The sequence below is a fragment of the Ranitomeya variabilis genome, chromosome 3, assembly GCF_051348905.1.
Source record: "Ranitomeya variabilis isolate aRanVar5 chromosome 3, aRanVar5.hap1, whole genome shotgun sequence".
Lineage (NCBI taxonomy): Eukaryota > Metazoa > Chordata > Amphibia > Anura > Dendrobatidae > Ranitomeya > Ranitomeya variabilis.
The window spans coordinates 657,095,905-657,384,262 of record NC_135234.1 but is presented as its reverse complement, the minus strand read 5'-3'; the positions used below and the strand labels follow the sequence as shown (position 1 = coordinate 657,384,262).

Here is a 288,358-nt window from a genome sequence, read left to right as displayed (position 1 = left end):
TGAGCAGGCAGAGCTGCAAGAGTACAGGGCACAAGCAGACAGAGGACATAGCAGGGAAAGAAGCCACAGACAAGGAGACAGGGGTAGGACAGAGTTTAGACAAGGTAATGGTACAGGAACAAAGATACAGGGACCAGGATATTCTGCCTCCTGGAGGGCGGACAGACAAGTACAAGGCAAAGCTAGGAGTGAAGCCTCCAGAGAAGGAGAAACACCGAGCAAGACACAAACTGAGTTAACACATTGCACAGGCAAGTTCCACAGGCTGGAGCTGCCCTAAATACTAGAGGCCTCTTGGTAATTGGTCAGGAACACATTGGACAGGTGCACCCTGATTCCATAAGAACCAGAGAGTTCTGGCGCCGCACCCCCCCCCCCCCCCCCATGCACACAGCCAGGAAGCATGCAGAGAGCAGGCAGAAAGCAAGAGGCGCAGAACATGGAGCCGGCAGCAGACAGAAATCCCAACATGACCTGGAGCAGTGAGTAAGATGGTATGTGAGGGATGGGAGGCCATGCAGTGATGCCGGCAGAGTTGTTACAGGTGCCAGAACAACAGAAAACCCCATATATGAACTCATTTTACAAACTACAGTCCCCAGTAGATTCATCTAGGGGTGCAGTGTTCAACTTGACACCACATGTGCCTCACAGAATTTCATACCATTGAGCAGTGAAGAAAGAATAAATTACATTTTTAACAATAAAATGTTGTTTTAGCCCCAAGTTTTTCATTTTTCTAAGGGGCAATAGGAAGGGGATTTTTTTTACAAGAAACTGAGGTCCATATTTTCGTGAGTGCACCAATACCCTACATATACTCGGGAAATATTTTTCAGGCAAGTGCAAAGCTAACAAGGAATGCAGTGCCATACTATAGTGCAGAATTTACTATTATGGTTTGCGGGTGCCATGACACACTGGGAGAGCCCCTGAGTTGCCAGAAAAGGAGAACCCCCATAATTGACCCCATTTTACAAACTACACCTCTCAACTAATTCATCTAGGGGTGCAGCGATCATATTGACCCCATGTGTGTGTCATAGAATTTTATACCTTTGGGCTGTGAAGAAAAAGTAACTGCATTTTTACCACCAAAATTTTGTTTTAGCCCCAGATTTTACATTTTCACTCAAGAAGTGGGTAAAAATGGCACCTAATTTGTCCCACAATTTCTACTGAACATGGCAATACCCCATATATGGCTGTACAGTACTGCTTAGCCACGTGACAAGACTCGGTAGGAACGGAGCGCTATTTGTCTTCTGGAGTGCAGATTTTCCTAGAATAGTTTGTGGATTCCATATACAGAGCCCATAAGTGCTAGAAAAGCAGAATTCCTCTTCAAGTGATCACATTTATGAAATTATACCCCTTTGGGAATTTATGTACAGGTATAGTGACAATTTTGACTCCATGGGTGTTTTTCAGAAACAAGCAGCAGTGGATGTTGCCAAGTGAAAATTGCAAACTGTACTAGTGACCAGTACGCTGTAGTGACCAATACGCTGTAGTGACCAGTACGTTATTCCCAGCTCATGCTTCTGGAGACATGCACCCGTAAGTTAGGTGGTCTCTCATCACTACAGAAATGTGAAATATGGACGCTATATGTGGTTTAGGTACATTGTGGGGCTCCAACGGGAACGGGCATTTGGATTTGAGAGCGCAGAATTTGCTGAAATTTCCAGTAATGTGGAAGCCCCCTATATTTCCATTGACAGATGATGACCCTGAGTGGGGACTTGCTTTTTTTGTGGATTGAGTTGAAGCTTTTGTTAGGAACATTTTACATAACATTTAGGATCACGTTTATCCGGTACTCTACGCTGAGCACTTACTTTGGGGTTTCCATCTAAATCTCCAAGTGACGTGATTCAGATGACACTCTCAAGGGATCCATTCACTATAATGAGGCATAAGAGTTATTCTGGACTTCGTTTGGCCTCTTTTCAGCATTGTCCTTTTCAGAAACATACAAAAAGATAGGGGAAGTCAGCTCACCCATTATTTGTCCAGGATCTGGATCAAGGAGAACTGTGGTGCAGCAGGAAAAGCAATCAATCAGGTAACACCAAGCATAAACGTCACTAGCCCCCAAATGGCGTGGTGTGTATGGGCAGACGCATTTCGAACCTTGCGGTTCTTAATCTTTGCATCATTGCACCATTTGGGGGCTAGTGACGTTTATGCTGAATGTTACCATTTTAAGGATTTTTCAATAAAATACACTTTTATAGGACAAGTGGAGCTGGGTATTCCTTTGCTGATCGATTCCTTCTTTTCAAAGGTGCTCAAAACTGTGGCAGATGGCACTTTTATGCAATCCTAAAAAGATGGACATCGCAAAGGTCACAGGTCCTATGGTATCCACAATATCTCCATCTGTCACATTATAGAGTATCTTCCGCTGGAGGTTCCGTCTAAATCACACATTTCAGAGATTTACGGTATAAGCGCTCAGCGCAGAGGACAGGATAAATGTGTGTCAAGCCTTACTGTGATCTTTGGGAGGCAGAATGAACAAAACAGCAGGTGAAGAATTGGTTTTATTTATTTTTTACGCTGTGATATGGCGACTTTATTCTTTGGTTCGATGTGATTACAGGGATACCAGATTTATTTCAGGTTTTTATGTTTGGTTGCTGTCACACACTAAAAAACACTTTATTTTTTATTGCAAGAACTAGTGTTTGCATCACCATACCTTGAGTTATAATTTTTACATATTTCATTCGACAGAGGCATGTGAGGGCTTATTTTTTGCGGAACGAGTTGACGTATTTATTGGTAGCATTTTCATACAGTTTTCGAACCCTTTCTATTCCGATTTTTGTGAGGCAGAATGAACAAAAAACAGCAATACAGGATTTTTTTTGGTTGATCTGCATGTGGTAAAATTGCTAAGGCAGTTTTATTCTTCGGGACAGTATGATTACAGCGATACCACAGTTATATCGTATTTTCATGTTTTGGCGCTTTTACACAATGAAAACTATTTTATAGAGAAAATAATTATTTTTGCTTCGTTTTATTCAGAGCTATAACTTTTTTTATTTTTCCACTGATGGAGTTGTATGATGGTTTTTTTTTTGTGATAAGATTGTTTTTAGCGGTACCATGTTTATTTATATTTGTCTTTTTTATTTTATTCCACTTTTTGTTCCGCGGTATGATGATAAAGCATTGTTTTTTGCCTTGTTTTTTATTTTTTTATGGTGTTCACTAAAGGGGTTAACTAGTGGGATAGTTTCATAGGTCGGGTGATTGCGGATGGGGCAATACCAAATATGTGTACTTTTATTGTTTATAATTTTTTTCAAAATGTATTTTTAGTTTTTTTTTTAAATATTTTTACAATTTTTAAAATTTTTTTCTTTTTAACGATTTTACTTTGTCCCACTATGGGACTATCATTTTTGGCAGGTTGACCGGTTGTACAGCATGGGGATGCAGCAGCATCCCTATGCTATGGAAACTGTCAGCTCCGCACTGACAGGGTAAGTTGTTGATCATGCTCTGAGCATTATCAAACAACTTTCCTAGCTCTGGTGACCCGGATGTCGTCGTGAAGACATCGCGTCACCGCAGCAACGATTAGGACATGGTGGGGTCTCCGATTGAGGGATAGAGGGGCTGTCATCCATCTGCCGGCTCCCAAAATGCTGCCATTGAGTTCAATCACAGCATTTAGGGGGTTAAAGTGCCAGGAGCGGTGCGGAACCGTGTCTGGAACTGAGTGTCTGGTGTCAGCTGTCAAAGTCAGCTGACACCTGACGGCGATCGTGCACGCACAGTTCGTGTGCGCACAAAATCACTGGGACCTATCCATAAGTCTCAGGTCAATAAGACCCAGGTCACAGGGATGTATGGATATATCTAAGGTGGGAAAGGGGTTTCATGAAGGAAAAAGGTGATTCAAGTTTTTGATTTTTTGTTAAACCTTTTTTCCACTTTTTACTGTATTTGTTAGTTACCTTAGGGGACTTGAACCTACCATCATCTGATCTCTTATGATACCAAATAATTGCTGTATAGAGCACATATCATGGTTTTCTATAAACAACTGCCAGAAATTGGTGTTCACAAGAGTCCCATGAGGGGCATACATACAGTAGAAATCATGGAACCCCACGATAGAAGTTTTAATTGCCCTCCCCCACCCGAACAAAAAAATAAATAAGTAATATTTGGTGGGCCTTCACAAAGTAATTTTCCTCCTACTGAAATCCTAGATTCTCCTTTCATTGCACCCATAAAGTATGATGTGTGAGATAGCGCTTACTGCATGTGTTGGGGGACACTCGCTTAGCAACCGGACTTTTAGGGACACCAATCCTTCCCTGGGGTACACCCCGTGCACTCCCCATGGTACTCTCAGGCACCAGTTCGCACAGTACAAAAAACCTCCGTCTCTTTGGGTCGGCCCTGCCCTTTAAGAGTTTGCACGATCTGGACCAATGTCCTCTCACGACACCTCATCAGCTACTGCTGGCGCTACCACAGCTCCTGCTGCAGTCACAAACCGCCGGCACCTCCGGCTGTCGATCATAAGCCGCTGCTGCTGCCACTGCAGCTCTGGCTGCTGTGGAACCTCTTGCTGCAACTGCAGTTCCTTTCCACAAGGCTCTGCACGGCTCCACCACAAACTTCGTGGACCCGCCGATCCACAGCAAATCTTCGTAATCCTGCCGAATTACAGCCAGATGCTTTCAATCTTCGTGGACCCGCCGATCCATAGTAAAACTTCATAACCCCGCCGAGTTACAGCAATGTTTGTAACCCCGCCGAGTTACGGCAATCACGTCCACACGTGCTTCCTGGACTGTTGCCCGCATTCTTCACCATATGTGAGATAGCGCTTACTGCATGTGTTGGGGGACACTCGATTAGCAATGGGACTCAGTCACACAGGCACGTTTTTCTCACAAAAACAGTCCATGCGGTTTATTATGATATTATAAACAGGGTCATGCACAGTCCATTACACTTCATGGAACACAATAGGCACCAACAGGTGACATTAAGTTGCAGCTGTGACTTAGATATTTCATATACGGCTTTAACTCACAGAGACTAAACATGCCGGACTTCACTTCATCCAGTTATCATGGGTGACCGTACGCCGAACAGTTCATCAATGTCCATGGAGCACAACAAGCACCAACAGTCTGTTCCACTGGCAGATACTTCTCTGCTGTTATGATAGCTCACTCCCCAGGTGTTACCTTTCTGGAGCTCCTGCTCCACACGCTTGACCTCCTGTCAGTCCTCTCTCCTCCAGGGAAACTGCCAAACTGGGATCACCAACTTGCCTGGCAGGCACACATTAGTTAGTCCAGATCCTCAGACGGGCTGTAGCTCCCCCAATGCAGTGCCGTTGCAGACTCTGCATACACTCCTTCCCATGTGCTCTCCAGGAAGTTCTACTCCCAGGACTTCCAACACAGGCCACTGCGTGTGCTGTTCAGGATGTCCGTCCCCACCTAGGACCGTCCAACACACAAGTCTCTCAGTGCGCTTTATCTGGGATCCGATCCTACTCCCAGGATCTCCCAAACACACAAGTCTTCAGATCCAGGGCCTTACAATGCGCTATTCAGGGATCCAGTCCACACACAGGACCTCCCAACACACAAGCTGTCCAGGATCTCACACTCTCCACTACAGAGAACATTCAGGTCCATACACAGGAACCATGTGACCCACACCCTGGTCACATTATGTAGTTGTAACCACTCCCATAGATGGGAGGTGTGTGTGGCTAGTTTTACCTGCCCAGCTCTCATAACTAGCCCTGTAAGCCTCCCTTCACAACTATACAAACACTTGTGGAACTACAGGTCCAAGAACAACATTACTTCAGGCTTACAGCGCAGACTCCCTCTGCGACACATATCAACCATTTACAATTCTGCCAGTCACTGTTTCACCATCATTATAACCACAGATACGCTTCCATGCATATCCCGAGGAGCACACACAGCGCCCCCTAGCTGTAACAGGGGTCACTGCATCACAGATGCAAAAAAAGGTGCCCCACAAACACAGTATGATACCATCACAGTGAATTTCTCAACAGTATCTTCCACACACACAGTATGATGGCCTAATGTAAACCACCTTAACCCCCCAGCAAAATATGGTAACCAACACAGTATGATCCCCAACTGTGACCTTCACACAGCCCTCCATGCATTATAATGGCCCCCACACAGCCCTTCACATGATATGATGGACACCACGCCAAATATTATAATAGTCTCCATTTAGTATAGTAGGTTCCATAGTCCTCCATATTATTTACTGCACCCCATAATCCTCCATATAGAATATCGAATGCCATAATCCTTCATATAGTATATTGCATGCCATAATCCTCCATATAGTATAATGCACTGCCCATAGTTCTCCATATAGTATAATGCACTCCCCATAGTCCTCCATAAAGTATAATGCACTCCATAGTCCTCCATACCGAATAATGCACTCTCCATAGTCCTCCATATAGTATAATGCACTTCCCATAGTCATCCATATAGTCTAATGAGCACCACATAGTCCTCCATGCAGTATAATGTACCCCCATAGTCCTTCACAGTCCATACAGTATAATGCACTCCCCATAGTCTTCAATTTAGTATAATGCACTTTGTAGTCCTCCATAATACAGTATAAAGCACTTCCCATAGTCCTCCATATAGTGGAATGCACAAGTCTCTGCCTTTGTTCCCTGGCTGGCTCTTCAAACTATGTTTTCTCTGAAATGACAAAGCATTACAGAGTAAAACATGAATGGCTGCAATCACTCAATAGTTTGAAGAGATGGCCATAAGCAGAGACAAGACTCTCCAGTGCATTAACAGGTCTCTGCCATATTTGTACGTAACGTGCCCCACCAACCTACAGAAAAATGGGGATCTTGGCTGGGTGCGTGTGCTGTTACCCTAGTGAAACTCCACTGCAGACCTTATGTTGTTGCATGACATGGCAGGCCAGGACCTGACGAAAGTAAAGATGAATGAGCAAGAAGAAAAATAAACTTTTCTTTATCAAATGAATTAGTGAAACTTGTATACATTAGATAGCAACAACACTTAGAAAATGCATAATCTGCGCAATCCAGAGACAGGAGCTTCACAGCTACAAGTGGCTGTACATTTCTTCCAGTACATGTTGCATTAAAGAAATCACATTGGGAGCCTCCATCTTCACTTGTGAGGGCGGCATGGGTTGTTTCGTGTTTCACTACGACCCATCACATCCATTCTCAACTTACAGTTTATGTGTTCCTAGAGTCCGTTGCTTTGCCACTGCATCTTCAGTTCCCCATAGGATAACACAAGTCCCAGCCTGGCCTTCGTTGCCTTCTATGATCCTTAGGTCTGGCTACACTTTCTCTTCTTATCTAGTATGGATAATGTTTGTAGGCCCCAAATGCATGAGATAAGGAATCCTTCTGGCACTTGATACTTGTTTCCTTCAGAACATGCTATCCAAATAGTGTCTCCCTTCTTTCGTACACAACACCCCTTTAAATTCAGGTCTGCTAACATTAAGACCATAAGACCATAAGTCCTTTCTTTGTCAATACTTTTCCCTATCAGGCTAACAGCAGGAACTGAGTTCTTTTTCCCCAAGTAATTCCTCCTACCATGGGCTGACCTCAATAGTTAACCCTATCTGCAGCTATCCAACTGTTGTTGGCCACAAACCAGGTAAAACAACATTTAAACCATGGCAATGCATTAGATCACTGTAAGATCTTTAAGGGAGGTGGCGATCGCTTCGCCACTCCTTTACATGTACATAGTGAGAAACCTATCAATCAACTGGAGCAGGTTGAAGTGAAGCTGATTGGTGACATCATTTGACTTGACATCACCTCTCACTATAGTTACTTTTCCAACTGTTTTCTCTGAAATGCTGCCACATCAGGATTGAGTTGTTGCTCTCTGCAAGGAGGAACGTTACCCCTTGGATCCCGGTCAGGCGTCTCTCACCCAGCCAAACCAGATCTCACACTTTACACTGACAAGAGGTTGTACCCCAAAATACGCTATCTTCAAATAGAGATTTAAGTTTGGGCTTTCATCCCAAGTAATGCGACAAGGCTCATTAGAGAGTCGATATTCACTTTTAGGATTGTTACTTCCTATAGATGGCACTAGAGTTCTAGTCTACTTCCTCTCTAAACACACAATTTACCTAGTGTTTCAGAGTAATACATAACTGGCTGCAATTGCTCAGCCATGTTCAGATTCATTTAGTGTGTGGTTCAGGCAACATGAATCTAATGACAGGTTTTTAACCCCTTCATGACCTGAGCTTTTTTTGTTTTGTTTTGCGTTTTCGTTTTTCGCTAGTTTGACAGCGGCATTTAACTAGTTAGTTGCCGCGGGTGGATCGCCATTCCACCCGCAGCTACTGTGGGTACATGTCAACTGTTCAAAACAGCTGACATGTCCCGCAAAAGATGTGGGCTCACCGCTGGAGCCCACACCAAAGGGGGGATACCGACATCGGCGTACTATTACGCCCGATGTCGGTAAAGGGTTAAAGGACCTGTCATGTCCCCACATGCTATTTACTTCCAAATATGAGATTAGTAGCGTTCTAAACCTACCTGTATGCTGCACTGAAATCATGTCTATAATGGAGAAATTAACTTCATACAAAATTGGAATAGAGGTCTTTTGGCACTAGCTCTTCACATGCTAACATAATTTTCTTATCACGTGTGGAGCAGGTGAGACAAGTGCAGAAGCTGATCGTCGTGCAATCAAAGTCACTCAAGCAGGAAAATAGAAATATGGCACTCACCAGGTTCTGCAGCGAAAAAAATTATATAATCCACAAGAAGTGCAAACACATCGGCAGGCAGAAAGTGAGCAGGGAGACTATGTTGGACTAGAGCAGTAACACGCTCTCAAAAGTGCTTCTAAGGGTCCACATCATGCACTGATGTGATACTGCTTCCTTTTTAAAGGTGAACATGTAATATACATCACTGCATTTAATATATGCAACAAACAATTTGTTAAAAGCTGTTAAAAATATTTACTGTAATCAGAGAAATAAAGACATATCTAATCTATCATTAAGTCCTAGAGGACCTTGTGCATCTGTTTTAAGGATCCACTTTCCCTTATTCCTAAATAACAACTGATTATGATTTCCACCTTGTTCAGGATATTTCAATTTTTCAATTAATATGACATGAAAATATAATTTGCTGACCTTCATCCCCCACCCTCAATTCATCATTTGCTGTCCGCCACCCCCAATTCATCATTATTTGCATTTCCGTACTTCAATTACTTCCCTACTTAGCTAATTTAAGTGAATATAAATCTCATGGTCCAGATGAAATACATCCTAGGGTACTGAAAGAGTTAGCAGAACCACTAGCCAGAATCTTTGAAAAATCTTGGAAAATTGGAGAAGTCCCAGAAGATTGGAGAAGGGCAAAATTTGGCGCTATCTTCAAAAAAAGGAAAGAAGATGGAGACAGGAAATTACAGACCAGTGAGCCTTGCTTCTATACCAGGAAAGAGCTTTGAACAAATTATTAAACAGCATGTACAGTATGTAAGTACTTGGATAAGAATACAGTAATTAATCAGAGCCAGCAAGGGTTTGTAGCAAACAAGTAATTCCAGACTAATTTAATTACTTTCCATGAAGGAATCGCAGACTGGTGGATCAGGGAAATGTGGTATATATAGTATATCTCATCTTCAGCAAAGCATTTAATAAAGTATATCATACTATCCTTATTGAAAAAATGACCAAGGGATTGACAAGGCTACGGTTAGGTGGATTCATAACTGGCTCAGTGATCGTTCTCAAAGAGTGGTGATAAATGGTTGCACATCCAGTTGGAAGAGTGTTCAAGTGGAGTACCACAAGGCTCTGTCCCGGCCCCAGTGTTGTTCAACATTTTAATAAATAATCTAGATAAAGGAACTGTAGGTAAATTAAACAAATTTGCCGACAATGCAAAGCTAGTAGGGATAGCTAACACTAGGGAAGACAGAGAGAGGATTCAGAAGGCTCTAGATAAGCTTAGGCAATGGGTAGTGACTAATGGAATGGTAGTTAACAGGGAAAAACGCAAGATTCTACATCAGGGCAAGAAAAATGAAAATTACATCAACAGAATGGGAGGAATAGAACAAAGCAACAGCACATGTGAAAAAGACTTGGGTATATTAATAGATCACAGACTGCACATGAGTCAACAGTGTGATGCAGCAGCAAAAAAAGGCAATCATGGATGTATGTGTAGGATGTATTAAGAGAGGCATAGAGTCTGGATCACGTTCAGTAATTATCCCCCTCTACTCCTCCTTGGTCAGGCCTCATCTGGAATACTGGGTCCAGTTCTGGGCACATTTAAAAAAAATAAATTGAAAAACTGGAGCCAGTTCAGAGAAGAGGTACCAGAATGGTGAGCGGACTGCAAAGTATGTCCTACGATGAACAGTTAAAGGATGTGACGATGTTTAAATTGCCAAAAAATGCCAAGGGGAGACTTAATAGCTGTGGCATGTGGTATATAAAGGCATGTCACAGTGTAGAGGGATCATCCTTATTGTCATTTGCACATGAAAACACGAGACGCAATGGAATGAAACTGAAAGGGGGAAGATACAGATTAGATATCAGAAAAAACGCTTCGACAATGAGGGTGATCAATGAGTGGAACAGACTGCCATGAAAGTTGTAAGCTCTCCTTCAATGGAAGTCTTCAAACAGAGGCTGGACAGACATCTGTCTGAGATGATTTAGTGAATCCTGCATTGAGCAGGGGGGTGGTCATGATGACCCTGGAAGTCCCTTCCAACTCTAACATTCTATGATTGTATGAATGCATCATCATTCACTGTCCCCTGCCCCACACCCTCAATTCATCATTTGGTCCCCCGTACCCATTTAATTAATTTAAAAAAAAAAAAAAGTTTTTCAGAATTACCTCTCACGTTCCCCTGCAGGCGCATCTAGACTTCACCTATCCTGGTGAGTAGCGCTTGTACATTCTGGCATGTACTCGATGATGTCATCACGTAGGTGCTGTCACCAACACAGCAGCACAGCACACAAAAGGCGGAGGCAGCGTCCCTTGAACTGCTCAGCCTTTCTATTTTGACAGCTGTGGAGTTCCAGGAAAGCTCTCTGCGCTGAGATATGCACCACACTGGCGCACAATTATTTACTATACCCTGCGGCCCGGTGAGCAAAAGCAAAAAAAGGGGGGCGGGGTGGATCCAGGCCCTTCCGCTTTGCTTATGCTCATTGGTCTCCATATACCATTAAGGGCAGTAACCCCATGATGGTGGCATTGGATTCCAGTATGACCTACACGCTGATGAAAATTAAATCTACCTTTCTAAAGCTTAATGTGAACAAAACTGAATTCATCATCTTTCCTCCATCCCACTCAACTCCCCACAATTATTACAATAAATGATATCACGCTTTTCCACTATACCGGAAGTCAACTGCCTCGGAGTAACCCTGAACTCTGTCCTGTCCTTCAAACCGCACATCCAAGCCTTTACCACCTCTTGCCTTCTCAACTCAAAAATATTTCCAGAATCCGTAATTTCTAAAACCTGAATCTACTAAAATGTTAGTACATTCCCTCATCATCTCCCTTCTCGACTACTGCAAATCCTTCAGTTGTCTCCCAATTAAGGCCCCTTTCACACATCAGTTTTTTGCCATCAGTCACAATCCGTCAAATTTTGAAAAAAACGGATCCAGCGACTGATGCCGCCGCATCCTTTTTTTGTAGACTTGTATTAGCGACGGATTGCGATGGAGGGCCTCACGCTTCATCCGTCGTTCGCCGGATCTGTGGAAAATTGGCTGTCCGGTGGCTGGAGACAACGGTCAAAGTAACATTTTTTGTCTCCGTCGAAAATCCGTCATTTGTTAGAATGGAAGCCTATAGGCGCCGGATCCGTCAAATGACGGAATCCGACGACGGATTCTGGTTTTTTTAACTGAGCATGCTCCATTTCTTTTAGGATCCTTTAGCCAGACCCACAGTTGGATCCGTTGAAAAAACGGATCTGTCGCATCAGTTTGTCACAATCTGCGACAGATCCCTTTTTTTCAAAATTTGACAGATTGCAACTGATGGCAAAAACTGATGTGGAAAAGGGGCCTTACACTCTTTCACCTCTCCAGTCCATCCATAACTCTGCTGCCTGAATAATCCACTCTCTACTGTGGAAGGTTGGCCCACTCCGCTGCTCCCCGAGGTAGACACAGGAACACTTTATATTAAAGTCTCTGGGTGGTTTATTGCTTCATAAATCATAAAGCCAAAATAGTAACACAAAAGCAACCTTTTTAGCACAAATCAAAATAAAAAGTTCATACAAAGTCCTTCCCAGTATGGCTCCAGTCTTCTGGGACAAACAGACATGGCAGCGCTCACCGACGATTCAGCCTGGAGGCTTCCTTCCTCCGAACAGTGGCTGGACATTTAACTCCCTCCAACCACACCCTTGAGGTGGAGATATGATGAGTAGGTGTCCCGCCCTTCTCTTACACCTACTCACCATGAAACCCAGACCCTGGTAATGACTAGTTTACTTTCAGCACATATTATGCTGGAGGGAAACTTATGGGTTTCACATCACACAGGATATCAAGCTTTACAACATATATCTCCTCTCACTTACGGCGCCAGTGACCCTGTCACACTACTCACTCACTACTCATCTGCTTCTCCCCTCTACAAATACCTTAATTAGCTTCCAATTCCTAAATGAATACAGTTCAAACTATTAAAATTGACCTATAAGGCCGTACAAAATCTGTCCCCTCCATATATCACTGAACTAATCTCTCGATATCTACTCACACGTACTCTCCTGTCCTCCTTCCCTTCTCCATACTTGTACGTTCCTCAGCCAATTGCCTTTAAGACTGCTACTGAGTATCCTCCATCCTCTGGAATTCTGTGCCCCAACACATTTGATTATGCCCCACATTGGCAACCTTCACACGGAACTTTCAAACCCATCTCTTCAAGAAAGCCTCCAATGACCCTGCTACCATCTCCCCACCACTGGAGATCCTGCAAGTTCCCCAATCTACTGTCTCCTTCCGCATTATTCTGGACTGTAAGGCCATGTGCACACCTCATGTTTTTGCAGCGTTTTAACCATGCAAATTTGTCACAAAAATCTGAAGAGAATCCTGATGCCAGCAGAGAGAATGAGAATCGTAACATACCCTGTAGATACCCTGTTGCTCACTTCTGCCTTCTTCCCTGCAACTATTTTTAACCAATTGTTTGCTGCAAACCCTGGACTGACTACACATCTACAGTTCATGTAAATGTCTACACTCCTGGCTCTGTCTTCTAGTTTCTTGCTCCATTTGTCTGCCTGCAGTCCTGCATATTCTGCTGTTCTGATCCTCATTGATCCACTTTCCATCCATCAACTCCTGCCAACTGTGCAAACGTCTTCCGTCTGTGTTGCTTACTCTAACCAGAATCTAACTCGCCAGATGAGCCTACTGTATAACAGTTACATGAGTTTTCTGTCTCATCAGTTATTTATGGTATAGCTTTGGAAATTGTATTGATGTTGTTTCAATTACAGTGGCTTGCAAAAGCATTCACCCCCACTTGTTGTTTTACCTATTTTGCTATATTACAGTTTGTGTTTAAATATTTTTGTAATCCAATGGTGTGTGATGCATCAGCGTTAAATAATCTAAGTTGGTAAAGTGAGGAAAATATAGGCATAAATTAAATTGATGGGATTAAATAACTAAAAATTGTTATGTGCAAATGTGTTCACCCATTTTGCCATGAGGCCCCTAAAAATTTATGCTGCAAGAATTTACCTTCATAAGTCACATGCTTTGTGAAAGGAAGTCCACCTGTGTGCAATCTCAGTGTCAAATGGCCTGTCAGTATATACACACCTTATCTGAAAGGCCATCGAGACTGCAAAACCATGAGGCAAGAGGCACCGATAACCAAAGAACATAATGAAGACCAAAGTGATCTCCAAGTGCAGCGCCCCAGAGTCCTGGTCGTTGCAGTACTGTGGCTCCGCCACTATGGGGAGCTATGGTGCGTCTGATGGCACTGAAGGAGTTCATCGGATCAGGTATCACAGACACCAATACATTTCACAGCTGGGCCTCCGGGGGGAGCTAAGGGTGCTATTCATTAGGCCACTCCCCACCATAGTGGGTAAACTGGGGGTCAGGCAGGAAGTTAGATGAGAAAGCTGACTGGGTTGGAACCAGGCAACACCTTGTGGCAGAGGGTGTTGTGGGGGAAGATACAGTAGGGTCTCTGTCAGGGGTGGGATCCTGACAGAGGCTTGGCAACTTGAACGAACGTAACGGGACCGTGCCTGCTCCGGGTAGCGGCGGTGCCCAAGAAAGGACTAGAAGAGAGATAGATTGTGCTGAGTGAGAAACGAGATCACGCAAAAGGAGAAATACCAGTAGGAGTCGTGCTGTAAGACCGAAGCAACATCCTACTGAGGCGCACTACCGGTGGCCGGAACGCCGAGGGAGTATCATAACATTCAGCTTCAAGCAATACTCCAAACAGCGGCAGGACAGTCAGTTTAAGGCGGGCTGTCTAACCTAAATCACCTATGCAGTCTTGGGGGGCAACTTGTGGAGAGGGGCGACTCTAGGGTCCCGGAAGAGCTCCGAGCCTACCCGTCAAACGGGTGCCGTCCCAACCAGAACATCAGGGAGGGACGGAGGATTAGCAGAACATCATCTAATCGAGTTGTGAGGGAACTTAAGAAACAGACACAACAGTTGTGGGGGACTTTCCGTAAGCACAGCAGGGAAGGACCACAACACATAGCGCTAGTAGGAAGGCACCGATTTCCACCTGTGAAGAGAACTCTGGAGGTGCCATTGGACCGGCCGGACTTGCGCAGCCTGGTGAACCGTGTTCCGGACTGAGGACTCAGAGATCTTCAGTAAAGAGGTAAAGAGACTGCAACCTGGTGTCCTCGTTATTTACTGCACTGCACCACCACAGCGTCACCACCATCATCCATATCTATCTTATTCACTGTGCGCCCCACGGCAGGGTCACGGACCGGGGCCTAGCCGCCGTGACAACCCCAGAGCAGAGACTCAGAGGCCCGGTACCGGGTACCCCTCGGCCCTGCGGCAGTGGGGGCGCTACACAAGCATGTTGGACAATGTTGTTGAGAAGAATAAGTCAGGGTTGGGTTATAAAAAAAAACAAAAAAAAAACCCAATCTCTGATCACACAGAGCACCATCAAATCCATTATCAACAAATGGAAGGAATATGGTACCACTGCAAACCTGCTAAGAAAGGACCACACACCAAAACTCAGGCCAGGCCAGGGCGGCATTAAACAGAGAGGCATCACAGAGACCAAGGGTAATCCTGAAGGAGCTGCAGAGTTCCCAAGTAGAGACTGGAATATTTGTCCAGATGAACACAATAAGCCGTACTCTCCACAGAGGTGGCTTTTATGGACGAGTGGGCAGAAAAAAAGCCTTTACTTACATTCAAAAATTGTAAGGCTTGTTTTGAGCTTACCAAAAGACATATGGGAGATTTCCAAAATGTTTGTAAAAAGGTGCTGTGATCAGATGAGACCAAAATTGAATTTTTTAGCCACCAAGGTAAACTCTATGTCTGACGCCAAATCAACACAGCTCATCTCTCCAAGAACTCCATCCACACAGTGAAATGTGGTGGCAGCATCATCCTGTGGGGATGTTTTTTGGCAGCAGGGATAGGAAAAATGGTCCAAGTCAAGGGGAAGGTGGACGGTGCAAAATACAGGGATATTGTTGAGCAAAACCTGTTTGTCAGTCAGTAATTTGAGACTGGGATGGAGGTTCACCTTCCAACAAGACAATGACCCAAAGAATACTGCTAAAGCGATGCTTGAGTGGTTTAAGGGGAAACCTGTAAATGTTTTGGAGTGGCCTGGTCAAAGCCCAAACCTTAATCCAATTTAGAATCTGTGGTCAGACTTGAAGATTGCTGTTCACCAGAGGAAACATCTAACTTGAAGATGCTGGAGCAGTGTTGCCTTGAAGAATAGGTAAAAACCCCAGTAACAAGATGTGGAAAGCTCATAAAGACTTATCCAAAGGGACTTGCAGCTGTAATTGCTGCAAAAGAAGGTTCTACAAAGTACTGCTTTGAATACTTTTGCAAGCCATTGTATTTTCATTTACCAAAATTATGCTGTATTATTTCAGCTTCTATTTAATACAGTATAAAAAAGAGCAACTCAAAATTAGTGTTAACTTTATTCCATTATTCTAATAATCTTCAAAGGAAAGAGGTGCAATTAAACAAAGCCATTCCACCGCTCGATTGACATTAATTCATGTAAAAAGTAGCTGGCCTGAGTAACCGAATTATGCCATGTGATGGGACAGTGAGGGTCCCACCTTTCAAGCATTCATGCTATATACTGCTGATATGCAAATAAATGTTTATGATGAGAAAACACTTTCAAAGGGGTTGTCCACATTTTCTTTTTTTACTTAAATTCTTTAGCCTCAAATACATATATTTATATTAGGAATTGATTTAATAAAAATTTTTGCACAATTTGCCTTTTACATTTTATGTTTCCCTACACATTCAACTTTGATATGATCTGTAGTCATAAATCAACTAAGAAAAAGATAGATACAATCTCTTCCATCAGACCGTCAGTACAAGGTCACCGATGGATTCTGAGTTAACATACTATGTAGCAAGCAATAGACAATGCAACACAGAGGCTATAGAAGGCAAACTGAGGAAAAATTTTAACGGAACCCAAGGGCAAAAAATATTTTAACCTTATGCATGTATTTAAGTAAAAAAAAAAACTAACTTCACAGGTGTAGAATCCCTTTAAGGGATAAGACATTTAATATGTAATTTAACTGTTTGCATTATTGTACATGGTGCATAATTGTGCACAACCCATTAAAATAACATAAAAGTGGTTCCTGGCATACAGTTGTGCTCAAAAGTTTACATACCCTGGTAGAATGTTTGCTGTCTTGGCCTTTTTTTCACAGAAAAAGACTTCAAGCTGTCATTAATGTTAGAGAGGGCAATACATGATATTAAGAAATGGGGTATGTGAACTTTTGATCGGGGTTATTTGGATCTTTTTGGTTGTCATGATTTAAAAAGATAAAACACAGTAGTTTGACAATAAATGGCTTCACCCAGCCACTGACCATGAGTGGAGGAAAAGTTTTGGTATTATCATTCATATTCTCTGAAAAAAAGGCCAAGAAAGCAAAAATTCTGCCTGGATATGTAAACTATTGAGCAGAACTGTAACTATGCCATTCATATGCAAATGTGTAAAGTAGTAGAGATTCTCTTTGCATAGGAGGCGTCAGATTGTGTACTACACCTAATAAAATGTTGGTAGCTTTTATGAAATACAAACTGCTGATGTAATGTATGCATAGTCCATGAAAACTTACAGAAGGTGAAAGTGATATTTGGTAGCAGTGAACAAATAAAAATTTGTTATGTAGATGGCCTAAATGCACTGTGCTCTCTTTGTCGTCGATGGAATAATATATTACGAAAAAATGGTGATGATGACGTTCCAGCTCCTTAAAAACCTTCATACTTTATTGATCCAACATGGAAATACAGCAATAAAACTCCTTAGAGAAGGTGAATCTCTGGGATTAAAGCTAAGTGTTTCGATCTGGAACAGATCTTTATCAAAGCTATATCAATTACTGCTGCAAGTTTTTTGGGGTAAGTCTCTAACAACTTTGCACATCTAGAGGCTGAAATGTTTGCCCATTCTTCCTTACAAACTACTTCTAGCTCAATGAGATTGGATGGTGAGTGTCTGTGAACACCAAATTTCAAGACTTGCCACAGATTCTTAATGGAATTTAGATCTGGACTTTGACTGGACCATTCACACACATGAATATGCTTTGATCTAAACCATTAAACCATAGCTCTGGAAGTTTGTTTAGGGTCAGCGTCCTGCTAGATGGTGAACCTAGTCTCGTGTTTTGCAGCTGCTAACAGATTTTCCTCCACGATTGTCCTGTATTAGGATTGCTCTTTGTTAGCTCAACCCATCAACCAAACTCCCCTTCCTTGCTAACGAAAAGCACCATGATGCTGCCACCAACATGTTTGATGGTGAGGATATTGTTATCAGAGTAATGTGCAGTGTTAATTTTCCACCACACGTAGCATTTTGCATTTAGCCCCAAAAGTTCTACTTTGCTTTCATGTTACCAGATCATCATCTTCCACATGATAGCTGTGTCCCCTACATAGATTTATTTCAAACTGCAAGCAGGACTTCTTATGGTTTTCTTTAAAAAATGGCTTTCTTCTTGCCACTCTTCCATAAATGTCATATTTGTGGAGTACATGACTAATAGTTCTTCCACCTGAGCTGTGGATGTCTGTAGCTCCTCCAGAGTGAACATGGGACTCTTAGCTGCTTCTTTAATTAGTGCTCTCCTTGATTTGATTGTCAGTTTAGGTGGACAGTCATGTCTTGTAGGTTTGCAGTTGTGCCATAATCTTTCCGTTTTTGAATGATGAGTCTATAGGTGCGAGAAAAACTTGCACACAACACGGACCATAAGTGTGACTTGCGAGAAATACGCACCAGTGTTCTATAAAAAAGCCGGTAATTCAGTGCGGTGAACAGTAAAATCACACTGACAGCTTACAATAGAATAAATAGAATAAATGTCTACACATAGTATAGGTATATACTGTATATATATATATATATATATATATATATATATACACATATATATATACCGTATATACTCGAGTATAAGCCGAGATTTTCAGCCCACTTTTTTGGGCTGAAAGTGACCCTCTCGGCTTACACTCGAGTCAGTGTCGGCGGGGGGGTCGGCAGGTGAGGGGGAGTGGTGCGGTGACATACTCAGCTGCTCCTGGCGCTGTCCCTGCATGTCCCATGGTCTCCGGGCAGCTCTTCCTGTGTTCAGCGGTCACGTAGTACTGCTCATTAAAGTAATGAATATGGACGCATATTCATTACTTTAATGAGCGGTACGTGACCGCTGAACACAGGAAGATGCCACCGGCTCCCGGAGACCATCTGACAGTGAGACGCTGCCCGGGACCGCGCCGGGAGCAGGTGAGTATATCGGGGGAGGTGAGTATTGCGCGATAGTCACCTTCCTCGTTCCACCGCTGCGAGCTGCTCTGTCTTCCATCCTCTGCACTGTTCAGGTCAGAGGGCGCGATGACGCGATTAGTGTGTGCGCTGCCCTCTGCCTGAACAATCAGTGCAGAGGATGGAAGACAGAGCGGCGCGTGGAACGAGGAAGGTGACTATCGCAAGTGCCGGGGGCCTGAGCGAAGAGAGGTGAGTATGTGATTTTTTTATTTTAATCGCAGCAACAGCAAATGGGGCAAATGTGTGGAGCATCGTATGGGGCTACAATGTATCGGGCCACAATGTATGGAGCATCTTATGGGGTCACAATGTATGGATTATCTTATGGGGCCACAATGTATGGAGCATCTTATGGGGCCACAATGTATGGAGCATCGTATGGGGCCACAATGTATGGAGCATCTCATGGGGCCACAATGTATGGAGCATCGTATGGGGAATAATGTTTTGAGCATCTTATGGAGCCATAATGTATGGAGCATCTTATGGGACATAATGTGTGGAGTATCTCATGGGGCCATAATGTGTGGAGCATCTTATGGGGCATAATGTGTGGAGCATCTTATGGGGCATAATGTGTGGAGCATCTTATGGGGCATAATGTATGGAGCATCTTATGGGGCATAATGTGTGGAGCATCATATGGGGCATAATGTGTGGAGTATCTCATGGGGCATAATGTGTGGAGCATCTTATGGGGCATAATGTGTGGAGTATCTCATGGGGCATAATGTGTGGAGCATCTTATGGGGCATAATGTGCGGAGCATCTTATTGGGCCATAATGTGTGGAGCATCTTATTGGGCCATCAACCTTTATGCAGCATTGTATGGGGCAAATGTGTCTATGGAGCATCTTATGGGGCCATTATTAACCTTTGTGCAGCATTATATGGGGCATATTTTAATATTGAGCATTATATGGGGCATATTTTGTATGGAGCATCTTATGGGGCCCATCATGAACTGTATGGAGCATTATATGGGGCTCCTGATTCAATATGGATATTCAAAAACACTTAACCTACTGATGTCTCAATTTTACTTTTATTGGTATCTATTTTTATTTTTGACATTTACCGGTAACTGCTGCATTTTCCACCCTAGGCTTATACTCGAGTTTTTTGGGGCAAAATTAGGGGTCTCGGCTTATACTCGGGTCTGCTTATACTCGAGTATCTACGGTATATATATACAGTATAGAGCTAAAGTTTGGACACACCTTCTCATTTAAAGATTTTTCTGTATTTTCATGACTATAAAAATTGTAAATTCGCTCTGAAGGCATCAAAACTATGAATTAACACATGTGGAATTACAGTATATACTTAAGAAAAAAGTGTGAAACAAAAAATGAAAATGTCTTATATTCTAGGTTCTTCAAAGTAGCCATCTTTTGCTTTCATGACTGCTTTGCACACTCTTGGCATTCTCTTGATGAGCTTCAAGAGGTAGTCACCGGAAATGATCTACCAACAATCTTGAAGGAGTACTGCAAAGTACTGCAGTGCGCAGGTGCTGGGCTTCTCGGACATTTCCCAGCACTACAGTACTTTGCGCTGCCCTCAACAGGGCAGATAAAGTACGCCTGCGCAGGAGCTGCGACAGAAAGCAAGGAAGAGGACGTCATCGCATGAAGATGGGAGGCGCCGGACCCGGACCGCGACGCCCATCGGACTGGACCGCACCAGACCGTCCCCCCAGGGCAGTATAATCTAACTTGTTTTTCTTATCATTCAGGTTACATCGGGGGCTTAACTACAGCATTACAGAATGCTGTAGATAAGCTCCTGATGGAGGTGGCCGAAGCTTATATACGAAAATGGCGATTATGAGATTGTTTTCTCGTGACATATTGTACTTCACGTTAGTGGTAAAATTTCTTCGATATACTGTAGCTTGCGTTTATTTGTGTAAAAAACGGAAATTTGGCAAGAATTTAGAAAATTTAAGTTTCAAACTTTGAATTTTTATGCCCTTAAAACAGAGAAATATGTCACACAAATAGTTATTAAATAAAATTTCCCACATGTATACTTTACATCAGCACAATTTTAGAACCAAAATTTTTTTTCGTTAGGAAGTTATAAGGGTTAAAAGTTGACCAGCAATTTCTCATTTTTACAAAAAAATTTACAAAACCATTTTTTTTTAGGGACCACTTCACATTTGAGGTCACTTTGAGGGGTCTATATGGCAGAAAATACCCAAAATTTACACCATTCTAAAAACTGCACCCCTCAAGCTGATCAAAACCACATTCAAGAAGTTTATTAACCCTTCAGGTGTTTCACAGGAGCAGAAGCAACGTGGAAGGAAAACATTAACATTTAACTTTTTAGTCAAAAAAATGAACTTTTAGCAACAATTTATTTTTATTTTCTCAAGGATAAAAGAAAATGAACAGATAAAATTGTTGTGCAATTTCTCCTGAGTACGCCAATATCCCATATGTGGGGGAAAACCATTTGCTTGGGCGCATGTGGCAGGGCTCAGAAGTGAAGGAGCGCCGTTTGACTTTTCAAACCAAAATTGGCTGGAATTGAGATCGGACGCCATGTTGCGTTTGGCGAGCCCCTGATGTGCCTAAATGGTGGGATCCCCCCACAAGTGACCCCCATTTTTGGAAACTAAACCCCCTTAGGAACTTGTCTAGATGTGTGATGAGCATTTTGAACCCCCAAGTGTTTTGTTAAAGTTTATAACGCCCATGCGTGAAAATAAAAAAAATCATATTTTTTTCCACAAACATGATCATTTAGTCCCCAATTTTTTATTTTCCCAAGGGCAACAGGAGAAATTGGACCCCAAACGTTGTTGTACAATTTGTCCTGAGTACGCTGATACCCCATATGTGGAGGGGAACCACTGTTTGGGCGCACGGCAGAGCTTGGAAGGGAAGGAGCACTGTTTGACTTTTTCAAACTAAAATTGACTGGAATTGAGATTGGATGCCATATCGCATTTCACGAGCCCCCGATGTGCCTAAACAGTGGAAACCCCCACAAGTGACCCCATTTTGCAAACTAGACTACCTAAGGAACTTATCTGGATGTGTGGAGAGAACTTTGAACCCCCAAGTGTTTCACTAAAGTTTATAATGCCCGGGCATTAAAATAAAAAATCCTATTTTTTGCCCACAAAAATGATCTTTTTGTCTCCAATTTTTTATTTTGTCAAGGGTAGCAGGGAAATTAGACCCCAAAAGTTGTTGTCCAATTTGTCCTGAGTACGCTGGTACCACATACATGGGAGAAAACTACTGTTTGGGCACACGGGGCTCGGAATGGAATGGTCTGTGGGCGTCATGTTCCATTTGCAGAGCCTCTGATGTGCCTAAACACTAGAAACCCCCCACAAGTGACCCCATTTTGGAAACTAGACCCCCTAAGGAACTTATCTAGGGGTGAACTTTGAACCCCCAAGTGTTTCACTAAAGTTTATAATGCCCGTGCGTGAAAATAAGAAATCCTATTTTTTGCCCACAAAAATGATATTTTAGTCCCCAATTTTTTATTTTCCCAAGGGTAACAGGAGAAATTGGACCCCAAAAGTTGTTGTTGTCCAATTTGTCCTGAGTACCCTGGTACCCCCATATGTGGGAAAAAATGTGGGCACATGTCGGGGCTTGAAAGGGAAGTAGTGACGTTTTGGAATGCTTCCATTTGCAGAGCCCCTGATGTGCCTAAACAGTAAAAAAAAACTCCCCTGACATCATTTTGGAAACTAGACCCCCAAGGAACTTATCTAGATGTACCCCCTTTTTAGAACTAATCTACTGTTTCCTGTAAATCTAAGTAAATTAGTAGTTCATGGAGGTGTGATACAATTTGAAGCAATCTTTCATACCACAGGCCAGGTTTGTCGGGGCAGGTGTCGCATTGATAAATGGTGTCCTTGTGTATTCCCCTTTTATAAACGCAGTCGGCACCTTTTTTGCGGCTTACCTTTTCTGTCAGTTGGTGGGACCACCACCGGGAAATGCTCACCTGGTACGATACGAGCACCTTCAGTTCCGAAAGTACTGGGGCCTGCTCCTTCCTTAGTGCCAAATATCAGGGCCTTAACCACAACCTTCTGGAACTGAAGGTACGACGTATTGGTGTGGTGTGCACATTGTGACAGCACGTCCAGCTTTTTGTACCACACCTAGGCCTTTCTCAAGCACTGTACGGTTGGAGGAGTTGATTGGAGAGATCAACGCCCCCCTTGTTTTTGTTGTACCCCAGTACACAGTCCGGTTTGCAGACCTGTGTAGAGGTACCTTGTACAGTGCTGACAGTGCTGCCATCACCATGTATGGTGGTCAAGAGAAGGACATCCCTCTTGTCCTTGTACTTGACCAGCAGGTGGTTGCTACATTGGGCCCTTCTATCACCCTTTCGCAGCATCTGCCCAAGTAGCGTTTTTGGGAGGCCTCTCTGATTTTTGCGGACAGTACCGCAGGCTGCGGTACCTCACGCAGAGAGGGATTTGAAAAGTGGGATGCTGGAATAAAAGTTATCGGTGTAGAGGTGATAACCTTTATCCAGCAGTGGGTGCACCAAATCCCACACAATTTTCTCACTCACTCCCAGGACAGGGCGACACTCAGGGGGTTCAGTCATTGTGTACTTTCCTTCGTAAGCTCTAAAGCTGTGGGTGTACCCTGAGGTACTCTCACACAGCTTTTAGAGTTTGATTCCGTACCTGTCCCTCTTGCTGGTCAGGTACTGACGGAATCTGAGACTTCCCTTAAAATGAACTAAGGACTCATCCACGCAGATGTCCCTTTGCGGCAAGTACACTTCAGCAAACGTTCTGTTGAAGTGTTCGATGACCGGCCGAACTTTGAACAGACGGTCAAAGTTGGGGTCATCTCGTGCGGGACACTGTGCATTATCGGTATAATGCAGGAATCTGTGGATAGCCTCAAAACGCCTCCGGGCCATGACCATTCGGAACACTGGAGTGTTTTATAAAATATCAACACTCCAATATTGCCGAAGTTCTGGCTTCTTCAGAATCCCTATATGAAGGACCAGGCCCCAAAACTGCATCATTTCAACTGCGTCTACAGGAGACCAGTTAGAAAATGATGAACCAGGGTTTTGCGCCAAAAAATGACGAGCATATAAATTAGTTTGGCACACCATGAGGTTAATAAAATCCTCAGAGAAAAAGACTTTGAAAAGTCTATTTCTAAGAGGCCGGTGGTGTCAAACTTGATTCCTGATGCTGCCACAAAATCAGAAATCGGTGGCTCATAATTTTCGGGAGGGTGGGGGTCAGGTCCATATGGGGTCTGCAGTGGGGTGCACTGGTTCTTCTTCAGGAATGGGTGCTGCCTTATCTTCTGTCCTGGGACGTCTGTGTAGCGCCCCCACTGCCGCAGGGCTGAGGGGTACCCGGTACCGGGCCTCTGGGTCTCTGCTCTGGGGTTGTCACGGTGGCTATACCCGGTCCGTGACCCTGCTGAGGGGCGCCCAATGAAAGGTGTGGGTGGTGGTGGTAGTGCGGTGCAGTGCTGGTCACAGTAAATAACGAGGACACCAGGTTGCAGTCTCTTTACCGAAGGCTTCAGGATCCTCAGTCCGGAATACGGTTAACCAAGCTGCGCAAGTCCGGCCGGTCCGATGGCACCTCCAGAGTTCCCTTTGCAGGTGGAAATCTGTGCCTACCTTCTAGCGCTTGTGTGTTGCGGTCCTCCCCTGCTGTGCTCACGGGATAGTCCCCACAACTGTTGTGTCTGTTTCTCGATTTCCCTCACAACTCGATTCTGATGTTCTTCTTCGTCCCCCAGATGATATGGCTAGGACGCACCCGTATGACGGGTAGGCTCGGAGCTCTTCCTGGACTTCCTGGGGTTAGTGTCACCCTCCTCCTATTGTTGCCCCCTGTGTCTTCGTAGGTGATTTGTGTGAGACAGCCCGCCTATAGCTGACTGTCCTGCCGTAGGTTTGAAGTATTGCTTGGAACCTAGTACTTCCTCGGCGTTCCGGCCACCGGCTACGCGCCTCAGTAGGATGTTGCCTCGTCTTACAGCATGACTCCTACTGGTATTTCTCCTTGTTGCGTTGATCTCGTTTCTCACTCAGCACAATATACCTCGCTTCTTGTCCTTTCTTAGGGTACCGCCGCTATCTAGTGCAGGCGCGGTCCCGTAACGTTCTCTCTGTTCGCTAGATCTCTGCCAGGATCCCACCCCTGACAGGGACCCCCCTGAGTCTCTCCCCGCAACACCCTCTGCCACAGGGTGTTGCCTGTTCGATTCCCAGTCAGCTTCTGTCTTAACTTCCTATCCAACCCCCAGTTTTACCAGATTGTGAGGAGTGGCCTAATACATAGAACCCTTAGCTCCCCCTGGAGGCCAGACTGTGAAGTGTATTGGTGTCTGTGATACCTGGTCAGGTGAACCCCTTCAGTGCCATCAGACGTACCATAGCCCCCCTTAGCGGCAGAGCATCAGTACTGCAACGACCAGGACTCTGGGGCGCTGCATCTGCGTAGCGTTTCTGCAGGACCCGAGGAGGAAGAGGAAGAGGAAAAGGATGAGGATGAAGAATCCGAAAAGTAAAGAAATGTGGGATCCTCTCCTTCGCTATCAGTGCCAGAGGCAAGGAAAGCATATGCCTCCTCCACTGAATAGCACTGTTAGGACAAATGTGACGGGCGGGACTTTTTTTTGTGAATATGATTCTTTGTGTGTACTTTATTTATAACTGGATGTTTGTACGTGGGGGGATAGTGATTGGTGCAAACTTGTCTGAAAAGAAAAAACTAAAAGAAAAAAGCAAATAGGGAGAAAAAGTTGCCTGTCAAAAGAAATGTGTAAAACAGCAGGCACGTGCTCTGATAAGTGAACTGCGTCACTTATCAAAGATCAGCAGCTGCTGGATGTGAACACGGGGAGGTGAAAAAAATGGAAAACTGCAGGCACGAGCTCTGATAAGTTAACTGTGTCACTTATCAAAGTTTGGCAGCTGCTGGATGTGCGCATAGAGGTGGTGCAAAGCGGGTTGAAAAAAATGGAAAACTGCAGGCACGAGCTCTGACAAGTTCACCGTGTCACTTATCAAAGTTTGGCATCTGCTGGATGTGCGCACGGGGGTGGTGCAAGGGGGGTGAAGAAAAAAGGAAAACGGCAGACACGAGCTCTGATAAGTGAACTGTGTCACTTAGAAAAGTTCGGCGGCTGCTGGATGTGCGCACGGAGGGGGTGAAAAAGAAAAGAGAGCACGAGTGTTGATCGGTGAACTGCATCACCAATCAATGCTCGGCTGCACAAAGGGGGGTGAAAAAGAAAAGCGAGCATCAGGGTTGATCGGTGAACTGTGTCACCAATCAACGCTCGGCGGCTGCTAAATGTGCGCACAGAGGCGGCGCAAATGGGGGTAGAGGTGGGTAAATAGGGGGAAAGGGAAGGGGGTGATGGGGGATTGGGGTGGATGAAGAGAAATCGGCAGGGATCAGGGATCGACACGGTTGTAGTCTCTCTTCTTTCTTTTGTCTTCTTTCTTCTGTCCTCTTTCTTCAGCAGGAATTGAGGTGTCACAGGCTTCTGTGGCACCACAATGCCCAGAACAGGAGGAGATCTGGCAGTGTGACCGCTCTGCAGGAATCTTCAGCTAGTGGGTAGGATTCCTGCAGTGCGGTCACAGACAGGTCACAGAGTGGTCACACCGCTACTGTGACCTGTCATTGATGGGATTGATGATCACATTGATCCCACCAATCAGAGGTGGTCCTGGTGACACAGATGTTGCTAGACACCGGCCTAGGATCGGAGCTCACAGCCCTGATCCTAAGCAGGTCACCAGCAGGGCACAGCGCGGTCACACCGCTGCTGTGCCCTGTGATTAGCGCGATCGACAATTACATCGATCACGCCAATCAGCAACTGCAGGCTTTGCTAAACCTGTCCTAGGCAACAGCCTAGGATTGGTGCTAATACAGCACCGATCCAGGCAGGTACCGGCAGGGCACAGCGGGTTAATACCACGGCTGTGCCCTGCAATTGGCACGATCGATGTGATCGTCGATCGCGCCAACCTGAGCAGTTTTGGCCAATGCCTGGAGTTGCCAGGCACTGGCCTATGATCAAATACATCGGTATTCGATCCTAGCCTGGGACCTTACTGTTTCAGCCAATCTGACTGGCCGAAACAATGAGAAAGGCTGCGATTGGCTGTTCAGAATTGAACAGCCAATCACAGTGATCGGGAGGTTGGGTGGGCGGAGACAGGCCATCTGATGCCAACACCATCTCCCTACAGGTAAGATGGCATCGGAATTTTAATGCAATAACCATGACTTAAGTCGCAGTGTCACATTAAAGAGCATGACGTACTATCCCATCCATGGTCATATGGGCCCGGGTCACAAGGACGAGATAGTACGTCAGATGTCAGAAAGGGGTTAAACTGGGCAAGGTGCATGGCAAGGGACGAGGAACTGGACAGGTGATGGTGCATGTAGAGGCTGAGGCCATGGGCAAGCTGAAATTGTGCCACATCTTCTCACCCGACCTTCCTGTCCCAATTACTAGGAGACCGCAGCACACCACTATTGAACCGAGAGCAGTGTCAAGCAGGTTGTTGGTTGGATAGCGGATAATGCTTCCAGTCACTTTGCCACCACCACCACCCTGTCTTTCACACGGTCAAGTCTCAGAAGCCGTGAGTCTGGACCTCATATTCCTCACCCTGATCCTCCTTCCTCCCACCATGCCTAGTGCCCGGAGACAACTGATCCCACACTTGGACACTCCGAAGAGCTGTTCACTTTTTCATTTATAGATTTGGGCCTCTCGCCCGGTCCACTTGAAGCGGGGCAAGAGGAGATCGCATGTAGCGGTGCCCAAATATTTGAGCAGCCACGTCACATGAAGGCGACTGTGAGAAAGTGTCACAAGAGGTGGACGATAATGAGATACAATTGCCAGAAAGTCAGGAGGAGAACCAGGGTACGGAAGTGGAAGATGAGGTGGTGGATTATATAGTAACTGACCCAACCTGGCAGGAGGACATGCAGAGTGAGGACAGCAGCACACAAGGGGAGGGAGGGGTAGCACCCCAACAGGTAGGAAGAAGCAGTGTGGTGGCCGCAGACAGAAGTTTGGCAACTGTTCCCCATAACACTAACACAACAGAAGTTGCCAGTACAACTGTTAAGTCTTCCTGAGTCTGGTTGTTTTTTAAAGACTCTACCGATAACCTCAAAAAGGCCATTTGCACCACCTGCCAGGCCAGCATCAGCAGGGGTAGCAAAACTACCAGCCTGATCACCACCAGCATGATCAGGCACATGGCAGCAAAGCACCCGACTTTGTGGGCCGAACCCCAGGGTCCAGTGTCTGCGGGTAACATCACTGCTTCTTTCGCTGTTGTGGATGCAAGCCAATCCCCTGTCCATGGTGCATGCGAAGATGCCTCCTGCCCTGCAACTGTCGTTGCACACACTCAACTAGCACCATCAGCAAGCATGTCCATGTTTTTGTGCCAGTGCAGTGTTCAATTGTCCATACCCCAGTCCCTGGAACGCAAGCACAAACACACAGCCAACGCCCCACAGGCCGCAATACTAAATTCACACATTTCACAACTGCTTGCGCTCGAAATGTTGCCTTTCAGGCTTGTGGAGAAGGAAGCTTTCCGCAACCTGATGGCGGTGGCCGTCCCTTGGTACTCGGTCCCCAGCCGCCCCTATTTCTCCCGGTGTGCCATCCCTGCATTACACAAGCACGTATCCCACAACATTAGCCGTGCTCTCAACAATGGAGTTACTGGGAAAGTCCCCCTAACAACTGACACGTGGACAAGTGCTTGTGGGCAGGCACGGTACATCTCACTGACGGCACACTGGGTTAATGCAGCGCCCCAGAGTCCTGGTCGTTGCAGTACTGTGGCTCCGCCGCAGACACCAATACATTTCACAGTCTGGCCTCCAGGGGGAGCTAAGGGTTCTATTTAGTAGGCCACTCCTCACAATCTGGTAAAACTGGGGGTTAGGCAGGAAGTTAGAGAGAAAGCTGACTGGGTTGGAACCAGGCAACACCTTGTGGCAGAGGGTGTTGTGGGGGAAGATTCAGAGAGGTCCCTGTCAGGGGTGGGATCCTGACAGAGGCCTAGCGAACAGAGAGAACGTTACGGGACCGCGCCGGCACGATATAGCGGCGGTACCCTAAGAAAGGACAAGAAGCGAGGTTTATTGTGCTGAGTGAGAAACGAGATCAACGGAACAAGGAGAATACCAGTAGGAGTCGTGCTGTAAGACGAGGCAACATCCTATTGAGGCGCATAACCGGTGGCCGGAACGCCGAGGAAGTATAGAGCTCCAAGCCAAACTTCAAACCTACGGCAGGACAGTCAGTTACAGGCGGGCTGTCTCACCCAGACCCAGGAAGACACAGGGGGGTAACAACAGGAGTGGGGCGATGCTGGAGTCCCGGAAGGGCTCCGAGCCTCCCCGTCATACGGGTGCGTCCTAACCGTAAGATCAGGGGGACGTAGAGGGAGAACATCAGGAACGAGTTGTGAGGGAACGCGAGAAACAGACACAACAGTTGTGGGGTACTATCCCGTAAGCACAGCAGGGGAGGACCACAACACAAGCGCAGGAAGGTAGGCACAGATTTCCACCTGCAAAGGGAACTCTGGAGGTGCCATCGGACCGGCTGGACTTGCGCAGCCCTGTTAACCGTATTCCAGATTGAGGACTCAGAAGCCTTCAGTAAAGAGGTAAAGAGACTGCAACCTGGTGTCCTCGTTATTGACTGCGACCGGCACTACACCGCACCATAACATCAGCACCATTCCACCACCTTTCATTGTGCGCCTCTCAGCAGGGTCACGGACTGGGTCTAGCCACTGTGACAACCCCAGAGCAGAGACTCAGAGGCCCGGTACCGGGTACCCCTCGGCCCTGCGACAGTGGGGGCGCTGCATTAATATAGTGGAAGCCTGGATCCAGTCGGATCTTGGATGGTTCACGTCCTCCCGACGCTGAGGATTGCGGGCCCTAGGTCAAGCAGGGTTGCCCCTACAGTCTACAGCTCCTGTACCTCCTTCTCCTCCTCCTCTTCAGCCTACATCTCCAAAATGACCACATCAAGCGGTCTGCCTCAGCCAAGCGGCAACAGGCTGCGCTGAAGCTAATATGCTTAGGTGACAAACTGCATAGTGTTGAAGAGTTGTGGACAGCTCTGAAAGAGCAGGCAGATCTGTGGCTGACACCACTGAACCTACAGCCAGGTATGGTTGTGTGTGACAATGGCCGGACCCTGGTGGCGGCTCTGAGGTGAGGCAAGCTCACACATGTACCATGTCTGGTCCATGTGCTTAACCTCGTGGTTCAGCAGTTTCTCAAAACCTACCTTGAGCTGCTGGATCTGTTTGTCAAAGTACTCCGCCTGTATGCCCATTTTAGAACGTCCACTACAGCTTCCGCCGCCGTGTTTCAGCAACATTTGCAGCTTCCGGCTCACCGACTGGTGTGCGATGTCCCCACACGTTGGAACTCTACACTGCAGATGTTGGGAAGGATTTTTGAGCAGAAGAGGGCAGTTGTTGACAACCAGCATCAACAAGGCTGTCAGTATTCAGTTCAGACTCCATACATAAGACCTCAGGAGTGGACATGGATGTGAGACATACAGCTCTGGCAAAAATTAAGAGACGATCACATCAAAACCCTGTCATGGGCAGCCCAATCTCCAGACCTAAACCCCATTGAAAACCTCAGGAATGTAATCAAGAGGATGATGGATAGTCACAAACCATCAAACAAAGAACTGCTTAAATTTTTGCGCCAGAAGCAGTGTGAAAGACTGGTGGAAAGCATGCCAAGACGCAAGAAAGCTGTGATTAAAAATTGTTATTCCACAAAATATTGATTTCTGAACTCTTCCTGAGTTAAAACATTAGTATTGCGGTTTCTAAATGATTATGAACTCATTTTCTTTGCATTATTCGAGGTCTGAAAGCACTGGGTTTTTTTGGTTTTTTTTAATTTTGACCATTTCTCCTTTTCAGAAAAACATACAAAATTTATTGCTTGGAAATTCGGAGACATGTTGTCAGAAGTTTATTAAATAAATGAACAATTTATATTTTACTCAAAAATATATCTATAAAGAGAAAAATCAAACTGAACATTTTGCAGTGGTCTCTTAATGTTTGCCAGAGCTGTATGTACCATCCTCCAAACTTTGAGGACTGCACCAAGATGGTGAGCGGTGATCAACGTTCCGCTTCTGTGTTCTGAAATGCTCTTTGCTCACAATCAAAGAGGATGCATTGCAGGCGGAGCAAGAAACCATACAGGGTGATTACACACAGCCCAACCTCATCTCATCCCAACATGGATTGGGTGACAATGAGGAAGAGGAGGAAAAACAGGAGCTAGTTTCATGCGCTATAGACAGTGCTACCTGCACAACTGTCATACCGTTTGTTCAGCGTGGATGGCTTGAGGACAGGGAGGAGGAGGAGGAGAGCATGGTCAGTCGTCCTCTTGGTGAGGACACAAGTCTTGCCTGTTAGCAGTCTGGCATGCATGGCTGAGTTTGTTATGCTGCCTTTCCCGTCACCCTCGCGTTCTCAAAATTTTGGGTGACAGTCATTACTGGTTGATGACACTTCTAGACCCACGCTATAAAAAAAACTTTCTATCTCTTATTCCCAAGGTGGACAGGTCTACTAAAATGGGGCAGTACCAGAAGGCCGTTGTTGAGGAATTATTTAAAAAATTCCCATCGGAAAACGCTGTCGGCAGAGGTCTCAGTTCGTTGGACAACCAAGGAGTACAGGCGAGAGAGACACAACTCCAATTCAGCAGAGGCAGGGGATCACTGTCAAAGTTCTGGGAGAGTTTTCTCAGACCCTCCCATTACACAGGCCATGAAGCGTGGGATACTCTCATAAGAAGTGTAAGGTTTGGGAAGATGCTGAGGGAGTACCTTGCTGACCGTATCAACGTCCTCCGTGATTCCTATGTGCCTTATAATTATTGGGTATCCAAGCTGGACATGTGGCATGAACTGGCTCTCTACGCCTTGGAGGTCCTGGCCTGCCCTGCCGCTAGCATTCTGTCAGAGTGGGATTTTAGTGCCGCTTGTGGAATTATAACTCATAAGCGCATCCGCCTGTCAACTGAAAATGCTGACATGCTGACTCTTCTAAAAAATGAACAAGGGCTGGATTGGGCCAGACTTCTCAACACCACCGAATGATAGCAACGTAACATAAACTCAAATCGAGTGTCTCTTTTTTGGGAGATCTATTCCCATGCACCTCTTCACATCCACACCTGGGTATACGCTACTTGATTTTGGCTATTTGCTGTTGTCCTTCTCCTTCTCCTCATCCTCATCCTCCACCACCATATCACCAGGGTGACCGTTGTCCATGATGCAACACCCACATAATTTTTTTAAAAGAGTTTTTATGATGCCTGTAAAAAAAATTGTTATACAGTATGTTCATGTATACCCCCCAGGGGTAAATATTTGTCAGCCCATACAGTTAGTGCATGGGCATTACAAGTATAGGAGACCCACTCCTTTTTAATGGGAACATTATTTATGAGGCCCTCCTCCACATCTCTTCCAAGGGACATTGGAGTTCCTCCAAATTTTTGGCAGCCGTTGCTTCACTGCATAGGCAAACACTATGGGAAACCCACTTTCTAATAATGGGAACATTTTTTTCATGAGGCCCTCCTCTATGTCTCTTCCAAGGGTTATTGGAGTGCCTCCAAATTGTTAGCAGCCCTTGCATTCACTGCATAGGCAAACAGTATAGGAGACCCAGTTCCTAATAATGGGAACATTGTGTTCAGGAGGCCCTCCTGTATGTCTCTTCAAGGGGTATTGGGTGTGTCTACATTTTGGGCAGCCTTGCCACTCACTGCATACGCAATAACAGTATAGGAGACCACTGTTTAGTAATGGGAACAACAAAGCATAGCCGGCTGATGGCTCTCTAAGAATAGTGAGGGCCGACTGCTGGCCCTTTAAGAATAGTAAAGGCCACCTGATGGCCCTATAAAAATAGGCTTTGTGATTTTCAGAGTCTCTCCTTCATAAATTAAACAGGATGTGTCTGATGATGTGTCACACACCACATGGCCAGATAAGGTTGTAAAATGTTAAAATTACATTTCCCAGTGAATGCATTTGTCTTGGTTGAAAGCAATGCTAAAGTTCAAAAATGCATCAAAAACGCTATGTGTGAACATAGCCCAAGGTGTGGAGGAGAATTTTTGGTTTTGGTTATTTATTTTGCCTTATATACAAGTCATTACCCTGGAAAGGATGTTCCTTAACATATTTCCCAGGAACATCCATTTTGGTTTCATTTTTGTATGTTTTACTGTGAGTCTGTAAAAGTGGCGTAAGACTCTGACAACATTGTTCACAGCAGTGACCTGGGAGTCAGAAATGCTTCCCATGCTGTTCCCATGTAATTTGAGCACTGTTCACATCGATTTCTGTAATTTCTAGTCCCTCTGCAGACCGCCAGGGACCCGCCGGAAAAATGCTCACGTTTCCCATAGACTTGCATTGGGCTCGTTGCTCGAGTCGAGCACCCGTGCATTCCAGTTTGCTCGACTCGAGCAACGAGCACCCGAGCATTTTAGTGCTCCCCCATCACTAATATTGGTGTGACTGTAAGGAGGTGGCGGGGACCCTCAGCTGCCCCCTCCTTCCGTATATGCCGAACATGTGTTCCCCCTGTGGTGCTCTAATAGTTAGCTATGTGTCTATTTGTCTACTATGCAATTGTTACCATCCACCTCTCGTGTCTCCCCTTTTCCTCATAGTTTGTAAGCTATGTGAGCAGAGCCCTCACTCCTCTTGGTATCTGTTTTGATCTGTGTTTATTGTTATGCTGTAATGTCTATTGTCTGTACAAGTCCCCTCTATAATGTAAAGTGCTGCGGAATATGCTGGTGCTATATAAACAAAAAATATTATTATTATTATTATTATTATTATTATTATTATTATGGTACTACAGTTTACTGTTTACTGTGTTATGGCTGAATGTGTACTGTGTGAAGTTCCCTTTAATTCTATGTCTTTGTAGTGTACTGCAATATGTTATCTGTTGTCTATGTGCAGATTAGGGACAGAAGTGGTTAATAAAAGGGGGCTGGACTAGCAGCGTCAAAGAAGCAGGAAGCTCCTGTTTCTGGGAGTAGAGCCCGAGCAAGTTTGCCCGCAGCAGGAGGTGCTCACATGTTGGGAGCGTGCTATACCCCAATAGGGGAACAGAGATACCAATGGACTGTCAGACAGCAAGAACTGGCACAAGGACTGTGAGAGTGCCCTCTCAGAGACAGCTCCCAGGAGCCGAGTGGGAGCTGATGCTTCAGCTGCTGCTGTTGCCAATGGAACAGCATCTTTGAATAGGGACAGCTCAGGAATTATTACCTTCATCTCCACTTCATCTTCATTAAAAAAGTTGCCATTGTTGGGCTCTAAAAAGTGTGACGTGTGGTGCATCCAGAGGACGCCGTTCCTGCATGGAGAGCAGCCGTGTGACAGAGGAAACCAACTGTAACCTAGGGCTGGGACTAGAACTGTCTTATCATGTGCATGGGGCCGGGGTGCTCACTGACTGACCAAAATGCCGCCATTTTTCATACATGAAGCATGGTGTACAGAGGTTGATGGAAAACCCTAAGAGAATAAAGAGACCCTATTACCCACTCATGGAGGATCACATCCTTGTTCACTGCATGCATTATTCTTGGACATACAGTAATCACGCTGTGCAAATTAAGTCATGAGCGAGATATAGTCTGTCTAATTCATATAACACGAGTGGTTCCTTGACAAATATAAGGGTCCATTGACAATATAATACAAGTGGACGTTAATGGAATTTTGATGAATATGAATGTCGTGTGACAATATAATACAAGTGGACGTTAATGGAATTTTGATGAATATGAATGTCGTGTAGGAACCCATATACCACAAAGCTGTGGATAAAAGAACTTAATATTTGGTATAGAAACCTTTGTTTGCAATTACAGAGGTCAGACGTTTCCTCTAGTTCTTGACCAAGTTTGCACACTCTGCAGTGGGGATTTTGTCCCACTCCTCCATACAGATCTCCTCCAGATCTTTCAGGTTTCGGGGCTGTCTCTGGGCAACATTCAGTTTTAGTTCCCTCGAAAGAGTTCCTATTGGGTTCAGGTCTGGAGACTGGCTAAGCCACTCCAGGACCTTGAAATGCTTCTTACGGAGCCACTCTTTAGTTGTCGTGGTGGTGTTTTTCGGGTCATTTGCATGCTGGAAGATGCAGCCACGACCCATCTTTAATGCTCTAGGAAGTCGTTGGCCAAAATCTTGCGATACATGACCCCGTTCATCCTCCCTTCAATATGGCGCAGTTGTCCTGTCCCTTTGCAGAAAATGTTTTCCCCACCATACTTCACAGTTGGGACAGTGTTCTTGGGGTTCAACTCATCCTATTTCTTTCTCCAAACACTGTGAGTGGAGTTGTTACCAAAAAGTTCTATTTTAGTCTCATCTGATCATATGACCTTTTCCTATGCCTCCTCTGGATCATCCAGATGGTCATTACTAGTGAATTTGAAATGTGCCTGGACATGTGCTAGAGTGAGCAGGTGGACCTTGCACACCCTGCAGGATTTTAATCCATGATGGCGTGGTGCGTTAGTAATGGTAATGTTTGAGACTGCGGCCCCAGCCTTCTTCAGATCATTGACTAGGTCCTCCCTTGTAGTTCTGAGCTGATTCCTGACCTTCCTCAGAATCATCCTTACCCCACGATGTGAGATCTTGCATGGAGTCCCAGACTGAGGAAGATTGACAGTCATTTTGTGTTTCTTCATTTTCCAATAATTGTGCTAACAGTTGTTGCTAACACACATATTCACAGTGAAGATGTTCTCCACAAATTGAAAGTTCCTTATTATGGACTGGATTCTCACTCCATACCCGAAAGCAAAATAAGTGTTAAATGGAAACAATAAAAGAAAAGTTTATACTTACCGCTCATCTCTCTTGCCTCTCTGCTTTTCACCATCACCCATCTGACCCTCGTCACATTTTCAGATCCCTGCCACTCACATTAGGCACAGACTACCGGGTTTGACGCGGCCTGGGGACTTCTGTACATGCACCCGCAAAGATCACGGTGCATGCTGTGATGTCATAATAAAATATAAAGTCTTTTTTTTGTTTTTTTAACATTTGAATGGCCTTTTATGGTTCAACTAGATGGTGGCCCGATTCTAACGCATCGGGTATTCTAGAATATGCATGTCCATGTAGTATATTGCCCAGTGACGTAGTATATTGCCCAGTGACGTAGTATATTGCCCATTGATGTAGTATATTGCCCAGTTACGTAGTATATTGCCCAGTGACGTAGTATATTGCCCAGTGACGTAGTATATTGCCCAGTGACGTAGTATATTGCACAGCCACGTAGTATATTGCCCAGTTATGTAGTATATTGCACAGCCACGTAGTATATTGGCCAGTTACGTAGTATATTGCCCAGTTACGTAGTATACAGCACAGAGCCACGTAGTATATTGCACAGCGACGTAGTATACAGCACAGAGCCACGTATTATATTGCCCAGTTACGTGGTATATTGCCCAGTTACGTAGTATATTGCCCAGTGACGTAGTATATTGCCCAGTGACGTAGTATACAGCACAGAGCCACGTAGTATATTGCCCAGTGATGTAGTATACAGCACAGAGCCACGTAGTATATAGCACAGAGCCACGTAGTATATTGCCCAGCCACGTAGTATATTGCCCAGCCACGTACAGTGGGGCAAAAAAGTATTTAGTCATTCAGCAATAGTGCAAGTTCCACCACTTAAAAAGATGAGAGGCGTCTGTAATTTACATCATAGGTAGACCTCAACTATGGGAGACAAACTGAGAAAAAAAAATCCAGAAAATCACATTGTCTGTTTTTTTTATCATTTTATTTGCATATTATGGTGGAAAATAAGTATTTGGTCAGAAACAAAATTTCATCTCAATACTTTGTAATATATCCTTTGTTGGCAATGACAGAGGTCAAACGTTTTCTGTAAGTCTTCACAAGGTTGCCACACACTGTTGTTGGTATGTTGGCCCATTCCTCCATGCAGATCTCCTCTAGAGCAGTGATGTTTTTGGCTTTTCGCTTGGCAACACGGACTTTCAACTCCCTCCAAAGGTTTTCTATAGGGTTGAGATCTGGAGACTGGCTAGGCCACTCCAGGACCTTGAAATGCTTCTTACGAAGCCACTCCTTCGTTGCCCTGGCGGTGTGCTTTGGATCATTGTCATGTTGAAAGACCCAGCCACGTTTCATCTTCAATGCCCTTGCTGATGGAAGGAGGTTTGCACTCAAAACAGCCCCAAAGCATGATGTTTCCACCACCATGCTTTACAGTAGGTATGGTGTTTGATGGATGCAACTCAGTATTCTTTTTCCTCCAAACACGACAAGTTGTGTTTCTACCAAACAGTTCCAGTTTGGTTTCATCAGACCATAGGACATTCTCCCAAAACTCCTCTGGATCATCCAAATGCTCTCTAGCAAACTTCAGACGGGCCCGGACATGTACTGGCTTAAGCAGTGGGACACGTCTGGCACTGCAGGATCTGAGTCCATGGTGGCGTAGTGTGATACTTATGGTAGGCCTTGTTACATTGGTCCCAGCTCTCTGCAGTTCATTCACTAGGTCCCCCCGCGTGGTTCTGGGATTTTTGCTCACCGTTCTTGTGATCATTCTGACCCCACGGGGTGGGATTTTGCGTGGAGCCCCAGATTGAGGGAGATTATCAGTGGTCTTGAATGTCTTCCATTTTCTAATTATTGCTCCCACTGTTGATTTCTTCACTCCAAGCTGGTTGGCTATTGCAGATTCAGTCTTCCCAGCCTGGTGCAGGGCTACAATTTTGTTTCTGGTGTCCTTTGACAGCTCTTTGGTCTTCACCATAGTGGAGTTTGGAGTCAGACTGTTTGAGGGTGTGCACAGGTGTCTTTTTATACTGATAACAAGTTTAAACAGGAGCCATTACTACAGGTAATGAGTGGAGGAAAGAGGAGACTCTTAAAGAAGAAGTTACAGGTCTGTGAGAGCCAGAAATCTTGATTGTTTGTTTCTGACCAAATACTTATTTTCCACCATAATATGCAAATAAAATGATAAAAAAACAGACAATGTGATTTTCTGGATTTTTTTTTCTCAGTTTGTCTCCCATAGTTGAGGTCTACCTATGATGTAAATTACAGACGCCTCTCATCTTTTTAAGTGGTGGAACTTGCACTATTGCTGAATGACTAAATACCTTTTTGCCCCACTGTATGTCACAGGTTAAAAAATAAAAAATAAACATATACTCACCTTCCGAGGGGCACCTTGTAGTTCTGTCGCCTGTGTTCGGTTCAGGCGGCAGCTTCCGGTCCGAGGGTGTGATGACGTCGCGGTCACATGACCGTGACGTCACGGCAGGTCCTTCTCGCGCAGGCGCGCAGGGCCTGTGATGACGTCACGGTCACATGACTGTGACGTCATGGCAGGTCCTTCTCGCGCAGGCGCGCAGGGCCTGTGATGACGTCATGGTCACATGACCGTGACGTCATGGCAGGTCCTTGTCGCACACCAACCTTAGCACCGGAACCTGCCGCTTGCATGGACCGGTCACCGGAGCGTCGGAAAGGCAGCGGAAGTTGAGTATATAATGATTTGTTATTTTAACAAACATTAGATGTTTTTACTATTGAGGCTGCTTAAGCAGCCTCAATAGTAAAAACTTGGTCACACAGGGTTAATAGCAGCGGTAACGGAGTGAGTTACCCGCGGCATAACACAGTCCGTTACCGCTGGCATTAACCCTGTGTGAGCCGTGACTGCGGGGAGTATGGAGCGGGCGCCGGGCACTGACTGCGGGGAGTATGGAGCGGGCGCCGGGCAGTGACTGCAGGGGAGTAGGGAGGGACTAATCGGACTGTGCCCGTCGCTGATTGGTCGCGGCAGCCATCACAGGCAGCTGGCGAGACCAATCAGCGAATGAATATCCGTGACGGAAGTTGCCGACAGAAAGACGGAAGTACCCCTTAGACAATTATATATATAGACTTACAACTTTTGCTGAATCCAATTTATGGATTTTGCTGAATCGGTGCAAAAGCGAATGACAAAAAACCTGCATTTTGGCGAATGCAGAGTTTTGTAACATTCCAGTAGAATTCAGTTTCACTCAAATGTATTTGCTCATCTCTAGTGTGTATGTATTTGCTCAGTGTATATGTATGTGTATGTGCTCTGTGCATACATGTATGTGCGTATGTGCTTTCTGTATACATAATTGTACGTGTATATTTGCTTTGTGTATACATGTGCGTGCTATGTGCATATACATATATGTGAGTAACATGCAGAGTGCATATGTGTGCGTAATATACAGTGTTTGTGTTAGACACAATGTGTGTATGTAGTATCCATATTCATAAATATTCATGATTGATCATTGTTCTTAGCAGCACATCGCCCAATGCAATCTGCAGATGTGGTGCCGATAACATGATACTATTTGGGACATATTAATCTACTAGATGGTGGCCCGATTCTAATGCATCGGGTATTCTAGAATATGTTTGTATGTATGTATATAGCAGCCACATAGTATATAGCACAGGCCACATAGTATATAGGAGCCATGTAGTATATAGCAGACAAATACTACGTGGCCTGTGCTATATACTATGTGGCTGCTGTATACATACATACATATTGTAGAATACCCGATGCATTAATACAGGCCACGCAATATATAACAGTGACCACGCAGTATATAACACAGCCCAAACAGTATATAACACAGCCCACGTACTATATAACACAGCTCACGCAGTATATAGCAGCCACGCAGTATATAACACAGCCCACGTATATAACACAGGCCACGCAGTATATAACACTGGCCACATAATATATAGCACAGACCACGCAGTACAAAACACAGCCCACATAGTATGTAACACTGGCCACGTAGTATATAGCAGCCACGCAGTATCTTACACAGCCCACATAGTATACATGTAGTATATAACACTGCTCACGTAGTATAGTGCAGCCATGAAGTATATAACGCAGCCCACATAGTATACAGCAGTGTGGGCACCATATCCCTGTTAAAAAAAATAATTTAAATAAAAAATAGTTCTATACTCAACCGCCAGGATCCAGCGAAGCTCTGGCGATGCCCGCACAGCTGCCGCCATGTTCTGTTCCCAGGATGCATTGCGAAATTACCCAGATGACTTAGCGGTCTCGCGAGACCGTTAAGTCTTCGGGGTAATTTTGCAATGTATCTCTGAGAACGGAAGATGGCGGCAGCCACACGCGTCTCAGCGGACTACGGAAGGTGAGAATAGCAGTTTTTTTGTTTTTTTATTATTTTTAATATTACATCTTTTTACTATTGATGCTGCATAGGCAGCATCAATAGTAAAAAGTTGGGGACACACAGGGTTAATAGCAGCGATAACGGAGTGCGTTACCCGCGGCATAACGCAGTCCGTTACCGCTGGCATTAACCCTGTGTTTGCGGTGACTGGAGGGGAGTATGCGGGCGCTGACTGCAGGGGAGGGACTAATCGGACTGTGCCCGTCACTTATTGGTCGCGGCAGCCATGACAGACAGCTGGCAAGACCAATCAGCGACGTGGGATTTCCGTTACGGAAGTTGCAGACAGAAAGACAGAAGTACCCCTTAGACAATTATATATATAGATTAGTAATCGTTCCGTGCCTATCATTCTTTGTCAGTCTGTGTACAGACTAGAGGCCGGAAAACAAGCGCCAAACAACTTGAATTTTTTCATTTAATGTCCTGAAGTCTGCTCATGTACATGCAGCCTAAATGTTTCTGTGAAGGTTCAACAAGTTAGTATTTGGGGCCCTACTTTTAACTTTTTGCCCAGGGCACTACTTTGTCTAAAAGTGGCCCTACATGTGACTGATGACTGCTGAAAAAAATTATTTACATATTTCTATGTACAAACTACATGCAAAATCCTCTCCCTGCTATATAATGTATTTACTTTCTAAATTATTGGAAGCTGCAAACATAAGGTAATTATAACTCTTCAGGTCAAGATATCACAGACTGCAAAAAAATCATGTATTGTGCCTAGTAAACTAAATCTTGTAACGGAAATATTAAATTTTCCATTAGTAAGTTATAAACCCAGGCTGACACATGGTTAATGTAGTTTCACAGACATCTGAATGTCAGTGGTCACCCTTGAGCTGTTTTTTTCTGTTTAATGTATGCATACACATGAGATCTATGCTGACCCCTCAAATGCATGAATGCTCCATACAGTGTAAGCACTGTGGTTATTATTAATAATCAGTACAGTTGCAATGACTGTGTAGTGCTGGCAATATGTGGTCCTGTCATGGTGTGCCTGTATTTCTCCCTTATATGTGGTATTATTTGTAAATTAGTCTTGGCACAGTGGGTTTCACTCAGTAACATGATGGTAGTTATCAGGACTGGCTCCAGGTTTTCGTGAGCCCCTTTAACACATACTATGATTCAAGATGCACAGAGAAGAAATATATCTATAGTGCAATGTCAAAGAATTCACTTACTTCTTCCATTACATGAGTGACATCTATTGAAAATTCTACAATAGCTCAGAAACCAGACAGTATAGTCCTCCATACAGTATAATGGGCCTCATATAATGCTCCATACAGAATAATGGGCCCCATATAATGCTCCATACAGAATAATGGGCCTCATATAATGCTCCATACAGAATAATGGGCCTCATATAATACTCCATACAGAATAATGGACCCCGTATAATGCTCAATGCAGAATAATGGACTCCATATAATGCTCCATACAGAATAATGGACCCCATATAATGCTTCATACAGAATGGGCACCATATATTGCTCCATACAGAATGGGTGTGTCAGAGGCTGCAGACAGTCACACTGCATCTGGCTGCAGAAGTTCTCTTTTGCAGACACCTTCTGACTCTTTGACCCAGTGGCAACCGTTCTCTGGCTCTAACTGACACACCTGGACCCGGGTGTTATAGACTCCCAGCCTGCTGCTGGGAGTTGCCGGTGATACTTCCATTTTCCCTGTTGAGGCTTTGAGCTATAGCAGTCAGCTATCTTCCTCTTTTGGTGTTGCTGGAGGACGTCTGTGTTACATCTCTGAGTCTTCTGTCTAGGGGTCTCCACTCCCCCATTCTCTAGTGTTTGATTCCCTTCCTCTTATCTCTTCGTGTTGCACTTAGTCTTTCCTACACTGCGCGTGACATCCATACAGAATGAGCCCCATATAATGCTCCATACAGTATGGGCCCCATATAATACTCCATACAGTATGGGACCCATATGTTGGCCAATACATTACAAAAAAAAAATACTCCCCTCTCCTCGCTGGCCGAAGTTCCGGACTCCTCAGCGTCGCCGTCTTCCATCTCTCTGCACTGTCACTGGTCAGAGCAGAGGGGTGCACATAACAGAGGTTGGAGCCGGCGCTGTGCAGGAACAGGGAGGGGTAAATATTGCAAGTGAGGTTAAAAAAACTAAAGTCACAATATTGGAAGCTGTCAAGACCTTTCCATTTATATGATTGTAAATCTGGAAGAGAAACTGGACTATGAGAATGTTGCACCCTGGCAATAGCCATTGACTAGAGATGAGAGAATATTTTGAAATTCTTATTCACTGAGTTTTTCTCAAAAATTCAATTCATGGTAAAGACATTTTCACAAACCTCAATACTGGAAAGATTAATTCACTAATTAAATAGTAATTGCTTGGAAAATGCACGTGTGTTAGGCAAGAGAAAGAGAAAATCCTGTTGATCATATTAGCTTATATTTTGCAGGGGAGAGAAAGAGAAGACCCCACTGACCATAATTCTACAGAAGACCGGAAGAGCTTACACTCTACAGAAGAGAGATCTATTCAATGAGTCTGGAGATGTAAAATGTATCTGCAGTACAAACTATGCTCTACTAGGAACCGCTGATCTGTAATGACCCAGGTACTGACCTCCACTGTTCAAGGTACGATAATCCGTAAGATGCAGGGCATTACGTGGAGACCTGCGTGGCAGCACAATAAGACATTAGCCCACTCTTGTCTCTGATGCTTCAGCAATGTGGGAAATGGTGTCGGATAAGTTTTCTTTTTTGTGAACTGCAAATCGAATCTCAAAATTCTCGAATTCTTGTGAAAGTTCAGGAAATTCAACTACAACTCAATCCTCCACTGATCGATCTGCTCTTCCCTACCATTGACGCCATTACTGGCCACCACTAATAAAACATTTTACAGTACATTGTACCCTCTACTCATTCACCGAAGTGTAAAATATGCCTGTTTTACTGTGAACAGTTTTTGCCTTCAAGACCAGGCTAGAGTTCCTGAAGGCCAATTTCACATACCTCACTCCCAGGAGAGATGGTTATGCATACAGTGGGTACGGAAAGTATTCAGACCGCTTTAAATTTTTCACTCTTTGTTTCATTGCAGACATTGGTAAATTCAAAAAAGTTAATTTTTTTCTCATTAATGTACACTCTGCACCCCATCTTGACTGAAAAAAACAGAATTGTAGACATTTTTGCATATTTATTAAAAAAGAACTGAAATATCACATGGTCATAAGTATTCAGACCCTTTGCTCAGACACTCATATTTAAGTCACATGCTGTCCATTCCCTTGTGATCCTACTTGAGATGGTTCTACTCCTCCAGTGGAGTCCAGCTGCTTTTAATTAAACTGATAGGACTTGATTTGGAAAGGCTCACACCTGTCTATATAAGACCTCACAGCTCACAGTGCACGTCAGACCAAATGAGAATCATGAGGTCAAAGGAACTGGCCAAGGAGCTCAGAGACAGAATTGTGGCAAGGCACCACAGATCTGGCCAAGGTTACAAAAGAATTTCTGCAGTACTCAAGGTTCCTAAAAGCACAGTGGCCTCCATAATCCTTAAATGGAAGAAGTTTGGGACCATTAGACGTCTTCCTAGACCTGGCCATACAGCCAAACAGAGCAATCGTGGGAGAAGAACCTTGGTAAAAGAGAAGAAGAAGAACAAAGAAAAAAGAGAAGAGAAGAACCCCAAGATCACTGTGGCTGAGCTCCAGAGATGCAGTAGGGAGATGGGAGAAAGTTCCACAAAGTCAACTATCACTGCAGCCCTCCCCCAGTCAGGCCTTCATGGCAGAGTGGCCCGACGGAAGCCTCTCCTCAGTGCAAGACATATGAAAGCCCTCATAGAGTTTGCTAATAAAACACATCAAGGACTCCCAAACTATGAGAAATAAGATTCTCTGGTCTGATGAGACGAAGATAGACCTTTTTGGTGATAATTCTAAGCCGTATGTGTGGAGAAAACTAGGCACTGCTCATCACTTGCCCAATATAATCCCAACAGTAAAGCATGGTGGTGGCAGCATCATGCTATGGGGTGTTGTTCAGCTGCAGGGACAGGATGACTGATTGCCATTGAAGGAAACATGAATGCGGCCAAGTTCAGTGATATCCTGGATGAAAACAGCTTCCAGAGTGCTCTGGACCTCAGATTTGACCGAAGGTTCACCTTCCAACAAGACAATGACCCTAATCACACAGCTAAAATAACAAAGGAGTGGCTTCAGAACAACTCTGTGACCATTCTTGACTGGCCCAGCCAGAACCCTGACCTAAACCCAATTGAGCATCTCTGCAGACAACTGAAAATGGCTGTCCACCAACGTTCACCAACCAACCTCACAGAACTGGAGAGGATCTGCAAGGAAGAATGGCAGAGGATCCCCAAATCCAGGTGTGAAAATCTTGTTGCATCATTCCCAAGAAGACTCATGGCTGTACTAGCTCAAAAGGGTGCTTCTACTCAATACTGAGCAAAAGTTTTGAATACTTAAGACCATGTGACATTTCAGTTTTTCTTTTTAATAAATTTGCAAAAATTTCTACATTTCTGTTTATTTCAGTCAAGATGGGGTGCAGAGTGTACATTAATGAGAAAAAAAGAACTTTTTTGAATTCACCAAATGGCTGCAATGAAACAAAGAGTGAAACATTTAAAGGGGTCTGAATACTTTCCGTACCCACTGTACATAGCTCTCTCCACTAAAGTCTCTGGGAATCTTGGAGATAGCTGAATAACATACCAATAACATACCTAGGCCGGAGTCACACTCAACGTATAAAAAAATCGGTCCGATTTCGACGGCCGAGAATCGCACCAATGTTCTCTGTATGGTGATCCGTGTGTAATCCATTTGCAATGTGATGCAATTTCCTCGCATCTAGTATCCGTATGACATCTGTATGCTATGCGATTTTAACATGAGATTTTACATACAGCAGTTCTCTTCATTGACACATTGTTTTAAAACGAAATATTCTTCAAAACACCGGAAATGGTCTTCCAACAATCTTGAAGGAGCTTAGCACTTGTTGGCCCTTTTGCCTTCACTCGGCGGTCCAGCTCACCCCAAACCATCTCGATTGGGTTCAGGTCTGGTGGACTGTGGAGGCCAGGTCATCTGGTGTAGCACCCCATCACTCTCCTTCTTGGTCAAATAGCCCTTACACAGCCTGGAGGTGTGTTTGGGGTCATTGTCCTGTTGAAAAATAAATGATGCTCCAACTAAACGCAAACCGGATGGAATAGCATGCCGCTGCAAGATGCTGTGGTAGCCATGCTGGTTCAGTATGCCTTCAATTTTGAATAAATCCCCAACAGTGTCACCAGCAAAGCACCCCCACACCATCACACCTCCTCCTCCGTGCTTCACTTTGGGAACCAGGCATGTAGAGTCCATCCTTTCACCTTTTCTGCGTCGCACAAAGACATGGTGGTTGGAACCAAAGATCTCAAATTTGGAGTAATCAGACCAAAGCACAGATTTCCACTGGTCTAATGTCCATTCCTTGTGTTCTTTAGCCCAAACAAGTCTCTTCTGCTAGTTGCCTGTCCTTAGCAGTGGTTTCCTAGCAGCTATTTTACCATGAAGGCCTGTTGCACAAAGTCTCCTCTTAACAGATGTTGTAGAGATGTGTCTGCTGCTAGAACTCTGTGTAGCATTGACCTGGTCTCTAATCTGAGCTGCTGTTAACCTGCGATTTCTGAGGCTGGTGACTCGGATAAACTTATCCTCAGAAGCAGAGGTGACTCTTGGTCTTCCTTTCCTGGGTCCTTCCTGGGTCCTCATGTGAGCCAGTTTCTTTGTAGCGCTTGATGGTTTTTGCAACTGCACTTGGGGACACTTTCAAAGTTTTCCCAATTTTTCGGACTGACTGACCTTCATTTCCTAAAGTAATGATGGCCACTCGTTTTTCTTTACTTAGAATTTGTATTATGGCAAGAAAAAAGCAGCTAACAGTCTATTCAGTAGGACTATCAGCTGTGTATCCACCAGACTTCTGCTCAACACAACTGATGGTCCCTGTTGTGGATTCTGTTTGTGGGCTCCCTCTGGTGGTTACTGCTGGTACTGGGTGACTTTGGTGGGTTGCGGCCTTTGGTTTCCACCTGTCCATCAGAGGCTGGGTGTTTCCTATTTTACCTGGCCTTTCTGTCATTCCCTTGCCGGCTATCAATGTATTCAGATGTGCTCTGTTTGGTTCCTGCCTACCTGCTCCCAGATCTTTCAGGATAAGCTAAGTGCTGATTTTCAGTTGTTTGGTTTTTTGTCCAGCTTGCTTATTATGTCTCTATGCTAGCTGGTAGCTCTAGTGGACTGAGGTTCTCCCCATGTGCCATGAGTTGGCACATGGGTTCTTGTAATCTCAGGATGGTTTTTTGATTAGGGTTTTTTGCTGACCGCTCAGTCCCCTTTTGTATCGTTCTGCTTTCTAGTTTACAGCGGGCCTCAATTTGCTAAATCTATATATATCATCTCTATGTTTGTGCCTTCCTCTCATTTAACCGTCAATACATGTGAGGGGGCAACTATATCTTTTGGGGTTCATTCCTCTGGAGGCAAGTGAGGTCTTTATTTTCTCTGCAGTACTAGTTAGCTCTTAGGCTGGTGCGTGGCGTCTAGAACCAACGTAGGCACGCTCCCTGGCTATCTCTAGTTGCGTTTGTCAGGCGTAGGGCAGCGGTCAGCCCAGGTTCCATCACCCTAGAGCTCGTCCGTTATTTATTTGTACTTTGCTTGTCCTGTGCTATCCCTAGCCATTGGGGATTCATGACAGTATAGCCGGCCCACAAAGTGTTAATTGTTTGGGCTGAAGCAGGAGAAAAAGAAGTGTTTAAGGGAAATTTTTTTTTTTTTTTTTTCCCTTCAGAGTTTTGCTGCCTAGCCCTTAATTGCTGTCTAGCTGCTTCTTACCTCCTCTTAACCCTTGAATGGCTCTGATCTTAGCTGTTTAACATGGATGTCCAGAGTTTGGCTTCCAGCCTGAGTAATCTCGCGGCAAAAGTTCAAAACATACAGGATTTTGTTGTTCACACTCCCATGTCTGAACCTAGAATTCCTATTCCAGAGTTCTTCTCTGGAGATAGATCTACCTTCCTGAATTTCAGGAACAATTGTAAATTGTTTCTTTCTTTAAAATCTTGCTCCTCTGGAGACCCTGCTCAACAGGTCAGGATTGTAATATCTTTCCTGCGGGGCGACTCTCAGAATTGGGCATTTGCATTGGCACCAGGGGATCCTGCATTGCTCAGTGTGGATGCGTTTTTTCTGGCATTGGGATTGCTCTATGAGGAACCCAACCTGGAGATTCAGGCTGAAAAGGCTTTATTAGCCCTCTCTCAGGGGCATGATGAAGCGGAAATATATTGTCAAAAATTTCGGAAATGGTCGGTGCTTACTCAGTGGAATGAGTGCGCCCTGGCTGCAAACTTCAGAAATGGTCTTTCTGAGGCCATTAAGGATATTATGGTGGGGTTCCCTACGCCTACAGGTCTGAATGAGTCTAGGGCTATGGCCATTCAGATTGATCGGCGTTTGCGGGAGCGCAAACCCGTGCACCAGTTGGCGGTGTCTTCTGAACAGGCACCTGAGACTATGCAATGTGATCGAATTCAGTCCAGAAGTGAACGGCAAAATTATAGGCGGAAAAATGGATTGTGTTTTTATTGTGGTGATTCAGCTCATGTTATATCAGCATGCTCTAAACGCACAAAAAAGCTTGATAAATCTTTTGCCATTGGTACTCTGCAGCCTAAGTTCATTTTGTCTGTGACTCTGATTTTTTCACTGTCTTCCATTTCCGTTGATGCCTATGTGGATTCGGGCGCTGCCCTGAGTCTTATGGATTGGTCATTTGCTAAACGCTGCGGTTTTAGTCTGGAGCCTCTGGAAGTCCCTATTCCTCTGAAGGGAATTGACTCTACACCATTGGCTATGAATAAACCGCAGTATTGGACACAAGTGACCATGCGCATGACTCCCGTTCATCAGGAGGTGATTCGCTTCCTTGTACTGTATAATTTACATGATGTACTAGTGCTGGGTCTGCCATGGTTACAAACTCATAATCCTGTCCTGGACTGGAAAACAATGTCTGTGTTAAGCTGGGGATGTCAGGGGGTTCATGATGATGCACCTCCGATTTCTATCGCTTCATCTACTCCTTCTGAGATCCCTGAGTTTTTGTCTGACTATAGGGATGTTTTTGAGGAGCCTAAGCTCAATTCGCTCCCTCCTCATAGAGATTGTGACTGTGCTATAGAATTGATTCCTGGCAGTAAGTTCCCTAAGGGTCGTTTATTTAATCTGTCACTGCCAGAGCATACTGCTATGCGGAATTATATTAAGGAGTCCTTGGAAAAGGGACATATTCGTCCATCTTCGTCCCCTCTGGGAGCAGGTTTTTTTTTCGTGGCAAAAAAAGATGGTTCCCTGAGGCCTTGTATAGATTATCGCCTTCTGAATAAGATTACAGTCAAACATCAGTATCCATTGCCATTATTGACTGACTTGTTTGCTCGCATTAAGGGGGCTAGGTGGTTCACTAAGATAGATCTTCGCGGTGCGTATAATCTGGTGCGGATAAAACAAGGTGATGAGTGGAAAACCGCATTTAATACGCCTGAGGGCCATTTTGAGTATTTGGTAATGCCTTTTGGACTCTCCAATGCTCCGTCAGTCTTTCAGTCCTTTATGCACAATATTTTCCGTGAATATCTGGATAAGTTTATGATTGTGTATTTGGATGATATTTTGGTGTTTTCTGATGACTGGGAGTCTCATGTTCTACAGGTCAGGAAGGTGTTTCAGGTTCTGCGGGCCAATTCTCTGTTTGTGAAGGGCTCAAAGTGTCTCTTCGGAGTCCAGAAGATTTCTTTTTTGGGGTACATTTTTTCTCCTTCTACTATTGAGATGGATCCCGTTAAGGTTCAGGCAATTTGTGACTGGACACAACCTACATCTGTTAAGAGCCTACAGAAGTTCTTGGGGTTTGCTAATTTTTATCGTCGGTTCATTGCAAATTTTTCCAGTATTGTTAAACCTTTGACTGATTTAACTAAAAAGGGTGCTGATGTTGCTAATTGGTCTCCTGCGGCTGTGGGGGCCTTTCAGGAACTTAAGCGCCGGTTTTCTTCTGCTCCTGTGTTGTGTCAACCAGATGTTTCACTTCCTTTTCAGGTTGAGGTTGATGCTTCCGAGATTGGAGCGGGGGCGGTTTTGTCACAGAGAAGTTCTGATGGCTCGGTGATGAAGCCATGTGCATTCTTCTCTAGAAAATTCTCGCCCGCCGAGCGCAATTATGATGTGGGTAATCGGGAGCTTTTGGCCATGAAGTGGGCATTTGAGGAGTGGCGTCATTGGCTTGAGGGTGCTAAACATCGTGTGGTGGTCTTGACTGATCACAAGAATCTCATTTACCTTGAGTCTGCCAGGCGTTTGAATCCTAGACAGGCTCGTTGGTCGTTGTTTTTTTCTCGTTTCAATTTCGTGGTTTCATACCTGCCAGGTTCAAAGAATGTGAAGGCAGATGCTCTTTCCAGGAGTTTTGTGCCTGACTCTCCTGGAGACTCTGGGCCTACTGGTATCCTTAGGGATGGGGTAATATTGTCCGCCGTATCCCCAGACTTGCGACGTGCATTGCAGGAGTTTCAGGTGGATAAACCGGATCGTTGTCCACCAGAAAGACTGTTTGTTCCGGATGATTGGACCAGTAGAGTCATCTCCGAGGTCCATTCTTCTGTGTTGGCTGGTCATCCTGGAATATTTGGTACTAGAGACTTGGTGGCCAGGTCTTTTTGGTGGCCTTCCTTGTCTAGGGATGTGCGTACCTTTGTGCAGTCTTGTGAAGTGTGTGCTCGAGCTAAGCCTTGCTGTTCTCGGGCCAGTGGGTTGTTGTTATCCTTGCCCATCCCGAAGAGGCCTTGGACGCACATTTCCATGGATTTTATTTCTGATCTCCCGGTTTCACAGAAAATGTCCGTTATCTGGGTTGTGTGTGACCGCTTTTCTAAGATGGTTCATTTGGTGCCCTTGCCTAAGTTGCCTTCCTCCTCTGAGTTGGTCCCTTTATTTTTTCAGAACGTGGTTCGTTTGCATGGGATTCCGGAGAATATCGTTTCTGACAGGGGATCCCAGTTTGTGTCTAGATTTTGGCGGACGTTTTGTGCCAAGATGGGCATTGATTTGTCTTTCTCGTCTGCATTCCATCCTCAGACGAATGGCCAGACGGAGCGAACTAATCAGACCTTGGAAACTTATTTGAGGTGTTTTGTTTCTGCTGACCAAGATGACTGGGTTGCTTTTTTGCCACTGGCCGAATTTGCTCTTAATAATCGGGCTAGTTCTGCCACGTTGGTCTCTCCTTTTTTTTGTAATTCGGGGTTTCATCCTCGTTTTTCCTCTGGTCAGGTGGAGTCTTCGGATTGTCCTGGAGTGGACATGGTGGTGGACAGGCTACATCAGATTTGGAATCAGGTGGTGGACAATTTGAAGTTATCTCAGGAGAAGACTCAGCAGTTTGCTAATCGCCGTCGCCGCGTGGGTCCCCGACTTCTTGTTGGGGATTTGGTGTGGTTGTCTTCTCGTTTTGTCCCTATGAAGGTCTCTTCTCCTAAGTTCAAGCTTCGGTTCATCGGTCCTTATAGGATCTCGGAGATTCTTAACCCTGTATCTTTTCGTTTGGATCTCCCAGCATCGTTTGCTATTCATAATGTGTTCCATCGGTCGTTGTTGCGGAGGTATGAGGTGCCCGTTGTTCCTTCGGTTGAGCCTCCTGCTCCGGTGCTGGTGGAGGGAGAATTGGAGTATGTTGTTGAGAAGATCTTGGATTCTCGTGTTTCCAGACGCAAACTCCAGTATTTGGTTAAGTGGAAGGGTTATGGTCAGGAGGATAATTCCTGGGTGGTCGCCTCCGATGTTCATGCGACTGATTTGGTCCGCGCCTTCCATAGAGCTCACCCTGATCGCCCTGGGGGTTCTCGTGAGGGTTCGGTGACCCCTCCTCAAGGGGGGGGTACTGTTGTGGATTCTGTTTGTGGGCTCCCTCTGGTGGTTACTGCTGGTACTGGGTGACTTTGGTGGGTTGCGGCCTTTGGTTTCCACCTGTCCATCAGAGGCTGGGTGTTTCCTATTTTACCTGGCCTTTCTGTCATTCCCTTGCCGGCTATCAATGTATTCAGATGTGCTCTGTTTGGTTCCTGCCTACCTGCTCCCAGATCTTTCAGGATAAGCTAAGTGCTGATTTTCAGTTGTTTGGTTTTTTGTCCAGCTTGCTTATTATGTCTCTATGCTAGCTGGTAGCTCTAGTGGACTGAGGTTCTCCCCATGTGCCATGAGTTGGCACATGGGTTCTTGTAATCTCAGGATGGTTTTTTGATTAGGGTTTTTTGCTGACCGCTCAGTCCCCTTTTGTATCGTTCTGCTTTCTAGTTTACAGCGGGCCTCAATTTGCTAAATCTATATATATCATCTCTATGTGTGTGCCTTCCTCTCATTTCACCGTCAATACATGTGAGGGGGCAACTATATCTTTTGGGGTTCATTCCTCTGGAGGCAAGTGAGGTCTTTATTTTCTCTGCAGTACTAGTTAGCTCTTAGGCTGGTGCGTGGCGTCTAGAACCAACGTAGGCACGCTCCCTGGCTATCTCTAGTTGCGTTTGTCAGGCGTAGGGCAGCGGTCAGCCCAGGTTCCATCACCCTAGAGCTCGTCCGTTATTTATTTGTACTTTGCTTGTCCTGTGCTATCCCTAGCCATTGGGGATTCATGACAGGTCCCAACCCCATTTATAAGGCAAGAAATACCACTTATTAAACCTGACAGGGCACACCTGTGAAGTGAAAACCATTTCCGGTGACTACCTCTTGAAGCTCATCAAGAGAATACCAAGAGTGTGTAAAGCAGTCATCAAAGCAAAAGGTGGCTAGTCTGAAGAACCTAGAATATAAGACATATTTTCAGTTGTTTCACACTTTTTTTTGTTAAGTATATAATTCCACATGTGTTAATTCATAGTTTGATGCCTTCAGTGTGAATTTACAATTTTCATAGTCATGAAAATACAGAAAAATCTTTAAATGAGAAGGTGTGTCCAAACTTTTGGCCTGTACTGTATATATATATATATGCACATACAGCTCTGGCAAAATATAAGAGACCACTGCAAAATGTTCAGTTTGTTTGATTTTTCTCTTTATAGGTATATTTTTGAGTAAAATGTAAATTTTTCATTTATTCCATGAACTACTGACAACATGTCTCTGAATTTCCAAGCAATAAATTTTGTATTTTTTTCTGAAAAGGAGAAATGGTCAAAATTACAGAAAAAAAATCCAGTGCTTTCAGACCTCAAATAATGCAAAGAAAACAAGTTCATAATCATTTAGAAACAACAATACTAATGTTTTAACTCAGGAAGAGTTCAGAAATCAATATTTTGTGGAATAACCATGATTTTTAATCACAGCTTTCATGCGTCTTGGCATGCTTTCCACCAGTCTTTCACACTGCTCCTGGGGCAAAAATTTAAGCAGGTCTTCTTTCTTTGATGGCTTGTGACTATCCATCATCCTCTTGATTACATTCCAGAGGTTTTCAATGGGGTTCAGGTCTGAAGATTGGGCTGCCCATCACAAGGTTTTGATGTGATGGTCTCTTAATTTTTGCCAGAGCTGTATACAGAACTTTGCGGGAACACAGCTCCCGCTGCGCTGTATATATATATATATAGCGCATGTTGAAAAGGGATTAATAACCTATTCCAGAATGTCTGTTATATCTCAGCCTAGGGCAGTCAGTGCTAAGAACTAGTGAGGATAGGATCAGATAACAGAAGATTAAGCATGCCTGTCAACCTGTTAAAATAGAGGGGAGACATCCTGAACTTCCATAAGAAATGGCAAATCTCCCAGGCTCAAAAATGTATAGCCTCCCAAAAGGTTTTGGAAAGCAGCATTTTCAGATTATTACTTGTTGGGTAATGCTTGGATGCAAACCCTGCTGTCCAAAGGTATACTCAGCTGGCAGGAAACCAGCAATGCAGGAGTTATAAATGTTTTCTCCAATGGCCAATTCTAAAAGTTAGTAAGTATGTAATTAATCTATAATAGTGATGAGCAATCGTGCTTGAATAACGTATTATCTGAGCATGCTAGGGTTCTAACCGAGTGACTTCGACGTGCTCAAAAAATATGTTTGAGTCACCGTGGCTGCATGTCTCGTGGCTATTCGACAGCCACAACACTTGCAGGGATTGCCTGCCTGTTGGGCAATCCCTGGATATGTTGCAGCTGTCGAACAGCAGCGAGACATGCAGGCGTGGGAAAGAGGAAGATATTAGCTCACCTTCTCAATGAGTTCCACCCAAGGAGACCTGCAGTGCCGCAGTTAAAAGACCATTTGTGGAAAATATGAAAATGGAGCAAGTGTCTGATACTGATTAGATTTGACACCAGCCATGGAAGAAGGTGAAGATAGATGAATATCCATTCTAGATAAACAAACTTTAATATTAGATTCCCCCTAACTAAATTGGTATTTCCTTTTTGAGAAGAATATCAAAAAATGTTGTTCTTGTCTACATTGTCCTCACAACAAATGTAATGTTTCTCCCCCAAACAATATGCTGGTCATTTCCACAAAGTATCCATCACAATTAATTATTGATCAGCTAAAAAGTGCACTTAAAAAAAATCAATCACAGAAGGTAAAGTGAGAGCGGTCTGGGAGCAAGTTAAATGTGAAAGGACACTGGACCTCCATATACTGGTGTTTTGAATACTGGCAAACAGATGATTTCCATCTCATTTGTATATGTTGGATGAATGGGTCATCACATCTGTGATTGGCTCCAGACTTGGGAAGAGATACGACAATGCAAACACAGGCAAATGTGAGGTGCTGGAAGAAAATAGCCGCTCTGTTTGCACAAACTGAATCACCTTAATCCTGAGAAAAACTCCTATTTTCTTTCCTCTCCACTTTTTAATTTTCCGGTGAAGAGATTCTATAGTGAATGGTAAAGGTGGATCTCAGCCCTGAATCCTGCTCTACAGGGGAAGCCTTCTGATCACAAGGTTTGGCATGTGTATTACTGTTTCTATATGAAAAATATATCTTTGTGCCGTGTTAGCCATTAGATAGAAAAATATTGAAATTTGAGAGTCCTCAATTGTTGATAGCTTTCAATGGCTAACAAGATGGTAACAAAGAGCAAGCTTTTGAGACTACTTGCATCTCTTCATCAGGCATGGTAGCTATACCCAGCACTATGCCTGAAGAGTTTTGAGTAGTCTCAAAAGTTACGATGTGTTATCTTTTCAGTTTGCCATTAAAAGGTATCAGACTTAAAAATGTAGACTTTTCACATTTAATAATATTTTACTGTTTCTAGTTGTTCTCCATGACTGTATAAATTGAGCATTTTTATTACAGTACAGTATTAATGGTCTATGTGTGCTTATTGGTAGACACTGAGACATATGCTCAGTGGTATGTACAGGATGAACCTCACACAGGAATTAGGAGTCATTTTGTCCTGCATGTTGATATTAGCAAAATTAGAAATTAACATTTATCTACATCAGGTGCATTTTTTGGATCAGAAGAATAAACCTGAAAAAATGAGTCTTGTTGAGGTTGTTTGGGATCAGTTTGAAAAACGAACCGTCATACAATAGTTTTTGTTGTTCTCCTAAGAGAAGAAGCCATGATGTTATCATGAACAATATGTGAGTTATTCCAAAAAAATTGCACGAGAAATCTGAAAACTTTCCTGTGCATGTGTCTCTTCTGATAATATGGTAATGGAAGTTTAGTGGTCTATATCCAGTCAAGTATTCTTACCAAGATTCATGTCTGGTTGTGTCTTTCAAGTGCCCATTATAGGAAGATCTAATCCCAGTTGGCTGTTTCTTCCTATTTTCTAGTCTTGACAGTAACTCCACTGACATAACCAGATCACAAACCTCACCTCACAAGATAAGCACCATATAAACTCTACTTTTACCATTTTTGTTTTTCCACCTTATGAACATTAAGGATTGTGTTCATACTAAAATTTCATGTCTACATTAATTTTCCAAACTTGCCCTCAGAATAGCAACTGCAAAGTCTAAGGGAATGTGCACACAGAGTTTTTTTAAGTGTTCTTTTCAAAGTGGGTATGCTTCAAAAAAACAGGTATTAGATACAGGGAATCTGTTGGACTGATCAACCTTCCTAAGCCGTCTATATGTGCTTGTAGGTCATGAGAAGTTCAATAAAATTATACCTTGATATCTGTGATCCAATGTGTTATTCCCGAAATATCCACATTTTTCTTAATATGAAAATAAGTTAAGATCTCTGGGCTGGACACTGGTCTTCCCTAGAATCTGCCTCAAGAGCTTTTTAAATGGAAAGTGGCGTTACCAGTGTGAGACATACACAAGAAGAGAGCAGACTGTCAGTCACTACATGTCTCACACAGGTAGTGTCACATGGGTTTACCGTGACAGAGAAGAGCCAGAAGATCGCAGCATCTGATTTCTCCTACTCCTGCACTGAATAGAAGCAATTCACCTTCATATTAAGCCGTGTACATTTATTTTTGCAGTGCAGAGGTTGATCTGCTCAGTTGAGAGTTCCTGGAAGCAGGGGCGTAGCTAGAGCTTTTGCCGCCCGGGGCTGTTCCCGAGTTTGGCGCCCCCCCCCCCAGAACGTATGCGATTTTCACACTTAGTCATGTACCGACGAGCTCCTCGCCCTTAAGCTCCCAATGTTCAGTGAAAAACTGAGAGAAGCAGAAGAGAAGCTCGTTGTTACAGGACCATGAGTATGAAAATCGCATATGAGTGACGTGTCCATGTGACGACTACTGGAACCTGCAGAGCTGAATCCTGACATCGCAGCTTCTGAATTCTCACAACTAATGCACTGCACACTTTTAGGATTCTCCCTTGCCGGTGGACAGTCATGTCAGCACAAGCATGCGATTTGTATACTTCCGACCACATTCCGACTAGACGTGCCCGGCCTCGCTCAGTTCATTTTCATAGAGTGAGGCCACACGTGTCTAGTCAGCACGTGACCGCATGTATGTAAATCGCCAGCACCAGAGAATCCTGACAGTGTGCAGGGCGCACTGTGAGAAGTCAGAAGACTGCAGTCACAAAGAATGACTGCAGACTCATCACAAACCTGGACATCCCCTTTAATGCTCCTAACATAAATAAAAACATGAGAGTTAGTCAGTATCACAAATAACATTTAAATCCAGGTACCTGATAGATGGCGTCGTCTCTGGAGTCGTTCTCCTTCTTTTCTTCATCTTGTCCAGACCCCATGATGAGTTTTCTCATCCACAGCCGTCTCTGCAGACTTCCATCTTCTCCGCTCTTTTGCAGAAAATCTCCACATGATGCCCTTAAAGATACAAGTGTCATTATAATGCTCCTGAATAAAAAAACTGCCCCTCACTATATTATCTGCACAAAACATGACCCCCACACTGTCCCTCTTATGGTACATGCTCTTTACACTGACCTCTCATTTCCATACCGGCCCCCTCTTCACACTGACCTCTCACACTGTGTCCCCCCTATAGAACCCAATATTTATACTGTACTCTCTCATCACACTCCCCCTCCTTGGTATCATATCCCCTCCTGGCTGTGCCCTTACACTGTCCCCCATGCTACGCATGCACACATCCCAACACCCTCACTCCCCGTACTCTGTCCACATACGTTTTTCACATCGCTACTCATACTGTGTCTGCATACATTCCCCCGTTTGACCCCAAGCTGTCTGCACCCATCCCCCATACTGTTTCCTCATATATGCCCCCCATCTCCCCCTTTGCTCTTCATTTTGTGTCCTCAGATCTCCCCCACACATTAAATCCCCCCATTCCCATGACAAATCTCCCCCCACACACATTCAATCCCCCATCTCCACTCACATTAAATCTCCCCCCACAATAAATCCCCCCCATCTCCACTCACAGTAAATCCCCAATCCAATAATATATCCCACTATCCCCACTCACATTAAATCCCCCCCAGTCACAGTAAATCCCCCCCACAATATATCCCCCCATCCCCACTCACATTAAATCCCCCCCAGTCACAGTAAATCCCCCCCACAATATATCCCCCCATCCCCACTCACATTAAATCCCCCCCACAATATATGCCCCCATCCCCACTCACAGTAAATCCCCCCCACAATATATGCCCCCCATCCCCTCACAGTAAATCCCCCCCACAATATATGCCCCCATCCCCACTCACAGTAAATCCCCCCCACAATATATGCCCCCCATCCCCTCACAGTAAATCCCCCCCACAATATATGCCCCCCATCCCCTCACAGTAAATCCCCCCCACAATATATGCCCCCATCCCCACTCACAGTAAATCCTCCCCCCACAATATATGCCCCCCATCCACTCACAGTAAATCCCCCCCCCACAATATATGCCCCCCCATCCACTCACAGTAAATCCCCCCCCCCACAATGTATGCCCCCCCATTCCCACTTACAGTAAATCCCCCCCTGCACCTTCGGTGTCTTCAGCTCCATTGGAGCACTTACCACCGCTCTGCATCTCCTGCTCTGCCGCGCAGGTGAGTGACGTCAGCAGCGTGATCACATGACCTGATCACGCTGCTGGCGTCGCTCTGACCCGGCAGTCAGAGCTTCAATTGTACTCGCATCACAGATACGAGTACAATTGAACACTGGGAGCCGGCGCGCCGCAGCTTCTCTGTGCCGGCTGTCAGCTTGACAGTCGGCACAGAGAACAGCTGACTCCCAGCGCGGGGGGTGACAGAATGCAGCCGCCGGGGGAGACACTGCGGACCGCCGCTTTAGGCGGCCCGACTGCGCCCCCCTGCCGGCTGCTCCCCCCTAGATACGCCACTGACTCACCCCCACATTGTGCCGCCCCCCCGCACTGTGCCGCCCGGGGCGGCCCGCCCCCCCTGCACCCCCCTTCCTACGCCACTGCCTGGAAGCTTTCCTGTGGTAAAGCTCTTAGCTGTGCACTGATAGCCACTCACATCTCCTATATAATCTGGGTCCTGGCTAGGACTCATTGTCAGAGTTGGCTTATGCTGCATGGCTGGGAGGTGGTTGTTGGTTGTTGTTGGAGAAGGCGCTTGGTGGATTTATCTGTGACTGTTGCTAGGTTTTGAATGTGTGATAATCCCCTTTCTTCTCCTGCTTTGGTTTAACCATTTTGAGACGAAGTCTGTTTTCACGTTAATTACCAGGCCAATTTTTACAATTCTGACTACTGTCACTTTATGAGGTAATAACCCTTCAACAGATCCTGGTGATTCTGAGTCTGTTTTCTCGTGACATATTGTACTTTTCAAACTTTTAATTTTTATACCCTTAAATCAGAGTCATATGGCACAAAATAGTTAATAAATAACGTTTCCCCCACGTCTACTTTACATCAGCACAATTTGTGAAACATTTTTGTTTTTGTTAGGAAGTTATAAGGGTTAAAAGTTGACCATCGATTTCTCATTTTTTACAACAAAATTTGCAAAACCATTTTTTTAGGGACCACCTTACATTTGAAGTGACTTTGAAGGGCCTAAATACAGAAAATACCCCAAAATGACACCATTTTTAAAACTGCACTACTCAAGGTACTCAAAACCACATCCAAGAAGTTTATTAACCCTTCAGGTGCTTCACAGGATTTTTTGGAATGTGGAAGTAAAAAATAAACATTTACTTTTCTTTCAAAAAACGTTTCTTTAGACCTAATTTTTTTTACTTTCGCAAGGGAAACAGGAGAAAATGGGTCATACATTTTGTTGTGCAATTTGTCCTGAGCATGGTGATACCCCATATGTGGGGGAAATCTACTGCTTGGGCACACGGAAGGCCTTGGAAGAGAAGGAGTGCCATTTGAGTTTTAGAATGTAAAATATGCTGGAATAATTAGTGGTTGCCATGTCGCGTTTGGAGCGTAGAGCTGTGGAAATAAAAAAAATCTAATTTTTCCAAATAAATGTTTTTTAGCTCCATATTTTGCATTTTCATAAGGGTAACAGGAGAAATTGCTCCATACAATTTGCTGTGTAATTTCTCCTGAGTACGCCGATACCCCATATGTGGGGGAATACTACTGTTTGGGCGCAAGGCCGGGCTTGAAAGGGAAGGGGAGCTATTTGACTTTTTGAATGCAACATTTGATGGAATAATTAGCGGATGCCATGTTGTGTTTGAAGAACCCCTGATGTACCTAAAGAGTAAGAACCCCCCACAAGTGACACTATTTTGGAAACTAGACTCCTTTGGGACCTTATCTAGATGTGTATTGAGCACCTTGAACCCCCAGGTGCTTCACAGAAGTTTATAACGTTAAGCCGTGAAAATAAAAAAAATCACATTTTTCCCACAAAAATCTTTTTTTAGCTACAAATTTTGTATTTTAACAAGGGCAAAAGTAGTAAATGGACCCCAAAGTTTGTTTTGCAATTTCTCCTGAGTTCACCAATACCTCATATGTGGTCGAAAACTACTTTTGAGGCACAGTGCAAAGCTCAGAAGGGAAGTAGCACCATATTACAGTGCAGATTTTGCTGCACTTGTTTGAGGGTGCCATGTTACATTGGCAGAGTCCGAGGTGCCAAAACAGTTGAACCCCCAAAAGTGACCCCATTTTGGAAATTATAACCCTTTGGGAATTTATCTAGAGATGTAGTGACTCCATGGGTGTTTTGTTTTCCAAAAACAGGCAGCAGTGGATGCTGAGTGAAAATTGCAAACTGCCGTTGTAGTGACCAGTACATTGTACCCAGCTCATGCTTCTGGAGACACGCAAGGGAGGGGAGTATTTGGATTTGGGAGTTGAGAATTTGCTGAATTTCTTTCGGCAAATGAGGAGCCATTTGCTTTTCCAAAGCCTTGAAGCCCCCTATATTTCCGTTAACAGATAACATATCTGAGTGGGGACTTGCTTTTTTTGTGGATTGAGTGGAAGCTTTTATCGGGAACATTTTACATAACGTTTGGGAACATAGTTATCCGGCGCTCTACGCTGACCACTTACTTTGGGGTTTCCATCTAAATCTCTGAGTGACATGACTCAGATGAACCCCCCCCTGATGGATCCATTCACTATAATGAGGCAACAGAGTTACTCTGGACTCTGTCTGACCTCTTTTCCACAGTGTCCTTTTTTTCAGAAGTGCACAAAACTGTGGCGACGGCACTTTTATGCAATCCTAAAAAGACGGACACCGCCGGATCACAGGTCCTATTGCGCCTACAATGCCTCCATCTGCCTCATTATAGGGAATCTTCTGCCAGAGATTCTGTCTAAATCACATATTTCAGAGATTTACACGGAAACCCTGATGTAAGCACTCAGCGCAGAATGCAGGATAATTGTGCGCCGAGCCTTATTGCGATCTTTGGGAGGCAGAATGAAAAAATCAACAGCATGTGAAGAATTGGTTTTATTTATTTTTTATGCCGTTCCTTGTGCAGTATAAGTGATTAGGTGACTTTTTTTTTTCGGGTCGGTGCAATTACAGAGATACCAGATTTATATCGGGTTTTTATGGTTGGCTGCTGTCACACACTAAAAAACACTTTTTATTGCGAAAACTAGTTTTTGCATCACCATATTTTGAGAGCTATAATTTTTTCATATTTCGACCAACATGTGAGGGCTTGTTTTTTGCAGGATTATCTGACGTTTCTATTGGTACCGTTTTCGGGCACATTACATTTTTTGATCGCTTTCTATTCTGATTTTTGCATGACAGAATTAACAAAAACCAGCAATTCAGTTATATTTTTTTATACCGTTCCGCATGTGGTAAAATTGGTAAGACAGCTTTATTATTCGGGTCAGTATGATTACAGCGATATTTCATTTATATGTTTTTTATGTTTTGGTGCTTTTACACAATAAAACTATTTAATAGAAAAAAATTATAATTTTTGCATCGCTTCATTCTAAGAGCTATAACTTTTTTATTTTTCTGCTGATGGAGCTGTATGGCAGCTTGTTTTTTGCGGGACAAGATGACTTTTTCAGAGGTACAATTTTTATTTACATCCATCTTTTTGATCGCGTTTTATTGCACTTTTTGTTCGGCGGTATGATAAAGCATTGTTTTTTGCCTCGTTTTTCATTTATTTTGTGTTCACTGAAGGGGTTAACTAGTGGGGCAGCTTTATAGAGCGGGTCGTTACTGACAGCGGCATCAGAGGGTTTAAATGCCCACGATCGGTGCTAGCACCGATTGTGGACGTTGCTGCGGGGTGTCAGCTGTCACATACAGCTGACACCCGCACGCGATCGCCAATGCGCTCAGCATGAGGCCGTGTAATCGTGGCACCGTACTAACTGCTCTGGGCATGAACGCAGTACTAGCACAGCGCATGTCGCAAAGGAGTAAACCCCATCCTCCACTCCCCTGTTTACCTCTGTTGTTTATATGTGTATATTTGTATTATTGATATTTTCCTTTATCCCTGTTCGTATTACCTTGTTAGTCTTGTTGATGTATTATGGTAAACTATTACTCCTCTGGGTGGGGGAAGGGTACAGAGTGAGGGCGGATTCAGAAGCTAAGGCAAGGCAAATGGCCCCGGCATTTTTTTCCCATCAAAAGTAATAGGGGAAACAGGGCGACCTAGGCCGCCCCTAGCGTTATGGACAGGGAAGGAGCCCCTGGTCTTGGGACACCCGACAACAGAGTCATCACAGCGCATCACTTGCAGATTTTCGTGGTAAGCGCCGACAACTCCTTTAAGTCATTTGTTTTCAGCTTTCTGTTTAGAAAAGGGGAAGACCTAATGTAAAGGTGTACTGTGACTGATAAACTAGGTTTTTTTGCACTTTTTTGTTCAGGAAGTGAATATGAACAGTTTCAGTTATATGTATTCCTGGTAGCAGCAACCACTGCTAGGCCTCAGACGTCCGTGATTTTTTTCGCATGCTAAAAAGTGTCATCAAATTTTTTTCTTCCAAGTTTCATCAGTGTTTGGTCAATGTGTCAGGTTTCACCATTAGTGTTTCATCAGTAACTTTCTACTATGAAAAAATAAATGTACTATACCAGTTTTGTGGTATAATTTCCTTTAATGAAAATTGGCACAAATATTTATTACAAGGGCTGTCCACTTTCATTTGTTTTTTTAGAGGACAGAATTCCTTGATTAAAAAAAATAAAATCAGTATTAGGCTGGGGAAATACACCAAACATACAAATATACTCACACTCCATAGCATAGTAATGCATCGGGGAGTGGAAGATGAGGTTAAATCAAAGTAGTAGAAGAAAGGTTATCACACACTCAAAACCTAGCAACATAGGTAAATCCACCGAATGCCTTTCTCCAAAAATAAGCACCAACAACCTCTAGCCATGCAGCATAAGCTAACTCTGACAATGACTGCTAGCCAGGGCCCAAATTATATAGGAGATGGGAGTGGTTAACCGTGCACAGCTGAGAGCCTTAATGCAGGAAAGTCTCTAGGAGCTCTCAACTGAGCAGATTAAAGGGAATCTGTCACCTTATTTTGGCCCTATAAACTGCGGCCACCACCATTAGGGGCTTATCTACAGCATTCTGTAATGCTATAGATAAGCCCCTGATGTAACCTGAAAGATAAGAAAAACAAGTTAGATTATACTCACCCAGGGGCAGTCTGGGTCCGATGGGCGTCGCAGGTCCGGGTCCGGTGCCTCCCATCTTCATACGATGACATCCTCTTCCTTGCTTCTGTTGCGGCTCCTGCGCAGGCGTAATTCTCTGCTATGTTGAGGGCAGAGCAAAGTACTGTAGTGCGCAGGTGCTGGGAAAGGTCAGAGAGGCCCGGCACCTGCGCACTGCAGTACTTTTCGCTGCCCTCAACAGATCAAATCAGTACGTCTGCGCAGGAGCCGCAACAGAAGCAAGGAGGATGACGACATCGTATGAAGATGGGAGGTGCCGGACCCGAACCAAATCGGGACCGCCCCTGGGTGAGTATGATCTAACTTGTCTTTCTTATCTTTCAGGTTACATCGGGGGCTTATCTACAGGATTACAGAATGCTGTATATAAGCCCCAGATGGCGGTGGCCGCAGTTTATAGGGCCAAAATGAGGTGACAGATTCCCTTTAACCCCTGCTCTGCTAAAAGAAATTTACACCGTTTAATTTGAAGGTGAAGTGCTTCTAATCAGTTTACGAGTAAGAGAAATCAAACGCTGCAGTCTTCTGGCTCCTCTCTGTCACAGTAAACCTGTGACATTACCTACGAGGTTTATCGGTTGTGCCACATGAAAAGACCGGATCAGCTTATCCGCATGGACGTCAAATGCTGGTACCCACATCTTCTCTTCAGGATCGTATCCCTTCCAGTGTACCAGATACTGAAGCGACCGATGAACTAAGCGAGAATCAACGATCTTGACTATTTGAAATTCCAAATTTACATCCACAATGACTGGAGATGGCGAACGTGTGCCTAAATGCAATGTGAAAGCACCCTGAATGAAACATCATTGGATTCAGGGTCTCTTTGCCTACATCATGCTGCTCACAGATGAGGTAGTAAAAACCTGCTGAAAGACTCCCTTCAACCCCTTACTGACATCGGGCGTACATTTATGCCCATGTCGGTCTCCCTCCCTTTGATGTGGGCGCCGGCGGTGAGCCCACATCTTTTCGGGGACATGTCAGCTGTTTTGAACAGCTGACATGTGCCCGCAATAGCCGAGGGTGGAATTGCGATCCACCCACGGCTATCAACCAGTTAAATGCCGCTGTCAAACTCTGACAGTGGCATTTAAATTGTGATTCTGGCCATTGGGCCAGAAATACGCACACCAGTGATCCCCCGTCACGCGCACCAGTGATCCCCCGTCACGTGATCGCGGGTCACCGGTATGTTGGCATGACAACCTGAGGTCTCTATGGTTGTCAGTGCCGGCTTGCTGTGAGAGCCACCCAGTGATGGCTGCTTATAGCAAGTCAGTAAATCTGCTAAAGGCTGGAGACACACTGCTGCGAGATGCGGCCGAGTCTCGCTGGTTAAAAGCAAGCTGTGGCACCGGCACTGTGGAGCAGAGCGTGCAGCTCCATGTATTGCTATGCAGCTGCACGCTCCGCTCCGGAGTGCCGGTGCCACAGCTTGCTTTTAACCAGCGAGACTCGGCCGCATCTCGCAGCAGTGTGTCTCCGGACATATAGAGGCGATCTGAACATTGCCTCTACGTAGCAGAGCCGATTGGGCTATGGCAGCTTCTAGTCTCCTATGGAGACTATTAAAGCATGCCAAAAGTAACAAAAAATATGCTTTTAAAAATATTAAAAAGTTAAAAAAATGTAAAAGTTCAAATCACCCCCCTTTCACCCCATTTAAAATAAAACAATAAAAATAAAATCAAACACATATGTGATATCGCTTAACCTGATTGTTAAACGGCATAGTGAGAAAAAAGTCAAAACGCCAAAATGATGGTTTTTTGGTCGCCATGACATTGCATTAAAATGCAATAATGGGCGATCAAAAGATTGTATCTGCACCAAAATGGTATCATTAAAAATGTCATCCCGGCACACAAAAAATAAGCCATCACTCAACCTGAGATCACGAAAAATGGTGACGCGACGGGTATCGGAAAATAGCACTTTTTTTTTTTTTTAACAAAGTTTGGAATTTTTTTTCACTCCTTAGGAGAATCATAAAGGCAGGTCAGTTTTAGCATTTAATGAACCTAGTAAAAAAAGCCAAACAAAAAACAAGTGTGGGATTGCACTTTTTTTGCAATTTCACCGCACTTGGAATTTTTTTTCCCGTTTTCTAGTACACGACATGGTAAAACCAATGGTATCGTTCAAAAGTACAAACAAATCGTCCCGCAAAAAACAAGCCCTCACGTAGCCATATTGATGGAAAAATAAAAAAGTTATGGCTCTGGGAAGAAGGGGAGCGAAAAAGAAAAACGCAAAACGGAAAAAAGCTCCAGGTGTAAGGGGTTAAAATAAGGTCTGGAGGCAGATTTTCAGGATTTAACAGCTATCTACATATTAACCCTTTCACGACATGCGCAGTAATAGTACGGCGCATGTCGTGTCTCCCCCTTTGATGTGGGCACCGGCGGTGAGCCGGTTTTGTACAGCTGACATGTGCGCGCAATAGCGGCGGGTGAAATCGCTATTCACCCGCCGCTATTAACCTGTTAAATGCCGCTGTCAAAAAGACAGCGGCATTTAACTACCGCTTCCGGCCGGGCGGCCAGAAATGAGCGCATCGCCGACCCCTGTCACATGATCGGGGGTCGGCGATGTGTCAGGACAGTAACCATAGAGGTCCTTGAGTTTGTTTTTTAAGTGGTTAAAAAATAATGAAAAATTTGTATAAAAAAAAGAATTTGCGTTTGTTGACATATTCTGAGACCTGAAGCGTTTCCATTTTTCGGGATCTGGGGCTGTTCGAGTGCTTATTTTTTGCGCTCTGAGCTGACATTTTACTGATACCATTTTGGGGTAGATATGATGTTTCAATCTCCTGTTTTTGCATTGTATTGAAATGTTATGGCAACAAAAAAAAATTAAATTTTGGCGTTTCGATTTTCTTTCTCGTTACGCCGTTTCCTAATCTGAATAATTTAATTAATACTTTAATAGATTGGACATTTCTAAACACAGCTATAAAAAAAAATGTGTATTTATTAATTTTTTTATTGTATTATTTTCAATAGGACAAAAGGGGGCTGATTTTAACTTTTTTTCTTCACTTTTTACTATATTGCATAGTCCCCTTAGAAGACCTGAAGCTGCGGTCGTCCGATTGCCTGTGTTACACATAGCAGTGCTTCAGTATAGCAGAAATCACAAACCACAAGCCGGCGTTCACAGGAGTATCATAATGACAGGCACGGGGGTCTAAGGCAGACCCCTAACTGTCATGACAACCCATCAGCACCCCCAATCACATGACAAGGGTGACGATGGGTGAGATTTAAGACGTGCTTCCGCCTGACATGTGTTGAATTTAACTGGTTAACAGCCGTGCGTGGAGCTCCCATCCACCAGCCACTGCTAAAGGCACATGAAAGCTAATTAAATCAGCTGTCATGTGGGTGGAAAGATGTGGGCTCAGCACCGAAGCCTGCATCAAAGTCGGGGATGTCACATATGACACAAATATAGATCATATGTTGTGAATGGGTTACGTTTGCTCAATATATTGTAACTAGGACCTGCTGGGCAGACAATCCTATACTTTAGTTGCAAAAAAGCAAATTCAATCAAGTTCAAGTTCAACCAAGGAAAAGATGGCTAATCTAATGAAGAACATCATCTACTATATAATTGTCTAAGGGTCACGTCCGTCTTTCTGTCTGTCCTTCTGTCTGCCTGTCTTTCTTTCTGTCTGTCACGGAAATCCCAAGTCACTGATTGGTCACGGCAAAACGGCCATGACCAATCAGCGACGTGCACAGTCCGGTGGCAAAATGGCCGCTCCCTACTCTCCTGCCGTAAGTGCCCACTCCATACTCCCCCCCCCCCCCCAGTCAGCGCTCACACAGGGTTAATGGCAGCGTTAAAGGACTGCATTATGCCGCGGTGTAACGCACTCCTTTAAAGCTGCTATTAACCCTGTGTGACCATCTTTTTACTATTGATGCTGCCTATGCTGCATCAATAGTAAAAAAAATCTAATGTTAAAAAAAATAAAAAATCATTATATACTCACCTTCCATGGGCCCCCGGATCCAGCCGAGGCCTTTCCCGCTCCTCGTGACGTTCCGGTGACCGGTCCATGCATTGCGGTCTCGCGAGATGATGACGTAGCGGTCTCGCGAAACCACTACATCATCATCTCGCGAGACCGCAATGCACTCTTGGGATCGGAGCATCGCGAGGAGCATCAGTAAATGCCTTGGCTGGATCCGGGGGGCCGACGGAGGGTGAGTATATAACAATTTTTTATTTTAATTCTTTTTTTAACAGGGATATGGTGCCCACACTGCTATAAACTACGTGGGCTGTGTCAGATACTGCGTGGGCTGTGGTATATACTACATCTCTGTGCTATATATTATATGGGCTGTGCTATATACTATGTGGCTGTGGTATATATTACGTGGCTGTGCAATATACTACGTAGCTGTGCAATATATTACGTGGCTGTGCTATATACTACGTGTCTGTGCTATATACTACGTGTCTGTGCTATATACTACGTGGCTGGGCAATATACTACGTGTCTGTGCTATATTCTACGTGTCTGTGCTATATACTATGTGGCTGGGCAATATATTACGTGCCTGTGTTATATACTATGTGTCTGTGCTATATACTACGTGGCTGGGCAATATACTACGTGGCTGGGCAATATACTGCGTGGCTGGGCAATATAGTACGTTGCTGGGCAATATACTACGTGTCTGTGCAATATACTACGTGGCTGGGCAATATACTACATGGCTGGGCAATATACTACGTGGGCTGTGCTATATACTACGTGGCTGGGCAATATACTATGTGGCTGTGCTATATACTGTGTGGCTGTGTTATATACTACATGGCTGTGCAATGTACTATGTGGCTGTGTAATATACTATGTGGGCTGTGTTATATACTACGTGGGCTGTGTTATATACTACGTGGGCTGTATGCTACTTGGCTGTGCTTTATTTCTCTGCTGTATCTGTGCATCATGAATCGTGGTATGTGTTAAAGAGGAGGGCCCACTGAGACTTCTTTCGCCCGGGGCCCTCAAAAACCTGGAGCCGGCCCTGGCTTCACTGATTGGTCACGCCCAGCCGCGAACAATCAGCAACAGGCGCAGTCCGGCCACGAATTGGCGCAGAATTTGAACCACGCTTCGCTAAATGGTCGCGGCCGGCCGGCTGAATCCTGTGTATAAATTGCATTATTCTGAAAACTTCATAAATAAACTACATACATATTGTAGAATACCCGATGCATTAGAATTGGGCCACCATCTAGTTATTTATATTTGTCATGTGCTTCTAATTGTTGACATCCTCTAGCTCCTTAGTCTATGTTCACATGTACATTCAGACATTTCATGTGTCTGTTCTCTTTTAAAGAATAAATCTTCAAGATGTATCTAATGCAAACAAAAGCAGGTAACTATCAATTATTATGGGGTCCATCTGGGTTCCTTTATGTGTTTGCTTTTATAGCAGAAAAAAATAAAATACTGGGCAGATTTTTGTTTTTCATTTTAAAAACTCGCACATAGCCAAAACTAAACAGACCCTATTTTAGTTAATGAGGCCCTACTGATTCCTTTTCCATCAGTTATGCAACAAATCCATTTTGCACATTACTTCCCTTTCAGGCTATGTGCACACGTTGCGGATTTGGCTGCGGATCTGCAGTGGATTGGCTGCTGCGGATTCGCAGCAGTTTTTCATGCGGTTTACAGTACCATGTAAACCTATGGAAAACCAAAATCCGCAGTGCCTATTGTGCGGAAAATACAGCGCGGAAACGCTGCGTTGTATTTTCTGTAGCATGTCAATTCTTTGTATTCCACAGCGTTTTACACCTGCTCCTCAATAGGAATCCGCAGGTTTAAAACCGCAAGTGAAATCCGCACAAAAATGCAGGAAATCCGCAGTAAAACCGCAAGTGAAATCCGCACATAAATGCAGGAAATCCGCAGTAAATCTGCGGGTAATCCGCAGGTAAAACGCATGGCGTTTTACCTGCGAATTTTTTAAAAACGGTGCAGAAAAATCTGCACACGAATCCGCAACATGTGCAAATAGCCCTACTGTTCCTCAAAACAGAACTGAAAATTAGAATGTCTGAAAGGAAGTGTGAACATTGATTAAACTAAATTGTACAAAAAAATAGAAAAAGTGTCAGTTCAGCTCACCACTCCAGTGTTAGAGATAAGTATCACAGGAGACCTCCATAGTAGACAGTTTGTGGTCTGGGTGTGGTACACAGAGCATGCACTGGTCTGGTTTCCAGGCCAAATAGTTCTCAATGATCCTAAAAGGGGATATTCTCCAGCACCAAAGGAAAGGAGGTAAAACTTTGACTGTAATCATATAGAATAAATAAAAATTGGCAGAATGTGCTTATATATATACACACATATATAATACTAGATGGTGGCCCGATTCTAACGCATCGGGTATTCTAGAATATGTATGTAGTTTATTTATGAAGTTTTCAGAAACAATTTATACACAGGATTCAGCCCGCCGGCCGCGACCAATTAGCGAAGACTGCGCCTGTCGCTGATTGTTCACGGCTGGGCGAGACCAATCAGTGAAGCCAGGGCCGGCTCCAGGTTTTTGAGGGCCCTGGGCGAAAGAAGTCTCAGTGGGCCCCCCTCTTTAACACATGCCACGATTCATGATGCACAGATACAGCAGAGAAATATAGCACAGCCAAGTAGCATATAGCACAGCCCACGTAGTATACAGTGTATAACACAGCCCATGTAGTATATAATACAGCCACGTAGTATATAACACAGCCACGTAGTATATAACACAGCCATGTAGTATATAGCACAGCCACGTAGCATATTGCCCAGCCATGTAGTATATAGCACAGCCCACGTAGTATATTGCCCAGCCACGTAGTATATTGCCCAGCCACGTAGTATATTGCCCAGCCACATAGTATATAGCACAGACACGTAGTATATTGCCCAGCCACATAGTATATTGCACAGACACTTTGTATATTGCCCAGCCACGTACTATATTGCCCAGCTACGTAGTATATTGCCCAGCCACGTAGTATATTGCCCAGCCACGTAGTATATAGCACAGACACGTAGTATATAGCAAAGACACGTAGTATATAGCACAGCCACATAATATATTGCACAGCCAAGTAGTATATTGCACAGCCACGTAATATATACCACAGCCACATAGTATATAGCACAGCCCACGTAGTATATTGCCCAGCCACGTAGTATATTGCCCAGACACGTAGTATATTGCACAGACACGTAGTATATTGCACAGACACGTAGTATATTGCCCAGCCACGTAGTATATAGCACAGACACGTAGTAAATAGCACAGACACGTAGTATATAGCAAAGACACATAGTATATAGCACAGCCACATAATATATTGCACAGCCAAGTAGTATATTGCACAGCCACGTAATATATACCACAGCCACGTAGTATATAGCACAGCCCATATAGTATATAGCACAGAGATGTAGTATATAACACAGCCCACGCAATATCTAACACAGCCCACGTAGTATATAGCAATGTGGGCACTATATCCCTGTTAAAAAAATTAATTAAAATAAAAAAGTTATATACTCGCCCTCCGTCGCCCCCCCGGATCCAGCCGAGGCGTTGGCCGATGCTCCTCGCGATGCTCCGATCCCAAGAGTGCATTGCGGTCTCGCGAGATGATGACGTAGCGGTCTCGCGAGACCGCTACGTCATCATCTCGCGAGACCGCAATGCATGGACCGGTCACCGAACCCTCGTGAGGAGCGGGAAAGGCCTCAGTTGGATCCGGGGGCCCACGAAAGGTGAGTATGTAATGATTTTTATTTTTATTTATTATTTTTAACATTAGATCTTTTTACTATTGATGCCGCATAGGCAGCATCAATAGTAAAAAGTTGGTCACGCAGGGTTAATAGCAGCTTTAACGGAGTGCGTTACACCGCGGCATAACGCGGTCCGTTAACGCTGCCATTAACTGTGTGAGTGCTGACTGGGGGGAGTATGGAGCAGGCACTGACGGCAGGAGAGTAGGGAGCGGCCATTTTGCCGCCGGACTGTGACCGTCGCTGATTCGTCGTGGCCGTTTTGCCGCAACCAATCAGCGACTTGGGATTTCTGTGACAGACAGAAAGAAAGACAGGCAGACAGAAGGACAGACAGAAAGACGGAAGTGACCCTTAGACAATTATATAGTAGATAAAAAACAACGCTTACACGTTTCAGGTAGAAAAACCCTTAGTCACAGCTCAAATTGACCTGACTTTTCATATACTGTGTGTATATATATATATATATATATATATATATATATATATATATATATATATATATATATATATATATATATATATATATATATATAAAAGACCACCCCCATTGGGGTGTTAGAAGGAAGTTTGGTGGTTTTTTTATGGGCTTGTTTCAGACGTATAATCTTGTTCTGCGGGTCGGACTTTATCATTGAGCCCAAGTCCCCATATCACAATGCGGTCTCTGTTCTGTTCCTTACACAAGTTACTTAGAAACGTACTGAGAATCAAGACAATAATCCACACATCTTCTACCGCTTAGAAATTTAATTTTAATTTCAGAGCTGCTACATCAGAAAGAATAGAGGTAAGTATAAAGTAAATGTTCATATGCAAAGCGCTAAAAGAAAAAAATCTGACTGATGGCTAAAAATACATCCCTGTATAAGTGCTGCCGTAAGGGGTTTGGTGAGTGCTTATAGCCATATTGCTCCTCTTTATACAGCCTCACTATATAATTTCATATGGCAGGAGCAGAATATTGCGAGGTTCACCACAGAGCTGTCTGGCAGTAAATGCAGTGCTTTCCACGTGGCTTTGGGTGTGACATATAATGGACAGCGTTGCTGGCTGCATCTCCTGGCATTGTTAGGGCTGTACACCAGATCCCAGACAGGGCTGCATCTCGGGAGGTGACACTGACTCGTATTCGGCTCCAGTAAGTACACTGTTGTCTAGTCCCATGTATATACTGAAGATATACTGATTATTCACTAACTTGTAGCATTACTGTAGTAGTATGGATATATATATATATATATATATATATATATATATATATATATCTACAATAAGTTGTAAGTTTGTAATTCATTTTCCATCCACAATGACGTTAATATTCAAGCGCTATCTGTCTGTCATTATGGATGTTAATGAATTTTTTAAGATCCTTGTACACGACTAGTGACAACGTTTTGCCTGCTTGGACCAGGTCCGAGCGAGCTGACAGCAATATGCCTAATTACATGAAGAAAAGCAGAGTCATCAGAGGCCCCGTAATGACTTGTCTATTTGTGAGCGTGTTCCTAATTGTCATTGGCAGCTATAGTGAAATCAGATGTCCTGGGCCGGAAACGTGATGTGATTTGGGAATTGAAATCTCTTTCTCTGATGTTTTGGTTCAGTGTTAAATGTAACCAGATGGCATATTTTGTTCGAAATACTGGTACGACCTAGTCTGGGAAGCCTCCCTCTCCATCGCTCAGCGGGCAAGGCTTTAGAAACCCCCGGCTTCTGGCTGTTCATTGCCCAGGGATGTTATAGCCATACAAATCAATGACTTGTAAAACAGCAAGAGGTGCTCTTTAGGGCTCATGCAGACGTCCGTGCTAATGGACCGCTAATGAACTCCCCGGAGTACTAGGCGAAGGGGATGCATAGCTGTAGGAAGGAGGGCATCCTCAAATCTTGGAGTTTTTATTGTCTATATTTATATTCATTATCTACCTCATGTTCTGCTGTAGTGTCATCTACACCACATACAGAGGGAAGTTTTACCTCAGACATTGTGTGCGCCTCCATTATCTGCCTCATGTACTGTTACGTACTTTACATCACATACAGAGGGGAAGTCTTACCTCAGACATTGTGCTCCTCCATTATCTGCCTCATGTACTGTTGTAGTGTCATCTACATCACATACAGAGGGAAGTTTTATAAAAACTTGATTCCAGCTCACCTAGTTGCTCTATGCTCATCCACCTGGGGCTCAGACACCGGCCTCACCCTGGCCTCACATCAAGGAAAATAGAAAAAATTGGACTCTGGCTCAACAGGACTGGATTTTCCTTTTCTTTTTCTTTTTCGAAAGAAAATATAGTGCATATGAGTCGCTCACCAGGGCAATGGGGATACTCGGTACCGGGTCCGGTACTTAAAGGGATGTGGCACGGCGGCGACCCGGTATGTGGCCCTGGGCGCCCATGTAAAAGGGAAATTGATTACAGTTTGTGTTTGTGATGCCACCTGTGGTATTCGGTCAGTGGGGACCGACACTGCTTAAAAGGGTCCTCTGGGGTGATGATATGGCAGCTAGATGGTATAACTTCCCACAGGTGAAGTTGGTCCCCAGGACTCCCGGTGTATAGGTGAAGATGGTGAGAGGTGCAGTGAAGAACGGAGCACACAGGTTTGCAGTCTTTTTTTACCTGGTTTACTGTAGGCTTCAGGCAACCGCAGTCCAGGGCACCAGATCACAGGTACAGGCAGAGTCCGGCCTGCTTGGAAGCAAATCCAGAGTCCCCTTTACCAGGTGGAGATGAAAGACTTCCTCAAAGCGCGGTGGTGTTGTAGTCCTGAAATATATATGTTTAAGTGGGCACCATCACATACTATTGTATCAGTACTTGTCTGGGATCACCACCATGCATGTAAAACAAACTCATGAAAACCATATAAAGAAGCAGGTACATGCATATAAATGTAGGATCACCACACAAAATCCAAAAAGTTTCAAAAAATACAAATTTTTATTTTGCACACCAAAAGAAAACAGACAATACACACTATTAAAAACATTTAAAACTTATTCCACACTGGAAAATACTTGTTAGATCCAAATAGTATCAAATTTAAATGCAGCATACAAAAATATATAATTACATATAATAATGATGCCCGAATGTGAATTACCACTGCACAAAGAGGAGACCAACAATACACTCCTTGTTATTCAATACACCTAGTATATATATATAAACCATTGGATAGGGACTGGAGTAGTCAAAAGGGGAAAAGCAGAGCCAGAGTTCAACCTGGGGGAAAAAAAAAATAACCCAAGACACAGCATAGGTAGCCTAATGAACAATGGTGCTGGCCATAAATGCCCACATGTACATTATATATGCATTAGTATGTTCCCATATAGAGTCCCTAGGGATACAGGCAACCTGACAAATACTCCCCTATATCCTGGAAGTAGCAGGCCGGTCAGGCCATGCAGAAAAATATCTAGCTCAAGTGCTGTTCATACTTCACCCTATACCGTCTCAGAGTCCACTACCGTCCTCATAGTCCTAAGTGCAGAGGTATAGTCCGGGCAAGATTAGGTGCAGTGGTAATTCACATTCGGGCATCATTATTATATGTAATTATATATTTTTGTATGCTGCATTTAAATTTGATACTATTTGGATCTAACAAGTATTTTCCAGTGTGGAATAAGTTTTAAATGTTTTTAATAGTGTGTATTGTCTGTTTTCTTTTGGTGTGCAAAATAAAAATTTGTATTTTTTGAAACTTTTTGGATTTTGTGTGGTGATCCTACATTTATATGCATGTACCTGCTTCTTTATATGGTTTTCGTGGTGTTGTAGTCCCTTACTGCCTATGGCTTCTGATAAGGTCCTCACAGTTCCTCATGACTCATGAGTAAGACTGCTTAGTGCAGTTGAAACGTGTTGACTGGGTCATGTCAACCATGTAAATTTTTCTTTTGTATGCAGTATATTTTCTTTTGAAAAAGAAAAGGAAAATCCGCTCCTATTGAGCCAGACTCCAATTTTTTCTATTTTTCTAGAGGGAAGTTTTACCTCAGAAATTGTGCTCTCCCATTATCTACGTCATGTACCAGCCTCACACATTGCCCTTGTATTCACAGTGCAGGAATGGCTGACATCTCATAAAGTGATGGTATTACTGTATTTTGTGGACTATAGGACGCATCAGACCATAAGATGCATTTTTTTGTAGGAAAATAGTAAAAAAATTCTATAAAATGATAGTGTGGATCGCCCCCAGGCGCAGGGCAGTGGGGTACTCGGTACCGGGTCCCTCTGTCTCGGTTCTGGGGATGTCACGGTGGCCTGACCCGGTCCGTGGCCCTGCTAAGGGGCGCCCAATTAAAGGTCATAGTTTGTCAAGTGTTCGTGACGCCACCTTTGGTATTCGGTCAGGGTGACCGACTCTGCTAGGGGTCTGCTGGGGTGATGGAATGGCAGCTAGATGGTATACCTTCCCACAGGTCAAGTATGTCCCCAGGGCTTCCCTTGATGAGCAGGTGGTAATGGTGGATGTTGTAGGGTGCGATGAATAACGAGGACACAAAGGTTGCAGTCTCTTTACCTTTTACTGAAGACTTCAGCATCCACAGTCCAGAGTACCGTTCACAGGGCTGGCTGAGTCCGGCCAGTCCGAAGGCACATCCAGAGTTCCCTTTGCAGGTGGAAATCAGTAGCCTTCCTACTAGCGCCTGTGTGTTGTAGTACCTCCCTGCTGAGCACCACGGGATAGTCCTCACAACTGTCGTGTATATTTCTGATGTTCTTTCTCTCCGTCCCCCAGATGGTATGGATAGGATGACCGTATGACGGGGTAGGCCTGGAGCTATTTTATAGGGACCCTAGTGACGCCCCTCTCCCACAATTTGCCTCCGTTGTCTTCATTAGGTTAAAGGTTGGGCAGCCTACTTGGAATTAACTGTCCTGCTGTTGTTTGAAGTAATGCGTAGAGCCTATTACTCCCTCGGTGTTCCGGCCACCGGCTACGCGCCTCAGAAGGATGTTGCCGATCTTAAGGCAGGACTCCTCCTGGTATTATCTCCTTGTGCTGTGATCTCGTTTCTCACTTCTCCACAATATACTTCGCTTCTTGTCCTTTCTTAAGATGCTGCCGCAATGAGGTGCAGGCGCAGCTCCGTAACGTTCTATCTCTTGCTATGTCTCTGTCAGGATCCCACCCCTGACAGGGACCTTTGTCTACAGCTCAGATATTCCTCCTTCTCCCCCTGTCTGCCTGACAGGTCTTCTCTGGGTCGAACCCAGGTAGCTTTCTGACTAACTTCCTATCCAACCCCCAGTTTTACCCGAGTGTGAGGAGTGGCCTAATAGATAGAACCTTTTGCTCCCCCTGGTGGCCGGAGTGTGAAGTGTAGTGTGTGACTGTGATACCTGGTCAGGTGAACTCCTTTAGTACCATCAGATGTACCATCACTCCCCCTGGTGGAAGAGCGACAATACTGCAACGACCAGGACTCTGGGGCTATGCACTTGCGTCTTAGTCTGCTTCTACGATAGCTAACCAGGAGGGGCAGCTGCGGTGGAGTGGGGTCCCAAGAGGCAGGATCGCTGCTGTAGTAAGCTGGTGGCTTCAGGAGTGGGGCGATACTGGGACAGACTTTTTTTGTGGGAATTTCTGTCATTCATTCGATTGAGAAACACTATATGTAGCCTCTGACCCAAAATCAGCAGGTTCAGCCAGCTTTTCTCAAATGTTTTTGCAAGCCTTTAATTGGAGTTCAGTGAGGAGGTCCCTGGTTTCTAAAGGAACCCAAAACCCAATCTCGCGTTTAAAGGGAATCTGTCTGTAGGATCAACCCTCCTAAGCCATGTAGGGCATATATGGACATGTAGGAGTAGGAAGTTGTATAAAATTGTACCTTTCATGTCTGTGATCCGATATCTTATTCCAGAGAAATCCATATTTTTCTTAATCCCTTTATGACCTTTGACGTATTCATACGTCCAGGTTGCGTGGTACTTACTGACCTTGGATGTATGGATATGTCATGGCGATTGTGGGCGCAAAAGAGGCTGTGTGCTCGATCGCCGCCGGGTGTCAGATGATTCTGGCAGCTGTCGCCTGGCATTCAGGGGTAGTGCCCACACCGCTCCCGACACTTTAACCCGCTAAATACTACAATCAACATCGATTGCAGTATTTAGCAGGCAAGCAGAGAGATGGAGCCACCTCTGCTCTACGATCGGCACCCCTGCACCATCATCGCGAGGGGCCGATCATTGCAATGGTGACCCAATGTCACATCCGGATCATCAGAGCTAGCAAACTTGCTTACATATAGCAAGTTTGTCAGTGCAGCGCTGACTGTTTGCTATGCATTACAAGCAATCAGACTGCAAAAAGTGAAAGTCCTATAGTGGGACAAAGAAAAAAAGTGAAAACAAACTGGCAAAATATATATTTTTTTAAATCCCAAATAATTTAAAAAAATACAAATGTATTGTGCCCATAAATAAATATTTTTATGAAACAACAAAAGTACACGTATTGCCATGCCCGGAATGACTTAATCTATAAAACTGTACTATTAGTTAATCCCTTTAGTGAACACTGCAAAAAAAATGAGGCAAAAAACTATGTTTTGTCATCATACCGCCGAATGAAAAGTGGAATAAAATTAATGTTAATAAAAATTATATGCTGAAAATATCGTCTTGTCCCACAAAAACGAGCCACCATACAGCTCCATCAGCAGAAAAATGAAAAAGTTGTAGCTCTCAGAATAAAGTGATGCAAAAATAAGTGATTTTTTCTATAAAATAGTTTTTATTATGTAAAAGCGCTAAAATATAAAAAATATATAAATATGATATCGATGTAATCGTACTGACCCGAAGAATAAAGCTGCCTTATCAATTTTACCACTCACAGAACGGCATAAAAAAAACCCAAAACATAAAAACAACTACTGAATTGTTGTTTTTTGTTAATTCTGACTCTCAAAAATCAGAACAGACAGCGATCAAAAAATGTCATGGTACCAATAAAAACGGCAAATGGTCCCGCAAAAAACAAGCCCTCACATGATTGAGTTGCCCGAAATATGGAAAAATTATAGCTCTCAAAATATGGTGATGCAAAAACTAGTTTTTGCTTAAAAAAAGAAAAAGCATCTTTTAATGTGTGACAGCAGCCAAACAGAAAAAAACGAAATAAATCTGGAATCGCTGTAATCACACCAACCGGAAGAATAAAGTCATCTAATCACTTATACTGCACAAGGAACGGCGTAAAAAATAAATAATGACAATTAAAAAGACCATGATTAAGACTCTCTGTCGCAACACTTAGGTCTAAGACCTTGTACTTGTACTGTCATATTGCCACTAAGTTCTTCATGGATCATTTTTCATATGGCTAAATTAAAAGCAAAGTTTTAATTACCGTATATGCTCGAGTATAAGTCGACCCAAGTATAAGCCAAGGCACCTAATTTTACCACAAAAAACTGGGAAACTTTATTGAATCGAGAATAAGCTGGGTACGCATTGTCCCCTCATCCCTATCCTGGTATGCATGGCTCCTCATCCCTATCCTTGCATGCATGGCCCCCATAAAAAAACATAAAAAAAAATCCTATCCTACTTACCGTCCCTGCGCTCCCTCGCAGCGTCTTGTTCCAGTGCCAGCAGCTGATTTATGCTTGTAAACAGCGCATAGCAGTGATGTCAGGCGCTGCCTACAAGCTGAAGACAGCTGCTGGATTACTCACTGGTCCCCACGCCGGAACTGTGTGTGGAGGGCAATGAGTATGCATTACTCTTTAGCAGCTGGCACAGGCTTTAGCCGCCGCAGATGGCTCCTGTCGCCTGTGACCCGCTGCTCCACCGCTACCGCTCCCCCTCCCCCTCCATCTTCTGGGACCCTCACTCGAGTATAAGCCAAGGGGGCGTTTTCAGCACAAAAAATGTGCTGAAAAACTCAGCTTATACTTGAGTATGTACATATATACAAGCCTCCTCGCTGAGTTTCTCCTATCTTCTGATGGAAAAATAAATAAAACAAATTCTTCACCTGCTGTTGAGTTGTTCATTCTGCCTCCCAAAGATCGCGGTAAGGCTCGGCTCACATTTATCCTGCTCTCTACACTGAACGTTTACACTGTGATTTCCATGTAAATCTCTGAAATATGTGATTCAGACAGAACCCCTGTACACTGTAGATGCCTATTCTGGCCTATTATCCAGCGGTGTCCATCTTTTTAGGTGTTCGGAAAAAAGCGGTCTGCCACAGTTTTGTGCACCTCTGAAAAGGACAACACTGAACAGAGGCCAGACAGAGTCCCAGAACAACTCTGCTGCCTCATTGTAGTGAATGCATCCTTAGGGGGTTTCATCTGTATCACGTCACTCGGAGATTTAGGGTGCGTGTCAATGGGCCGGATTGTCGACGCTTTGGACGGAGCCGAAAACCCTCTCCCCCCAAAGTGCCGCCCCCTTCTGTACGCTCAGTGATTCTGGATGTGTTCATTGAACACATCTGGAATTGCTGCACCCTATGCACATCTGGAATTGCTGCACCCTATGCATAGGACTGTGCATAGTACATGCTGCGTTCTAAAAAGACGTGCCGCATGTCCGTAAACTCAATGCGCCGGATGCGTGGTCACACGCATAGTGGAGATGGGATTTCATAAAATCCCCTCCACTATGGTGTAACATCTGAACACTGCGGCTGTACGCAGATTTTAATCCGCAGGTAATCCGGATGTAATCCGGCCCATGGAAACATACCCTAAAATGGCAATCCAAAAGTAAGTGCTCAGCGTAGAGTGCAGGACAAAGGTGATCCCAAATGTTATGTAAAATGTTCCCAATAAAAGCTTCAACTTAATCCACAAAAAAGTCCCCACTCAGGTCCGTCATCTATCAATGGAAATATTATTATTATTATTATTATTATTATTATTTATTGTTATAGCACCATTTATTCCATGGCGCTTTACATGTGAGGAGGGGTATACATAATAAAAAATATAGGGGGCTTCCACGGTACTGGTAGTACAATGGCTCTGGAAAAGCAAAATGGCTTCTCGCCCTACCCAAAAGAAATTCAGCAAATTCTGCACTCCCAAATCCAAATGCCCCCCTCCCTTCTGAGCCCCACAGTGGGCTTAAAACACATTTAGCATCCACATGTTTGGGATTTCTGTAGCGATGAGAGCCCACCTAATTTACGGGCGCAAGTCTCAAGAAGCATGAGCTGTGAACAACGTACTGGTCACTACAACGGCAGTTTGCAATTTTCTATCAACAGCACCCACTACTGCCTGTTTATGGAGAATGCCCATGGAGTCCAAATAGTCATTACACCTGTGAACGTGGTAAGATGGAGGAAGGTTTGGTATGAGCTGTGTTCTGGTGAGACCAAAGGAGCACTGGTAAGGGGAAGACACAAGGAAGTGGAAAAGGACAGAGACACCAGACTGACAGGGTACGGAGAGGACACTGGGAAGGCTGGACTGGATGAGGGGGCAAGGAAGCCTGGGAAAGGCAGAGAAGCTGAACTGACTGAACAGAGCAGAGACTCAGAACAGGCAGCACAAAGACAAAAGTGGACCTGAGTCACAGAAGAACAAATGACAGACAGGCAAGGAGCAGAGGAAGGAATCACCTTAAATACATGGCGTGCAGAAGGACTTCCGGGTCACGGTCCTCCAGGATCACAAAGAGAAGATACAGAGCGCCAGTAAATCAGAAAGAGGAAGTGCGCATGCGCAGAGGAGTGTTGGAGTGGGCGGTGCGCACACGCACCCGACGAGAACCAGAGAGCAGAGAAGACTGAAGGAGAGGATGCACCGCCGCGGGTAAGTATGAGCGGAGATGGCGGCGGACCCGGCAGCAGGAGCGACAGGAGGAGCGCGCCGCGGCAGGTAAGTATGAGCGGAGAGAGAGGCAGGGGTCCCGGCAGCAGGTACGGCCGCAGAAGGAGCAGCCGTGACACAGTGATGTAGAGCCATATATAGAGTATTTACACATTCAGCAGAAACTCTGAAATTTGGTGCCATTTTTACCCATTTCTCAGTGTGAAAATGTAAAATCTGGGGCTAAAACAAAATTTTGGTGATAAAAATGTAATTATTATTTTCTTTACTGTCTAATGGTATAAAATTCTGTGACACACCTATTGTGGGGTCAATATGATCACTGTACCCATAGATGAGTTCATTGAGAGGTGTAGTTTGTAAAATAGTGTCTCTTTTGGGGGTTCTGCTGTTCTGGTACCTCAGGAGCACTGCCAATGTGACATAGCACCCTAAAACCAGTCCAGCAAAATCTGACCACCAATATGGCGCTTCTTCCCTTCTCAGCTTTGCATGGTGCCTCAAAAATAGTTTTCAACCGCATATGGGGTATCTGTGTACTCAGGAGAAAATGGAACCCAAAATTTGTTGTGCAATTTTTCCTGTTACCCTTGTGGAAATAAAAAAATTGGAACTAAAGTAACATTTTTGTGGGAAAAATGTTTTTAGTTTTTTTAAAATTTTTAATTTTCACGGCTCTATGTTATAAACTTCTATGAAGCACCTGGGGGTTCAAAGTGCTCACCACACATCCAAATACATTCCTTGACAGGTCTAGTTTTCAAAATGGGGTAATTTGTGGGGCTTTTCCACTGTTTAGGCATATCAAGGGCTTTCCAAATGCGACATGACACCGGCAGACCATTCTATCAAAATCTGCATTCAAAAACATCACTCCTTCCTTTCTGAGCACTGCTGTGCACCCAAACAGTAGTTTTTCAGGTCGTGGGGGGTTTACACTGTTTAGGCACATAAGGGGCTCTCCAAACGTGACATGGCGTCCACTAATTATTCCAGCACATTTTGTATTCAAAAAGTCAAATGGCACTCCTTCCTTTCCGAGCTCTACCATGCACCCACACAGTGGTTTTCCTCCACATCTTGGGTATCGGCGTACTCATGAGAAATGGCTCAACAATTTGTACCATGCAATTTCTCCTGTTAACCTTGTGAAAATGCAAATTTGGGGCTAAAAAACATTTTTGTGGGAAATGTTTTTTATTTTTTTTTATTTTAACGCTTCAATGTTATAAACTTCTGTGAAGCACCTGGGAGTTCAAGGTGCTCAGCACAAATATACATTATTTCCCTGAGGGGTGTAGCTTCCAAAATGATGTCAATTGTGGGGGGTTTCCACTATTTAGTCATATCAGGGGCTCTCCAAAACGCGATATGGCATCCGCTAATTATTCCTGCACATTTTAAATTCAAAAAGTCAAATGGCGCGCCCTGCCGTGCACCCAAACAGTGGTTTTCCACCACATGTCGAGTATCGGTGTGCTCAGGAGAAATTGCACAACAAATTTTAGGGTACATTTTTTTGTGCTAACCTTGTGAAAAAAATTTAAAAAAGCGCCTAAAGTAATTTTTTGTGAAAAAAAGTTAAATGTTCATTTTTTCCTTCCACATTCTAAAAATTCCTGTGATGCCCCTGAAGGGTTAATAAACTTCTTGATTGTGCTTTTGAACACCTTGAGGGGTGCAGTTTTTAGAATGGTGTCACTTTTAGCTATTTTCTGTCATATAGACCCCTCAAAGTCACTTCAAATGTAAGGTGGTCCCCAAAAAAATGGTTTTGCAAATTTTGATGAAAAAATGAGAAATCACTGGTCAACTTATAACCCTTATAACTTCCTAACAAAAAAAGGGTCAGAAAACTGAGCTCATGCAAAGTAGACATGTGGAAAATGTAACTATTTTGTGACTTAACTCTCTGATTTAAGGACATCAAAATTGCAATATTTTTAACAAATATCCTGCAAACAGCCTTGGGGAGTAAAGGGGTTTAAAGGGGTTTTCCCACAAATAAAGTTAATTTTAAAGTTTATTTTAATCAATACATCTTGAAATAATGATAATTTCCACAATTGGTTTAAAAAAATGTTACTGTGCTGAGATAATCTTATAAAGATTGCCCTGCTGTGTACTGTGTAATGACTGTGTCTGACCATACAGGGACATGGTCTGATCAAACCACATCTCCTGGGCAGGGGAGGAAGCAAAAGAGAGTATACAGACATTACAGCATAGGATCACAGCTTTTGTGAGATAAAGCATTTTCCTGCTTGTTTTTTTTTTTTTTAAATTTAACTCAAAGGGAGAATTTTTTTGCGATCCCGTGCTGTAATGTCTGTATACTCTTTTGTACCCTCCCCTGCCCAGGAGATGTGGTTTGATCAGACCATGTTCCTGCACGGTCAGTCACGGCCATTACACAATATATAGTAGGGACACAATTATAAGATGATCTCAGCACAGGAATATTTTTTTAAAACAAATCCAATTGTTGAAATTATTATTATTCCAAGATCTATTGATTAAAATGAACTTTTTTTCATGGGGCAACTCCTTTAATATGTTAATGAGCTGTTAAGATCTTTGGTCCAGACATAGATCTCCTGGAATCTGCCTCTAGAGATTATTTTAAATGAAGGATTGAGTTATCAGTGTGAGACATATAGGGAAGGAATTGGGCCTTGTTACCAATTTTGCATCAAAGCCTCATTCAGACATCAGTGATTTCTCATCTGTGTGTGAATGCCAAAACCAGGAGTGGAACATACAGAAAAAACCATAATTGAAAGATTGCCACTAGTGATGAGCGAGTGTACTGGTTGCTCGGGTTTTCCCAAGCACGCTCCGGTGACCTCCGAGTATTTGCTAGTGTTCGGAGATTTCATTTTCATCGCCTCAGCTGAATGATTTACAACTACTACCCAGCCTGAGTACATGTGGGGGTTGCCTGGTTGCTAGGGAATCCCCACATGTATGCAAGCTGTTTATCAGCTGTAAATCATTCAGCTGAGGCGATGAAAACTAAATCTCCGAACACTAACAAATACTCGGAGGTCACCGGAGCGTGCTCGGGAAAACCCGAGCAACGAGTATACTCGCTCATCACTAATTGCCACCTGTTCTGTGTGCTGGAGACACTACTGGTTTTGGCATACAAATACTGATAAAAAATCATCGACATCTGAATGAGCCCTTAGGCCTCTGGTTTTATTCAATGGAAACAAAAAGCACTTACTGGATTAGATGGGTTTTCTTTAATAATTAGCATTGCACAAAAATGAGCAAGTACACAGCTGATTTTGTGTCGAGTGTGGGACCTTTCACAATGATATTGCCTAGTGTACATTAACTCTTATCAGCACCAGCTGCCATCTGCAATCTCCGTAACGTAATAATCTGTCTTCACTGAATACAGATTTTACCTGTGAATTGGTATTTCCCAGATGAGCATTGAGGCTTAAAAGTCTCCTCACCTAGGCATGTAAGGCTTGACGTGCCGCTCTATGCAAGGAGGAAACTCTTTCACACTTCCGTCTTTGTAGTCCCGTCGAGATACGTAGTTTTTTGAGAAAACAGGATCCTTCCAAAAAATTTGCAGGATTCTGCATTTTCTCAGACTTGTATTAGCGACGTATCGCGACGGATGGCCACACGTTTCGTCCGTCGGGCACTGGATCCTGTGGAATTTGACGGCCCGTCCAAAAAACGTTCCATGAAACATTTTTGTCTGCAGTGGAAAGACGTCTCCCGAAGCCTCCTGCTGCATACGTCATCACACAGAATGGGAGCCTATGGACACTGGATCCTGCGCACACTGTGAAACGCAGGAATCCAGTGACGGATGCAGTTTTTACATCTGAGCATGCCTGGAAGCATATTCCAACCCGGGGAAAAGTCTCTCTCTCTCATTATAAAATTTGGCCAGGAACTCAGATGAAGCATCCGTCACACTACTGGATGCGTCACACACGTTTTCCTCTATTTTCACAACGTCCGTCGACATGTCATTTCACTGCACTATGATGCACAGCCAACGACGGAAGTGTGAAAGAGGCCTTAGACGCCTCTCACCCAGCCAAACCAAATCTTACACTTTGCTTGGTTTTGGCTGTTATCCTAAGTCATGAGACAAAGCTCGTTAGAAAGATATAGACTTTTAGATTGCTACCTCCTATAGATGGCACTAGAGTTCTAGTCCTCTTCCTCTTTGAAGAGACAATTTGCATATTTCCCAGAGAAGCACTGTGGCTTAAAAGTCTCCTCACCTTGGCATGTCATGCTTGACATGTTGCTCTCCGTGAAGAGGAACCCGTTAATTGAGAATTTTTTTAAAATGAATCATGAGACTAGGAAGAGAAAAAAGTGTAATATTGATTTTTAAATAAAAACTAAAATGACATTTACTCTTAACCCCTTCATAACCTTTGACATAAGTTTACATCATCGTCTGGAAGGGGATCACGACCTATAACATAAACTTATGTCATAGGAACAGCTGTTCGCCGTGTCTGAAGACACAGTGATAGCAGTAAGATGCCTGCAGTATCTGACAGCAGGGCATCGGGACTCATCGTTATGGGAAGGTTTCGCTGCCCCCGCAACTACGATTGCTGTAATTGGCTGTTCAGTTTTTAGTATGAGGGACAGGACACGACAGCTTATACTCTTTCTATTGTTGGAATTATTGACTATGACTGTGGGACCCACAGAGCATTGGGAAAGCATTTTCTATCACAATAGCGGTGTGTGTGCTCCTTATATTGATTTATGAGCCTGTGCAATATCTATTTTATATCAGTTTGCTCTGTAGTTACTTTACACACTCATGCTATATAATTGTGTTCCACTCTCCCTTTTTGCGCAATAGTAGGGTGGGCACCTCAGGGGCAGCAACGTTGAGCGGGTGCGCCATTCCACTGAACATTAAAGTACCAATCTCTGCAAATAAGTAGGGTGACTAGTAGGGATTGATAGGGTAATTGTAATCTTCTTTTCCCAGCTATTAATATTTATTCAATCCCTGAGGTTTATGCTAATTGACACTTTCTGGATTTAACTTTCAGGGCCCTGTTTATGTAGATCAAGAGAAAATTGTGTATATCAAATATATCTGACATACATATGTGTCTCTTTACCATTTATCCCATATCTTTTGTGCTGTATAGGGCACTCAGGGAGATTGACGTGGTGCAAGGACGCCATATCGACAAGATTGGGGTATTCTATAGGGAACACAAGGCAAATGGTTTCTTCCCCTTACCCTACCTGGTCCTTTATATAGAATACCATTGGTTTAGCCCTGAGTGATATATACATCCATACAGTGGCGTAACTTGAAACTCATGGACCCTGATGCGAAAGCTTCGACGAGGCCCCCAAATATTTTAAATCTTTAAAAGCAACAGCCTTTTTCTATAGGCCAAAGGGACTTTTAGGACCCCCTAGGCTCCAGGGCCCGGGTGCGATTGCAGCCCCTGCACCTGTTGTAGTTACACCCCTATATATATATTGACTACACTTCTTTTGGTTTCTTTAAACTTGTAAAATTCGTTGTATGTGTGTTTGAGTCTCTCGAATTTTAATGTATTATTCAAAGTTATCTTTTTAGGGGTTATTTTCTTTTTGGTTCACGAGATATTGAGACCCCATTCTCAATCTTTAATTTGGTTTTGATGTCTATAGGTTTACGTGAGCGACCCTTCATATAGTAATGTAGACATGGTGGTGATAATTGCTCAGTATAACATCTGTACTCTACAGGATTGTGTAAATGGTTAATAACCTGAAGCCACCGATTTCCAGCTACTTGGCAGACAAGAGCTCTGGTTTTCATTTGTACTTAGGCACAAAAATATGAGGGGATTGTATAAAAGCTTTCCATAGCTTGTGGATTGATATTTCTCGTAAAAGTGATTTAGAAAGAGCTGCTGGAAGTTTTAATGGCAGTATTTATTGTTGAGTACTGGAAGATAACTCGTGGTTTTCAAAGATTGATTCTTAAGATTCTTAATTCTAAGTCTCTATGGTACTGGTATTCTAGTATACTCTCCAATATTATTATTTTAAATCTGGACCCTCTCTCTGACATGCACACTTCCTTTAAAAGGAACCTGTCAGCAGGATTGTGCACAGTAACCTACACACAGTGTCAGGTCGGCACCGTTATACTGATTAAAATCATACCTTGGTTGATTAAATCCGTCTTGTGGTTGTTGTTTAATCTTTATTTTCAGTTTTGAGTTAATGATATGCTCGTGTTCCAGGGCGGCCGGTGGGGGCGGCTTCATGTGGTGCTCTGCTTAGGTGTTCATAATGTAGTCTGCTTTTCAGTTTGCTGCTGTTGCGCAGGCATCTTGAAGGAGGAAATTTTTTTCTTCTCTAGCAAGATGGTGCCGCCGGCACATGCACAGTAGCAGCTATCAGATCACCTCTATGCACATCTTATGTCCATTGGGTCTTTATTATATACTACATGGTGGCCCGATTCTAACGCATCGGGTATTCTAGAATATGCATGTCCACGTAGTATATTGCCCAGCCACGTAGTATATTGGCCAGCCACGTAGTATATTGGCCAGCCACATAGTATATTGCCCAGTCACGTAGTATATTGCCCAGCGACATAGTATATTGCCCAGCCACGTAGTATATTGCCCAGCCACGTAGTATATTGCCCAGCCACATAGTATATTGCCCAGCCACGTAGTATATTGCCCAGCCACGTAGTATATTGCCCAGCCATGTACGTAGTATATTGCCCAGCCACGTAGTATATTGCACAGCGACGGAGTATACAGCACAGAGCCATGTAGTATACAGACTTAAAATAAAAAATAAACATATGCTCACCTTCCGAAGGCCCGTTGAAGTCCTGGCCCTGTGTGTGGTGCACGCGGCAGCTTCCGGTCCCAGGGTTGGTATGAGCGCAGGACCTGTGATGATGTCGCGGTCACATGACCATGATGTCATGGAAGGTCCTTCTCGCATACCATCCTTGGCACCGGAACCTGCCACTTGCATGGAGCGGTCACCGGAGCGTCGCGGGAAAGGCGGTGGAAGGTGGGTATATAATGATTTTTTTTTATTATTATTATTTTTAACATTAGATCCTTTTACTATTGATGCTGCATAGGCAGCATCAATAGTAAAAACTTGGTCACACAGGGTTAATAGCGGCAGTAACGGAGTGAGTCACCCACGGCTAAATGCGGTCCATTACCGCTGGCATTAACCCTGTGTGAGCGGTGAGCTATGTGAGCGGGGAGTATTGAGCGGGCGCCGGGCACTGACTGCAGGGGAGTAGGCAAGGACTAATCAGACTATGGCCGTCGCTGATTGGTCGCGGCAGCCATGACAGGCAGCTGGCGAGACCAATCAGTGACTTGGATTCCATGACAGACAGAGGCCGCGACCAATGAATATCTGTGACAGACAGAAAAACAGACAGACAGAAAGACGGACATATATACAGTACAGACCAAAAGTTTGGACACACCTTCTCATTTAAAGATTTCTCTGTATTTTCATGACTATGAAAATTGTACATTCACAAACTATGAATTAACACATGTGGAATTATATACTTAACAAAAAAGTGTGAAACAACTGAAATTATGTCTTATATTCTAGGTTCTTCAAAGTAGCCACCTTTTGCTTTGATGACTGCTTTGCATACTCTTGGCATTCTCTTGATGAGCTTCAAGAGCTAGTCACCGGGAATGGTTTTCAATTAACAGGTGTGCCCTGTCAGGTTTAATAAGTGGGATTTCTTGCCTTATAAAAGGGGTTGGGACCATCAGTTGTGTTGTGCAGAAGTCTGGTGGATACACAGCTGATAGTCCTACTGAATAGACTGTTAGCTGCTTTTTTCTTGCCATAATACAAATTCTAAGTAAAGAAAAACGAGTGGCCATCGTTACTTTAAGAAATGAAGGTCAGTCAGTCCAAAAAATTGGGAAAACTTTGAAAGTGTCCCCAAGTGCAGTGGCAAAAACCATCAAGTGCTACAAAGTAAACTGGCTCACATGAGGACCGCCCCAGGAAAGGAAGACCAAGAGTCACCTCTGCTTCTGAGGATTAGTTTATCCGAGTCACCAGCCTCAGAAATCGCAGGATGACAGCAGCTCAGATTAGAGACCAGGTCAATGCCACACAGAGTTCTAGAAGCAGACACATCTCTACAACAACTGTTAAGAGGAGACTTTGTGCAGCAGGCCTTCATGGTAAAATAGCTGCTAGGAAACCACTTCTAAGGACAGGCAACAAGCAGAAGAGACTTGTTTGGGCTAAAGAACACAAGGAATGGACATTAGACCAGTGGAAATATGTGCTATGGTCTAACCACAGTTGTCCAACCACAGTGTCTTTGTGCGACGCAGAAAAGGTGAACGGATGGACTCTACATGCTTGGTTCCCACCATGAAGCATTGAGGAGGAGGTGTGATGGTGTGGGGATGCTTTGCTGGTGAGACTGTTGGGGTTTTATTCAAATTTGAAGGCATACTGAACCAGCATGGCTACCACAGCATCTTGCAGTGGCATGCTATTTCATCCGGTTTGCGTTTAGTTGGACCATCATTTATTTTTCAACAGGACAATGACCCCAAACACACCTCCAGGCTGTGTAAGGGCTATTTGACCAATCAGGAGAGTGATGGGGTGCTACGCCAGATGACTTGGCCTCCACAGTCACCAGACCTGAACCCAATCGAGATGGTTTGGGATGAGCTAGACCGCAGAGTGAAGGCAAAAGGGCCAACAAGTGCTAAGCATCTCTGAGAACTCCTTCAAGATTGTTGGAAGACCATTCCCGATGACTACCTCTTGAAGCTCATGAAGAGAATGCCAAGAGTGTGCAAGCAGTCATCAAAGCAAAAGGTGGCAACTTTGAAGAACCTAGAATATAAAACATTGTTTCAGTTGTTTCACACTTTTTTTGTTAAGTATATAATTCCACATGTGTTAATTCATAGTTTTGATGCCTTCAGTGTGACTGTACAATTTTCATAGTCATGAAAATACAGAAAAATCTTTAAATGAGAAGGTGTGTCTAAACTTTTGGTCTGTACTGTAGTAGATGGTGACTGGGTGTACAGGTTTAGTATATATGTTATACTGTTTGGTATTTTTGATTAGTCCTGTGGACCTCTGTCTGTTAATCTTCCTTACTTTGACATTTTGTTACACTGTTTGATAATTATTTTTAATGATTTTTTTCTCTAATAAATATTCTTGTTTTAATTTCACTGGTGGTTTATGGTTACTCCAGTTTTGTCTTTGCTGTGTCTATGTAATTCGGAGTACTTCATGGCTTGATGATAAAGTATTATTATCTTATGGGGGGACACTAGATTCAGGTCCCTTATCCTGTGATAAATATGTGGTTTTGGGGTATTTTCTTAATATATAAACATACATCACCACCACTGCCCATGACCATAATATCCCCCCTAGACATCCCCTCTCCATAATGTCCACCCTGCACTGCCCCTCTCCATAGTGTCCCCCCCGCACTGCCCCTCTCCAAAATGTCCACCCTGCACTGCCCCTCTCCATAATGTCCCCCCTGCACTGTCCCTCTCCATAATTTCCCCTCCGCACTGCCCCTCTCATAATGTCCCCCCTGCACTGCCCGTCTCCATAATGTCCCCCCACACTTTTCCGCTCCATGATATTCCCCCCCCAAACTGCCAGTCTCCAAAATATCACCTCAAAGTGCCCTTTTCAATATCTGCCCTTTGCTATATTATGCCCCCTTTCAAAATTCCCTCTAATGGCTCCATAATGTCCTTCATTGCCCCATAATGTGCCCTCCCAGTAACCCCAACCCTTCCTTCCCCACTACCTAATCTAAAATGGCACATTTATCTTCAGCTCAGCTCCCCATCTCGACTGCATCTGTGGTGCAGGCGACAACAGCAGTGTGATCAGGTCAGAAGCATACTGACCTCATCACACTGCTGCACGTTGGGGCCGGGCTGATAAATGCTTCTCTGCCACAGTCCCGGCATCCAAGTGTTCAAATGTAATCGCATCTGATATTTTTAGGCCACACATAAAATGGCTGTCGGACAGAGATAACAGACTGTGTTAATATGTGGCCTGTATTTTTAAAAATGTTCTAACCACAAAATACTGTATACACCAAGGGTATCAGACCAAAAAATGGAATGTATGTCTGAAAAGACAAGATTTGAAGACTACACATAGACCAGACGTGTGACTGAGATAACAGACTGTTTCAATATGAGTGATGTATTTTTTAAAATAAAAAAAATAAAAAATACTCTCTACAGCCAGGATATCGGACCAAAACTGGAATGTATGGCTGAAAAGCCAAGATTTGAAGACTACACATAGACCAGACGTGTGACTGAGATAACAGACTGTTTCAATATGTGGGATGTATTTTTAAAAATTTTAAAAACCACAAAATACTGTATACACCAAGGGTCAGTAGTGTAGCTACTGGGGGGGCAGAGAGGGTGGTCGCCCAGGGTCCCACGCTCTGAGGGGGCCCACCTGGAGCTATGCTACTGTAACTGATACAGTTACATTCTCAGAATCGATCTCCCTGCTTTGCCGCCTGGCCCCTCAGCAGGCGGGGGGCCCCGTCATCGGAAAGTCAGCTATACCGGCATTTAGCTGATTCAGCTGATCGCATTGATGGGAGAAGGAGCGATACGCTCCTCCTATCATCCCCCTCTCAGCATCTGACGTCACCGACACTGACAGGGGCGCGATGACGTCACTAGCAGGCGACCGCTGTCAGGAGATGAGCGGGCGCTCAGAGCTGCGGAGGAAGAGAGGTGAGTATTTATTTATTTTTTACAGGTGCTGCCTTATACCACAGGATCTGCCTATGGGGGTGCTGCCTTATACTTACAGGATCTGCTTATAGGGGTGCTGCCTTATATTACCAGGTCTGCCTATGGGGGTGCTGCCTTATACTTTCAGGATCTGCCTATAGTTGTGCTGCCTTATATTACAAGGTCTGCCAATAGGGGTGCTGCCTTATAATACAGGGTCTGCCTATGGGGGGTGGTGCTGCCTTATACAGGATCTGCCTATAGGGGTGATGCCTTATATTACAGGGTCTGCCTATAGGGGTGCTGCCTTATACTACAGGGTCTGCCTATGGGGGTGCTGCCTTAGTTACATAGTTACATAGTTATTAAGGTTGAAGGAAGACTGTAAGTCCATCTAGTTCAACCCATAGCCTAACCTAACAAGCCCTAACATGTTGATCCAGGGGAAGGCAAAAAAACCCCATGTGGCAAAGAGTAACTCCACCATGGGGAAAAAAATTCCTTCCCGACTCCACATACGGCAATCAGACTAGTTCCCTGGATCAACGCCTTATCAATGAATCTAATATATATACCCTGTAATATTATACTTTTCCAGAAAGGTATCCAGTCCCCTCTTAAATTGAAGCAATGAGTCACTCATTACAACATCATACGGCAGAGAGTTCCATAGTCTCACTGCTCTTACAGTAAAGAATCCGCGTCTGTTATTATGCTTAAACCTTCTTTCCTCCAGACGTAGAGGATGCCCCCTTGTCCCTGTCTCAGGTCTATGATTAAAAAGATCATCAGAAAGGTCTTTGTACTGTCCCCTCATATATTTATACATTAAAATAAGATCACCCCTTAGTCTTCGTTTTTCCAAACTAAATAGCCCCAAGTGTAATAACCTATCTTGGTATGGCAGACCCCCCAGTCCTCTAATAACCTTGGTCGCTCTTCTCTGCACCCGCTCCAGTTCAGCTATGTCTTTCTTATACACCGGAGACCAGAACTGTGCACAGTATTCTAAGTGTGGTCGAACTAGTGACTTGTATAGAGGTAAAATTATGTTCTCCTCATGAGCATCTATGCCTCTTTTAATGCATCCCATTATTATATTTGCCTTTGTAGCAGCTGCCTGACACTGGCCACTGAATATGAGTTTGTCATCCACCCATACACCCAGGTCTTTTTCATTGATGGTTTTGCCCAGAGTTTTAGAATTAAGCACATAGTTATACATCTTATTACTTCTACCCAAGTGCATGACCTTACATTTATCCCCATTAAAGCTCATTTGCCATTTATCAGCCCAAGCTTCTAGTTTACATAAATCATCATGTAATATAAAATTGTCCTCCCCTGTATTGATTACCCTGCAGAGTTTAGTGTCATCTGCAAATATTGAAATTCTACTCTGAATGCCCCCTACAAAGTCATTAATAAATATGTTAAAAAGAAGAGGGCCCAATACTGACCCCTGTGGTACCCCACTGCTAACCGTGACCCAGTCCGAGTGTGCTCCATTAATAACCACCCTTTGTTTCCTATCCCTGAGCCAGCTCTCAACCCACTTACACATATTTTCCCCTATCCCCATTACTCTCATTTTATGTAACAACCTTTTGTGTGGCACCGTATCAAAAGCTTTGGAAAAGTCCATATATACTACGTCCACTGGGTTCCCTTGGTCCAGTCCGGAACTTACCTCTTCATAGAAGCTGATCAAATTAGTCTGACATGAACGGTCCCTAGTAAACCCGTGCTGATACTGGGTCATGAGGTTATTCCTCTTCAGATACTCCAGCATAGCATCCCTTAGAATGCCCTCCAGGATTTTACCCACAGTAGAGGTTAAGCTTACTGGCCTATAATTACCGAGTTCAGTTTTTGCCCCTTTTTTGAATATTGGCACCACATTTGCTATACGCCAGTCCTGTGGTACAGACCCTGTTATTATGGAGTCTTTAAAGATTAAAAATAATGGTCTATCAATGACTGTACTTAGTTCCTGCAGTACTCGGGGATGTATCCCATCCGGGCCCGGAGATTTGTCAATTTTAGTTATTTTTAGCCGCCGCTGTACTTCCTGCTGGGTTAAGCAGGTGACATTTAATGGGGAATTTTTATCACTAGTCATATTGGCTGCCATGGGATTTTCTTTTGTAAATACTGATGAAAAAAAGTCATTTAGCATATTGGCTTTTTCCTCATCCTCATCCACCATTTCACCCAGACTATTTTTAAGGGGGCCAACACTGTCATTTTTTAGTTTCTTACTATTTATATAGTTAAAGAATATTTTGGGATTATTTTTACTCTCTCTGGCAATGAGTCTCTCTGTCTCAATCTTTGCTGCCTTGATTTGCTTTTTACAGAATTTATTTAATTTTCTGTATTTATTTAATGCCTCCTCACTACCTACTTCCTTTAATTCTCTAGATGCTTTCTTTTTGTCCCTTATTGCGCCCCTTACAGCTCTATTTAGCCATATTGGTTTCCTCCTATTTCTAGTATGTTTATTCCCATACGGTATATACTGTGCACAGGTCCTATCCAGGATGCTAATAAATGTCTCCCATTTTCTTTGTGTATTTTTGTGTCTCAGGATATCGTCCCAGTTAATTGCACCAAGATCCTCTCTCATCCGTTGGAAATTTGCCCTCCTGAAGTTTAGTGTCCTTGTCACCCCCCTACTACCCATCTTATTAAAGGTTACATGAAAACTTATTATTTTGTGATCACTATTCCCCAAGTGACCCCCAACCCTTATATTTGATATGCGGTCTGGCCTGTTGGTTAATATTAGGTCTAGCAGTGCCCCCCTCCTTGTTGGGTCCTGAACCAGTTGTGAAAGGTAATTGTCTCTCATAGTTGTCAAAAATCGATTACCTTTACTGGAACTGCAGGTTTCTGTTCCCCAATCTATTTCAGGGTAGTTGAAGTCCCCCATAATAATGACTTCTCCTTGAGTCGCAGCTTCATCTATTTGCTTTACGAGGATATTCTCCATTGCTTCCATTAGTTTTGGAGATTTATAACAAACCCCTATCAGTAATTTATTATTTTTTCCCCCTCCCCTTATCTCCACCCACAGGGACTCTACATTTTCATTAAATTCACCTATATTATCACGCAGGATGGGTTTTAAGGAAGATTTTACATATAGACACACCCCACCCCCTCGCTTATCTGTACGGTCATTTCTGAACAGGCTATAGCCCTGCAAGTTAACAGCCCAGTCATGGCTCTCATCCAGCCACGTCTCAGATATCCCCACCATGTCATAATTATGCTCCAACAACATTAGTTCTAATTCGTCCATTTTGTTGGCGAGGCTTCTGGCATTAGTATACATGCACTTGATGTTACTCTCTGTACCTCTATTCTTTCTTAAATTATTAACTGTTCTAACCCCACCCCCCATGCCACCGCCACCCCCAACTTCCTTATTTGTGCCCAGGTCTCTATCTGCACTATCTTCCCCTCCTATAAAATGAATACCCTCCCCCCCAATCCCTAGTTTAAACACTCCTCCAACCTTCTAACCATTTTCTCCCCCAGCACAGCTGCACCTTCCCCATTGAGGTGCAGCCCGTCCCTAGCGTAGAGCCTGTAGCCAACTGAGAAGTCGGCCCAGTTCTGCAGGAACCCAAACCCCTCCTTCCTACACCAATTCTTGAGCCACTTATTAACCTCCCTAATCTCCCGTTGCCTCTCTGGCGTGGCACGTGGTACAGGCAGTATTTCGGAAAATACCACGTTGGAGGTCCTTGCTTTCAGCTTGCAGCCTAATTCCCTGAAATCATCTTTAAGGACCTTCCACCTACCTCTAACTTTGTCATTTGTGCCAATGTGCACCATGACCGCTGGGTCCTCACCAGCCCCTCCCAGTAATCTGTCCACCCGATCAGCGATGTGTCGGACTCGAGCGCCAGGTAGGCAGCACACCGTCTGACGATCCCTGTCTTTGTGACAGATTGCCCTATCTGTTCCCCTAATAATTGAGTCCCCCACTACCAGCACCTGTCTGGCCTGCCCTGCTCTCCTTTTTCCCTCCTTACTGGAGCAGTCACTCCTCCGGCTTTCAGAGGACATGCCTGGCTGCAGCAGTGCTACCCCTGTACTGGCACCCCCCTCATCTGCCAACTTAGCAAACTTATTGGGGTGTGCCAGATCAGGACTAGCCTCCCTGGCACTCTTCCCTCTACCCCGCCTTCTATCTGTCACCCAGCTAACTGCCACACTGTCCTGCAGCTCCATCCTACCATCCCCCTCCTCATCTATCCCATTGAGCGTCTGCTCTGTGAGCAGAAGACTCCTCTCCATATTGTCTATGGATCTCAGTGTTGCCAGCTGCACATTTAGATCCAGTATCTGGGTTTCCAAATGCACAATGTGCTCACATCTCGCACAACAGTATGCACCCTCGACCGGCTGGTCAAGGACTGCATACATGTGGCAAGATGTACACTGGATGGCATTAACAATTGTGGAGCACATTTCCTAATGGGGATTGCACCACACAGAAACGTTAATTAAAAATAAATACAAAGTATTAGTTAAACCAAAAAAAAAACAAAAAAAAAACAGAAGCGATTCCTCTCTTGGAAACTCCCTGATTCCAAAGTCACTGAATCACAAGTCACACACTTACCGCCGTTCACACTTACGCTCAGGTCACACTCAGCTCGCTCACACTCGCTGTGCTGAAGATTTATAGATTTTTTTATTTTTTTTTTCTCTCTATCTCCCCTCAACAGCAATCCACCTTGCTGTTCAGATGCACTTCCAAAAAGGACTGGAGCCCCAAACAGCTGCCCCTTATATCCCCTTAATTATGAGCCCCCACCCTAAGTTAACTCCTTATGAATATAGCTACTCCCAATTCAGCAACTCACACAAATTCACACAGGTATTTGTTAAAGGCCTTCCAAATACCTCCTCACTGAATCACAAGTCACACACTTACCGCCGTTCACACTTACGCTCAGGTCACACTCAGCTCGCTCACACTCGCTGTGCTGAAGATTTATAGATTTTTTTATTTTTTTTTTCTCTCTATCTCCCCTCAACAGCAATCCACCTTGCTGTTCAGATGCACTTCCAAAAAGGACTGGAGCCCCAAACAGCTGCCCCTTATATCCCCTTAATTATGAGCCCCCACCCTAAGTTAACTCCTTATGAATATAGCTACTCCCAATTCAGCAACTCACACAAATTCACACAGGTATTTGTTAAAGGCCTTCCAAATACCTCCTCACTGAATCACAAGTCACACACTTACCGCCGTTCACACTTACGCTCAGGTCACACTCAGCTCGCTCACACTCGCTGTGCTGAAGATTTATAGATTTTTTTATTTTTTTTTTCTCTCTATCTCCCCTCAACAGCAATCCACCTTGCTGTTCAGATGCACTTCCAAAAAGGACTGGAGCCCCAAACAGCTGCCCCTTTTATCCCCTTAATTATGAGCCCCCACCCTAAGTTAACTCCTTATGAATATAGCTACTCCCAATTCAGCAACTCACACAAATTCACACAGGTATTTGTTAAAGGCCTTCCAAATACCTCCTCACTGAATCACAAGTCACACACTTACCGCCGTTCACACTTACGCTCAGGTCACACTCAGCTCGCTCACACTCGCTGTGCTGAAGATTTATAGATTTTTTTATTTTTTTTTTCTCTCTATCTCCCCTCAACTTATATGAGGGTCTGCCTATGGGGGTGCTGCTTTATACTAAAGGGTCTGCCTACGGGGTGCTGCCTGATACTCCAGACTCTGCCTATGGGTGCTGCCTTGTGCTATAGAGTCTGCCTATGGGGGGTGCATTATACTATATGGAGGCTTATGGGGAGTGCATTATACTATATGGAGGCTATCTAGGGGGCCATCATACAGTGTGGAGATTACAGTGGGGGCCATCATACATTGATGGAGCCATCAAACAGTTTGGAGGCTACAAAGGGGTTAGTTTACTGTGTGGGGGTACTATACAGTAAAGTGCATTTTACTGTGTATAAGAGAGCATCATACTGTGTATAGGGGAGCTGTACAGGGGGGCAGACTTGGGACATTATTAAATGTAAAGTGGGCACTTTTTGTTATAGGGGAACTCAGGTTACTGTGACTATGAAAGGGGCACACAGGGCAATATTACTTTCTAGGGGGCAAAATATGGGCACTGTTTTCTAGGGCACTTGCACCCGGCATTACTATATTATGGAGAGGTGCTTTAGAATTTAGAAGGCACAGAGAATCACACAGCAGGTTCAGTAATAGGGACACATACGGCAGCAGTGGCTAAGCATTTGGGTATCGGCAGGATGAGGAGTTTGTGCAGGTTGGGAATAGATGGTGATGGGGCTGGAATATGAGAAGTGAAACGTGTCTTTGTTGTATTCTCTGCAGGTGAGTCGTTGCTGGAAGAAGTTGTATCGGTCTGGACCAGATGGAAAAGACGGGGAAAAATGAACGATTCCATCACAAAGGACGTCAGCAGTAAGTCACTATCTGTAACTGTGCTGTGATCTCTTATATGTTCTGTAGGGCTGGTATCTGCCACTGACCATATGCTTGTAATATCCATGTTGGTCTTTATATAGAGATTATCTTCAGTAACAGCGCAGTCATCTGCTGAGGTTCTCCTCCACTATTGGGGTGCGTCACCCAGTTGTAATCAAGGTTACCTGGTTAGGGGCCCACTCAGAAGTGTCGCTCCTCCTGAACTGAAACCCTAGCTATGCCTCAGCCAAAGTTAGCAGTCTAGCAGACCCAAAAATGCAATGTATGCCTGCAAAGGAAGGATTTGGACACCACAGATACACCGTGCGTCTGACGGAGTCATTAAAATGTGTTCCTGGTTTTTTTTTTGGCCCACCCAAAATGTGTCCATAAGTAGGCTATGACACTAAAAACATTTGGAGTACCAAAATTGTCCAAACATTTCATCATGGGGGTACATTTAAAAAAAATCTTTTATGGGCATCATAGACACCCTTGACAAAAATTTGACTGCCTGTAGCAGCACAAAACCAGTTAACCCTTGTGATCTAGTGTTGGAGAATGAGGAGACATAAGATAAATCATACTGAAATAAATAAAAAATGTGACTCCACCTATGAAAGAAAATAACAAAAGGGAGGGGTGAACACAGATTCATATATATGATGCCAGATTGTGTCCAACGAGATATGTTTGTCCCTAGCAACAGCTCAGAGACAGGGCTATAAATAATAATAATATTTATTTTTATATAGCGCTAACATATTCCGCAGCGCTTTACAGTTTGCACACATTATCATCGCTGTCCCCGTTGGGGCTCACAATCTAAATTCCCTATCAGTATGTCTTTGGAATGTGGGAGGAAACTGGAGTACCCGGAAGAAACCCACGCAAACACGGAGAGAACATACAAACTCTTTGCAGATGTTGTCCTTGGTGGGGTTTGAACCTAGGACTCCAGCGCTGCAAGGTGCGCCACCGTGCTGCCCTAAATAAAAATATAATATAAAAGTCTTTGAATAATTTTATATTGTAGAGGTATACACTACCTCATTAGAGGACTGTCCAGAGCTATGAAAAATGGAAAATAAAATAATAAATGGGAAGAAGATACGTACATCTCCTTTTAAGAAATTTTTCCCTGGGGGAGTAACATTTCTTTTGGTTTCAAATTGGTAACGGCCATCATATAGACACTTTTGCCAAAAATTGCACTGGTGTATCAGAACAGAACACATTAAAACTGGTGATCTAGTGGTGGAGAATGAGGAAACATTAATGAAGGCCTTATTAAAAACTTGGCCCAATGTAAAGGTGCGTGTCTCCTAGACTTGTAATGCCCATACACGAAGTGCATGGGCTGACAAACATTTCCCCATGGGGGTTACAGTTTTAAAAAATTATTTATGGGTATCATAGACACCCTTGCCCAAAAATTTAATGGTTGTAGCAGCATACAACATGTTCACCATGGTGATCTAGTGGTGGAGAATGAGGAAACATTGATGAAGGCCTTATTAAAAACTAGGCTCAATGTAAAGGAGCATGTCTCCTAGACCTGTAATGCCCATACGCGAAGTGCATGGGATGACAAATATTTCCCCATGGGGGTTACAGTTTTAAAAAATTATTTATGGGTATCATAGACACCCTTGCCCAAAAATTGAATGGCTGTAGCAGCATACAACATGTTCACCATGGTGATCTAGTGGTGGAGAATGAGGAAACATTGATGAAGGCTTCATTAAAAACTAGGCACAATACACACTAGTGCATGGTTTGTGTACAAAGTAAAAGATGAGCTGATGAGCAAGATCCCGGGCCCGCGGTCGAGCTCGTGTGCAGGAGCAGGCCCCACAAAGACCACCTGGACAGGTACAGCAGCCCCAAGGACCTCGGCCAGCAGTCAGATCTCAGCAGCCATCGCCTGAGCCTTTGCTCATCGGAAGAGGGCGCCAGAGAGGTCTGCTGGCAGCAGCAGCAGAGACCATCGCCCGAGGTTCTGCAGGTGTCAGCTGGACTTGCAGAAGTGTCTATCGGGGAAGTGTCACTTCCATGACGTTGGTGTGAACACCCGGCAGACTATCGAACACGTCCAAAAATCGAAAGCTGGCACCAAGATTGCTCTTGTCACCAACCACATAAAGCTGGTGTCCCGACCACAGTGGGCCCTGTACCAGTATCACATTGACTTCAACCCCGCCATGGAGTCCAAGCGTTTGCAGTATGGCCTCCTGTACCAGCATGAAGAAACCAACGGGAAGGCTTGGGCGTTTGATGGAACTGTGTTGATTTTACCAAAAAGACTGAATAAGGTCACCGATTTGTTCAGCCAAACTCGAAATGGAGAGAACGTGCGGATAACAATCACCCTGACCAACGATTTTCCACCGACCTCGCCAACCTGCTTCCATTTCTATAACATCATTTTCAGAAGACTCCTGAAGATAATGGATATGAAGCAGATAGGACGCAACTATTACAACGCGAGTGACGCCACCAAAGTCAGAGCCCACCGACTTGCCATCGGCCCGGGGTTTTCCACCTACATCCTCCAGTACGTAGCAGACAGAAGAATGCAAAGTATGCCTGCAAAGCACAGATTTTGACACCACTGGTACACCAAGCGTCAGCCAGAGATAACAGACTGATCAAAATGTTTTTTGTTTTTTTTGGCACACCAAAATTTTGTCAAAATGTTGGCTATGACTCCCAAAAATAAAATTGGAGTACTAAAATTTTAAGATATTTAGTGCAATGATATGCAATGTGTGTGGCGTACAACTCACAGTGATAAATATAACAACTGTAGCTAAATTTTTGGGGGCCAGATAAAGTTTTTTGGGGCTACAAAATGGTGTCCAAAAATGTTGTAGGACACTACAAAATATTAGATAGTACCCCCCCAAAAGGACAGATTTTTAGGCCCACTCACATCTGATGCCTGGGCCCCCCCAAAAATAGGTAAATTATATTTTCACGCTCTTGTATTGCAATGACCTGACTGTAGTCTGCAGCGTGACCAAGCAAATAAATGTTGAAAAAAGGGGGCCATGGATTGCTTTATATAAAAAAATCCCCCCAAAAAATTGCCAAGGATAACTGCAGCTAGGTATATATAAAATACGCAGCAGCAGACAGTAATAGAGCCTTTTGATGTATGCAGAGAGATCTATAGAATCACATACAGTGCCTGCAAGCCTTGCAGTTATGTGGATATGTGCACATAGACTCCCCTGCCCAACTAGCACAAATAAAAACTAGCACAATTAAAAACCAATGATAAGGAGCAGGTCTACTAGACTTGTAACACCCATACACGCAGTGCATGGGCTGACAAACATTCCCCCAAGGGGATACATTTTTAAAAAATATACTATGGGCATCATAGACACCCTTGCAAAAAATTGGACTGCCTATAGCAGCACAGAACACGTTAAGTTTTGTGATCTAGTGGTGGAGAATGAGGAGACATTGCTGAAGGCCTCATTACAAAATAGGCCCAATGTAAAGGAGTGTGTCTCCTAGACTTGTAATGCCCAAACATGCAGTGCATGGGCTGACAAACATTTCCCCTAGGGGGATACATTTTTAAAAAATATACTATGGGCATCATAGACACCCTTGCCAAAAATTGGACTGCCTATAGCAGCACAGAACACGTTAAGCGTGGTGATCTAGTGGTGGAGAATGAGGAGACATAAAGATAAATCATACTGAAATTAAAAAAAAAATAAAGGATGTGAATCCACCAACAAAAGTAAATAACAAAAGGGAGGGGCGAACACAGGTTCATATATATGATGCCAGATTGTGTCCAGCGAGATATGTTTGTCTCTAGCAACAGCTCAGAGACAGGGATATATTTAAAAAAAAAAAAAAAATAGTATTTCATATTGTAGAGGTATACACTAGGTCATAAAAGGACGGTGCAGATATATTAAAACTGGAATATATAAGAATAAATGGGAAAAATATACGTACATCTCATTTTGATGACGGTTCCCCCTGAGGGAGTTTATTTTGGTTTCTAATTAGTAACGGGCATCAGAAAAACACCGTTGCACAAAAATTTAGTGATTTTTGCATCACGGAATACATTCACCCTGGTGTTGTACTGGTTGTGGATGATGAGGATGAGGATAAGGAGGAGGATAACACCAAACACCAGACTAAATCAGGAAGCGGATACCCATGTGTGGTTGGGGAGAGGTGCATGACAATACGCCTCCACAAAAAAGACAATGTATTAGAGGCTATGTTTCACTGTTTTCACTTGGTGGTGTACAGAAATCTTGCCCAATCCAGCCCTTGTTCATTTTTATAACAGTCAGCCTGTCAGCATTTTCAGTTGACAGGTGGACGCGCTTATCTGTTATAATTCCACCAGTGGCACTAAAAAACCCGCTCTGACAGAACGCTAGCAGCAGGGCAGGCCAGGACCTCCAAGGCGTAGAATTCATGTCACATGTCCAGCTTGGATACCCAATAATTAAAAGGCACAGAGGAATCACAGAGGACATTTGTACGATCTGCAAGGTACTCCCTCAGCATCTTCCCAAACATTGCACTTCTTGTGATAGCACCCCTTGTCTCTGTGCCGACACGATGGGAGGGTCTGAGAAAACTGTCCCAGAACTTGGCCATTGTTCCCCTGCCCGAGCTGCATTGTACTTCTGTCTCTCTCGCTTGGACTCCTTGGTTGTACAACAAACTCTGACATCTGCTGCCAGCGTTCTCACATGGGAATTTTCTAAGTAATTCCGCTACAAGGGCCCTCTGGTACTGCGACATTTTAGTACACCTATCTGCCTCTGACAGAAGAGATTGAAAGTTCTCCTTGTTGCGTGGGTCTAGAAGTGTCACCAACCAGTAATGAGTGTTACCAAAAATTTTTATAATGCCAGGGTCACGTGAAACGCAGCGCAACATAAAGTCAGCCATGCGTGCCAGATGGCTAACAAGCAAGACTTCCGTGTCCTCATCAACAGGATGACTGACCATGCTGTCCTCCTCATCTTCTTCCTCCCTGTCCTCAGACCATCCCCTCTGAACAGACGATATGACAGCTGTGCTTATAGTACCATCTATAGCGCATGAAAGTAGCTCCTGTTCTTCCTCCTCATTGCCTACCAATCCACGTGGGAAGACATGAGGCTGGGCTGAGTGTATTCCCCCTGTATGGCTCCTTGCTCCATGTCCTCGTGCTCTGCCTGCAATGCATCCTCTTTAATTGTGAGCAGAGAGATTTTCAGAATGCTGAGAGGCAGGATGGTGAAGCTAATTATGGCATCATCACCGCTCACCATCTTGGTGCAGTCCTGAACGTTTTGTAGGATGGTACCTATGTCTGACATCCGCGTCCACTCGTGAGGTCTTATATGTGGAGTCTGAACTGAATATCGACGGCCTTGTTGATGTTGGTAGTCAACAACTGCCCTCTTCTGCTCACAAATCCTTTCCAACATATGCAGTGTAGAGTGTAGGGACATCAAACACCAGCTGCAAACACTGCTGAAGCACTGCAAGGGCAGCTGAAGCTGTAGCTTACTTTCTAAAATGGGCAGACAGACGGCGTACTTTCACTAGCAGATCCGGAAGCTCCAGGTAGCTTTTCAGAAAATGTTAAACCACGAGGTTAAGCACATGGCCAGGCAAGGTACATGTGTGAGCTCACCTTGCCTCAGAGCCGCCACCAGGTTCCAGCCATTGACACACACAACCATGCCTGGCTGAAGGTTCAGCGGTGTCATCCAAATATCTCACTGCTCTTTTAGCGCTGTCCACAACTCTTCTGCATTGTGAGGTTTGTCACCTATGCAGATTGGCTGAGGCAGTGCTTCCAGCTTCTGACTCATGTGTTTATTTCAGAGATGGAGGAGGAGGAGGTGCAGGAGCTGTAGACTGTGGAGGCAACCCTGATTGACGTAGAGCCTGCAATCCTGGCGTGGGGAGGATGTCTGACTGGGTCCCAGCTTCCACTATGTTAACCCAGTGTGCCGTCAGTGAGATGTACCATCCTTGCCCACAAGCACTTGTCCAAGTGTCCGTGGTTAGATGGACTTTCCCAGTAACAGCATTATTGAGGGCACGGGTAATGTTGTGGGACACATGCTGGTGTAATGCCGGTTTGGCACACCGGGAGAAATAGTGGTGACTGGGGACCGAGTACCTTGGGATGGCCACCGCTATCGGGTTGCGGAAAACTTCCGTCTCAATGAATCAAAAAAGGCAACTTTTCGAGTGCAAGCAGAAGAGAAATGTTAGAATTTAGTACTGTGGCCTGTGGGGCGCTGGCTGAGTATTTCCGCTGCGTTCCAATGACTGGGGTATAGACAACTGAAAGCTGTGCTGGGATAAGGATTTGGATGGGCTTGATGATGGTGCTGCTTGACTGTGGGCAACAACAGGTGCAGGGCTAGAGGCATCTTCACATGCATGGTGGACTGGGAATTGGCTTCTATGCAAAACAGTGGAAGAAGCAGTGGTGTCACGTGCAGACAGTGTTCCTGGAGCCTGGGGTTTTGCCCACAAAGTCAGGTGCTTTGCTGCCATGTGCCTGATCATGCTGGTGGTGGTCAGGCTGGTAGTTTTGCTACCCCTGCTGATGCTGGCATGGCAGGTGCTGCAAATGGCATGTTTGGGGTTATCGGCAGAGTCTTTAAAAAATAACCAGACTTGGGAAGATCTAATAGTTGGAATGGCAACTTCCCTTATGTTGGTGTTACTGGGAACGGATTCATGCCTTCTGTCTCCGGCCACCACACTGCTTCTTCCTGCCTGTTGGGGTGATATGCCTCCTTCTCTATGTGTGCTGCTGTCCTCGCTCTGCATGTCCTCCTGCTAGGTTGGGTCAGTCACTATGTCATCCACCACCTCGTCCTCCACATCCGTGCACCTCCTCCAGACTTTCTGGCAATTGTGTCTCATCATTGACCACCTCATGTGACACTTTCCCACCATCGCTTTTGTTTGACGGTGGCTGGTCAAAGCTTTGGTCATCGTTACATGCGATCTCATCTGGCCCCATTTCAAGTTGACCGGCTGAGAGTCCGGAATCTTGAAAGGGAAAACTGAACAGCTCTTCGGAGTGTCCAAATGTTGGATCAGTTGTCTCAGGGCACTCGGCAAGGTGGGAGGAAGGAGGATCAGGGTGAGGAATATCCGGTCCACACTCACGGCTACTCAGACTTGACCGTGTGGAAGATATGGTGGTGGTGGCTAAGTGACTGGAAGAATTATCCGCTATCCAACGAACAACCGTTTCACACTGCTCTGGCTTCCATAGTGGAGTGCTGCGATCCCCTAGAAACTGGGACAGGAAGATCGAGCGAGAAGATGTGGGTCTTTGTTGTGGCCCACTTTCAGTTTGTCCACGGCCTCGTCCTCTACATTAACCATCAGCATCACGTCCACTTCCCATGTCCCCTGCCCCTTGCCTTGCCCATTTTAAATGGACTACTAAACTATTTCAAAAGCTCAACACAAATGTATTTATTTGGAGCAAAATTATATCTGATCACTATGCCTTCAAAGCTACGATTTTTCCACCACAGATACAACAGGCCGCAGCCACAGATAACAGACTGTGTAATTATTTTTTCTGTTGTATGGGAAATTTGGAAAAAAATAAAAAATGAGTACAGCAAGGCTAGCAGACAGAACTATACAACTTATGCCTGTGAAGCTACAATTTTTCCACTACAGATACACCATGCAACATCCATTTATCTAACCTCCTGATGAGCCGTGTGGTGAAATGCGTAGAGGTCATATGACATCTATCGGATAAGTACCCCTCTGATTTGATTATCATGTGTTATTTTATATCTCACTGATACATCTAAGCATGGTCTATATTTTTTGGACTTGGTTTTTGAATATTATCTAACATCGTATTGGAATATCTGGTTATACTTATAGATGTTTAATCAGTGGAGAGTTTGATATTCTATTTATTGATTGAAATCTGATCATTTGAATTATATTGGCACCACATGCCCTCTGTCTCCACATATTGCAGTTTGTGTATTTTTTTGGGGGGTCACTGATTCACTAGGGACTTTTGAGAGATAGCCATCATGGAGCGGGTGCGCCATATCCGCTGACAAGTAGGGTGCCAACCTCTGCTGTATAGGCAGGGCACAGCGTATGTTCAGTACAGAGGGGTCTTTTGCATTTGGTATTAATCTTTCTTAATCACTGTGCATGACAGGTCACTATCCCTGACCATATATTCATCTTCTTCCCCCCTTTTTTTCGCTGTCCCTTCAGCAATTAGTGTGACTGTGTTGTCTTCTTTGGACATCCTGGGTGTATATTGATCACTTATATAGAGGGACACACAGAACATTAGGGTCAGCCGTCGTTGAGCAGGGGCGCCATTCTCGTAATTCTCAGTATGGTGCCAACCTCCGCTGTCAGGGATCATTGAAAGGGCGGACTTAGTATGCACTTTTTGTATGGTGTGTGTTTTTATGTGTTGTTTGTCTCCTCTTTATGATTTATTAATAAAGGTTTATATTTTTATCTGTCTTTAATGAGGTTTTATATGATAACTACACTACAGATACACCAGGCCTCAGCCTGACATAACTGTATAAAACATTTTTTTGGTTTTTGGTGAATTTTTGAAAATATAAAAAGAGTAGAGCAAGGCTAGCACACAGAACTATGGTACATATGCCTGCAAAGCTACGAATTTTCCACCACAGATACACCAGGTCTCAGCCTGATAAAACAGACTGTATATAAATGTTTTATTTCTCTTGTATGTGAAATTTGGCAAAAAATTTAAAATGAGTACAACAAGGCTAGCAGACAGAACTATGAAACTTATGCCTGCGAAGCTACATTTTTTCCACCACAGATACAACAGACCTCAGCCTGACATAACAGACGGCATAAAATACTTTTTTGGTGAATTTTTGAAAAAAAAAAAGTAGAACAAGGCTAGCACACAGAGCTATGCTACATATGCCTGCAAACCTACGATTTTTCCACCACAGATACACCATATTAGGGTTGGCGGAACGCACCGAGTATATGTATATGTATAAATAGGTGCGTTCGCAACCCGGGGTCCACCGTGCAGAAGAGGAACCTGCTGCTGGCAAATGGCAGCGCTATATGGCGGTATAAGCGAACTCTGTTAACTCCACAGATTCGCTAGAAACAAGATACTGTGCCCTGTTAGCGTCACAGGGGAACACAGCTAACTGCTGACCTGATGGCAGTCAGTGGTCACGCACCAGAAAAACACTCCTCACCGGAGGTGCCGGTATTCTAGGGGCTTATTTCAGCCGGGTCCCTGAATACATACATACAGGCGCGACCACAAATAACAAGCTCATGATATGAGGTGATACTAGCGCATGGCCGTGCGGCCATGCAAACCTTTTATAGCTGCAGCAGCTTCAGGACCTTCCTAGGGAACCAATGGAAGTTGCTGCAATTCCAGAGCAACTTCAGGACCTTCCTAGAGGACCAAACAGAGCTGCAGCAGTACTTGAGCATGTGACCCCTGACCTCCAATGAGAGGTCTTACCCTGGGCATGCTTAGTGTGTGCAAAGCAGGACTTAGTCCCAGAAAAGCCTGCTCGCCACAGTAACCCTTTGCATAGTATCAGACTGAATGAGACGCTGGGACCGACGTCTCCACTGAGCAGGCTCCACTGAAGCTGCTGTAGAATGGGAGACCGCAGCAGACATGGATCGAGATTCACAGCCAAAGCAAGTAAAGCCAGCTCACCGAGTAACCACCGCAGGTGCATGGAACTCCACACTGATCCACGTGGTCATATGTGAAAAGGGAAAAAAAACTTGTTCCAGCTCCATATTCATAAAATTCAGGCTTGATACTTTTATGCCGATTTAAAAGCAGTGGAAATAAGCTTTCCAGAAGCACAGCGGGAAAAGAGCGACACGTTTCGATCACTGAAGATCTTTGTCAAAGCTGCATGGATCGAGATTCCCCCTGTGCAGCGGCGGGAACTCGACTCCTAACACACCAGGCCTCAGCCTGACATAACAGACTGGACTATTTTTTGGGGAAGGGGTTGGAGAATTTTTTATTTTTTTAAAAAAAGAGTAGAACAAGGCTAGCATACAGAACTATGATAAGTATTTCTGCAATACTACGATTTTTCCACCACAGATACACCAGGCTGCAGCCACAGATAACAGACTGTATAATTTTTTCTTCTCTTGTATGTGAAATTTGGCAAAAAATAAAAAATGAGTACAACAAGGCTAGCAGACGACAGAACTATGAAACTTATGCCTGCAAAGCTACGATTTTTCCATCACACATACAACAGGCCTCAGCCAGACATAACAGACTATAAAATATTTTTTGGGTTTTTGTTGAATTTAAAAAAAAAAAAAAAGTAGAACAAGGCTAGCACACAGAACTATGATACGTATGCCTGCGAAAATACTATTTTTACACCACAGATACACCAGGCCACAGATAACAGACTGTATATTTTTTTTTTCTCTTGTATGTGAAATTTGGCCAAAAATTAAAAATGAGTACAACAAGGCTAGCAGACAGAACTATGAAACTTATGCCTGCAAAGCTACAATTTTTCCACCACAGATACACCAGCTGTCAGCCTCAGATAACAGACTGATCTAAATGTGGCCTTGATTTTTTTGGGCACAACTAAATTGTGTCAACAAGTTGACTATGACACACAAAAAAAAAATTGGGCGCACTCACATCTGGTGCCTGGGACAAAAAAAAAGTAGATTTGCACATTCTTTGATTACAAGAACCAGGCTGTAGTATGCAGCGTGACCAAGCAAATAAATGTTGAAATAAGGGGGCTATGGATTGCTTTAGGATAAAAGAAGCAGGTATAAGGTGAGGAAAAAAATGCCACAGAAAACTGCAGCTAGGTATGCATTAAATAAGTAGCTGCAGCAGACAGTAATGGAGCTTTTGGAGGTATGCAGTGAGAGCTATGTACTCACATACAGTTCCTGCAGGCCTTGCACTGATGTGGATATGTGCACATAGACTCCCCTGCCTACCAAGCGCTGCAATCTCTGGACCCCCGAATTAGCCCTAAAAAGGACTGTTGGTTTCTCAGGAGTTGTGGACTGAACAGTTGCAGACTAATAAGGCTATTAAAAGGATGATTCTGACCCTATCTCTCAGCAGCAGCTCTCCCTACACTCGCTAAGTCCGGAGCAGAATGGCGGCGCCAGGTCTCTTATAGACCTGATGACGCTGTGCGGCCAGCTAATCACTGTAATACCACAACAAAGATGGCTGCGGCATTACAATGCATGGCAGACAATCCCTGCATTGTCATTGGCGCTCTAAAGAGTGCCAGATTTGCAGGACGGAGACCCGAGCTTCCGCCGAATAATCCCGGAAATACTCGATGCTCGCCAAGTACGCCGAGCATAGTGATAGTGATAGTGGTGAGCACGTTCGCTCATCACTAACTTTAACCCAATTTTTTAACCTGTCAGCTGCAATCACCGGCAGGTATGCCACCCACTGGTTTCTAATTATAGCAACAGGTCCATCTATACTACCAGTGTGAACAGCTTCTACCTCCCCACTCTCCTCTACCTCCTTCTCTGCATAGCAAAATATAATACAACATAACTCAGGTTTGTCACTTATTCACTAGTCCAAAGCAATAATACGTTACAGCTAGCCTTATTAGTAACAGCAGACGTGGCACCGACAAAGTTCAACAATAATTGAGCAAGATAGCAGTTGCATTGAGTGGTAAAGACAAACCTAAATTGGTAGTGTTCCTTTTGGAGATTTTGTTGGCATAGGCTTAGTAAGTTTGCTTATTCTGCAGCTTTAATGCCCCTCAACAATTTTTTTTTATAGCTGAGCCATAGCAAAACCTACTCAGGCCTTTTATCTGAACCGACTCAAGAATGGTGCCACTAATGAAGCTTCAGAGAGGCCCTGCGCACTGCAGTACTTTGCTCTGCCCTCAACAGGGAAAACAAAGTACGCCTGCGCAGGAGCCACGGCAAGAAGACAAGAAGAGGACGTGATCGTAAGAAGATGGGAGGTGCTGGACCCGGACCGCAATGCCCATCGGACTGGACCGCAGCGGGACTGCCCCTGGGTGAGTATAATATAACCTGTTTTTCTTATCTTTCAGGATACATCGGGAGCTTATCTACAGCATTACAGAATGCTGTAGATAAGCCCCTGATGCTGTTGGCCTTAGTTTATAGGCCATTTTTGGGGTGACAGATTCCCTTTAACATTCCACACCGTTTAATACCACATTTTTGGCCTCCATGAAGTTTGACACCTAAGAATGCCTCTCCCATACACATTGATGTTCCTAGATTGCCCCCTTACATACACAGCATGATTCCCCACAGTGGCCCCCACTCGGCATTATTCCCCAATCCCCTACAGTGCCCACACACATGGGAATGACCTAAGTGTTCCTCAACAATGATGCCTCTCACACAGTATGATGCCCTAACTGTCCCCATCACAAAGATATGTCCACAAATGATGCTTATAGTAGCCCCAACACAGTATGATGCCCCTGAACTCCACTGGCGAATCTAAAAATAAATCACCCAGCCCCATTTCCATGATAGGTGGAGCAGATCTACTGTGTCTATTCCTGGCACAGCAGGCGCAGCATGGTGATATCACCATGCTTCCTACACCAAAGCTTGGATGGGACAGGTGAAAGGTGGAGCTAAGAGTTGATGGCTCCTTGCTTCACTATTATGTTGAACTCCATCTGTGTCCCAAAGACGCAGATACAATTAAAAGTAGAACATGCTACCCACCTCTAGGGTCAACCCGCCATACCCAGGACTGTTGCATTTGATCTGAAATGGCTAACAGGCATGACGGTCAAGACGGTACGATCTGGGAACGTGCTGAAGGACATGAGGGAGAGCACAGGGAAAGTGAAGGATGTAAACTGTGTGGAACCCTATGTCGATGCTCTAATGGATTTGGATGTGCTGAAAAAAGAAACCAGTAAAGTTACCCGTTTAAAGTTGGAACCGGACTCTGTCTCTATTTGTGTGCACTCATTGGGAGTGAGCCTGCAACAGACCATAGGTGACCCTGATGGTTCGGAGAACGGAGAGACAGGTACACTGACAAAGGGACATTGTTTCATGTGTCGGGCGGCCAGGGTGTGCTCCAGCAACCGTCATTGCGGGCCACGACTATGACCCTGGCACCCCTCACATATGCCCAGTACCGTGACAGAGGCAATCTCCCCTCCGTAACCTAATTCAACACACAATAACTTAGCTCATGCTATTTTATTTCGCACATGTTTCTTAATCCATTGTTGACATGTGTTCATTTATGGTTTTGCTGCCTTCATTCTGAGTTTACAAAGTGTACAGTCTAATATGAAACAAATAAAATCATTGCATGAACAGGTGTGCACAAACGTTTACTAGTGACAGCATACAACCTACAGTGGCGGTTTGAGTGTTGGACCATCACCAGTCAGGTATTGATGACCTGTCCTAAGGATAGGTCATCAATATATAAATCTGGAACAACCTGTTTAAGAGATCTATTGCTTCTAAGGCTACTTTCACACTAGCGTCGTACTCGGCCCGTCGCAGAGCGTCGGGCCGACGTACCGACGCTAGCGTTGTATACGCCGCACAACGGGGGTAGCGGATGCATTTTTCCAGCACATCTGCCACCCCATTGTGAGGTGCGGGGAGGTGGGGGCGGAGTTCTGGCCGCGCATGCGCGGTCGGAAATGGCGATCCGTCGGCAGCAAAAAAACGTTACATGTAACGTTTTTTGCATCCGACGGTCCGCCACAACAAATGCGTCGCTAATGTTAGTCAATGGTGAAAAAACGCATCCTGCAAGCACTTTTGCAGCATGCGTTTTTTCGCCAAAACGACGCATTGCAAAAAAACGCTAGTGTGAAAGTACCCTAACATGTTTTTCTATGGCATCTTATGTATGTATAAATTCTAAAATGGTGCACAAATATGGACACAACCTTTAAAGTCTAAACCAGAAGCCTTACCATTATGTTAATCATGTCAAGTGCCGTAAAAAAAATACTATACAAAGCTTCAGGCCATAGATCATCATGAGAAATTATAAAACTTTCTTTCAGTCACGGTAGGAGGCTAAAGACAAGATTGTAACCTACATTATACAGAATTATTACTGCAAGACAGTCTTTCTGACCAACAGAGGAAATGCATCTGTCAGGTTACATAAGGTTAATTGCTCATAAAGCCCGGTCTAGTGAGATACTGTAGCGTTGCTTTTCCCCGCAGCAGAGACTATAATGAGCATTGTTCTGCAGAAATATAGTGATTTTCTAAATGGAAGGCTCGGTCCGTTAACTCTTGAATTTCAACCATTACATTTCAAATATGTGTGAATAGAAGAAAACACGTCTTTGATATGATACGTTTAGACATATTGGGATCCACAGATTTAAGGTATGTTCATATGGAATTTTTCTCATGGACATTGGGGCATATTTAATTTCAAGCCAAAATCTATATGGAAATCACCTTCAATCGCCTCCTACTGTTTAAAATAAGAAATCAGCATTCCAGTTTGTCACTTACACCCAGAATCCATGTCAGATAGCCACACTTGGATTATCCGTGCAGAATGGGGCTAAACTACATGTGACTGGTAGCAGTAGAAACACAAGAGTCAACCTCAGATTTGTGGGCAAATATTAAAACAAATAGTTCATGAAACACTAAATCCTTATTTCCAATGCATGTAAACGCTCGTAGGCAGCAAAAAATAGTCAATGAATTTGAAACCAGCACTTGTGATTAAACAGTAGAACTGTTATTTTAGATCCTTTAAATCATGTTCCAATGTATTCCAAGCTTTCATAATTTCAACGCCCATGCGTTTCAAGTTCTTGTCGTCAACCTCAACAACCAACAAGGATCTATAATAAATTCTACTATTTAAATGGGTTGACCAGGACTTTTACTAATGGGCTATCCTTATTATTGGTCAATATCGGATCTGTGGGGATATGACACCTCTGCTGATTAGCTGTTCACAGTGCCAGTGGCACATGGATGTGCTGAGTTTCGGACCTACATAGCACAGCTCTGTCAACTGCGGGCAGGTACGGCACATCTGCCCCTTATTGATTTAAAAAAGGGGTGGATGTGCAGTATTCCACGATGGCCACTGTCCAGTTATGGAGCTGTGCTGTGCAGCTCCACATCTCGGCACATGCAGTCTCTGCCGGTATCGGGATCAGTTGATCTGTGAGGGTGCCTGGTGTTGCACCCCCACAGATCCAAAATCGATAACCTATCCTAACGATAGGCCAACTATATTAAAATAGAAGAGAAAGAAATAGCCAGCTTACCACCTCGGTGTGTAACAGCACGGACTCCAAGCGGACCACTTGAGTGTTGGAAAAAAAAAAGCAGGATGAGTCCAGCTGATAAAAAAGCTTGTCTTTATTCCAAATTGATATAAAATAGTGACATGGCACCCATATGTGCAGCTACGCGTTTCGAACACGAGCTGTGTTCTTTCTCAAAGCTTTTGGAATAAAGACAAGCTTTTTTATCAGCTGGACTCATAGTGCTTTTTTTTCATTCAACTATATTAAAAGCCTGGACAACTAGACAACAAGTGCTGGTTTCATCTTCATGGTCTCGATTTTTTTTTCTCACTGAAAGTATCTATTTAGAGAAAAAATGCAGCTGTAAAACAAATCTAATGCATAAACAAGCTCCCCATCTAGGGGGTCATTAGTATGCATATGGATTTTTTTGTTAGAACAGTATACATAAAGCATTTAGTTCAAATAGTACAATCTTTATATTAAAAACAACCAATCAAGGAGAGGGGAAGGGGTGTCCAAAAGGAGAGTATTTGCATACTCAGGAGAAACTGCACAACAAATTTGGGTCCATTTTCTCCTGTTACTCTTGTGAAAATAAAAAATTTGGAGCTAAAAGAAAATTTTTGTGGGAAAATTTTTTTTTTTTTTCATGGCTCTACGTTATAAACTTCTGTAAAGCACCTTGTGGTTCACTGTGCACACCACACATCTACATACATTTCTTGAGGGACCTAGTTTCAAAAATAGTGTTACTTGGGGGGGTTCCCTGTTTAGATACATAAGGGGCTCTCCAAACGTGACATGGCGTCAGCTAATGATTCCAGCAAATTCTGCGTTCAAATTGCGCTCCTTCTCTTTTGAGCCCTGCTGTGCTCTCAAACAGTAGTTTCACTCCATATAACAGCTACCGGTGTACTTAGGAGAAATTGCACAACAAATTATGTGAAGCAACTACTCCTGTTACCCTTGTGATAATGCAAAATATGGGGCTAAATGAACATTTTTGTGGGAAAAATTTGATTTCACGGCTCAACCTTTTAAACTTCTGTGAAGCACCTCTGGGTTCAAGGTGCTCACCACACATCTAGATAAGTTTCTTGAGGGGTCTAGTTTCCAAAATGGGACTACTTTGGGTGTGTGGGGGATTTACAGTGTTTAGGTACATTAGGGGCTCTCCAAACGTGACATGGCTTCCGCTAATGATTCCAGCAAATTTTGCATTTAAAAAGTCAAATTTTGCTCTTTCTGAGCCCTGCCATGTTCCCAAATAGTAGTTGTCCACCACATATTGGGTATCATCGTGCTCAGGAGAAGTTGTACAACAAATTTTGGGTTATCCTTGTGAAAATAAAAAAATTGAGGCTAAATTAAAATTTAGGTGAAAAATGTTAAATATTGATTTTTTTTCCTTCCACATTCCATTAATTCCTATGAAGCACCTGAAGGGTTAATAAACTTCTTGAATGTGGTTTTTGAGCTTCTTGAGGGGGTGAAGTCTTTAGAATGTTATCATTTTTGGATATTTGCTGCATATAGTCATTCCAAAGTCATTTCAAATGTGATCTAGCCCCCCCCCCCTAAAAAAAAAAAAAAAAGATTTTGTAGTAAAAAAAATAATAATTTTTTAACCCTTCTAATTTAAGGGCATAAAAATCAAAAGTTTGAAAATTGCAACATTTTCTAAATTGTCACCAAATGTCTGATTTTTTTTCACAAATAAATGCAAGTGATATCAAACAAATTTGTCCACTAACATGAGGTCCAATATGTCATGAAAAAAAACTATTTCAGAATCAGTGGGATTCATTGAAACGTTCCAGAGTTATTGCTCCTTAGAATTGTCAAATTTGGCCTGGTTATTTCTACAGCATGTGCAGACTCATTAAAAAAATGTTCCTTGATATTTTCTAGGTCTCAAAAGAATACAACAGAGGAATCATGGCACTCAGTGGTGCTTTTAAAGCAGTCACCAATTCCCCTGGCCTTTTAATTTGGAGAATTGAGGTAGGTTTGGGTATTACATTACAAACAGACTAAGATGTTCATCGTTCATGTGATAATGTGTCTCAAGAAGTAACAAACATCCGCAATACTGCATTTTTTATTTAAATCTTAGAAGTTTTATAAAATAAACAGTTCTGATAGTGTGACATATGGCTAACATAGAGTTGTACTTACTTTGGCAGACCAGAATGACAGATCATTTATTGGTATAGCTGGTATGTTAAACTACGTTTGCTACAGGGAAAATGTGTGATAATTCTTAATTGCATAGACTTATTGTTTAAATCAGGTTTTTGTGTTACATGTATTGTTTTAACAAAAATTGGTAGTTTTTTTTCCATTTCAACATTTTCATTAAAAAAAAATAAAATCAGTAATCTGGCAATTCTCACGCAAAATACTGGGGCTTTTTAGACTCATACTTCATATATTTTCAGGAAGTTTGCAGCAGACTCACTATAATCAAAGGCACATAACCACTATATACTCAGCTGATAACCCAGACCCACTATCCTAAGAGTCAATGTCTCATCTGACTCTGGTCCCACTCCCATTACAATGACCTTTGCATAGGCTCATTAGACATTTCAATAGAAAAAAGATAGTATTGGAATCTGACCATTGTGGCTATGTACATGTGTTGTTTCCTGAAACAAAAGAGTGTATAAGTCCAAAGAAGCCCAAGTGGCCATTGTAAAAATTGCAAGATTTCTTGCTTTTAGTTTCAATACAGGTTATGCTAAAAAAGAAAACTATTGCCAAATTAAAAAATACATTTAACACAAAAACCTGATGTGATGACACCAATGGTATCACTGGTGCTACCTAGGGGGGCGCTTGAAGGGGGCGCGGGAACGAGCACAGGGAGTGCAGGAACACGGCAAACTGTGCGCAAGGACCTGAGACTATGCAGTGAGCACAGGACCTGGCACTGAGCAGTCACATGACCAGGGGGCGGAGTCACTGCACGTGAGTGCAGGGAAGGCAAATGACTGCACAGAGTGCAAAGCACAGACAGTAAACGTAGTCAAGGAAAGCCGAGGATCAAAAGCCAGATGAGAGCGAAGTACCTAGGGATTTGACGAAGAGTAAAGGAGACAAGCCAAGGGGTCAGATAACTGGAAAGGCCAAGGCAGTACAAAGCAGGATACAGAAGCAAAAGTCAAGGGACAAACCGGGTCATACACAGCAAAGCATACAAGCACAGAGGCACAACGTTTACGGACGAGTAACCTGGGTCAGCAACCACAAACCGAGGGTACGGAAGAATCACCGACATCAAATCCAGGAACTTCCAACATTACATAGCAGCTCCAGAACCAAAGAGAGAACTAAAATTAACCCTGACCTGACCAGGATGGAGGCGGAACAATCCTGTCCAGAGTCATGACACCTGATTTAATCAATAAGTCATTTCCGATGACTGCTTTGTTTTTAAATTCTTGATATTGGGGGCTGTTATTGCCTATATGCTGCCTCATGTGCCAAATAAAATGAAAAGCCCTTTTTCCAGTCTAAGATGTAAAAGAGTTGGGAGATGAAATGTAGGGCTTATTCCATGATTTGTAAGGAACTATAACCCCCAGAGTCGGGATAAAACATCAGATAGCATTAATCCGAGTTCTATGCTCTTGTGAGCGAGCCCTAAAATAGATGTAGACTGCAGCACTCCACCTGCATCCAAGTTGTTTATTCATCAGACATGCAACCTCAGTGGTGTTTACAAAGCATAGACCGTTGTGTTAAAATGATGCATGTCTATTCCTACAGATCAGTCAGACATACATAGTTACATACAGTAGGTTGAAAAAAGACCTAGGTCCATCAAGTTGAACCTTTCTCCACCAATTGTACATTTCGTCACTAATTTAACTATAACCCGCAATGTTATGTGTCATTTTCTGGAACAATTTCAAAGATGCCAACACTTTCAGCCATGACTGTGTCATGCCCTCCTGATGTCAAGGTCACCCATTGCCAGAGGGAAAACATAAACAAACAAAACATCTTTGAAATATATACAAAAAGAGAAAAAGAAACCCACCAGCTCACCTGCAGCGACATGTGGCGTGTAGAAGCATGAAACCCATGCAGTCACGCGTGCAGCAATCAGAAGAAAAAAAAATTGTTCCAGCTTCTTTAAAAAGTCCAAATTTTATTGTCAAAATTTAAATATAAATCATGGCAGACAATATTGCACACATCATGAGTGGCTACGCGTTTTGAACACTCAAATGGTAGCTTTGAAAAAGGACACTTGAGTGTTCAAAACGCGCAGCCACGCATGATGTGTGCATTATTGTCTGCCATCATTTAGTTTTAAAGTTTGACAAATAAAATACAAACTTTTTAAAGAAGCTGGAACAATTTTTTTTTTCTTCTGAAAACATCTTTGAACCTCTACCATATTTGACAGTAGGTACTTTGTTCTTTCTTTGTAGGACTCATTCCATTTTTTGTAAACAGTAAAATGATGTGCTTGTCCAAAAAGCTCTATGTTGGTCTCGTCTGTCCACAAGACACTTTTCCAGAAGGATTTTGGCCTATTTTCATATACTTTAGCAAACTGCTAGCTTTTTTGTGTCTGTATGTCAGCAGTGGAGTCCTCCTGGGTATACTGCAATAGCATTTCATTTCATTCAAATGTCGACGGAGAGTTCACGCCGACAGTGATCCACCCTGTGCCTACAAGACAGCTTTAATTTTTTTCATCAATTTTCTCTTCTGTCGATGACCAGGGAGACTAGTTACAGTGCCATGGATTGTAAACTTCTTGATTATGTTTCACACTTTGGACAAAGGAACATCAAGATCACTGGAGATGGACTTGTAACCTTGCGATTGTTGATATTTTTCAACAATTTTGGTTATCTTCTCTTCTTGTTCTCCATGCTTAGTGTGGCACACATAGACGCACACTTGAAAGATTGAGTCAATTTCTCCCCTTTAAATCTGGTTTCAGGTGTGATTTTCATATTGCTCACACCTGTTACTTGCCACAGGCGAGTTTGAATGAGCATCACATGCTTGAAACAAAGTTGCATTCCCACATTTTTGGAAAGGTACTAACAATTTTGTCTGACCCATTTTTGGGGTTTTATGTGAAATTGCATCCAATTTGCACTGTGGCGCAGTGGATAGCACAGCAGCCTTGCAGCACTGGAGTCCTGGGTTCAAGCCCCACTAAGGACAACATCTGCAAAGAGTTTGTATGTTCTCTCCGTGTTTGCGTGCGTTTCCTCTGGGTACTCCGGTTTCCTCCCACATTCCAAAGACATACTGATAGGGAATTTAGATTGTGAGCCCCAACGGGGACAGCGACGATAATGTGTGCAAACTGTAAAGCGCTGCAGAATATGTTAGCGCTATATAAAAATAAAGATTATTATAATTATTATTACACACAAAGGAAAGAAACGTGTATAAAAAAAAACATGTGTAATTGCAATAATTTTCAGGGAGAAACGCTTCATTTTCTGGAACAATTTCAAGGGTGCCAACACTTTTGTCAATGACTGTATATAAAATATAAATGGGCCGGGATATCTGTAGGCTAGTTATTGCACAGTGAGCCTTATGGTATACTACTGTGTATAATGCACAAATAAAATAAACATATAGTGCCCTAGTAACATCACTGTAAGGATTATCAGAGATAATATCTACTTTTTAAGATTTTATACATGTTAGCAATGGGCAAAGGTTGTAGAGTTGTAATAAAAGGGCTTTTGTCTTTGGCACTCAAGAAGTGAAGAGGAAGGATGATTCCCGGTTTTGGTAATTTGGGGCTTCAGACTACTATGTATTTTTATGCCTACATTGCATAAGAATAAAGAATAACGTTTTTCTTCAGTGCATTTTCTCAGCTGAGGCAGGGTTTTCTTCTCCGTGAAATTCTAGGGTGCCAAATTTTAATTGATAGTGTAGAGAAACAAATGAAATGTGACCCTGTGCCAATACTACAGTGTTTACACAACAGTCAGCGGCAGAACCTGAGTGATTTCTATTACTGGACTGTGCAAATTAGGACATTTGTTTCATTAAATAACAAGTTGACATCTGATAGAAAATCAAACAAAAAGAACATCTAACACCCGCTCATCCTCTGTGAGATAAATATAAATTAGAGGACAGATCCTCTAAACAGTGTGTGTGGGCGATTGTGTCCAACGTATTTCACAGAAATGCCAATGAGGCTTTGAGTCATACTGGGAAAGTAGGAATGGCATAAACATGTAGCTTTTGGTGGAAAGCTATCTCAGCTGACTTCCCTATACACATGGACACTTGGCCAAGCATGCATATTTATTTTAATGTAGATAGGGAACTAAGTTACTGTCAGGCCTCCACAGGAACTACATACCAATCGTGTAAATTCAACATGCCCAGTTCTTCTTTTCTCCAATAGCTGCTGTTAGGGAATGGCAGGGTAGTTCCCACACTCCTTGGCTTATCCTTCCAAAATTGATGGGTTTGGCCAACGTGAATCCAATGTGTGAAACAGGAAACACTTTGTGTCACGACTCTGAGGTCACGGGTTCAATAAGGCTATCTCTGAGAGACTTGGCACAAGCCACTCCATCTGGCAGATTACAGAGGAACCCCGACCACCCTTTAATCCCTATTCAGGGATCTGGTCTTAGAACAGAGTCCAGTGGATTGCTTACATGGAAGGTCTGCCGCCGAGAAGAGTGAACCAGAGGCAAGAAAGGTCATCAAGCAGGATCAAAGCCAAGAGGTCATGTCAGGGACAAAATCGTAAAGCAATTAGGTAGTCAAAAGTCAAGCTAAGGTCAAAGAACAGGAAAAATCAGAGCAACAAACAAGAGCACAGCAGTAAACACCAGGACAGCGATACCATTGACCGGCAGTAGAGTCACAGCTTCAGTGGTTTAAATAGCTGACTGCCCCACCCAGGGATCTCAGGAAGGAGTGACCAAAACCTAGACCAAATGAACCCCATAGCTCCTTTATAAAGCAGCACCAAAAGTCCCAGGGAGCAAAACAGGACTGGCGCTGTCACGCATCCGAAGTAACAAAGGCATGCTGCTGCCCAGCTGCCAAAGCAGAAACAGAAGAGGCACAAATCAGCACAGATGTTACACTTTGGTGAGCAAATACCCTTCAAGAGCACTTTACAGAAGAATTTGGGTTATAGACAGGATCCTGGATTAAACCCTATGGAGACATGTAGGCAGTCAAAATTTTGGGGCCCCTCATGCACAATGTACATATATATTGTATACCTCTTGACTAATATTATGAAGCTCATCAAGAGAATGCCAAGAGTGTGCAAAGCAGTCATCAAAGCAAAAGGTGGCTACTTTGAAGAACTTAGAATATAAGATATAATTTCAGTTGTTTCACACTTTTTTGTTAAGTATATAATTCCACATGTGTTAATTCATAGTTTTGATGCCTTCAGTGTGAATGTACAATTTTCATAGTCATGAAAATACAGAAAAATCTTTAAATGAGAAGGTGTGTCCAAACTTTTGGTCTGTACTGTATAAGATTCAGTATGTAAAATAGGGGGCAGGTCACTGAGGGATCAAACACCTGTCATAAGCCATACAAATGAATATGTAAGCAGAGCACCACAGGAAGACCCCCACAGGCCGCCCCGGAACACGAGAATCTCATTAACTCAAAACTGAAAATAAAGATTAAACAACAACCACAAGACAGATTTCATCAACCAAGGTATCATTGTAATCAGTATAACGACACCGACCTGACACTGTATGTAGGTTACTGTGCACAATCCTGCTGACAGGCTCCCTTTAAATATATACACGCAATAATATTATATTGCAAATATACTAGATACTATGTAATATATACACAATTTCTTAGTTTTAGTATATTAGCAGCTGGTTTAGGCTGCTTTCACACATCAGTTTTTTGCTGTCAGGCACAATTCGTCGAATGTTGAAAAAAACAAATCCGATGCAGACTGTGAAAAACTGATGCAACGGATCTGACTAGCTGATACAGCTAATTGGATCCTAAAAAATCAGAGCCTGCTCAGTTAAAAAAAATGGAATCCATCGCCAGTTTCCATCATTTGACGGATCCGGCGCCATAGGGTTCCATTGTAGCAAACGACGGACGGCGATGGATCCGTCGCTGTCCTTTTTTTCAACGGACACAAAAAATGTTACTATGTCTGTTTTCTCCGGCCGCCGGAAAACCAATTTTCGATGGATACAGCGAAAAACCAATGAAACGTGAGGCCATCCATCGCTAATACAAGTCTATGAGAGAAAAAAAACAGATCCGGCAGCAAATTTTGCCGGATCCGTTTTTTTTAAAATTCGCCGGATTGTGCCTGACGGCAAAAAACCGATGTGTGAAAGCAGCATTAGATGTCAGTGCCATATCTATGTTGATGATACAATCCCAACTGTACGTTCTGACATCTACTGTAAATTCCACTCTTGGCAGCTTTCAAATTCTAGTCCAGAAAATAAATATTTCTAACTTCAAATGCGGAATTTCTCTGATAAAATAGCATTTAGTCTGTCCCTAGTTTGACTATTGGTTTCAAAATATTTTCTCATTCCCAGTGATCTGAGATAAAATACATTTAATGAGATTTATAGCTGCAAGCAGAAATTACAAAATGCATCTTATGATCCGTCCATAAGTAATAACTTCTTATATAGGGCAGCACAGTGGCTCAGTGGATAGCCTGGCTCAGTCCTGGGTTCAAATCCCAAAAAAGGACAACATCTACAAGGAGTTTGTATGTTTTCCGCGTGTTTGCGCGGGCTTCCTCCGGGTACTCCGGTTTCCTCCCACATTCCAAAGACAAACTGATAGGGAATTTAGAATGTGAGCTCCAATGGGCACAGCCATGAAAATGTGTGCCAAACCGTAAAGTGCTGCGGAATATGTTAGTGCTATATAAAAACAAAGATTATTTATTTATTATTATTTATTCAACAGTCATGGAAAAATAAAGGTCTTTTTCAGGGAGAAATCAAATTATTCACTTTACTTGGAAAGTTTCTGTAACCATTTTAGGCCATTTTCTCCCATTCCTGAGCAGGCACATTTTCAGTTTTTTTTAATCTTATATGTGCTTTTTACAGCTCTAAAAAAATTCTAATTTGGATATTCCAATAATTTTTGTCTCTTTTTTTTTCTTCATACATGGGGGGGGGGTTGTCATTTTTTTTTCTTTTTTTTTCTGATATTGGGAGAGATGTAAAAAAAATATGACTGTCCATTTTTCAGTTTAGTTTTTACAAGGGCAGGGGTACAAACAGCTATTCGGACTTGCAGTGTTTCTCTTTTTTTTTTTTAGTTTTGTTCTATTAATTTTTGCTTCTTTAAAAAATTATTTACTTTTTCATTTATTTCCACAAACTTTGTCCCAAAAGGGGCATTTTATTGCTGATTTCCCCTGTAACGTGGGCTAGTATATTAGCCCCAGTTCCAGGGAAAATTCAGTCAACTGGCTAATTAGCAGAGTTGACTGAGTCTCCTAGGACCCAGCAGCTCTTGTTTTCTCCCAACACTATCAGCTGGTTCAGCTCTGTATATACAGCAATAGAAAAGATAAAAATGGTAACATGTTTATCTTCTCTGTGGGAAGTTGTACAAGCTTCTTACACTGCATTGACATTTCAGAATGTCAGTGCAAAGTAAAGTAAGGCCTGCCCGGATATTTATATAAACCAAAAATAGTCCTAGCCTAAGGTCAGGCAATCGTTTTATTGAATAACACAGGTTTACAAAAAAAATATATTTTTCAGGTTCCAAGGTTTTTGAATGGATTTAGGGTAATTTGAGGGCGCTGAATTAAAAAATCCCATTACTTCACTTAAATTGGTTTTAGGTTTTGAGATAATTCAGCCATGAAAATAATGCATTCCCCCTGCTACTTGTGTGTGATAACTAGTGTTGAGCGATACCGTCCGATACTTGAAAGTATCGGTATCGGAAAGTATCGGCCGATACCGGCAAAATATCGGATCCAATCCGATACCGATACCCGATACCAATACAAGTCAATGGGACTCAAGTATCGGACGGTATTCCTGATGGTTCCCAGGGTCTGAAGGAGAGGAAACTCTCCTTCAGGCCCTGGGAACCATATAAATGTGTAAAAGAAAGAATTAAAATAAAAAATATTGCTATACTCACCTGTCCGACGCAGCCGGGACTTCAGCGAGGGAACCGGCAGCGTTGTTTGTTTAAAAATCGCGCTATTACTTGGTTACGTGAATTCCCGGCTTGTGATTGGTCAGGTCGGCCATGTTGCCGGGACGCGGACCAATCACAGCAAGCCGTGACGAAATTACGTCACGGCTTGCTGTGATTGGTCCGCGTCCCGGCAATATGGCCGCCCTGACCAATCACAAGCCGGGACGTCACGGGAGGCTGGACACGCGCTCATTTTAAAATGGGCGCATGTCCAGCCTCCCGTGACGTCACGGCTTGTGATTGGTTGCGCCGCGATCAACCAATCACAAGCCGGGAGGCTGGACGCGCTCATTTTGAAATGGGCGCGTGTCCAGCCTCCCGTGACGTCACGGCTTGTGATTGGTTGCGCCGCGATCAACCAATCACAAGCCGGGAGGCTGGACGCGCTCATTTTGAAATGGGCGCGTGTCCAGCCTCCCGGCTTGTGATTGGTTGACCGCGACGCAACCAATCACAAGCCGTGACGTCACGGGAGGCTGGACACGCGCCCTTTTTAAAATGAGCGCGTTTCCAGCCTCCCGTGACGTCACGGCTTGTGATTGGTTAATGGCGGCCATGTTGCCGGGACGCGGACCAATCACAGCAAGCCGTGACGTATTTTCGTCACGGCTTGCTGTGATTGGTCCGCGGCCCGGCAACATGGCCGCCCTGACCAATCACAAGCCGGGACTTCGCGTAACCATGTAAAAGCGGGAATTTTAAACAAACAACGCTGCCGGTTCCTGCGCTGAGGTCCCGGCTGCGTCGGACAGGTGAGTATAGCGATATTTTTTATTTTAATTCTCTATTTTACACATTTTAACATTAATGTTGTTCCGATACCCGATACCCGATACCACAAGAGTATCGGAATCCCGGTATCGGAATTCCGATACAGCAAGTATCGGCCGATACCCGATACTTGCAGCATCGGAATGCTCAACACTAGTGATAACCAATGCAATATCTTTTGGTCTTTTGACTCTTTAACAGTGTCTTAGGTAATGAATAGTGATGAGCGAATATACTCGTTACTCGAGATTTCTCGAGCATGCTCGGGGGTCCTCCGAATATTTTTTAGTGCTCGGAGATTTAGTTTTTCTTGCCGCAGCTGAATGATTTACATCTGTTAGCCAGCATTAGTACATGTGGGGGTTGCCTTGAGGCTAAGATGTAAATCATTCAGCTGCGGCAAGAAAAACTAAATCTCCGAGCACTAAAAAATATTCGGAGGACCCCCGAGCATGCTCGAGAAATCTCGAGTAACGAGTATATTCGCTCATCACTATTCATTACCTAAGACACTGTTAAAGAGTCAAAAGACCAAAAGATATTGCATTGGTTATCACACACAAGTAGCAGGGGGAATGCATTATTTTCATGGCTGAATTATCTCAAAACCTAGAACCAATTTAAGTGAAGTAATGGGATTTTTTAATTCAGCGCCCTCAAGTTACCCTAAATCCATTCAAAAACCTTGGAACCTGAAAAACATATTTTTTTTGTAAACCTGTGTTATTCAATAAAAGGATTGCCTGACCTTAGGCTACAAGTCTGCAGTCACTTTATATGACTGCAGACTTGTGAATCCTCACATCGTGCGCACTGCACGCTGTGAGGATTCTCCGGAGTCGGGGCTAGGTGGTCACGTGACCACAAGTATGTAATTTGCATACTATTGGCCTCATTCTCACTAGACTTGCCCGTCCTTGTTCAATACACTTGCACTGAGTGAGACTGCACCTATCTAGTTGATATGTAACTGTATGCATGCAAATCACATACAAGTCACGGGCGCTGGTGCGGCGCGCCCCCACACCGCCGCAGGGCCGAGGGGTACCCGGAGCCGGGCCTCTAGTTCTCAGTCTCGGGGTTGTCACGGTGGCTAGACCCGGTCCGTGGCCCTGTCCGTCAGTGGGGGACGTCCGGTGTAATAGGTGGTAGTAATGGTAGCGATGGAGCGGTGCGGTTGTGGGGTGTAAGTCGCGGTAAATAACGAGGACACCAGGTTGCAGTCTCTTTACCTCTTTACTGGAGATCTCTGAGTCCTCAGTCCAGAACACGGTTCACCAGGCTACGCAAGTCCGGCCGGTCCAATGGCACCTCCAGAGTTCTCCTCTCAGGTGGAAATCTGTGCCTTCCTTCTAGCGCTATGTGTTGTAGTCCTTCCCTGCTGTGCTCACGGAAAGTAACCCCACAACGGTTGTGTCTGTTTCTTAAGTTCCCTCACAACTCGATTTGATGTTCCTCTGTAATCCACCCCTTCCCTGTATTCAGGTTGGAATGGCACCCGTTTGTCAGGTAGGCCTGGAGTTCTTCCGGGACCCTAGAGTCGCCCCTCTCCCGCAATTGCCCCCCAAGACTTCATAGGTGATATGTGGTAGACAGCCCGCCTGAGACCGACTGTCCTGCCGCTGTTTGGAGTATGGCTTGAAGCTGTATTCTAATCCACTCCCTCGGCGTTCCGGCCACCGGTATTGCGCCTCAGCAGGGTGCTGCCTCTTTCAACAAAACCCCTGCTGGTATTCTCCTTCTGCTTGATCTCGTTTCTCACTCAGCACAATCTATCTCGCTTCTAGTCCTTTCTTGAGTCCCGCCGCTTCCAGGAGCCTGCGCGGACCCGTTACGTTCTTTCAATGCCAAGCCTCTGCCAGGATCCCACCCCTGGCAGAGACCCTACAGTCTCTCCCTTCACAACACCCCCTGCCACAGGGTGTTGCTCCGTTCAATCCCGTCAGCGTTCTGTCTAACTTCCTGCCTGACCCCCAGTTTACCCACTATGGTGGGGAGTGGCCTAATGAATAGCACCCTTAGCTCCCCCCGGAGGCCCAGCTGTGAAACATATTGGTGTCTGTGATACCTGATTGGAGGAACTCCTTCGGTGCCATCGAACGTACCATGGCTCCCCTTAGCGGCGAAGCCACAGCACTGCAACGACCAGGACTCTGGGGCGCTGCACTCCCCCCTGGTTAAACACAGTACTCCGGGACTGGGAAGAAAAACAACAATACAGATTAGCAAAAAGACATACAATTTTGTTGAGTGCAAAACGATAAGTATACTTGAACAGGCTTCCCTTTATGGGAGGTGAGGACACTTTTAACGTTACTAACATGGTCAACATTATAAATTACAGGCTATGCATAACTCCTGTTACCCAACCGGGTATTCTACTTAGTGCAAATTCTGGAACAATAAATTAACATTGCCTTTAAGAAACATACACTCTTAGTTTACCAAAGGCCTTCCTATAATCACATTACAGGGTAAGGTAACTTCACATTCTCCTACTTTGAACCTGCAGGACCGCCTGTCCCTATGGCACCAGACCTACTGCCTCTCCTTTCTTTTACAGGACCGCCCCGTTCAGCCAGGGCCTACTGCCTTTCGCTACTATACATAGTATAGACATAACATTCCTTTCGTTTAAAGAACTCTGAGCCCGCTCTACTCGGCTCCTTTAAGGACTCACTCTCTAACCCCTACGGGTTCGCCTTCTGTCCTTAGTAACAAAGTAACTTTCTATGGGGACGCAGGGTTGACCTTCTATCCTCACCTTCATCATTACTTCCTTACTTTCAGCTATGCAGATCTCTATCTCTACCCCTACGGGCTCTCTGCATCTTTTCTTTCTGCAAAACATTATTTAGATTTCACATTTCAACAAATTCAACACATATAACTTAGCATGTAAAACAGTTACATTTCTTTTTCAAGCTTCATTATCACATTACTGTTCTGCAACAGTATCTTTCTCAAGTTCAATTTCACACATCCCCTTTAAGAGGGGACCAAGTCTTTCTGAGGTAGCTCGTCTTCTCAGCCTACCAGCCCACGCAAAGGTTCCGGTATGGTATCTTCGCAAAGTGTCTTTAACTAGAACCGGTAGGAAAGGTATCTTCACAAAGTGTCTTTGGCTCAAACCAATAGGGCAAATATCTTCGCAAAGTGTCTTTGGCTAAAACCAGTAGGGAGCACCTTTAAGAAGGTGCAAACTATTTACAAAAGAAAGTTCGAATCATGCACAGTCCATGATTTCTGCAGTTTGTGTAACTTGGTGCAAAAACTTCAAGAAAAAGAAAAACAAACAAAGGGGATCCCGAGTCAACAAAGGGATCCATTAACCCTGGACAGGTTTAGCAGCAACTTAAAAGAACAAACAGTAACTATTTACATTTTCATGGTATCGAGGTTTATTCTTCTTCTGGTGGCTTGGGTTCCTGAACCCCGGCCACTGCAGCGCCAGCATCCGCGGTTCGAACATGCAGATGAACCCGACTGGCCAATTCCGGGGCTGCTACTAGGCGTACCGTTGCGATGGTGACAAGTTCGGGTGCCCCCGGGACCAGGTCTGGGGCTGCAGGTGCCGCAGGTCCAGACATACACCGCCGAACATTCCGTGCATACCACCCAAGTGGGTTCAAGTGGCGGCTGTAGGTCACAGGATCCCCCTTCTGTAACGGTTCTCCGCTTCGGCCACAACAGGGAGCCCTTACGTTACAATGCGCAACGAAAACATCAGTATCCAGTCCCGGCTCGTGTATGAGGCCCCACCCCCTTTTTACATGGTAGGCCAACACAGTGCCCCGCCTTACCGCGTCTCTGTCATCCCATGCCGGGGGGGGGTTGTTGTACTTTCGATGGGCCCATCGACTCAGCTCCTTTCCGTCCTTTCCACTGCAGAATCAAGCACTGTCTATATTGCTCCCATGTAAGCACCGCAAGGGTGGACCCGTTCTCCCGGGATCCATCTGCTCTAAACCAGGGGGTGTCCCACCGAAGAACTACTCCATCTAAGCTCACATCCACGGGCTTCCCCACTCCGGTCGACAGCGGTGGCACCATCCTCCCCAGATCATCGGGGGATAGCACCATTAGCCCTGCCGAGATAAGTCGCTCCCTACTGAGATGGAGGTGGGTCATAGAAGCGGGCTCGTGAAGGGGAGCAGGGACGTCGGCCATACCTGCGCCTAATGTGGTTCCATCGGTGTCGCTCTGGTCCGTTAACGAGGACGCTGGAGTCGGCTGCAGCCCGGACCGGGGCTCCTCCAATGGGATACTCGGACTCCGCTCCGCTTGCTGTGGTTCCTCCTCCTCTAACTCCGAGGTCGGGATTGGTGGACGTAGCTTCGCTGTCGGATCCGCAGGCTTCCGGTCCATCTCCGGTGCAGAAAGGCAGGCCTGAACCGCTTCTTCCTCGCTCAGGCACTCGCCGTTCATCATCGCCACCTGATAGTCGCTGGCAGTGCATGCACCTAACTCCGCCATTTCTCTGAGGTCGGGCTTCTCCGTCACCAGCCTCTCGCCGTTGCATATCAAGGGGTGTTTCTCTTCTGCTTTGGGGCAGGTCATTCCTCTGCAGCCAGAAGTGCAGGGGGCGGTAGCCATTTCTCGCGCCACACTGGGAGTCTCCGCCCATAACACGCCCTCCTTCCCCTTGGGTGTAGCAATGGCGGCGCCTTTTGGCGGGAACTTTTGGCGGCTAATGGCGCAGCACAGTCTTACAATAAAGTACAGTCCAAGCACAACAAATCACAGTCTCTAGGCACACATGACCTGATTCTTCAGGCTTAAGTAGATCCTGTTCGTGACGCCAAGTTTGCGGCGCGCCCCCACACCGCCGCAGGGCCGAGGGGTACCCGGAGCCGGGCCTCTAGTTCTCAGTCTCGGGGTTGTCACGGTGGCTAGACCCGGTCCGTGGCCCTGTCCGTCAGTGGGGGACGTCCGGTGTAATAGGTGGTAGTAATGGTAGCGATGGAGCGGTGCGGTTGTGGGGTGTAAGTCGCGGTAAATAACGAGGACACCAGGTTGCAGTCTCTTTACCTCTTTACTGGAGATCTCTGAGTCCTCAGTCCAGAACACGGTTCACCAGGCTACGCAAGTCCGGCCGGTCCAATGGCACCTCCAGAGTTCTCCTCTCAGGTGGAAATCTGTGCCTTCCTTCTAGCGCTATGTGTTGTAGTCCTTCCCTGCTGTGCTCACGGAAAGTAACCCCACAACGGTTGTGTCTGTTTCTTAAGTTCCCTCACAACTCGATTTGATGTTCCTCTGTAATCCACCCCTTCCCTGTATTCAGGTTGGAATGGCACCCGTTTGTCAGGTAGGCCTGGAGTTCTTCCGGGACCCTAGAGTCGCCCCTCTCCCGCAATTGCCCCCCAAGACTTCATAGGTGATATGTGGTAGACAGCCCGCCTGAGACCGACTGTCCTGCCGCTGTTTGGAGTATGGCTTGAAGCTGTATTCTAATCCACTCCCTCGGCGTTCCGGCCACCGGTATTGCGCCTCAGCAGGGTGCTGCCTCTTTCAACAAAACCCCTGCTGGTATTCTCCTTCTGCTTGATCTCGTTTCTCACTCAGCACAATCTATCTCGCTTCTAGTCCTTTCTTGAGTCCCGCCGCTTCCAGGAGCCTGCGCGGACCCGTTACGTTCTTTCAATGCCAAGCCTCTGCCAGGATCCCACCCCTGGCAGAGACCCTACAGTCTCTCCCTTCACAACACCCCCTGCCACAGGGTGTTGCTCCGTTCAATCCCGTCAGCGTTCTGTCTAACTTCCTGCCTGACCCCCAGTTTACCCACTATGGTGGGGAGTGGCCTAATGAATAGCACCCTTAGCTCCCCCCGGAGGCCCAGCTGTGAAACATATTGGTGTCTGTGATACCTGATTGGAGGAACTCCTTCGGTGCCATCGAACGTACCATGGCTCCCCTTAGCGGCGAAGCCACAGCACTGCAACGACCAGGACTCTGGGGCGCTGCACTGGCACCATGTAATGCGCTCTATGTGAGGATTCACAAGTATACAGTAACAGAGTGACTACAGACTTGTGGCATAAGGCTGGACAACCCCTTTAAATGCCACAGTAAACTGAGCCAAACGATGTGCCTCATAAAGTGGAAAGTCTGGAGGTTCTCTTTACCTATTTCTCGACAGCCTACCGACTAAATATCCGGGCATATTCTCTGTCATTCTCTATATTCTCTGTCATTACCTATTACTCCATGTTTGACAGGGTATTTTGTAACCCTGTCATTAGTATTTAATTTATCTGGTATATATTGATTTGTATATTATCTAATTTTAAAATATTGTAATAAAAGTTTATATATTTTTTAAAATTTGATCCTGTTGGTACTTCAATGTCGCTGTTGGTTACATGTTGTTAAAATTGAAGAGGATCTTTATACCATTAGGTGAGGACTATTTTTGGTTTATATAAATATCCGGGCAGGCCTCACTTTACTTTGCACTGACATTCTAAAATGTCAGTGCAGTGTAAGAAGCTTGCACAACTTCCCACAGAGAAGATAAACATGTTACCATTTTTATCTTTTCTATTGCTGTATATACAGAGCTGAACCAGCTGATAGTGTTGGGAGAAAACAAGAGCTGCTGGGTCCTAGGAGACTCAGTCAACTCTGCTAATTAGCCAGTTGACTGAATTTTCCCTGAGACTGGGGCTAATATACTAGCCCACGTTACAGGGGAAATCAGCAATAAAATGCCCCTTTTGGGACAAAGTTTGTGGAAATAAATGAAAAAGTAAATAAATTTTTAAAGAAGCAAAAATTAATAGAACAAAACTAAAAAAAAAAAAGAGAAACACTGCAAGTCCGAATAGCTGTTTCTACCCCTGCCCTTGTAAAAACTAAAGTCAAAAATGGACAGTCATATTTTTCTTTACATCTCTCCCAATATCAGAAAAAAATGGAAAAAAAATGACAACCCCCCCCCCATGTATCAAGAAAAAAAAGAGACAAAAATTATTGGAATATCCAAATTATAATTTTTTTAGAGCTGTAAAAAGCACATATATGTTGTTATCAGCGGAGATAAGCTGCTGCCAGAAGAGCCTGACAGCGGCTTTCTCCTCTCTCCCTACTGAAACCACAAGAGTGGATAAGTGAGCATTCCTTTGGTATTTTTCTTGTTTTTTACCTAGGGCTTCATAGGCAGCCTATACTACATTGCTGCCCGAGTGCAATGCCACAACCACTTATCTCTTATGAGTTAGTGGTTTGAATATTAATTTTAGGAATCATACTAAAGTTAAAATTTACAATTCAACTTTTCATGCAAATCTCAGTGACATTTGCTGTAGCAAAATTATTTATCCATCCAAAAGTAATGGGGCACCTACACCTTACACCTAAAGGAGCTTTTGCATGCAGCTGCTCAGCCATGGAAACTCATACCATGACATCCCCTGGGCATACGTTTTATACTGTGTTGCTAGAGGAGTTTTGTAATTTTACATGGTTTGCCTTTTGGTGGAAACAGACGCAAGACTCTTCTTTCCTCTAAGGCAAAACTTAACATCATAACAGAGGGGCAGACATTCATTTTCAGGCCCTTGTCTGTCACCAGATCTTAATTTTAAAATCGGGAAATAAATCTTTAAAAAAGGATTTGTTATATCTTTTCAAAGTATGTACATTGGCCTCACCAGGTCTAAGAAGTCTATTCTATAATGTATGCAGTTCGTTATTGTGAAATATGATGACAAATCCTCTTTTAGTCCATTCAGTGTCATTTTTATTTCCCATTTCCTTAGAAAATGGACCTTGTGCTGGTGCCAGAGAAAGCCTACGGAAACTTTTATGAAGGAGACTGCTACCTCCTGCTCTCTGTAAGTGGCTCAATAAAGACAGTCTGTCCATAAAACTTAGCCTTTGGCTTAAGCCTTCATCAGGAACACATTACACAATATGCTGAGTAGCTAAGGGAAGTAAAAACAATATAATCAATATGTAAATAGAAAACGAATAGGATGTCGGTACGGACAATTGGCGAGCCTCAAGGTAAGCAAACAGAGGATGCTGCCAGCAAAGCTATTACCAGGGAACAGAATCCCGTAAATGTAGAGCTGACACTGAATATACCAAGCTTTTGTCGACTCCGACGTCCTCTCTACTGACTTTAAAAATGATTCATGAATGATGTGACCTTCAAGGCCACACGTGGAAACTGTCATTGATTGTTCATTCTTAACTTCCAGACAAGAAAATCTGGCAATTCCTTGTTCTACGATATCCATTACTGGATTGGAAACGACTCGTCTCAAGATGAGCAGGGCTCAGCAGCCATATACACCATTCAGCTGGATGACTTTTTGGGTGGTAGCCCAGTCCAACATCGGGAGGTACAAGGACATGAGTCAGAGGCATTCAAGGGATACTTTAAACAGGGGATCATGTGAGTAGTGGCAGAACCAGACATTGATGAGCTGGCCGCATCTTGGTTAAGTTATATGGTAGGCCGCCATATGTAACAGAGCTTCAAGGTTTACATTCTATTTATGTGACATATTTATATTAATTATTTACTACGTTTTTATTGTATCTTTACAATTCCATTACTTAGCTGTTCACCTGTATGATCTCAGCATTATTCTCCATCACTCCATTGCAACTCATTGTATTGGTTTTGTAAAACAATTAAAGGGTTCTGCACTTAAGGTGCCCATAAATCTGAGATAGCTGCAGATCAAACAATTGTACGGCTGACAACAGTCTTTCCTATTTCTCCCATATACATGAATGCTTGTTTCAGTAGCAAAATAGAGGAGAAAGCTGCTGATGGACACTTTGGCCGAGGCTTAACTCTAGGGAAAAAAGGATCAGGGGTTTAAAGAGGACCTATCACCAACAATTCCCCTGCCTTTTTTACGTTGATATGTTACTAATAAACAAATAAACTGAATTCTAAATTAATTTAAAAAAAACAGGGAGGAAAGGGCTTTTATTGATTGGCAAAATATGCAGATGATATGTCAGTCCGACAGTCAGTTAAGTTACCCCCATTTTCCGACATATCTAGCACTGCACAGCAGAGAAGTGACGTATGTGCCCTGACAGGGTGGTCTCACTGCTCAGAGCAGATACCGTGTTCAGTGTTGTGGAGTGAGCGCCCGGGAACACACTGCTGCTTTATTATAAGACTTTTCCCTGCCTGTCTGCCGCTTTACCATCTATCATGGTCACACTGGTCTGTGATTGGAGGGAAACCGCTCTTATCAGAGCAAAGACCAGTGTGATGGTGATAGTCAGAGAAGCTGCCCAGGCAGGGACCACTGTAATATAATTATCGCTGTTTCAGCAGTGGTGATCGGTATCCTAAGAAAGTGCAGCAATGTCCACGGGACATCCGCGATAACACTTCTTAGTCTATCTCTTCACTAAACAGTAATAACTTGTGAGAGCTCACCCATTAGTGAGGACAGAGACCAAGACGTGTTCCAATACGCACAACTCCCGGGGACACCTCTGCACTTATTCAGATGACCGATCACCGCCGCTCCAGCAGCCATAAGTCTATTATCACACTTGTCCTTGCCTATCATCAGCTTCATTATCTATCTCTACCACACCGGTCTTGCTCCTACTGGAGCTTTTTCACACTGATCACAGCACAGACCAGTGTGACAATGACAGATAGTGACGTCAGAAAGGCAGGGAAAAGTCTTCTAATAAAGCAGCACTGTGGCCTTGGGAGCAGCGCTCTTCTGGCCTCTCTGCCTTTAAACACACACATGTAAATATATTTTTTCATAAAACTAGATTTTTGGTGATAGGTCCTCCTTAAGTTCAAGCTACGAGATCCTTGTCTCTGCCAGCATCATCTGTCAAAGTATTTTCAGGAGATCCCCATTAACAGATGGTAGACTGGTCATGCCAAAATTGGTGTGTTTGGGTAATATCATTTTTATGTATGGTGTATTTAGGATGTGCCATCTTTGTGGGATCATTTTGTGATTATAGGCAAGTTCCTACATGTTGTCAGGCTCTGTTAAGTACCACTTCACTATCTTTTTACCATTTACGATCATGTGTCCATGTACAGAATTTTCCTTTGTGTCTCCCTTAGCTATAAGAAAGGAGGAGTAGCATCTGGGATGAAACATGTAGCCACCAACACATATGACGTAAAGAGACTGCTTCATGTAAAAGGGAAAAGAAATGTCACTGCTACTGAGGTAAATATAGATAAATAATAGATACTTCCATTAACATAAAGCATTTTACTAAAATAATGCCAATGTGTTACTTTGTAGATTGTTAGCTCTCACGAGCAGGGTCGTCTTATGTTGCTTTAATTATTGTCTTGTTAACGCTGTTACTTATTGTCATGTCCCACGACTTGGGAAATTATTCAATGTTTGCATTGCTTGTGTTCTATCCTTCTTTCTAGGCAGAAGTTTGCTTTTCCCTGTATTTTGTCCCAACTCTCTCACTGTAGTCCTGTGATGTATGTTTGTTCACGCCCTTATTCTCCATTTTGTCATCATCCCCATATCTGTATGCATCTTCTACATGTCCTCTGTTGAATATTCCTTTTTACCTGCTGCTTTCATCATAATACAAGAATGTCAGTTAAAGCAATCCTCTTTTCCTGGAGTCTTCTTACATGAGATCGTGGCTGAGTTAAGCTATCTGATAAATCGGTATGAACGTGAGTACAGGTCAATACGGAAGCGCCCAAAAGAATAGGTCTATCCAGGCACCACTGCGTTCTACATATCCATGAGTCAGAAGTAAAAAGGAATAGCCTGCCTTCAGAGACAGTAACTCAAGGTCTGTGCTGAACCTCAGTGGAAAAGGACATTTCCCAGATACACAGTAACCCAGTTCCCAGCCAGACCCCAGCGTGCATAGAAGCACACACTGCAGATAAACAGTGAGAAGTATAACCCTCATCATCCACTCTTCCTGCCTGCAAACAAATCATGTCTGAAGCGAGGTATACAATGTACCTACCAGACTTACAAACACAGGAAAGAGACCCAGATCCCCATCCACCAGCTAGTGAAAGGGGAAAACGTACAGTCAAACCTACATGGAAAGTCATGGAGAATTTAGAGACTGAAAAATGTGTCGTATATCGTGATGTGTCTTCACTATGGGAGAAAGTGCTGAGTCACAGACACTGTATCAAGGCCTGCTTCTCATGAGTTACCACTTGAGGGAGCCCTAGAACAATTATGCACAGCATACCAAAGGTATATGGAGAAGACTGACCAATACATTATTCTCCTGAAGAAACTGAATCTGCCAGAGACTTTAAAAGAATTGCAAAGTTTCCAGCAGCTTAATTCTGAAAGAGATTACACCGTACGCGAGATTAAGACAAAGATAGAGGCTAAAATTGCAAGGACACCAGATGCATCATCTCGCTCATCCAAATCGTCTAAGCACTCAAAACGCTCATCTAGGTCAAGTTCATCAAAATATTCCACTCTCAGCCAGCAGCTTATAAGGGCACGTGCTAAGGCAGAAACGTCTAAGATACAAGCAGCCTTTGCGCAAAGGAGAGCAGAAATGGACGCAGCCACAGCACAAAAGAGAGCAGAAATGGCAGAAATGGATGCAGCCACAGCACAAAAGAGAGCAGAAATGGATGCGGATGCAGCACGCAAGGAAGCTCTGGAGAAGGAATGTGAGCACGCAACAGCCATGGCGGAGTTAAGGATCCTGGAGCGAGCACAAGAGACTACGTGCTAAGCCAAAATGGCGAACCGCAGATCATCACTAACACTCCTGATGGCGTTCATGCTTCTCCAGGGCACCAGGATGCCGATCCACTTACAGAACCCTACACTCAAGGTCAGTACAATGCTCCCAAACTTGAACTTCCTTCGTATTCCGGTATGCGCCAAGACCCTGCATCTCATCAAACTCCACAGGCTATTATCTGCACGCAACCCGATATACCGGCAGGTCATTATACTCTCGACAACCGCATAGTGCCAGCTCCGCATGTAGCAGAGACTATACCCACCAAACCGGTTGATGGACTAAATGCATATGCCACTCCATACTTACCCACGTTTCAAGGCCAAGACATCTCCACCCCTATGTACAGCACCGCTCAGCCCACATTCGTGCATCCTAAGTCAGAAAGAACAGACATGTCCGACTTCGCAAGGTACATGATTCGCCGCGAACTTACTAAAACCGGTCTCACAAGGTTTGACGACCAACCTGAAAATTACAGAGGTTGGAAAAATGCCTTTAGAACCGTAACTAGTGACCTCGGCATCACTGCTGCCGAAGAGCTGGACCTGCTAATCAGATGGCTAGGACCACAATCTACAGAGCGTGTCAAGAGACTCAGGTCTGTACATATCAGTAATCCAACGGCTGGTCTCATGGCTGCATGGGAAAGACTAGAGAAAAACTTTGGCAGTCCAGAAGCCTTAGAGGACGCACTGTTCAAGCGACTACAGAGTTTTCCAAAGATATCAAGCAAAGACAGTTCAAAGTTCCTGGAGCTCAGTGACTTGCTGTTAGAGCTCCATCTGGCCAAGGCAGACACCCACCTACCTGGCCTCAGCTATCTGGACACTGCTCGTGGAGTAAATCCCATTATCTCCAAGCTACCGTACAACGTGCAAGAAAAGTGGACTACACTAGGGTCAAAATACAAGAAAGACCATCAAGTGTCATTTCCTCCATTCTCCTACTTCTGTGAGTTTATAAAAGATGTGGCAGAGCGCAAGAACGACCCAAGCTTTTCCTACCAAGAATCCAGTGGCCCAGCTTCACCTCCTTCTAAATACGTCAGCGCACGCTCGAACGACAGAAACCGCAGGGGTCCAGTGTCAGTGAAGAAGACGGATATTCTTCCCTTACCAACATCAGCCCCAGGCAAGAGTAACAAGGGCGAAAAGATAGAGAACCCAAATCGTGAATGTCCCATCCACAAGAAGCCACATCCCTTAAAAAAGTGCATCGGCTTCAGGAAGAAACCGCTCCAAGAACGCAAGGAGCTTCTAAAGAAGTTCGGGGTATGCTACAGATGTTGTGCTTCTACTGAACACCTTGCTAAAGACTGTAAAGCTACAATTAAGTGCATGGAGTGTGACAGTGAGGACCACGTACAAGCGCTCCACCCATTCCGTCCTGACTCTACACTTACTCCTTCCCCCACCATGAGCCATGGCGGGGAGGACGCAGCTCAAACTGCAAGCCATACCACAATATCTTCTTCATGCACAGAAGTCTGCGGAGAAGACCTCTGGGACAAGTCCTGTGCGAAGATTTGCCTGGTGAACGTGTATCCCAACGGTCACCCAGAGAAAGCCGTGAAGGTGTACGTCCTTCTGGATGATCAGAGCAACCGATCACTTGCAAGGTCAGAACTCTTTGATATGTTTAACTTAAAGGGAAATGCTTACCCTTACACCTTAGGTACCTGCAGTGGTGTTACAGAGGTTTCTGGGAGAAGGGCCAGTGGTCTTACAGCGACATCTCTCGAGAACACCGTCGAGATACCGTTACCTACACTGGTCGAGTGCAACCAGATTCCATCCAATCGAGAAGAGATCCCAACGCCAGAGGCTGCTCTTCATCACCAACATCTCAAGGCGATAGCAAACAAGATACCAGCCCTCAACAACAGTGCAGATATCCTGATTCTGCTTGGCAGAGACATTCTCCGGCTGCACAAGGTGCGTCAGCAAATTAACGGACCACACGATGCACCATTTGCCCAACGCTTAGATCTAGGCTGGGTAATCATAGGCAATGTTTGCATACATAAGATGAAGAGACCTAACAACATCTCCTCTTACAAAACACACATCTTGTCAAATGGTCGCAGCACTCATTTCCAACCATGCCCACATCACTACTGGGTGAAAGAGAAAGTGAGCAACACCAAGTGGCAACAGGAATCCTTCAACAACATGAACACGTTCCAGTCCTGGGAAGAAAACCTCGGGTCATCAGTGTTCGATTCCACAAGTAATGACAACAAGTTGGCACCCACAAGGGAAGATAAAGAATTTATAAAGGTTATGGATAAAGAATTTGTTCAAGACGACTCCAACAGTTGGGTAGATCCTTTACCCTTTCGTTTCCCAAGAGTGAGGTTGCCGAACAACCTGCAGCAAGCAACTGCAAGGTTCTCATCCTTAAAGCGTACCCTAAAGAGGAAACCAGAGATGGAGAAGCATTTCATTGACTTTATGCAGAACATCTTTGACAGAAATCATGCTGAACCTGCGCCACCACTGAGGGAGGGAGAAGAATGTTGGTATCTTCCATCCTTTGGTGTCTATCACCCTCGCAAGCCTAACCAGATCAGAGTGGTGTTTGACTCCAGTGCTCAGTTTGAAGGCCTCTCTCTCAATAACCTGCTCCTAACTGGGCCCAACCTGAACAACAGCCTCCTTGGAGTATTGATCCGCTTCAGACAAGAACCTGTTGCCATAATGGCCGACATTCAGCAGATGTTTCATTGCTTCATTGTGAAAGAAGACAACAGAAACTATCTTAGGTTCCTATGGCACAAAGACAACAATGTCAACAATCAGGTCATAGACTACCGGATGAAGGTCCATGTCTTCGGCAACAGTCCCTCACCTGCTGTGGCGATCTATGGACTGAGACGGACAGCCCAGGAAGGTGAGAGAGAGTACGGTTCCGATGCTCGGCAATTTGTAGAGAAGAACTTCTACGTGGACGATGGGCTCAAGTCCTTGCCCACAAGCGAAGATGCAATTGACCTACTCTCCAGGACACAGGAAATGCTATCCACATCAAACCTCAGACTCCACAAGATTATCTCTAACAGTCAAGAGGTAATGAACGCGTTTCCATCTGAAGGCCATGCCACAAACCTAAAGGACCTCAACTTGGGTTCTGATGTTCCTCCAACACAGCGCAGCCTTGGTCTACTGTGGGATATCAAACGGGACACCTTCACTTTCCAAGTGTCACCCTATGACAAACCCTTTACCAAACGAGGAGTCCTATCTGTCATAAATAGCATCTATGATCCTCTCGGGTTTGTAGCACCCATCACTATTCAAGGCAAGATACTGTTAAGACAGCTTACGGCCGAGAACACGGATTGGGACACCCCGCTCCCAACTCAGAAACAGCAAAGGTGGGAGGCGTGGAAGAAGTCTCTGAAGTTCTTAGAGCAACTCCAAGTCCCACGTTGTTATTCTCCAAGATCACCTTCGACTGCAATCAGAAGAGAAGTCCATATTTTCTCTGACGCATCTACAGAAGCCATAGCCGCAGTAGCTTATCTGATGACCTTAGGAGCTAACAAGGTACACTGTGGTTTCATCCTGGGTAAAGCCAAATTAACTCCAAAGCCTGCACACTCTGTACCCAGACTCGAGCTTTGTGCTGCGGTATTGGCAGTAGAAATTGCTGAAGTTGTACAAGACGAAATGGACATTACAATTGATTCCTTTACTTTCTACACTGACAGCAGGGTGGTACTCGGGTACATTCACAACCAAACAAAGCAGTTCTATACATATGTGAGCAACAGAGTAGAGCGCATCAGAAGTTTTTCTACCCCTGAGCAGTGGCATCACATCTCCACCGATTTAAACCCAGCCGACCGAGGTACAAGACTCGCAGCTGCTTCTAAGCTTGGTGACAACATGTGGTTGACGCCTCCCAGTCTCCTGTACGAAGATTTCTGTGTGAACAACACCAAAAATGCTTATGAGCTGGTGGAACCAGAATCTGACAAGGAGATAAGACAAACTATCTCTGCTCACTATACTTCAATGACATCTAGGCAAGGTTTGAAGTCTCATCGTTTTGAACGCTTTTCAAGCTGGTCCTCCGTTGTACGAACTGTAGCTCGTCTCATTCACATTGCTCGCTGTTTTACAAAGGACAAGCCCTCAGGGTGCCATGGTTGGCATGTGTGTAAGAGTCGTCTTACTGCCGACGACATAGACCATGCTGAACAAGTTATCATCAGGCGTGTGCAACAAGAAGAATATTCACATGAGATTGGCAGTATTACCAAGGGAGTCAGCGTGTCCAAAAACAGCACTCTACTCGACTTGAATCCAGTAGTCGATCATCTCAAGTTTCTAAGAGTGGGAGGACGTTTAAGTAAATCAGACCTATACGATAAGGAGCAGAACCCTATCATCATTCCAGGTCGACATCACGTCACTACTCTGTTGATTCGGCACTATCACGAACGAGTACAGCACCAAGGCAGACATCTTACTGAAGGTGCCATCAGGTCTGCTGGCTTGTGGATCATGGGAATGAAGAGGTGCGTCTCTTCAGTTCTCCATAGATGTGTCAAGTGTCGAAGGTTATGAGGAAAACACCAACAACAACAAATGGCGAACCTCCCAGCAGATCGACTGAGCATGGACCAACCGTTTTCATATGTTGGTGTAGACGTCTTCGGGCCATGGTCGGTTGTTACCAGGAAAACCCATGGAGGAGCCACGAACAGTAAGCGATGGGCTGTCCTATTCACCTGTCTCAGTATCCGTGCAGTTCACATCGAGGTTATTGAATCCATGGATACCTCCAGCTTCATCAATGCCCTAAGAAGATTCTTTTCCATCCGGGGACCTGCCAAGCAACTCCGGTCCGACTGCGGCACAAACTTTGTAGGAGCCTGCAAGGAACTGCAGTTTGACAACTTCTTGTCCGACAATGGATGCACTTGGGTATTCAACCCTCCACACTCTTCACACATGGGTGGATCTTGGGAACGCATGATTGGTGTTGCACGAAGGATCCTCGACTCCATGTTGCTGGACCATAAACTTCCCCTTACTCATGAAGTTCTGGTCACCTTCCTCGTAGAAGTGTCAGCCATAATAAATGCTAGACCTTTGGTTCCAGTATCATCCAACCCTGATGCTCCAACGATACTTACTCCAGCTACACTCCTTACACAGAAGATTGGAGCCGCTACAGTCCCACCTGGGAATTTCGATAACAAGGACATTTACAAACGTCAGTGGAGACAAGTTCAACACCTGGCTAATGTGTTTTGGCATCGCTGGAAGACCGAATATTTGCACTTGCTTCAAAACCGTCACAAATGGCAGACGCCCAGTCCCAATCTCCAAGAAGGAGACCTTGTTCTCTTAAAGGATAAAGAGGCTCATCGTAATGACTGGCCAATGGGACTTATTACCAAGGTCTTACCCAGTGAGGACGGAAAGACTCGTAAGGTAGAAGTTAAGGTGACAAAAGGGGGCTCTACCCGAACCTTTTTCCGCCCGGTCACTGAACTCGTGCTGCTTCTACGAAAGGAGGACATCACATGAACTGAACATGCTCCTGGACGTTGCTCACGGCGGGGAGCATTCCTCTTCATTCTCCAGTTTATTGAACTGTTAACATTCCCATTGGATTCTGGGTTGGTGGAAGAGTTGGCATGTTTGCGGCTTCCCCAATCTGAAGATGGGTTTAATATATTTGGACTTATCTTTCGGTTTGGTCTACGGGTCGACAACAACGAGTTTGGACTTTAAAATCTTTGATGTTTATTATTGCATGCATGTTTCTTCCTCTTGTTTTTTCAGGTTCGAACGACTTCGAAGAATTACGGACATCGTGAAATCCAAGGATTTCAGACAGGGAGTGTCATGTCCCACGACTTGGGAAATCATTCAATGTTTGCATTGCTTGTGTTCTATCCTTCTTTCTAGGCAGAAGTTTGCTTTTCCCTGTATTTTGTCCCAACTCTCTCACTGTAGTCCTGTGATGTATGTTTGTTCACACCCTTATTCTCCATTTTGTCATCATTCCTCCATCTGTATGCATCCTACTACATGTCCTCTGTTGAATATTCCTTTTTACCTGCTACTTTCATCATAATACAAGAGTTTCAGTTAAAGCAACCCTTTTTTCCTGGAGTCTTCTTACATGAGATCGTGGCTGAGTTAAGCTATCTGATAAATCGGTATGAACGTGAGTACAGGTCAATACGGAAGCGCCCAAAAGAAAGGCCTATCCAAGCACCACTGCGTTCTACATATCCATGAGTCAGAATACTTATGACTGTTGTGTTTGAAACTGTTAAACTGTAAAGCGCTGCGGAATATGTTGGCGCTATATAAATAAAGATTATTATTACTACTTAGTTATTACTGAGGCAAATAATGTTGGGTCTCTGCTGCCCTTTTAAACTAACTACCAATTCCTTTATAATCATCAGTAAACTTGGGAACTAATATTTGAACACTTTTATGTGGGCACATTTGAATCATCATCCATGGGGCATTGTAGAGAGCAGATGTCTGTATCTAGGGAAGAATCAGGTATTTTATTTATCTATATTTTATCTATTATTTATCTATCTGCAATACCAAGAAGTACATGCTGTAAGATTATGAGCATCGAGATAAGTAGAAGGTGTCACTAAGATCTGCAGATGATCAAATATTCAAGTACCTAGCTCCAATCTGTGACATGTGGAAGGGGCATAAATATTAGATTGAAAGCACATTTTTTTAACTACATGAAACCTCAAAAATTGGATCAAGTCTTAGGTATTATGCCTAAGGCATCAAACAGCTCCTCCACAAACCATCAGAAGGTGTTTTAATGATATAGGGCCTTGAGACAGACGTCCAAGTAAAGGTGACCTGACCACCAATCTCAAAGGCTATGATAGTGCATAGCAAGAAGACAGAGGCTGGAATGAATGTCTATCCTCTTCAGTGACGCATCTTGCTTTCATCTTGGACACAATGATGGTTGAATATTGATCTAATGGCTACGTGAGCAATGCTATGCCTTCAGAGGGACCGTCACAAGAGTCCTACTCCCGTGATAATGGTGTAAGGTGGCATAATGATCAGTAGATACACCCCTCTTGTCTGCATTGCAGGTACCTGAATAATTTAGCGTTACATTGATTTGGACGTGGAACTAGTGGTATGGCCAGTTCTCCAAGTGGAGCCATTTTTTAACTTTGCAAAACCAGGCCCATGCTACCATCAGCAGCCTACGTGGCCGAAATCTTGATGATTTGCCTAAGTGCATTCCTCAGACAACTAGTAATAACCTCATTGTTAGCAGCCAAGGTGTGTAAGTGTGAGTATTTCTGCATGTAGTAAGGGATACAAACAGCTGAGGAGAAAGTCTAGCGCAAATTAGGGTCTTATCCGATAGTAATGACTAAAAATGGTATCAATATATGGTGACCTAATCCCAGGTTGTATGGCTGCTGCAGATCCACAGGTGATTTCACTAGAGAAATATGTAAAAGATGGAAAGTTTGTGGTCTTTATCTGCACTGCCAGGGGATGAAGAAACATCAAATGCCAGAGATAATGTAAAAAAAGTTTTTTTTAATTTTTCTACACGTTTTGAAGTGTAGCCCACTTCTTCAGGAAACAAAAACCATATACTCAATACTGAATAATCGAGATGTTTTGAAACATTTGTTTTCATTGTTTCATGCATTGCATATCATCATTAACATGTCAATCAATTCTGTGACTTCCATAAATTTTGTTTCTTGGTGTTGCAATTTAGTTATTGAGGAGTGTATAATGTCAAATGCATCTAATAAATATCCAGCAATGTTTCTTCCACACTGGCATCATTGGCTTTCTCCATCTATAACATCATAAAATCTGCTCTATACATAGGTGGAGCTGAACTGGAGCAGTTTTAACCTCGGTGATGTGTTCTTATTGGACCTTGGCAAAGTTATTATTCAATGGAATGGACCTGACAGCAACAAAGCAGAGAGAATGAAGGTATTTGACCATATGGTAAAATGGAAGGAAGACAGCAATATATGTATCTATCTGGTTCAGTCTTCTTCTTCTACCTGGTAAATTGGTTCAATGTGTCCAATGACCAGTGCCATGGACAGCCACAGATAGAAGAGGGTTCTTTTGCCAAAACAGTATAAAACAGCTCCCTATGTCTGTCTTTACAGTCTACCAGTAATTGTAAGCCATAAAAGTGTAACAGCTCAATAGAAATGAGGTAACTGCTAGCTTCTTAAACTGCCAGTTTAAGGGAAGCAATCCTCCGACTTAGCTAATACACAATAAAACATTAGCAGGGGTTTGATTAGTGCCGAAACGGACACCTCACTAGGATCATGTTACTTAAAGGGATTGTGTCAGGCCCACCATGCCCTCCAACCCAGCAGCATTCACTTATTTATGAGAAAATTTCCTGCCTAACCAGCTCTGTATAACGTTTTTCGATAAAAATGAGGTTTAGAGAAATCATTTATACTGTCCCCGATAACGTAATTTGCAGGAGCTGTCTTCATCGCCAGCTACTGCAAATCTTGCGCTTGTGAACCGCACAATTCGTCAGCATCACTGCACCTCTTCAGGCGAGTGTATGCTTACCGGCTTCAGAGGTGCACTGCGCATGACCGGAAACCATGTTCTGAATTTCCGGTCATGCAAACTGCGCTTTTTAAGCTGGAGAACCATACACCCAGCTTCAGAGGCGTGATAACATGGAAAGAAGGTTGATTGGCCTGGGGCAACTAATGAGGCAAGTAACGCCCCATCGACTAGTCAAAGCCCTAATTGCATAAGAAACGGGGACCACATTTTTAGAGAAAAATGTTATACAGGGCTTGTTAAACAGTGAATTTACTCATAAATAAGTGAATGCTGCTGGGTTGGAGGGCATGGGTTACCTGATAGGTTCCCTTTAAAGGATTGTAGCATTTAATTGGTTACACAGCAATGATAGGAGCTCTGACTGATTGCTGCTGTATAAAGCCAACATCTTCCCTGTGTGGACCAGATTAGTAAGGACAGGGCCGATTCTTCATAAACCCATACACTAATATGATTATTTCTGTGCATTGTCAAAAGGGAATGTTATTGGCCAAAGACATACGTGACCGAGAAAGAGGAGGTCGGATGGAAATAGGCGTCATTGAAGGAGATAATGAGCATGCCTCACAAGACTTAATGAAACTTCTTATAAGTACACTTGGAGAGAGAACCCAGAGAATTGTCCCTGGGTGTGCTGATGAGGTTGCTGATCAAACACAAAAAGCTAACATCATGTTATACCAGTAAGTGCTTATATCTCACTATTATCAAAGGGAACCTGTCATTGGATGCATGGTCAAACCATGCCAAACCATGGTCAGCGTGAAAAGCCAAGTGTGGAACAAAAAATAGACGTGACTAGTCTGGTGTGGCCCCCGACTGATTTCCCCTCCTCCAGTTAATTTACAGGTATCTCCTAAAGTACAAACATGAGTGAGATGACACAGCATTTACTATTAGTTATGCCAGATGTCTATTTTCAGTAGGTCAAGAATCATAGACTGTTGTCATATGAGTCTTAAAGTTGATATTGATGAATGACTGCTGTTTACCTCTTATATCAGCTCCTACAGTTATTGTGTTACTATCTTTGGAGGGAAAGAACCCATGGTCATTGAACAATCAATGTTTGTTAATATGTTGATTGACCATTGGACCAGTGGAGGAAAAAGTATGCAGATTGATTAAATACTCAAACAATGATGGCTAAACTCATCCCACCTCCCCACTGACCTGTGGATGATTCGATGATGATCTGAACCACAGTTGTAGCTATATAAAAACATTTCTATCATTCTGCAAGATGGAATCAGAGGAGAGACTCTACAGGACTACAGCCAAGGTACCATGGCACCATCAAGGGGAACACAGATTTGAAAATTCTACAGGATGCCAGCTTAAGGAACCTCAGCCCTAGCTGGAGTAATACAGATGTGCTCCATTGAACATCACTGAGCCCATGGATACGTTTGAGGAAGCCAGGATTGGGACCCTCTGGTCACCTGGCCCCATGGATAAGTTTGGGGAAGCCAGGATTGGGACTTACCGGTCATCTGGCTCCGTGTAGATGTTCAGAGAAGCCAGGTTGGGACCCTCTGGTCACCTGGCTCCATGGAGATCTTCTGAGAATCCAGGTTGGGACCCTCCAGTCACCTGGCCATGTACCTCAACAGACTGTCAGCTTCCTAAACTTGTCGTTACCTCCTCTCTGTGAGTGCTCACCAAAAGCAGGGTGCCGCTGGTATGGGTAGTCGGCCCTGGAAGCCCCAAAGGCGCAGCTTCTCTAATCTCGGCGAGACAACAGAAGGGCGAGACTCTGTAATTTGCACCATCTTGGGTATTTATTGGAACTGTTCTATTATTGACGTGGTTCAATAAATTATTTCCACACTCTATTGCAACATACCCTCACCCTGTGTTGTCTGAGTAATATTATGCCTACGGGAAAGGAGAGCGGGCATTCAGTGGCATGAGCCTTGGTCCAGAGGACAAGAGAACCCACTGCCCCCATGTCTCCACAATGGGTGAGACCTGTCAATCAACTAGAGTGGTGGTAGCAAGCTGGGGGTCGCACCAGACTAGTCACATCTATTCTATGGTCGCCAGCTGGCTTCTCACACTATGTTTTCTCTAGAATGCTAGCATACTTGGCTGAAAACATGCAGCCAGGCTCTGATTAATGCTGCCTATAGTTTGGGCAGCATGAATTGAGTGAGTGCTTCCATTTAAGCACATGCAGCGCCCCAGAGTCCTGGTCGTTGCAGTAATGTCGCTCTTCCACCAGGGGGAGTGATATTACGTCTGATGGTACTAAAGGAGTTTACCTGACCAGGTATCACAAAACACACACTACACTTCACACTCCAGTCCGCCAGGGAGAGCCTTGCTTCTATCTATTAGGGCACTCCTCACACACGGGTAAAACTGGTGGGTTGGATAGGAAGTCAGAGAGAAGCTACCTGGGTTTGACCCAGAGAGGACCTGTCAGGCAGACAGGGGGAGAAGGAGGAACATCTGAGCTGCAGACAGAGGGTCACTGTCAGGGGTGGGATCCTGACAGAGGCCAAGCACAAGATAGAACATTACTGAGCTGCGCCTGCACCCATTGCGGCAGCATCCTAAGAAAGGACATAAAGAGAAGTGTATTGTGGAGAGTGAGAAACGAAGTCACAGCACAAGGAGATAATACCAGGAGGAGTTCTGCCCCGAGATCAGCAGCCTCCTTCTGAGGCGCATAGCCGGTGGCCGGAACACCGAGGGAGTAATTGACTCTACGTATTACTTCAGAGAGCGGCAGGACAGTCAATTCCAAGTTGGTTGCCCAACCTTAATACCTAAGAAGACACGGAGGCAAATTGTGGGAGAGGGGCGTCTCTTGGGTCCCTATAAATAAGCTCCAGGCCTACCCTGTCATACGGGTTGTCCTATCCATACCATCTGGGGGACAGAGAGAGAGAAGATCAAAAACATCCACGAAAGTTGTGAGGACTATCCCGTGGTGCTCAGCAGAGAGGTACTACAACACACAGGCGCTAGTAGGAAGGCTACTGATTTCCACCTGGATAAGGGAACTTTAGATGTGCCTTCGGACCGGCCGGACTCTGCCTGCCCTGTGAACGGTACTCTGGACTGTGGACGCTGAAGTCTTCAGAAAAAAGGTAAAGAGACTGCAACCTTTGTGTCCTCGTTATTCATTGCGCCTTACAACGTCCACCATCACCACCTACACATCTGGGAAGCCCTGGGGACATACTTCACCTGTGGGAAGGTATACCATCTAGCTGCCATTCCATCACCCCAGCGGACCCCTAGCAGTGTCGGTCACCCTGACCGAATACCATAGGTGGTGTCACGAACACCAGACAAACTTCACCTTTAATTGGACGCCCCTCAGAAGGGCCACAGACCGGGTCGGGCCACCGTGACATCCCCAGAACCCAGAGAGAAAGACCCGGTACCGAGTACCCCATTGCCCTTAACGTGGGGGCGCTCCACACACATACAATATGTATGTATTTAATTATTTGTACAGAAAGTGTGATATTAGAAATGATAAAAATATTCCAAAACACAAAAGGTAATGTGTGGGAATCTCCAAGGGCCTCTCTCACAAAGCGTTTGTAGCAATGCTGCTCAGGTGGCTTCTGCTATTTTTTTGCAGATTTTCTGTGAAAACTTGAGGTTTTTTTATCAATACTAGAACCCGTTTCAGGCCATGTTTAGACATTCAGTACAAGGCCGGTTTCACACGTCATGATATTTACAATACCGGTAAACACGGTACCGGAGATATCCGTGCCTGTGTGATACATCCGTGTGGCACACGTTTGGCAACCGTGTGCCGCCCATGTGCCGCATCAGTACCACACGGACGGCCGCTGGGGAAGAGACACTACAGTAAGCTCTGTTCCCCTGTATGTGGTGCTGAACGCGGCTGTCATTATTCTCCCCTGCTCGCCCGGCGAGCAGGGGAGAATGAATGAAAGAAAAAAACGAAGTGGGGTCCCCCCTATATTTATAAACCAACCAGTCAAAACTCACTGGTGTGGGCTGCTATTCTCAGGCTAGTAAGGGGCCATGGATATGGGCACCCCAGCCTAAAAAAAGCAGCCCGCAGCTGCCCAGAAAAGGGCATCTATTAGATGCGCCAATTCTGGAGCTTTGCCCGGTTCTTCCCACTTGCCCCGTAGCGGTGGCAAGTGGGGGTAATGAGGGGTTAATGTCACCTTCCTATTTGGTCAGTATTTCACATCAGTATTTGTAATTCAAAATCAGAAGTGGAAATCAGAGGAAAACTATAATAAAAACATGTCACCACTTCACCCTCCCCTGATTTTTGCTTAGAAATACTGATTTAAAATACTGACCAAATACTAAATGTGTAAATGTGACCTAACCGTCTGTGAAAATTGGACCTCACTTGAATGTTATCAGAGTGCGGTCCAATTTTATCATGGACCAATAGATTTGCATTTCCGATTTTGATCCAACATTTTCTGCGCAAGTGTATGGCCCCATAGACTTTCTCAGGTACGAGTGCTATATGTTAAAACCATTGATAGCACTCGTATGCAAAAATCGGATGTCTGAATAAGGCCCTACTATTACGTTATAGTTGACTCACACCTACTGTCACTATATCTATTGTATGTGATTTTTTTTTGTCGAGGCACACATTCATTGGACAATAAAGAAAACTATATTATCCAACTTCTCAGTGCACCTAATAACATGCAATTTACTCTTGTGCTAGTGTTTCAGATGCTGCTGGACAAATGGAGGTGAAAGAAATTGCAGCACGTCCATTAGTTCAAGAAATGCTGAATCACCAGGTAATAGCAGATGCTAAATGATGCTTCATATTGCCTTGCTGGAAATGTCACGTGTTGTTTATAGAATATTTTTGCTAAAAGTAATTGCAATGTACATGTTGTAATTTTTGTACATAAATAGTACAAATGAATAGACTAAACTTTGTAATATACTAGGGAATGTGGCACAATACTCACATTTCCTTTGGTCGACATTGACTTGTAGGATTGCTACCTTCCAATAGGTGGCACTACTGTAGAGTTCAAGTTCTCCCCCTCTCTGAAGAGACAATTTGCATAATAAGCATATTTCCCAGAGGAGCATTGCAGCTTTAAGTCTCCTCATCTTGACATGCTTAGCATGTCAGTCTCCGCAAGGAGAAAGGATACTATGTATTGAGTGTTTGAGGACATTGGGAGAGGAAAAGTAGGTTGTAGGAGGGGGATGAAGATGCAATTTTTATCATACTACTTCTATCTGTATATTTCACATATAGAAATCATGCCTAATATAATTTATGGAGATGTTCACACAAAATCACAGAGACTTATGCGATTTTGATCCAAGTCAAGGATCAAACTCGCCAGTGCAAATCTAAGAGTCCTAGAGAATATCAGACAGCACTCAGATGCGATCTTGGACATCTCTTTTTTTTTTGCGAATGAGCCATAGGATTCTATACTGTGAGAAGGAGCAGCAGGTACCGAGATCTGATGGGTTGCAGCGCACATTTCCAGGAGAAGCCTGCCCCTCCATGCAGTTATATAGAAAAAATAACAATCACAGAAACTATGAAGAGGGAAGGAGAATGGATATTTGTTATAGGCAGTTTGCTTTTTAAATGTATACATTATGTTGCTTGACCAATATTAGTGAAAGATTACAGTATGTAACATTTCCATACTCCTTCTCTAGGACTGTTACATCTTGGATCAGGGTGGGACCAAAATATATGTTTGGAAAGGAAAAGGGGCCACAAAAGCGGAACGGCAGACTGCAATGTCTAGAGCTTTGGTAAGTAGCATTACATGTTACTAAGAACTGTTCCTGTATCTTTGACTAAGTTGTCATGACATGTTTCTTTCTTCTGTAGCACAGTGTTCCCCAACTCCAGTCCTCAGGAGCCACCAATATACACTGCTCAAAAAAATAAAGGGAACACTAAAATCCCACATCCTAGATATCACTGAATGAAATAATCCAGTTGTAAATCGTTATTCATTACATAGTGGAATGTGTTGAGAACAATAAAAACTAAAAATGCTCAAAGTAAATCACAACTAATATCCCACGGAGGTCTTGAGTTGGAATGATGCTCAAAATCAACGTGGAAAATGAAGTTACAGGCTGATCCAACTTCAGTGGAAATGCCTCAAGATAAGGAAATGATGCTCAGTAGTGTGTGTGGCCTCCACGTGTTATGATCCTTAGTGGTTGAGGATCACAAATAGCTCCAGCTAAGTAACAAACATAGGACAAGCTCTAGGGAGGTGGCAAACTGGACTGACCGCAAATCTGAACCTATCCAAACACACTAGAAGTAGCCGGTGAACGTGTCTAAAATCCTAGACGTCTCGAGCCAGCCTGAGGAACTAACTACCCCTAGAGAGAGAGAAAGACCTCACTTGCCTCCAGAGAAATAAGCCCCAAAGATATAGAAGCCCCCAACAAATAATAACGGTGAGGTAAGAGGAAGGCACATACACAGGGGTGAAAGCAGATTCAGCAAATGAGGCCCACTAATACTAGATAGCAGAAAATAGAAAAGGGGTCTGTGCGGTCAGTAAAAAACCCTTACAAAATATCCACACTGAGATTTCCAGAACCCCCGCACCAACTAACGGTGTGGGGGGAGAAACTCAGTCCCCTAGAGCAACCAGCAAGCGAGGAAATCACATTTTAGCAAGCTGGACAAGAAACATGATGAATGCTGATAATCAAAAAATGAACAAACAAAAACTTAGCTTGTCTTGGAGAGACTGGGAGCAAGGTAGTCACAAGGAATCTGAAGAGCACTGAATACATTGCTAGCAGGCAAGGAACTGAGTATCCAGGTGAGCTAAATAGGAAACCAGCCAAGGATAACGAACCAGCTGATGCTGCCAACCTGCAGAAAGACAACACTACACAGTACCGCTTGTGACCACTAGAGGGAGCCCAAAAATAGAGTTCACAACAGTACCCCCCCCCTTGAGGAGGGGTCACTGAACCCTCATCAAGACCCCCAGGGCGATCAGGATGAGCCGCGTGGAAGGCACGAACCAAATCGGCCGCATGAACATCAGAGGCGACAACCCAGGAATTATCTTCCTGACCATAGCCCTTCCACTTAACCAAATACTGAAGCCTCCGTCTAGAGATACGAGAATCCAAAATCTTCTCCACCACGTACTCCAATTCGCCCTTGACCAGCACTGGAGCAGGAGGCTCAACAGAAGGAACCACAGGTACCACATACCTCCGCAACAAAGACCTATGGAACACATTATGAATGGCAAACGATGCTGGGAGATCCAAACAAAAAGACACCGGGTTAAGGATTTCCAAGATCTTATAAGGACCAATGAAGCGAGGCTTGAATTTAGGAGAGGAGACCTTCATAGGAACATACCGAGAAGACAGACACACCAAATCCCCAACACGAAGTCGGGGACCCACACCGCGACGGCGGTTGGCAAAGCGCTGAGCCTTCTCCTGTGACAACCTCAAATTGTCCACCACATGGTTCCAAATCTGCTGCAACCTATCCACCACAGAATCCACCCCCGGACAGTCAGAAGGCTCAACCTGACCCGAGGAAAAACGAGGATGGAAACCAGAATTGCAAAAAAAAAGGCGAAACCAAAGTAGCAGAACTAGCCCGATTATTAAGGGCAAACTCGGTCAATGGCAAAAAAGTCACCCAATCATCCTGATCAGCAGAAACAAAACATCTCAAATAAGTTTCCAACGTCTGATTAGTTCGCTCGGTTTGGCCATTAGTCTGAGGATGGAAGGCCGACGAAAAAGACAAATCAATGCCCATCTTAGCACAAAAAGTCCGCCAAAACCTGGACACAAACTGGGATCCTCTATCAGACACAATATTTTCAGGAATGCCGTGCAAGCGAACGACATTCTGAAAAAATAGAGGAACCAAATCGGAGGAAGAAGGCAACTTAGGCAAGGGCACCAAATGGACCATCTTGGAAAAACGATCACACACCACCCAGATGACAGACATTTTCTGAGATACTGGAAGATCCGAAATAAAATCCATGGAAATGTGCGTCCAAGGCCTTTTCGGAACAGACAAAGGCAAAAGCAAACCGCTGGCACGAGAACAGCAAGGCTTAGCCCGAGCACAAATCCCACAAGACAGCACAAAGGAACGCACATCCCGCGACAAGGAAGGCCACCAGAAGGACCTAGCCACCAAATCTCTGGTACCAAAAATCCCAGGATGACCCGCCAACACCGAAGAATGGACCTCGGAAATAACTCTGCTGGTCCATCTATCCGGGACAAACAGTCTCTCTGGTGGACAACGGTCAGGTCTATCCGCCTGAAATTTCTGCAGCACTCGTCGCAAATCTGGGGAAATGGCAGACAAAATCACTCCCTCTCTAAGAATACCAGCCGGCTCAGAAACTCCCGGAGAGTCAGGCACAAAACTCCTAGAAAGTGCATCAGCTTTCACGTTCTTCGAACCAGGCAGGTATGAGACCACGAAGTTGAAACGGGAGAAAAACAACGACCAACGAGCCTGTCTAGGATTCAGGCGCTTGGCAGATTCAAGATAAATCAGATTTTTGTGATCAGTCAAGACCACCACACGATGTTTAGCTCCTTCGAGCCAATGTCGCCACTCCTCAAATGCCCACTTCATAGCCAACAACTCCCGATTACCAACATCATAATTCCACTCGGCAGGCGAAAACTTTCTTGAAAAGAAAGCACATGGCTTCATCACAGAGCCATCAGAGCTTCTCTGTGACAAAACAGCCCCTGCTCCAATCTCAGAAGCATCAACCTCAACCTGGAAGGGGAGAGAGACATCTGGCTGACATAAGACTGGAGCTGAAGAAAACCGGTGCTTCAGCTCCCGAAAGGCCTCCACGGCCGCAGGAGACCAATTAGTCACATCAGAACCCTTCTTGGTCAAATCCGTCAAAGGTTTAACCACGCTAGAAAAATTAGCGATGAAACGACGGTAAAAATTAGCAAAACCCAAGAACTTCTGAAGACTCTTAACAGACGTGGGCTGAGTCCAGTCATGAATAGCCTGGACCTTGACTGGGTCCATCTCCACAGTAGAAGGAGAAAAAATAAAACCCAAAAAGGAGACCTTCTGTACTCCGAAGAGACATTTTGAGCCCTTCACAAATAAAGCATTAGCACGCAAGACCTGAAACACCATCCTGACCTGCTTCACATGGGACTCCCAATCATCAGAAAAGACCAAAATGTCATCCAGATAAACAATCATAAATTTATCCAGATATTCTCGGAAGATGTCATGCATAAAGGACTGAAACACAGAAGGAGCATTAGAAAGTCCAAAAGGCATCACCAAGTACTCAAAATGGCCTTCGGGCGTATTAAATGCTGTTTTCCATTCATCTCCCTGCTTAATGCGCACAAGGTTATACGCACCACGGAGATCTATCTTGATGAACCAACTGGCACCCTTAATCCGAGCAAACAAATCAGACAATAGTGGCAAAGGATACTGAAATTTGACTGTGATTTTATTCAGAAGACGATAATCTATACAAGGTCTCAAAGAACCGTCCTTCTTGGCCACAAAAAAAAAATCCTGCACCAAGAGGGGAAGAGGATGGGCGAATATGTCCCTTCTCCAAAGACTCCTTTATATAACTCCGCATCGCGGCATGCTCTGGTATAGACAAATTAAAAAGTCGTCCCTTAGGAAATTTACTACCAGGAATTAAATTTATAGCACAGTCACAATCCCTATGAGGGGGCAGGGCACTGGACCTGGGCTCATCAAATACATCCTGGTAGTCAGACAAAAACTCAGGGACCTCAGAAGGAGTGGAAGAAGCAATAGACACCAACGGAGTATCGCCATGAATTCCCTGACAACCCCAACTTGACACAGACATAGCTTTCCAATCTAAAACTGGATTATGAGCCTGCAGCCATGGCAGACCCAAAACGACAACATCATGCAAATTATACAGAACAAGAAAGCGAATCACCTCCTGATGTACGGGAGTCATGCACATGGTCATTTGCGTCCAATACTGAGGCTTATTCTCAGCCAATGGCGTAGCATCAATTCCCCTCAGAGGAATAGGAAATTCCAAAGGCTCCAGGACAAAACCACAGTGCCTGGCAAACGACAAATCCATCAGATTCAGGGCAGCACCCGAATCCACAAAAGCCATAACCGGGTAGGACGACAAAGAACAAATCAAAGTAACAGACAAAATAAATTTAGGCTGTATAGTACCAATGGTGACAGGTTTAGCGAATTTTTTTAAGCGTTTAGAGCATGCTGAGATAACATGAGTAGAATCACCACAGTAAAAGCACAACCCATTTTGACGTCTATGACTTTGTCGCTCAATTCTGGTCAGAGTTCGGTCACATTGCATAGACTCAGGTCTCTGTTCAGAAAATACCGCCAAAGGATGAGCAGATTTGCGCTCCCGCAAACGCCGATCAACCTGAATGGCTAAAGCCATAGAATCACTCAGACTTGTAGGGGTGGGAAACCCCACCATAACATTCTTAACGGCCTCAGAAAGACCTTCTCTGAAATTTGCAGCCAGGGCACACTCATTCCATTGAGTAAGCACCGACCATTTCCGAAATTTTTGACAATACACCTCTGCTTCATCCTGACCTTGAGAGATAGCCAGCAACGCTTTTTCTGCCTGATTCTCAAGATTAGGCTCCTCATAAAGCAGTCCAAGAGCCAGAAAAAATGCATCTACATTAAGCAATGCAGGATCTCCTGGCGCCAGAGAGAAAGCCCAATCTTGAGGGTCGCCACGCAACAAGGAGATAACAATTTTAACTTGCTGAGAGGAATCACCAGAGGAACGAGGTCTCAGAGATAGAAATAACTTACAATTATTCTTAAAATTTAGAAACCTAGATCTATCTCCAGAAAACAACTCAGGAATGGGTATCTTTGGTTCTGACATAGGGCTATGAATAACAAAATCCTGAATACTTTGCACCCGTGCAGTAAGATGATCCACACTAGAAGTCAAAGTCTGAACATTCATGTCTGCAGCTGAGCTCAAAACCACCCAGAGTTCAAGGGGATGAAAGAAGCTAAACAGACTGCAGCAAAGGAAAATCGGGAAAAAGAAAAAAAAAATGTACTCAGGTCTTCTTTTTATCCCACTTCTGCGATGCATTAAACACTTTTTGGCCTGCTATACTGTTATGATCCTTAGTGGTTGAGGATGACAAATAGCTCCAGCTAAGTAACAAACATAGGACAAGCTCTAGGGAGGTGGCAAACTGGACTGACCGCAAATCTGAACCTATCCAAACACACTAGAAGTAGGTGAACGTGTCTAAAATCCTAGACGTCTCGAGCCAGCCTGAGGAACTAACTACCCCTAGAGAGAGAGAAAGACCTCACTTGCCTCCAGAGAAATAAGCCCCAAAGATATAGAAGCCCCCAACAAATAATAACGGTGAGGTAAGAGGAAGGCACATACACAGGGGTGAAAGCAGATTCAGCAAATGAGGCCCACTGTCATGGTTCTCAATGGCAAGAGAACGTAGTAAAGCATACAAAAGGACTAGCTCTTGGAAGATGGGAACTCGAGCTGACTGTGAGCTAAACCTACCGCACAACTAACAGTGGCCGGGTAGCGTGCCTACGTTTTATCCCTAGACGCCCAGCGCCAGCCGGAGGACTGACTGACCCTAGCAGAGGAAAATACAGACCTGACTTACCTCTAGAGAAATTTTCCCCGAAAGGCAGACAGTAGCCCCCACATATATTGTCGGTGATTTCAGAGGAAATTGACATACGAAGTATGAAAATAGGTTTAGCAAATTGAGGTCCGCTTACTAAATAGTAGGAAGACAGAAAAGGGAACTACACAGTCAGCTGAAAAACCCTTTCAAAACACCATCCTGAAATTAGTTTAAGACTCTAATATCAACTCATGACACCAGAGTGGCAATTTCAGCTCACAAGAGCTTCCAGCCTCAGAAATATTCAATCACAGAGAACTGGAACAAAAATGCAAAACAAACTTAGGACTAAAAGTCCAACTTAGCTGATAGTAGTCTAGGAGCAGGAACATGCAACAGAAAGGCTTCTGGTAACATTGTTGGCCGGCATAGAAATGACTGAGGAGCAAGGTTAAATAGAAAACTCCCACATCCTGATGGAAACAGGTGAACAGAGGAGATGAAGCACACAAGTTCAGTACCACCAGTGACCACCGGGGGAGCCCAGAAACCAAATTCACAACAGCCCACTAATACTAGATAGCAGAAAATAGAAAAGGGGTCTGTGCGGTCAGTAAAAAACCCTTACAAAATATCCACACTGAGATTTCCAGAACCCCCGCACCAACTAACGGTGTGGGGGGAGAAACTCAGTCACCTAGAGCAACCAGCAAGCGAGGAAATCACATTTTAGCAAGCTGGACAAGAAACATGATGAATGCTGATAATCAAAAAATGAACAAACAAAAACTTAGCTTGTCTTGGAGAGACTGGGAGCAAGGTAGTCACAAGGAATCTGAAGAGCACTGAGTACATTGCTAGCAGGCAAGGAACTGAGTATCCAGGTGAGCTAAATAGGAAACCAGCCAAGGATAACGAACCAGCTGATGCTGCCAACCTGCAGAAAGACAACACTACACAGTACCGCTTGTGACCACTAGAGGGAGCCCAAAAATAGAGTTCACAACACCACGTGCCTGTATGACCTCCCTACAACACCTGGGCATGCTCCTGATAAGGCGGCAGATGGTCTCCTGAGGGATCTCCTCCCAGACCTGGACTAAAGCATCCACCAACTCCTGGACAGTCTGTGGTGCAATGTAACGTTGGTGGATGGTGCGAGACATGATGTTCCAGATGTGTTCAATCGGATTCAGGTCTGGGGAACGGGCGGGCCAGTCCATATCTTCAATGCCTTCATCTTGCAGGAACTGCTGACACACTCCAGCTACATGACGTCTGGCATTGTTCTGCATTAGGAGGAACCCAGGGCCAACCTCACCAGCATATGGTCTCACAAGGGGTCTGAGGATCTCATATCGGTGCCTAATGGCAGTCAGGCTACCTCTAGCGAGCACATGGAGGGCTCTGCGGCCCTCTAAGGAAATTCCACCCCACACAATTACTGACCCACTGCCAAACTGGTCATGCTGAAGGATGTTGCAGGCAGCAGATCGCTCTCCATGGCGTCTCCAGACTCTGTCATGTCTGTCACATGTCCTCAGTGTGAACCTGCTTTCATCTGTGAAGAGCACAGGGCGCCAGTGGCGAATTTGCCAATCCTGGTGTTCTGTGGCAAATGCCAAACGTTCTGCACGGTGTTGGGCTGTGAGCACAACCCCCATCTGTGGACGTCGGGCACTCAGACTATCCTCATGGAGTCGGTTTCTAACCGTTTGTGCAGACACACGCACATTTGTGGCCGGCTGGAGGTCATTTTGCAGGGCTCTGGCTGTGCTCCTCCTGTTCCTCCTTGCACAAAGGCTGAGGTAGCAGTCCTAATGCCGGGTTGTTGCTTTCCTACGGCCCCCTCCATGTCTCCTGAGGCACTGGCCTGTCTCCTAATAGCGCCTCCAGCCTCTGGACACTACACTGACAGACACAGCAAACCTTCTTGCCACAGCTCGCATTGATGTGCCATCCTGGATGAGCTGCACTATCTGAGCCACTTGTGTGTGTTGTAGAGTCCGTCTCATGCTACCACGAGTGTGAAAGCACAACCAACATTTAAAAGTGACCAAAACATCAGCCAGAAAGCATTGGTACTGAGATGTGGTCTGTGGTCCCCACCTGCAGAACCACTCCTTTATTGAGTGTGTCTTGATAATTGCCAATAATTTCCATCTGTTGTCTATTCCATTTGCACAACAGCATGTGAAATTGATTGTCAATCAGTGTTGCTTCCTAAGTGGACAGTTTGATTTCACAGAAGTTTGATTTACTTGGAGTTATATTCTGTTGGTTAAGTGTTCCCTTTATTTTTTTGAGCAGTGTATAATGTTTTTAGGATTTCCATAATATTGTTGTGGTTATAAGTCCATTATCTATGCCATAGGAAGGAAATCCTGAAAACATGATCTGTCGGTTTGTCTTGAGGTTTGGAGTTCGGAACACTGCTGTAGTTTATTACTGTGATCTCCCAGTTATCTACATACATAGCCCACACAACTGCTATAAATATCCATTATCTAATTCATGCTTAAAGGGAACCTGTCACCAGGTTTGGCTAATATAAGATATGGCCACTGCCTTTCAGGGCTTATACACACATCATCTCCTGCCTCGACTACTGCAACACCCTCCTCTGCGGCCTCCCCACTAACTCTCTTGCACCACTCCAGTCTGTCCCCAACTCTGCTGCCCGGCTAATCCACCTCTCTCCTCGCTACTCCCCTGCTTCTCCCCTCTGCAAATTTCTCCACTGGCTCCCAATTCCCCAACGAATCCAGTTCAAACTACTAACACTGATCTACAAAGCCATCCACAACCTGTCCCCTCCCTATATCTCTGAACTAATCTCCCAATATCTTCCCTCACGTAATCTCCGATCCTCCCAAGACCTCCTACTCTCCTCCACACTTATTCGTACCTCACACAACCGCCTCCAAGATTTCTTCCGAATATCCCCTATCCTCTGGAATTCCATGCCTCAACACGTCCGACTATCCACCACCCTCGGATCCTTCAGACGGAACCTGAAAACCCATCTCTTCAAGAAATCCTACAGCCTGCAATAACCATTCTGCCGCCTCGCCATCGCCAGAGCCGCCGCCTCTCCATCGCCAGAGCCACCGCATCGCCATCGCTTCGCCCCCTACCTTCTGTCTCTTCCCCACTATCCCATAGAATGTAAGTCCGCAAGGACAGGGTCCTCTCCCCTCTGTACCAGTCTGTCACTGTAAATATGTTTACTGTAAACTATATCTGTAACTCTGTATGTAACCCCTTTCTCATGTACAGCACCATGGAACTAATGGTGCTATATAAATAAATAATAATAATAATAATAGTACACATCATTCTATAATGTTGTAGAAAAGCCCCAACCCGACCTGTAAGAGAAGAAAAATAACTTTTATTATCATCACCTGGAGGTGGTCCTGTCCAATGGGTGTCGCAGGTTTGGGTCCGGCGTCTCCCATCTTCTTGTGATGCCGCCCTCCTGCTTGCTTCACAGGCTCCCCGCCATCGCGCTCCTGCGCAGGCGTACTTATCTGCCCTGTTGAGGGCAGAGCAAAGTACTGCAGTGCGCAGGCGCTGACCTTTCTCGGAGCCTGCACACTGCAGTACTTTGGACTGCCCTCAACAGGGCACATAAGTACGCCTGCGCAGGAGTGCGATGACAGGGAGCCATGAAGCAATCAGGAGGGTGGCATCGTAAGAAGATGGGAGGCACCGAACCCGGACCTGCGACACCCATCAGACTAGACCTCCCCCGTGTGAGTATAATAAAAGTTATTTTTCTTATCTTCCATCTCGGCTTGGGGGCTTATCTACAACATTATAGAATACTGTATATCAGCCCTGAAAGGTGAGGCCGTATCTTATATCGGCCAAACCTGGCGACAGGTTCACTTTAATGACTTGGTTGGAGCAATGATGGTTAGGGAGAGTTAGGGAGAGCCACCGATGAGCGGGGCACCACAACTCATTTCATATAGTATGCCAACCTCCGCAGCTAGGCAGTACCAGTCTAAGGTATCAGATTAGGGTATTGACCGGGATAGTATATCTATATACTTTTGTAAGTGAACCTATTTATAGCTATTATTTCTTGAACTACGATATTCTAATGTAGGTCCACCAGACTGAATATCCTGTGTTATTTAATTTTGTCTTTGTTGCACGATATTTTGATGTTTTTAATATAATCAATAAAATATTAGTTTTTATAGGGCTTATGTGTTTACTATCATACTATCATAAATTTGACTCCCTTTTGCTAATCAGCGACGTTACAAAAATAAATTGTTCTTTTACTCTTAATTCATGGGTAACATTTGCATTAGGCCTCCTTCACACGTCCGTGTTTCTGGTACATGTGGTATCCATTCTTTTCACGGATCACACACATACCCATTATAACCTGTGGGGCTGCTCACATCTCCATGTTTTTACACAGAACATGTGTCTGTGTAAACTACATAGAGACATGTCTGTTTTTTACCGCCAGCACGGATTACAAGGGCCAATACAAGTCTATGGGTCCATGTAAAACAGCACACGGCTGACATCAGTGGGCCCTCCATCTGCTGTAATTGTTTAACAATACAAGGTAAGGAAGAAGAACTAGAGACATCAACAGACATTCTGCTGGAAGTTCTCCTGAAATAACAGTTACAGCTTTCCATAGAACATTATGAGCACTCACTGCCATCTCCTATCTCAGTAAAGGTGAAATCTGTATTCACTGAAGAAACATTTTACCCCTGAATTAAGAATTTTGAAAATGAATGTACAGTCCAGAAGGAGGAAGAAGCAGATTTCCCTAATAAGATATATTACAACGTTTCTTATTTTCACAATGGATACTATTTAAGCATGACTTGGACTTGGTGAAGAAATGTGCCAAATGTCTAAAATGCTAACTGTTTTGGTGCTGCCTATAACAGGAGTTCATTAAGATGAAATCCTACCCGCACAGCACCAACGTGGAAACTGTTAATGATGGGGCCGAGTCTGCCATGTTCAAACAACTCTTCCAGAAATGGTCGGTGAAGGACCAAGCTGTGGGAATGGGAAAGGCCTACAGTGCCAGTAAGATTGGTGCGTATAAGCTTCCTGATTTTCACCATTGACCTTCCATTATGTTTTAATGATGTGATATTGTGTAAATCGTTCACTCCTATATATTAATATATCAAAGGAAGCCCTAGAAGTATTCAGGCGAATATCTGTCAACTAACATTACAAATTGGGTTATCTCTTGGTCTGGCTTTGTCAACTTTTGCAACCGGGTTTTTTAACCGGCGCTAATGCATCTAAAGTAGAAAAAAAAACCCGCTATTTTGCTAACAAGCTTCACTGCCACAATTCAGTAGTTTTGTGTATACAGCTCCTAGGCACACCTACAGTTGAAACCAGAAGTTTACATACACTATATATATATATATATATATATATATATATATATAAAGACACATATGCATGCTTTTCTCAATATCTGACATGAAATCAGAATAAATCTTTCCTGTTTTAGATCAGTTAGGATTACCATAATTACTAATATTTGCTAAATGCCAGAATAATAAGAGAGAGAGAATGTTTTAAGGCTACGTTCACATTTGCGTTGTGCGCCGCAGCGTCGGCGCCGCAACGCACAACGCAAACAAAAACGCAGCAAAACGCATGCACAACGCTGCGGTTTGCGCCACATGCGTCCTTTTTTTGATTGATTTTGGACGCAGCAAAAATGCAACTTGCTGCGTCCTCTGCGCTCGGACGCGTGCGCCGCAGGGACGCATGCGGCGCAAAACGCAAGTGCGACGCATGTCCATGCGCCCCCATGTTAAATATAGGGGCGCATGACGCATGCGGCGACGCTGCGGCGCCCGACGCTGCGGCGCAGACCGCAAATGTGAACGTAGACTAAGGCATTTTTATTACTTACTGCAAAGTAATGAAACAAAAATATGCTAATTTGTCGGTGACTGTTATCCGTCAGCAGCATATTTCGTTGCATGTTAGTCGGTAAATTTGGAAACACACGTCTACATAGGAGCTGTGTATACAAATCATTAGATTCTTTTTTACCCAGGACTATTTGACAAGTAGCTCAGTTTTCATCTTAATTTTAGAAAGGCTTTGGAGCAGAGGGACATAGCATTTTTTTCTATTATTGGACATTTGTAAAACTCTTATGTGACTGACGTCATATAAACCCTTTTGCATCATTACCATAATATATACTTTTTGTTAGCACTTAGCCTGATTCTTCTGTGAACTTCTATCTGGAACTGCAAACTTAGAAAACTTGTGTTATTTACAAAGGATTGGAAAGTGAATATATGCTGAATATAATGTCACTGTGTATTACAGCAAAAGTCAGTCAAGAGAAATTTGATGCCTCATTACTCCATGCTAAGCCGGCGGTGGCTGCCCAGGAGCGCATGGTAGATGATGGAAGCGGCAGTGTTGAGGTAATAGACTACTGTTTTACCGAAAGTACCACCCCACCACCATATATTATTGTACTCTACTTTTTCCTCAGAACACCCACCACTGTATTTATGTGGATCTGCACCCAGCTGTCTATGGAAGAGGGCACAAAATGGCATCAACACAAAATCTACTGTAGGCCGTAGTATGATACACGGCGGGACAGATTTATTACTGCTGGGGCACCAGAATTCTAGCTCTTACAGTGCCAAAAATCTCATGTGCCACGATTACTATCTTTTTATATACACGTTTGTGGTGTGACTTTGCTCAGCAAACTTGGAATCCACAGATTTTTTTTTTTTTTTGCAATATTGTCAATTTTATAGTTATTTTACTAACAGTAACATGGATGTCTTCTCAGGTTTGGAGGATTGAGAATCTGGAGTTAGTACCAGTGGAGGCCGAGTGGTATGGATTCTTCTATGGTGGTGACTGTTATCTGGTGCTTTATACATACCACGTCAACAAGAAGCCACATTATATTCTCTATATATGGCAAGTAAGTGTGACCCAAATACATGGAGGACGTCAGATATTCAGCTGGTGTTCGCTACATACAATAGATAAGTCATAAATGTATCTAACGTTCATGAAAATTCTTTATATATATTTATATGTATAATGTGTGTATGTATGTATATATACACTCACCGGCCATTTTATTAGGTACACCTGTCCAACTTCTTGTTAACACTTAATTTCTAATCAGCCAATCACATGGCGGCAACTCAGTGCATTTAGGCATGTAGACATGGTCAAGACAATCTCCTGCAGTTCAAACCGAGCATCAGTATGGGGAAGAAAGGTGATTTGAGTGCCTTTGAACGTGGCATGGTTGTTGGTGTCAGAAGGGCTGGTCTGAGTATTTCAGAAACTGCTGATCTACTGGGATTTTCACGCACAACCATCTCTAGGGTTTACAGAGAATGGTCCGAAAAAGAAAAAAAATCCAGTGAGCGGCAGTTCTGTGGGCGGAAATGCCTTGTTGATGCCAGAGGTCAGAGGAGAATGGGCAGACTGGTTCGAGCTGATAGAAAGGCAACAGTGACTCAAATCGCCACCCGTTACAACCAAGGTAGGCCTAAGAGCATCTCTGAACGCACAGTGCGTCGAACTTTGAGGCAGATGGGCTACAGCAGCAGAAGACCACACCGGGTACCACTCCTTTCAGCTAAGAACAGGAAACTGAGGCTACAATTTGTACAAGCTCATCGAAATTGGACAGTAGAAGATTGGAAAAACGTTGCTTGGTCTGATGAGTCTCGATTTCTGCTGCGACATTCGGATGGTAGGGTCAGAATTTGGCATAAACAACATGAAAGCATGGATCCATCCTGCCTTGTATGGCACAGAAGTATTGAAGCAAGCATATTATAGATGTATATATATCTCTCTCTCAATGGCGTATCTCCTATATAGAACTGAATCAAATATGCAGAGAAGGACTAATGAGGATCAGCTGGAAAGATACACAGCAAAAAAACACAAGAACAACAGCCATAATGATCCTATATATATATAATTTTATTAGAACAACATTAAAATACCAACCATGAACAGGTAAAAAAGCATAGGAGAGATGACACCCAGGCCACGGCCGGGCCACAATCACAGGACCAGCTGTCCACACACGAACCAGGTCAACAGCAAAGGTACAGCAAAATACCTAATCATGTGTAGCGCACGCCAATTTAGATAACATGACCATGATTACCAATAGATATGGGTATCATACATGGTGCACTACTACAAACAATTGTCATATTAGAAATGTACATAGTATAGCTGCATAACCGGTATAATCACCGGACAGATCATGCAATACATTAGCCCACAAAAGATGAAGGACTATGCTTACAATTAGATATTTATATTAAGGGCAATGCAATGCTGCAATTAGTTACCATGTACAAATGAGCATACCTAAGCTGCACGACCGGTGCGCGCACAGGACAGCCGGGCCGAACCCCAACGCGCGTTTCGGAGCTACCGCAACGCTCCTTCCTCAGGGGGTGAAAGAATCAGGGCTGAATGTGTCTTATATGCCAGCGTGTACAGGTGAACTAGCCGCACCTGAACATCCGCGGCACAGACCGCCCCCAACATGGCCGCCGGCAACAGGGAACACATGGGGCCCCATGTGACCAAGCGCCGGACGGCAAGTGGAAGCGTCCATGCCGCAGGGCAACAGGCGCATGCGCACAAGTCACGGCACACCAAGATGCCATATTAGAAAAGGGAAACAATGAGGGCACAACAAATATGTAAAGCAAATAGCAATAACGTGAAATATACCAATGGGGACAACATATGAGGTACTGCAAATGTGAAACAGAACAGAACTATAACTACAAAACCATACAATATACAATAAACAATGTACAATATACAATAACAAACAAATAATAAGAAATAACACATAAGTAAATAGCAGTGCAAAATAATAACCCATATATGCGAATACACAGGATGAAACTACAATAATCTACACCAACAGACATACACCATATATATAACAGACAGCATATATGTTTCCATGTTCTATTTACAAACAAAATGATCAAAAATGAAAACAATATAAAAAATAAGGAGAAAATTAGGAATAATAAATAAATAAAAAAATAAAAAATGAAATGTAAATACAAATAGATACAAATATCACACAATGTATACTATAGTGCCCCAAAGATAATGACAAGAAATGACAAAAAAACCGACAGAAAACCCCCAAACAATGTCAAACTAGAATAACAACAGCCAAAATACAATGTTGACACGTAGCTGCTAGAACAGACTTGATAGATGGATCCATAGATGTTCATAGATGTTCCAATGTTCACGATTATTTCAGTACTAGACAGAACAGATGTAACAATAAGCGCATAAAAAAGACACACACGCTAAAAGGCAAAGAATATATATAAAATGTGTTAAAATCAAAAGTCCGGGACATGGCCTAGGAAGCCACATGATGCACAGCAGAAAGATGAATCACAAAAATGGGGCAAAGGAGATATTCTCGTTCAGACCATCCGGATGGATGGTCCGTAGAGTCCACATCCACCTGGTTTCTAGTTGGGCTAGGCGTTTAGAGAGAGCACCCCCCCTAATGTTGATGTTAAGGAGATCAATGCCTCTAACAGATTCGGGCAGCAATAAGGAAAGCTTGGCCAATTCTGCAGGCTGATCTAATTTTAAAGAAGTTTCTCCCAGCCTGTCCGTCATTGACATTTCGAAGGGCTAAAAATTTAAGAGATCAGCTTACTCGCAGCCACTATGTTGGGCAACCGGCGACTACATTCCTCAGCAGTGCTGTTCCGCGGAGTGGATGTTCACCCTGTGGTAAGTGTGTTGCCTGCCCCAATATCGAGCGGTGCTCCACTTTCTCTAGCTCGGATGGCACTAAGATCTATTCCATCAAAAAATATATATCATGTACCTCCAGGTACGTGATATATTATGCCAGGTGCCCATGTGACCTGATATACATTGGCCTAACTACTAGACAGCTCAAAGTTAGAGTGAGGGAGCACGTTCTCGGTATATTGGCGGCGGCTGAATGCGATGATATTACTACTCTCAAAACACTGCCTAGACACTTCAGGGAGTTCCACTCTTGCGATGCAGCACTGCTGAGGGTTAGAGGCATTGATCTCCTTAACATCAACATTAGGGGGGGTGCTCTCTCTAAACGCCTAGCCCAACTAGAAACCAGGTGGATGTGGACTCTACGGACCATCCATCCGGATGGTCTGAACGAGAATATCTCCTTTGCCCCATTTTTGTGATTCATCTTTCTGCTGTGCATCATGTGGCTTCCTAGGCCATGTCCCGGACTTTTGATTTTAACACATTTTATATATATTCTTTGCCTTTTAGCGTGTGTGTCTTTTTTATGCGCTTATTGTTACATCTGTTCTGTCTAGTACTGAAATAATCGTGAACATTGGAACATCTATGAACATCTATGGATCCATCTATCAAGTCTGTTCTAGCAGCTACGTGTCAACATTGTATTTTGGCTGTTGTTATTCTAGTTTGACATTGTTTGGGGGTTTTCTGTCGGTTTTTTTGTCATTTCTTGTCATTATCTTTGGGGCACTATAGTATACATTGTGTGATATTTGTATCTATTTGTATTTACATTTCATTTTTTATTTTTTTATTTATTTATTATTCCTAATTTTCTCCTTATTTTTTATATTGTTTTCATTTTTGATCATTTTGTTTGTAAATAGAACATGGAAACATATATGCTGTCTGTTATATATATGGTGTATGTCTGTTGGTGTAGATTATTGTAGTTTCATCCTGTGTATTCGCATATATGGGTTATTATTTTGCACTGCTATTTACTTATGTGTTATTTCTTATTATTTGTTTGTTATTGTATATTGTACATTGTTTATTGTATATTGTATGGTTTTGTAGTTATAGTTCTGTTCTGTTTCACATTTGCAGTACCTCATATGTTGTCCCCATTGGTATATTTCACGTTATTGCTATTTGCTTTACATATTTGTTGTGCCCTCATTGTTTCCCTTTTCTAATATGGCATCTTGGTGTGCCGTGACTTGTGCGCATGCGCCTGTTGCCCTGCGGCATGGACGCTTCCACTTGCCGTCCGGCGCTTGGTCACATGGGGCCCCATGTGTTCCCTGTTGCCGGCGGCCATGTTGGGGGCGGTCTGTGCCGCGGATGTTCAGGTGCGGCTAGTTCACCTGTACACGCTGGCATATAAGACACATTCAGCCCTGATTCTTTCACCCCCTGAGGAAGGAGCGTTGCGGTAGCTCCGAAACGCGCGTTGGGGTTCGGCCCGGCTGTCCTGTGCGCGCACCGGTCGTGCAGCTTAGGTATGCTCATTTGTACATGGTAACTAATTGCAGCATTGCATTGCCCTTAATATAAATATCTAATTGTAAGCATAGTCCTTCATCTTTTGTGGGCTAATGTATTGCATGATCTGTCCAGTGATTATACCGGTTATGCAGCTATACTATGTACATTTCTAATATGACAATTGTTTGTAGTAGTGCACCATGTATGATACCCATATCTATTGGTAATCATGGTCATGTTATCTAAATTGGCGTGCGCTACACATGATTAGGTATTTTGCTGTACCTTTGCTGTTGACCTGGTTCGTGTGTGGACAGCTGGTCCTGTGATTGTGGCCCGGCCGTGGCCTGGGTGTCATCTCTCCTATGCTTTTTTACCTGTTCATGGTTGGTATTTTAATGTTGTTCTAATAAAATTATATATATATAGGATCATTATGGCTGTTGTTCTTGTGTTTTTTTGCTGCCTTGTATGGAGCATCTTTGGGATGTGCAGCCGACAAATCTGCGGCAACTGTGTGATGCCATCATGTCAATATGGACCAAAATCTCTGAGGAATGCTTCCAGCACCTTGTTGAATCTATGCCACGAAGAATTGAGGCAGTTCTGAAGGCAAAAGGGGGTCCAACCCGTTACTAGCATGGTGTACCTAATAAAGTGGCCGGTGAGTGTATGTGTGTATGTAAATCTATTAATATATACATACATACATACACTATGCATATATAATTATATATATGTAAGGATAGAAAATGAAAGTGGCGCTGGTTTTAGGTGCAGGGTATGCAATACCTGCAGCGAAATAAGTACAGTCACCACAAAAAAACTGTCGAAAACAAATAAAGAACGCCAAATGTATAGATATTTCGCGCTGGTATACCCTATAATCATAAACTCAGATGAGTGTATAGTCAATTAGCTCAATAGTACACTGTATTAAAATCGTAGGCCTCCAGTGTGAAAGAACAGTTAAGATGCTACAGCCCGCAGCTTAATCACACAACCTGGATAAAGAGTCAATACCTTAAGAGTAGAGCTGCATCATTTGTCCATTACTGTGGTACATCGGAGTTCCTGAGTGATGTAGATGAAATCTTTGCCAGAGTATCTGTATCGGAGAGCTGCCCCGGCCGGTGGCAGCTACTCCGTGCACCGAATTTCAGCCAGGGGCGGGAACACTTCGTCTGGGGCCGGCAGCGCCGCACAGTGCGAGTAATGTGAGCGGCGCGTCTAGGACCTGTGTGACGCAGTGAAACAGGTGACAACCCCACGTGACTGCAACGTTCGGTACGGATCGCGGTAAGGACCAACACAGCCTACGCGTTTCGAAAACAACTGTTTTCTTCCTCAGGGCTGGTCCTTGTCCGACTTAGGGGTCCTTATATAGCATCCGCGATCCTCACTATTAGTAAAAACCAAACAGTTCCACTCGGCAATTGAGTCCTCTGGGAATTAGCGTATCTAGTAAAAAAATCCATTTGCTCTCAGTCCTAGACATGGATTTTATATAGTCGCCACCTCTCCAGTGCAGATGTACAATTTCAATACCGGAGATCTCCATTGTTTGAACCCTTCCACCATGTACTTCTATAAAGTGCTTGGAAAGTGGGTGGCCTGTAAACTTCTTGTTTATGTTGCGCATGTGTTCGTTAATTCTAATTTTCAAAGATCTTTTTGTACGCCCCACGTACAACTTTTTGCATGGGCATTTGATCATATAAATTACTCCTGTTGTTGAACACGTGATAAAGTCTCTTATTTTGAAGTTCAACTCCCCTTTCTCTATACTGGTGATCTTATGTGTGTTAGTATGTTTACACACATTGCACCTGCGACATGGAAAGAAGCCTTTTAGTGAATTCTGAAAATAGGAATGATTGGTAAGAAGTGGTCTGTTCTGAATAGTGGGGGCGACCATATTTCCCAAATTCTGGGCCTTCTTGTATACAAATCTGGGCCGGGTCGGTATTTGATCCCCAATCACCTTGTCATCCTTCAATAGATGCCAATATTTATTTACTATTTTGCGTAGTAAATGTGAGTTGGTATTATATTGGGTGATTATGGGGATGCATTCATTATTTGCTTTCTGCTTTCCACTGGGATTAATCAAATCCTGACATGGTTATGTCAGGGTGTTATCTCTAGATATTCCCAGAGCATCCTGCCTGTACCCTTTTTGTAAAAATTTTTTTGTCATTATTTCAGCTTCCCTATTGAAGTCCTCATTTCTTGAACAATTCCGATGGATTCTCATGAATTGACTTTTAGGAATGTTCAGTAACCAGACTGGGAGGTGGCAGCTATCCAGAGGGATGAAACTATTGGTGTCTGTAGGTTTATAAAAAGTCCTCGTCTGAATGGCACTGTTTTCAATAAAAATTTGTAAATCTAAAAAATTGATGACATTCGTACTGATGTTAGGTGTGAATTTTAAAAAGAACTCGTTTTTATTTAAATCATTTAAAAAATTATTAAGGGTGTTAGGTCCATCTGACCATATAAAAACGATGTCATCAATGAAATGTTGCCAGAGGACCAGGCCCGCCCTCAGCCCCCCTCTGGGTAGATGGTAGTTTCTTCCCACCCACATAGAGGTTGGCGTAACTGGGCGCGAACCTGGTCCCCATAGCAGTACCCCACTGCTGGGAGTAGTAGTCCTTATTGTATATAAAATAATTGTGAGTTAAAATAAATTGCATAGAATCATATAAAAACTCAATTTGCTCGTTAGGAAGAGTTGAGAGTTTCTTTAAAAAATATTTGGCAGCGTTACACCCTTTAGTGTGATCTATTACTGTATATAATGAGGTGATATCCAGCGTGCCAAGTATAAAATGGTCCTGCCATTGAATGTTCTGTAAAAGCCTTAAAATGTGTGCGCTGTCTTTAAGGTAAGCTGGTAACAGCGGTACAATTTTCTGCAGGTGGCAGTCCACATATTTTGATAAATTTGCAGTAAGGCATTGGATACCCGATATAATCGGTCTTCCTGGTGGGTTGTCTTGGTTTTTGTGTACTTTTGGTAAGTAATAAAAAACGGCTAGTCTCGGTGTAGGGTTATTGATGAAATTATATTCATGTTTATTGAGAAGACCCTTGGTGAATCCTTTATAGATTAAATCTCTCATATCTCTCATATATTCCTCAGTAGGATCCTTATTAAGTTTTCTGTAAGTTACTGAATCATTAAGGAGGCGCAATGCTTCTTTGTGGTAAGCTTCCTGATCTAAAATAACAATCCCTCCACCTTTATCAGCCGGGCGTATTACTATTGCTTTATTCTGCTGTAGTGATTGAATAGCCTTTTTCTCCTTCATAGTTACCGTATATACTCGAGTATAAGCCGACCCGAGTATAAGCCGACCCCCCTAATTTTGCCACAAAAAACTGGGAAAACTTATTGACTCGAGTATAAGCCTAGGGTGGAAAATGCAGCAGGTACCAGTGAATTTCAAAATTAAAAATAGATACTCCATACCGTTCATTATGGCCCCATAGATGCTCCACATAAAGCTGTGCCACATATAATGCTCTGCACTGTTCATTATGGCCCCATAGATGCTCCAGATAAAGCTGTGCCATATATACAATGCTCTGCACCATTGCCCCATAGATACTCCACATAAAGCTGTGCCATATATACAATGCTCTGCACGGTTGCCCCATAGCTGTGCCATATATATAATGCTCTGCACCATTGCCCCATAGCTGTGCCATATATATAATGCTCTGCACCGTTGCCCCATAGCTGTGCCATATAGTGCTCTGCACCATTGCCCCATAGCTGTGCCATATAGTGCTCTGCACCATTGCCCCATAGCTGTGCCATATAGTGCTCTGCACCGTCCATTATTGCCCCATAGCTGTGCCATATAGTGCTCTGCACCATTGCCCCATAGCTGTGCCATATAGTGCTCTGCACCATTGCCCCATAGCTGTGCCATATAGTGCTCTGCACCATTGTCCCATAGCTGTGCCATATAGTGCTCTGCACCGTCCATTATTGCCCCATAGCTGTGCCATATAGTGCTCTGCACCGTCCATTATTGCCCCATAGCTGTGCCATATAGTGCTCTGCACCATTGCCCCATAGCTGTGCCATATAGTGCTCTGCACCATTGCCCCATAGCTGTGCCATATAGTGCTCTGCACCATTGCCCCATAGCTGTGCCATATAGTGCTCTGCACCGTTGCCCCATAGCTGTGCCATATAGTGCTCTGCACCGTTGCCCCATAGCTGTGCCATATAGTGCTCTGCACCGTTGCCCCATAGCTGTGCCATATAATGCTCTGCACCGTTGCCCCATAGCTGTGCCATATAGTGCTCTGCACCATTGCCCCATAGCTGTGCCATACAGTGCTCTGCACCATTGCCCCATAGCTGTGCCATATAGTGCTCTGCACCATTGCCCCATAGCTGTGCCATATAGTGCTCTGCACCGTCCATTATTGCCCCATAGCTGTTGCTGCTGCTGCAATAATAAAAAAAAAAAAACATACTCACCTGTCTTGCTTGCAGCTCCTCGGCGCCATCTTCCCGGCGTCTCTCCGCACTGACTGATCAGGCAGAGGGCGGCGCGCACACTATATGCGTCATCGCGCCCTCTGCCTGAACAGTCAGAGTGGAGAGACGCCGGGAAGATGGCGCGACGCCCAGCGTGTGGAACGAGGACAGGTGAATATGTCATACTTACCTGCTCCCGGCGTCCCGCTCCTTCCCCCTGCCTGTCTTCGGTGCCGCAGCCTCTTTCTCTATCAGCGGTCACCGGCACCGCTTCATTAGAGAAATGAATAGGCGGCTCCGCCCCTATGGGAGGTGGAGCCGCCTATTCATTTCTCTAATGAGCGGTCCCACGTGACCGCTCAGGGGAAGAGGCTGCGGCACCCGGAGACCGTGGGACGGGCAGGGGGAGCTCCAGGATCGCCGGGACTAGGTAAGTATATGACAGTGCTCACCCGCCGACCCCACCACCGATCAAATCATGACTCGAGTATAAGCCGAGAGGGGCACTTTCAGCCCAAAAATTTGGGCTGAAAATCTCGGCTTATACTCAAGTATATACGGTAGGTTAAATTTATATTTTTGGCATTTCTTATCGTTAAGTTTCCGAATTTCATCAGCTACATTTTTTTGAAAAGTTTCCATCTTCTCAGAATATTCATTAATCGGATGGAACGTAGATTTTCCTCTCAGATCAGTATGCACATAGGGATTAGTTTGTGTTACTTCACCATTCTCACAGATAGGATTTTTTAGAAAATGTTTTTTAATGGCGAGTTTCCTCATAAATAGTTTGATGCCAATAAAGGCATCAAACTTATTAAATTGACTAGATGGAGCATATTTTCAGAATTCACTAAAAGGCTTCTTTCCATGTCGCAGGTGCAATGTGTGTAAACATACTAACACACATAAGATCACCAGTATAGAGAAAGGGGAGTTGAACTTCAAAATAAGAGACTTTATCACGTGTTCAACAACAGGAGTAATTTATATGATCAAATGCCCATGCAAAAAGTTGTACGTGGGGCGTACAAAAAGATCTTTGAAAATTAGAATTAACGAACACATGCGCAACATAAAAAAGAAGTTTACAGGCCACCCACTTTCCAAGCACTTTATAGAAGTACAGTACATGGTGGAAGGGTTCAAACAATGGAGATCTCCGGTATTGAAATTGTACATCCGCACTGGAGAGGTGGCGACTATATAAAATCCATGTCTAGGACTGAGAGCAAATGGATTTTTTTACTAGATACGCTAATTCCCAGAGGACTCAATTGTGGAGTGGAACTGTTTGGTTTTTACTAATAGTGAGGATCGCGGATGCTATATAAGGACCCCTAAGTCGGACAAGGACCAGCCCTGAGGAAGAAAACAGTTGTTTTCGAAACGCGTAGGCTGTGTTGGTCCTTACCGCGATCCGTACCGAACGTTGCAGTCACGTGGGGCGGTCACCTGTTTCACTGCGTCACACAGGTCCTAGATGCGCCGCTCACATTACTCGCACTGTGCGGCGCTGCCGGCCCCAGACGAAGTGTTCCCGCCCCTGGCTGAAACTCGGTGCACGGAGTAGCTGCCACCGGCCGGGGCAGCTCTCCGATACAGATACTCTGGCAAAGATTTCATCTACATCACTCAGGAACTCCGATGTACCACAGTAATGGACAAATGATGCAGCTCTACTCTTAAGGTATTGACTCTTTATCCAGGTTGTGTGATTAAGCTGCGGGCTGTAGCATCTTAACTGTTCTTTCACACTGGAGGCCTACGATTTTAATACAGTGTACTATTGAGCTAATTGACTATACACTCATCTGAGTTTATGATTATAGGGTATACCAGCGCGAAATAATTATATATATGTGTATGTATACTGCACACCCTTTGAAAAATAAGATTTAAATATCTCACTGATCACAGGAGCAATTTCCAAAATTTTGATAAGGCTGTGTTTCATAGAACAATTTTTAACCAATAACATGAAATTAAAGGTAATCTGTCACCCCCAAAATCAATGGTGAGCTAAGCCCACCAGCATCAGGAGCTTATCTACAGCATTCTGTAATGCTGTAGATAAGCCTCCGATGTATCCTAAAAGATGAGAAAAAGAGGTTAGATTATACTCACCTGGGTGGGCGGTCCGATCCGATGAGTGTTGCGGTCCGGGGCCTCCCATCTTCATAGGATGACGTCCTCTTCTGGTCTTCATGCTGCAGCTCCGGCGCAGGAGTACCGTACTTTGTCTGCCCTGTTGAGGGCAGAGCAAAGTACTGCAGTGCGCAGGCACTGGGCCTCTCTGACCTTTCCTGGCACCTGCGCACTGCAGTACTTTGCTCTGCCCTCAACAGGGCAGACAAAGTACGCCTGCGCCGGAGCTGCAGCGTGAAGACAAGAAGAGGACGTCATCTGATGAAGATAGGAGGCGCCAGACCGGACCGTGACACCCATCGGACCGGACCGCAGCAGGACCGCCCCTGGGTGAGTATAATATAAACTGTTTTTCTCATCTTTTAGGATACATCAGGGGCTTATCTACAGCATTCCAGAATGCTGTAGATAAGCCCCTGATGCTGGTGGGCTTACCTCACCTTCGATTTTGGTGGTGACAGGTTCCCTTTAAGGTTAATAATATAACTGTCATGGCTCAGTTTGGGGATTCAATCTGGTGACATGTTGCTTCATAGTCGGTTCTTCTCTCTGTTGAGCTATTGCTTTCTTCCATGGTTCAAATGCTGATTTTTTTCTATTGTCTTCATTCTCCCTTGTTGGTGTGGTCCTCTCCAGGTGGTTTACATTTTCCCATTTTGGTTTGCCCTATCATGTTCTGGGTGGGGCCTTATATATATTATCCCTTCACTGCACTTACTTGTTGGCTATACTTCCAAGGTGGATTTGTGCTAAAGAGGATCTGCCCTTTAGCTAAGGGATTTACCCTACTAGGCTAACACTGTTACTGCTTATATTCATGCTTTGTCTGTTTGTCTTCCTTCCCAGCACCTTTTCCCAATGTTAGGTTTCTGGGAGGTTATTCTACAGCTCTGGCAAAAGTTATGAGACCACTGCAAGCAAAATGTTCAGTTTGTCTGATTTTTCTCTTTATAGGTATATTTTGAGTAAAATGTAAATTGTTCTTTTAGCCAATAAACTCCTGACAACATGTCTCCGAATTTCCAAGCAATAATTTTTGTATTTTTTTTCTGACAAATAAAAATGGTCCGAATAAAAACAAAACAGTGCTTTCAGACCTCAAATAATGCAAAGAAAACAAGTTCATAATCATTTAGAAACAACAATACTAATGTTTTAACTCTGTAAGGGTACTGTCACACAGTGCAATTTTCGTCGCTACGATGGCACGATCCGTGACGTCGCAGCATCGTATGATTATCGCTCCAGCGTCGTAGACTGCGGTCACACTTTGCAATCACGGCGCTGGAGCGATGCCGAAGTCCCCGGGTAACCAGGGTAAACATCGGGTAACTAAGCGCAGGGCCGCGCTTAGTAACCCGATGTTTACCCTGGTTACCAGCGTAAACGTTAAAAAAACAAACAGTACATACTCACATTCCGGTGACTGTCCCCCGGCGTTGTGCTTCTCTCCACTGTGTAAGCACAGCGGCCGGAAAGCACAGCGGTGACGTCAGACGTCACCGCTGTGCCCGCTTTCCGGCCGGCAGGCGCTCACAGTGCAGAGAAGCTGAGACGCCGGAGGACAGACACCGGAATGTGAGTATGTACTGTTTGTTTTTTTAACGTTTACGCTGGTAACCAGGGTAAACATCGGGTTACTAAGCGCGGCCCTGCGCTTAGTTACCCGATGCTTACCCTGGTTACAAGCGAACACATCGCTGGATCGCTGTCACACACAACGATCCAGCGATGTCAGCGGGTGATCAAGCGACGAAAGAAAGTTCCAAACGATCTGCTACGACGTACGATTCTCAGCGTGATGTCTGATCGCAGTAGCGTGTCAGACACTGCGATATCGTAACGATATCGCTAGAACGTCACGAATCGTACCGTCGTAGCGATCAAAATTGCACTGTGTGACAGTACCCTTAGAGTTCAGAAATCAATATTTTGTGGAATAACCATGATTTTTAATCACAGCTTTCATGCGTCTTGGCATGCTTTCCACCAATCTTTCACACTGCTTCTGGGGCAAAAATTTAGGCAGTTGTTCGTTTGATGGCTTGTGACTATCCATCATCCTCTTGATTACATTCCAAAGGTTTTCAATGGGGTTCAGGTTTGGAGATCGGGCTCCCCATGACAGAGTTTTGATGTGGTGGTCTCTTAATTTTTGCCAGAGCTGTAGTTTCATTTATTTTTTGGTTCTCCTTTCCATTCCCTTTCTCTCTTTTTATGAAAGTGCTTTACCCTGGGTCTTCGTGTCCACCTGCACACCTTCCCCTCCCCAGTGTCATGTTGGAAAACAGCACGTCTACCAAGGGCATGGAGTGATGGAGAATATTCTCTTTCAGAGCAGTACATCTGTGAATTCATGAAATGAATCTCCAAGACAGCAGGAGCACCCATGCTGCTCCACATAAGGACACTGCCATGTTTCTCTATAGGCACCATGCATTTAGAAAAAAAAAAAATTATGAAAATATTAAGCAGACTTTACTGTGCATTGCCCTGATTAACTAATACTTACATCTTCCCTGCAGGGGCGCCATGCATCGCAGGATGAGCTAGCAGCCTCTGCTTTCTTGGCTGTTCAGCTTGATCAAGATTTTAATGGTGAACCTGTGCAAGTGCGAGTTTGCATGGGAAAGGAACCTCGACACTTTATGGCCATATTTAAAGGAAAGCTTGTCCTATTTGAGGTAAGACTTCCATTGTTTTCTGATTTGGGACCAGGCAAATCTTTCTACTTCTAGGATCTTTATTTTACGCTAAGGAGGAACTTGAAGGTGCTCTTACCTTTCCTGGAGCTGTATGTTTTATAATATACTTGCAATAGGTTATCTTCATACACAAGTTTATGTTCCCTTTTTCTGAAAAACTAATTTAAAAAATACTGTGACCTTTCTTCTGCAATAAGGTCATTTACTGATTTTCCATACAACCACATGAAATGTAATGAGAAAAATGCAAAAAGAAAAGTCTCATCAGCACCTACAGTAGAATCGAACCTTTGGAAACCTGTTCATGCAATGTTTTTACTTGTTCTATTGGAATATGCACATTGTAGATTCATACTGAAGGCGCAAATCCACCAAGGAGCAATATGGAAAGTAAAGAAACACATGTGAAACAAAGCTAGAATATGTGTTAAACCTTAGATTCCTCATATTGCCCCCTTTTACGCTGATAACAGCTTTGCACATCCTTGGCATTCTCTCAAGCAGCTTCATCTGGTGGTCACCTGAAGTGGTTTTCCAAGAGTCTTCAAGTAGTTCCTAGAGTTGCTGAGCACTTGAAGTCTTTTGCCTTCACTCTGCAGTCCAGCTCATCCCAAACCATCTCAGTTGGGTTGATTTTAGTTAATTGTGGAGGCCATGTGTCACAAAACAGCTGCCAGTGACCTGGGACCAGGGGCTCCTTTCCTGGCCCTAACACTAGGGGGCGCCCTAGCTCGCCCTGTTCCCCGTGATACTTCAGATGGCAAAGGGTGTGCACGATGGGGATTATCAAGCGTACAAAACAAACAGTTGCTTATAATTCCTCCAGCACTCCTTCTCATACCAACTTCTCTCCGTCTTTTTGTCATGCAGCAAGAGCTAACTCTGACAAGGACTAGGTAATAGAGCCCAGATTTTATAGGGAAAAGGAGTGGCTAACAGAGCACAGGGATTAACAACATGGCCGATTAATACCTGTTCTGCTGGAAGAAATAAACACATTTAATAAACCGGAGAAGTGCTTCTTCTCAGCGGCGGAGTAGGAGCAACCAGACGCTGTGGTCTTCTGGCTCTGCTCCACTGTGGTAACCCCGTGACACCATGTCACCTGATGCAGGACTCCATCCCTCCCCTCTCTCTTCTCTTTGGTCACACGTCCCTTACATAGCCCATAGCTTGGAGGTGTGTTTTGAGTCATGGTACTGTTGCAAGGCAAATGATTGGCCCACTAAAAGCAAACCAGATGGGATAGCATGTGGTTGCATAATGCTGTGGTAGCCATGCTGGGTAAATGCACCTTTAGTTTGGAATAAATCACTAATAGTGTCACCAATAATTTCACCCACACCATAAAAACTCTCCATCCATGCTTCACGTCAGCACCACACAAGTAATAATAATAATAATCTTTATTTATATAGCGCCAACATATTCTGCCGCGCTTTACAGTTTAACAGTTTCAAACACAACAGTCATAAGTAACAATGCTAACAATACAATAATTAAAGCAAAATAAGAGGACCCTGCTCGTGAGAGCTTACAATCTACAGTGAGGTGGGGGAGATACAAAGTACAGGTGTGTATTTACAATGATGTATTTACAATGATGGTCCCGCCATCTTCAGGGGGTGGGGGATAAAGTCATAAAATGACTTTGATTAGGGAACGTGATAGGCTGCTCTGAGCAAATGTGTTTTGAGGGAGCGCCTAAAACTATGCAAATTGTGAATGGTCCTAATATCTTGGGGTAGAGCATTCCAGAGGATTGGCGCAGCACGGGAGAAGTCTTGGAAAGTAGAAACCATTCGCTCCCCTTTTCTGTGCCTTATCAGACTATAGTATAAATTGCCACTGATCTAATATTTAGTCCTCTTTTTGCTTGACCCAAATAAGTCTCTTCTTGTGTGCAGTCATCAGTACTGGCTTTATTGCAGCAATTTGAGCATAAAGACCGCTTGTTACAGTCTTTTCTGGATAGTTGATGTTAAGATGTGTCTGCTACTTGACGTCTGTGCATATTTTATGTGGTCTTTTTTCTGCGGTGCTGCCAGTTTGTAAATCTTATGACCTTATCCTCTGCAGCAGAGGCAATTCTTGGTATTCCTTTCCTGAAGCAGTCCTCATGAGAACTAGTTTTATGATAGCAATTGATGTTTTCATGACTTCACTTGAGGATACCTTTAACCCCTTTCTGACGTTGGACGGGATAGTACATCCGATATCAGAAGCCCCGGTTTGAGGTGGGCTCCGGCGGTGAGCCCACCTCAAAGCTGCGACATGTCAGCTGTTTTCAACTAGTTAACTAGTTGTTTTTAACTAGTTAAATGCCGCTGTCAAACTCTGACAGCGGCATTTAACAAGCGATTTCGGTCATCGGTCTGGAAATACGTGCACTGCTGACCCCGTCACGTGATCGAGGGTCAGCAGTGCATCGGCATGACAACTAGAGGTCTCCTTCAGACCTCTATGGTTGTTGATGCCAGATTGCTATGAGAGCCGACCACAGGGAAGATATATATCTTGGTACCGTGTTAGCCAGTGGATAGAAAAATATTTAGAATTGAGAGTCCTCAGAAGTTGATACCTTTTAATGGCTAACTGAAAAGATGGTAACAAATTGCATGCTTTTGAGAATACTCCGGTCTCTTCTATGCCTGATGAAAATAAGCCCTCACATGGCCATAGTGACGGAAAAATAAAAAAGTTATGGCTCTGGGAAGGAGGGGAGCGAAAAACGATAACGTAAAACTGAAAAAAAGTCATGACGGGGTTAAGGTTCTAACAATTTTCCAAATTGACTGACCTTAATGTTTTAAAGTAACGATTGAATGTCGTTTCACTTTTGAGTGGTTTTTGCCATATTCCATTTAGAACAGTTGTCGAGTAGGGCTCAGAACTGTATGGACATGAGCACGAACACTGCCTCTGCAAAAGAAACCTGATGGTCACAAACACTTTTTGAAGGCTGCTGATTCCACAAATGAATTTTTAGTGAGGCATACCTGTTTATTGGAAGCCATTTGACTACCTGATGAAGCTGTTGCAGAGAGTGTTAAGGTGGTATTAAACTGTCATAAGAATTAAAGGGGGGATTGTGAGGAGTCTAAGGTGTAACACATTATTCTGGTTTGTTTTACACTTGTTTCTTCACTACTTGTTTTCATATGTTCCTTCATGGTTTTGCTGCCTTCAGACTGAACCTACAATATGCACGTTCCAATAAGAAGAAAGAAAACAATTGCATGAACAGTTGTGTCCTAACTCTTAACCAGTACTATATTTTTTTATCTAACGCGAGAAAAAAAGCAATGAAAAAGTCACCTAAGAAACACAGAATGTGATCTGCATTTTATCAGCCTTACTGTCGTCTGCTGCTTGGTTGTGCAGGGTGGTACATCTCGGAAGGGCAATGAGGAGCCTGAGCCGCCAGTCAGACTGTTCCAGATTCATGGGACAGAACCTTCCAATACCAAAGCTGTGGAAGTTCCTGCATACGCTTCTTCCCTCAACTCCAATGATGTGTTTCTCCTGAAGACACAGGCAGACTATTTCTTGTGGTATGGCAAGGTGAGTGAACCAGGACTACCCCAATCCTATATTTATATCAGTATATTCAGATATTACCATTCATTTTACTTTATGTAACAGGGATCAAGCGGAGATGAACGAGAAATGGCCAAGCAGTTGGCAGTCATTTTAGTTGATGGCAATGAAGAGACCTTAGCGGAAGGACAGGAGACAGTGCAGTTTTGGGAGATTCTAGGTGGAAAAGCACCATATGCTAATGACAAGAGGTATTACGTTATTTTAAAGCAATGCTAAGAAACAGTTCTGTGCTTGGTACAAAACCATTTAGCCTTTTTTTTCTCAACTAACCTTTTCACTTATGAGTATAAAGGGCCAAATATAAAAGGAACTTACTGTACATGACACATCAATGCTACTTAAAATGGTGCTTAGGGTCTAAATGTTCTCTACCTACATGTATTACATAACAGGGAAAAAGCACAAAAGTCAACTCATGCTCTTTTCTTTTGTGTTACCAATCAGATTTTACTATAAATAATTGTAGACTGAGGATCTCTTTATAACTAATCAAAAGTTGATGATCCTTTCATTAAATATTTCCACTTTTTAAGAACTATTGCAAAACTAAAATGCCAGTTGCCATTATGTGCATGATTTAGTGCAATATTTGACATTGCTGGTCCTGATCAATGTATAATAATGCACGCTCAGTCCATCAATGTGACATCTCAAACTTAGAGCAAATGTTGTCATGCGTGGCTGTGATATAATCGGATACATGCTGACCGATCCACAGGCAGCATCAGACGCTGGCTGTAAGATTTCACCCATATTTTTCTAACTCTGAAACACTGCGCCATTTCAGAGAAAAAACGTTTAATGGGCGGAGGATAGACTTGTCGGACAGGCGGGTCCCCTTGCGGTTCCTCCCCTCCCGCAGCCCTGGAGTGACAAGTCTCTCCCTGCACACGTGTATAGGCAGAGAGCTATCACTCCTGGGCGTTGGGCGGGGAGAAGCTGCCGGGAACCTGCCTATGTGACTACTCTCCTGCTCGGCTCGGTCCACGGCAGCTAATAAACTATGTTGTGCTCTGAAATGCTGCAGCGTTTCAGAGATAAACATATATGGATGAAATCGTGGAGCCAATGATCTGATACACGCTGCCTGTTGATCGGGTGTCATACACTGTACCTGATTCAGTTCACGACTTCCCTTTTACTAAACACTTTTTGAAACTGTTTATTGAGAAGCAAACAGTATCGAAAACACTTAACAAAATCTGGTGTCAGACACACGCACCAAATCCGTAGCTAAAATTAAGTCAGAATTCAGGCACATTTACTTCAGTAAATCTCCCTCTGTATTTTTAATTAGTGTTTCAGGAAGATCCATGTGCAATTATCACGAGAAAACAATGAAATAGTCCGGCTGCACAACAGATTCTGAAACGTATTTGAGAATGCTAATAAAGCTCTGGGACATATTCATCAATGTTCTCTGACATTTAGACACTGCAAACTAAAGCGGCCTTTACACTGAAAGATAGCTGTGAACAAGCATTCTTAAAACCGCTCGCTTTCCGATAATCTTCCAGTGTAAACAGGCTGCCGATCACACAAAAGAGCAAAAGATTATATTTCTTGGGAGCGCATTGTATATGGTGCCAGTCACGAAAGGCAGTTTTGCCACAAATTGCGCTACGATTCTGGCACATTTAGCTTAAACTGGATCTGTCACCGTGTTTTTCTATCCCATTTCAGAGCAACATAATGTAGGGCCAGAGACTCTGATTCCAGTGCTGTATCACTTACTGAGCTGCTTGCTGTAGTTTTGGTACGATTTCAGTTTTATCAGCAGTAGACTATAACTAGAGGACTAGTAAACCTGATGCCAGTTAGTCCTCCATATTCATGAGCTCTGTATAACCACGACCCCAACACGGTTGCCAGATTTCTGCCTATGCAAAGTGTACACATAAAGCAGCCAAGCAATGTTGTGGGCGGGGTTATACAGAGCTCAGCATTCAGAGAAGTGATAGATCTGCAGCAGACAAAACAAGAGATTTTATGAAAACTGCAGCAAGTAACCCAGTAAGTGATACATGACTGGAATTGGGCTCTCTGCCCCTACATCATGCTGCTCTCAGAAGGGGTAGCAAAAACCTGGTGACAGATTCCCTTTAATCATCACCATTACGTTCAATAATAATCAATTATATTCAAATTCTAACTGTGAAAATGTGTAAATAAATCCCTATATCAATACTGCCCTTGGCTTGTCATGTAATTTTGTCCGATGTTCATTTTAGGCTTCAGCAAGTCGTAGCAGATGTCCATCCCCGGCTATTTGAGTGCTCCAACAAGACTGGGCGCTTTGTGGTTACCGAAGTCACGGACTTCAACCAAGATGACCTTGATCCATCTGATGTCATGCTCTTGGACACATGGGATCAGGTCAGATGGAAACAAATATAGAAATACATCACAAGGCAATCATTATAGGAAACAGTAGGGATAATGAACAAAACAAGCAACAGGATTCTTCTTTATGAACCAGAGCGGAGATGAAATGCAGAAGAAAGCCTCCTGCCCTAGAGACCTACCCATCTACGCATTACATGAATGGCCATTCATTTTGTTGGCAGCCATGTAATGCTACATTTTCCCTGCAGTGGATATTGGGGATACCACTATAGGTACCAGGCTGCTGAATCCCTGATGGCAGGATAAGACCGGAGAGGAAGAGCTATTGGCATTTGGCAGCTTCACACATTCATAAAGTGAAATGCTGTTAAAAGTAGTAAAAAATTGAAAAGGATTTCCTCTACTTTGATATTGAAGATCTATCCTCAGCAGACAGATAGGTGAGCATCCGACACCCAGTATCCACAGACGTCCAGCGGTGGCCAAATACAGTGTATAGAGCAGAAAGCACAGCTCCATTCACTGTGTAGTGCTCACTGCCAGGTACTGTGGCTCAGCATCTACTGAATAAAATATGATAACGAGGAGGAAAAACCGAACAAAAAGGTCATAAAAAATAGTAGAACAAAGGTCGAAAATATAAAATGTAATTTTTATTGAGACAAAAAATAAAAATGGGCAAGTGATGGAACTTACAACACACAAAAAAACAAAAAAAAACACCTGCAACCACAGGTGAGACCACAAACATGAAAAGTGACAATTACATGAGATATGTGAGACGGGAAGCTACAAGGCAAAAAGCCAATTATACACTCACTGGCCACTTTATTAGGTACACCTGTCCAACTTCTTGTTAACACTTAATTTCTAATCAGCCAATCACATGGCGGCAACTCAGTGCATTTAGGCATGTAGACATGGTCAAGACAATCTCCTGCAGTTCAAACCGAGCATCAGTATGGGGAAGAAAGGTGATTTGAGTGCCTTTGAACGTGGCATGGTTGTTGGTGCCAGAAGGGCTGGTCTGAGTATTTCAGAAACTGCTGATCTACTGGGATTTTCACGCACAACCATCTCTAGGGTTTACAGAGAATGGTCCGAAAAAGAAAAAAAATCCAGTGAGCGGCAGTTCTGTGGGCGGAAATGCCTTGTTGATGCCAGAGGTCAGAGGAGAATGGACAGACTGGTTCGAGCTGATAGAAAGGCAACAGTGACTCAAATCGCCACCCGTTACAACCAAGGTAGGCCTAAGAGCATCTCTGAACGCACAGTGCGTCGAACTTTGAGGCAGATGGGCTACAGCAGCAGAAGACCACACCGGGTACCACTCCTTTCAGCTAAGAACAGGAAACTGAGGCTACAATTTGTACAAGTTCATCGATATTGGACAGTAGAAGATTGGAAAAACGTTGCTTGGTCTGATGAGTCTCGATTTCTGCTGCGACATTCGGATGGTAGGGTCAGAATTTGGCGTAAACAACATGAAAGCATGGATCCATCCTGCCTTGTATGGAGCATCTTTGGGATGTGCAGCCGACAAATCTGCGGCAACTGTGTGATGCCATCATGTCAATATGGACCAAAATCTCTGAGGAATGCTTCCAGCACCTTGTTGAATCTATGCCACGAAGAATTGAGGCAGTTCTGAAGGCAAAAGGGGGTCCAACCAGTTACTAGCATGGTGTACCTAATAAAGTGGCCGGTGAGTGTATATCACACAAATCTTTGTGCAGACAGTCACACTTGGGTCCATCATAGAAATAAGTCCAAGTGCTTATACAGCTCTGGCAAAAATTAAGAGTCCATCAAAACCCTGTCATGGGCAGCCCAATCTCCAGACCTGAACCCCATTGAAAACCTCTGGAATGTAATCAAGAGGATGATGGATAGTCACAAGTCATCAAACAAAGAGCAGCTGCTTACATTTCTGCCCCAGAAGCAGTGTGAAAGACTGGTGGAAAGCATGCCAAGACGCATGAAAGCTGTGATTAAATATCATGGTTATTCCACAAAATATTGATTTCTGAACTCTTCCTGAGTTAAAACATTAGTATTGTTGTTTCTAAATTATTATGAACCTGTTTTCTTTGCATTATTTGAGGTCTGAAAGCACTTGATTTTTTTTTTGTAATTTTGACCATTTATACTTTTCAGAAAATAAAAATACAAAATTTATTGCTTGGAAATTCGGAGACATGTCAGAAGTTAATAGAATACATGAACAATTTACATTTTACTCAAAAATATATCTATAAAGAGAAAAATCAGACAAACTGAACATTTTGCAGTGGTCTCTTCATTTTTTGCCAGAGCTGTATAGTACAATCATGAAAACAAGATCAATGGAAAAAAGGAGGAAGCCACTGAATAAAAATGTGCCTGTGCACACAAGTAATTAAATAGTAATTAGACAAACAGTACTGAGATACAGATAGTATATGGCCAAGAAGTAGTTAAAAATAAAAACTTGTATGAGTATAAATGCACTATGGGTGTAATATGCACAGTGCGAAAGAACAAAAAAGCAGGTTATCCGAGTATAGACAACCTGTTCCAGACTGTGTGGGATAAAAGAGGTATATACGGTGACAGGCACAATAATAAATAGCTAGTGTAAGATGGCTTAATAGAGGGGTTACCTGGGCGGTCTGGTGAGTGGATGCAGGAACCCGCCCCGACGTGTGTTTCAGAATGAATCCTTCGTCAGGGGGAATAGAATATGAGCTGACCTGCAGTACCCTGAAGAAGCCACTAAACCACTATGGAGAAGTGATGTTGCGCTCCATAAACTGTTTATATTTGGCTATTGCCGGAGGTAATAAAGCTGATTATTAGGGGTGCCGGGTATGGGACCCTTACCGATGGGTCATCAGTATGAAAGTAATCGAAATTCCCTTTAGCAAAGTAATACAAGTTTTAGTATACTTAGTGTTGTGTTTCTGTAATAAACTTGATTCATCATTTCTTTAATTAACCAAAGAAACTATAGTTATGTTAGTCACTAATTTTTATTTCCTTTCCTCATCAAGATATTCCTGTGGATTGGAGTGGAGGCCAATGATGTAGAAAAAAAGGAAGCCGTGGCAACTGCTATAGATTACCTAAAGACTCATCCCAGTGCCCGAGATCCAGATACTCCAATACTCGTCATCAAACAAGGATATGAGCCACCAAACTTCACCGGATGGTTCTTGGCTTGGGATCCACAGAAATGGAGTGTGAGATATCATACAATTCTAAGCTCCTGCTTCATGAGTCATTTTATAACAGAACACACAATTTACCCTAGTCTTTTTTGACACATATTGAAAGTTTATTGGCTTTTTGGGTGGTTGTAATAAATGTAATGAATTTAATATTTTTTGTTTGAACGTATACTATGGTTTTTACCTATAAAAATGCAGAGGAAAAAATACACAAAAAAGCAATAAAACCTCATGACTCTCTTCCCAAAAATACATAAATTACCTACTAACATTTTTTGCTTACAAAAAAAGATTGAAATACAGTATGCTGTACAGATTTGTAATTGTTTTTACCTTTTGTCTTTACCTTTTTACATTACTTTTGACTATATACACTCTCCTCAACATTGAAATTGCAAATCAAAGTGGCAGGTGTCCTTAAGATGTGCAAATAATCACATTTTTAAGCACCTCGCTCCACTCTGTGGCATGTTGAAGTGGCCTAAAAGACAGGCTGAAAGCAAATTTTTTAGCCACATGAAGACTCAATAATCTGATCAAGTCTTCTGGGATGATTATGTGATGCCTCCGGTATGTCAACAAGCCAGTTATCACTACTTGTCTGAAACGAAGAGGGACAAAATCCTTGAATTTGGACACCTTGGTTTATCACTCTGCCAGATCACTATGTGCATAAGCCGAGCTGTCAGCACTGTTCAACTTTACGATTCCCAGTGGTTGGGAGAAAAATGACAGCAAGAGGGGAACAGAAGTGAAGTTCTAAGCGGACAGATCCTCCGATTAGAATGATAGGTAGTGATCCCTTCAGTGCTGCAAAAGAAATTGTCAAAAATCAAGCATCTACACAACCCATCAGAAGGTGTTTGCACAACAATGAGATAGAAGCCAGACGTCCAGCTACAGATGTTTCATTACCTCACGCCACCCCTCTCAAAGGCTATTATGGTACAGATCAATGGAGATCTATCCTCTTCAGGGATGAATCCTGCTTTCGTCTTGGATGCAGTGATAGCTGGAAATTGGTCTGATGACAAAGTGGGCAACACCATGAAGAGGCGTTCAACAAGGATTGTCACTCTGGTCCTACTCCCAGGATTATAACTGGACCCCTCTAGTTTTCATTTCACCAACACTAATATCTCGGTGTTACCTTTGGTCATAGAACCGGTGGTACAGCCATTTCTCCAAACATCACAAGAGCCTTTTCTTTTTTCAACATGACATTTTCAGGCTGCATGTTGCTTGTGCTACTGTGGGCAGCCAGCATGGCTTAATCGAGCTACCAAGGTCTACAGCGTCTCCGGCATGTCTCCCATCAGGCACATCTGGACGTCCTTCATCGGCAATTGCAAAAGGGAGGTGCCAACAGCGGATCTTGATGATTTGTCCAAGTGCAGACAACCATTAATATAACCTGATTCATAGCAGTCGAGGCAAATGTATTTCTGCATGTGGCACTCATACTCATAGATACTGAATACATCAAGATGTTTTGAAAATTTGGTTTCCATTTTTCATCATTTGCGTATCACTAACATGTCTATCCATCCTGTGAATTTCATAATTCCACGACTTTTCCTTTTTGGTGTTTCAATTTCAATATTGAGGAGTGTATGTTCGGTTCTTTGATTATTTTCATGTGGTCTTGTTGCACATCAGCTGCACCCAGTCTTTCTTGTTAATTATAACAGTGCCCGTCCATTTTTTTATTTCTAAATGCTATAGCAAAAAACACGGTGCCCGGTTCTAGGGAATATTTCTCAAAACATCTGCTTCGTAGACAGTGCAAATTTAGACTTCAGAGGTAATAGAAAAAATGTAATGGCAATTAGATTGTAGATAGTAGACCACTTCTAGAGATTTGCTGTAATCTCTTTGTCATCATCGTCAACTCTAGGAATAACGTAACATTAGAAAAACTCATTTATTTCCATCTCTAATCCCTTTCTAGAATGGAAAGTCCTATGAGGAGATGAAGAAGGAACTCGGTGACTCCACAGCCATCCAGAGGATTACTCGGGTATCTTTTTTTCTTGCATAACTTTAGAAAATATTTTAAAGTATTACATTTCTGAACAATCGAGTGGCTTTCCCTCATGATTGTACAGTGTATCCAGTATTTCCATCATGAACCTTGGTTGCTTTTATAGCAACTAAACTATAAAACATAAGTCTCGCATTTCTTAGTCTGACACTGCAGTTCATTGCACCTTCTCTTGCAGGATGTCAATGGAATGGCCGTATCTCCCAGTACACCAAGCCCAAGCAATACCTTCCAATGCTTCCCATTTGAGGACCTAAAAGGAAAGCAGAAGCATGAACTACCAGAGGGAGTAGATCCCACCAGGAAAGAGGTGAGAAGGCTCGGTGAAGGGGTGAGACCACAATTAAGTGGACACTATGGTTACTAACCATAGTACAAAATTATTTATTGACAGATTGACTACTTCTGCCTAATAAACTATTCAGAAATACTGAGATCTTTATCACTTTTGCTGTTGGTATAATTATATTTAATGTAATGATTTAAATACTTTTTTTTCAACCCCATGATTTTTAATAGTTTAACATACGGTAATAAAAAGAGTAATACTTAACCAGTCCCCTCTTCTTCCTGTACCCCATCAGTCTATGGTCTACGAGCTCCAGCAATGTCACTGGCTGTGTGGTGACCTGAGTAGTTCTATCCACCCTGTCACTGCTACAGTCAATGATTGGCTTCAGTGGTAGCGTGTTGACAAGATATGTAATTGCTACTGCCTGGTAAACTGACACTGGAGAGTCGATAGTATTACTTAGAATCTGGGCCAGAATTGTTAAAAAGGCCAAGTAGGCATGTTTATATTGGCAAGACTCCATGTTTCACAGTACGTATACAGACGGCAATGCCCGACCTTAGGTCAGACTAAAAGAAACCTCAAGCACACTGTCAAATAAAGGCATGTGTGTTCACATGCAGCTGTTCCCTTCTCCCGATAGGAAAAAATATAAGGAAGTAGTGCACTCCAGTATTGGTAGGTGCACTGATAGGGTCCCAAGCCTTGAAAAAATAGAAAAAATGGAATCCGATACTCAGTTAATTGCAATTTTTTTAACGTTTCGGTGTCACTGACCTTCATCGGATATACACATCTAAGTTTCCAAGTGCGGGAACCCTAGGCGTAGATAAGCGGTAGGAAGCTAATTGCGACATCCGTTGCCAGGAGTATTATGCTTACCAGCTTATTACTCCTGGTGGCGTCTTACTGCTTATCTCCTCCTGGGTTCCTGCACATGCATACTTAGATGTCTATATCTGATGAAGGTCAGTGATACCGAAACGTAAAAAAAAAATCTGTTTATACATAATTCTTGGAGTGAATCAATCGCAATTAATTGAGTAACTGATTCCATTTTTGTACATGTTTTCAAGGTTTGGGACCCTATCCGGGCACCTACCAATACTGGAGTGCAGTACTTCCTTTATTTTTTCCTATCGGGAGAAGGGAACATCTTGATGTGAACACACAAAGCAAAATGGAGCCATTTTACGACAGTGTGCTTGAGGCTTCTTTTTAGCCTGTGACATAAGATGCCCCCCACCCTACCCTTGATTATTCCCCATACAGGCGTTTTCTCACCAGTGTACCCAGCTTCACTTATTATAGATCCCTATAACAGCTCATTCCTGCTTCTATTACAGACTTATCTCTCCGATCGGGATTTTATCTCCGTTTTTGGGATGACCAGAGGAGAATTTTCTGCATTACCTTCATGGAAACAACTGAATATAAAAAAGAAGCTTGGACTGTTCTAAACTTCCCTCCATCCTGCACAACCATGATGTCCCGGGAATTACCAAAGACCATCTGTATGTTTTAGAGCACAACACATACAGGGGAACACTCTACTGCCAGAATAACACAATACACAAGATCGTATCATGCAACTGCACTCGCTTCTCTACCGCCGTGCTAGAGATGACACGAGAATTAAAATATAGCATAATGTACGAGTCCTGAGATGCTATTGATTGTGCATAGACGGAGCAATCCTCTCCTATTCCTGGGAGCTTTTCTTGCGTGTCAAACTTCAGTAACGGCATTCCCTCCTGCCTTATTATATACATATACATGGGTTCAGGTAGTCTTGGTGGTATTTCCATGTGGTTATTTTTAAGGTGCCATGATCAGTAAAGCATATTTACCATTGATTTCAGTTGATGCAAAATAATTATGTTCGCTTTTTTTGTTACCTTTATAGCAATATTTGGAATAAAATTTTGAATGTATGCAAGAAAATCTAGTATAGTGGTTTTTCAAAAAACATTTCATTCATTGAAAATATAATTTAAAAAAATGTTTGAAGGCCATGTGCACACTGTACTTTATTTTTGGAGTTGACTCTGTAAATAAATAAATATGAATGAATCTCCACTAAATAATGTAAAAAGCTGAGGTGCCCAGCTCAATAGTTTACAACTGACCACCGGTGTGGTTGGTAACAGCTGATCAATTGGGTAGTGGATGTCAGAGGCCTACTGATCTGTGACATTAATGACCCAGCCTGAGTTTAGCATAATCTGCAAATACTGAAATTCTGCTTTATACACCCACAAGGTCATTACTTAATATCCCTGTTGTACCCCATTGTTAACAGTGACCCGATTCCAATCATTTAGCCAGAAAGTAACTCAATTACACATTAACGATATGGACAAAACTATTGGGCAGATGTTCATGACATCATCAGATAAGCAGTCACATGACTGCAACTTGGCGATGACCAAAGCACACTGCACCTGTGGGTGGAGCTGACCAATCCTGGTCACAGCTACATGTTGTGATGAGAACTCCAGTCACGGGATCGCCCTGCGAATAGCGATCATGTGGTAACAGGTAGGTGTACAAGGTGTGTCATGGTCATCATGCATGCAAAAACCACTTTTAAATCAGAATATAAAAACGGAAAATGGAGGGCCAGGAGGGAGAAGGGACACAGAGGCACAGAGGAGACAGATTGACAGCAAAACGCATCATGCAGTAAAATTATATCAGCGAGACTATTCAACATAATGCAATCCTTGTCCATCAGCTTGAATCCAAATCCACATTCAACTCTGAGTCCAGCATCCCTGCAAAACAAGGAAAGAAAATGTGTCCCCCTAGTATGCTAATATCTACATGACGGTATTTGAGGACAAGTGAGCTGAAGTTTACTCTGACTATCTCAATGACTGAATTGCAATTTCTCGATACCTTGGTTTATAAACATGGTGGTAAATTAAGAAACTGATCTTTTTGTGAAACACACCGATAGGAACAGTCTTCTCCACACTTTGATAGCAATCAACCTCGTGAAATTATCTAATCAATCCCACAACTAGTTGAGTCAGGTGGGTGGTTTCAAGTGACCAGAGGGTGGGTGACAAACTTGAGCATACAGTGCCTTGTGAAAGTATTCGGCCCCTTGGAACTTTTCAACCTTTTCCCACATATCATGCTTCAAACATAAAGATACCAAATGTAAATTTTTGGTGAAGAATCAACAACAAGTGGAACACAATTGTGAAGTTGAACAAAATTTATTGGTTATTTTAAATTTTTGTGGAAATTCAAAAACTGAAAAGTGGGGCGTGCAGTATTATTTGGCCCCTTTACTTTCAGTGCAGCAAATTCACTCCAGAAGTTCATTGTGGATCTCTGAATGATCCAATGTTGTCCTAAATGCCTAATGATGATAAATATAATCCACCTGTGTGTAATCAAGTCTCCGTATAAATGCACCTGCTCTGTGATAGTCTCAGGGTTCTGTTTGAAGCACAGACCGCATCATGAAGACCAAGGATCACAACAGGCAGGTCCGTGATACTGCTGTGGAAAAGTTTAAAGCCGGACTTGGATACAAAATGATTTCCAAAACTTTAAACATCTGACGGAGCACTGTGCAAGCGATCATATTGAAATGGAAGGAGTATCATACCACTGCAAATCTACCAAGACCCGGCCGTCCCTCTAAACAAATCTCAAACAAGGAGAAGACTGATCAGAGATGCAGCCAAGAGGCCCATGATCACTCTGGATGAACTGCAGAGATCTAGAGGTGGGACAGTCTGTCCATAGGACAACAATCAGTCGTACACTGCACAAATCTGGCCTTTATGGAAGAGTGGCAAGAGGAAAGCCATTTCTCAAAGATATCCATAAAAAGTGTTGTTTAAAGTTTGCAACAAGCCACCTGGGAGACACACCAAACATGTGGAAGAAGGTGCTCTGGTCAGATGAAACCGAAATCGAACTTTTTTTGCAATAATCCCAAACGATATGTTTGGTGTAAAGGCAACACAGCTCATCATCCTGAACACACCATCCCCACTATCAAACATGGTGGTGGCAGCATCATGGTTTGGGCCTGCTTTTCTTCAGCAGGGACAGGGAAGATGGTTAAAATTGATGGGAAGATGGATGGAGCCAAATACAGGACCATTCTTGAAGAAAACCTGTTGGAGTCTGCAAAAGACCTGAGACTGGGACAGAGATTTGTCTTCCAACAAGACAATGATCCCAAACATAAAGCAAAATCTAAAATGGAATGGTTCAAAAATAAACGTATCCAGGTGTTAGAATGGCCAAGTCAAAGTCCAGACCTCAATCCAATTGAGAATCTGTGGAAAGAGCTGAAAACTGCTGTTCACAAACGATCTCCATCAAACCTCACTGAGCTCGAGCTGTTTCCCAAGGAAGAATGGGCAAAAATGTCAGTCTCTCGATGTACAAAACTGATAGAGACATACCCCAAGCGACTTGCAGCTGTAATCGCAGCAAAAGGTGGCGCAACAAAGTATTAAGTTATAGGGGCCGAATAATATTGCACGCCCCACTTTTCAGTTTTTGAATTTCCACAAAAATTTAAAATAACCAATAAATTTCATTCAACTTCACAATTGTGGTCCACTTGTTGTTGATTCTTGTACATTTGGTATCTTTATGTTTGAAGCATGATATGGGAGAAAAGGTTGTAAAGTTTCAGGGGGACGAATACTTTCGCAAGGCACTGTATGTGTGCTAAATTTAGACAGAGGAGTGATCGTACTTCTGCGGTATGTAGACATAGCTGGAGCGCACTAGAATTGAAAAGAGGATCTTACCAGGAGTATATATCCCTCACAGACACCTAAGGCCTCTTTCACACTTCCGTCTTTTATCTCTCTCTCTTTATCTCTCTCTCTCTCCAAATTCAGGCAGCGCCTAAATCAACACATGTAACGCTTCCGTCAAAAAACTGGATGCGTTACATCCGTTTTCCACTATTTTTCCGACATCCGTCAATACGTCGCAATGACGCATTCTGATGGCCGCCAGCCAACGGAAGTGTGAAAGAAGCCTAAGAGGATCCCTTTTGCATCCACTTTCTGCCCTATTAGTAGACAAATATTGGGCATACTGATTAATTATTGGCCCCTGCTACATAGTGAACACCTCTCTATTAATGATTTTATACCCTGACCCTTGTTATCGTATAGGGGTGGTCGAAATTTAAAGGATAGGATGGTGAAATTAGAGTTTGGACCTTTAAGGACCCTGACACAAAGTACCTTTAGCACCTAAAGCAGGCAAATTGCACCATTTGATAAGAGTGCTGCTGACTGCTTTTTTCATTCCTGAAATCAATAAAATAGATCATAAAACATAATAGGGTGGGCACGTCCCCAATACTGTAAGGTACCGGGTTAGTACAAGTGAAGAATAGAGACAAATATCTCATCACTGTCGTACTGGGTCTGGAAAAGTGACCTCCCAGTAAAAATAGAAAATTTAACTGCACATGGTGAATTTAAAGTCAATGTATCTAGAGCTCGCCTCATGAAGGATCATGCATTCATTAAAAGGGATTTCTCGTGAACAAAAGTTCATTTTCTTCACTAGATCTTGGAATATTAATAAGTTCCACAATAGGAAGTGATTAAATAAAATGTTCCTATGCCAAGATAATCTTATAAATGTGCCCCTGCTGTGTACTGTGTAATGGCTGTGTCTGACCATACAGGAACCTGGTCTGATCATACCACAGCTCCTGGGCAGGGGAATATGCAACAGAGCGTATACAGACGGGACAACACAGGATCACAGCTGATTCTTTTTGTGATGTAAAACATTTCTCTGCCTATTTTTAAAGTATGTTTTACCTCACAGAATAATCTGTGATCCCGTGCTGTCCCATTAACTGTATACTCTCTTGTGTCCTCCCATGCCCTGGAGATGTAGTATGATCAGACCATGCCCCTGCACGGTCAGAAACAGACATTACACAGTACACAGCAGAGGCACATTTATAAGATTATCTCAGCACAGGAACAATTTTTTTAATCACATTCAATTGTGGAAATTATTTGTATTTCAAGATCTAATGAATAAAATGAACTTTTGTTCATGGGACAACCCCTTTAAGGCTTTATCATTTATTCGTACATTTATAGTGTTATTCTCTAATATTAATTAACACGGGTGGATGGAATGAGTGATTGCCCTGGTCGGGTCATTACATTTCTGGGCTCAGAGTGTTTAAAGCGTGGCATTGATGAAAACATTCAGAACCAAAAAGTCCACTATGCACCAAAAACTACATCATATACAGACGCAAACTTACGACATACAGATGCTTCTCACAAAATTAGAATATCATCAAGTCAACTTATTTCAGTTCTTCAATACAAAAAGCGAAACTCATATTATATAGAGTCATTACAAACATAGTGATCTATTTCAAGTGTTTATTTCTGTTAATGTTGATGATTATGGCTTACAGCCAATGAAAATCCAAAAGGCATTATCTCAGTAAATTAGAATACTTTATAACACCAGCTTGAAAAATGATTTTAACATCTGAAATGTTGGCCTACTGAAGTGTATGTTCAGTAAATGCACTCAGTACTTGGTCGAGGCTCCTTTTGCATCATTTACTGCATCAATGCGGTGTGGCATGGAGGCGATCAGCCTGTGGCACTGCTGAGGAGTTATGGAAGCCCAGGTTGCTTTGATAGCAGCCTTCAGCTCGTCTGCATTGTTGGGTCTGGTGTCTCTCATCTTCCTCTTGACAATACCCCATAGCTTCTCTATGGGGTTAAAGTCAGACGAGTTTGCTGGCCAATCTAGCACAGTGATACTGTTGTTTTTAAACCAGGTATTGGTACTTTTGACAGTGTGGACAGGTGCCAAGTCCTGCTGGAGAATGACATTTCCATCTCCAAAAAGCTTGTCGGCAGAGGGAAGCATGAAGTGTGATAAAATTTCCTGGTAGACAACTGCGCTGACTTTGGTCTTGAAAAAAACACAGTGTCCCTATACCAGCAGATGACATGGCTCCCCAAACCATCACTGATTGCAGAAACTTCACTCTAGACCTCAAGCATCTTGGATTGTGGCCTCTCCACTCTTCTTCCAGACTCTGGGACCTTGATTTCCAAATGAAATACAAAATGTACTTTCCTTGTCAAGTCAGCAGTCATCCCCATGATTGTGGAGCCTACAGAAACAGACTAAGGGACCTTTTTAAACGCTTAGGACGCCATTGCAGGTGTTTTTTGATAATTATTCTAATTTACTGAGATAATTACTTTTTCATAATGGGTTTTCATTGGCTGTAAGCCATAATCATCAACATTAACAGAAATAAACACTTGAAATAGATCACAGTTTGTAATGACTATAAGAGACCTTGGCAAAGTGCGGCCCGCGGGCCACTTCCGGCCCTCTGGCTGTTCCAGTCCGGCCCGCGGACCGAGACAGCCGAGGGGATGAAAACAGTGGCTCACGGTCCGCACCATGCCCGCACGCTCGCTGTCTATATCCACGCTGACTGCATTTGGTGGAGGAGGGCCCTCCAGCCACTTCCTCCACCAATCAGCGTGTGAAAAGGCTGAAGCAAGGACATCAGCACAGCGGAGACAGGAACAGAAGAAGAGCGCCTGGGGAACGGGACCGAAGCAAGTATGTGGTGTTTTCTTTTATATTTTAGTTATTTATGTATATGGGATATTTGGCTGCACATGGAGAGGCTATAGGGGTCCTATCATGGACATGGGGAGGCTATAGGGGTCTTACTATGGACATGGGGTGGCTATGGGGGCTTATCATGGACATGGGGAGGCTATGGAGCTCTCATGCTAGCTTTGGATAGGCTGTGTGGGGCTCTAATGCTGGCCATGGGGATGCAGTGTGGGGCTCATATCCTGAACGTGGGGAGGCTGTGTAGGCCTCATATGCTGGACATGGGGAGGCTGTGTGGGCCTCATATGCTGGACATGGGGGGGCTGTGTAGGCCTCATATGCTGGACATGGGGAGGCTGTGTGGGCCTCATATGCTGGACATGGGGAGGCTATGGAGCGCTCATGCTAGCCTTGGATAGGCTATGTGGGGCTCTAATGCTGGCCATGGGGATGCTTTGTGTCGGGCTCTCATGCTGGCCATGGGGAGGCTGTGTGGGGCTCATATCCTGAACGTGGGGAGGCTGTGTAGGACTCATATGCTGGACATGGGGAGGCTGTGTGGGCCTATATATATGCTGGACATGGGGAGGCTGTGTGGGCCTATATATGCTGGACATGGGGAGGCTGCGTGGGCCTATATATATGCTGGACATGGGGAGGCTGCGTGGGCCTATATATGCTAGACATGGGGAGGCTGTGTGGGCCTATATATGCTGGACATGGGGAGGCTGCATGGGCCTATATATGCTAGACATGGGGAGGCTGTGTGGGCCTATATATGCTGGACATGGGGAGGCTGTGTGGGCCTATATATGCTGGACATGGGGAGGCTGCGTGGGCCTATATATGCTGACATGGGGAGGCTGCGTGGGCCTATATATATATGCTGGACATGGGGAGGCTGTGTGGGCCTATATCTGCTGGACATGGGGAGGCTGTGTGGGCCTATATATGCTGGACATGGGGAGGCTGCATGGGTCTCATATCCTGGACATTGGGAGGCTGTGTAGGACTCATTCAATATATAGAAGAGGCTGTATTAGGGAATGTGCACACGCTGCGGATTTGACGCTGTGGATCTGCAGTAGTTTTCAATGAGTTTACAGTACCATGTAAACCTATGGAAAACAAAATCCACAGTGCACATGCTGTGGAAAAAAACGCACGGAAACGCAGCGGTTTATATTCCCGCAGCATGTTAATTCTTTATGCGGATTCCGCAGCGGTTTACAACTGCTCAATAGGAATCCGCAGGTGTAAAACCGCAGGTGGAATCTGCACAAAAAAAGCGGAAAAAACGCGGTAAATCCGCAGTGCAAGTTTACCGGCGGATTTACAAAAATCAGTGCGGAAAAATCCGCACACCACTCCGCAGCGTGTGCACATACCCTTAGGGTTCAAATGGTATATAGGGAGATGTCAGCATACTTAATTCTGCTCAATATTGAGTGATATCGATATTAATCATAAATGTTGATATTAATATTGAACTTAATTCATTTCAGCCTATGGGTTCGGCCCTCCACAACAGTCATGGTTTCTCATGTGGCCCCTCAAGAAAATTAATTGCTCACTCCAGCTCTATAATATGAGTTTCACTTTTTGTACTGAAGAACTGAAAAAAATTACTTATAAACGTTGATGATGATGTACAACAACAAATTGTATTGTGGTACCGTGTTAGCCAGAAAAATCGATGTGAATACTTTTCTGCTCAATGATGATAAAAGTATTCTAGGAGTGATACCTTTATTAATAATATGATATTTTCTGGTTAGCCAATAAAGGTATCACTCCTAGAATACTTTTGTCATCATTGGGCAGAAAAGTATTCACATAAACTTTATGATGATATTCTAATTTTGCGAGAAACAGCTGTACCCTTTTTTTCCCTAACAGAAAAATCACCTGTGAAATATCAATACTATAAATGTAATATTTATTGCTAACAGCTTATAAGGCGGGAATGGTTTTGCATGGCTCATGGAGACGGATTGGCTTCTGAAGACTGGGTTTCCTCTCCACATTCAAAGCGCACAAAATCCAACACCTCTACTCCATGTGGCTGGAGATACTGTCCTACAGTCAGGCTGGGCTCCAGCAGGAAAGGCTGGGCCAACATTCGGGTTTCTGCATCTCCGGCAGATTCATCTTCTACAGATCCCACTGATAAGGGATTCATGCCTACTATATGCTGGCCGAGTCTACGACCAAGTTCAGTAATGTTGCTTGTAGAACTTGCATCAGTCTTTCGGCATACAACTAATGACCCATATTTGCCAAAGGACATGTTTTTCAAAGACGGTAGATCAGCCTGTAAAGCGCCATGCATGTACCAGCCAATAAACATGTCAGGAGAAACCATGGCCCACGCAGCCCTTCTCAGTAGCATGTTTTCTCCAAGTTTTCCTTTAAAAAAAAAAAAACACAAATAAGCGATGTGAGGTCAAATGTTCAATTAAAATAAAATACATCAGTTATTAGAAGGAAATCTGTCAGCAGATTTTTGCTATGTAATCCAAGAGCAGCATAGCACAAGAGACCTAGCGAGGCAGTGGTAAACTCTTGTGGATAAAACTCCAATTGTATTGAAACTACAACGCAGCCGGGTAAGTGTCACATGGCCGAAATCAGGCCCACTTTCCCTATATTATACTGCTCTCAGATTAGTTAAAACTTGCCTGAAAGAGCGCTAAAAAAGCAACAACCGCCAAACAGAATATACATATGCACAGCAAGACTTCAAAAATCATGAAGTGGCTAAAAGAAGTGACCGGTCTACTCTGTTGGCTTCCTCCTGGAAGCCGCCACTATCTTATATAACATTAAAAAAAATATTCAGTTGGGAAAAATATCGCAATAAACATCAAATAAGACACATTGGGAAAAGCACAGTCAGCGTTTTCTTGAAGCTTAAAAAACGATCCGGGTAAGCCGGTGTCACATATTTTGTTGCAGACATTTCTGCATGTAAAACCGGTCTCCTGGCTGGAAAACCGTGTTTCCGTGGCATTTTTCATACATTTTTCCAATTGATTAGGATGGGTGAAAAACGCTGTAAAAGCAATGAAAGAATTGACATGCTGAAGATCTGAAACTGCTTCAAATCGGCAAGGAAAAAATGAGCAACATTTCAGGAATCTCATTCACTTTGCTGAGAGTGAAATGCTGTAATTTTCGAGGCAAAAAACCTGCGAAAAATGCAGAGGTTGAACATACCCTAAATAACGACCATGTGCACAAACCCTTAAATGGGTATTCCCATCTTAGCTTTTCAGGTCTAAGCTCCGACCATTCAAGGTGGAGTTGCAGAAAGTCACACTTCAGTATCCATAACTTATTTCTATGGAAGTCACAGAAACGGCATATCTTATCCGTCAGTGAAGGGAGTTATTTCTGGATGAGATAGGAGTAACACATTAAAGATATGCTCAAAATTTTACAATTTAATTAAAGAATAAAAAAGTGAGCGAGTGAATGGGACATACATGAGTAGATATGGAAAATGATCTATAGGACATATTTTGCATTTACATTCCCCACAAGCATTTTTCTCCCAATTGTATAACTTACCAATGACGATCAAAGCATGAATAATATTAATTTAATTTGAACAGTAAATGGATTATCAAACACACGCAATAATTATTTAGTCTACATCCAGCTTAAAGGACTTGTTCATTTGCTGCGTTTTTGCAATGGGGAAAAAAATTGAATTAGACTTACAGGTAATTCGGTTTCTAGGAACCCTTCTCATGACAGCACCACAGGATGTTACTGCCTGCCCTAATAGGGACAGGAAACGCAAAGAGTTCTAATAGCCCACCCCACTTCCTCTCTCCAGTGTTTTTCTAAAGGACCACACCAGCATGAATGCTTAAATATTTTTTTACACCAAGAAATGATACAAACAAAAACAGTAGGGTGGGAATTACCATTGATGTCGTGGAGGGCTCCTAGAAACCGAATTACCAGTAAGTCTAGTTCTATTTTCTTAAGTCACCCACCACAACAGCACCACAGAAGGAATGCCAAAGAATAAGTTTAGGGAGAGATAATGGTCTGGAGAACTGTTCTCTCCCAAAGGCCAAATCTGTATTAGACATTAGAACTAGTTTATAATGTTTAGAGAAGGTATGGACACAGGGCCAGGTAGTGGCTCTGCAGATCTGCTCGATGGAAGGGATTGCCCTTTAAAGGGAACCTGTCACCTGAATTTGGCAGGACCAGCTTTGGGTCATATGGGCGGGATTTTCGGGTGTTTGATTCACCCTTTCCTTATCCGCTGGCTGCATACTGGCAGCAATATTGGATTGAAGTTCATTCTCTGTCCTCCGGAGTACACGCCAGCGCAAGGCAGAGAATGAACTTCAATCCAATATTGCGGCCAGCATGCAGCCAGCGGGTAAGGAAAGGGTGAATCAAACACCCGAAAACCCCACCCATATGACCCAAAACTGTTCCTGCCAAATTCAGGTGACAGGTTCCCTTTAAGCCCATGAGACACACACAGTGGAGTGAACTTCTCTGGAGGTACCAAGTTCTGGTTCTTGCAAGCTTCACAAATTAGGTTGTTAATCCAATTTGTGATTGTGCTTTTTGCCCTTATGTCCGTAGTGTTGAATGAAGATATTCTGATCCTTCCTCCAAGATTTTGATAATTGGACTTTTAGAGTGCTAGTCTTTAAACCTTTTTCCAGCCCATTCTGCATGATTTTTGACCACATTTGGATGCAGAGGATCCAAAGAGGTAGAGCCACACCAGGATATGAAAGTTTTCCATATTTTGCTATAGATGGGGTTCGTTATCGGCTTTCTACTTTTCTGAAGCGTATCTACGACTTTGTCAGAATGATTCCTAGCTTTTAGGATGATGCACTCAGAAAGAAGGCTGCAAGTTGCAAGGCTTGAGTATCTGGATGATAAACTGGCACTTGGTGAAGAAGATTGACGATTGATGGGAGAATCAGGGGACCTTCTACTTTCAGGCTGTTCAATGTTCTGAACCAGCTTCTCTTTGGCCAGAGAGGTGCCACTAGGATTGTCTTGATCTTGTCCGTTCTGATTTTCTGTTATGTTCTTGGCAAAACGGAGATTGGTGGGAAATCAAATGCTAGTTTGAAATACCAGTCTGATGTGAAAGCATATAACGCTAAACAAGCGTTGTTTGGATTTAGAGAGAAAAATATTCAGCCTTAATATTTTGAAGGTTTGCAAACAGGTCCAACTCTAGGGAACCCTATTTTTTGACTATCATTTGAAATACTTCTGTATTTAGGCCCCATTCCCCTGGGAGAATTATTTCTCTGCTGAGAAAGTGTGCTTGGACGTTGCTGGAACCCTTTAGATGGAGCAATAATAGGGAGAGGACATGTCACTCTGCCCAAGCAAAAATTCTTTCAGAGTTTTTAGGCTTTCGTATTTCGTGCTCACCAGGTGAGCTACTGTGGTTATGTTGTCTGAATATATTTTTAGGTGTGTTCCTAAGGCTAGGTTCCCATTGCGTTAATGGGATAGCGCTAACGGACAGCGTTGCACGGCGAAATTAACGCAGTGCACCGCGTCCGTTAGCGCTCCCATTGCCGGCAATGTTAGAGCGCATTGCTAGCGCGTGTCATTTTCGGCACGCGCTAGCAATGTGCCGGTCTTTTGTAGCGCGCCTCGGACACTGCTTGCAGCGTCCGCGGCGCGCCAGAGGTCCGTTCCCCGCTCTCGCAGATCGGGGATCTGCGAGAGCGGGGACGTTAACGCGACCCCTGAACGCGGCCCCGAAAAAGACATTGCGTTAGCGCAATCCGCTAGCGCTCACGCTAAACGGATTGCACTAACGCAATCTGAACCTAGCCTTACACCAAGGTCACTGCAGCCTTGAGGGCTTCTTCCACTACTTCAATTTTCCAAAACTGGAAGAACGAAGACTGATTCTTTGAGTCCATATCCCCTGGAACAAGGCCTGGGAGACTGTGGCTCACCATCCTCATTTGCTGGCATCTGTTGTGTTGATAGAGGATTCTGATTTCAAGATACTTCTCTGTTTAAATACACTGCTCAAAAAATAAAGGGAACACTAAAATCCCACATCCTAGATATCACTGAATGAAATATTCCAGTTGTAAATCTTTATTAATTACATAGTGTAATGTGTTGAGAACAATAAAACCTAAAAATTATCAACGTAAATCACAACTAATATCCCAGAGGTCTGGAGTTGGAATTTTGATCAAAATCAAAGTGGAAAATGAGTTACAGGCTGATCCAACTTCAGTGGAAATGCCTCAAGACAAGGAAATGATGATCAGTAGTCTGTGTGGCCTCCACGTGCCTGTATAACTTCCCTACAATTCATGGGCATGCTCCTGATGAGGCGGTGGATGGTCTCTTGACGGATCTCCTCCCAGACCTGGACTAAAGCATCCGCCAATTCCTGGACAGTCTGTGGTGGATGGTGCGAGACATGATGTCCCAGATGTGTTCAATCGGATTCAGGTCTGGGGAACGGGCAGGCCAGTCCATAGATTCAATGCCTTCATCTTGCAGGAACTGCTGACACACTCCAGCCACATGAGGTCTGGCATTGTCCTGCATTAGGAGGAACCCAGGGCCAACCGCACCAGCATATGGTCTCACAAGGGGTCTGAGGATCTCATCTCGGTACCTAGTGGCAGTCAGGCTACGTCTGGTTAGCACATGGAGGGCTATGCAGCCCTCCAAAGAAATGCCACCCCACACCATTACTGACCCACTGCCAAACCGGTCATGCTGAAGGATGTTGCAGGCAGCAGATCACGCTCCACGGAGTCTCTAGACTCTGTCACGTCTGTCACATGTACTCAGTGTGAACCTGTTTTCATCTGTGAAGAGCACAGGGTGCCAGTGGCAAATTTGCCAATCCTGGTGTTCTGTGGCAAATGCCAAGCGTCCTGCACGGTGTTGGGCTGTGAGCACAACCCCCATCTGTGGATGTCGGGCACTCAAACCATCCTCATAGAGTCAGTTTCTACCCGTTTGTGCAGACAAATGCTCATTTGTGGCCTGCTGGAGGTCATTTTGCAGGGCTCTGGCAGTGCTCCTCCTGTTCCTCCTTGCACAAAGGCTGAGGTAGCGGTCCTACTGTTGGGTTGTTGCCCTCCTACGGCCCCCTCCACCTCTCCTGGTGTACTGGCCTATCTCCTGGTAGCGCCTCCAGCCTCTGGACACTACGCTGACAGACACAGCAAACCTTCTTGCCACAGCTCGCCTTGATGTGCCATCCTGGATGAGCTGCACTACCTGAGCCACTTGTGTGGGTTGTAGAGTCCGTCTCATGCTACCACGAGTGTGAAAGCACAACCAACATTCAAAAGTGACCAAAACATCAGCCAGAAAGCATTGGTACTGAGATGTGGTCTGTGGTCTCCATCTGCAGAACCACTCCTTTATTGAGTGTGTCTTGATAATTGCCAATAATTTCCATCTGTTGTCTATTCGATTTGCACAACAGCATGTGAAATTGATTGTCAAACAGTGTTGCTTCCTAAGTGGACAGTTTGATTTCACCGAAGTTTGATTTACTTGGAGTTATATTCTGTTGTTTAAGTGTTCCCTTTATTTTTTTGAGCAGTGTATTTTGAATTTAGCCACCAGACGAGTGAAGCCTTTACTTGGCCAGGTAAACAGACTGTTCTGTTTAGGGATCCGGAGGATACGTTCCTGGAGGATAGGATGTAGATCTACAGGATTCTTGTATAAGCCTGAGCCCAATCTACCGCATGCATACACAAGGTCATAGAGTCCAGGACTGACATCGTGAACCTCAGAGTATATTGAAAAATCTGGCCCCAAAGATCTAGACATCTACCCAAGCCAAGCACTTACTGATTTGGGTTCCCACTGGGTTCTGCAGATGCAGAGCAAGACTACCGACCACTCTCCATCATAGCAAAGGTCCTACCTCATGAAGTCTTCTGTCAGGGCTCCTTAAAACTAAGTGTGTGGACTCCAGAGCAGCATTCCATTGGATGAGCCTCCTCCCCAGGGTCTGATAGGCGCAAGAAGGGAGAACCCCTTGCAAACTATGACAGGGCACCTATAACCCTGCAGAATCCACGTGTAAGCCTTATACAATGGTGCGTTCCATTGTGGAATGCAACCAGAAGTTATGCCGAAGTACCAGCGTCCGCGTCCGACGTCAAATATGGTTTTCGCATGCTGGATTTCAGAGAGGAGGAGGAAAGCCAGGAAGCTAAGGGAGGCTTCTGGCTCACAACAATTCTGCTTTGCTCAGAGGAGCAGGGAGAAAAGGTCCTGTGTCCCGGAGGAAACAGGAGCAGCTTGAAGCAGTCTAGCAGTACATGGCGTCTAGAAGTACAATCCAGGTATGATTTAATATATGGATAGTAATGCAATACAATAAAAAAATGTAATTAATAATAAATAACTGATTTTTTAAGGGAATCTGTCACCAGGTTGTCACCTAATCTGAGGGCAGCATTATGTAGAGCCAGAGACCCCAATTCCAGTGATGTACCACTTACTGGTGTAGTTTTGATAAAACCACTGTTTTATCAACAGGAGATTACCACTAGAGGACTAGTAAACCTAAAGCTATGTAGTCCTCCATATTCATGCCCCACCCCTCACCACTGATTGGCAGCACTGTGTACACTGCGCATAGACAGAAAGCTGCCAATCAGTTGAGTATCAGAGCCAAGTATTCAGAGAACTGGTAGATCTGTAGCAGAGAAAACATTTTAGAAAACTGCAGCAAGCAGTAAAGTATGGCTACATAGCTGGAATCAGGGTGAACACATCATGCTGCACTCAGTTGGAGATAGTAAAAATCTGGTGAAAATATCTATTCTGAAAGAGAAACTTTTTGTAACTGTCCATATGTGTTTTTTTTTTTTGAGAAGTAACAAATCATTAGCACATGATCAGAAGGATTATTATACATACCAATTGTCATTGCGAGAACATCTTTAAGAAATGATTCATCTGTCTTCATCTGCAAGATCTCCGTCCCAGGCAGGAAACCCTTAAATATTAAAACACAGTGTACATCTACATAAGCAGAGAGGAACACGTATTGGGCTACAAGAAGGACTGAAGGACATACAACCTGATCTGAGACAATTCCGCCCACTTAGAAGGAACACTATTTTATGTTGTGACTATTGTAAGCCATGCTCACAATACGGAGGTGCAGCTGAATCTAATACAAAGGTTTGTAAAAGTATTCACCAGGGCATTTTTTGTGTCTTGCTACATTACAACCTGGAATGTCACTGTTTTTTAGGGTTTGCATCAGTTCATGTAAAGAACATGTCAACAACTCTGAACATTTGGTTTTCATTTTATTGTGAAACAAACAATAAATAGGACAAAATAACTGAAAATGTCAATGTGCATATTTATTTATCCCCTTAAAGTACTTACCTCCCTTTGCAGCAATTACAGCTGCCAGTCGCTTTGGATAAGTCTCTATGAGATTTCCACATCTTGCCACAGATTTTTGCCCATTCCTCAAGGAAAAACTGATACAGCTCCCCCAAGTTAGATGGGTTCTTCTAGTGAACAGCAATCTTCAAGTCTGACCAGATTCTCAATTGGATTTAGGTCTGGGCTTTGACTAGCCCACTCCAGAACATTTACACATTTCCCCTTAAACCACTAAGTGTTGCTTAGAGCAGCATGCTTTGGGTCATTGTCTTGTTGGAAGGTGAACCTTCATCCCAGTCTCAAATCACTCACAAACAGTTTTTGCTCAAGAATATCTCTGTATTTTGCACCATACATTTTGTCCTAAACTCTGTCCATTTTTCCTGTCCCTGCTGATGAAAAACATCCCCACAGCATGATGCTACCACCACATTTCACTGTGGGGACGGTGTTCTTGGGGTCATGAGCTGTGTTGGTTTGGCGCCATTTACCTTGGTGGCCAAAAGTTCAATTTTGGTCTCATCTGACCACAGCACCTTCCTCCATACATTTGGGGAGTCTCCCGCATATTTTGGCAAACTCAAAATGAGCCTTACAATTTCTGTGTATAAGTAAAGGTCACCTCTATGGAGTGTATGGCTTATTGTGATCGTATGGATCGTGACATATTGTACTTCATGATAGTGGTAAAATTTCTTTGATATACCTGTGTTTCTTTGTGAAAAAAATGGAAATGTGGCGAAAATTTTGAAAATTTTGCAATTTTCCAACTTTGAATTTTTATGCAATTAAATCACAGAGATATGTCACACAAAATACTTAATAAGTAACATTTCCCACATGTCTAATTTACATCAGCACAATTTTGGAACCAACATTTTTTTTTGTTAGGGAGTTATAAGGGTTAAAAGTTGACCAGCAATTTCTCATTTTTACAACACCATTTTTTTTTTAGGGACCACATCTCATTTGAAGTCATTTTGAGGGGTTTATATGATAGAAAATAACCAAGTGTGACACCATTCTAAAAACTGCACCCCTCAAGGTGCTCAAAACCACATTCAAGAAGTTTATTAACCCTTCAGGTGTTTCACAGGAATTTTTGGAATGTTTAAATCAAAATGAACATTTATTTATTTACTTCAGCTCCAATTTGTTTTATTTTACCAAGGGTAACAGGAGAAAATGGACCCCAAAAGTTGTTGTCCAATTTGTCCTGAGTACGCCGATACCCCATATGTGGGGGTAAACCACTGTTTGGGCGCATGGCAGAGCTCGGAAGTGAAGGAGCGCCATTTGACTTTTCAATGCAAAATTGACTGGAATTGAGATGGGACGCCATGTTGCGTTTTGAGAGCCACTGATGTGCCTAAACATTGAAACCCCCCACAAGTGACACCATTTTGGAAAGTAGACCCCCTAAGGAACTTATCTAGATGTGTGGTGAGCACTTTGACCCATTAAGTGATTCACAGAAGTTTATAATGCAGAGCTGTAAAAATAAAAAATCATATTTTTTCACAAAAATGATCTTTTCACCCCCAATTTTTTATTTTCCCAAGGGTAAGAGAAGAAATTGGACCCCAAAAGTTGTTGTCCAATTTGTCCTGAGTACGCTGATACCCCATATGTGGGGGTAAACCACTGTTTGGGCGCATGGGAGAGCTCGGAAGGGAAGGAGCACTTTTACTTTTTCAACACAGAATTGGCTGGAATTGAGATCGGACTCCATGTCGCGTTTGGAGAGCCCCTGATGTGCCTAAACAGTGGAAACCCCCCAATTATAACTGAAACCCTAATCCAAACACATCCCTAACCCTAATCCCAACGGTAACCCTAACCACACCCCTAACCCTAATCCCAACCCTATTCCCAACCGTAAATGTAATCCAAACCCTAACCTGTTGTGAACTATACTTCTTGGCTCCCTCTTGTGGTCACTAGTGATTTGGCACTTGGATTGTCTTTTACCAGGTTTGTACTCACCTGCTTCGTTAGGCCTGGGGTGTTGCTATTTAAACTTCCTGGATTCTCAGTCCAGTGCCTGGCATCGTTGTAATCAGTTCATTTCTGTTTGCTCCTGTCTTCAGGTCCTGGTTCTTTGCTAGATTAGCTAAGTCCTGCTTTCTTACTTTTGTTTATTTGCATTGTTCTTATTTTTGTCCAGCTTGTACAAAATGTGATTCCTGATATCGCTGGAAGCTCTAGGGGGCTGATATTCTCCCCCCTCACCGTTAGTCGGTTTGGGGGTTCTTGGATATTCAGCGTGGATATTTTGCAGGGTTTTTTGCTGACCATATAAGTCATTTTACTATCTTCTGCTATTTAGTCAGTGGGCCTCTCTTTGCTAAAATCTAGTTCATTCTTGCGTTTGTCTTTTCTTCTTGCCTCACCGTTATTATTTGTTGGGGGCTTGTATTTCTTTGGGGTCTTTTCTCTGGAGGCAAGAGAGGTCTTATTTTCCCTGATAGGGTTAGTTAGTTCTCCGGCTGGCGCGAGACGTCTAGGATCAACGTAGGCACGTTCCCCGGCTACTGTTAGTGTTTGTGCTAGGATCAGCTATATGGTCAGCCTAGTTACCACTTCCCTATGAGCTGGTATTTATGTTTGCAGACTTTGCTTAATCTCTGTGATCCCTTGCCATTGAGATCATAACACTAACCCTAACTTTAGCCCCAACCATAACCCTAACTTTAGCCCCAACCCTTACTGTAGCCTTAACCCTAGCCCCAACCCTAACCCTAGCCCTAACCCCAATGGGAAAATGGAAATACATTTTTTTTATTTTTCCCTAACTAAGGGGGTGATGAAGGGGGGTTTGATTTACCGTATTTTCCGGTATATAAGACGACTGGGCGTATAAGACGACCCCCCAACTTTTCCAGTTAAAATATAAAATCTTCTTAAAAGTCGGGGGTCTTCTCATACGCCGTATGTCATCTTATAAGGCCGGTGAATATGTGCCTTTTGGCGTGGGGAGTGGTCCCGATGCCGAAGAGAGGGGGCGTCTCACAGTAAAGTGTGAGTGGAGTATATCCCCCTATTACCTCATTGCGGCAGCGTGGGGGTCTCTGTGCTGGGAGCGGCAGCTCCTCTTCGTGCCGTGGGTGCTCTGTGCTGTGGGGCGGCGGATCTTCGTGCCGTGGGTGCTGTGGGGCGGCGGCGCATCTTCTTGCAGCGTCGGGGCTCCTCCGGCATCTCCTCCAGGCCCGGAGGCACCGGCAGCCCCATTGCTGTGATGCGGTGGCCTCCGGGAAAATGGTCGCTGCTCAGATTCAGATCTCGTCTCCCGGTGCCTCGGGGCCGCCGCCCCACAGCACAGAGCACCCACGGCACGAAGAGGAGCTGCCGCTCCCAGCACAGAGACCCCCACGCTGCCGCAATGAGGTAATAGGGGGATATACTCCACTCACACTTTACTGTGAGACGCCCCCCTCTCTTCGTCATCGGGACCACTCCCCCACCCACCATATGCACATTTTGTTAAAAAGTCGCCTTATACGCCGGAAAATACGGTACTTTTATAACGGGTTTTTTAGCGAATTTTTATGATTGGCAGCCGTCACACACTGAAAGACGCTTTTTATTGCAAAAAATATTTTTTTCGTTACCACATTTTGAGAGCTATAATTTTTCAATATTTTGGTCCACAGAGTCATGTGAGGTCTTGTTTTTTGCGGGACGAGTTGACGTTTTTATTAGTAACATTTTCGGGCACGTGACATTTTTTGATCGCTTTTTATTCCGATTTTTGTGAGGCAGAATGACCAAAAACCAGCTATTCATGAATTTCTTTTGGGGGAGGCGTTTATACCGTTCCACGTTTGGTAAAATTGATAAAGCAGTTTTATTCGTCGGGTCAGTACGATTACAACGATACCTCATTTATATAATTTTTTTATGTTTTGGCGCTTTCATACGATAAAAACAATTTTATAGAAAAAATAAATATTTTTGCATCGCTTTATTCTGAGGACTAACTTTTTTATTTTTTCTTTGATGAAGCTGTATGGCGGCTTGTTTTTTGCGGGACAAGATGACGGTTTCAGCGGTACCATGGTTATTTATATCCGTCTTTTTGATCGCGTGTTATTCCACTTTTTGTTTGGCGGTATGATAATAAAGCGTTGGTTTTTGCCTCTTTCTTTTTTTACGGTGTTCACTGAAGGGGTTAACTAGCGGGACAGTTTTATAGGTTGGGTCGTTACAGACGCGGCGATACTAAATATGTGTACTTTTATTGTTTTTTTTTTATTTAGATAAAATAAATGTATTTATAGAAAAAATATATATATGTATATATATTTATTTTTTTTGGGATTTTATTTTTTATACATGTGAACATTTTTTTTTTACACTACAACATTGCCCCGGGGGGGGGGGGCATCATGTTATGGTGTTAGATCGCTGATCTGACACTTTGCTGTGCACTGTGTCAGATCAGCGATCTGACATGCACAGCAGGGTGGCTTCCCGGCGCCTGCTCTGAGCAGGCGCTGTAAAGCCACCTCCCTGAAGGACCCGGATGCAGCGGCCATTTTGGATCCGGGCCTGCTGCAGGGAGGAGGTGGTAAGAGACCCTTGGAGCAACGCGATCACATCGCGTTGCTCCGGGGGTCTCAGGGAAGCACGCAGGGAGCCCCCTCCCTGCGCGATGCTTCCCTATACCGCCGGAACACTGCGATCATGTTTGATCGCAGTGTGCCGGGGGCGGTCCGTGACCGCTCCTGGCACAAAGTGCCGGATGTCAGCTGACACCCGGCCGCGCTCCCCTCGTGAGCGCGGCCGATTGCATATGACGTACTATCCCGTCAGTGGTCATACGGGCCCACCCCACCTCGACGGGATAGTACGTCTAATGTCAGAAAGGGGTTAATGTCCTCCTTGCCCTGGCTGAGAGTTTTGGTGGGCGACCTTCTCTTGGCAGGTTTGTTGTGGTACCATGTTCTTTTCATGTGATGATAATGGATTTGATGATGCTTCGGGGATTCTGAGATTGGGATATTTTTTTTTTAGAACCCAACCCTGTCTTGCACACAGGTGGATTTATTTCAGTAAGAATGGGACTTATGAAGGTAAATGCTTGCACCAGAAAGGTTTAGGGGCTTCATTGCAGAAGGGGTGAATACATATGCACAGGCCAATTTTTATTTATTTGATCCCATACATTTAATTTATGCCTATATTTTTCTCACTTCACCAACTTAGACTATTTAGTGCTGATGCATCACACACAAGTCAGATTACAAAAATATTTAAACAGGTTGTAGTGTAAAAAAAAAGGTAAAAAGCCAAAGGGATGAATTCTTTTGCAAGTAACTGTATTAGCACCCTAGAAAATCAGACTCATGCTGGATATGTGTATAGATGAAGGATCCAAGACTCCGTCAAGTATAACAAGACCCAGCTCTGCCAGCAACTTATATCACCACAGAAATCCATTTTCCCTTTACTAGGGCGCTATGGATGCCCCAAATACAGTAAAAAAAATGCAGTAAGTGAATGCCCGCTAAGTCTTTTATGACTCAGCAAAATACCTAAAATATTAAAATGATCAAAACAAACAAGGAACCCACTCTAAGGGTATGTGCACACGTTCAGGTTTTTTGCGTTTTTTCACGATAAAAACTCATTAAAAAAGAATACATTATGCATCCTATCATTTAGAATGCATTCTGCAATTTTTGTGCACATGATGCGTTTTTTCCAGTAAAAAAAAGCAGCATGTTCATTAATTTTGCGGATTTTCCACATTTTTCCCGCTATTCTATGCATTGGGAAAAAACGCACAAAAAAACGCACAAAAAACGCGGCAAAAACGCATGAAAAACGCGAAAAAAACGCATGCGGATTTCTGGCAGAAATGTCTGGTTTTTGTCAGGAAATTTCTGCAAGAAATCCTGACGTGTGCACATACCCTTACTGTACAAATTATGAATTTCATAAGTTAAATATTGAAGAACTATAAAGTAAAAAAAACAAACAAACTTATTTTCTTAACTTTTTTTTACTCATTAACCCTAATGAAAAACCCGAAAATAATCTCACAAAAATGTAAAATAAAAACTTCTCCATGTATCACAAAAGCTGTACAAGGGTCATTAAACTTATGGCTGTTTAAAGCACCACTTTAGGGGTTTTTCCAAGTAATAGATAACCCTTTTAAATCTTTGATTTAATAACTTGCACTCTGAAATATATTACCCAAATAAAAATCAATGCATGATTTTATGTAGGAAGCGTGCCAAGCTTAAAGGGAACCTGTCACCCCCCAGGGCGTTTTTAAGTAAAAGAGCCACCTTCAGCAGCACTATGGCTGCATTCTGTGAAGGTGGCTCTTATGTTTCTTATCCCTAGGAACGCTGAAATAATGACTTTTATAAATTTCCCGCCATACCTCTATTGTGTCCCAGAGGTATGTCTTCTCCCCGTGTCACCCGCCTCAGAGCCGTCAATCATGTCCCTCTTACATCTGTGCGCCTGTTACATGCCCAGCGCCTGCGCTCTGCAATGAGTTCTGTTATGATGTATTCACACCGCGGGGCTGGGAATCTGGCGCCTGCGCAGTGGAGCAGGTCACCATGCTCCTCGATAGAAGTGCCGAAGTCTCGCGAGACTTCACAGATCTCGCGAGACATCGGCACTATCTTCAATGGAGCACGGTGACCCACTCCATTGCGCAGGCGCCAGATTCCCAGCACCGCCCACTGCGGGGTGGGATATGGGGGCCTCCGCTACACACAGGCACCTAATGTAAGTTCACGGCCAGCGCGCACGGCGCATGCCTGAGAACTGATTGCAAAGCGCACGTGCCGGTCATGTAACAGGCACACAGGAGGCGGCGCACAGATGCAAGAGGGACATGATTGACGGCTCTGAGGCGGGTGACACCAAGGGAGAAGACATACCTCCGAGACACAATAGAGGTATGGCAGGAAATTTATAAAAGTCATTATTTCAGCGTTCCTAGGGATAAGAAACATAAGAGCCACCTTCACAGAATGCAGCTGTAGTGCTGCTGAAGGAGGCGCTTTTACTTAAAAATGCCCTGGGGGTGACAGGTTCCCTATAAAATCACCATCACTGGCAGAAACAAGTGAAAATGTCAATGGTTCATATTTCAACAATGTCGCAGAGACAAAACTAAATACAAATACATGTCTGTATATATACAGAAACATGCGGTATTGTCTTCATTCAGTTCTGCCATATGTTTTAGCATCATTTCGGTCCAAGTAACTTAACACGGTCTTCACTGCTTCCTTTAACAAAATCACCAAAAAGCAGAGATCTACGAGAGGATGGTTTTACTCATTGATATGACTGAATAGATAGTCATGGCCAAAAGTGTTGGAATCCTTGAAATTGTCCAAGAAAATGAAGTATTTCTCCCAGAAAATTATTGCAATTACACATGTTTTGTCATACATGCTTTTATTTCCTTCATGTGTATTGGAACAACACAAAAACAGAAAACAAAAGGTAAATTGGACAAAAATTCACCCAAAGCCCCAAAAATGGCCCAGACAAAATTGTTGGCACCCTCAACTTACTATTTGGTTGCACACCCTTTGGAATAACTAGCTGCAATCAATCACTTCCTATAACCATCAACAAGCTTCTTACACTTTTCAACTGGAATTTTCGACCATACTTCTTTTGCAAATTGATCCTGGTCTCTCATATATGAAGGGCGCCTTCTCCCCAAAGCAATTTAAAGATCTCTCCACAGGCGTTCAATAGAAGTTAGATCTGGAACCACTTCAGAATTCTCCAGCGCTTTGTTTCCATTCATTTCTGGTTGCTTCTTGAAGTACGTTTATGGTCATTGCTCTGCTGGAAGACCCATGACCTAGGGCGCAAAGCCAGGTTCTGACACTGAGGACTATGTGTCCCAAAATCCTTTGGTAATCTTCAGATTTCATGATGTACACAGTCAAGGCACCCAGTGCCAGAGGCAGCAAAACAACCCCAAAACATCTTTGAACCTCAACCATATTTAAGTTTGAACTGTGTCCTTTTCTTTGTAGGCCTCATTCCATTTTGGGCAAACAGTAAAATGATGTGCTTTACCAAAAAGCTCTATCTTGGTCTCATCTCTCCACAAGATACTTTTCCAGAAGGATTTTTGCTTAGTCAGGTACATTTTAGTAAACTGCAGTCTAGCTTTTTCTGTCTCCTGTCAGAGTTACATTTAATTAACATTTCGACAGAGAGTTCATGCTGACACTGATGCACCCTGAGCCTGCATTTCTTTGGAACTTGGTTGGGGCTGCTTATCCACCATTCGGACTATTTGGTGTTGCAACCTCTCATCACTTTTTCTCTGCTGTCCATGTCCAGGGAGATTTGCTACAGTGCCATAGGTTGTACACTTCTTAATTATGTTACGCACCGTGGACAAAGGAACATCAACATTTCTGGGGAAAGACTTGTAATGTTGAGATTGTTGATATTTTTCAACAATCTTCGATTTCCAGCCCTCAGACAATTCTCTTCTACTATTTTTGTTCTCCATGCTTGGTGTGGCACACACAGACACACAATGCCAAGATTGATCAAACTTATCCCCTTTTTATCTGGTTTCAGGTGTGATTTTCATATTGCTCACACCTGTTACTTGCCATATGTGAGTTTGAACGAGCATCACATGCTTGAAACAGTTGTTTATCTACAATTTTAGAAAGATCCCAACAATTTTGCCAGGCCCATTTTTGGGGTTTTTCTTTTTTTCTGTTGTTCCAATAAACACAAAGAAAATACACATGTGTAATTTCAATAATTTTCATGGAGAAATACTTCACTTTCTGGAACAATCTCAAGGGTGCCAACACTTTCAGCCATGAGTGTAAGTAAGTACTCTCTATATTCCTATGATGAACATGTGTTACCAGCTCCATCTATCTAGTTCTTACAATGTCTTGCACGACTCTTCCCAGGAATCTCAGGCATGTCGGGTAAAGGTTACCTTTGAATAAGAAGCCTGGTGTTGCTCCCCACTCCGGCAATGTCTCAGAGTACAAAGTGCTGCCTGTTGAACCAGCTGCTGAAACTTCACATTTCTGGCCACAAAGTCAGTCTCACAATTCACCTGGGAAAATACAGTTTCAATGTTTCAGTGAGATGTACAACTTTTACAATGGACATTTCTGCCTTGAGCACTTTCATTACTATTTATTAGATCTGTATAAAACAAAACCATAGCACACAGACCTGATAGACTGCAGGCTGCAAAATCAGAGGCCAGCAGATATCATCTTAGAAAATAGGATCTGTCAGTTGCAAACAAGCAGAGAACAAGCAGCAATTACTCTGACATTTGGTCCTTTGAGAATAGTCACATCTGCCTCAATTAAAAATGCAGGGTGTTGAGGATTACCAAATGTCACAAGAATGGAAACCTTCATGATTAAAACACATTCATTAGAAAACCCCAAAACTACTAAGACAGAAAGCAGGGGTGCAAATGTAGCTGCTGTTTTGGATGCAGGTTCTAACCCCTTAGGCCATGTGCACACGTTCAGTATTTGGTCAGTATTTTACATCAGAATTTGTAAGCCAAAACCAGGAGCGGAACAATCAGAGGAAAAGTAGAACAGAAACATATGCACCACTTCTGCATTTATCACCCACTCCTGGTTTTGGCTTACAGATACTGATGTAAAATACTGACCAAATACTCAAAGTGTGAACGTGGACTTAAGAAGGCAGCACATTTCGATTTGTGTTTTTTTTTTTTTGTTTTGTTTTTTCACTTCTACCAAGAACCCTAACATTATTTCATCACTGACATTTTGGATCAGGATGAACTGTCGAATTACATTATTCAAGTGTAGCAAAATGGTCAAAAAATACACAATTCCAACATTGGGTTTGGTTTTTACGGTGTCCTGGCAGTTTGATTCTTCCGGTTACCACAATTACAGCAATACAAGATAAGTTTTTTGGGTTTTTTTCATTTTACTGGTGGCTTATAAGAAAATCTAACTAAGTAATCTGTGGCTATTAGACAAGAGCCCTGAGAATCGCCTCTTACCTCACGGAATTCACAGCTCCTCTCTTGATAAGCCTGTCTGGTGTAACGCCACATATCCATCATGCCGCAACGATGATGCTACACCAGTCCGGTAAATCTTAAGAAGAGCCGCGTAATTATTATGCATTGCGTATATAGCGCCACTATGTTCCCCAGCGCTTTACAGGTGTTATCATTGCTGTCCCCATTGAGGCTCACAATCTAAATGTCCTATCAGCATGTTCTGGGACACATTGATTAACTATATAGTAATGTATCAATCTACTCAGCTCCTTCTGCTCTATATAACATGCTGCGTGCAGACTGGGATGCATTTTCATGGTTAAAGATTCTCTTTAATATTTCCACTATCATATACAGTACAGACCAAAAGTTTGGACACACCTTCTCATTTAAAGATTTTTCTGTATTTTCATGACTATGAAAATTGTACATTCACACTGAAGGCATCAAAACTATGAATTAACACATGTGGAATTATATACTTAACAAAAAAGTGTGAAAAAACTGAAAATATGTCTTATATTCTAGGTTCTTCAAAGTAGCCACCTTTTGCTTTTGATGACTGCTTTGCACTCTTGGCATTCTCTTTATGAGCTTCAAGAGGTAGTCACCGGGAATGGTCTTCCAACAGTCTTGAAGGAGTTCCCAGAGATGCTTAGCACTTGTTGGCCATTTTGCCTTCACTCTGCAGTCCAGCTCACCCCAAACCATCTCGATTGGGTTCAGGTCTGGTGACTGTGGAGGCCAGGTCATCTGGCGTAGCACCCCATCACTCTCCTTCTTGGTCAACTAGCCCTTACACAGCCTGGAGGTGTGTTTGGGGTCATTGTCCTGCTGAAAAATAAATTATGGTCCAACTAAACGCAAACCGGATGGAATAGCATGCCGCTGCAAGATGCTGTGGTAGCCATGCTGGTTCAGGATGCCTTCAATTTTGAATAAATCCCCAACAGTGTCACCAGCAAAGCACCATCACACCTCCTTCTCCATGCTTCACAGTGGGAACCAGGCATGTAGAGTCCATCCGTTCACCTTTTCTGTGGACACAAAGACACGGTGGTTGGAACCAAAGATCTCAAATTTGGACTCACCAGACCAAAGCACAGATTTCCACTGGTCTAATGTCCATTCCTTGTGTTCTTTAACCCAAACAAGTCTCTTCTGCTTGTTGCCTGTCCTTAGCAGTGGTTTCCTAGCAGCTATTTTACCATGAAGGCCTGCTGCACAAAGTCTCCTCTTAATAGTTGTTGTAGAGATGTGTCTGCTGCTAGAACTCTGTGTGGCATTGACCTGGTCTCTAATCTGAGCTGCTATTAACCTGCGATTTCTGAGGCTGGTGACTCGGATAAACTTATCCTCAGAAGCAGAGGTGACTCTTGGTTTTCCTTTCCTGGGGTCGTCCTCATGTGAGCCAGTTTCTTTGTAGCGCTTGATGGTTTTTGCCACTGCACTTGGGGTTTTCCCAGTTTTTCGGACTGACTGACCTTCATTTCTTAAAGTAATGATGGCCACTCGTTTTTCTTTGCTTAGCAGCTTTTTTCTTGCCATAATAAAAATTCTAACAGTCTATTCAGTAGGACTATCAGCTGTGTATCCACCAGACCTCTGCACAACACAACTGATGGTCCCAACACCGTTTATAAGGCAAGAAATCCCACTTATTAAACCTGACAGGGCACACCTGTGAATTGAAAACCATTCCCGGTGACTACCTCTTGAAGCTCATCAAGAGAATGCCAACAGTGTGCAAAGCAGTCATCAAAGCAAAAGGTGGCTACTTTGAAGAACCTAGAATATAAGACATATTTTCAGTTGTTTCACACTTTTTTGTTAAGTATATAATTCCACATGTGTTAATTCATAGTTTTGATGCCTTCAGTGTGAATGTACAATTTGCATAGTCATGAAAATACAGAAAAATCTTTAAATGAGAAGGTGTGTCCACACTTTTGGTCTGTACTGTATAATAAAGAAAACAATGACGTTCGTACACAGATGCATCATGCACTTACCTCCACCATCACTGCCGTGCTGCCTTCCTGAAGGAGACCCACAAGACCCTCTGCCGTCTTTCTTCCTTGTAGCTTGGTGGCTTTATTCCACCCTTCCTTTTGTGCTTGTTGATGGAGCCATGTCTCTGCCTATATAAATAATGAACATTCAGTATACAGAAACGAAGGAGAATTAACGCTGGACCAGCCACAGTTCATGGAATTTATTTATACAGGTTTCTGTGGAAACTCGGTTTTAAAGCATTCACTTCTAAAGTTGCCATGAGAAGATTTATTTTTCATTTCTTACCTGTTTTGCATCGTTGTTGAACTTTTCTAGCGCTTTCTTACAATTTATGAACGAGTATCCGGTTTTCTTTCTGAGTTTCACTAAAAGCTCCTTGTCACCTGCTAGTAACCGGCAACTGGAGTGGAATAGACCAGTCTGCTGCCAGGAGGAGAGCTGTCAAATACAAAAAAAACATGGAAAAAAAATCAACATGGGAAAACTAACACCCAAGGAGGTGGTCAGTAAGAACAGCATACACCTCTAGAACATAGCTACAGTCATGGCCAAAAGTTTGGAGATTACACAAATTTTGGTTTTGAAAGTTTCCTGCTTTAGTGTTTTCATATCTTTTAGTCGGATGTTTCTATAACTAGTGAAATACAATTATCAGCATTTCATGGCAGTGTTCTTAAATAAAACTGCAAGTGAGCCCACTCCCTTGGATGAAAAGCAAGCCGACACACGAGTGGTCTCTGGACACACGAGTGGTCTCTGGACACACGAGTGGTCTCTGGACACACGAGTGGTCTCTGGACACACGAGTGGTCTCTGGACACACGAGTGGTCTCTGGACACACGAGTGGTCTCTGGACACACGAGTGGTCTCTGGACACACGAGTGGTCTCTGGACACACGAGTGGTCTCTGGACACACGAGTGGTCTCTGGACACACGAGTGGTCTCTGGACACACGAGCATTGGCAAGAGACAGGACTCATGGTAGCATTCATCTTGCCTAAGAACACTGCCGTGAATAAAGAACTGGATCTCAACCTCCTTTAAGAGTAACTTCTCCCAAAGGTCCAGGAGTAATGTGGTGATGAACATTACTTTTTCCAGCTTGATGGAGCAGCCACTAAGCAGAGTGAGAAGTTGCAGTGCTCCTCTCGGTTCAGTGTTTTCACCCAGCCCCTGTTGGAGCTGGTATCTGATCCTAGGGGTGTCGGGTGGTGGACCCCCACCAATCTTGCACTGATGACCTATCTTAACACATTGACCTCTCATGTCATTATTGTCCCCCAATCAGCGACTATCTGCTGAAGACATTACTGAGACACTAAGGAAAAGTTCCTAGGGCATTAATATTGTCCATATAATACCGTATAATTTTGATTCATTGAGGTACATATATAAAGGTGGGCAGCGCTGAAATAAACTCAGCTACTGATATATAGGTGGGCAGCGGCCAATGTGCTAAGGATAAATGATTGAAGTATTGGAAAACTCCTTTAATGCACAGGCTATCAATATTTGCTACAAATACATATTCTTGATTTTCTACTTGCCAAACAGGAAGGTCATATGGTGGCTGGGCTGGATGTAAGGCCGATTCACTTCCCAGTCACAGTTCCACCATTATAGTGACAACCAGGCGGCTGATGTCCCCATGGTAGTGTTATTTGTGGTGCCTAATCTTCAAATAGCCAATGCTATGAGCAGAGATCAGTGCTGGAGAAGATTATTTATCGGCAGTGGGCATTATAGCTGAGAGATGGAGAAGGATCCAAGCAGGCCTCTAAGGCTGGAACTACAGAGTAAAGTGTCACGTGTAAATAAAACAGTCAAGTTGCAGAAAAGTCGCATGTTATGTGCGACTTGCACTGAAGTCTATGGCAAGTGTTTCATGCGCGACTTGCAACCAGCGACAGAAATATGGAAACATTTGTGCCTGTGTCTAAGGAAATTGCAGGCTGCTGCAATAGGAAAGGATTACATCCAATGTTGCCATGTGTCACCATGTAACCCTGGACTAATGGCCAAACGTTGCACAGCTGTGACGAAAGGCCAGAGGCAGACCACCACAGTGTGTGCGCTATGTATAGGACTTGCAGTCATGCAGCGATTTTAGAGCAACAATTTAGGTTTTAAAAAAGAAACACTGCAGACAGATTGCATGTGACTCATTGTGGTCTATGAAGGCACCGCTGCCTGCCACCTGCAAACAAGAACCAGCAGTTTTGCCTTGTCGCCTGCCGTAACGTGATCACCTGACAACAGAAGACCCCCATATGGCCGTGGTCATGTTTTCGCAGCATTTTTTTAATGCGTGTTGTTATGCAAATTTCCAGCTGCATTTCACAGTACCAGCAGTCTGAGAGTTCAGATTTCATTGTTTTTTTCTCCTGTTTTGACAAAGCGCTGTGTTTTTGCAAAATGCAGCATGTCACTTCTTTCAACGTTTTTCACCCACTGAAAACAATAGGTAGTGCAAACACTGCAGAAGACACAGGCATCAGGTCTTGCTGCGTTTTTGCTGCCAAAACCTGATGAAGTTGACACAGATTTTTTTTATGCTCTAAACTTTATGAGACAAACGTACCCTGAGGAAAACACAGAAAATACTCAGAAAAACCTGCTATTTTGGCGTTGCTTCTTTACTGGCAAGACAGCAGAGTTTGCCTGTAGGGAAAACATTGCCGTCTCTAGATTGCCTTGTGTTCCTAAACTTAGAGGGAAGTCACATTCACATTTCCCAAAATAGTGTCCGCAAGTGTCCCCATTCTCCCCAGCAGGCAGGGATTCCCTCTGTGACTGCAGGGAGCAGCAGAAATACAGATTCCCCCCCCCCTTCTCCTGCCTGACAGGAAGATTCACATGAGAGACATAACACCATGCAATGGATTATTCCACTGGCCTCTACAATGACGTTTCTCCTGTACCACACACTTGTTATCCTGCAGCCGCCATTACAGGCGGAGGAGCCGCATTATACCAGCGGGATTACACGACTAACCTTGGAGCGCAGGAAACCGGACAGCGCAGCCATACTGCTCTAGGATGAATGACAGGGCGCGGCGAGATGACGTCACGCCAGGAGTCATCACTAGAGGGAGCTGCGAGGCTACGTCCGTTCAGTCAGCGGCCATTTTGTTGAAGACAGCTGAGATCTGCCAGTGGAGAGACCCTCGTAAAGTGAGAGACCGTCGTAAAGTGATCGGGCAGGAACTTGCTGTCCCTGGTGGTCGGTTGTGGCATAAGGCTACAGACTAATTCCTGTAGGTGTTGGCTCCGCTCTTCATGCTCCTAGATTGTGTTCACATTATGTTTTTTTCAGGCAAATTTGAAGCTGGCCCGCTTCAAAAACCACCTGCAAAATGCCCCAGAAAACACTCAAAAGAATGTGCATATACATGTGTCTGTGAGAAGCCACTCTGTTCAGTCTATTGTCATAACTCCCAACTCTTCAAGAGCCGAAAGAGGGACAAATTATGGACACCGAGCAGATTTTGTCTACCCCCCTGGCCATACACCCAATCCACGGCCATTTACCACTTCTTACTCCCCTGCCAGATGGGTGGTGGAAGGAGCGACATTCAGCAAACGCCAGAGACTGCAGGGCGTAGACCCAAATCCAGGACTGTCCGCTGTGTCTGGGACAGTTGGGACTAGAGATGAGCCGATGGATTCACGGGTCTCTGGTCCAGGTCAGTGGCACCGGACCGGAGGCCGCAAATCTCTTACCTTCCGGCATCCCCGATGCGGCTTTTGATCACATAGAGCTGGAGTGACGTCAACTGTGCGTCCGACTCATCTCTAGTTGGGACCTGTGGATTTGTTCCCTCATTCACAGTCGGAGCCGTCAGAACTTTCTCATCTTTATGTAGCTTCACTATATGACATCCGGCTTTTTTGTGTTTTTAAGGCTGTGCTTTCACACTTGGCTTTTAGATACAGTGGGGTTTTTTTCTGCAGATGTCCGCACCAAACTACACAGTAACAATCTTCTCTGATTATTGCAGTATTGCTGCATTTTTATGCCCTTTCCCCTTATTTGATGCGTTTTTAAAGGGAACCTGTCAGGTCCCCCTTGGCCCCAGAACCACCAGCAGTTGTGTCTGCATATGTAAATGTATTGCCTAACAATCCCTGTACTGCATTAAACACATACACAGTTCTTTGGAAAAAGTATTTCTAAAATCCGTTTTTGGTATGTAAATGAGGCCTTGACTAGTCAATAGGGTGTTAGTGTCCCCCAGACACTTAGCATGTTATCATGCGCCTGTAGGGGAGATCACCTGACTTACAAGTGTTGGCGTTATCACCAGCAGTATACAAACCTTGCACATGCGCTCACAGCTTCTGTCCCTCACTGCCATTGATCCTCTGAAGCCGTGTGTATGCATCTCAGCTTCAGAGAGGAGCACTGCGCATTACTGGAAGTCTCCTTCACTGCCTATCATGTACAGTGCGCTTCTCTGAAGCCAGGATGCGTACACTGGGCTTCAGAAGCTCAAGGATCTGTGGGAAAGAAGCTGCGTGCACTATAGAGGTTAATTAAATAAAAAAAATCATCCAAAATAAAGAAGGCACTTCAACAAAGTTCAACAACAAGGATTCCCATATATGCGGCCCCTGGAAGAAACTGGCGGCTAAACGCACGTCGGGGTGATGGGACGCCGAGCAGATCACTGTGGCCACCTGTTACCGCTAATCTCCTTTACTAGTATTAGTTACAACAAATCTAGCACGCAGCCTAACTATAGCTATGATAGCGTTATTATTACATCTGTTTGTTAGGTGCTAAGAGATTGTGATCAATATTGTCTCATGTTTCCTGTTTTTTCCGGTCTGATTGTGCCACATATAAGGGGTAATTACGTAGAGGCGTTGTTTACATTAAGTCCTATAGTTCTGAGAATTTTTTTCGCCATTTTATAGGGTGGGCATATACATGTGTGTTTTATGCCCATTATAATTGCAATTATTAATATTTTGGTGCAATATTCCCCTCATTTTTCTGCTTGGTGTCCCTTGACGGCATTTTGCTTTTTTATACTTTATTTTTTAACATATATTTAATAAAGTTGTATTTTAATCGTATCTGCATTGGATCGCTTGGTGTTCTCCCACATTTACCACATATGGGAGTCCTTGTTGAGCATTAGGCCGGAGTCACACTCAATGTATATAAAAAAAAAAACGGTCTGATTTTGACAGCCGAGAATCATGCAAATGTTCTCTGTATGGTGATCCGTATGTAATCCATTTTCAATGCGATGATGCGATTTCCTCACATCTAAGTATCTGTGTGACATCCGTATGGCTTTACATTTCTCACTGCTTTTCCCCAATGAATTTAATGGCTCAATGGGCTGAAATGAGGAAAATGTGTGCGTATTTCTCGCAAGTCACACTGATGGTCCGTGTGGTGTCCAATTTTTTTCTCGCACCCGTAGACTTGCATTGGCGAGACTCGCCTGACATACACGGGAAATCGCAGCATGCTGCGATTTCTCTCGTACATACAATACGGATGAGAAAAAAAAAAAAAAGTGTCTTGAGACCCTGTCTCAGAGCTGCTTGTGCCTCTCAAGGTAAGAAAGGTTGGGGACCACTGGTCTACTAGCTACTATATACAAATCCATACATCATCACGTAATAAAAAAATGAGATCCATTCACTTCTATGAGTTAGTTTTATTATTACATGCAGTTTGGGACCATGGTATAGCCTTTATTTTTTGTGCTATGAAAAAGACCAAGAACTTTTATAAAAATGGAATGTAAAAGAGAAGAGGCAGAAACCAGAAGAGGAATTCACATCATCCATGGACGTGGTCTGCAGTCACTGTTCATGTACAGTAACATGTAGATAAAATACTGCTCTAGATCAGTTCTGGAAGCAAGTCATTCTGTAGATATTTAGGTCAGCTTTGGCATCTCTCTTAACAATCTCCACATTGAAATACTGAGGCAGGAGGTTCTGGAAAAAGTCCACAGTGCCGTGCTCCTTTCTCATTTTGGAAGACAATAATATGGTTGTCTGAGGGCCACAGAGATGCAGCAATGTCTGGATCAGAAGATCATAGGTTTCCTTCAAATATATAATGTCCGCTCCTAAGACAAAGTCGTAGTCTTGAGGAAAGTGTACTTGATCAATTCCCCATGACAATGCACAGACATTAGGAATGTGATCTTGGGGAACATTGGCCAATACATTTTTCTGGATCTGTGGAAGTGCATGTGGAAGATCTGTCACTGTTACATTGCCACCTTTAAGAGCACAAAGAAATGGGTTAAACAACAGATAGTAAGAAAACCTTCCATAGTAGTCTCAGGTAGTGGAGAGGTTAACCCCTTTACCCCCAAGGGTGGTTTGCATGTTAATGACCGGGCCAATTTTAACAATTCTGACCACTGTCCCTTTATGAGGTTATAACTCTGGAACGCTTCAACGGATCCCGGTGATTCTGATACTGTTTTCTTGTGACATATTGTACTTCATGATAGTGATAAAATTTATTACAACGACTTACCAACGATCACGATCGCTGGTCGTGATCGTTGGTAAGTCGCTTAGTGTAACGGTACCTTTAGGCCACTGCCATCAGGGGCTTATCTAAAGCATTCTGTAATGCTGTAGATAAGCCCCCCGATGTATCCTGAAAGATAAGAAAAACAAGTTAGATTATACTCACCCAGGGGCAGTCCCGCTGCGTCCAGCACCTCCCATCTTAAAAGCAATGATGTCCTCTTCTTTGCTTCCTGTCGCGGCTCCTGCACAGGCGTACTTTATCTGCCCTGTTGAGGGCAACGTAAAATACTGCAGTGCGCAGGGCCTCTCTGACCTTTCCCGACGCCTGCACACTGCAGTACTTTGCTCTGCCCTCAACAGGGCAGATAAGTATGGCTGCGCAGGAGCCGCAACAGGAAGCAAAGAAGAGGACGGCGGTGGCCGCAGCTTATAGGCCAAAAATGGGGTGACAAATTCCCTTTAAGGCAAATGACTCTTCCTTTTTTGAAGGAAAGAACACCTTTGATATTCATGCTCAATGGACTCAACGTGGGACGACAACTCTATATACATTGGCTATCATACAAGGAACAAATTGCCATATGATGAAAACCGCAGAGCAATTTCTTCTTTTGATTCAAATCCGGAAGGTACAGAAGTATTGGATTATTCTGATTACTCTGAGATTCCATCAACACATAGTTCTGACATGGAGAATTCACAAGACAGTATTGAGTGCACCTTTAGCCGGAGCTTAATAAACCAAGATTGTATTTCTTTGGTCGACAATATAGTGGCCTCTGACAATTCACCTGCGGAAGATTTTATAACAAATATCTGTTACATTTTTTTAACAATTTTCAGCATTCTCCAGGACAACTTTGGGAACCGAGAGAGAGGAAACCATACAGAGACTAATGCAATATCATCTGGATATTCTCCAATAAACAAGAATAAAGCTTCAGAGAATTATATAAAAGAAATTATGAAAGAAACAATTTCCATTATATGCAAAGGTACTGACACAAACCCTTACAACATACTAGTCTCAATGTCGAAATCACCAAAAATATTCAAGATCAAAACAAACTTACAACATCCAATGCTTTCCATATTCAAACAGCCTTTGAAGAGTCTTTGAAAAAACTACACGAGGATATTTTGTCTTTTAAAAGTTGCTTGGCAAACTTTGAGGATATCAAGAGAAGAAAAAAAAAATAAAATTTAAAATAAGAGGTATCCCAGAATCAGTACAACCGTCTCAATTGAAAAAAATAGGTCTCAAAAATGGTCTCACGATTACTACCAAGAGTAAAAGAAGAAAATTTAATTGCTAACGTCTATAGAATTCCTAGACCGAGTTTCCTTTCCAATGGTATAGCAAGAGATGTCATAGTGTCCTTCTACTCAGAGTGGATCAGAAACGATCTACTTGCACTGACAAGAGACTCCAAACAGCTACCATCTCCATACAACTTAACTTTGTTTAAAGATCTTTCAAAAACCACTATGCAAACAAGGAGATCGTTTTGTCATATTACACACACATTTCAACGAGATAGAATTCGTTATTGCTGGACTCAAACATCCTCCCTACAACATTGAAAATCTTTCATCATTTCGTCTCCAGAGGAGGGCATTGATTTTTTAAAGGGGTTGTCCACTACTTTCAATTATCCCCCCAATGTATCCCCCCGGGGCCCCTGACGAATTGTGTAAATACCTTGCGTTGCCGTTTTCGCCTGTGAGCGGCGCTATGCTGGTGGCTGAGTCCAGGTCACGTGACCCCCAGGCTGCAGCCACCACTAATTTCCGCCGACGTCACGTCAATTTCCAGACTCTGGAAATTGACGTGACGTCAGTAACAGGCGTGTCCCAGCCGCACAGTCAGCAGTCACTCAAGAGTGACTGGGCTGTGGGCTGGACTGTGCTGTGCTGTGCTGGGGGCGGGCGGGGCTGTGCACTGCAGGTGTCTGGTGCTGGGATGGGATCTGCTTGCCGAGATGTGCTGCGGCGGCTGATCCCGTGGCTGCGGCCGGTGCCGTGGCGGCCGGTCCCGCGGCTGCGGCCGGTCCCGCGGCGGCTGGTGCGACGGCGGACGGTCCCGCCGCGGTGGCCTGTGCCGTGGCGGTGGCGACCGGTGCGACGGCGGGGGTCTGCGTGGTGCTGAAGGTGGCTGTGCGGTGGTGGTGGGGGCGGCGTTGTCTCTGTGTGCAGGCATGTCCGATGGGACTACAAGTCCCATCGGGCTCTGCCTGCTACAGTGACAGTGAGTGACACATTAGCCAATGATGGGACAGTAGTAGTCCCATCATCCGGCTAATGTGTTGAATGTAAAAAAAAAACAAAGAAAAAAAAAAAAAAAAACACATATACAGTACATACATACATACATAGAACACATACAGAACATGCGACATGTGCCATGCGACGACATGCGGCATGCGGCGACATGCTGCATGCGACGACATGTGCCATGCGACGACATGCGCCATGCGACGACGTGCGCCATGCGACGACATGTGCCATGCGACGACATGCGCCATGCGACGACATGCGCCATGCGCTGACATGCGACATGCGCCGACATGCGGCATGCGACGACATGCTGCATGTGACGACATGTGCCATGCGACGACATGCGCTGACATGCTGCATGTGACGACATGTGCCATGCGACGACATGCGCTGACATGCTGCATGCGACGACATGCGCCATGCGACGACATGCTGCATGCGACGACATGCGCATACAGTACGTGTACATACATAGACATACAGTACATACACACACACATACATACATACAGTACATATAACATAGAGTATATACTCACCATCACTTGTCACTTTGATCCCCGAAGCCATTGTCATCTGTAAAAAATATTAAAATAATAAACAAACAATATACTCCCTGATCCGCAGAAATCCAATTAAAACGAGTGTCCCTCGACGATCTCCCGTGGAGAGCAGGAGCATCTGCTGATGCAACCACTCTCCAGGGGCCCCAGGAACACAATGAGGGGAGGAAGATAACCTTCCACAATGTATTCCCCACAATGTATTCCTACGCCCCTGTGAGAAAATAGTCCCTAGTCTCACTTTATGGCATGCTGTATGAGAAAGTTCCCACGCAGCTTTTTGCCATAAAGTGAGACCAGTGAACTTTAGTAACCTCAGTGATGCACTGCAGGAGCCATTGTCTCCTGTCAGTGTGTCACTGAGGGTCCTATAGAGCAGTGACATCACCCGATGTCACTGTTCTATAGGGAAGATCGTCGTGGGACATTAGTTATTAATTGGACTACGGCGGGCAGGTAGTATACGGTTTATTATTTTACGTTTTTTGCAGGCGCTGAAGTATGGTAAGTATGGTTAAATGAAGAATATTAAAATACTTTTTCCTACTGTGTGTGTGTTTTATTAACCCTTTTTTAGTATTGGATTAATAACGGATAGGCGTCTTATTGACGCCTCTCCGTTGTTAACCCGGCTTAATGTCACCTTACAATAGCAAGGTGACATTAACCCCTTATTACCCCATATCCCACTGCTACACGGGAGTGGGAAGAGAGGGGCTAAGTGCCGGAATTGGCGCATCTTACAGATGCGCCATTTCTGGGGCGGCTGCGGACTGGTATTTGTAGCCGGGGGGGGACCAATATCCATGGTCCCTCTCCAGGCTATGACTATCAGCCCGCAGCTGTCTGCGTAGCCTGGCTATAAAATATAGGGGGACCCCACATCATTTTTTTTGGGGGGTCCCCCTATTTTAATAGCCAGTAAAGGCTACGCAGACAGCTGCGGGCTGATATTCATAGCAGGCTACAAATATTGGCTCCCGGCCGTCAGCTTTCCCCCTCTGGCGCAGAAAATTGCGCGGGAGCCCACGCCGTTTTTTCCATTTTTTATTAAATTAAACGCTCATTAAGACCTGTTTCACACTTGGGTCGGCACGGGTCCATCGCTATGCGTTGGGCCGACGTACCGACGCACGTTGTGAAATTTGTGCACGTCGTGGGCAGCGGATGCAGTTTTTCAACGCATCCGCTGCCCATTCTGAAGTCCGGGGAGGAGGGGGCGGAGTTTTGGCCGCGCATGCGCGGTAGAAAATGGCAGACGCGACGGACGTGCCAACGGTCCGCCAAAACACGACGCATCCGTTGCACGATGGACGCGACGTGTGGCCATCCGTCGCGATCCTTCACTAATACACGTCTATGGGTAAAAAACGCATCCTGCGAGCACATTTGCACGATCCGTTTTTTTCCCAAAAAGACGGATTGCTAAAAACGCAAGTGTGAAAGTAGCCTTAGGCTGCTTTCAAACTAGCATCGGTAAGGGTCCGTTGCGCTGCGTCGCTAATAAAAGTCTATGGAATAAAAACGCATCCTGCAGACAACTTTGCAGGACGCGTTTTTTCTCCACAACGACGCATTGCGATGTGCAGTGCACGACGCTAGTGTGAAAGAGGCATTAGAAACATCGGCCTTTCTATTATATATCTATGGATATATCCATCTATAGATATATTTATAGATAGATATATCTATAGATACATAGATGTATCTATCCATATATTTGGGTGCTTTCACACATCAGGTTTTTGCCGTGAGGCACAATCCGGCGAGTTTTGAAAAAAACGGATCCATTTTTTTCTCATAGAGTTTCATCCGTTTTTTGCCGGATCCGTCAAAAAAGCTGTTTCTGCCGGATGGAAAACACATACAGAGGAACGTTTTTTCTGTCCTGCAAAAAAACGCACAGCGACGGATCCGGCAAAAAAACGTATGAAACTGACCTGTGAAATGATGAATCCGGCCTTGGAATCCGTTTTTTCATGCATGTTTCCATTCAAATCATGCACATTTTCCGTTTATTTACTTATTTCCAAAAACGGCATTAAAACCGCGCATAAACCGCACCAAAAAAAGCATCAAAACTGCACCAAAAACTGCATCAAAACTGCACCAAAAACCATCAAAACCTGGTGCAGTTTTGGTGCGGTTTTGATGCAGTTTTTGGTGCGGTTTTGATGCAGTTCTTGGTGTGGTTTTGGTGCAGCTTTTTCTGCAGCAATGTGCACAACAAGTCTGCGGCTCCCATAGACTTACATTGGTTGTACACTACACTGCGGATTTGATGCAATTCAGTGCGGCAAAAAACATTGCGGATCTGCAATTAAATCCGCAACGTGTGCACACAGCCTTAGCATTTAGTGAACCTAGCCAAAAAGCCAAGCAAAAAACAAGTGTAAGATTGCACTTTTTTTGCACTTTCATCGCACTTTGAATTTTTTTCACATTTTCTGCTACACGACATGGTAAAACCAATGGTGTCGTTCAAAAGTAGAACTTGTCCCGCAAAAGATAAGCCCTCACATGGCCATACTGATGGAAAAATTATGGCTCTGGAAAGAAGGGGAGCGATAAACGAAAACAAAAAAGCTCCAGGGGTGAAGGGGTTTAGAAACATGGATATGGACATATCTATGGAAATAGACATAGATATATAGATATATCTGTATGTATTCATCTATATCTATCTATCTATCTATCTATCTATCTATCTATCTGTCTGTGTGTGTAATGGAGTGTGGGTTGGACAAATGTAAAGGAGGAGGTTGGACAGAAATGACAATCACAAATCTTTTTGAAGATAGAGGAGGGAGAGGAGGGAGGGGTTGGGTGTGTTTTGGAGTGGGTGTGGTAGGTTCGTGCTTAGTAGCAGTGCAATGGATCATGGAACTTGTAGTATTAGAGCACAATAACTCAGGAGAAAGGAAGTTGTCGATTAACCCCATGAGAGCTGAATCCAGCTCTAAAGATGTGCTGCTACGGCATGATAAACGGTAATATTGCTAAAATAAACACAGTAGATGTTTTCAGTGGCACATAATAGCAAGATTTATGGGAAAAAAAAAAAAAAGGTTATAGCAGTGGACAACTTCTTTAAGACAACTGGGAATCACTACCTCCATACTTCCACACGGCTTCTCTCCCACATGTCTGTCTCCGCACGGCTTCTTTCCTACATGATGAACCGCGTTTGTTGCTCCTAATTTTCATTCTGCTACATTAAAAACCAGCTTGAATGACCAAGAGACTGGATAAAGCCAATTCCACTTGCTATAGCTACATTTGAACCGAACTTTCCCCCACCAAGCTCTAGGGTTACTCGAGGGTACTCCCAAAGTCGACAAGTACTCATACATTTTAAGCAATAATCATTATATTCTTTTTCTTCCACTATGTGTACAGTTAATGTTTGGTTAAGCTACATTTACTACTGATGTTTCTTGCTATGCACATATTTGTCTTGTACTATTGTTTATATGATTAGTGTCTTACTTACCTTTTCTCAGAAACTGTTATTTTATGCAACATGTAACTTAGTCTTATAACTGTTACCAGTATGTTTACTTGTCTTTTCCCTATCTTTATAGGGTTTTTTCTTTTTAACTGTCCCTTCCCTCCCTTCTTCCTTTTCTTGCCTAGTTTTATATTTTCTTTGTCTTTCCCCTTCTCCCTTTTACCTATTTCCCTTCGGCCTTCCCTTTACCTCCATTTCAAAAATTTAAAATGTAATAAATACAGTTGAAATACATTACAAATGCCGCAGATGAAAAGCTGGTAGTGTGATTTTGGATCGGGCTGGCGTTCCGCAACGGGGCTTGCTACCTGCAGTCCAGTTAAAAATTTCCCCCACAGAGCAGGTGTCCAGATTTCCCCCATAGAAGCCGATTAAAAATGTTACACCTAGACAAAGTAGCACAGTACTCCCACAGGCAGGGTTGCAGAGAAAACACTGGTAACGGAGAATCAGGGTTCTATCCCGGAGAGGCAGCCTGATAAACATGAACCAAATCGAAGGAAGGCAGCAGTCAAGCAAATTACAAACTTCTCAACTTAGTCAGCAGTTGATGTAGCGAGAGAAAATAGTCATACATGACAATTTAGAGGCTTTGTAATTGGAATGAATAGTTACATGCTTTAATGAGCATTAGGCTCGGCAACAAAGGTAGAATAAAATGATTTTTAGGCACACTACTCGTATAGACACAGCTGCAGAGTACACAGAGGTTTTCGGCACAGTAACCCTGCAAAAGCTGATAACAAATCTCACCCACAGAGAACGTTTCCATATTTTGTCCACAGAAGCTGACTAAAAATTTTCACACAAACACAGTGTGGCACATTACCACCACAAGCAGGGTTACAGAGTACACACAGCAGCTTAAAGGCACAGTACTCAAACAGATATGGGTTAAAGAATACACACAGAGGCTTTTGGCACTATAACAGACATGGTAGCACACAGTAGAAAAATATGTTTATCACTCCCACAGACACACTGGAAGATATTAAAAACGTTGATTACGCACAATAAAAAATATTAATCTTGAACCAGGTGGTGGATGTGGAAGAAGCAGGGAAGAATGGTGGCTCAGTGGTTAGCACTGCAGCGCTGGGGCCCTGGGTTCAAATCCCACCAAGGACAACATCTGCAAAGAGTTAGTATCTTTTCTCAGTGTTTGGAGTGTGGGATGAAACTGGAGAACCCAGGGGAAACCACTGCAAAGACAAACTGATAAGAAATTTAGATTGTGAGTCACAATGGGGAGTTTTTTTTCTTTTTCGCTGTCTATTGCTTTTTTTCTGGAAATGACTTAAAACAACCTAGAATTTACAAAACTAAAACTAGCAATCTATAACCAGGAGACATAGGTCCAAGTGGAGGAAGAGGTGGCCGTAGCAGTATAAGTGGAAGAGTCAAGGGAGGAGTAATCCAACAAGTTTTATGTATTTTTTTTAATTTTTTTTTTCCCCTTTGTTTTAATTTTTTTTTTTTCATTTTTGTTATGGAAATGACTTAAATCAACCTAGAATTTACAAAACTAAAACTAGCTATCTAGAACCACGATGCTGCACACCTGTCGTTGTCAAAGGTTTTTTAAAACCCAAAAACATTAATATGGCCCAAGTTTCAATAAAGGGGTTCCCCCATGAACACTACATAGGTGATCAGTGCCCCTGACCTATGCCAATCACGAGAACATGGTACCTGTATCCACCATTTCAATGGAACATTAGTGCGCTTGCACAAATACTGCTTAATTCATAATGTTAGGGATTGACAAAGAGCCAAGCGCTGTACTCCCGCACACTTTCAACATCTGCTTCAATCAACTGGCTGACTTGGGACCCCATTCTTGTCATCAGTGGGGCTCCAGCAATGGAAAGGCGATACATTGGGATTATGCGAAAACCCCTTTAAAATTAACTTGCAGTGTTCACTAACATTTTAGTATCATAGACAAGAAAACTAATACGGTTAATGCTGAAAGGGGGTTTCCCATTGTGACAAAATCACTGACATAGTGCTGGGGGAGAGATACGTTTCACTGAGGCTATTAGCCTCCTCCAGCACACTATGTGTTGAGAGGGGTTAATCTGCCATTTTATGAGCTGGGTTTTTGTGGACAACCATATATCGGGTGGGAGGTTGTCCACCTTATCTCCACAAAAGGGTGCGGTCGGGGGTTTTAAATAGACCGCCTCCAGAGACAGTGTGTCTGTAGAGTGGAACTCAAGCGATATGTATCCTGACAAGGAAGCTGAACCATGATATGTGAATTTCCTGAACGGGTGTATCCCCGCAACTGTTGTGAACTCTGTTTTTGGGCTCCCTCTTGTGGTCACAAGTGGTACTGTGTGAGTGCTGTCTTTGGGCTCCCTCTGGTGGCTCTTTGTGTCTTTCTGCAGGTCTGAGGCTGGATCAGCTGTCTCGTTATCTGTTAGCTGGTTTCCTATTTAGCTCACCTGGACTATCAGTTGTTGCCTGCTGTCGATGTATTCAGTGCTATTTTGATCTTTCCTGAATTCCTTCGTTATCAGTCTTGCCAAGAGAAGCTAAGTTTCTGTTTGGTTATTTTTTGCTCTTTAGTGTTCAATATGTTTCTTGGTTATTTATTTGTCCTTGTCCAGCTTGCTAATATGTGATTTCCTTACTTGCTGGTAGCTCTAGGGGGCGGAGTTTCTCCCCTCACACCGTTAGTTGGTGTGGGGGTTCTTGAACTCTCAGCGTGGATATTTTGTATAGGGTTTTTTACTGACCGCACAGTTCCCTGCCTGTCTTCTGCTATCTAGTATTAGTGGGCCTCATTTGCTGAATCTGTTTTCATTTCTATGTTTTGTATTTTCCCCTTACCTCACCGTTATTATTTGTTGGGGGCTTCCTATATCTTTGGGGTCATTTCTCTGAGGCAAGTGAGGTCTTACTTTCTCTATAGGGGTAGCAAGTTTCTCAGGCTGCGTCGAGACGTCCAGGAATTTAGGCACGTTCACCGGCTACCTTTAGGCTATGTGCACACGTTCAGGATTTCTTGCAGAAAATTCTGGAGAATTCCAGACATTTTCTGCAAGAAATCCGCAAGAAAACCGCGTGCGTTTTTGCCGCGGTTTTGACGCGTTTTTGCCGGACACTTCCCAATGCATTTTAAGTGGGAAATCCGCAAAAAAAACGCAAAATTAATGAACATGCTGCGTTTTTTACCGCGATGCGTTTTTACCGCGGAAAAAAACGCATCATGTGTACAAAAAGTGCAGAATTCATTAAAAATGATAGGATGCATAATATAAGCAGATTATTTGCGGTTTTATAGCGTTTTTATAGGGAAAAAACGCGAAAAAAACGCGAATAATCTGCAACGTGTGAACACAGCCTTAGTGTGTTTGGTTAGGATCAGGTTTTGCGGTCAGTCCAGTTACCACCTCCCTAGAGCTTGTTCTATGTTCAGTAACTTAGCTAGTCCTATCTGTGATCCTCAGCCACTAAGGATCATAACACACAACCATACGGACGGTGTTGTATGTTCTGTTTTCTCCTTAGGCCAGCAAGGGCCTTGTTTATTTTTGCTACCTCTTCACTGGGTTATGCAGCACTATTAATAAACCAGTGAGTCTTAAAGAGACAGTGTTCCTGTGTCTACCTCCATGTGCAGGTGATCTACCAACACCACAAACAAAGTTAATCTTAATCAACACGTCAATTCATAGATTTTTGAATAATAGTAAGTTCCACAATTGGATGTGTTTAAAAAAAAGGTTCCTGTGCTGAGATAATCTTATGAATGTGTCCCTGCTGTGTACTGTGTAATTGCTGTGTCTGATCGTGCAGGAACATGGTCTGATCATACATTTTATTCCAAGATCTACTAATTAAAATGTACTCTGTTTGCGAGGAAAACCCTTTTAACCCCTTCATGACCTTAGACTTATCCATACGTCCTGGCTGGGAAGAGGTTCCCAAACTTGGATGATCGCCATCGGGTGTTCAGCTAACATGAAAGCTTTCAGCTAGCCCTTACTTCCACCACCCCCAGCTATTTAAAGCCCTAAATGATATCAATCACAGCATTTAGAAGGCAGGGAGAGGCTCCCTCTCCCCTCCGATCAGAACCGTCAACATAGTGACCCGAGGTCGTCTTGACAACAAGCCGTCACATGATTGTGGGCAGAAATGTGGAAAAATTATAACTCTCAAATATGGCAATGCAAAAACTTTTTTTTAAATAAAAAGGGGTCATATAGTGTGTGACAGCAGCCAAACAGAGAAACACAATATAAATCTGGCATCGCTGTAAACACACCGACCCGAAGAGTAAAGTCGCAACGGCAAAAAAAAAAAAATGAATAAAACCAATTCTTCACCTGCTGCCAATTTGTTAATTCTGCCTCCCAAAGATCGCAGTAAGGCTCGGCTCATTTATCTTTCGCTCTACAATGAGTTGTTACACTGGGGTATCCGTGTAAATCTCTAAAATCCGCAATTCACACAGATCCCCCAGAGGAAGATTCCCTATAATAAGGCAGACTGAAACAATGTGGACGATGTCTGACTTCTGATACGGTGGTGTCTTATGCATGCTTCAAAAGACAAAGTGTGGTCGACCACAGTTTTGTGCACTTCATAAAAGAGGCCAGACAGAGTCCAGAGTAACTCTCATGTCTCATTGTAGTGAATGGATCTCTAGGGGGTATCATCTGACTCACGTTACTTGAAGATTTAGATGGAAACCCAGATGTAAGTGCTCAGTGTAGATCACAGGACAAATGTGATCCAAAATACTACGTAAAATGTGCCCAAAAGCTTCAAATCAATCCACAAAAACTCAGGTCCTTCATCTGTTAACGGAAATATAGTGGGTTTCCACGTTACTGGTAGCACAAAGGCTCTCCAAAAGCAAAATGGCTTCTCGCCCCTCAAAAGAAATTCAGCAAATTCTGCGCTCTCACATCCAAATGCTCCAGTGTGCGCAGACCACACATTTATCGCCCACATGTGTCACAACTCTGTTGTCGGGTGTCCAGGGACTAGGGGCTCCTTCCCTGTCCCTAACGCTAGGGGGCGCCCTAGCTCTCCCTGCTCCCCAGATTACTTCTGATGGTGAACACGCCAGGGCCACATACCTTGCCTTAACTCCTGAATCTGCCCTTCATCTGTTTTCTTACCCCACAAAAGGGAAAAGGGGAGCAATAGTGTACCGCAATACACCAACCAGACTTAACAAGGTAATACGAACAGGGGTAGAGGAAAATACTAAACATACAAAAATACATACATACAAAAACAACAGAGGTAAACACAGGGGAGTGGAGGATGGGGTTAAACTTAAGTAAGAGAAGAAAGGGAATTATCACACACTCAAAAGCAAGCAACAGCCACAGATTAATCTACCAAACGCTTTCTCCGATAACGACCAGCAACAGCCTCCCAGCCATGCAGCTAAAGCTAGTTATGACAAGGAGTACTAGCCAGGGCCCAGATTATATAGGAGATGGGAGTGGCTAACAGTGCACAGCTAAGAGCCTTAGCTCCAAGAACTCAGAGATTAACCCCTGCACTGCCCAAAGAAATTCACAGCATTTAATGTGAAGGTAAAGTGCTTCTATTCAGCACAGGAGGAGGAATCAGACGCTACGGTCTTCTGTTGCGGTAAACCAGTCACAACATAATTGGCATTTCTGTAGCAGTGAGAGCTCACCTAATTTTTTAATGCATGCCTCCAGAAGAACGAGCTGGGCATAATGTACTGGGCACTACAATGTACGAGCACTACAATAGCAGATTTGCAATTTGTACTGCTGCTAGTTTCTGAAAAGCACCCATGGAGTCAAATCATCATTGCACCTGTCGAAATCCAAAAGGGGTATAATTTCCAAAATGGGGTCATTTGAAGGGTGGCTGTAGTTTTGTACCACTTAGGGTCTCTATATGTGGAGTCTGCTAACTAGTCTAGGAAAATCTGTGCTCCGGGATGCAAATAGCGCTCAGTCCCTCCCGAGTCTCACCTATGGGTTAACAGTACTGTACAACTGTTTACATATAGGGTATTTCTACATTCAGAAGAAATTATTGCGGAACAAATTTTGGTGCCATTTTTACCCAGTTCCCCATGTCACAATATAAAATCTGGGGTTAAAACTATTTTTTTTTGTGGCAAACATGTAATTTTTTCTTCAAAGGCCAATCGTATAAAATTATGTGACATGCCAGTGGTGTCACTATGATCACTGCACCCCTACATGAACACACTGAGAGGTGTAGATTGTAAAATAAGGTTACTTATGGGGGCTGTAAGGCAGCTATTGGACACGTAGCTGATTGGAGGTATGTATCACAGAGTTGGTTGTCATCTGTGATGTAATCCTGGAGTATTGCTCTAGTGCACATAGCAATATGAGACAGGCAGGTCTGGCTGCCCACATACCTCACCTCAGGGTGTGGTTAACATATTAAAATGGAGTTCCTTATTGGCACATGGTTGTGTGTGGAGGCAGAAGGCCTCCTGTGTGATATATCCAGACTGAACCAGTGTACTGGATGCTATCCAGCCTGTGTAGTAAGGACTGGCTCTCAAGAGACTTTATCAAAGGAACAGTTTACTTTGTTTCGCCTGCACTGAAGGTTGTTTATTTTTCCTTTGCTTGTGACAAGGTTTATGAAGCAGCAATAAACCAGCATGGACATTTAAATGGAAACTCTTCCCGTTTTGACTCCAAGCGTACCCACATGAGTAAAATCTCTAAAGGGGGTTCTGCTGTTGTGGCAACTCAGGGGCTCTCATTGGGTCCTGGCATCCGCAAACCATAACAGTAAAATCTGCACTAATATAGAGCTCCTTCTCTTTTGATATTAGCACTGCGCCTGAAAAGAAGTTCCCAATTACATCTAGGGTATTGGCGCATACAGGAGAAATTGCACAACAAACGGAGGTCCATTTTTTCCGATTAGCCCTTATAAAAATGTATAACTTGGGGCTAAAACAACGTTTTAGTAATGAAAATGTAATTCTTTTTTCAATGCACAATGGTATAAAATTCTGTGAGGCACATGTGTCAACATGCTCACTGCACCCCTGGATGAATTTTGGGGGCCTGTAGTGTGCAAAATGAGATCACTTATGCGAAGGTTTCCACTGTTTAGGCACATCAGGGGCTCTCCAAACGCAACATGGCATCCGCTCTCAATTCCAGTCAATTTTGTGTTCACAAACAGTAGTTTTCCCCCACATATGGGGTATTGGCTTACTCAAAATTAATTGCATGTCAAATTTTGGGGTTTATTCTCATCTGTTTTTACCCTTGTGAAAATGAAAGGGTAAAGGGCTAAAGTAACATTATGTTAAAAAAAGTAAAATGTTCCACTTTTTCCCCTTCCAAATTGCTTTAATTCATGTGAAGCACTTGAAGTGTTAATAAACTTCTTGAATGTGGCTTCAAGCACTTTGAGGGTTTAGATTTGAACGGTGTCACTTTTAGTTGTTTTCTGTCATATAGACACCCCCCCCCCCCCAAAGTCACTTCAAATGTGATGTGGTCCCTAAAAAAATAGTTTTGTAAATTTTGCTGAAAAAAAAATTAGAAATTGCTGATCAAATTTTAACCCTTCTAACACAAAAATTATGCTTAAAAAATGCTGCAGATGTATAGTAGACATGTGGTAAATGTGATTTATCAACCATTTTGTGTGACATAACTCTGGTTTAAGGGCATATGAATTAAAAGTTTGAAAGTTTTCAAAATTTCCATTATTTTCACAAATAAATGCAAGCTATATTGAACAAGTTTTACCACTATCATGAAAAAAAACAATATGTCATGAAAAAAATTTATCTCAGAATCAGTGGGATCCATTGAAGCGTTCCAGAGTTATTACATCATAAAGTGACAGTGGTCAGAATTGTAAAATTTAGCCTGATTATAAAAATAAAAACAGGCTTGGGGGCTGAAGGGGTAAAAAGGCATTTATGTTTTATTATATTTATTTTACATGCTTATATGGCTTCATTAATTAAGCAACACTTTATAGACATCATCGTCTGTAACAGTATTCTTTTAGTTAAAGGGGTAATCCTATAAACAAAATTTATCAATTATCCAAAACTATGGCTGTCGGGAGCAAGTGGCTCAAAGTCCAAAACTGTGTGTGAGAAGGGTGGTAGTGACCATGTGTGGACACCAGTCCTACAGACAGTGAATTGAGCCAGTGGTTGCACGCCTACTAACGGTCCATTCACACGGGATCCCCGTTGTACTCGTTATTTGGGGTTCCGGGGGTTAGAATCCTAGAAATGATGGAATAGTTTATGGGAAAATCCCTTTTAAAAAAAAAACATACTTTAAAAAAAGTTATCCAGTTGTCATGTCACATAAGCAGCTTATTTACCACGACAGTGTAATCTTTAAGCCCATTACTGCAAACACCCTTGTAAAACAGGTGACACTGTCTGCCAGATGCCTGACCGAACACAACCTTTACAAATCATCCCTAACCGGGACATGAGACGCGACCAAGACGCGACTAAGCTAAATGCAAAAATAATAATAAGAAAACAACTTTTACCAAAGTCATCCTGTAGGGAACAGAAGAGCGCTATTGCTACCAGAGATGATGGATAACATGGAGTTAATCAGCCCAATATGGCTGACTCTTCACAATCACATTCTAGCAATACTGTGTAATATAAAGGCACGCTACAAGGGTAAACTGTGTAGACATCTCTTGTTAACATCTCTTTATGTCACTTCAATTCTCCAATGTTCAATGCTCTGAGTAATACAACACGTGGGAAAATCTCCCATAAACCAGATGGAAAATGTTAATGGGTCCATTACTTGTATCAAACAAGAACAGGTCTGTTCAAGCTTTAAAAGAAGGAATGGGAATGGCAAAGACAGCAGTACCTTCAGCTAAGTGCCACTTAAAATTCTCATCCGCTCACCATCAGGTTCAATAGAGGGGAGGCGGCTCTCAGGCTTGTTACAGCTAATATAGCGGGACCACAGCGGTGCTTCCATGCTGCAGAGCGTTGCCAAGATGTGCGCTGTAGTCTTAGGCTTTTATTTCTTTCAAATCGTATTTGTTATCGCAGCCTGGGTTCTTTACATAAGCACCAAGGTGGTGACGGAAATGTTTATTTTTCTGCTTTTTTATTTGTTTATTCTCATTAGGGGGAAATTTAACAAAACTTATTTTTCATAGTCCAATCTTTTACCAAAAGCCTGCTAAAGTTAGGTGTGGAAATTTTATTAAGCAGCTTCTTAGTAAATTTGGCTGATCATTTCAGTTAGCCTATGCACCCGGAAATGAAACCTATGCTGGCTATGAGGTGGCGTTTTCAGCCACAATATACATCAGTTTTCTGGTGTACAGTTATAGTAAACGTGTCACCAGGGGTGGGATTCAAATTTTTAAACAACAGGTCCTCTAAGTCGCGGCGGCCGGAATTTTGGCCACGCCCATTTTCAATAACCCCGGCCATACTAATAAGCCACGCCCAGTGGCACGATTCACATGATGCTCCATACTGTATAAAGGCCACATATGATACTCCATGCATACTGTATAATGGCCCCCCCTCCCATCATGTATGCATGGCTCATCTCCCCCTCCCTATATGCATAGCTAACTCATCCCCCCCCCCCGTATGCGTGGCTCATTTCCCCCTCCCTGTATGCATGGGTGGCTCAGGCACTGGCTCATCTCCCATCCCCCCTGTATGCGTGGCTCATCTCCCCCTCCCTGTATGCATGGGTGGCTCAGGCACTGGCTCATCTCCCATCCCCCCCCCCCCCGTATGCGTGGGCCACGCATACAGGGGGGGGGGGATGGGAGATGAGCCAGTGCCTGACCCACCTATGCATACAGGAGGGGGAGATGAGCCACGCATACAGGGGGGGGGGGGATGAGCCACGCACTGGCTCATCTCCCCCCCCGGCGTATGCGTGGCTCATCGCCGGCTCCCCAGTCCCATCTTGTATCATGGCTCCCCGTCCACCGCGGACCTCCTACATGCTCGCCGCCGGCTCCCTTCATCCTCCCTGGCTGGAATGATTCATGATTCATCCCGCCGCCCCCCCCCCCCCCCATGCGTGGCTCATCGCCGGCTCCCCGACGCTCCCAGTCCCATCTTGTATCATTCATGGGCATGGCTCCCCGTCCTGGCCGTCCACCGCGGACCTCCTCCTCCCCGCCGGCTCCCCCGTCCTCCCTGGCTGGAATGATTCATACTCACCGTGACCTGAGTCACCTCACAGGCTCACACACCGCATAGCAGAGGAACGGAATCCTCCACCTCGCTCTGTCCCTGCGCAGCACTGCACCGTCCTCCTCGTCCTGTGTGAGCGCCGCGGTCAGGTGGTAACGGTCATTTAAGATGATGAATATTCATGAATATTCATCACCTTAATGAGGCGGCACCATGTGACCGCTCACACAGGGCGAGCTGCAGTCGTGCAGTCGCTGAGAGCAGACCAGCCGGCACCGCTGGAGCAGGTGAGGCGAGTATGAGACAGGGAGCAGGAGGCATAAGCGGCGACGGGGGTGGGGGGGGGGGGCATTTTCAATTACCGGAACGCTGGCAGATAGAAATTTTAGTAAACGGCTGCCCCGTACCGGGTCGTACCGGCTGAATCCCACCCCTGCGTGTCACGCAGTAGTAGCCCACATCCTTTAGCCAAGCTCATTCCCTTTTTTTAAAAAAAGTATGTAAATAACACTTGCAGACAGTTTTGCAACTTTATGATGCCAGAAAGCTGGTTTAAAAGAAAAAATGATACCTGCACCTTGTTGTAAAAACAAAACAGCAGTTACTTGACCACAAAACAGAGATTTACTAAGCTAAATACGTTACTATTCTAGACTAGTTTGCATTAAAACACAGGTGTGTGCTCCGACTCCATAGACAACTTGATGCGTCTTAGGGCTCATACAGACATCCGTGCAAATGTGTCCACAATTCACAAACTGGCTGCAGCTCCCCCGACTCCTGACAGCTTCATAGAAATACATTTATGTGCATTATGGTCCAGTTTGCACAAATGCAAGAATGAGCCCTTAGAGGGAGACCACAAAACGCACTCAATTATGGTGGCAAATGGACTCATGATTTTGCTTCATAATCATGTGGCCATTGGCCCATACAATGAACTGAGTTTCGGCAGTGTGGTCAGCTACACTATGTTGTCTCAACCATAAAACTATGTGCACACGTTGCAGATTGGGGTACAGAATTTTCCGTACAAAATCTGCATCTCCTGGCAGAAAACGCAGGTGCAGATTTGCCATGGATTTTATGCGGATTTTGTTGCGGAATTGATGTGGATTTTGTGCGGATTTTCTGCGTTTTTTAGCCCTGCGGTTTTCTATAATGGAAGGGGTCAGAAACGCTGCAGTTCAGCACAAAAGAAGTAGCATGCTACTTTTGATCCGCAGCAGTTTTCATGCGGATTTTTCTGCAACATTAGCACAGTTTTTGTTTGTTTTTTCAATTGATTTACATTGTACTGTAAATCACTTTGCGGAACTGCAGCATTTCTGCGCAGAAAAATCCGCTGCGGATCCGCACTAATTCCATATCATGTGCACACAGCCTAAAGGTAAAGAGGTGCGTTGCGGGTGACAGGTCTATATGGAGGTTAGAATCACATGCAACTTTTCTAGCAGCTTTATGATCTAAAGCAGTGGATTAAAAGCGAATTAGAAATATAAAGGAAAATCATTTCTGCTGGATTCAATTTTTACTTTCCCTTACAAAAACTGCTTCAAAAACTGCTGAAGGAAGTTGTTCAGTCCCTGCAGAAAGTGTAACCACTGTACATTTACATTACTCTTAGTGCCTGAAAATAGTCCTAAATTAGGTGAAGGTTTTGTACCATGAGTAGGCTTAGGCTATCCAACAAATAAGCACTGCATCAACATGAATTTACCCATCGCTCATAAGCAATATTCCATACCACTATAACCACAGCAGGTGAGGTTATTAGCCTCCGAATGACAACAACTAAATTACACCCATTTGAAAAAAATATAGATGTCATGGATCCTTACAAAAAGTGGTTGAGATAAAGTGAGAGATTTCATAGAATCATAAAGAATGATAGTTATAAGAGACTGCCAGGGTCATCATGCCCAACCCCTTGCTCAATGCAGGATTCACTAAACCATCTCAGACAGATATCTGTCCAGCCTCTGTTTAAAGACTTCCATTGAAGAAGAACTCACCACCTCTGGTGGCAGCTTGTTCCACTGATTGATCACCCTCACTGTTAAAAGTTTTTTCGAATATATAATCTGTATCTTCTCCATTTCAGTTTCATTCCACTGCTTCTTGTGTTTCCATGTGCAAGTGAGAATAAAGATGATGCTTGTAGACAGCTATTAAGTCTCCTCTTAGGCCTCTTTCACACTTCCGTTTTTTACAATCAGTCACAATCCGTCAAAGTGTTGAAAAGACAGATCCTGTGCTGATTGTAAAAAAAAGGATGCACTGGAGCCATTTTTTTTGACGGTTCCAGTGCATCCTAGAAGGCTATGTGCACACGTTGTGTATGCGTCTTCGCCTTGGTTTTTCGCTGCGAAAAAACGCATACACAACACAACCCATGATAAAAATAATAAAAAAAAAAAATCGTGATATTCTTACCTTCCGGCGTAGCCCCTGCAGCATTCCCGATGCTCCGTTCCCAATGATGCATAGCGAGACAATGACCTGTGATGACCTGCATAGGCAGCATCAATAGTAAAAAGAGAGAGAGAGAATTTCCCTGACGGCAAATTTTTCCGCGCATGATCGGTTTGAAAAGACACCATCCGTCGCTGGATTCCTGCTTTTCACAGTCAGCAACGGTTCCTGCGTCCATAGGCTTCCATTATAGCCAACTACGGACAGCGCAGGACCAGTCGCTGAGCGATTTTCCCGACGCACAGAAAAAAACGTTCCTCTGTGCGGTCTCTGCCCGTCGGACACCAATTTTACGACGGATCCAGTGCACGATGGATGAAACGTGTGGCCATCCGTCGCTAATACAAGTCTATGAGAAAAAAAACGGATCCAGCAGCACCATTTGCTGGATCCGTTTTTTTCACAAAACAACGGATTGTGACGGAAAAAGAAACACGGAAGTGTTAAAGAGGCCTTAGTCTTCTTTTTTTGCAAGCGGAACATTCCCAGATCCTTCAACCGTTCCTCGTAGGACACAGTTTGCAGTACGCTCACCATCCTGGTAGCTCTTCTCTGATATTGCTCCAGTTTTTCAATGTCTTTTTTAAAATGTGGTGCCCAGAACTGGACACAGTGTTCCAGATGAGGCCTAACCAAGGAGTAAAGGGCAATAATGATTTCACGTGATCTAGACTCTATGCTTCTCTTAATACATCCTAGAACTGCGTTTGCCTTTTTTTCCTGCTGCACTACACTGACTCATGTGCAGTCTGTGATTTATTAGTATACCCATAACTTTTTCCCAAGTGCTATTGCTTAGTTCTATTCCTCCCATTTTGTAGATGTAATTTTTGTTTTTCTTGTCCAGATGTAGAATCTTGCATTTCTCCGTTAAATACCATTTTCCTATACGCAGCCCAATGTTCAAGCTTATCTAGATCCTTCTGAATCCTTTCTCTGTCTTCTCTAGTGTTAACTATCCATTCTAGCTTTGCATTGTCTGCAAATTTGATTAGTTTACCTTCAGTTCCCTTATCTAGATCATTTATAAAAATGTTGAACAACACAGGAGCCAAGACAGAGCCTTACGGTACACTTCTTGAAACACACTTCCATTTGGATGTGCAACCATTTATTACCACTCTTGAGTACAATCACTGTGCTAGTTAAGAAACCATCTTGTCAATCTCATAATTTGTCATTTTTTCAATAAGGATAGTATGAGATACTTTATCAAATGCTTTGCTGAAGTCGACATATACTATATCTACCACATTTTCATGATCCACCCAGTCAGTGATTCCATCATCGAAGAAAACTAGATTAGTCTGGCATGACTTGTTTGCAAAAACCCCATGCTGGCTCTAGTTAATTACTGAATTCTCATACATACAAACAAGCGGTTCAATAATTTGTTTCCTGGTATACAAGTAAGGCTCATTGGCCTGTAATTTCCTGGCACCATCTTCTTTTTTTTTTTTTTAAGATAGAAACAACATTTTCCCTTCTCCCTTTCTCTTCTAACTCTTTCAGTACCTTAGGATGTAATTCATCTGGACCAGGAGGTTTAAATTCAAAATAGAAACGTAAAAGTATGGCCTTCTCAACATCATTTTTGACCACTTCATCCTGTAAAAATCCTATAGCATCTTTAACTTTTCTTTTCCTTATGACAACCCCCCAAAATCCTATTGTATTGCTTTTGGTTTCCCTTGCAAGCCTCACTGCATTACTGTCTTTAGCTCTTCTAATGCTTGCCCTGCATTTCCTGAAGACAGCATTAAAATTCTTCTTTAGATATGCCCCCTTATTTCCATTTGCTATACATTTCTTTTTAGCAAGTGTTTAAGTTCTGTGTTCATCCATCCTGGTCTCTAAATGCTCCCAATTGTTCCATCTTTCCAGGATTGTTACCAGTTGTGCAGTGAGAATTTCATTTAGCAAAATCTCCCATTCTTCTTGGATATTTCTGTCCTTTAGAAAGAGAGAAGGAAAGATCGAATGGCTGGATTTTCTGAGTCCATTAAAATCTGCCTTTCTAAAGCCTAACCTTAAAGTCTGAGTCCTCACTGGTCTTCCTACTCGTGTAATCCAAAATTAGAGGATAGCATGATCGCTGCCTCCTAAATTTCCAGCCACCTTTAATTCCTCAACTATTTCCTCCCTTTTGGAAAGCATTAGGTCCAAGATGGCAGATCCTTTTAGTTTCTATACCTTTGGAAAGATAAAAGTTGTCAGCGAGAGAAGGTAAACATTTTCTGGACTCATTACTTTTGCCTGACAGAGATTCCCAACAAATATCTGGATAGTTAAAGTCTCCCATGATCACTATGTTGCACTTTTTTTTTTTTTTAAGAACAAAACATCTGATGTAAACAGAGTTCATCCATATCATCATATAGTAAACACCTACAATAGTGTTCTTTCTGTTCTTTTCTCCTTGTATTCTGACCTACAGAGCCACCATTCTCTGAAGCTTGGATCTCTGTGACGCAATAAGCTTTACTAACAACACCAACTCCCCTCTTGTATTCCGATCATGAGCATTATCCCACCAATCTCTCTTCTTTACACATACAGGTGTATCTCACAAAATTAGAATACCATCAAAAAGTTAATTTATTTCAGTTCTTCAATACAAAAATTTAAACTCCTATATTAGTCATTACAAATAGAGTGATGTATTTCAAGTGTTTATTTCTTTTAATGTTGATGATTATGGCTTACAGCCAATGAAAACCCAAGTCATTATCTCAGAAAATTAGAATACTTTATAACACCAGCTTGAAAAAATGATTTTAAATATCTGAAATGTTGGCCTACTGAAATGTATGTTCAGTAAATGCACTCAAAACTTGGTCGGGGCTCCTTTTGCATCAATTACTGCATCAATGCGGCGTGGCATGGAGGTGATCAGCTTGTGACACTGCTGAGGTGTTACAGAAGCCCAGGTTGCTTTGATAGCAGCCTTCAGCCCACCTGCATATTCGGGTCTGGTGTCTCATCTTCCTCTTGACAATACCCCATAGATTCTCTATGGGGTTAAGGTCAGACGAGTTTGCTGGTCAATCAAGCACAGTGGTACTGTTGTTTTCAAACCAGGTATTGGTACTTTTGGCAGTGTGGACAGGTGCCAAGTCGTGCTGGAGAATTAAAATTTCCATTTCCAAAAAGCTTGTCGGCAGAGGGAATCATGAAGTGCTCTATAATTTCCTGGTAGACGGCTGCGGTGACTTTGGTCTTGATAAAACACATTGGACCTACACCAGCAGATTACATGGCTCCTCAAACCATCACTGATTGTGGATACTTCACACTAGACCTTGGAAATCAAGGTCCCAGAGTCTGGAGGAAGAGTGGAGAGACACAATCCAAGCTGCTTGAGGTCTAGTGTGAAGCTTCCACAATCAGTGATGGTTTGGGGAGCCAAGTCACCTGCTGGTATAGGGACACTGTGGCACCTGTCCACACTGCCAAAAGTACCAATACCTGGTCTAAAAACAACAATATCACTGTGCTAGATTGGCCAACAAACTCGTCTGACCTTAACCCCATAGAGAATCCATGTGGTATTTACAAGAGGAAGATGAGAGACAAGAACCAACAATGCAGACGAGCTGAAGGCCACTATCAAAGCAACCTGGGCTTCCATAACACCTCGGCAGTGACACAGGCTGATCGCCTCCATGTCACACCGCACTAATGCAGTAATTGATGCGAAAGGAGTCCAGACCAAGTATTAAGTTCATTTACTGACCATACATTTCAGAAGGTCAACATTTCGGATGTTAAAATCATTTTTTCAAGCCGGTGTTATGAAGTATTCTAATTTACTGAGATAATGAATTTGGGGTTTTCATTGTCTGTAAGCCATAATCATCAACATTAACAGAAATAAGCCCTTGAAATACATCCCTCTATTTGTAATGACTAATATGAGTTTCACTTTTTGTATTGAAGGAAATAAATTAAACTTTTTGAAGATATTCTAATTTTGTGAGATGAAGATCATAAATAAGATTTTCACAAGTCAGGTTTTCTCCACTAAAACATTATATGGGGCTACTTAAATGTTAAGGTTTTTTTTCTGAATGATAGCCAACAAACAAAGGACAAACAAAACGCTTCCTACACTGGGCTGAACAGAACTCACCCTTTCAAATAAATGGGTCAGTAAAAATAATAATATGGAAAACACAGTTTACCTTTGTGTGCTGACCTTTTTTTTGTTTAACTGATTGCTTGGTTTCTGAAGCTTCTGCCAGCATCAATGTTTTCTTAACCCTTCTGACTCATAGTAGGAACCGTCTGATTTTGTCAAGGAGTCTGTCCAAAATGACTGAACTGCAAATTTAACAGAGCGTCCAGTGCTGATGTGAACAGACTTAAGGTACCGTTACACTAAACGATTTACCAACGATCACGACCAGCGATACGACCTGGCCGTGATCGTTGGTAAGTCGTTGTGTGGTCGCTGGAGAGCTGTCACACAGACAGCTCTCTCCAGCGACCAACGATGCCGAAGTCCCCGGGTAACCAGGGTAAACATCGGGTTACTAAGCGCAGGGCCGCGCTTAGTAACCCGATGTTTACCCTGGTTACCATTGTAAATGTAAAAAAAAAAAAAAAAAACAGTACATACTTACATTCCGGTGTCTGTCACGTCCCTCGCCGTCAGCTTCCCGCACTGACTGTCAGTGCCGGCCGTAAAGCACAGCACAGCGGTGCTCTGCTTTTACTTTACGGCCGGCGCTCACCGTCAGTGCGGGAAGCTGACGGCGAGGGACGTGACAGACACTGGAATGTAAGTATGTACTGTTTGTTTTTTTTTACATTTACAATGGTAACCAGGGTAAACATCGGGTTACTAAGCGCGGCCCTGCGCTTAGTAACCCGATATTTACCCTGGTTACAAGCGAACACATCGCTGGATCGGTGTCACACACACCGATCCAGCGATGACAGCGGGTGATCCAACGACGAAATAAAGTTCTGGACTTCTAGCTCCAACCAGCGATGTCACAGCAGGATCCTGATCGCTGCTGCGTGTCAAACACAACGAGATCGCTATTCAGGACGCTGCAACGTCACGGATCGCTGTCGTTCTCGTTGGAAAGTTGCTCAGTGTGACGGTACCTTTAGATCCAGGTCATACACAGCAGTTTGATTGTTTATTTTTAACCCAAAGTCAGAAGTGAACATTAAAGTACGAAAAGAGGTATCTCTCTATATATTAATAAATATATTTTTATGGCTTTGCCTCAACAGAAAAAAAAACAAAACTAAATTGCACAGTGTGAGTGTGGTTTCATTTATTTTTTTCCCACAGGTCTAGTCATATTTGTATCACTTCATATTAAGTCTTATACAACATATAACAAGTCGGTTGTTTATTAGTTCTCATCACTTATACTGTACATACCAAGTAATGATACCAGTATGCCCACTATACCAGTCCCGGCACCAAGCTCAATGACTTTTTTTCCTTGGAAATTCAGTTTCTGTTCTTCAAAGTAGGTGCAAAGATACAATGCCTGAAAGAGAAAAATCATAAATGCTGGGTGTTCTTTGCACAATAGGATGTGGCGCAACTGATAACAGGGATAGCACTGTGAGGTCTTAACCCCCTAAAGACTCAGTTTTTAGCCTAAGGCCCAATTCATATTGTTTTCTTGCTCATGTTCAGTGGTCCTGTCAGGGCTTGTGTCCAAAGCCCCTACAAGACGGGATTCGGACGTATGCACCGAAAGGACCATTTACTATAATGGTACCAACAGAGTCAATGTGCGCTCTGACGTGCATCATTTTCGCGCATATACGCCTACTGGAGTAGGACACTCCGATGTAGTAGTCTATGATCCTGTTGGTACATACGCCTGAATCCCATTTTGCAGGGACAGAGCACAGTGCGAAAGCTCCCTTATGCCCAAAATTACCGTAATTTCTTCTGCTCAGTGTTATGTAACCTTTCTACTTTTAAGGCGGGATAGCTGCAGGAGGGCATATAAAGGACTATTTTGGAATATTGGTATACACACACCTTCATAGATTGTAAGCTTGCGATCAGGGCCCTCTTGGGAATTGTATAATTATGTGTAACTCTGTAAAGTTTGATATTGCCTGAACACGTCCTCTCTGACTTGTATATGTCGCTGCTATAGGAATGAAAATAATTTTTATACCTTTAGCAAGTCCTGTGTCTGTTTGTAACCTAATGACTTCCACCATGGGGTTGGATGACCACATGACACGCTAAATACATTTATGTATGAGGGCCAATACAGGGCAACTTTGCACCTACATGTTTATGGAACGCCCACCAGAGCCATATGCTACTCGGTACTGAGTCCGGTCGCAATTAAAGGGGTGGTCACGGTAGCAGCGACCCGGTCCGTGGCCCTGGGCGCCCAAGTAAAAGGGACGGTCTTTAAAGGGGTTGTGGAAATAATGAAAGTTTGTGACGCCACCTGTGGTTCTCGGTCAGAGGTGACCGACGCTGCTGGTACAGGCAGAGTCCAGCTTTACCAGGTGGCTTTAAAAGCCTTCCTTCTAGCGCTGTGTTGTTGTAGTCGCTTACTGCCTATGGCTTCTTAGCAAGGTCCTCTCAGTTATCTCTGTTCTTTAGTGAAGTGGGACACAAACCCGTATGACAGGTGACTGGAGCCTTTTTACAGGGTCTCTATATGTCACTGTGTCTCCTGGGCATTAGGGCGGACAGGTTACGTGTAGTTTACTGGTTTCTGCTGTGCCTCCTAGAGTATGACACAACCTCGGTCTTCCGGTTACCGGTATCTGCGCTCAATCAGGGATGTAGCCCAGTCGCTGCTGTTCTCTCTTGTTGTCACTCTCCTGTGCTTCGCTCTCCGGCACGTTAGCTAAAGGCGGTTCTTCCTTCTGTATCTCGCTATCTGGGAGCTACAGCACCTCAGGCTGTACGGCCCCTTACCCGTCCTTCTGCCTCAGACTGTTCCAGTCTGCTGTCTGGCACCAACTGTCTAAATCTTCCCAACTACCTAGCAACTTACTCCACCTCTGACCAGAGAGAGCAGCTCCTCTGAAGTCCGGTGTAGAGCTCCCCCTTTTGGCCTGGAGTTAAAAGGAATCCTCCATCGCTTCCAGGCGTGACATCACTCTCCCCGTGAGGCAAGCAATGCCACTGTGACAACCAGGACCCTGGGGCGTCACACTTATACTGTAGAGAGGATGCCTTTGCATGCACTCACAAGCCAAATTGTAGGTGGGAGAGTGAGAATGATGTTGCGCCACTCACAGTGAAGCAGAGCGCGGAAATCAGAGTTAGCACTATATAGGAATGGCCAGCGTGATGTCACTGAAAAGAGAGGAAGATGTCTCACCCAAACTCACTCCACTGTTCCCTGTACTCAGCAGTGTAGCAGAGAGCGGCTCCTGAAACACTAACCTGCACCCACAATGAAGCAGGATGATGTGTGCGGCACCAAGCTGGCAGAGCTCACTATCTTCTGTGCACACCAATGCCAATCATTTTCATGACAAGAAGACGGCAGTTAAGTGGATGTATCCCGAAAGATCAGGAAAAGAGGTTAGATTATACTAGATGGGCGTCGTGGTCCGGTCCGGGGCCTCCTATCTTCATAGGATGACGTCCTCTTCTTGCTGCGGCTCCGGCGTACTTTGTCTGCCCCGTTGAGTGCAGAGCAAAGTACTGCAGTGCGCAGGCGCCGGGCCTCTCTGACCTTTCCCGGCACACTGCAGTACTTTGGTCTGCCCTCAACAGGGCAGACAAAGTACGCCGGAGCCGCAGCATGAAGACAAGAGGAGGATGTCATCGTGAGAAGATGGGAGATTCCCATTAAAGGGAATCTGTCACCAAGTTTTTGCCACCATTATCTGATAGTAGCATGAGGTTGAGAAAGAGACCCTAATTCCAGTGATGTGTCACTTACTGAGCTGCTTAGTGTAGTTTTCATAAAATCAGCAGGATATCACTAGCGGACTAGTAAACCTATGTTCAGTGTATCAGGAAAGTTGACAATTAGTGCTGTGGGCGGTGTAATACAGAGCTTGGCAACTGTGATTTTATCAAAGTTGCAGCAAGCAGTGACATCACTGGAATCAGGGTGTGTGCCCCTACATCAAGCTGATTTCAGATTCATTTAGGAAAAAAACCTAGTAACAGAGTCCCATTAATGACTGCCAATTTGAGGCCAGATAGCAGGTCAGGGTTGTCCTTGAATGGCCCAATTCAGATCAGCTGTTTTTGCGAATAAGAAGAAAAAAAACATGTCATTATTTTGCTGCATCTGATTTTTGATCTGTGTTAACTTTTGCCATCAATGTGCCATCTGTTATTACTTTCATACAAACAAAAAAAAGATTTTTTTTTCCAATACTTCTACCCATTTTCAATATACAGTACAGACCAAAAGTTTGGACACACCTTCTCATTTAAAGATTTTTCTGTATTTTCATGACTATATGAAAATTGTAACATCACACTGAAGGCATCAAAACTATGAAACACATGTGGAATTATATACTTAACAAAAAAGTGTGAAACAACTGAAAGTATGTCTTATATTCTAGGTTCTTCAAAGTAGCCACCTTTTGCTTTGATGACTGCTTTGCACACTCTTGGCATTCTCTTGATGAGCTTCAAGAGGTAGTCACCGGGAATGGTCTTCCAACAATCTTGAAGGAGTTCCCAGAGATGCTTAGCACTTGTTGGCCCTTTTGCCTTCACTCTGTGGTCCAGCTCACCCCAAACCATCTAGATTGGGTTCAGGTCTGGTGACTGTGGAGGCCAGGTCATCTGGTGCAGCACCCCATCACTCTCCTTCTTGGTCAAATAGCCCTTACTCAGCCTGGAGGTGTGTTTGGGGTCATTGTACTGTTGAAAAATAAATGATGGTCCAACTAAACGCAAACCGGATGGAATAGCATCCCGCTGCAAGATGCTCTGGTAGCCATGCTGGTTCAGTATACCTTCAATTTTCAATAAATCCCCAACAGTGTCACCAGCAAAGCACCCCCACACCATCACACCTCCTCCTCCATGCTTCACGGTGGGAACCAGGTATGTAGAGTCCATCCATTCACCATTTCTGCGTCGCACAAAGACACGGTGCTTGGAACCAAAGATCTCAAATTTGGACTCACCAGACCAAAGCACAGATATCCACTGGTCTAATGTCCATTCCTTGTGTTCTTTAGCCCAAACAAGTCTCTTCTGCTTGTTGCCTGTCCTTAGCAGTGGTTTCCTAGCAGTTATTTTACCATGAAGGCCTGCTGCACAAAGTCTCCTCTTAACAGTTGTTGTAGAGATGTGTCTGCTGCGAGAACTCTGTGTGGCATTGACCTGGTCTCTAATCTGAGCTGCTGTTAACCTGCGATTTCTGAGGCTGGTGACTCAGATAAACTTATCCTCAGAAGCAGAGGTGACTCTTTGTCTTCCTTTCCTGGGGCGGTCCTCATGTGAGCAGGTTTTTTTGTAGCGCTTGATGGTTTTTGCCACTGCACTTGGGGACACTCAATATTTTACCAATTTTTCGGACTGACTGACCTTCATTTCTTAAAGTAATGATGGCCACTCGTTTTTCTTTACTTAGAATTTGTATTATGGCAAGAAAAAAGCAGCTAACAGTCTATTCAGTAGGACTATCAGCTGTGTATCCACCAGACTTCTGCTCAACACAACTGATGGTCCCAACCCCATTTATAAGGCAAGAAATCCCACTTATTAAACCTGACAGGGCACACCTGTGAAATGAAAACCATTCCCGGTGACTACCTCTTGAAGCTCATCAAGAGAATGCCAAGAGTATGCAAAGCAGTCATCAAAGCAAAAGGTGGCTACTTTGAAGAACCTAGAATATAAGACATATTTTCAGTTGTTTCACACTTTTTTGTTAAGTATATAATTCCACATGTGTTAATTCATAGTTTTGATGCCTTCAGTGTGAATGTACAATATTCATAGTCATGAAAACACAGAAAAATCTTTAAATGAGAAGATGTGTCCAAACTTTTGGTCTGTACTGTATAAACTCTTGAACAACACATGAACATCATCCAAGTGCTAGCATTTTTTCCATGAAGTCAGTCAGTTGCAACTGTCCACATACAAAACAGAAATGTGAACATGCCCATAGACTATAATGACTATGTGTGATAACAGTGAACATCATGGCTATAATACTTTAAGAAAAATGGAAGCCTGAATGAGACCTTTGGCTGGGTGCTCTGATTTTATGTTTAGGCAGAGTGTTCTTAGGCTATGTTCACGTTCATTTTCACTGGAATCTGCAGTTTAAATTGACATAAGTACTCGCACAGATTAGCCCAATGTAGAGGGGCTATTCCACGTACAGACAGTTACCCGCTGCACTTTCCTGGACAGAATCTAAGTGGAAAATGCTTTACTACGTCACTTATTCAATCAGTTTTACAAACTGTCGAAGAAAACTCTGTGGCTGTATGGATGGCAATGTAGATGTCTCACTGAAAACAACGAGAGATGACTTGTAGACAGTTTTCAGTATGAAAAACTCCCATGTGAATGAATTCTTCTGTAACAACTGCTCGGCTTATACTAGATTATAGTCCTGTGTGTAGAACTAATGAACATATGGCCAAGCTCTGTACTTCCCCATACCTTTTTGTTTTCATGCATTGGTGAGGTCTCATCATAGAGCTGGACTCAGGGGTGATAGCAATGTGGTCATTTCATTTATTGCAATACCAAGATCTCTATCTCTAGCCATGGAAGCCCTGGCAATGACTGAAGTCAGGATGTATTATATATGTCTTTGGCAGTGAAAAGGTTAAAGGTACAAAAATGCTATTTACCTGCACATGTAGGTTAATTTGTAGGAAAATAATGCTGTGAGGATGGCTGACTGGAAGAGTGGCTTCAGGGATAAAATGGACTTTTTGTCTCCCTCGCTTCCCCCCATTGGGATGGTGCAGGGGCGGTTACAGCGATCACTCTCTGGTACACTGACTGACTGTGGCCCTTCAAATGCCAGGGAGAGGTTGTGGCATAAATTCGAATATACCGTACTGTAGTGCACTCTCCCAGGCAAGCTCCGCTCATTTTTCAAACAGTTGGCGCAAGATGACAAAGACTGAAGGAAAATCACCAAGTGCCCAATTTACTGAATTTACACCAGTTTTTGGTATGAACAACTCTCAAATGGTGATTTTTTTTTAATTTGCAACAAATTCAAACCATTTTCACCTTTATCTTTGGCTATTTTTCCACTGTCCAGATTCCTTCAGTATTTGCTGCGGATTGGACGCTGCGCACATCAGCAGCGTCCAGATGTTACAGCATAGTGGAGGGGATTTTATGAAATGCCATCTCCACTATGCATGCAGGGCTGCATCCGGCGGCCCTGCGTAACCCGGACATGTGGCGCGTCTTTCTAGATCGTAACATGTCGATTTATCTTGCGGAGACGCTCCGTACAACAGGGGCGGCGCTTTGGGTGGAGCGGAGTGCCCGCTGCATCTAAAACGCAGGGATTCCTGACAGTGGAAACATAGCCTTACGGTTCATTTTCTGTTTTTTTTTTCCACAATGTAGCTTTTCCAAATTCCAGTTTTAACGGTTTCATCAAATACAACTTTAACCCCTTCACCCCCGGGCGATTTTCCATTTTAATCTCCCCTTCTTCTAAGAGCCATAACTTTTTTATTTTTCCATCCACATAGCTGTATGAAGGCTTGCTTTTGCAGGTCAAGTTATACTTTTGAATGAAACCATTCATTTTATCATGTGACGCATTGAAAAATAGAAAAAACTTCCAAGTGCAATTTTGTTTTTGTTTTTTCAAGGGAGGGGGTTTATTTACCAATACGGTAAAACGGGCCCGACAATATGATTTTCCAGTTCATTACGAAAACGTTTTTGTTTTTTCATAAGTGGTGAATTTTTTTTTTAATTCTTAAAAAACAACAACTTTTCTTGTGTCGCCATTTTCCAAGACCCATAACACTTTGACTTTTCGGAATATGGGGCTGTGTGAGGAATTATTTTTTGCACCCTGAACTGACGTTTTTACTGATAATATTTTGGGGTAGATACGATTTACTTTCAGAAGCTTGGACTAGCTGAAAAAGGTGAAGGAATCAAAATTGATGGACGAATTATCAACAATCTTAAAGGGAACCTGTCAGCAGGATTGTGCACAGTAACCTACACACAGTGTCAGGTCGGCGCCATTATACTGATTAAAATGATACCTTGGTTGATAAAATACGTCTTGTGGATGTTTAATCTTTATTTGTAGTTTTGAGTTAATGATATGGCCCGTGGGAGGTCTTCATGTGGTGCTCTGCTGACTGCACATATTCATCTGTATGGCTTATTACAGGTCACTGATCCCTCACTGGCCTGCACCCTATTTTACATACTGAATAATTTGTTAAAAAAAAAAAAAAAATCACATGCAAAAGGCATGATCGCATTTTGCTAGAGGAAGAAAAAAAATTGTCTCCACCAAGATGGTGCCGACGCAGTAACAGCTATCAGATTGCCCACAGATGCTACTGCACAGGCGATGCTGGTGCCATTTTGAGAGAGATTTTTTATTTTTCTCTAAATACGTGTATATCACCAAATAAAATAATTAGATGGACATTATGCATGCGATTATGATACAGTGCAAGTGCCTACCTGCTGAATGTGATTTTTAAAAAAAAACATATTATATTCAGTATGTAAAATAGGGGGCAGGATAAGTGACCCGACATAAGCCATACCATATCATATGTAAGCAAAGCACCACAAAGACTCCCCACATTAAGAACGAGAATATAATTAACTGAAAACTAGGTATGACCAGGAAACATTTGAGATGGACAACGACGAAACTGGGAGTTGTAAAGGACTTCAGGCTACTCGGATTAATGATCACTCAAGATGCAGCGATGACACCAGAAGTCAATAGAAGAGCTATGATAAAATTAACAATGAAGTCACTGTATAAGGTCTTCAAATTGAGGAACATTTCACTGGCGAAGAAGACACGGCTCGTACATAGCTAGGTCTTTTCTGTAGTAAAATCGGGCCGATAAACAAAAAAGAAGAATCACCGCCTTCAAAATGTGGTGCTGGAGAAGGATGTTATCAATACTATGGATGGCTAGAAGAACAAACAAATCAATCTTGGAAGAGATGAAACCAGACATATCACGCAAAGCATGGATCACCAAGCTACGACTTGCCTACTTTGGACACATCATACAGAAACTGCAATCACCGAAGGACATCAGGGTCGCAAGAATAAAAGGAAAAAGGTGAAGCGAAGGACCAGCAGCCTGATGGCTTGATACGATCAAGAGAATTCATCCATCAAGTTGCCATGGCTTGAGATAGAGCAGAAGGCATTTAAATAAAACATTTTTTAATTACCGTATATACTCGAGTGTAAGCTGACCCCCCTAATTTTGCCACAAAAAACTGGGAAAACTTAATGACTTGAGTATAAGCCTAGGGTGGAAAATGCAGCAGCTACCGGTAAATGTCAAAAATAAAAATAGATACCAATAAAAGTAAAATTAATTGAGACATCAGTAGGTTACGTGTTTTTGAATATCCATATTGAATCAGGAGCCCCATATAATGCTCCATACAGTTCATGATGGGCCCCATAAGATGCTCCATATTAAAATATGCCCCATATAATGCTGCACAAAGGTTAATAATGGCCCCATAAGATGCTCCACAGAGACATTAGCCCAATATAATGCTGCACAAATGTTGATTATGGCCCCATAAAATGCTCCATAGAGATATTTGCCCCATATAATGCTGCACAAATGTTGATTATGGCCCCATAAGATGCTCCTATATGCTGTGGCTGCAATTTAAAAAAATAAATAAAAAAATCACATACTCACCTCTCATCGCTCAGGCCCCCGGCACTTGCTATATTCACCGGTCCTCGTTCCGGCGCCGCTGTGTCTTCCGCACTAACGTTGAGGCAGAGGGCATGGACTAACCACGTCATCGCGCCTCTGACCTGAGCGTCACTGCAGAGGACACGGAAGACGGAGCGGCGCCCAGAACGAGGAAAGGTGAATATTGCGCAGCGCTCCCAATCCCCATTATACTCACCTGCTCCCGGCGCGGTCCCTGCAACTCCGGTCTCTGACAGCTTCTTCCAGCGTTGAGCGGTCACCGTTACCGCTCATTACAGTAATGATTATGCGGCTCCACCTCTATGAGAGTAGAGTCGGGTCCATATTCATTACTGTAATGAGCGGTACCATGTGACCACTCAATACAGGAAGAAGCTGTCAGAGACCGGAGATGCAAGGACCGCGCCGGGAGCAGGTGAGTATGTCACAGCCGCCGCTCCCCCTGGGACAATGACTCGAGTATAAGCCGAGAGGGGCATTTTCAGCCTAAAAAAATGGGCTGAAAAGCTCAGCTTATACTCGAGTATATACGGTAGCCATTATGGATTTTTTTCGTCTTTACGCCTTTCACTAATGGGATTAATGTATTTTATACTTTGATAAACTGGACGTTTCCTAATGAAGCGATACCAAATATTTGTATCCCTCTTACACATGTGGCGCAGGCAGGGAACGGCTCTGTCCCTCGCATGTGGCGCAGGCAGAGCGTGGCTCCGTCCCTCACATGTGGCGCAGGCAGGACACGGCTCCCTCCCTCGCATGTGGCGCAGGCAGGGCACGGCTCCGTCCCTCGCATGTGGCGCAGGCAGGGCACGGCTCCGTCCCTCACATGTGGCGCAGGCAGGGCACGGCTCCCTCCCTCGCATGTGGCGCAGGCAGGGCACGGCTCCCTCCCTCGCATGGGGCGCAGGCAGGACACGGCTCCCTCCCTCGCATGTGGCGCAGGCAGGGCACGGCTCCCTCCCTCGCATGTGGCGCAGGCAGGGCACGGCTCCCTTCTTCACATGTGGTGCAGGCAGGGCACGGCTCCCTCCCTCCCATGTGGCGCAGGCAGGGCATGGCTCCCTCCATCACATGTGGCGCAGGCAGGGCACGGCTCCCTCCATCACATGTGGCGCAGGCAGGGCACGGCTCCCTCCCTCGCATGTGGCGCAGGCAGGGCACGGCTCCCTCCATCACATGGGGCGCAGGCAGGGCACGGCTCCCTCCCTCGCATGGGGCGCAGGCAGGACACGGCTCCCTCCCTCGCATGTGGCGCAGGCAGGGCACGGCTCCCTCCCTCGCATGTGGCGCAGGCAGGGCACGGCTCCCTTCTTCACATGTGGCGCAGGCAGGGCACGGCTCCCTCCATCACATGTGGCGCAGGCAGGGCACGGCTCCCTCCCTCCCATGTGGCGCAGGCAGGGCACGGCTCCCTCCCTCCCATGTGGCGCAGGCAGGGCACGGCTCCCTCCATCACATGTGGCGCAGGCAGGGCACGGCTCCGTCCCTCACATGTGGCGCAGGCAGGGCACGGCTCCGTCCCTCACATGTGGCGCAGGCAGGGCACGGCTCCCTCCCTCGCATGTGGCGCAGGCAGGGCACGGCTCCCTCCCTCGCATGTGGCGCAGGCAGGGCACGGCTCCCTCCCATGTGGCGCAGGCAGGGCACGGCTCCCTCCCTCCCATGTGGCGCAGGCAGGGCACGGCTCCCTCCCTCGCATGTGGCGCAGGCAGGGCACGGCTCCCTCCATCACATGTGGCGCAGGCAGGGCACGGCTCCGTCCCTCACATGTGGCGCAGGCAGGGCACGGCTCCGTCCCTCACATGTGGCGCAGGCAGGGCACGGCTCCCTCCCTCGCATGTGGCGCAGGCAGGGCACGGCTCCCTCCCTCGCATGTGGCGCAGGCAGGGCACGGCTCCCTCCCTCGCATGTGGCGCAGGCAGGGCACGGCTCCCTCCCTCCCATGTGGCGCTTGCTCGGCGCTCGCCGCCTCCATGTTGTACTGTGTACTCACCGCGTCCCACACCGGTGCAGCTACCCCGAGATTGGCGCCAAAGTGCTGTGTTATCCGCAGCTCTCGGCCGCAGAACTTGAAGCCGCTCTCCTCTGTGTAGGTGTCCGAGAAGAGAGAGCAGACATCCCGCGGCAGCTCGGCAGCCAGGCCGCTCTCCTCCTCCATGGCTGCAGACTTCGGCTTCCTGGTTGTGCCTGCTGTGCGGTGCGCCATAGGCCGAGCCTGTACTGTCGCAGGTGAGAGGTGGCGGAGCTGCGAGCAAAGCTTCTCCCGGCACAGCCGCACTACAGGGAGGCTGCAATAAAACATATTCTTTTTGTGCAGGTTTTATGTAGAATGTATTAACCCCTTATTGAGACAACGTATTTTAGTCACTGAGGGGTTTTACAGGCAAAGCCATGATGGGCTGTACAGTCGTCAAGGCAACCGGTCACTGCCTGATGACTATTTTGGACAGATGTGACACTCGTCAGGTGACAGCTGCGGCCTGGATGGGTTTGTGCTCGCGGTCAGTAAACGCTGCGGGTTGGACGCTGTGTACTTGGGCAGCGTTCCACCCACTGCATCCAGATGCTACAGCATTGTGGATGGGATTTCAAGAAATCCCCTGCCCATTAGGTGTTCACAGACGCCTGCGGCTCACCCATGGAGATGGACATACGGCGCGACTCTCCAGACCACAGCATGTCTATTTATCTTGCCGAGATGCAAGATGAATTTAACCCTTAGGCCGGCGTCACACTGGCGAGTTTTACGGACGTATGAGCGCAGAAAATACACCCGTAAAATACGCATTACACACGGCCCAATGATTCTCTATGTCCCAGCTCCTATCAGCTGTATTTTACTGATCCGTAATATACGGTCTTCTATGGCCGTACAAAATCGCAGCATGCTGCGTTTGTCACCGTAATGCGCAAAAAAATCGCCAATGAAAGTCTATGGGGGTGAGAAAAATACAGATTACACACAGACCAACAGTGTGACTTGCGAGAAATACGCAGCGGTGCCTATTCTGGCACTTGGCCTCTCTCTTCCCACTCCCTGTAGCGGTGGGATATGGGGTAATGAAGGGTTAATGTCACCTTGCTATTGTAAGGTGACATTAAGCCAGATTAATAATGGAGAGGCGTCAATTATGGCACCTATCCATTATTAATCCAATAGTACGAAATGGTTAATAAAACACACACATTATTTAAAAGTATTTTAATGAAATAAAGGCACAGGTTGTTGTAATATTTTATTATACTGATAATCCACCTGAAGACCCTCGTTCTGTAACAAAGGAAAAATAAAAAAACAATATCTCATACCTTCCGTCGCTCAGGTCAAGTCCCACGAAGTAAATCCATCTGAAGGGGTTAAATCATTTTACAGCCAGGAGCTGTGCTAAAGCAGTGCTCGTGGCTGTAAAACCCCCGGAATGAATGGATTGCAGGGGAATGACCTGTAGTTACCTTGAGTTGCAGGGAGGCGCCCTCTGCTGGATGTCCTCATATGAACTCGAGCGTGGGAACTTTTACCAGGCTCCAGTTCATGAGGACATCCAGCAGAGGGCGCCTCACCACAACTCAAGGTAACTACAGGTCATTCCCCTGCAATCCATTCATTCCCGGTGGTTTTACAGCCAGGAGCACTGCTTTAGCACAGCTCCTGGCTTTAAAATGATTTAACCCCTTCAGATGGATTTACTTCGTAGGACTTGACCTGAGCGACGGAAGGTATGAGATATTGTTGTTTTTTTATTTTTCCTTTGTTACAGAACGAGGGTCTTCAGGTGGATTACCAGTATAATAAAATATTACAACAACCTGTGTCTTTATTTCATTAAAATACTTTTAAATAATGTGTGTGTTTTATTAACCATTTCGTACTATTGGATTAATAATGGATAGGTTTCATAATTGACGCCTCTCCATTATTAATCTGGCTTAATGTCACCTTACAATAGCAAGGTGACATTAATCTTCATTACCCCATATCCCACCGCTACACGGAAGTGGGAAGAGAGTGGCCAAGTGCCAGAATAGGCGCATCTTCCAGATGTGCCTTTTCTGGGGTGGCTGGGGGCAGATGTTTTTAGCCAGGGGGGGGGGGGCAATAACCATGGACCCTCTCTAGGCTATTAATATCTGCCCTCAGTCACTGGCTTTACCACTCTGGTGGAGAAAATTGTGTGGGAGCCCACGCCAATTTTTTCCACCATTTAACCCTTTATTTTACAAGCTAGAGTGCCCACATTTTGCACATACACACTACTAACATTAGTAGTGTGGAATATGCAAAAAAAAAGGGATATGAGATGGTTTACTGTATGTAAACCATGTCTCATATCCTGTCAGGTTTGTGAAGGAGAAATGAAAAGCCGGCAATTGAATTACCGGCTTTTCACATATATCGCGCTGAATTAAATATAAATACAGAATATATATATATATGTGTCTCAATGACATATATATATATATATATATATATACACTCACCGGCCACTTTATTAGGTACACCATGCTAGTAACGGGTTGGACCCCCTTTTGCCTTCAGAACTGCCTCAATTCTTCGTGGCATAGATTCAACAAGGTGCTGGAAGCATTCCTCAGAGATTTTGGTCCATATTGACATGATGGCATCACACAGTTGCCGCAGATTTGTCGGCTGCACATCCCAAAGATGCTCCATACAAGGCAGGATGGATCCATGCTTTCATGTTGTTTACGCCAAATTCTGACCCTACCATCTGAATGTCGCAGCAGAAATCGAGACTCATCAGACCAAGCAACGTTTTTCCAATCTTCTACTGTCCAATTTCGATGAGCTTGTACAAATTGTAGCCTCAGTTTCCTGTTCTTAGCTGAAAGGAGTGGTACCCGGTGTGGTCTTCTGCTGCTGTAGCCCATCTGCCTCAAAGTTCGACGCACTGTGCGTTCAGAGATGCTCTTAGGCCTACCTTGGTTGTAACGGGTGGCGATTTGAGTCACTGTTGCCTTTCTATCAGCTCGAACCAGTCTGCCCATTCTCCTCTGACCTCTGGCATCAACAAGGCATTTCCGCCCACAGAACTGCCGCTCACTGGATTTTTTTTCTTTTTCGGACTTTCTCTGTAAACCCTAGAGATGGTTGTGCGTGAAAATCCCAGTAGATCAGCAGTTTCTGAAATACTCAGACCAGCCCTTCTGGCACCAACAACCATGCCACGTTCAAAGGCACTCAAATCACCTTTCTTCCCCATACTGATGCTCGGTTTGAACTGCAGGAGATTGTCTTGACCATGTCTACATGCCTAAATGCACTGAGTTGCCGCCATGTGATTGGCTGATTAGAAATTAAGTGTTAACAAGAAGTTGGACAGGTGTACCTAATAAAGTGGCCGGTGAGTGTATTGTTGTGAATTCTGTTTGTGGGCTCCCCCGGTGGTGTTTTATGGTATTGCCACTTATTTGCCTTCTTCTATCCTTGATCACCTGTTGACACCCATTAGGGGAGTTTCCTATTTAAGGCTGATTGGCTGCTGGTCCGATGCCGGCCAACAATGTATCAGTAGCATTCTGTTGCATTCTCCTGCCTCAAGATCCTGTTCAGCTAAGTTGTATTTTGTTTCTAGTTAATGCTATTTTTGTCCAGCTATTTGCAATGTGACTCTCTGTAGCTGGAAGCTCTCGTGGACTGAAATTGCCACTCCAGTGGCATGAGTTGTCACTGGAGTTTTAAAGTAATTTCAGGATGGTGTTTTTGAGTAGTGTTTTGAAGTTGACCGTGAAGTGACTCTTTCCTGTACTTCTGCTATCTAGTAAGCGGACCTCACTGTGCTAAATCTGCTGTTCATCCTACGTATGTCTTTTCCTCTTGACTCACCGTCAATATCTGTGGGGGACTGCTATCTCCTTTTGGGGTTCATCTCTGGAGGTAAGGCAGGCCTGTATATTCCTCTGATAGGGGTAGTTAGATCTCCGGCTGGCGCGTGGTGTCTAGGGCATCGTAGGAAACACTCCCCGGCTACTTCCAGTGTCGTGTCAGGTTCAGGTCACGGTCACTTTAGTTCCCATCACCCGAGAGCTAGTCCGTTGTTATTTAGATTTCCCTGCCATTGGGAAAATCATAACAGTTTGGCCGGCCCCATGTGTTAAAACTATGCACTAAAGCAGGAAAGGATATGAAAAGGTTTTTTTTTTTCTCCTTCTGTGTTTGGAAAGTGCACCTTAGTGCTTATTTGTACTCCTTGCTTAAACTGCAGTCTTCAGCCTTTTTTTTTTTTTTTTTTTTCCTTTCCTCTTAATCTCTGAATGGCTTTGGTTACACCTGTTTGAATCATGGATCCACAGAGTTTGGTTGCAGGTCTGAATAACCTGGCTTCAAAGGTCCAGAACTTACAAGATTTTGTTATACGTGCTCCAATGTCTGAACCTAAGATCCCTATGCCTGAATTTTTTACCGGAGACAGATCCCGTTTTTTGAATTTCAGAGAGAATTGTAAATTGTTTTTGTCTCTGAAATCTCGCTCTGCTGGTGATCCTGCGCAACAGGTTAAAATTGTTATTTCTCTATTGCGGGGTGACCCACAAAGTTGGGCATTTGCATTGTCGCCAGGGGATCCTGCGTTATTAAATGTAGATGCGTTTTTTCTGGCTTTGGGGTTGCTTTATGAAGAACCTAATTTAGAGATTTTGGCTGAGAAAGCCTTGATAGCTCTTTCCCAAGGGCAAGATGAAGCTGAGATATACTGCCAGAAATTTCGTAAATGGTCGGTGCTTACTAAATGGAATGAGTGCGCTCTAGCAGCTAATTTCAGAGAAGGTCTCTCTGATGCCGTGAAGGATGTCATGGTGGGGTTCCCTGTGCCTACAGGTCTGAATGATGCCATGAAATTGGCTATCCAGATTGATCGGCGTTTACGGGAGCGCAAATCTGTGCACCATATGGCGGTATCTTCTGAGCAAAAATCTGTGCACCATATGGCGGTATCTTTTGAGCAAAAACCTGTGCACCATATGGCGGTATCTTCTGAGCAAAAACCTGTGCATCATTTGGCGGTGACCTCTGAAAAGGCACCAGAGCATATGCAATGCGATAGTGTATTGTCTAGAGGCGAACGACAGAATTACAGGCGCAAAAATGGGTTGTGCTTCTATTGTGGAGATCCAGCTCATGTTATATCAGCATGCTCTAAACGCATAAAGAAGGTTGATAAAAAGGTTGATAAATCTTTTTCTATGGGTACCTTGCAGTCTAAATTCCTTTTGTCCGTGACATTGATTTGTACTTTATCATCTGTTACTGTGGATGCTTATGTGGATTCTGGCGCCGCTCTGAGTCTCATGGATTGGTCCTTTGCCAAGCGTTGTGGGTTTGATTTAGAGCCTCTGGAGGTTTCTATTCCCTTAAAGGGTATTGATTCTACACCTTTGGCTAGCAATAAACCACAATATTGGACACAAGTGACTATGCATCTTTCCCCAGACCATCAGGAGATTATTCGTTTCCTTGTGTTATATAATCTACATGACGTATTAGTACTTGGATTACCATGGTTACAAATTCATAATCCAGTCTTGGACTGGAGATCAATGTCTGTGCTGAGCTGGGGATGTCGGGGGATTCATGGGGATGCACCTTTGGTTCCTATTTCATCATCTACTCCCTCTGAGATCCCAGCATTTCTGTCAGATTTTTATGATGTCTTTCAGGAGCCTAAAACTGATTCTCTCCCCCCTCACAGAGAGTGTGACTGCGCTATTGAGTTGATTCCCGGTAGTAAATTTCCTAAGGGTCGCTTGTTTAATTTGTCTGTACCTGAACATACTGCTATGCGGGAGTATATCAGAGAATCTTTGGAAAATGGTCATATTCGCCCCTCTTTGTCTCCATTGGGGGCAGGGTTTTTCTTTGTGGGTAAAAAGGATGGTCCATTGAGACCTTGTATCGACTATCGACTTCTGAATAAGATTACAGTTAAATACCAGTACCCGTTACCTTTACTGACTGATCTTTTTGCTCGCATAAAGGGGGCGAAGTGGTTCACTAAGATCGATCTACGTGGTGCGTATAATTTGGTGCGGATTAAGCAGGGGGATGAGTGGAAGACCGCATTTAATACGCCTGAAGGCCATTTTGAGTATTTGGTAATGCCTTTCGGTCTCGCGAATGCCCCTTCCGTTTTTCAGTCCTTTATGCACGATATTTTCCGTGAATATCTGGATAAATTTATGATTGTGTATTTGGATGATATTTTGATTTTTTCAGAGGACTGGGAATCTCATGTTCAACAGGTCAGGAGAGTTTTTCAGGTTTTACGAGCTAATTCTCTATTTGTGAAGGGCTCAAAGTGTATTTTTGGGGTTCAGAGAATTTCCTTTCTGGGATATATTTTTTCCCCTTCATCTATGGAGATGGACCCTGTTAAGGTTCAGGCTATTTGTGATTGGATACAACCTACTTCTCTAAAGAGTCTTCAGAAATTCTTGGGATTTGCTAATTTCTATCGCCGATTCATAGCGGGTTTTTCTGCCATTGCTAAACCTTTGACTGATTTGACCAAGAAGGGTGCTGATGTTGCTAATTGGTCCTCTGCGGCTGTGGAGGCCTTTCGGGAGCTTAAGCGCCGCTTTTCTTCTGCTCCTGTGTTGCGCCAGCCTGATGTTTCGCTCCCGTTCCAGGTTGAAGTAGATGCTTCCGAGATCGGAGCAGGTGCAGTTTTGTCGCAGAAAGGTCCTGACTGCTCAGTGATGAGACCATATGCGTTTTTCTCTCGAAAGTTTTCGCCCGCTGAGCGAAATTATGATGTTGGAAATCGGGAGCTCTTGGCCATGAAGTGGGCATTTGAGGAGTGGCGTCATTGGCTTGAGGGTGCTAGACACCAGGTGGTGGTCTTGACTGACCACAAAAATCTAATTTATCTTGAGTCAGCCAGGCGTCTGAATCCTAGACAGGCGCGCTGGTCGTTGTTTTTCTCTCGATTTAACTTTGTGGTCTCATATCTGCCTGGGTCTAAGAATGTGAGGGCGGATGCCCTCTCTAGGAGTTTTGAGCCTGACTCGCCTGGTGATTCCGAACCTACTGGCATCCTGAAGGATGGGGTGATATTGTCAGCTGTCTCCCCAGACCTGCGGCGCTCTTTGCAGGAGTTTCAGGTGGATAGGCCTGATCGCTGTCCGCCTGGTAGACTGTTTGTCCCTGATGACTGGACCAGTAGAGTTATTTCGGAGGTTCACTCTTCCGCGTTGGCAGGTCATCCTGGAATTTTTGGCACCAGGGATCTGGTGTCTAGGTCCTTCTGGTGGCCTTCTTTGTCTCGAGATGTACGTATTTTTGTGCAGTCTTGTGATGTTTGTGCTCGGGCTAAGCCCTGCTGTTCCCGGGCCAGCGGGTTGTTGTTGCCCTTGCCTATTCCTAAGAGGCCTTGGACGCACATCTCTATGGACTTTATTTCTGACCTTCCTGTTTCTCGTAGGATGTCCGTCATCTGGGTGGTGTGTGACCGTTTTTCCAAGATGGTTCACTTGGTACCTTTGCCCAAATTGCCCTCCTCCTCTGAGCTGGTCCCTCTATTTTTTCAGAATGTTGTGCGTTTGCATGGTATTCCTGAGAATATAGTGTCTGACAGGGGTACTCAGTTTGTGTCTAGATTTTGGCGGGCGTTCTGTGCCAGGATGGGCATCGACTTGTCTTTTTCGTCTGCATTCCATCCTCAGACTAATGGCCAGACTGAGCGTACTAATCAGACCTTGGAGACTTACTTGAGGTGTTTTGTGTCCGCTGATCAGGACGATTGGCTTGATTTTTTGCCATTGGCAGAGTTTGCCCTTAACAATCGGGCCAGTTCTGCCACTTTGGTTTCTCCATTTTTTTGTAATTCAGGGTTTCACCCTCGCTTTTCGTCCGGTCAATTGGAGTCTTCGGATTGTCCTGGAGTAGATGCTGTGGTTGATAGAATGCATCAGATTTGGGGACAGGTTGTGGACAATCTGAAGTTGTCCCAGGAGAAGACTCAACAGTTCACTAATCGTCATCGGCGTGTCGGTCCTCGTCTTTGTGTTGGGGACCTGGTTTGGTTGTCTTCTCGATTTGTTCCTATGAAGGTCTCGTCTCCTAAGTTTAAGCCTCGGTTTATCGGCCCTTATAGGATTCTGGAGGTTCTCAATCCTGTGTCCTTTCGTTTGGACCTCCCAGCATCTTTTACTATTCATAATGTTTTTCATCGGTCATTATTGCGGAGGTATGAGATGCCGGTTGTTCCGTCTGCTGATCCTCCTGCTCCTGTGCTGGTTGAGGGTGAGTTGGAGTATGTGGTGGAAAAGATCTTGGACTCCCGTGTTTCCAGACGGAAACTTCAATATCTGGTTAAGTGGAAAGGCTATGGTCAGGAGGATAATTCTTGGGTGACAGCATCTGATGTTCATGCTCCTGATTTGGTTCGTGCATTCCATAGTGCTCATCCAGATCGCCCTGGTGGTTCTGGTGAGGGTTCGGTGCCCCCTCCTTAAGGGGGGGGTACTGTTGTGAATTCTGTTTGTGGGCTCCCCCGGTGGTGTTTTATGGTATTGCCACTTATTTGCCTTCTTCTATCCTTGATCACCTGTTGACACCCATTAGGGGAGTTTCCTATTTAAGGCTGCTTGGCTGCTGGTCCGATGCCGGCCAACAATGTATCAGTAGCATTCTGTTGCATTCTCCTGCCTCAAGATCCTGTTCAGCTAAGTTGTATTTTGTTTCTAGTTAATGCTATTTTTGTCCAGCTATTTGCAATGTGACTCTCTGTAGCTGGAAGCTCTCGTGGACTGAAATTGCCACTCCAGTGGCATGAGTTGTCACTGGAGTTTTAAAGTAATTTCAGGATGGTGTTTTTGAGTAGTGTTTTGAAGTTGACCGTGAAGTGACTCTTTCCTGTACTTCTGCTATCTAGTAAGCGGACCTCACTGTGCTAAATCTGCTGTTCATCCTACGTATATGTCTTTTCCTCTTGATTCACCGTCAATATCTGTGGGGGACTGCTATCTCCTTTTGGGGTTCATCTCTGGAGGTAAGGCAGGCCTGTATATTCCTCTGATAGGGGTAGTTAGATCTCCGGCTGGCGCGTGGTGTCTAGGGCATCGTAGGAAACACTCCCCGGCTACTTCCAGTGTCGTGTCAGGTTCAGGTCACGGTCACTTTAGTTCCCATCACCCGAGAGCTAGTCCGTTGTTATTTAGATTTCCCTGCCATTGGGAAAATCATAACAGTGTATATATACACTGTATATATGTTTTACCGAACATTTGAGCACATAAATCCATTAGATGTCGGTTTTGCAAGCCTGCGAGAAAATATCGCAGTACGGATGCCATACAGATTACATACGGAGGATGCCATGCGCAAAATACGCTGCCACACCCTGCCTACGGATGACATACGGATCACTATTTTGTGAACATTTCTGTGTATTACGGCCGTAAAAAACGGACCATATTGTCTTACGCCTAGTGTGACGCCGGCCTTACAATGTATAGGACACGGTGAATCTGTACGGTTCAATGAACACATGCGGATTCATCTGTGTTCAAAAGTCAGCAGCGCTTTGGGCCCAGCGGACATGTGCTACATCCAAAGCATTGCCAATTACTGACCGTGTGCACATACCCTTATTGTCTGCAGCACTGATGTCGTGGTGACAGCAACTGCAACCAAGCAGCTCTGACCAAATTTACTGCACAATCTGCTGAGATCACTGATTGGCTGCAGCGCTGACAGTGTGATGTTAGAACTGCAGACAATTACAGACCCCCAGGCGCAATGGTGGAGATGCAGTGCTAGATCGGGAGGATAAGAAAAACATTTTTTCTTTTTTTTATTAAATAAAACAGCAGCTGGGGGACAAGCTTTATGAAACCGGTAAACCCCCGTAGGCTGCTCATATACGGCAGGAACAGCCTAGACTGTGCACACACTCTGAGGGACAATGTAAGAATTGGGCGTGTTCGATGTCATCGTTTCCGATCCTTTGTTCCTCCGGAGATAACAATCTTCCAGAAGTGTCAAACCTCAGCACATCCCCATATTTAATAGAACAGAATAGTTTGTCTATATATTCTTATCAGAGGTGTAGTTGGGGTCTTGTTTCGGGGGGGGGGGGGGGGGGGAATGAAACTTCTCAGTGGGCCCCAAACCAGGTAACCTTGATTACAACTAGGTGACACACCGTAATAGTGGAGGAGGACATCAGCAGATGACCGCGCTGTTGCTGAAAATAATCTATACGAAGACCACCACTGATATTACCGCCTTATGGTCAGTAGTAGATACCAATCCTACGGAACATATAACCACAGTCACAGATGGTGACTTACAGAGGACATTCTTTCTGATGATGTCGTTCACTTTTCATATCTTGTCCATCTGGTCCAGACCGACATGACAGGACTCAGCTGCAGATATTATATCAAAGACACATTTCACGTCTCATGTTTTCAGCACTGTCCCAAATGAGACTATTCCCAACCTACACAAACTCCTCATCCTGCTGATATCCCAATGCTGAGCCGCTGTTGCCGTATGTGACCCTATCACTGCACCTACTGTGTGCCCTATAAATTCTAAACCAACCTTCTAAAGCAGACCTGGGCAAAGTGCGGGCCACATGCGGCCCTCTGGCTGTCTCAGTCCGGCCCTACGGCCACTTCCTCAACCAATGAGGGTGTGAAACAGCTGACGCAATGACGTCATTTCATCGTTCTTCATGTGTATGGGCTATTTGGGTGAGCATGGGGAGGTTATGGGGGTGACATGGTGCTGCACATGGGGGTGACATGCTGCATATGGGGGCGACATGCCTACATTTTGTCCCCTAGAAAGTAATAATGCCCTATGTGTGCCCCTTTGCCAGCCACAGTAACCCCAGTTCCCTTATAACAATAAGTGCCCACTTTACATATAATAATGTCCCGAGTCTCCCCCCTGTACAGCTCCCCTATACACAGTATGATGCTCTCTTATTCACAGTATAATGCCCCCTCACTGTATATACAGTACAGACCAAAAGTTTGGACACACCTTCTCATTTAAAGAGTTTTCTCTTTTTTCATGACTATGAAAATTGTACATTCACACTGAAGGCATCAAAACTATAAATTAACACATGTGGAATTATATACTTAACAAAAAAGTGTGAAACAACTGATATTATGTGTTATATTCTAGGCTCTTCAAAGTAGTGACCTTTTGCTTTGATGACTGCTTTGCACACTATTGGCATTCTCTTGATGAGCTTCAAGAGGTAGTCACCGGGAATGGTTTTCACTTCACAGGTGTGCCCTGTCAGGTTTAATAAGTGTCATTTCTTGCCTTATAACTGGGGTTGGGATCATCAGTTGTGTTGTGCAGAAGTCTGGTGGATACACAGCTGATAGTCCTACTGAATAACCTGTTAGAATTTGTATTATGGCAAGAAAAAAGCAGCTAAGTAAAGAAAAACGAGTGGCCATCATGACTTTAAGAAATGAAGGTCAGTCAGTTTGAAAAATTGGGAAAACTTTGAAAGTGTCCCCAAGTGCAGTGGCAAAAATCATCAAGCGCTACAAAGAAACTGGCTCACATGAGGACCGCCCCAGGAAAGGAAGACCAAGAGTCACCTCTGCTTCTGAGGATAAGTTTATCCAAGTCACCAGCCTCAGAAGTCACAGGTTAACAGCAGCTCAGGTTAGAGACCAGGTCAATGCCACACAGAGTTCTAGCAGCAGACACATCTCTACAACAACTGTTAAGAGGAGACTGTGCAGCAGGCCTTCATGGTAAAATAGCTGCTTGAAAACCACTGCTAAGGACAGGCAACAAGCAGAAGAGACTTGTTTGGGCTAAAGAAAACAAAGAATGAACATTAGACCAGTGGAAATCTGTGCTTTGGTCTGATGAGTCCAAATTGGAGATCTTTGGTTCCAACCACCGTGTCTTTGTGCAACGCAGAAAAGGTGAACGGATGGTCTCTACATGCCTGGTTCCCACCGTGAAGCATGGAGGAGGTGTGGGGGTGCTTTGCTGGTGACACTGTTGGGGATTTATTCAAAATTGAAGGCATACTGAACCAGCATGGCTACCACAGCATCTTGCAGCGGCATGCTATTCCATCCCGTTTGCGCTTAGTTCGACTATCATTTATTTTTCAACAGGACAATGACCCCAAACACACCTCCAGGCTGTTTAAGGGCTATTTGACCAAGAAGGAGAGTGATGGGGTGCTACGCCAGATGACCTGGCCTTTATAGTCACCAGACCTGAACCCAATCGAGATGGTTTGGGGTGAGCTGGACCGCAGAGTGAAGGCAAAAGGGCCAACAAGTGCTAAGCATCTCTGGGAACTCCTTCAAGATTGTTGGAAGACCATTCCCGGTGACTACCTCTTGAAGCTCATCAAGAGAATGCCAAGAGTGTGCAAAGCAGTCATCAAAGCAAAAGGCTACTTTGAAGAACCTAGAATATAACACATAATTTCATTTGTTTCACACTTTTTTGTTAAGTATATAATTCCACATGTGTTAATTCATAGTTTTGATGCCTTCAGTGTGAATGTACAATTTTCATAGTCATGAAAATACAGAATACAGATACGATGTGAAGAGGAAACCCAAGAAGGTGGAAGATATGCTGAATAAACCTCTCGGCGAGCTAGGGAGTAGACAGAACACCAGGTAATGGAGTAAAAGGAGACATCTTTGAGAAGCAGTCCACCACTACAAAGATGACGGTGCATCCGGAGGACACAAGGAGGTCAGAAATAAAGACCATGGCAATGTGCTAGTGGTAGAAGTTGCCCAGACTTGAGTTGCCTGGGAGTCTTGTTACAAGCACAGGAAGGACAGGCTGAAACGAATTCCAGAATATCCTTTTGCATGGTAGGCCACCAAAAATGACTTGAAATAAGTTGCAGAGTCTTTCTCTGCCCAGCATAACCAGCCACCTTTGAGGAGTGCCTTACAGCAGGACTTGCCTCATTTCCGATTCCGACACTAGTCATCCCTGACCAGAGCCACAGTAATCATGTTGGAAGTCTTGAAGTTAAGTTGGGGTTCTTCTTCTTGGCTGGTGGGTAAGAAAGACCTAGAAAGCATGTTGGCTTTGACATTCTTGTCTGCCTGCCGAAAATGCAAAACAAAGTAAAAGCGGGCAAAGAACAGTGACCGCCTAATCTGGCGTGAATTCAGCCTTTGTGCTGACTGCAGATTAGCCTGGTTTTTTTGGTTGGTGTATATGATGATTGGATAGACTGCTCTTCAAGATGATGATGCCACGCCTCTACAGCCATCTTAATCGCTAATAACTCTTCAAGTAGTTGTGTTCAGGAGCAGAGAAGAAACCGCCGGTGACCATTCAGCCAGAGGAAGACTTCTGCTTGAGAACTGCCCCAGAGGATAAAGCATCCACTTCCAGGAAGAATTTTTTGTTGATTTCAGGCCTATGAAGTACAGGAGCAGAGGAGAAGGTCAGTTTTAGGGAATGAAATGCATTCTTAACCTCCGGAGACCAAACCTTTGGATAGGAGCCCTTACAGATCATCCCTGAGATGTGTATGGTGTGAGACGGGAAATGAGGAATAAACTGGCTGTAGTAGTTAGCAAATCCTAGGAATCGCTGAATTGCCTTGACGCCAGCAGGATGCTGCCATTCGAGAATTAAAGATACCTTCTCTGGATCCATCTTTAAACCCATGTCTGAAATTATATACTCTAGGAAATGCAGTGAGGACTGTTCAAAGATGCATTTTTCAAATTTATCGTACAGGCGATTCTCCTTAAATCTTTGCAAGACCTGGTACACGTTTCTCCTATGAGAAGGCAGATCCTGGGGAGAAAGCCAGGATATCTTCCCGATAAACCACAAATTTCTGGCTGCCGGCTGGGGCATTACTGAGCCCCAATGGCATAACCCAGTACTCATAGTGGTTGTCTCTGGTGTTGAAAGCAGTCTTCAACTCATATCTTTGGCTTATGTAAGTTAGGTTGTAGGCTCCCCTCAGATACATCTTGGTGAAGATTCTGGCACGTCTAAGATGATCAAACAACTTTGGAAGTTTTGGCAAAGGAAATTTGTTCTTGATCATGATCAGGTTGAGGCCTCTATACTCTATTGTGACTAAGTTACTGGTAAAGTACTGGAGGGGAGATATGTTTCACTACGCTTGATGGTGTCAGTGATATAAAACCCAGTTTTTCCTCCAGCACACTACGTGCTGGAGGGGTTAAGCTAATTTGTTACAATGGCTGGCTTTTATGTAGACATCCATAGAGCGGGTGGGAGGAGATGTCCACCTTATCTCCACCCCAGTGTGTGGTCTTGGGCTTAAATAGCTGGCTTCCAGAGGCAGTCAGTATTCGGTAGGCCTGGAGAGTGGAGCTCCAGTGCGTTGTGTCCTGTGAAGGAAAGCTGAACCTTTGGATGCCGATTTCTGCTGAGCAGGATGTTTTCCCTGCACATGAATGGACTGTGTTATACTATTTTGTTTTATTTTCATGTTTTGCCCTGAGGGGCCATGTTTACTTTGTCCTCACCATGGTTTATACCGTATATTTATAATAAACTCATGAAAGGACTTAAAGAGTGTCCCTGTGCCTACCTCTGTGTCAGCTGAGTGAGCCACTCTTCCACACTATACATGGCCAGAGAGTTCCATCCTTCTTAACAAAGAAGAAAACAACTTCTGCCAGTGGAGAAAGACTTCTGGATTTACTCCTTTACAAAATTCTCCCTTACATACTCCGACATGGCTAGGGTCTCTGCCTGTGATAGAAGATAGACATGACCTTGAGACGGTGAGGATCCTGGGAGCAGGTCAATGGGGTAATCTTATGGTCTGTGAGGAGGTAAGATCTCTGCCTCCTTCTTATCGAAGATGTCAGCGTAAGATGGGTGGCAGACCCGGCAGAGTAGATGGCATCACCAGCAGCCGGACTGGACGTACAGGGACAAGACATTTCTCATGACTGTCCCCAACAAAGCAACTCACCGGATCTCCAGTCTAGGATGGGCTCATGAATATGTACCTATCGAAGGCCTAGGAGAAGTGGATGTAACAGGCCAGGCAGCACATAAAAGACAATCTTCTCCATATGCAGCACTCCTAACCAGAGTTCCACTTGCTCAGTAACAGCATGAACGACTCCTGATAGGGTCCTTCCATCGACAGATGCCACCATCAACAGATTCTGAAGGAGTCAGGCAGGAATCTTGTACCGATCCACCACTGCTTGCTGCATGAAGTCTCCAGCCGAAACAGAATGAAGTCTCCAGCCGAAACAATCACTGACTTGGTGGATCAGGGAAATGCTGTAGATATAGTATATCTTGACTTCAGCAAAGCATTTGACAAAGTATTTCACACCATTCTTATTGAAAAAATGACTAAGTATAGAATGGACAAGGCAACTGTTAGGTGGATTCATAACTGGCTTAGGCTACGTTCACATTTGCGTTGTGCGCCGCAGCGTCGGCGCCGCAGCGCACAACGCAAACAAAAACGCAGCAAAACGCATGCACAACGCTGCGTTTTGCGCCGCATGCGTCGTTTTTTTCATTGAATTTGGACGCAGCAAAAATGCAACTTGCTGCGTCCTCTGCGCCCCGACGCGGGCGCCGCAGCGACGCATGCGGCGCAAAACGCAAGTGCGCCGCATGTCCATGCGCCCCCATGTTAAATATAGGGGCGCATGACGCATGCGGCGCCGCTGCGGCGCCCGACGCTGCGGCGCTGGCTGCAAATGTGAACGTAGCCTACGTGATCGGACCCAAAGAGTGGTCGTAAATGGCTGCACATCCAGTTGGAAGAATGTCTCAAGTGGGGTACCACAGGGTTCTGTCCTGGGCCCTGTATTGTTTAACATCTTTATCAATGATTTAGATGAAGGAATTGAGGGTACACTGATTAAATTTGCTGATGACACAAAGCTAGGAGGGATAGATAATACTAGAGAAGAGAGAGGATTCAAAATATATAAATAAACTGGAACAGTGGGCAGCAACTAACAATGGTTTTTAACAAGGAAAAATGCAAAGTACTACATCTGGGCAATAAAAATGAAAAAGGCATATAGAGAATGGAAGGAATAGAGCTAAGCAACAGTGCCCATATTTTGCCCCTAGAAAGTAATAATGCCCTGTGTGCCCCTTTGATAGCCACAGTAACCTGAGTTCCCCTATAACAATAAGTGCCCACTTTACATTTAATAAAGTCCCGAGTCTCCCCCTGTACAGCTCTCCTATACACAGCATGATGCTCTCTTATACACAGTATAATGCACCCACACAGTATACTGACTCCTTAGTAGCCCCCAAACTGTTTGATGGCTCCAACAATGTATAATGACCCCCACACTGTAATCTCCATACTGTATGATGGCCCCCTAGATAGCCTCTATATACAGTAGCATAATGCACCAAATAGTCCACAGTATAGTATAATGCACTCCCTATAGGCAGACTCTATAGCATACGGCAGCCCCCATAGCCAGAGCCTGTAATGAAGCAGCACCCCCATAATCAGAGCCTGTAATGAGGCAGCACCCCCATAGTCAGACCCTGTAATAAGGCAGCCCCCATAGTCAGACCCTGTAATAAGGCAGCACCCCCACTGTCAGACCCTGTAAAAAGGCAGCCCCTGTAATAAGGCAGCACCCCCATAGTCAGACCCTGTAATAAGGCAGCCCCCCTATAGTCAGACCCTGTAATAAGGCAGCACCCCTATAGTCAGACCCTGTAATGAGGCAGCACCCCTATAGTCAGACCCTGTAATAAGGCAGCACCCCTATAGTCAGACCCTTTAATAAGGCAGCACCCCTGTAGTCAGACCCTGTAATAAGGCAGCCCCCATAGTCAGACCCTGTAATAAGGCAGCACTCCCATAGTCAGACTGTGTAATAAGGCGGCACTCCCATAGTCAGACCCTGTAATGAGGCAGCACTCCTACAGTCAGACCCTGCAATAAGGCAGCCCCCCATAGTCAGACCCTGTAATAAGGCAGCCCTCATAGTCAGACCCTGTAATAAGGCAGCTCCCCCATAGGCAGACCCTGTAATAAGGCAGCAGCACCCATTAAAAAAAACAAACCTCTTCTTCCTGGTTCCTGCGCTGCTCCCGCTGATCTCCTGACAGCGGGCACCGGGCAGTGACGTCATCGCGCCCTCTGTCAGTGTCAGCGACGTCAGACGCCGACACTGACGGGGATGATGGGAGAAGGAGCGCAGTGCTCCATCTCCCATCATTGCGATCAGCTGTATCGGCTAAATGCCAGTACAGCTGATCTTCCGATGACGGCGGGGGGCCCACTGCTGGCACTGGGCCCCCTGCCTGCTCAGGGGCCCCATAGCAGCAGAGCAGGGAGATCGATTCTCCCTGCTCTTCAGCAGAATGTAACTGTATCGGGGCGCTGCGCGTGCCAATACAGTTACAGTAGCGTAGCTCCGGGTGGGCCCCCTCAGAGCATCGGGCCCGGGGCGCCCGCCCCCTCTGCCCCCTTGGTTGCTATGCTACTGGTCAGACCTCATCTGGAATACTGTGTCCAGTTTTGGACACCACATTTAAAAAAAGACATCAACAAACTGGAGCAAGTTCAGAGAAGAGCGACCAGAGTGGTGACTGGTCTACAAACCATGTCCTATGAGGAACGGTTACAGGTTTTGGGAATGTTTAGCTTGCAAAAGAGAAGACTGAAGGGAAACTTATTAGCTGTCTACAAATATCTTAAGGGCTGTCAGATTGTAGAAGGATCATCTTTATTCTCATTTGCACAAGGAAAGACTAGAAGCAATGGGATGAAACTGAATGGGAGGAGACACAGATTAGATGTTAGAAAAAACTTTTTGACAGTTAGGGTGATCAATGAGTGGAACAGGCTGCCACGAGAGGTGGTGAGTTCTCCTTCCATGGAAGTTTTCAAACAGAGGCTGGACAGACATCTGTTTGGGATGATTTAGTGAATCCTGCTTTGAGTAGGGGGTTGGACCAAATGACCCTGGAGGTCCCTTCCAACTTTACAATTCTATGATTCTATGAGAATCCAGATAGGCTAACTCAACGAACTGCAAACCTCCACATGATACGGATATAGTCTGTCAGCGGTGGAGAGGAATTACTCTCGCCCAGGGAAGCCTCTCATACAGACCCTAAGCTTTGCAGTTTCCCGACTTCTCAGGACATAAGAGTATAAGATGATCTGTGCCACCACATTAGTAGCAAAACTCCTTGGCTTGACGGTGCTCTTGTTGTTTCTCAGCCATCTTAGCACGGTTGATCTGCATGAGCTTTCGAGGATTGAGGAGTCTCTGGAAGGACAAAGCCTAGCGCAAATATCTCTCACCTGTTACCTCTCTGGTATGTTCCTGAAACCTGAAATTGATCCAGATAGCCAGGGAAATTAGGTAATGTAGGGTAACGGGAATGTCTCAGCCAGCCAATTAGTCTTTAATGCTTCTGAACAAACCCTCGCGGACGGTGGCTACCAGTGCCTCGTTCTGGCCGAGTTTGGAAGACAGGGTAGGGAACCAGACTGCATATTGACTTACAGTTAGACCTTCCTGAAACAATCTGAGGTGATTGGATGCGACTGATGTGACACGGCCTGGCTCATCGAAGACCTTACAGAATGCCTCCAGGAAGGACTGTAGATCCGAGGTCACAGGATCACCTCTCTCCCATAAGAGAGGGCCTCTGCTCCTAAGTGAGACATTATGAATGCCACTTTAGCCCGATCAGAGGGGAACTGATTGGCCAGCAGTTAAAAGTGCAGCGTGTACTGGTTAATAAACCCATGGCACTGCTTGGGATCATAACATGGCAATGCAGAGAGGAGGTCCAGGTACTGGTGTATGAGTTGCACGCTGAGTAGTCACTGTCGAGGTTGCTGCAGCTTGAACTGGAGCCGATGCAGCAGCTGACGTCAGGGTGTTTAAGCGGGTGCTCACAGACTGCAAGTAGGTGTCACGCTCGGACACTGGCAAGTCTGGCGGACCACACAGCATATAAATATGACTGGAGAAAAAGGAAGAGGAAGGCCCTAAAGGTACGGAACGAGGGATGGGACACTTCCTGACACCAATCTGTGCCTGTTCCTAAGCTCCCCTAATGCCCTATGCGGGTCTTTCCCTTTACCGCTTTCACATGCCTACTCCCTGACTGTCGCCTCTATTGACATTGCCAAGTGCACTGGCTGGCAAAGACGGTAGTCTCACCACTGCAGATGGTAACACACAGTGGAAGAGACAAATGGGATAGACAAGAAGGTAAATACTCGGGTCAGGCTCTACTGCTAAGCTCCACAGCAGCAGAGCAAATGGCACCAGGAATCAGAATACAAACAGCAGCAACACCACTGTCACAGGAGAGCTCCACACCACTAGCTGGACTGCATAGAAGAATCTATACCCAATGATCAGCTGATGGATCATGGGGTTATTTAAAGGGAGGTGGGAGTAATTACCAACCAACATCAGCTGAACAGCCTAAAAGAACTGCCATCAAGAGACTGATATTAACACTTGATGGACCAAAAGGAATAAACAACATTTACATTTCAGCAGACCGAGAACTGCCACAAATCCCTTAATGATTCGTGACAGTAGGCCAGGATTTTATCCTGCTGATCTCGTTGGCGGGACATCCCTTGAAACAACTTCCAAGAGCGGAGGTTCAATCGGATCAGCATGAGTCATGGCCCTAACAAACTGTCACACAGGCTGTTTTGTCCAGTACGCCCACAGAGGCTGTTTTGGCGAGTACCACCACAGAGGTTGACTTGCAAAGTACCCCCACAGAGGCTGTTTTACAGAATACAGTAACAGAAACTGGTGCACAATACTCCCACAGAGACGAATGCAGAGTGCCCCCACAGAAATGGGTGCAGAGTACCCACACAGAGGCTGTTTTGCAGAGTACCCTCACTGAGATGGGTGCAAACTAACCCCACAGAGACGGATGCAGACTACCCCCACAAAGGCTATTTTTGCAGAGAACCCCCACAGAGGCTGTTTTGCAGAGAACCCCCACGCAGGATGTTTTGCACTGTACACCCACACAGGATGTGTTGCAGAGTAAGGAACCTAACATTGTCCCGCACTCAAGCTGCGTTCTGCCCCTTCGCTAGTCAGAGTACGATACCAATGATCCGGAGGATATACAGGCCAGGTCTTGTGGTGCGCCGGCCACTCACAGACATGCCTATACTCGGCATGGTTGTGATGGCTGTGGAAGTGCCCACAGCTGAAAAGCTTGTTGATTGGCTTCTATGCAGCCTTTCAATAAGGTTTATTGAGCATTTGAACATTAAAATGGACTTCCTTGAGAATTACTCACTTTTGTTGCCAGCGTTTTAGACATTAAGGCTATGTGCACACGTTGCGGATTTTGCTGCGGATTTGACACTGCGGAGCTGCAGCTGTTTTCCATGCGTTGTATAGTACCATGTAAACGTATGGAAAGCAAAATCCGTAGTGCACATGCTGGGAAAAAAAAAATGTGTGGAAACGCAGCGTTGTATTTTCCGCAGCATGTCAATTCTTTGTGGGGATTCCGCAGCGGTTTACACCTGCTCCTCAATAGGAATCCGCAGGTGTAAAACCGCAGATGGAATCCGCTGTGGTAAATCTGCAGCAAATCCGCTGGTAATCGCAGTGCGGTTTACCTGTGGATTTTGCAAAAACAGTGCGGAAAAATCCGCACACCATTCCGCAATGTGTGCACATAGCCTAATGGCTGTGAGTTTAGTTATTTAGAGGGCACACCAAATTTACACTGTAATGCAAGCTGTACACTGACTACTTTACATTTTATCAAAGTGTCATATCTTCAGTGTTGTTCCATGAAAAAATATAATAAAATATTTACAAAAATGTGAGGGGTGTACTCACTTTTGTGGTATACATCTACACATTGTACTGGTCTATATGGAACTGTAACCTTTTTCCTTTGTAACCCTTTTCTATAGGGGTCTACACTAGCTAACTAATCATTGCTTTTCAAACATCCTAATATTATCTTTGACAGGCAGTTATATGAAATTTAAAGATCCGGATTCTAATTTTCATGGGTTTATATGAAATTATACGCATCTAGGCAATTATATACTATACTGCAACATGTTATGTATTTCAACAAAGTGATACGCATGAACGGGTGCCAACACCCTGCTAAGGCTAAGTAAATGCCTAAAGTAATGCAACAGTGCAGCATGAGGCAGACTAGTTAACGCGGGAAGAAACCACACGGTGAGTAGACTGACGCTGGGAAGGCATGCGAGTTTCTGCCCTGACACTAATCTAGTCCCTGTTCTCTGTTATCAACTTTACTTCAGAATCTGGTCTCCCCTATAATCTGTTTCCTCACCTTCCATGCACTCAGTAGCACTTTGTATCTGCACTTGTAGAGGAACTGGCTAGTGACTGGTTCATTCAGCGTAATTTCAATACCCTTTTTAGTATATAAATGGCTGGAGTGGACGATGCACAACAAGCACGCTCCTGTGCTTCCTCATAGATTGTAAGCTGGCAAGCACTCCTCTAGTTATATGCTATGTGTTACTCTATAATGCCCTAATTTGTACAATTTCCCTCTGAATTGTAAAGTGCTGCAGAATATCTTGGCTCTTTAGAAATCAAATCAGTACTATTATTTTGTGTTTATATCTGACCACCGGTGGAGCTTATAACAGTTAATAGGTGGTGGAGTCGGGTCGGAACCCCAACTTTCTGATATTGGTGATCATCAGGAGAGGACATTCACACCAAACAACAGGAGAAACTTCTAAAGGTGTATTGACATTGCTTCGTTCTCAGTTGTCTCGTGTTTGAACTGGCTTACTCAGTCAGAAACTACAGTGGATTGCGAAAGTATTCAATACCTTGGCTTTTTACCTATCTTGTTACATTTCAACCTGTATTTAAATATTTTTGTAATTTGTGTGTGATGCATCAGCACTAAATAGTCTAAGTTGGTGAAGTGAAGTGAGAAAAACATAGATAAAATTTATGGGATCAAATAACTAAAAATTGGCATGTGCATATGTGTTCACCCTTTTCCCTTTTTCAATGAAGCCCCTAAAATTTTCTGATGCAAGCAATTACCTTCATAAGTCACATGCTTAGTGAAAGGAAATCCACCTGTGTGCAATCTAAGTGTCACATGGTCTGTCAGTATATACACACCTTTTCTGAAAGGCCAAAGAGACTAGAACACCATTAAGAAAGAGGCACCACTAGCCAAACAATACACGAAGACCAAGCAGATCTCCAAACAAGTCAGGAACAAAGTTGTTGAGAAGAAAGAACAAGTCAGGGTTTAATTATAAAAAAAAAAAATCCCAAGCTCTGATGTTCCCCTGGAGCTCCATTAAATCCATTATCATAAAATGGAAAGAACATGGTAATACAACAAACCTGCTAAGAGAGGGCCGCCCATCAAAACTTTCAGCCTGAGCAAGAAGGGCATTAATTAGAAAGACAGCACAGAGATCAAAGGTAACCCTGAAGGAGCTGCAGAGTCCCCAAGCACAGACTGGAGTATTTGTCCACATGACCACAATAAACCGTACACTCCACAGAGGTGGCCTTTACTTACACACAAAAATTGTAAGGCTCATTGTGAGTTTGCCAAAAGATACGTGGGAGGCTCCTCAAATGTATGCAGGAAGGTGCTGTAGTCAGATGAGACCAAAACTAAACTTTTCAGCCACCGAAGTAAACGCTGTGTCTGGCGACCAAACCTACCCGGCTCATCACCCCAAGAACTCAATCCAAACTCTGAAATATGTTGGTGGCACCATCAGCTGTGGGAATGTTTTTCGGCAGCATGGACATAGAAAATGGACGGAGTTGAGGGGAAGATGGATAGGGCGAAATACAGGGATATTCTTGAGCAAAACCTTCTTCAGTCTCTCTGTGATTTGAGAAGGAACAGATGATTGGCCTCGGGGAGACCAAAACATCCAACACCGCGGAGACACCATCACGTGTTTCTCAACGCAGTGATCCAGAACACTGCCCCCATCCCTTATGGGAAATATGCAAATGCATGTAGGATAGCTGCGGAGACACCATCACGTGTTTCTCGACGCAAGCAGTGAATAGCCAGACCTTTCCCCGGGAGGGAACAACCACGGGAAGGGCAGCATCCAATAAAGGAAAACATCCAATACAGGAAAACCACCTATGCCAAGCATGGTATCCATCCACAGACAGCTGTTTCGGGTGTTTGCCCCTCATCAGTGTGGAGTAGGAATCTGGCTATTAGGAGCAGTGCCTAGTAAAAGGCTGAGAAGGAACAGATGATTGGCCTCGGGGAGACCAAAACATCCAACACCGCGGAGACACCATCACGTGTTTCTCAACGCAGTGATCCAGAACACTGCCCCCATCCCTTATGGGAAATATGCAAATGCATGTAGGATAGCTGCGGAGACACCATCACGTGTTTCTCGACGCAAGCAGTGGTGTCTCCGCAGCTATCCTACATGCATTTGCATATTTCCCATAAGGGATGGGGGCAGTGTTCTGGATCACTGCGTTGAGAAACACGTGATGGTGTCTCCGCGGTGTTATATGTTTTGGTCTCCCCGAGGCCAATCATCTGTTCCTTCTCAGCCTTTTACTAGGCACTGCTCCTAATAGCCAGATTCCTACTCCACACTGATGAGGGGCAAACACCCCGAAACAGCTGTCTGTGGATGGATACCATGCTTGGCATAGGTGGTTTTCCTGTATTGGATGTTTTCCTTTATTGGATGCTGCCCTTCCCGTGGTTGTTCCCTCCCGGGGAAAGGTCTGGCTATTCACTGCTTGCGTCGAGAAACACGTGATGGTGTCTCCGCAGCTATCCTACATGCATCTCAGTGATTTGAGACTGGGACAGAGGTTCACCTTCCAACAAGACATTGACCCAAAGCATACTGCTAAAGCAGCACTCGAGTGGTTTAAGGGTAAATGTGTAAATGTTTTGGAGTGGCCTAGTCAAAGACCAGAACTTGATCCAATTTAGAATTTGTGGTTAGACTTAAAGATTGCTATTCATCAGAAGAACCCATCTAACTCGAGGAATGGGCAAAAATCCCAGTGACAAGATGTGCAAAGCTCATAGAGACTTATCCAAAGTGACTTGCAAGTGTAATTGAGGCCAAAGGAGGCCCTACAAAGTACTGACTTTAGAGGGTGGACAGTTAGGACAAAATTATTGAAAACTTCAGTATACGTATTTGTTGTTTTCTTCACAAAAAAATAAATAAAATCAAATGTTCACAGTTATAGGCATGTTCTTTAAATGAACTGATGCAAACCCTCAAAAAAAACAGTGAAATTCCAGGTCCTGAGGTAGCAAAACACAGAAAAATGCCAAGGGGTGAATACTTTTGCAAGACACTGTATATTTTCTGATATACTATGTGAATGCACAACATGTTTAATGAATAACTTACAGTTTGAAAGTTAGGCAGCCCAGAGAGGAAGACAAAATGACACTGTTTACTGAGCTTGTCAATCACCCATATACAGTATATATACAATATATATTGTCATTTTTTACATTTTAAAAATTACAAAAAGGAAAATGGGCCAATGCAAAAGTTTGGGCAATCTTGGAGATTTGTGTGCTCAGATAACTTTGACCAAGGATTCAGACCTTAATTAGCATGCTAGGGTTATGGCTTGTTCATTATCATCGTTAGAAATGGTCAGGTGAGGCAAATTTCTCAGCTTAATAAATATAAAAGATGAAAAAAAAAAAAATATATATATATATATATATATATATATATATATATATGTATATATATATACTGTGTGTATGTATGTATGTATATATATATATATATATATATATATATATATATATATATATATATATATATATATATATATATATATACAGTGGGGCAAAAAAGTATTTAGTCAGTCAGCAATAGTGCAAGTTCCACCACTTAAAAAGATGAGAGGCGTCTGTAATTTACATCATAGGTAGACCTCAACTATGGGAGACAAACTGAGAAAAAAAAATCCAGAAAATCACATTGTCTGTTTTTTTATCATTTTATTTGCATATTATGGTGGAAAATAAGTATTTGGTCAGAAACAAACAATCAAGATTTCTGGCTCTCACAGACCTGTAACTTCTTCTTTAAGAGTCTCCTCTTTCCTCCACTCATTACCTGTAGTAATGGCACCTGTTTAAACTTGTTATCAGTATAAAAAGACACCTGTGCACACCCTCAAACAGTCTGACTCCAAACTCCACTATGGTGAAGACCAAAGAGCTGTCAAAGGACACCAGAAACAAAATTGTAGCCCTGCACCAGGCTGGGAAGACTGAATCTGCAATAGCCAACCAGCTTGGAGTGAAGAAATCAACAGTGGGAGCAATAATTAGAAAATGGAAGACATACAAGACCACTGATAATCTCCCTCGATCTGGGGCTCCACGCAAAATCCCACACCGTGGGGTCAGAATGATCACAAGAACGGTGAGCAAAAATCCCAGAACCACGCAGGGGGACCTAGTGAATGAACTGCAGAGAGCAGGGACCAATGTAACAAGGCCTACCATAAGTAACACACTACGCCACCATGGACTCAGATTCTGCAGTGCCAGACGTGTCCCACTGCTTAAGCCAGTACATGTCCGGGCCCGTCTGAAGTTTGCTAGAGAGCATTTGGATGATCCAGAGGAGTTTTGGGAGAATGTCCCATGGTCTGATGAAACCAAACTGGAACTGTTTGGTAGAAACACAACTTGTTGTGTTTGGAGGAAAAAGAATACTGAGTTGCATCCATCAAACACCATACCTACTGTAAAGCATGGTGGTGGAAACATCATGCTTTGGGGCTGTTTCTCTGCAAAGGGGCCAGGACGACTGATCCGGGTACATGAAAGAATGAATGGGGCCATGTATCGTGAGATTTTGAGTGCAAACCTCCTTCCATCAGCAAGGGCATTGAAGATGAAATGTGGCTGGGTCTTTCAACATGACAATGATCCAAAGCACACCGCCAGGGCAACGAAGGAGTGGCTTCGTAAGAAGCATTTCAAGGTCCTGGAGTGGCCTAGCCAGTCTCCAGATCTCAACCCTATAGAAAACCTTTGGAGGGAGTTGAAAGTCCGTGTTGCCAAGCGAAAAGCCAAAAACATCACTGCTCCAGAGGAGATCTGCATGGAGGAATGGGCCAACATACCAACAACAGTGTGTGGCAACCTTGTGAAGACTTACAGAAAACGTTTGACCTCTGTCATTGCCAACAAAGGATATATTACAAAGTATTGAGATGAAATTTTGTTTCTGACCAAATACTTATTTTCCACCATAATATGCAAATAAAATGATAAAAAAACAGACAATGTGATTGTCTGGATTTTTTTTTCTCAGTTTGTCTCCCATAGTTGAGGTCTACCTATGATGTAAATTACAGACGCCTCTCATCTTTTTAAGTGGTGGAACTTGCACTATTGCTGACTGACTAAATACTTTTTTGCTCCACTGTATATATATTTATATATATATATACTGCTCAAAAAAATGAAGGGAACACTAAAATACCACATCCTAGATATCACTGAATGAGATATTTCAGTTGCAAATCTTTATTCATTACATAGTAGAATGTGTTGAGAACAATAAAACATAAAAATGATCAATGTAAATCAAAATGAATATCCCATGGAGGTCTGGATTTGGAATGATACTCAAAATCAAAGTGGAAAATCAAATTACAGGTTGATCCAACTTCAGTGGAAATGCCTCAAGACAAGGAAATGATGTTCAGTTGTGTGTGCGTGACCTCCCTGTGCCTGTATGACCTCACTACAACGCCTGGGCATGCTCCTGATGAGGCGGCGGATGGTCTCCTGAGGGATCTCCTCCCAGACCTGGACTAAAGCATCTGCCAACTCCAAGGCAGTCTGTGGTGCAACATAACGTTGCTGGATGGTGTGAGTCATGATGTCCCAGATGTTTTCAATCGGATTCAGGTCTGGGGAATGGGCAGGCCAGTCCATAGCTTCAATGCCTTCATCTTTCAGGAACTGCTGACACACTCCAGCCACATGAGGTCTGGCATTGTCCTGCATTAGGAGGAACCCAGGGCCAACCAACTGTACCAGCATATAGTCTCAAAGGGGTCTGAGGATCTCATCTCGGTACCTAATGGCAGTCAGGCTACCTCTGGCGAGCACATGGAGGCTGTGCGGTCCTCCAAAGAAATGCCACCCAACACCATTACTGACCTACTGCCAGACCGGTCATGCTGAAGGATGTTGCAGGCAGCAGATCACTCTCCACGGTGTCTCCACACTCTGTCACGTCTGTCACATGTGCTCAGTGTGAACCTGCTTTCATCTGTGAAGAGCACAGAGTGCCAGTGGTGAATTTGCCAATCCTGGTGTTCTGTGGCAAATGCCAAGCATCCTGCAAGGTGTTGGGCTGTGAGCACAACCCCCATCTGTGGATGTCGGGCACTCAGACCATCCTCATGGAGTCGGTTTCTAACCGTTTGTGCAGAAAAATGCACATTTGTGGCCTGCTGGAGGTCATTTTGCAGGGCTCTGGCAGTTCCCCTCCTGTTCCTCCTTGCACAAAGGCGGAGGTAACGGTCCTGCTGCTGTGTTGTTGCCCTCCTATGGCCCCCTCCACATCTCCTGGTGTACTGGACTTTTCTCCTGGTAGCGCCTCCAGCCTCTGGACACTACACTGACAGACACAGCAAACCTTGCCACAGCTCACATTGATGTGCCATCCTGGATGAGCTGCACTACCTGAGCCACTTGTGTAGGTTGTAGAGTCTGTCTCATGTTACCATGAGTGTGAAAACACAACCAAAATTCAAAAGTGACCAAAACATCAGCCAGAAAGCATTGGTACCGAGATGTGGTCTGTGGTCCCCACCTGCAGAACCACTCCTTTATTGACTGTGTCTTGATAATTGCCAATAATATCCATCTGTTGTCTATTCCATTTGCACAACAGCATGTGAAATTGATTGTCAAACAGTATTGCTTCCTAAGTGGACAGTTTTATTTAATAGAAGTTTGATTTACTTGGAGTTATATTCTGTTGTTTAAGTGTTCCCTTTATTTTTTGGAGCAGCGTATATAAGGTGCAGACTATGCAAAGAAACCATCCAACACATAGTGGCAGTGTGCAAAATGCAAGCAGGAACAGCGTATACCGAACGCCACAACCAAGTAGCAGGGATTGTATACAGGAACATCTGCACTGCATATCTGCTAAGTCCCTCTAAGTCCATGTGAGAGACCCAAGAAAAAGTGGTGGAGAATGAAAGGGCTAAAATCCTGTGGGACTTCAAGATCTAGACGGATAAGCAGGTGTTGGCTAACCAACCAGACATTGTGGTAGTAGACAAGGATCAGAAGACAGCACTGATAATAGATGTGGCAGTGCCAAGTGACAGCAAAATCAGGAAGAAGGAATATGAGAAGCTGGAGAAATACCAGGGCCTCAAAGAAAAACTGGAGAAGATGTGGAAGGTGAAGGCAACAGTGATTCCAGTGGTGATAGGAGCACTTGGAGCAGTGACCCCTAAGTTGGAAGAATGGCTACAACAGATCCCAGGAGCAAACATCTGAGCTCTCTGTCCAGAAAAGCGCAATGCTGGGAACATGCTGGGAAGATCCTGCGCAGAACTCTCAAACTCCCAGGCCTCTGGTAGGGGACCAGAGAATGAGAAAGGACAACAAAGACCACTTCCATTGGTGGAAGCAATGTGTCATCTTTAACTTTAGGCTTTTTAGAGATCATTCTATCTTCAACGCGCATAACTGTTCACAATAAAAGTAATTTTGACAAGGGGTGTCCAAATGCTTACATGCCACTGTAACCATCTTCCCTTCAGAGGGTTAGAGATCAGTAATGAAATTCATGGAGAAGTGGGTCCAAGGACTCATGGGATCGAGTAGTCACTGGAGAACTCCTGTAGGATGGGTCCTGTTTGTCTTAGCTGAGGCACATGTTTCGCAAGTATTTCTTACAGTCCATAGCTATTGTTGGCCACTAAAAATTTCTGGTTATTATTTTTTTTATTATTATTCATTTTTATAGCGCCATTTATTCCATGGC

The 288,358-nt window shown here is 44.1% G+C and overlaps 3 protein-coding genes across 7 annotated transcripts; 1 reads left to right on the top strand and 2 right to left on the bottom strand.

Moving 5' to 3' along the window:
- Positions 1-72,222: 72,222 nt before the first annotated feature.
- On the top strand, positions 72,223-190,737 carry AVIL (advillin). Of its 5 annotated transcripts, none has more exons than XM_077297797.1 (20): positions 72,223-72,350; positions 115,580-115,672; positions 132,418-132,492; positions 132,862-133,058; positions 134,730-134,838; positions 144,256-144,366; positions 145,459-145,664; positions 149,675-149,753; positions 150,649-150,747; positions 161,556-161,709; positions 162,982-163,082; positions 163,466-163,603; positions 177,127-177,285; positions 180,691-180,870; positions 180,952-181,097; positions 183,141-183,285; positions 186,288-186,476; positions 188,416-188,484; positions 188,687-188,818; positions 190,147-190,737. In XM_077297797.1, the coding sequence occupies exons 2-20, from the start codon at positions 115,607-115,609 to the stop codon at positions 190,258-190,260; spliced, it is 2,469 nt and encodes an 822-aa protein (XP_077153912.1). In that variant the 5' UTR covers positions 72,223-72,350; positions 115,580-115,606; the 3' UTR covers positions 190,261-190,737. The 5 variants fall into 5 exon arrangements, with proteins under 5 accessions (XP_077153912.1, XP_077153915.1, XP_077153911.1 ...); XM_077297796.1 differs by lacking the exon at positions 72,223-72,350 and adding an exon at positions 80,453-80,531; XM_077297798.1 differs by lacking the exon at positions 72,223-72,350 and adding an exon at positions 98,273-98,321.
- Positions 190,738-198,351: 7,614 nt separating this feature from the next.
- Positions 198,352-221,055, bottom strand: TSFM (Ts translation elongation factor, mitochondrial). The gene is made up of 6 exons (XM_077297794.1): positions 220,899-221,055; positions 218,187-218,339; positions 217,898-218,026; positions 214,815-214,937; positions 205,364-205,442; positions 198,352-198,838 (listed from the first exon to the last, which is right to left on the bottom strand). Exons 1-6 carry the CDS (start codon positions 220,929-220,931, stop codon positions 198,411-198,413), a joined length of 945 nt encoding a protein of 314 aa, XP_077153909.1. The 5' UTR covers positions 220,932-221,055; the 3' UTR covers positions 198,352-198,410.
- A 2,512-nt stretch (positions 221,056-223,567) lies between these two features.
- EEF1AKMT3 (EEF1A lysine methyltransferase 3) lies at positions 223,568-259,874 on the bottom strand. Its single transcript, XM_077297795.1, has 3 exons — positions 259,306-259,874; positions 248,827-248,938; positions 223,568-224,157 (listed from the first exon to the last, which is right to left on the bottom strand). Exons 1-3 carry the CDS (start codon positions 259,612-259,614, stop codon positions 223,775-223,777), a joined length of 804 nt encoding a protein of 267 aa, XP_077153910.1. The 5' UTR covers positions 259,615-259,874; the 3' UTR covers positions 223,568-223,774.
- Between the last annotated feature and the right edge of the window lie 28,484 nt (positions 259,875-288,358).

Bases quoted from the DNA above. Each gene is read 5' to 3' on its own strand.
- AVIL (XM_077297796.1), top strand. From the start codon at position 80,484: ATGGAGAATGCCCATGGAGTCCAAATAGTCATTACACCTGTGAACGTG. The intron at 144,367-145,458 runs GTATTTGACCAT...CATTGTCAAAAG, and splicing joins ACAAAGCAGAGAGAATGAAG to GGAATGTTATTGGCCAAAGA. The intron at 188,819-190,146 runs GTGAGAAGGCTC...CTTCTATTACAG, and splicing joins TAGATCCCACCAGGAAAGAG to ACTTATCTCTCCGATCGGGA.
- TSFM (XM_077297794.1), bottom strand. From the start codon at position 220,931: ATGGCTGCGCTGTCCGGTTTCCTGCGCTCCAAG. The intron at 218,340-220,898 runs GTTAGTCGTGTA...TGTATTTGACAG, and splicing joins CCGGTTTCCTGCGCTCCAAG to CTCTCCTCCTGGCAGCAGAC. The intron at 218,027-218,186 runs GTAAGAAATGAA...TTATTTATATAG, and splicing joins TCAACAACGATGCAAAACAG to GCAGAGACATGGCTCCATCA.
- EEF1AKMT3 (XM_077297795.1), bottom strand. From the start codon at position 259,614: ATGTTTTATTGCAGCCTCCCTGTAGTGCGGCTGTGCCGGGAGAAGCTT. The intron at 248,939-259,305 runs GTGAGTACACAG...TTTCTCTTTCAG, and splicing joins CTGCACCGGTGTGGGACGCG to GCATTGTATCTTTGCACCTA. The intron at 224,158-248,826 runs GTATGTACAGTA...GTGCTCTTAAAG, and splicing joins CATACTGGTATCATTACTTG to GTGGCAATGTAACAGTGACA.